Genomic DNA, 232,998 nt, shown 5'->3' on the forward strand with positions numbered 1-232,998 from the left:
CCATCTCTATCCAAAAACCATCCCAAAGTGCTGCACATCCTTTCCAGTTCAATCTCTTCTGCCAATAAATATGTCATTTTCTCTCCTTCCTTAGTGGCCAGCTCCACACACAAATATAACAGAGTGAAACTGTGTCTGAAGAAAATATACCATGTGAAACACACGGACAGACCTGGCATTGATGTCAGAAGACCTCCAATCAGGAAAAAGTGAAGAATTTTGCATGTGTACTTGAGGAATGTCTCCTTAGTCTGTCCAGTGCAAATGCCAGCAAAAGATGGAAAACTTCATGCTGATGCTGACTACAACACTGACCTGACCAACAAATCAACAGACTGATTTGGCTTCTATGAACTGTTCTCGTCAAGGAACAGAGACTTGCACTTACTGCTCCAGCAGTTGGAGTGGCAGTAAGGGCAAAGTCCAGCAGACTGCTAGGCAATCAGAGACAATTCATTGCTGACACAGGCATCATCAGGAGACTATCTCAAGGTTTTAAACATACACTCATTTTTTGAGTTTATTTAGTACAAAAAAGAATATTGTACTCATAAATATACATTGATTAATGCATAATTACACCTTCTAACAGCCTGATGGGGCTGATAAAGAGAGTATGGACCAACAAGTTGACACTCTTGGATTCAGGTCTACAAAGCTTGTGTCATGAATATCCTCCTATATGGCAGCAAAATGTGGTTGCAATATGATCAACAGGAAAGTTTTCTCAGTAATTTCCACATGCATTGCTTACTAACATGTCATAGTCTTTAGTCTGCAATAATTTTCATACAAAGTGTATTTTCTTTTTTTTTGCTTTTGTATTCTTGGTTTAGTTCTGTTCACTATCCGTTCATTCATCCTCTTCCGCTTATCCGGGGTCATGCCCGGAACACCTCACCGAAGAGGCACCCAGGAGACATCCTAGTCAGATGCCCAAGCCACCTCAACTGGCTCCTCTCGGAGGAGAAGCGGCTCTACTCTGAGCCCTTCCCGAATAGCCGCATTCCTCACCTTTTCTCTAAGAGAGAGGCTAGCCACCCTTCGAAGGAAACTCATTTCTGCCGCTTGTATTTGCGATCTTATTCTTTTGGTCACTACCCAAAGCTCATGACCATAGGTGAGGGTAGGAACGTAGACTGACCAGTAAATTGACAGCTTCACTTTTACACTCAGCTCCCTCTTCACCATGACAGACCAGTGCAGCGTCCGTATCACTGCAGACGTAGCCCCAGTCCGTCTGTTGAGCGCCCGTTCCCTTCTCCCGTCACTTTTGAACAAGACCCCGAAATACTTGAACTCGTCCACCTGGGGCAGGAACTTGTCCCTGAGCTGGAGAGAGGACACTCCACCCTTTTCCAGTCTAAGGACCATGGCCTTAGACTTAGAGGTGCTGATTCACATGCCAGCCGCTTCACACTCGGCTGTGAACTGTTCCACTGTGAGCTGGAGGCCACCACCTGATGAAGCCAACAGGACTGCATCATCCGCAAAGTGCAGAGATAAGATTCTGATGCCACCAAGGAAGAAGCCTTCCACCACCTGGCTACGCCTAAAAATTCTGTCCATAAAAATTATGAAAAGAATGGGTGACAAAGGGCAGTCCTGGCAGAGTCCAACACCCACAGGAAACGACTCCGACTTATTGCCGGCTATACGGACCAAGCTCTCACTGCAGTTGTACAGGGACTGAATGGCCTGCAACAACAGACCAGACACCCCATACTACCGCAGGACCTCCCACAGGATACCCCGAGGGACATGGTCGAATGCCTTCTCCAAAAGAAAATGAAGACTGGTTGGGCAAACTCCCACGCACACTCGAATATCCTTGAGAGGATAAAGAGCTGGTCAAGCGTTCCAGGACCAGGACGAAAACCGCAGTGTTCCTCCTGGATCCGAGTTTCGACTAACAGACGGACCCTCCTTTCCAGCACCCTGGCATAGACCTTACCGGGGAGGCTGAGGAGTGTGATCCCCGAAAGTTGGAGCACACCCTTTGGTCTCCCTTCTTAAAGATGGGGACCAAGACCCCGGTCAGCCAATCCAGTAGCACCGCCCCAGATCTCCATGTGATGTTGCAGAGGTGTGTCAACCAAGACAGCCCTACAGCACCCGGAGGAACTCAGGGTGAATCTCATCCACCCCAGGGGCCCTGCCACCAAGGAGTTGTTTAACCACCTCAGTTGTCTTGATTTGCAGTGACCTTTCCCTCTAAGAGAACAAATGAACAAACTTAAAAACTAAAACTGATATTTTTTCCTTAAATTAAACCAAGTAGTTTATCTCCAAATCTAACCAGCAAGTAAAAGTAAACATAAGAAATAAGTCCAAACCAAACAAATCAGTTAAAGTGAACCACAGTCTCTTGGCTGGACAACTTGTGATTGCTGCTGCCCTTCCAATCTCCAAATGTGGACTATGACAATGAGAAGCGCAAAGAGATGATAATACTGACTTGTGTTTATCTGGGAAACACCAGTGGCATTGTAGAGGAGACGAGACTCAGTATAAACTGTGTCCAAGAGTTTACATGTAAAATGCTTCTAATGGAAAAAATGAAAGAGTCTTCAATTAAGAAAGCTGTGGCTCAGGTGGAAAATGTTAAATAGATTGATTCTTATACAGCGCTATTCTACTTTGCCATTCACACTCCCAACAAACACATTAGAGTTGTGATACTGATCTTGGTTCAGTATCTTGCCCAAGGAGATTTTGACACACAGACTGGAGAGGCCAGCAATCAAAACACCAACATTCTGATTAGCAGATGACCTGCTCTACTGATTGAGCTACAGCAAGCCCAGTTGGGCTTTTTACGTTTTACTTTACTTTTTTACATTTTACCATTTACTTTTTATTGTACTTCTGCAACTTTTTAATCTCTTCTAGCATACCATTACTTCTAATATTTATTTTCAATCTTGCTGTAGTTGTTTGTTTTTGTTTTAAATGTTCACATAGATCAAAAAAATATATAAAAGGATGACAATTTTCATCTGGTATTTTATTTTCCAGGAAAAAAAAACATGCAGATAAATGAAATTCAAATCTGTTGCTAGATGCAAAATATTTGGAATCGCAAATTCTACCCATGAGAAGTTTTACTTCCTTATTATTATTATGTAGTTACTACTGGATTTGAATCAGGAAATGCTCTCTCGACATTATGTTACTTGCCGGTAGATGCAAAATATGTGGAATGGTTAATATTCCCCATGAGCAGTTTTACTTCCTTATTATTATTATGTAGTTACTGCTGGATTTGAATCAGGAAACTCTCTTGACAGTATGCTACTTCATGACATGAGGTACTAACAGAGGTTTATTTGTTTGAGCCACGAAAGACCCTGTGACTGATTTAAGTTTATTCCAACACATTGAAGCTATGGAGTGGCCTGCCCATTCCCCAGACCTGAATCCGATTGAGCACATCTGGAACATCATGTCTCGCTACATCCACCAATGTCACGTTGCACCACAGACTGTCCAGGTGTTGGCTGATGCTTTAGTCCAGGTCTGGGAGGAGATTCCTCAGGAGACCATCTGCCACCTCATCAGGAGCATGCCCAGGCTTTGTAGGGAGGTCATACAGGCACGTGCAGGCCACACACAATACTGAGCCTCATTTTGACTTGTTCTAAGGACATTACATCAAAGTTGGATCAGCCTATAGTGTGTTTTTCCACTTTAATTTTGTGTGTGACTGCAAATCCCGGCCTCCATTGGTTAATAAATTTGATTTCCATTGATGATTTTTGTGTGATTTTGTTGTCAGCACATTCAACTTTGTACAGAACAAAGTATTCAATGAGAATATTCCTTTCATTCAGATCTAGGATGTGTTGAGTGTTCCCTTTCTGTTTTTGAGCAGTGTATTTTGACTTTTCCATTGATGCAGACTTTTTTGCTTTAAGTTCGTCTATCTATAAAATCTGTATAAAAATATAAGCAGGATCTGAGCTGATGTTGATTGATTTGATTGGTTCCGCTGTCCGATTGCATGCGATGTGTTGCAACCGCCTAATATGTTGAGACTAGTAAGTCATTTTGCGCCTCACCAGGGAAAATGTAAGTTTTCACAACTTTGGCCCGGCATTCAAAGACTGGTTTAACCCTCTGGAGTCGACAGACGCGCCAGCGCGTCAAAATGATATTGTTGATTTGAGATGTGTTAAGTGTGATTATTTTATTTTGATAGCGCCCTTGCCCATTAGATGGAAAATGTTGGTTGATGCTTTACGGTACGTTGGAGTGTGACGTCATTACGTTTATGTGTTTTGTTCTCACCATGGTAACCGTCAACAAAGGGGATCAGACGGAGAAATCTGTGCTGTATATATGTTGTTAGAGAGGCTGTACTGACGGAGCCTGCTATGTTTAATAAATATGTCTAAAGGCTAAAAGGAAATGGAGTCACCCACAGCTGATATGAGAAGTGTGAGAGTGATTATGCAGAAAGCAGCACAAGAGGACTTAGCCTTACACCAAATGGATGTTAAGACAGCTTACTTGCATGCACCAATAGACTGTGAACTGTATGTAGAGCAACCAGAAGGTTATGAGAAAAGGTCAAAACAAGGTGAAAAATCTCTCTACGGTTTGAAACAGTCAGGCAGAAACTGGAATTCATTGCTGCACACATACTTGTCTGAAAATGGTTTTACACAAAACCCTGCTGATCACTGTTTTTACACTAGGGAAAAACACGGTGAAAAGGTAATTTTGGTGATTTGGGTGGATGATTTGATTATTGCAGCTAACAATGAATGTGCAGTCAATGATGTTAAAAGCATGCTCACTCAGAGGTTCAAAATGAAAGACCTAGGGAAGTTAAAACATTTTCTGGGAATAGACTTTGAACAGACTAAAGGGCAAGTTAAAATCTCACAGAAAAGATATGTGGACAAGATGCTGGAAAAATTTGGAATGCAGGATTGCAGGCCTAGAGAGACCCCATGCGAGCCAAAACTTCAGTATACAGAAAATGCTGAAAAAATGAAAGAACCAAGAAAATACAGAGAAGCCGTGGGAAGCTTAATTTACTTGTCCACATGCACTCGACCAGTTTTAAGTTTTGTGGTCAGTAAACTATCTCAGCACTTTGCTGATCCAACAGAAGAACATTGGAACACAGTCAAACATGTGTTCAGGTACCTCAAAGGTACAGCAGAAAAAGAATTACACTTCAACAAAAATGAAACAGGAAGACTGGGTCTGAGAGTTTGCTGATTGGGCATCAGAAGCTACAGACAGACGTAGCATGACAGGTTACTGTGTCAGTCTAAGTGACAGATGTTCACTGATCTCGTGGAAAACAAGAAAACAGCCAACAGTAGCACTGTCGACTTGTGAAGCAGAATACATATCCTTAACATCAGCCATACAGGAATGTATCTATTTAGAGCAGCTACTCGCAGGTCTGGACAGATACCAGTATGTACAGACAAAGGTGTACGAAGATAACCAAGGCACCATAGCACTGGCCAGAAATCCAGTAAATAGGCAAAGGTGCAAACACATTGACGTTAAGTACCATTTTATCAGAGACATTGTAAATAATGGTAAGGTACTACTGGAGTACTGTCCTACTGAGAAAATGCTTGCTGATTTAATGACTAAGCCAGCCACTAAAGTAAAGCTGAAGAGGTTTGCACAAGACATGTTTGGCACTTAAAGTGTGATGAAGGTATTCAAAATACTAAAGGTAAAGGTCAACGTTTAGTAGCCCCTTAACTGGCCAGGGCCCGCTGACGGGCCGTTTGTAGTCCCTTTTATATGGCAGGCTAGACCCTCCCATTTTTATTGACACCTCATTCGGCCAATCATGTTAAGAAATGGGTTTCCCAGAGCCAGTGATACTCAGAGGGCGTCACGTAGCTTTGTCAGGTGATTTGGTGCAGCCAGTTACATGATTGGCCGAATGAGGTGTCAATCAAAATGGGAGGGTCTAGCCTGCCATATAAAATGCACTTCATTCGGCCGGCGGACCAGATGCGGCCAGTTAATAGGCTATGAAATGGGTTTTTCAGAGCCAATAATAACCAGAAGGCGTTATGTAGTTTTTGTCAGGTGATTTTTTTGCTGCCAGTTAAGAGGTTAATGTGTTTTCAGGCAAACCAAATGAGCTAAGTCCGAATGGGGGTGTTAAGTGTGACTATTTTATTTTGACAAGTATTGCGTCACACCTCAACAGCAAACCAGTATTCCAATATTCTATTGGAAAATATTCTATTGGAAAATAAATAATTGGCTTGTGAAACTTGAATTTCATTGCGTTTTGTTTATATTTCCGGAGTCTTCTTGAAATGTGTTTGGAATATTAATGTGTATGAGGTCTTAGTTCAGACAAAGTCACAGTTACACCTTCAAGTAAGTGGGATAAAGTTTTGTCTTTTGCGAGAGATGGGCAATCATTTTACATGGCTTAGTGCTGTGAATCCACCACTACCACAGAAAAAGGCTGCTGCTTGATTTCGTGCTGGTAGTAAAAATATTGTAGAGGTAGTAAAAATAGGTAGTAAAAGGTAGTAAATTGAACTCTAGAATTCCTGTAAACTTGAAAATAAATAACAGTAACAACATTTTAGGTTATTCTGCCCTCCACACATTGAATACTGCGTGCTTTGTTTTTGATTCTTACCTCTGCAGAGGATCATACCGGCTTTTATTGGATTCGGAGTTGTGAAGGCCGCGAACTGCTTCCTATAAGATGAAACCAAATAAAAATAAACCAAATCACAATACGTCTGTCAGCTTACTGTGACCATTCCGCGACTCTTAGTATTTTTGTTTTAGAAACGACCAAGTCTTACCGCAGTTTTCGGATTGTGCTGCCGTCTTTTCCTCTTGAGTCCTTCTGTAGGTGAGTCTTTGTTAGATTCCACAGCATTGACTCTCTACACAATAGACGCCATCTTGTCTTTCCGTTGCACTAGTAACTTGAGTAACTGACGAGATAACCCACTCATTGCAGCCAGCAGTGTCTTTTCGTCTGCAGCGGGGCTGGTTGAAGCTGGCCGGTAGAGAGGCCCGCTTTCACGAGGAGCTTCTGGGGTGTTGAAAATATAGACGATGTCCTCCATTGTCGTACCAGGAAAGTAGCGTAGACAAAGAACGCCATTCAGTTTGAATGGAAGAGAACGACGGCACTGATTTCCTTTGGTCTTGCAGACCTTCAGCGTGATCCCGCACGTGATCTGTATTGTCCTTTTGTACTTTTTGTTTTTTTTTACATTTTACATTTTTCTCATGAAGGTTTTGCTGATATCTCTTATGTACATCCATGTATAGCAAAATAAAAGTTTATATGTTTTATATGTTTATATGTTTTCTTATTACATCTGCTTGGTAGTCTTTAATGTCATTAATGCATGTGAACGTTGTCTGAAAACATTCACTGAATGTTTATGGCAGCGTTCATGGGATGTTGTCTGAATGTTCAATGCTAGCTGGGAAGCCACTGCACAGAAGAGGATGATGGTGTGACAGACTTTTTGTTACAGTGAATTAGACTGAAAAGTGAGTATGCTTTTCAATGAAAATAATGCTTGTGGTGTCACCAAAATCAAGTTATAGCCTTTGTTTATCTCCCTCAGTCCACTAAAGTTAAGGGTTCACAAAAAACTCCACGACAAAGGCTCACAAGACAGAAGCTCACAGACTTATTGGAAAAAGGGACAAAAGCTGAAAACGTCCAAAAGTATATTTCCAACTAGATAATTGTAATTTATAAATTAGAATGATTTCTTGTAAATTTATTCTTGTTTGAATGTTTTGTTTTATGTGTAGTCACATTGTAATGGAAAAAGGCTTAAAAGATGATAATGTAAATTTTATTATATATATCTCAAAATAAAAATATCTTTGTTACAACTGTTGGGAGGGGTAGACCACTGGTGAGCACTGGTGAGTACTTGATTTGCATTTGTATGACTCACATAAACCTCTTTTACATATGAAAGCCTACCCTAGACCTGAGGAGTGGGGGGAGCTGGGGGAACTCTGACACAGAAAGTCCACGGCAGTTTCCCTACAGTTTTCTGTTCTGACCAAAGCGTCCTGCTGAGAGCCCTAAATCTCAAGGCGCGCGGCAATATTACATGCCACTAACTGTCAAAAAACCCACTTTTCATGCAGTGAGAATTGTGTTAAACCAATGTTTTTCAACCTTTTTTGAGCCAAGGTATATTTTTTTCATTGAAAAATTCACGAGGCACACCACCAGCCAAAAATGTTAAAAAATCCAGGAGACTGGTTCCAGACCCCAGGCCATGCGTTGAGGTGAGCCCAACTATATCTAGCTGGTATCGCTCTTCCTGCTCTTGACGGAGACGGTCGCATCTATCTCTCTCCCTGCCCTCCCTATCTCTCCGCTTGCTGCTTGCTGTGAGAGCGTCTCTTACACACTGTCCGAATAAGAATAAGATTGAGAGCAACATGGATCTGGCAAGCTGAACCCTAAACACCATTGATCAAATTTTTTCCACTATGAGATCGGGGAAAGGGGAGCCTGCGTGTCTGAGTGGAACAGACCCGGTTGGATACGTCATCGATTCTTGGAGCTTGTGGAGACCTGTGTGCTTCTCAGCCCTCGAGGCCGAAGACGTGGAAGACGTCTACATATTCGGCTATTTGGTAGCGGTATCTTATCTGTTTGGGCTCGGAGGATACCTGATTTACCGGGAAATTAAGAAAATCTGGGCAGCAGTTTGACATCTGCAGAGGCTGCCGACCCAGGTGGATGAGCTGTCCAGGGCCGTACAAACTCAGACTCAAAGCCTGGCGGACCTGAGCCGTAAAGCGGACGGGTAGTCCAGCTGAGAACATTCTCGCAGGCGATAGGGGTTCGACCTGGAGATAAGGTTCGGTTCTGCACGGCGAGGACAGTAACTAATGAATTTGGAATATTGGATTACTGAATGGGTTCCCCAGTGAGACTGAAGGCTGTTGGAAAAAAAAACAAGCAGCCTGTTCCAAAACAACATCTGCATTATCAGGAATTCGGCTCACTAGCCGGCCTTGGGCTGGCAATCATATCTCTCCAGGGCTATGTGTGACGGTCGCTCTCCCCCCTCAGCCCTCTGTGTGATTTGTGAAGCTGGATCTGGTGTACCATGGCCGCTGATGAACTTCCACCACTAGCAGCGAACTGTTTTGGCTAGGAGCTGGCATCTGGGCTCCACAATGCCCCCATCCTCCCGTTTCCGTCTGCATCCCCTCCTGACCCTGACCATACCCACCATATTGCTATCCTGGCTTTAAATGTGCAAATATGCTTTTGCTGAGGTGTTTTTTGGAACCTCGTACGGTGTTTATAATGAATACAGTATGAGATGATTTTTTTTAACCTACCTATCCCAGTGTATCTCTTTCTGTACCTCCTGCTAAAGATAGCGCTGCAAGTCGGCTGCATGACCTCGGACACCTGTCCCCCCGTGTTTGTGTTTGTGTTTGTTGTATTCTTGGATGGGTGCTCTGCAGTTTCCAGTGTGTGAAACTGTTCACCCACATGGCAATAAAACCTTCATTCATTCATTCATTCATTCATTCAACCTCACGCACTAGCTCAGGCTCCTTCCCCACCAGAGAAGTGGCATTCAGTGTCCCAGTAGCCGGGGATCAGTCCACCAGGGCCTCCACCCTTGGCCACCGCCCAACACACACTGCACCCGACCCCTACGATGCCTCCTGTGGGTGGTGAGCCTACAGGACAGGGGGCCAATGGCATCTCTTCGGGCTGTGCCCGGCCGGGCACCACGGGCTAATGCCTGGCCACTAAACGCTCTCCCTCGAGCTCCCTCCCCAGGCCTGGCTCCAGGGTGGGGCCACAGTAACCCTATCCCAGGCAGGGTAAACTGTTCTTTTGCTGTTATTTCCATAAGGGGTCTTCTGAACCGGTCTTTGTCTTGACCCTCACCCAGGACCAATTTGCCATGGGAGACCCTACCAGGGGGACAAGCCCCGAGCAACATAGCTCCTGGGATCACTGGGACACACAAACCCCTCCACCACCATAAGGTGACGATTCACACAGGAGACTTCTGTTCACATTACATATTATTTGTACCTACTGTATAATGACTATACATATGGGTAAAATATTTTTGTTTTTTTAGAAAAACCCAACAAAATATATATCCTCAAGGTGTTGAATCAACCCAAGCCACAGAAAAAAACTTGATCTTGTGTTTGTACTGATTAAACAAGTCACTCTAAAACACATCTGCCCAAAACTGTTCTCCAAGTGGGCCAAGATCTTCTGACTGTGAAGGCCAAAGCAAATGATGCCCATAATTTTTATTTTAAACCATTCAGTGCTACTACCTACTAGTTAAGTCACTGTCATCTTGAGGTTGTCTTGATTTGCAGTGACCTTTCCCTCTAAGAGAACAAATGAACAAACTTAAAAACTAAAACTGATATTTTTTCCTTAAATTAAACCAAGTAGTTTATCTCCAAATCTAACCAGCAAGTAAAAGTAAACATAAGAAATAAGTCCAAACCAAACAAATCAGTTAATAAAAACAAAGTGAACCACAGTCTCTTGGCTGGCCAACTTGTGACTGCTGCTGCCCTTCCAATCTCCAAATGTGGACTATGACAATGAGAAGCGTAAAGAGATGATAATACTGACTTGTGTTTATCTGGGAAACACCAGTGGCATTGTAGAGGAGACGAGACTCAGTATAAACTGTGTCCAAGAGTTTACATGTAAAATGCTTCTAATGGAAAAAATGAAAGAGTCTTCAATTAAGAAAGCTGTGGCTCAGGTGGAAAGTGTTAAATAGATTGATTCTTATAGAGCGTTATTCTACTCTACCATTCACACTCCCAACAAACACATTAGAGTTGTGATACTGATCTTGGGTTCAGTATCTTGCCCAAGGAGATTTTGACACACAGACTGGAGAGGCCAGCAATCAAAACACCAACATTCTGATTGGCAGATGACCTGCTCTACTGATTGAGCTACAGCAAGCCCAGTTGGGCTTTTTACGTTTTACTTTACTTTTTTACATTTTACCATTTACTTTTTATTGTACTTCTGCAACTTTTTAATTTGCTACATACATTTACTTACGTACGTTTACTTCCCTGAGAAATTTGTCTGGAAAATAACTTAACTGATTAAAAATACAGAAGCTTATAATGTTCTGTGTCATCATGAACTTTGTGTTCTGACTGTACAATGAGCCACACTGATGAAGACTAAACAATGATAGAAATGGAGACTTCGAGGTCACCCTGTTGTTGAAATTATCTGTTTTCCACATTCTGTTTTGTAAATGATGTAATCAAGACTGATATGCTCTGACTATATGACAACTGTAACTTGAATTAGAAAGCGCCAGTACTTCATGCCATCTCACACGAGTATGGTATGCAGTTCTGACCTGGATTAATCTGTAAACTGTTTGAAAATGGCTTTATTAAATTTAATATTTGGACTCCTTATTCCTGTTTGTGTTATGTCATTCCTGTTCGAGAAACGAACACGCAGAAACCTAAAGGCTTAAACAGAAACAGCAGACAGCACACACTCTTCTTATTATTATTGTAACGTTCCGTTATGTCACCCAAGCACCAGGCAGAGGTTTCGTTACTAACACCATTTAATCAGGCCGGACACACACAGAACAGCTCTCGCCGGATACAGCCAACTCTAACTCTCACAAGAAAAAAAGAGACCTCCCTCCCAAGAGCGACCCCCCACATCTCCTTCCGGTTCAACCCCAAAACAACCTAACTTAAAGAGAACAATAACTGTGACACACATTTAGCAATAACGTCCATCATGGATCATTACATTATTTTAAATTCCTTCACATACCATTACTTCTAATATTTATTTTCAATCTTGCTGTAGTTGTTTGTTTTTGTTTTAAATGTTCACATAGATCAAAAAAAAAAAAAAAAGGATGACAATCTTCATCTGGTATTTTATTTTCCAGAAAAAGAAAACATGCAGATAAATGAAATTCAAATCTGTTGCTAGATGCAAAATATTTGGAATCGCAAATTCTACCCATGAGAAGTTTTACTTCCTTATTATTATTATGTAGTTACTACTGGATTTGAATCAGGAAATGCTCTCTCGACAGTATGTTACTTGCTGGTAGATGCAAAATATGTGAAATGGTTAATATTCCCCATGAGCAGTTTTACTTCCTTATTATTATTATTATGTAGTTACTGCTGGATTTGAATCAGGAAACTCTCTTGACAGTATGCTACTTCATGACATGAGGTACTAACAGAGATTTATTTGTTTGAGCCACGAAACATCCTGTGACTGATTTAAGTTTATTCCAACATATTGGTTGTACACTGGATGCAAGAAGGAAGATGGGGGGGGGTTCCCCCTCTTTGGTTCACATGCCTCCCAGACTACTAAATTGTTTTTGTCCTTGGTGTGGGTAGAAAATTATGAAAAAATTTATCATATTTCTACTGCTGCATCAACAGTCTTATCAGTGATAGTTGATTCTGCCAGTGACACTTCAACTTTTCATTAAGCCACTGAACCTCAGTCTTTCAGAGCAAAAACTACAATTGACTAAAGTTGTGATCAGAAGTTTATATCCACTCATCGTGAGCATTAATATCCTTAATGCTCTGAAAACTTCTGGCAATCTGGTTTGGTCCATGAGCAGTGCTTTTCTTGTTATAATGTTGATGATAATATTCATCCTGTGGGCAGTAATGGGACAGCCATTAGCCATTAGGATACATGAGCCACGGGTGCCATGGGTGGAGCTGAGCAGGTTTTCAGTATTTAATACCTGAAAATGAATTAAAACAAGTGCAGTTAAAAATGGCTCTCCAGCAGTTCGTGTGCTGTTTTTCTGTGGTGGTCATTCTCTTTTGCAAAGGTAAGAAAGAAGTTCGATTTTCAGTATTTTCTTGTTACTGAGATTTTATGATGATTGGAGAGAGTACAACATTAATTAGTGATTCAAAAAAAGCTTTTGAAAAATATTATAAATCAAAAACTGTATATGAATACTGTGAAAGAACTCACTTGGCATCCTTTCTGTATGTTGCTGCAAAATGGGAAAACAAGTCAACGTGGATAAAAAAAATAATAATTTGATACAGAGATTTGATATAAATATTTTTCTGCCCAGTACAGTTGTCCTTTCTGTTTCTAGTATTACTGTTTTGAGAATTACTCTTTGAAATAATTAAGTAATGGGAGTTGTCAAAAAGTACAGACGTTTGAGGGGTTTTTTTGGGTTTTTTTTTTTTTTGAACTGGTGGAAATCAGCAGAGCAAATACAGGTTCATTGGTAGAGCTAAATTCAGTAACACAATAACACAATCAGTTTTAATAAACGGTAGCTTGATGGTTGATAAGCTTAAATTGAACTTTTCTTTACAATAGCCAGTTTGTAAATCAAAAATCAATTTGCTGTTTGGTTAGTAAACCAGCAAAACTTATTCATATAAAGTGTTTTACATTTAGATTTTGGACGCCAAGATTTTGCAAACTGGACTGTTTTTTCTGTTCAGCAACTCTGGAAGTTGAATGAAATACTTAACAACAAGAAAGCAATTGAACTTTCATATATTGGCTTTCTCTCAGACATGATCACAAATGCAAATCGTGATCTACAATATGCTGTTTTATTGTTTGAATCTTTGTGTTTCAATTTTCAGGTGGTGATTCACAGGAGCCTGGTAAGAAGAACAGTTTTACAAGTTCTTCACCTTTTTGTTTCCTCCTGTCAGCTATTTTGTATAACACACAGTAAATTTTTCATTTGTTTCAGCAACAAAAAAGTAGTTTTAATACTTTTAGTGTTTAGTGTTGACTAAAGCAAACAAAAAACTTCTGTCAGTTGTCAGTGCTGCCCCTCAGCCTCCTGGCAGCAGAATCTTTAGGCAGACGTTCTAGAGCACGTAATTACAGGTCTCAGCATCCTTGATGGGATGTGTATGAGCCTCAGTGACTTTATTCACCATATCAATTCAGAAGCAGAGCCAGGAATAAAAATGATATATCATAATAAACCACAGAGAATCTCTTTCTGTGATTGGTATTATATGAAGGAGTTTTAGATCAACATTAAGAAAAAAAAATAAATTGAATGTTTGGAGAATAAAGTCAAAATTTTAAGAATAAAGTTAAAATACTGCTATACCCTCTACAAAATGCCCTGGATAGATGAGTTAGTGAGACAACTTGATCAGCTGTCTTATTGTGTCTTGTGATTCTACATGTGCCCTCTGTACTGCACAAAGGTGTGACCATCGATATCCTTCCATCTACCCATCGCCAGTTTGTGTGGTTTTTCCCTCTGAGCAGATGCAGCTTTCAGCACCATTTCTCTTATGTCCTCATGCTTATCGCTACATCATGTTTATGTAGTAAAAGAGAAATAATTCTACTAAAACTGATTCTAATGTATAGTTACACTAACTCATCTACATAGGATATTTTGGAGAGGTTATAGCAGACGTGTGGCAGTTTGACTTGAAACAACAACGTTAATCTCCATATTTTGACTTTTTCATCAAAATTTCAACTTTATTCTCAAAATGCAGAATTTAATTCTTTTTCTTAATGTGGTCCTGATACTCAGTCATAGTATTATTATTGTAAGGACTATAGCTGGACATTCTTTTATGACCATAGGGGTTTCTCACTTTGGTCTCATTTTATTTAGCTTGATAACCTGTTGCTCTTATATGTTATATACCATGGAAATAACCATGATAGCTAAGCTTCTAGAGATGAGCTACACACACATCCAACAAATTCTTGTTTGTACAAATGTTGGTAACATTTTTAAGGGTCTCCATGTTCCTTTTGCCAAAAATTCAAACCCAATTAAATCCAAAGTTTCAAAAGAATCACTGGGATGAACAGGTTCCGGTGCAGGCTGTTTATTAGACATCTTAGTTACACAAAACACAGACAAATACCAAAACATAGACAGTAACATAGTTAAGACTAAGGTATACACACACACACACACACACACACACACACACACACACACACACACACACACACACACACACACACACACACACACACACACAGAAATATGCAGGAACAGAAAGAGTAGAAAGAGAGGACAGGACCATAAGTGAGTGAAGTTAAAAAGTGAGAAGTAAAGTACAAAAGAGTGGAAGAAAGTAGTGAGTGAAAAAGTGAGTAAAAAGGGTGAAAGAAGAAGTAGACGTCCAGAGTTAAACAGAGTACAAGAACGTAAATAGCCCACCTGGGAGTGAGTGCCTCAGAGCCATAGCAAAGGAGATAGAGTGAGCAAGGAGAGTGCTCCCTCCCAACTTTACCACTGCATTTTATCCCCCAAGCTCACTCCTCCCCCTTCGTTTAACATAGGGTAGTAGGCCCAGAGTGGCGCTTCCAATCAACTACGAACCATATTAGTTTGATTCTTTTGCAGAGGCTTCATGACACAGTTCTCTGGGGCTGTCAAAACAAACAACTTTCCCACGTGAAAATACCTCCCACAGAAACACTCCCCTGCCCAGCTGTCCATAATTTCTCATTACTAGAAACACTTTTAGGGCGGTCTTATCTTAGTATACAAATTTACTCCCTTACATTATTAAATTAAATCAGGTGGGACATCAACCCCAACTTCGGGACACACAGTTCCCAGCAACTTGACCTTGAGTTGGTGATACAGTGTCAAAAGTGCACAGTGTATAAAAGTGAGACTCTAAATATGAATGAGTGTGGTTTTACTAAGGGAAAAAATGAGGCCCTCAGCCGATCAGGCCTCAGTCCTTTCCACTCACCTAAAGCATGCAGTGTTCCAGTGTGTGAGAGACAATATAGGTGACAAACAATATAAAATATGACCATTAATCCAGTGTGTGTGATTAATATAGGTACTAATAAATGATATAGAATAATCACAGTAAAATACCAATATCAGAGTGATAAAAATATCCAACACAGACGCAGCTACTTTAAACAGTTGCTCCAAGCCGGCTGTCAGCCAGTTCCCAACTGATGGGAATACCCTCCCCCACCCCACCCCACCCTCCCCCACCCCACCCCTCTCCACTTCCCCGCCCTTCTCTGGTGGCATATCTAGTTTCCACCTTAAAAACGCCCTTTTGACTCATTTGCAGTGTTGCCAAGAGGTTGCTCTTTCTTCACAAAAACTTTGACTTGTTTCTGAAATTGTTTTGAGAGCTTTCATGCTTAAATATTTTGCCCAGCTGAAAATCTAAAAGCTTATTCACAGTTAAGTTTTTAAAATGTAAAAAAAAGGTGAATAAAAATTTACAGTCAGTTTGACCATTTAGACATTTAAAACTGCAAATCACCAAAACTATTACCAACAATCACTTCTTTGTTCATTTGTTTCAATTTCAGGGTTCTAGCCAGAAATTTATTTCAGCCTGGCAGGGGGGGGGCTAATGCTAATTAGCAAGCTAATGCTAACCACTACATGCTGCTCCTGCTTGTTAATTGAGTGTTTATTCGATTGATAGTGATAATATTTGCACATAATCCACAAGAGTTACACTCATATCATGCATTTAATGTGTCCCATAGTGCCGTTTCCTTCCACTAATGGGTTTGCAGAAATCATGTAAAAAGCATACACAAAAAAGAAAAACCATAATCCAGATGTTTTGTCGATCAGCTGCTAAAAGCATTTCCCACATTTGAATATCAACAACCTGTAGTTTTTTTCTTGAAGGCCTTTCACAGCTCCGCTGGTGCAAACTAATGTTTGGCTATGGCTTTCTGAATACAAGTAGGGCTGTAACTATCAATTTTTTTCATTAATCGAGTATTTTATCAATTAATCAAGTAATCTGATAAGCAATAATTTTTCGAATTAACAATCAGCATCATCTGCATATTTTAACTTCCGTACTGCAGATGTTTCTCTGTGTGAACAAGGTGAACGAAGCAGCTACAAAGTTCTCTTTTCTTCATGGTGCTGATCAGGTGGTTGATGAAGGATCTTCAGCTGTTTCCCAGTTGCTCCACCTGACTGCTGTCTCAATAATGGCTCCGCCTCTTTGCGCTGCAGACAGACTGGAGGTGAAACAGCTGCTGCTGCTGTTTTTTGTTGAAAACTGGGAGCTGCATGAGCTTAATGCTGTAATGCTTTTTATTCACAAGCATTATCCTAAATACGTTTCTACTGCAGGTCTATTTTTAGTCGCTAATCAGGGATTAAAGCATAAAAACTACACTAGCGGGCATGCTTACTGGTCATTTGCCCACATAATTGCAGGAAGAAAGACAAGAGAATGACATTAACAAAAACAAAAAAACCCAGAAAATCCCATTAGCGATGCATAATTAGAAACATATTCAGATCTTATTGCAGTGATGGCATAAGATATCACAACAGATTAGATCTGTGAGAAATATTAAAATTTCCCTTTTGCTGATATATCTGTAAATGAGCAAATGTAGAATGTGGAGGGAGATAAACAACTGAAAAGCCTGGGTGGGCAGTGAACCAGTTACAAACCAGAGCAGCCCAGTGGAAACTTGCGTTGTCCCAAATGACCAGTGATGTCAGTGACGTGTTACTTAGTAACGCATTACTCTAATCTGACTACTTTTTTTCGGTAACGAGTAATCTAACGCGTTACTATTTGTAGTCCAGTAATCAGATTAAAGTTACTTATGCAAGTCACTGTGCGTTACTATTTTTGTCATTTTCCTCAGTGTAAAAATATATTTTTGCTTTCTCCTTGCGTCTCTGGGAGTGATGTCTGGCAGATGCGACAGGGCCGTCATTAGTTCTCCTTCTTATGACCCCTCTGTCTCTGTGACAAACCCGGCTGTTTTTGACCAGTTTGAGCCTGTCAGCTTGCCATCTCTGAGAGATATCATTGATCTTTTAAAGCCTGCTGGTTCTCCAAATGACCCCATTCCAACTCAACTTTTTAAAGAGTTCCTTCCCACCTTGGCAACATATGTACTTAATATTATTAATGGGAGCTTAGCGAATGGTACAGTGCCTTCCAGCTTTAAGAAGGCAGTGGTGTCCCCACTTATTAAAAAACCTGGTTTAGACTCCTCTAAACTTTTCAACTTTAGGCCGATATCCAAACTTCCTTTTCTTTCAAAAATGTTTGAGAAAGTTGTCTACTGCCAACTAAGGTCATTTTTAAATAATCATGACACCCTGGAGGTGTTCCAGTCTGGTTTTAAATCCTGTCACAGTACTGAGTCAGCACTGTTGCAGGTTTTTAATGACATTCTTCATGACTCTGGTCACTGTGTTGCTTTGGTCCTGTTGGATCTCACATGCTACTTTCCCACCGCCGAGGTTCCGGAGCCGGAGCAAGTTCCCGTGCCGATCCCAATGAACCGGCAAAACGCTTAAGAACGGGCCCGCGTTCCCACCGCGTTTCTGTGAACTGCTCCTTTATGTATGAGTGTGCGCGGGTCCTCGTCTGGACACGGAAGCCGAAGCGCACAAATGTGGGAGAACACGCTCCCCTTTCTTGTGCTGCAAATACGTTTTACGGTCCAAACCAAACTACTGCAGCATCTGTGTGCAGCACAGAGGGAAACACAGACAGTGATTAGAGCAAGACGACAAGTACGCACTTTGTGTCCTTTTATCTGTGATATGAACTGATACAAAGCAGCAAGTTCAGCCTTAGAGCCCAACCTAATTCACAGCCGTGAAAATCGCTTCGCTTTTCTTATGTAATACACATATGGTAGAAAACTTGATGTTGAGATGGCAGAGTCACGCCCTTCTGCCGCTTTCGGCACGGGTTCCTGGTTCCAGACCAGCTAGTTTGCGGGGCCGGAATTGAACCCGTTTTTCGGCCGAGCACCGTGTGCTTCGGTGGTGGAAAACCTGCCTAACGGTTCAATTCACGGCTCCAGCTCCGGAACCCTGTTGGTGGGAAAGAGGCTACAGTGGCCTTTGACACAGTGGACCATCACATCCTCTTCCATGTCTCGTCTGGAAAACTGGGTGGGCATTAAGGGTGTTGTTTTAGATTGATTCAGGTCCTACCTTTCAGAGAGAAGCTTTTGTGTCCATATTGGAGCTGCTGAATCTTGTGCAACACCCCTTACATGTGGGGTGCATCAAGGCTCTATACTTGGCCCTCTTCTTTTCTCTCTGTACCTACTTCCAATGGGATTAATTTTTAGGAGACATGATATCGCATTCCACTTTTATGCTGATGATTGTCAAATTTATGTGCCACTGAAGCAGCAAAATGCATATTCTGCAAACCATCTTTTAGAGTGCATTGGAGATATTAAGGCATGGCTCTCCACAAATTTTTTGCACCTGAATGATCTGGGTCCTATGAGTCAACATCTGACACTGACCGCAACAAATCTGGGTGTAAAACTGGACAGTAATCTTCAACTTGATGCTCAAATTAAGTCAGTAGTCAAGACCAACTTTTATTAAGACAACTGGCCAAGGTAAAGCGATTTCTTTCAGAGCACCACTTTGAGATTTTAATCCATGCTTTTATCACTAACGGCTTAGACTATTGCAATGCACTTTATGTTGGGCTGAACCAGACACTACTCACCCGACTACAGATGGTACAAAAAGCTGCTGCTCGACTTTTAGTTGGTGTCAAAAAATGGGAACACCTTACACCGATCTTAGCCTGACTTCACTGGCTCCCAGTTCATTTTAGGAATGATTTTAAAATTCTTTTATTTGTTTTTAAATGTCTTCATGTCCTTGCCCCACCATATCTGTCTGACCTTCTCCACTTATACGTCCCTGCACGCTCCCTCAGGTCAGCTGATCTGTCACTGTTGGTTATCCCAAAGACAAAGAGGAAGATGAGAGGTGACTGTGCTTTTTCAGTCGCTGCCCCAAAACTGTGGAATGATCTCCCTCTGCATATCAGGAAGGCTGACTCACTCTCTGCTTTTAAATGCTCTCTTAAAACACATTTCTTCTCTTTGGCTTTTAACTCAGTCTGAGATGTTGGTTCTTACTGTTTATTGTTTTAATTGTAGTTTTAGTTTTTATATATGTGTTTTAAACCTGTTTGTTCTTACTTGTGTACAGCACTTTGGCCAATGGCATTGATTTTAAAGTGTTTTATAAATAAAGTTGAGTTGAGTTGAGTCCCGTTTTCAGCATGAGGACAATAATAGCGACACAAATGTAAACAGTGGAGGGAGGAGAGAGATGCGCGTTTTCTAGCTGAAATACAGGCACTATTTTGATTTTGTGTCACCTAAAGATGACAGCATCGAGGTTAGTTGTGCACTCTGTGCTGGCGACAAAGTGCTATGTAGCTTCAAAAACACTACGTCAAATATGAAGAAATATATGGAGTCATGGCGCAGTCGAACTTACAGAGTGAGTCGCAACAGGTGGAGCGAAAGAGAGCTGCGCCTAATGCAGGAGCCCCCCAGCACCCAAACAAAACTGAACTTTGGTACAAACCAGTAAGTGGGGGAGAGCTGAAGAAGGTGAAAAGCCCTCTACTAAAATGTGTAGTAGAGGCTGATATTGTGCCAAAAAGTGATCGTCTGCCAAAAATAAATTTTCAGTATTTGCCAAAAAATCATTCCCTGTATTTAAACTGCTGTAAATGACTTGTTGACCTATAATCTGTGAAGCATATATCAAACATGTCTCTCATGAATGATATCAGGTAATTTTGAGTGTGAAACAGCATTTCTATCACAAGGTAGAAGCTGCACTCAGTTTTTGGCAAAGTGACTTTTATATATTCGTTTTTTTTTTTTTAGGGTAAAAACTGTCTGACATTAAAAATGTCTTTTTAAACAGAAATCTGTCTCAAAAGGCTGCAGAAATAACAACAAATATAACATCACAGTTCTATAAAGAAATTTGAAGTGGCCAAAAAGCTCTGGATTGATCATAATGTAGGTACAATAACACAGACTTCTAAAGATTGTTGAAAAACACGTTATTTCTGCATTTTATATATAAGCCCTTCATAAATAATGTTGACTGCACACTATTTACCAATATAAGCAAAGACATTATACATAAAAACACACAGAAACATCTGAATCACTTTATGGCATACGATCACTTTTTGGCACAAGACCGGCCGCTGTTGAAAGTAACTAATAAATTAACTTGTACTCTAAATTAGTTACTTCTAAAATTACGTCATCAGTAAAGTAACAAAGTTACGTTTTAAAGGAGTAATCAGTAATCAGTAGTCGGACTACTTTTTCAAGGTAACTATACCATCACTGCAAATGACAACATACCTTGCACAGGTGTGGACATGATCAGCCATAAAACACATAGCCCCCTTCAACTCACCCACTTAACACTTTAGTTTTGGGGATGCTTCAGTTGTTCTAGTCAAACTTCTTTGATAAAAACATTGTACCGTGCACAGGAGTTGCTTTTCTACTGCCCTGATTGTTTGTAGTATTGTGTTACTTTTGTGTACCAGACCACCTTTTAATAAGCAGGATAGTGCACCATGAGCAGGAAACCTCTTCAGAATAATCTGAAATCAGAGTCCTTCATCAGGGTGTTGGGGTTAATTTCACAATAATGACCAACTCAATATACAATATTCCTTACTGAAAAGATAGAGGCAGCTGTAGACAGCCACTCCCATGTCCTTCGAGGTAAAATTAGTTTTCTGCTGACAGTGTGGATGGCTACGTGTGGATGGCTAAATATGTTTAGGTTTTATGAAGGCAGTTTCCTAATGGAAACACAGACACACATGGAAATGTTCTCATTATCTTATTTGTGAAGTAACCTGATCTTCTGTGAAAAGAGCAGGCCAACGTTCCACCATCTTGCACATGGCAGGTTCTGACTCCACCACCTCTTTAATTCTCAATGCAAACGTCAGATCCATCTTCTCTTTCACAAGTTGTCCATTTGGTGTTCTCTTCTGCATTCCTCAAAGTCTTTGTGGGCACCCTCAAGGGCTACCTTATTAAATCCTTCTGGAAAGTTGGGTACGTACGTAGTTGATCTTGCCTTTCTTTGCCCTCTTGACGTTCTTGTGGCTGTAGCTCAGGAGGTAGAGTAAAGCCCCTACTTACTCTGGTTGCTGGTTCGATTCCAGTCTGCGTGCTAAAGTGTCATTGGGTGAGATACTGAAGTGTTATATAAGAACCAGCAGGGTTTATACAGGAATACTAGAGTTCAATTTACTACCTCTAAAATACTCTTACTACCAGCACGAAATCAAGCAGCAGCCTTTTCTGGGGTAGTGGTGGATTCACAGCATTAAGCCATGTAAGATGATCACCCATCTCTCACCAAAGACAAAATTTTATCCCACTTACTTGAAGGTGTAACTGTGACTTTGTCTTGACTAAGACCTCATACACATTAATATTCCAAATGCATTTCAAAAAGACTCAGGAAATTTGTTTTTTTTTAAGAATATAAACAAAATGCAATGAAATTCAAGTTTCACAAGCCAATTATTTATTTTCCAATAGAATATTTTCCAATAGAATATTGGAATACTGGTTTGCTACTGAGGAGTGACGGCAATATTTGTGCTCATAGCTGACCTTGAGGTTGCAGTTGCAGTGCTTTGTGTAGCTCCAAAAAACAAAATAGGGATGTGTTCCCCGCACGCACGAATCCGCTGCTGGTGAATGGTGGATGCTCGGTGTGATTTGATCGCCGTCACACTGTTCCAGGTCAAATTTATATTTTTTTCTGCACATTTTACAAAACGCCTCTCGATCATTCCCCATGACCGGCCTAACCTCTGGGGTCCGGGGTATATTTGGCCATTTTTGACTATTTTTGTTTTTAGCTTTACAGTTGACCTTAGAAACTGTTTACCTTGCCTTGTTTGGTATCATTTTTTTTTTTTCAGCACGACCTCGTGTGTTACTGTATAGTTATTCTTTCATTTTGACATACTGTACTGTACATTTTGACATACTTTTTGTATCTTCCTGCTCTTGTCCGAGACGGTCACACTATCTCTCTCTCCCTGCCCTCCCCATCTCTCCACTTGCTGCTTGCTGTGAGAGCGTCTTTCACACACTGTCCGAATAAGAACAAGATTGAGAGCAACATGGATCTGGCAAACTGGGCCTTCACCATCATTGATCGAATTTTTTCCACTATGAGATCGGGGAAAGGGGAGCCTGCGTGTCCGAGTGGAACAGACCCGGTTGGATACGTCATCGACTCTTGGAGCTCGTGGAGACCTGTGTGCTTCTCAGCCCTTGAAGTGGAAGACGTGGAAGACGCCTATATATTCGGCTTTTTGGTAGCGGTATCTTTTCTGTTTGGGCTCGGTGGATACCTGCTTTACCGGGAAATTAAGAAAATCTGGGCGGCGGTTCGACATCTGCAGAGGCTGCCGACCCATGTGGATGGGCTGAGCAGAGCCGTACAAACTCAGACTCAAAGCCTGGTGGACCTGAGCCGTAAAGTTAACGTGCTCGCAGGCGAGAGGGGTTAGATCCGGAGATACAGTTCGGTTCTGCACAGTGAGGACGGCAATCAACGAATTTGGAATATTGGATTATTGAATGGTTTCCCAGTGAGACTAAAGGCTGTTGGAAAAACAAGCAGCCTGTTCCAAAACAACATCTGTTATCAGTAATTCGGCTCCTCCGCCGGCCTTGGGCTGGCAACCATATCTCTCCAGGGCTCTGTGTGCGGCTGCTCTTCCCCCTACTCCGCGTTGTGATTTGTGAAGCTGGGTCTGGTGTACCACGGCCGCTGATGAAATTCCATCACTATCAGCGAACTGTTTTGGCTAGGAGCTGGCATCTGGCTCCACAATGCCCCCACCCTCTCGTCTCCGTCTGCATCCCCTCCTGACCTGACCTCACCTACCGCTGCTATCCTGGCTTTAAATGTGCAAATATGCTTTGCTAAGGTGGTTTTTTTGGACCCTGGTATGGTGCTCATTTTGAGCACCGTACCAGATGACTTTTTTTTAACCTAACTACCCCATGATGTGTGTTGTTTTCTTCTCCTGCTAAAGGTAGCGCTGCGTGTCAGCTGCATGACCTCAGGACACCTGTCCCCCCCCTGTTGGTTCTGTCTTTGTATTTCTTGGATGACTGTAATGGAACGCCAAATTTCATTATATGTTTTTGCATATATATGACAATAAAGAAACCTTGAACACATTGGACTTATAATCACATAAAAACATAAAATCAGAGTAGAAAATGTAGATTTTTTTAATGTAAAACTCACAAACATGCTTAACGAATTATTTTTACAATTAAAATGCAAATATAAGTTTTCAAAACTTGTGTAAATAATAAAGTTAAATACAACTATTCACATTAAAATGCAAGGAAGGTGTTTTTGTGTACAACTATTTGCAGAGCAATCAGGACTCACATTAAGATGCTAGACAAATTATTTATGCCACCTCAAAAAACAGTTTTTGTCCTCCATAAGACTGAGGGGCCCATCACAGGCAAGACTTGCCAGTAATGTTTCTCTTTTACCACTTTTTCACCTGCTCCTCAGCAGCCAAATGCACCCAAATGCATCGTGTTACTGCATAATTTTCTGATTGGTTGATATGGTGCATTTTTCCACCAATAGCAAAGGGGTTGTCAGGACTTATTTTGTTTTGTTTTGTTTTTATTAGCAAGCACTTCCTGTTAGCGAAACTCATGTTTTCACCATTTATTTCTGCACAAAAGGCGCATCGAAGGTGAGGACAATATACAGGAAAAAGCATGGCATTAATTATTGGGCATAACTTTGGTTTTACTTGGCCTATTGACGTAATTTAAAAACTGGTACATAGTTTGAAGATTGCACTTTTGATTCATGGTAGCAGCATCCCGATGCTATGTCATCTAAAATCGGCAATGTAATTTTGACGCGCCAGCACGTCCGTGTACTCCAGAGGGTTAAGCCAGTCTTTAAATGCCGGATCATTGAGCCAAAGTTGTGAAAACTACATTTTCCCATGACGAGGCGCAAAATGACTCCTCGCATGCGCGCAGCAGATCGGACAGCGGAACCACTCGAGTCTTTCAACGTCAGCTCAGGTCCTGCTGAGTAGTTATATTTCCTTACAGATTTTATAGTTAAACGAACTTAAAAATCTGCATCAATGAAAAAGTAAAAATATATTGAAGGGGTGATGAAAAATTTACTACCAAGTCAAATTCTGTTTGTTACCTTTTACTAGCCTTAATTTGACCTCATTTAATTTACTGCCTTTTACTACCCCGCGGAAACCCTGACCAGTCAAGATTTGGTTCCAACTTAGTCGTTGAAGTGCTGCACTATTTTTCCCACACACAATGGTTACATATTGCTCATTTAACCAATTGATGCTAATAGCCAGCAAATGACCTAGTCCATTACATTTCAGTATGCCTGTAACTGTATAGGACAGGGGTCGGCAACCCGCAGCTCCAGAGCCGCATGCGGCTCATTCAGGCTTAATCTGCGGCTCTGTGCGGCTCACGGAAATAAATTATAAGTATCCAGTTGAAGTGCATTTTATTTTTGTCAGTTCAGTTTTTGTTGCAGTTTTAAATTGGAACATTATTGTGATCTTGAAATATTAAATTATATGCATGGGTTTCCTCCGGGTACTCCGGTTTCCTCCCACATTCCAAAGACATGCACTTACTGGGGTTAGGTTAATTGGCTACACTAAATTGCCCATAGGTGTGAATGAGAGCGTGAATGTGAGTGTGAAAGGTTGTTTGTCTGTTGTTAGCCCTGTGACAGGCTTTCGCAATATATGCATCACTCATGGTAGCCTACCGGCTTCCGCTAGTATTTGTGGCTCTCACTGTTTTGTTTTCCGTGGAAACCGGGTTCAAATGGCTCTTTCCGGATTACAGGTTGCCGACCCCTGGTATAGGACAAACATGAACTAACATTAACACAAGAACATGCTGTTATGAATGATGTGAAACACTAAGCTAACAATAGCATTTAGCTGTCTTGACATTACTTTTTTGAGCGGCTTTTTTGATAAAAAATAAATAAATAAATAAAATGTCCCTCAGAGACAAGATACACTTTGCATAAACTTGGTGTAATAGTTTATTTAAAGCAAACTACATCTCTCCTAAAGTAACTGTTAAAAACAGTAAACCAAGCAGGCTAACATGAAGCAAATGCTACCACACCATTTATTTAACATTCGTGTTCGCCACTCCACTCGCCATATTTAACCTTTATTCCAAAACCCTTCACTTTACCTAATTGTCAATAACGATGGCGGTAGGCTGTAACTATAATTTTCAATAACATCTGCACGTGGTACTCAGCTATCTTTTAAGCAAAGAAATATCTAGAACTATTTAAATTAGTTATACTTCACATTTACCAGTCCACTTGGTATCAAAGACTAATAGCACAGTTGTGGAGCTGTCAAACTTGCCGGGGTGTACGTTGCAGGAGGACTGAGTTTGAATAGGCCCCGCCCCTTCATTTCAAATACATATCTTTAGTAATCTCTGCTTAACAAGTTCATTACACTTTATATTTTAGTAGAAAAACACAGTAACTAATTGATTTAGCAATAGGACAACATTTTTACCAAACATAAAAGAATAAGTAATGATTACTAAAAGGTTTAAATACAATTAATATCTGGGTTAAGAGTGTAATGTTTAATAATCCACATTTAAATGTTTTACTATCTTGGGCAGTTGAGGATGCTATATTAATTTTTCTTTTTTAATTTTTAGTACTTAATTTTTATTTTTATTTATTTTTTGCTGATTTTAAGTTTGTTTTTTGGTGGTCTGGGAGCAGGCACCATCTCTATGGGGATGGGGTTTTGAGGGACCAATGCAGGACACTTGACATGAGGTGAACTCAAAACTCAGCCTTATAGCCAGAAAACATGGAGGGGCTGAACTGGGTAAGGCCAGCAGCAAAAATTTAGAAACAGGATAACGAACGGAAAAGCACACAGTGGGCCGCACTGACAACAAGGACAATGATGAAACACTGAGGAACATAGACGACCACTGACGATGACACAATAACAAGCAGGAGAAAACACAGGACTTGAATACATGAGGGCTGATGAGGGAAAAAGACACATCTGGGAAATACAGGCAAACAACATAACACTAATGACACAAGGAAACACAGGTCAAAACTAAATACACAACAAAGAACGCTGGGTCACAGGACCCAGGACCATGACACAATATTTGTTGTGAACTCCAGCAGATCTGTTTTCTTTGCTATGATCAACTGACCCTCTCTGCTGCTGCTCCATGGTTTGCTGCTCTTCCAGGATTTAATTTAATTCTGCAAGACAGAAACAGATGTTACAAGAGAATTATGGCTCCTTTTTGTCGTGATCCGGGGCCGGCGGCCCAGTGTTTTGTGTTCTTTTGGTTATGTTTTGTTATATCTCTTATGTTTATTTGGTTTCTTTCATGTGGGTCTTCAGTTTGTTATGATTTTGAGTTTAGTCGGGGTTTTCTATCCTTTTCTTGTCTTTCCACGTCTCGGTGTTCAGCGTTTATTGGGTACTGGCTTCTTGTCTATGTTATTTTCTCATGTTGTGCTTAGTCTGCATTTGTGTCTTTGTTTACTTCCTGTTTTAGTGTGATAGTCCAGTGCTCCCTGTGTGTCATGTTAAGTTTCGCTTCCCCTGTTTAATTTGTTAGATTCTGTTCACCTGTGCCCTGTGTTCCCCAGCTGTTTCTTGTTTCCTAACATTATCTCCTGTGTGTATTTAAGCCCCTGTGTTTGCTCTGTTCCTTGTCGCGTCCTCCCTCATGAAGGTGTGGTTTTGTCCGTTGTCCATTCAGTCTGCTCGCCACACCTAGACATACTAAAGGTGGAATTTGACAGGTGAAACTTGGCAGCCATCTTGAAACTCTGAGTTCAGGGCAACTCTGTTAGTTTTCTAATGTAACCAGAATCAAAACACTACAGAACAATAACTTTTATCTAAGCTAAAGTGTTAGTGCCTCGACCAAAAGGGGCTGATACCATTCTACATTGTATAAAAGTAAAGAATAAAACACCACTTCAATTCAGTTCAGTTAAATACAGTTCAAATCATTCATCCATCCTCTTATCCTTTTCAGGGTTGCAGGGGGGCTGGAGCCTATCCCAGCTAACATTGGGCGAGAGGCAGGGTACAGGTTGCCAGCCTGTCGCAGGGCTAACACAGAGAAAGAGACAACCATTCACACTCACATCTATGGGCAATTTAGAGTGACCAATTAACCTAACCCCAGTAACTGCATGTCTTGGAAGAAACCCACATAGACACGGGGAGAACATGCGAACTCCACACAGAGCGAGAGAGGCCTGGAGCAAGGTGGAATCCAACACAGACCTTCTAGATATCATTCTAGCTGTGAGGCAGTAGGGCAAACCACCACGCCACTGTGCTGCCAAATTCAGTTTTATTTATATAGCACCAAATCACAACAGTTGCCTTAAAGCATTTTATATTATAAGGTAAAGACCCTACAATAATGACAGAGAAAATCAACAATAATACCATATGAGCAAGCACTTGGCGACAATGGGATAGCATAAGATTGCTTACAGAGATGACTAGATAACTAAAGACTGGATGACAGCAAGGCTAAAGCTTCAAGCAATAGTGGTTAAACACGAGAAATAACTCAAGGTCATCAAGAAAGCAAAGGCATTAAATACTCAGTAAGAGTAGAAAAGTACTACACAAGTACCCATATGTTTACAGTTTTACCATCACTTTTAAAAATGGTTGAAGGCTCAGTCACACTTCAATAAGGACAGTTTACTGTAAATAATGACATTATTAGCTCAAGCTGAGCCTCATGCTTAATGTTATTTTTCAATGTCAAAGATGGTGTTATGTGAGAGCATTTGGACGATCTGGTAAGAAGTCTTGCAGCAGCATTTTGTACCAGCTGTAGACAATCAAAGGAGGTTTTACTGAGTCAGGTGAAAAGTGAGTGGCAGTAGTGATGAAATAAAAGCATGAATAGCAATCTCCCTCTGACATTTAGATATAACAGGACTGCACAAACCAGAGCTTTAACATGCAACTGTCCAACAGTTTCCCATCAAAAGTCACTCTGAGATCTCTAATAGGTGATTTAACATAACAAGAGCGTGAACCCAGAATTCTATCCTGAGGAACCAGGCTGGCTTGAGCACAAATAAGTCTCCATTTCATTCTCATTTCACAGATGGAAATTATCTGACATCCATAACTTTATACAGTTTAAACAAATCTAATGACTACAACAGAAATAATAGTTCAGCTGTTATAAAATAGCCTGTGAAAATTCCAAAGAAATGCATAAATACAGATTTTCTCCAAATTCAATGTGGAATAAATGACATTAGATGGCACAGGAAATGCTTAAACATTAAATGGACTGGTTCAGTATCTCGCCCAATGACACTTTAGCACGCAGACTGGAATTAAACCACCAACCAGAGTAAGTAGGGGACCTACTCTACCTCCTGAGCCACAGCCACATTACCTGCTGAAATGACATGCAAAATGCTATTTTAAAAAGTGGCCTGTAGTTTCTACGACATGTCACAATATCAGGTTGTTGCGTTCTCTCCTGCCACCTGTAGGGGGCTCATTTTGGAAATTCATATGGGTCGTATAGGAACAAATGGCCAATACTGATGTTGGGGTTAGAGAGCATATAGCATAAAATGGAGGTGCAGGAAGCAGGAGACAGACTTAAATGCACCCATTTTCTCATGTCCAACATTGTAAGTCAATAATTTCTTGATTTCTCCCAGGGGTGGTATCAACCAAAGAGAACAAGAAACGAGGAGAAAAGATGATGCAATACTCATTTACCAAAATGAGAAACTTCCTCACCTTGGAGCCATTATGTCATCCAATGCATGTCCATCATGAATAGTTTTGCTTTAGCCCAGCTCCTGCTGTGTTCTATCTTTTGTATTTTGGACCAATTTTAATTAAATTCACAATAAGGTGCAGTGTGTGTGTGTGTATATATATATATATGTGTATGTATGTATGTATGTATGTATGTATGTATGTGTATATATATATATATATATATATATATATATATATATATATATATATATATAGAGAGAGAGAGAGAGAGAGAGAGAGAGAGAGAGAGAAATATAGATATAGATATATAGATATATATATAGATAGATATAGATATATTATTCCTTATTACACATATTTTACTGCGTTATTATTGCAGGTGAATTCAATATTCACTCTCAGACACAAAACAATTCATCCGTTTACTTTAATGTTTTGATTTTAAACAACATGTGACTGGACTCACATGTTGTTTCAACATGTGAGTGTTTCAACATGTTCCTTTCCAGAGGACTTGATGTCACAGTTACCAATATTCTAGATGTTCTCCGATCGTTATTACATATTCTGAGAAGTATTTGGTTCACCTGTCAAAACAAATACCAACCATTTTATTAATAAGCATTATGTCACTGTCAGCATGGCCAATAAAGTACCGGTACTGTCATCATGGGATGAAATGAATCTCTCAGATGCCATATTTCTAATTATTGATCATATGGCTCTTGTCAGAACTGTTAATGAATGTGGTCCACCAGAAGCACCCTGCAGAAACAGTAAAAACCATTAAAAGAATTTGCCAGAGAGCTGAAAGAAAAAACAGAGAAAACAAACAGCATAAGAATTGCCTCGGTTTACCTTCTTGGTCTTTCAGGGCTCTCTTATGGGAATGTCTGGTTTCACTTTTCATACAGAGTTGCTGTAAATACAAATACAAAAGCTGCTGTTGTTTCATGAGTCAACAAAGGTGTTAACTGTTTACTGTAAATACTGACACTGCTGAGTGGAGCTGAGCATAAGTTTAGGTATTTGAAGTCTACGACTAAGTTAGCCATGGCTCTTCGTCAGTTTGTGCGCTGTTTCACTGTGATCATTCTTTTCTGCAAAGGTGAGAAAGAAAGTTTTATTTTTTTCATTATTGAGGTTGAACCAGCAGTGAAAGAGCTACAAGCCCGATCAGAGGTACAAATTAAGGAAAATATTCCATCTGGATACAGTGAAGGGGAATTGGCAATGGTCCCTGGTTTGTACCAGGGTTTTGAGTTGGAATCCACGCTTGTTATTTAGTGTTTCTGGCTGAGTTTCATTATCACCCTTAGTTTTTGATGAGCTTTAATTGCCATTTCTTTCTAATAATTTCCAGTATTATTGAGGTGTGAGGGTTGGACTATGTAGCAAAATTAATGAGCTAGTGAGTTGTGTTGAGCTTAAAGTCAATTGTCTGGGTCACAACAGTGGCTCACTTTTTACCTGGATAAATCACCATAAGTGACCTGGTGTGGAACAGGTCATGTGTTCAGAAGTACAGTTTAAAATTGCATGTTTTTACATGGCACTTTGCACGTCTTTTATGTATTGCATGTTTGAAGTGCAGGATTCTTTGCTGATGATGATCTACTGGTGATGTAGAAAATGTAGAAATGTTCTTATACTTGATTCTAATCTGCTGTGAAGCCTGTTTTACACTCCTGGAATTGCAGCTACAATAACACAGAAAACAACAAGAATACGCATGTAATTAAAATATTTAGTTTACCAATCTTTGCACTAAATCACAAATTAATATGGAAAATCCCCCTCACTGTTTGAAGGTAGGTTAATAGTTAATTTCATCAAAATATTTTATAATATAATCATATAAAGTTGGTATACCTGTTTTTTCTCAGTTCAGCCTTGATAGAGTACGCAATGTGTGCAGTATACTGGACAAACTAACATATAGAAAAAATTTTAACATATATAATATTTCATAGTATCATTAGTCATAGTATCATAGTATCAGGACTGGGTGATATATCGAGTTTTTAAGAAATATCAATATATTTTCAAATGCGATATGAGACGGTATTGTTTATATCGATATAGTCTATGTCGCATTACAATCATACTTGTAAATCCACCAGTTTACTTTTCTCTTCTCCCAGTTTGTCTCTGCACAATGTCACACTGCCCTGCTTCTCTCCCTCACTGCTTCACCCATAAATCATGCAGGAAGTATGGAAGCTTGTTTCTGCCACTAAAAAAAAATAAATAAATAAAACCTCAAATAATTGTGAAGGAAGACACCTGAAACACTTAAATTAAAAATGTAAGACAGTTAATATATTAAAGAATCAGAAATGATCATACATGCATGTGGGGGACTCAGGGGAAGAAGAGACAGGCTTGTGTGTGTGATGTCGCTCTCCCTCCCTGAGCCCGTGTTGCTCTCTAACCATAACAATTTCATACTGCCACTATCTACACGTAAACGGATTCTGGGTGCTGTGACTTGGCCTTCGTCATTTGGTCTTGTCCAAGCTGGTTTTTCGTAACCCAGATTCCTCTCATCAGCGATAGAGCCATAAAGCACATCTTGTCCAGATTAATAACAGAACATGGTGACACTGGTGATGTTTTAATTGTACGTACTGTGTACGTACTCCGAAATTAGATGCACTGAGACCGAGAAGTTAGTCAGGCACTTTCTATCTGCTGCTCTCTTTCTAATGTATTATTTAATTGTTTATTATTTGGTTGATCCGTTGTTTATTAATTAACTTACTGGAGTTAACTTTTAAACATTTGTCATTTTATTCCTTGAGTAAAAAAAAAATCCCTAACACCATCCATAACTCGAAATTTCGAGTTATGTATCTCAAATTTTTATTTTCTTGAGTTACTAAGTCAAAATTTCAAGAAAGCTAAGTGCTTACTGTCTAACATCCACACACATTCATACTCCAACGCTTGGAGTATGAATAATAATAATGGAGTAAGTTGGAGAGCAACTTGGGGTTCAGTATATCTACAGTACATCTACAGCTGATTGTTAATAAAAATGTCTGTGTGACATTTGGGACATGTAGCTTTGACTCAGCTAAATAATATTGAGATTATTTACAGCCCTACGTGGTATTATATTATTTATTGCTTAAGATGGCAATAACAACTTACCAAAGTTTAATTACCTATCAAAGCATAATTTATTACCCTTTTTTTCTATTTTTTTATAAACACTGAATTATTTATTTAAAATATTTGTCTTTGTCTTCCAATTTTTCAGGATGTCATTCACAGCAGCCTGGTAAGTAAACAACAACAGGTTTCAATTTTGGTTTTAAACTTGTTCCCTCCTCTCAGATGGATAATAATAGAAAAAAAATACACAATAAGATCATTGTTTGTTACTGTGCAAAAAAGGTGATTTTTCATTTTTAAACTATTAGTCTGTAACAGTTTTTTTTTTATTTTGCTGGTGCTTTAACAGAGGGGAGACTTCATCATCTGTGTCTCACTTTCAGTCGCAGTCTAATTTCAACCAATCACACCAACAATTCACAGGACTTAGAGAGAGTACAAGAGGACAAACGAGTCGTCCTCTGAAAGCTAAAAAGAAATCAATGTAGTGAACAATGACATTAGCAACTTTGGATCAAACATATCCTGGCATCCTGTGGATGTTCAGTTCATTTAGTTTTATACATCTTAAACATCTACATGAAAGCCAGAACTCCAGATTTCCCTACAGAGCTTTGCATCATTTTATCTGTCACCTGTGGGTGTTTTAAATGTTGTGGCTGATCAGCATACTCGCTGTTTAACTGTCACCTGTTTTCTTCTGTCAGCATGTTTCAAAGCTGTGAAAAACGGCAATATCACAGGATCTCAAGATGGAGGTTGGCCATGGCAGGCAACTTTATTCATCAATAACAGTTTGTATGGAGGGTCTCTGATCACTGACCAGTGGGTCCTGACAGCTGCTTCCTTCATCACACTGTGAGTCAGTACTGAGAGTGTGCATAGTATGGTGGTGCAGTGGTTAGCACCATTGCTTCAAGGCAGGAAGGCTTTTAACCTCTTGGAGTGGAGTTTGCATGTTCTCCCTGTGATTGTCTGTAGCTCTCTGATAGACTGGTGACCAGTACTGCTCATGTTACAATTTGTTTCATATCCTTGGCCTCATAGCATAATTGCCCATAGGTGTGAATGTGAGTGTGAATGGTTGTCTGTCTCTCTGTGCTGGCGACCTGTACAGGGTCTACCCAGCCTCTTGCCCTGTGTCAGCTGGGATAGGCTCCAGCCCCCCTGCGACCCTGAGCAGAAGAGGATGGATGGATGGATGGATGGATGGATGGATGGATGGATGGATGGATGGATGGATGGATGGATATGGGTCTAACTGCTTTGTATTGTGCAGTAGTTTATGTGTTCTGTACAAATATATTCACATAGCTGTTTGTGGATACTAGAAGTTTGCAAATATGCTACTAACTATATCTTCTGTATATTTCTAACTATATTTCTGTAGTTATGAAGTTTTTAAGGTCTTACAAAATTAATCCATGAACTGACATTGGGTGTTTAGTGTTAGGCAGGTAAAATTATTCAGTTACGAGTGTGTGGTCTTTATCTCACACGCATCTGTTTCTGTGAGCTATTTTGGTGACAGCGGTAATGATCAACATGAAATAAAAATCAAAATGTTTTTTTCTTTGTCAAGTTCTGATCGCCCCAACACAGTTGTGTATCTGGGCCTCCACAACATATCAGAGCCATATGCAGTGACTCGGACACTTGAAAACATCACCTGCCATCCTAAGTACAACAGCTCGACACACGAGAACGACATCTGTCTTCTGAAGCTGTCGGCTCCTGTGAATTTCACAGACTACATTCAGCCGATCTGCTTAGCCTCAGAAAACAGCACTTTCAACAGTGGCACCAGCAGCTGGATCAGTGGTTTTGGTGATACAACTGATTAGTTATAAAATATTTATTTTCTTTTTTAATAATGATTCTTGATTCCCCCAAAAATTTGTTACATTTGAAATTTCTCCAATTAGGTGGTGGTTCATGTCCCAGCATCCTGAAGGAGGTGAATGGATCAATAGTGGGAGCCAATGAGTGTAAATGCTACTATAAAAACCTCACTGGGATCACAGAGAACATGATCTGTGCTGGGCTCAGCGCTGGAAGAATGAGCCCAATTTATGTAATTATTGCTTTTAGTCACACTTCGGATTATTGTTTTTCTGTAATTGTATCAGAATTTTATAATTATTGCTATTCTAGCTTCCCGGCTCTCATGGTTTGTCCAATCTGATTTATTGATATTTGATTTTCGGCACAGCTGAATGCATTTATTGTGTAAAAAAGTACTTCCCAAAAACTGTGAGAATTTCTGTCAGTGACATCATGTTACTAGGAAGACTGAGATCCCTGCTGCAACAGGTCAGTTTGCTAACATGGCTTTGAATGAAATTTTATAAGAGTGCTCAATGACACTGTTATTTTCAGTGTCATTTGTCTGTCGTTCATATTTTAGATTTAGGTAAACCCCTGTTTGGTCTTCATGGGGCACTTTTAAATTTTAGCTTTTGTGTGATAATTTTCAGGTGGAAATTTTTTGTACTGCGAGCAGTTATGTTATAGTTTTCCTGTCTAAAACCACGTGTGACCATCTCAGGACCGGGTCCACCTTTAACTGACACCCACCTGTCCTAACAACATTTATTCTTTTCACAGAGAGACTTAGGGGGACCTCTCATTTCCAATAAAGATTCGATCTGGGTCCAGAGTGGAGTTGCAAATGTTGGTGCTGCTGGCTTCTTCGATCCTATGAGACCTGGAGTCTACACTTGTGTGTCCCAGTACCAGAAATGGATCAATGACACCGTCACCGGGACACCACCAGGCTTTGTTAACTTTACCTCCCCAGGCACTGACAATGACTTAAACTTCACCTGTCCTACATCACCACCGACAAATTCCCCCACCACTGTTGCCAACACCACTGTTCCTACCACTGTTGCCAACACCACTGTTGCCAACACCACTGTTCATACTACTACTGTCCACAGTGGTGAAAACCTAATCCACTTCACTCACTTCAACTCACTCTGTGTTTTTGTTTTGTTGATTCATATATTTACTGGAAATGGAATGTAACGCAACACATTTGCTCAAGTCATATATTTAATTACACACTATAATACTTGCACTCATAAAGTACTTGAGTGTTTGTTGTTATGACACTCCAATACATTGATGAGACAGCTCGAGCTTCTAGTTGCTTTAAAATAAATCATTAATTAGACCTGTACAAAAAATTATATTAACGATTAAATCGTTGTGCTTTCTCTTGCATGACACAAAATACAAAAAACTACCAACTCATGAAGCAGATTAGACATTTTGACACACAATCATTTTTACTTCAAATTTGAACATACTTTTCATTATAGTTTCTCAAATATGATGATTGCCATATTTTCTAACTCTTTTAATAAAGTAATTAATTTATAACTACACCTTGAACAAGCTGAGGATTGCAACGGTGTCAGTAACTTTTGTGATTGTCATTAAAAGTTGTGAAATGGTAAAATGTTGGCTCATTTCTGTGGTTTGGTCAAAATATGAACTGAATAATTAGAATTTTTTCCAGTCTTGTTCTTTGATGAAACTTTAGGTTCAGTGGTGACACATTATGGCGTGTGTGTGTATTAGGGATGTTCCTGCATCGACTAAACAAGGAAAAAACTTAGACTAACTGACTAGTCGAAAACGCTTGGAAATCAATTAAAATTTTAGGACAATGTCAAAAAATGTCTAAATAAAGGCATTTGAAACCATTAATTGCATTCTTGTATAATGAATCGCACTTTAATCCTTAAACAGTCCGGGGTTTTGCTGCTTAACTGCTTAACTACATGCTGCTTAACTGTGTGACAACATGTATCATGCATTATGAACACTGCACTTATACTCCATACAACAAAGAAAAAAATCTTAAAGTTAAATGTGAAAATGCGTTACTGCAAATGATCTTTACATATAATTAAAATAAATGACAAAAAACATTTGAAAAGAATAAATTGCGACTTAAACGAAAGGCGGATTGTGTTGCACCTTATGAATGATGTTCATTGTTCAACAATTCATAACACGCGTCAGGCATACAAACATCCATCCATCCATTTTCTTCCACTTATCCGAGGCCAGGTCACGGGGCTGCAGCCTGAGCAGTGGAGCCCAGACCTCCCTCTGCCCCAGCCTCCTCCTCCAGCTTTCCCCTGATTCAGACTTCAGCTCTGGGTCTGTAGACCTACAACATAACCTACATAAGTGGCCAGTGTTAATGCTTGTGCAGGTGCGTTGTGTGTGTTAATTACCTTTCGGTCATATCCCGGTGTTTGGTAGACAGAAACATAAAATGCCAGGACTTTTCCCCTCCTGGGTCCTACTCTTTGCTAGGATAGCTTGTTTTCGTCACAAAAAAAAAAAAAATTGACATCCATAATTCAAAATTCAACATAGTAACTCACAATTTTGAGAAATCAACTCAAAATTTCCAGTTATGGATCTTAAATTGTCATGTTAGTAATAGTCTTCAGGACCCGCTGCAACTCCTCGTCAAATTCTGAGCCTGCTGCAGCTTCTACATATACATATACATATATCAGTTGACAGTTCCTGGGTGAGTGAAATGGCTTGAACAGTTATGCCTCAGCCAAGATCTGTTTCACCGACATCTGATGATGTCAGGCCTCTGTAACCTGTTTGCCACTAGCCCAGACCAAGGAAAAAAGAGGCCAGAGGCCCTGCATCATCTCCACGTCTGCCAGGGTAGAGGATCCCACTCAGCCTGAGCGTCCGATGCCAGAGCCTGAGTTTCTCGTTTAGCCCAAGACTCCAGAGTGCCCCGAGCCTCAAGCATGTCCAGAGCCTCATCTAGAGTGTCCAGCTCCATCCTGTGCCCGAGCCTGTTAACCTGCCAAGTTTTCTGAGGTGTCCCGTTGCCTTCGTCAATGCTGGCATCCTGCCATGCCACCTGAGCATCTTTGCTGGTGCCGACTACTTCGTCTTTGCTGCTGGCTCCACAGCCGTCAGTTTATCTTTTTACAAAGTGCTAAAGTGAGTGTTTGGTTCAAGAATCAGTCTTAATTTCAAAATATGCTGACTGTCTAAATGCCTCCAGTGGGTGTTGGACTCCGCCAGGGCTGCCCTTTGTCACAGATTCTGTTCATAATTTTTGTAGACCGGTCGATCTACGTTCCTACCCTCACCTATGGTCACGTGCTTTGGGTAGTGACCGAAAGAATACCTTGGGGTTCCCAGGCTGGTGGAGGTGGCTGGAGAGAGGGAAGCCTGGGCTTCTCTGCTTAGGCTGCTGCCCCTGCAACCCAGTCCATTCACTGTCAGGATGATCCCACACTGCTTCAGCAATGTTGAAGTCTGGGCTCTGGGGATGCCAGTCCATGACTGATAGTGTTCCATTGCAGGGTTTTCTATCCAGGCATACTTTAACTGCATTGCCAGCGTCTTTAGGACTTTTCTGTGCTGATTAATGATTTCTGACAAGATCTCAGCACTACTGGCTGAAATGCAGCCCCAAACCATGACAGAACCTGCACTGTGTTTTACAGACAGCTGTAGACACTCGCTGCTGCACCTCCCTCTTGATTTCCTCCATACATATCGATTGTAATTTGAACAAAAATGTTTCTTCAAATTTGACGTAGTGTTTCTGAAGCTAGATAACACATTGTCGCCAGCACAGAGTGAACAGTTAACCTTGGTATTGTCATCTTTAGCTGACACAAAGTCAAAATAGTGCCTGTCTTTCAGCTAAAAAATGTGCATCTTTCTCTTCCCTCCATTGTTTATGTTTGTGTCGCTGTATGCCATTATTGTCCTCGTGCTGAAAATGGGCCTTAATTGTCACATCAGCCAGATGTCACTCCCCGAGACGCAAGAAGAAAGTAAAAATCTTTTTACTAAGGAAAATGACTTGGATAAGTAGCTTTAATCTGACTACTGGACTGCAAATAGTAACGCGTTAGATTACTCGTTAGCAAAAAAAAATAGATTACAGTGTAGGAGTCGGTGGAAGGAGACACGAGCCGGTATGTAGTCTCAGCTTTATTAGGAAAACTCACAACAAACTCCAACTCCAAATATAACTCCTCAAAAGGAGGAGTCAAGCCCTTTTATCCCAGGCCTCTCTCTCCCGCCTTTTCCCTATCTATTCCGGTCTCTCTCTTCGCAATAAGAGCTTGGGGCATTCTGGTGTGAAATGTGCATATATGTGGCCACCACACAGGCCCCCCCTGAACACACAGAATGGCAAACAATACAATAATAAAAACAGCAACCATTTTAACTCAACATAGCAAAAATAAAATACCACATCAAGAGTATCTCCTAGGGGGTTTAACAAGGCGGCCACTACGGCTGTGCTTGGCGCCCACAGGTGGTGAAAACGAGGGAGGGGCATAGCCCCGACTACGGCGAGACTGCCCCCTCGCAGGGGAAAAAACAGCAGCTGGGGGCAGGTCCTCCGAGTGAGGCATAGAAACGGGAGGACGACCGCGGCGCGGAGGTTGGGCCAACTCAATAGGACCATCCGGAAACATGTGAGCAGGCTTAAGGCGATCCACCGAAACCCGCTCCTGACGACCTCCCAGCTCAACCAAAAAATCCTTAGGTCCCACCTCTAGCACACGGAATGGACCATCATAAGGAGGTCGAAGTGGAGAACGGTGCGCGTCATGGCGGATAAAAATGTACTTGGCAGACATCAGGTCCTTTGGCACATATGACTGTGGAAGGCAGTGATGCGCCGCCACTGGGGCCAAAAACCTATCATTCCCCGGGAAAACCGGCCCGCTCCTTTTGTCGGCCCCCGAAGCAGATGCACCAGGAAGGAATTCCCCTGGAACCCTCAAAGGCTGGCCCAGGACCAGCTCGGCTGAAGAAGACTGCAGGTCCTCCTTAGGTGTCGCACGCAGGCCCAGCAGGACCCAAGGAAGGCGGTCAACCCAGCTGCTGTCCACCAGCGCAGCCGTAAGGCAGCCTTCATGGTACGGTGGAACCTCTCGCAAAGGCCATTGGACTGCGGGTGGTACGCGGTAGTGCGATGGAGTCTGACGCCAAGGTTCTCCGCCACAGCAGTCCACAGCTCAGACGTGAACTGAGGACCCCTGTCAGATGTCAAGTCAAGCGGTACGCCAAACCGAGATACCCAGGAGGAGACGAACGCACGAGCAACATCTGCTGAGGTGGTTGACGCCAAAGGAACTGCTTCAGGCCACCGAGTCGTCCTGTCCACCATTGTCAGGAGATGGGTGAAACCCCGGGAAGGGGGAAATGGACCTACCAGGTCTACATGGACATGTTCGAACCTTCTCTGTGGTATGGGAAAGTGCTCCAGAGGGGATTTGGTGTGTCGTTGCACTTTGGCGCGCTGACAAGCAACACATGAGGAAGCCCACGCCCTGACCTCCTTCCGGAGGCCGGGCCACACAAACTTGGCCCCTACCAACTTAACTGAGGCTTTAACTCCTGGGTGCGAAAGAGAATGAACTGCCTCAAAAACCCGCCGACGCCAGCAAGCAGGAACCAAGGGGCGAGGCCTGCCCAATGAGACGTCGCAAAGTAGGGTTACGCCACTATCCTGAAATGAGACATCTTCCAAACGCAAACTGGACTCGGCCGCCTTAAAAGCCTGAATCTCCGTATCCGTAAGTTGGTCGGCAGCCATGGCAGAGTAGTCCACTCCCAAATGCACAGAACTAACCTGCGCCCTGGACAGACAGTCAGCCACCCGATTACACTTGCCGGCGACGTGCTGAATGTCAGTGGTAAACTCTGAAATAGCAGAAAGCTGCCGTTGCTGCCGTGCAGTCCATGGTTCTGAACCTTTGCCATGGCAAATGTGAGAGGTTTGTGGTCTACAAAAGCGGTAAAGTCACGGCCCTCAAGCAGGAACCGGAAATGACGCATCGCGAGAAAAAGGGCAAGGAGCTCCCTGTCAAACGTACTGTACTTTCTCTCCGCATCCCGAAGCTTCCTGCTAAAAAGGCGAGGGGCTGCCAAGCACCACCCACCCATTGTTCGCACACGGCCCCGACTGCAAAATCGGAGGCATCGGTAGTAAGGGCAACAGGCGCCTCGGGAGACGGGTGGGCCAGCAGGGCAGCGTTGGCAAGAGCAGCTTTGGCACTGTCAAATGCCTGCACCCGCTCAGGTGTCCACTCTATTTCTTGGTTGCCTTTCTTGCCCTTAAGTGCATTGTACAGAGGGTGCATGAGGTGAGCAGCCCGGGGGATGAAACGGTTATAAAAGTTCACCATCCCCAAAAACTCCTGCAGGGGCTTCACTGAGGAAGGGCGCGGAAAAGCAGAAACCGCCTCCACCTTAGCGGGCAGGGGAAACGCCCCTTGGGGCGAAACGAGGTGTCCCAAAAACTCTATGGCCGGCAGACCGAACTGGCATTTAGCTGGATTCACAATCAAACCGTGCTCACTGAGACGCTCAAACAACTGGCGGAGGTGCACTGAATGCTCCGCGGCGGAAGGGCTGGCAACCAGTATGTCATCCAGATAGACGAACAAAAATGGCATACCACGCAAAACGGAGTCCATGAGGCGCTGAAACGTCTGTGCCGCGCCCTTCAGACCGAAGGGCATTCGCAAAATCTCGAAAAGGCCAAAAGGAGTGATAACCGCGGTCTTGGGCACATCACGCGGATGGACAGGAACCTGATGGTATCCCCTCACCAAATCCACCTTTGAAAAAATAGTTGCCCCCGCAAGATGAACCGAAAAATCTTGAATGTGGGGAACCGGGTACCTGTCATTAGTCGTTGCATTATTAAGGCGCCTAAAATCCCCACAAGGGCGCCACCCACCGTCAGCTTTAGGGACCATGTGCAACGGGGACGCCCACGGGCTGTTTGAGCGGCGCACAATACCAAGGCGCTCCATGTTTGCAAACTCCTCCCTGGCTATCGCTAACTTCGCGGCATCGAGACGGCGTGCACGCGCAAAAACCGGCGGACCCACAGTGGTAATGTAATGCTCCACACCATGTTTAGCTACGGCTGCAGAGAAGGTGGGAACCGTGAGGGTGGGAAACTCGGCAAGCAAACGCTGGTACTCATCACCTGTGGCAAGCATGTTAGCGAGGGGCAGGGGGCGAGGACTACCAAGTGTACAGGGGTAGGTATCAAAAGACACAGCATCTATCAAGCACCTATTAGCTACATCGACCAACAACCAGAAAGCACACAAGAAATCAGCGCCGAGTATAGGTACTGACACAGACGCTATCACAAAGTCCCAGTTAAACTGACGTCCCTTGAAACACACAGTCACCAACCTCATTCCATATGTGCGAATGGGGGTACTGTTCGCCGCGTCCAGCAGGGGTCCGTGACATTGTCCCAAGGCGTCCGCAGCTGAAGCCGGCATGATGCTACGCTGAGCACCCGAGTCCACAAGCAGACGGCGTCCCGAAGCAGTGTCCTCAATGAAGAGCAGCTTGTCCGAGCTGCCAGCGCACACAGCTGCTAGTGAGCACCGGCCCTCTCGTTTCCCTGGTGCTGGAAGGTACACGGCGGAATGCAGCGCTTCGCCTTCACTCCGAACCGGCGATGATAGAAGCAGAGCACGCTCTCCTTCCTCCGGCGCTCTGCGACGGCGGCCACAGCACCAGCTTCTCTAGCCTCCGTCCCTTGTAGAGCCGCACTCGGTAAAAGTGCATGCACACCGGAATGCCTGGATGCCAGCAAAATCTTGTCCGCCTCTTCAGCTAGCCCGCGGTAATCCTTGGCCCGTATCAGAGCGGAGCTGGCTAGCGCGGTGCGCACGGGAGGGGGGAGCTGGCGCAGGAACAGATGCGTAAAGAGAAACGAAGCGTCGCCCGGGCCGAGCAGAGCCAGCATGTGCTCCATCAGCTCGGAGGGTTTACCATCTCCCAAGCCATTCAGGGACAACAGGCGATCAGCCCGCTCTTCGTCTGAAAGCTGATAAATCCGCAGCAGGTTCTCCGTCAGCGCTCCATACTTGTTAGCAGGCGGCGGGTCCCGGAGCAGTCCCATCAGCCGGCGGGTAGAAGCAGAGTCCAGCGCCGCGACGACATGGTAATACTTGGTGTCGTCTGAGGTGATCCCGCGGAGGTGAAACTGGGCCTCCACATGCTGGAACCAAGGCTCTGGATCGTGCTGCCAGAACTCCGGGAGCTTGACCGTGGCCGCAAAAATCGCGGGAGAAACGGCGGCGGCTGGTGAGGAAACGGCGGCGGCTGGTGAGGAAACAGCGGCCGCTGAGCTGTCGTCAGCAGACATGTTCTTTAGTCGGGGTCACCAATGTAGGAGTCGGTGGAAGGAGACACGAGCCGGTATGTAGTCTCAGCTTTATTAGGAAAACTCACAACAAACTCCAACTCCAAATATAACTCCTCAAAAGGAGGAGTCAGCCCTTTATCCCAGGCCTCTCTCTCCCGCCTTTTCCCTATCTATTCCGGTCTCTCTCTTCGCAATAAGAGCTTGGGGCATTCTGGTGTGAAATGTGCATATATGTGGCCACCACAACAGTTACGCGTTACTGACATCACTGCAGCTGTTGAATGCAACTAATAAAGTAACTTGTAATCTAACTTAGTTACTTCTAAAATTAAGTGGAGCCTATCCCAGCTGTCATAGGGCAAGAGGCACGGTGGCCACCCTCTACAGGTTTATGACCCATCATTTTTGAGCAACATCTCCTTTGACATATTTTATGTGTCTGTTCTGCACTAAGTAGGGTCATCTTTGACTGGACAAGTAATGCATGTGTGTCACTGAGTTTAAATCAATCACAGTCATTTATGAGACAACCAAATGAAGCTCGATCAGCACGCCATGCTATAAAGTAGTATTATTGTAGGAACTTTACCTACAATACAAAGCGCCTTGAGGCCATTGTTTGTTGAACAGTAAATGCAGAGTTTAGTGGTTTATTTGTGTGGTTCAGTTTATTTTGCTCAGTAACAGCACAGTTAAAGTAGGCAAATGATAATAGGAATGAGTTGGAAATATCCAGCACTGCTCATGTGCAGAACCGCCCATTCCCGTTATTGTCAGAGGTTTCGTTGGCAGCAGAGGGTGTGAGTTGATAGCTTTTGCTTTGTTTTGTTAACCTTTATGTTTCTTGATAGAAAGATTATCATCTCTTCTCTTTTTTGTGTGAACTCATTTTCAGCATTATTCAAACAAAGTGAAAATCAAAACCAGTGGTAGGTGTAATGGTACACATCTTAACAGACCAGTTGGGTTGGCTTGACAATAGAAAATCAAGTTTCCGAGGATATCAATACAAAGGAGGATTATTTTTTTAAAATGCAAATTCTTGGATGCAGTTCATCCCGCTCTGTTAAAAGAAATCTGAAACCTTGTTTTCCCTCTGGGATTTTACCGCTGCCAAAAAGCCTTTACAGTGTTGCATGGGTTTCTAAGTTACTGCATGATGTTGTTTCCCTCTGCCGGTCACAGTCTATGAGCCAAGCTGGGACAATCTTGATGTTAATACTAAACACTGACATCGTGCTTCTGCACCAGTTTTGAGAAGGGAAGAGAGGAAGGACAACGCTGTTAAAGTGGGCCCAGTTATGATATCAGTCTTGATCTGGCATTCACAAAAAACCAGTGTACTGTTATAAAAATGTATAGTTATGATTATTTAATCTTAATAGAACCAGGTATAGTTTAACAAAGCACAGTTAATCTTTCAGACCTATTGTGCAGATTTAAATGTGTCTGCAAAGCTTTGAGCTGTGAAGAGATTTCTTGTGTTTCATAGCCAATGATATGATGCCTATTGAAGGTTAATAAGTAATCATAATAAACAGCGTTACCTTACAAATACAAAACATGAGTCAAAACTACCATACTGTACATTTTCAAATGCATGGTAAAACATCTAGTAACTTTAAACTTGCCAATATTACTGATAATGAAGCAGAAGCAGACTGCAGCATCCGTCCAACAGTCCAAACACATGCAGTTAGTGGGGTTAGGTTAATTGGTGATTCTAAATTGGTGCTAAGTGTGAATGTGAGTGTGAATGATTGTCTGTGTTAGCCCTGCAACAGGCTGGTGTCCTGGGTGTACCCTGCCTCTTGCCCAATGGTAGCTGAGATAGGCTCTAGCCCTGAGTTAGATACTGGAAGGAGATAAGTCTGTTAAGAAGTTGCGTGGGAAATCTGTATCCACCTCTTTCACGGCACCCAAACAAAAGTGTGAAGAATAAGCTGATTTTTTTTCTTTCAAAGCTAATGCTGGTTCATGTATCTGTGACAGGCCTCTAAGGACTAGAGAATGACACCATGGGTGGAGCTAGCATATTTTTTTTAGGCATATAAGGCTAAGACAGTGTGAAAGAGGTGCTGTTAACAATGACTTTCCATCAGTTTGCATGCTGCATCACCGTGATGGCCTTTCTCTTTTGGAAAGGTGAGAGAGAAAGTTTATTTTTCTTTAAATATTCTTAGTATATTATATTATATATATATATTATATTATATATATATATATATATATATATATATATTTAAATGTCTAAAAACGCCATACTTCTTTGATCTTTAAGTTCTCGGCAGGGGGTTGTAAAAACCCAACGCATTTTCATCACACGGGCCTCCAACAGAGGCCTTCCATATATGGAAGGCCTCTGTTGGAGGGCATTCCATATATGGTGAGCTACCAACAGCAAAGCTTCAACCTAGGAGTGAGTGGAGTTTTCCACCAGTGAAACTCCTCCAACAGGAGAAATTGGTGGAGTTTCACTTCAACAAACTCTGTGCATATGGAAGATTTGTGGAACACAGATCTGCCATGACCACAGGTAACATTAATTAGCCCATGGCTAATGCTACCTGACTTTTAATAGAAACCCTTCTAGACTACAAGCCTTTTGAAATAAGCACATCCCTTTTGTGGTACAAACCGGTGACAGACAAAGGACTCTTCACAAAGGGAACAGTTTTGAATTAATAAATAGCCTTTTTAAAATGAGGACTTAGATTTACTTCTTTCTTATCACCTTTATTTTGCCTGTGAAGATGCATTGATGTTGTTTATGTTGATGCTGCTTTGTGTTCTCTTTATTATGTTCGGCCTGTCCTGATCTGAATTGAATTTGGGTGACTGTTGGGGTTGATGCTGACCTGTTCTTTAGGCTTGTTTACCAGTCCAGGTTTTGAAGCAAATCCAAGATTATATTGAATAATATATTCAATATAATATATTGAAATTTAATTACAGCAAATTAGTCGCTGGATTCAAGTTTAGGTCCCTAGCAATCCATATTACTTTAATATCAACAGTTCTACTTTATTAGAACAGAAATTTCACAGTAGATTTTTGTGTGTGTGTGCTTGTGTGTGTGTGTGTGCGCGCGGTGTGTGTGTATGTGCGCGTGTGTGAATTTAGTAACACTTTAAAATAACACTCACATTCACACCTATGGGCAATTTAGAATCACCGATTAACATAACCCCATAATTTTAGTTTTAACAAAAATAAACATTATTTTTCTAAATGTTCAGTGTGTGAGCAATAATTCAAGAGGAAGAAATAACTGCCTACTTTCACGCTGTTTCACAGATCAGTCATCACCTGCACTTAACTGATTTAACATGTTCATGTTCATCTTCTAATTTTCAGGTTGTCATTCACAGCAGCCTGGTAAGCAAACAACAATAATTTTACAAGTTCTTCAAGTCTCAAAGAGAGGACAAACAAGTCTCAGTCTGAGAACCTTTGAAAGCTAAAAAGGAGTCAGCATATAGCTCGATATGATATCATGGCAGAGATGATCAACATTATTTGCCACCTCTGAGTGTTTCTGCTGCTGTGGCTGATCAGTGTACTCACTGTTTAATTGTCATCTCTTTTCTTTTGTCAGCCTGTGGCAGAGCTGCTAAAAAACACAGAATCATGGGAGGTGAAGATGCATCCCCAGGAAGTTGGCCCTGGCATGCCTTCATAGTAACTTATGGACCTATTGAATTCACTCAGTGTGGAGGGTCCCTGATTACCAACCAGTGGGTTCTGACAGCTGCTCAGTGCATACGATCGTAAGTCACTGTTGAATCCCTGAAAGTTGATATTTTTGGTTAAAAAGAAGATGAAGATGTTGATGATCTCTAATAGTGATGTGTAGTGGATGAAGGTTCCTGCTAACAAGTACTGTTGCATTAGCTTGATATTTCCTCATGAGCTTTCTTTCTTTCTTGAAAAAGTGATTATGCATTTGAATTTCCAATCCCATTTTTAGATCTAACAATGATGTTTTTGATTGTGTTTTTACTCCACAATGTGAAGTATCACTAATCTCAGACCTATTCAGAGCTGCGAAAACATTTATCTTGATCTATCCCAGAGAGCTGGCTGATATGATGAAGAGAAGGAGCACTGGAGGTGCTCTTAAACCACGATGTAGTTAGGAAGAGAAATGGAGTAGGGGTAATCTTTTAGGAAGATCTTTTGAAGATATAAATCGCAAAGGTGATGTTGAACGTTGTCAGTGGGTATGCCCTACAGGTTGGATGTCAATTAGACAAGAACTAGGAATTCGGAATAAGTTGGGGATCGGTGAGATGTAGGCAGATATTCCATAAAGGGAGCAAACAAAAGATGAAGATGTTATTAAAAATATAAAAGTAAAATTTTTTTTCTGAAGTTCAAGTTACAGGACTGAGGTTCATCTGGGCCGATACAACCAGTCAGCTTTAAATCCAAATGAGGTGACTCTGAAAGTGGCAGACACCATCTGTCATCCTGCATATAACTACCTGACACATGGGAACGACATCTGTCTTCTGAAGCTGTCGGCTCCTGTAAATTTTACAGACTACATTCAGCCGATCTGCTTAGCCGCAAAAAACAGCACTTTCCACAATGGCACCAGCAGCTGGGTCACTGGTTACACTGGTAAGTTACAAAATATTCATATACATTTTCTAACAATGTTGATGATGGATTTTGGAAAAAGCACTTACCCTTTTCTCTCCAATTAGATTCTATGCTAATGCCAACATCCTCCAAGAAGCAAATCTACATACTGGGAAACAATGAGTGCAGCTGCTACTATCAAAACTACTACTACTACTACTACTACTACTACTACTCGTGGTTACCGAAGATCACAGAGAACATTACTTGCACTCAGTCCAAATATGAACAGAAGGGCCCTTGCTATGTAATGTATTACTTTTAGTACACTTTAGGTTTTTTTTTTCAGTTATTAGCATTGGATCATGATGGTTATATCTATATTTTCCAATTAGTTCAATTGTCTTTCAATTTTTATATTAATTCAAACTTACTCATGTTTTTTCTTCTTAGTATATGTTTTATTCATACAGTTTTTCAGTATTCAGCATGACAAATATTCAGAATTATTAATAGTTATGTTATAGTTTTCATTTACAGAACCATCTATGACTGAGAAAATGTCAGTATTAATTTTGTAACATTCAGTGGAAAATAAGGTCCATGAGGTATTCAGCTTAGCACAGCACTGAATAAAAGGAGAAACAAAAATACTCCTGCTGGTAACATCAGTGCCAATTTGTTGATATGCTGTGTATAAAATATATAAAGACTGCAAAATATGTAGTGATTCATTTATAATGTCCCATTTTATGGTTTAATTTTAACATGTTGGCACCATTTTGTTTTTAGGAGCCAAAATGACCAAAATTGTATTAGGGGGTTCAAAGAGTTATTGGCTAATGCTAACCAGTGAGCTTTAGCATGGTGCATCCATAGACTGCGTGGCTGCATCACCAAACACAAAACTCTGACAATAATGCATAATATGCAAATAAAATCCTAATTGCACTTACAAAAACTGGAGGGCAGACTTAGTGGATGAGATGTTAGTGCAATTAGGTCCAGGTCAATGCTTCAAACATGAAAAGTTTGAAAATCTTAGAATCAACTTCCTGTGAACACAATTGATCATTTGAAAATAAGAGGTTATATCTCAGAGCTTTATCCAGACACAATAAATGACCACAATCTTGCAATCATCAGTCAGTCAAAGCACTATAACTTTAATAATGTTCAGTCTGAATTCAATTTAAAGGAGTAAGTTATTTTTTAAAATTCATCTCGGTTGTTATGAAGAGGAGCATTAACTAAGAGATCAAACCACTTATATTTGTTTCTACTCTGAAGTTGATAATCGTAACATGGGAGTCTGTGGGGACTGGTTGGCTTTTGGAGCCAGTCTCAAGTGGCAATGGCAAGACACTAAGGGCTTCAGTGTTGGCTTAAATTTTCAGCACTGAAGCAGCCTGCTGGTAAAATGATTCTTTAATATATTTGTCAATCACTCTCTTGGTACAGCATGTAGAACTGGTTCACACTTGTTTTACTTTTTGTTTCATGCTAATGAAGGCCAGTTTACACCAAAGATCCAATGATAGAATAAAAGCTCAGATGTCAGAAGAAGCTAATAGAAATTTTCTTTAACTCAGATTCATATTATTGAATCGTTTGATGCTGAAGCAGCATCAAACCAGCTACTTTGATGCTGCTTCAGCAGGATAGATGTTACTGTGTCACTTCTAAAAGATACTGACCTGTCTTAACAATTTTTATTAACTTCTTTTCACAGAAAGATGAAGGAGAGCACTCATGACAAAGGCAGGATCAGTGTGGGTCCAGAGTGGAATTGTGAGTTATAGTTTTTGTGGGGACCTTCACTCTACACCCGTGTGTCACAGTACCAGAAATGGATCAGCGACACCGTCACCGGAACACCACCAGGCTTTGTTACCTTCACCTCCCCAGGCACTGACAGTGACTTAAACTTCACCTGTCCACATCACCACCTTTCACTTCCCCTTCCAGTTTCCCCACTGATTTCACTACTGATTTCACAGATGTTCTAGTCACAGACGACAGTGTGTTTGACAGCGGTGAAAATCTGATCCACTTCACTCACCTCGCCTCACTCTGTATTCTTGTTGTGTTGCTCCATGTGTTTGCTGGAAATGGAATCTAATTCAACACATTTGCTCAAGACCTGTACCTAAGTACCAGCTTGAAATACTTCATAACACTTGATAATTTTAGACATTAAATGTTGAACATTTTACTCCAATACTTTAGCAACTGCCTGAGTTTCTTATAATTAAACACATGAAAAGTTAATAGAATAAAGTGTTTTCTTCTATTAGATTATCAGTAAATACAAATAGCTGAAAAAGTGTGAAATATGGTGTTTGTCTTTCATTTATTTAACCATTTGATTACTTATTCCTTTCTCCTTTTTTAACTCATCCATATCAGAAGATGTTTATTAATATCAATTCATTAAAATGACAGCAGCAATCTGTGTATGTGTCATGGTGTGCACTGTAAATCCAGATTTGATTCGACTTAAAAATATTGAGTGCATTAAACTTAAAATTGCCTAGTATGTGAACATTACTTATTATGCTGAGTAAGCTGAGCTGTTTCATGTCCTTTTCATTGTAATTGTGTTTTAAGTCCAATCAACAGCTTCTTACTGAAATAAACTGAGTTTGTATTATTTAAACAGCTGTCATTTCTGAGTAGACTGTACTTTTATAATGGTCTGTCTTATTGTAATTATGTGTTTGAATTCAAACAACTAATATCATCAGTTTTGCACCTGCCAAAAATCTTGTTCATACCAGTTTTAACAGACTGTAGTGATGATATTGGATCAAAGATATTTGGGCAGCATGGTGGTGTGGTGGTAGCACTGGTGCTTCATAGCTGGAAAAACATCCAGAGGGTCTGGGTTTGATTCCACCTTGGCACGTGTCTCGCTGTGTAGAGTTTTTCACGTTCTCCCCGTGTCTGCGTGGGTTTCCTCCCACAGTCCAAAGACATGTTTTTACTGGGATTAGGTTAATTGGTCATTCTAAACTGTAAATCATAAACCTGAAGAGGATGGATGGAAAAGATGTTTAATAAAAATTTTTGTATATATTAATTTACCCACTTGATTGATTAAAAGACATATTGTGATTTTAAGAACTATAAAAGATAAGTTTGGTCAATTAGAACATACAATTTAGCTCAACTGGTAATTGCAAAAACTGCCAGACATGACAGGCTAAAAAAAAAAAAAAAGATTCTTAGTTTTTTGTAGTTATGGTTAGTGTAGTGATCCTGTTATTAGTTACAGTTGTTATTGTGTTTTTGTTTCCCTTTGTTCTTGCTTCCCAGGGTCTCTGTGTTGCAGTATCTTTTCATCCCTTACCGTCACTGTCACTTGTCTCGTGTGTTCTACATTTAGTTTTATCCTCCATGTTGTGTCAAGTCTGTGTGTCTATCATCTTTTGTCTCTTCCTGTTTTATTTGACAGTCTCCTGTTCCTTTGTGTTGTGTATCTTGTCAGTGTCTTTGAGTCCACCTGTCCTTCAAGCTGCTTCTTTTCATTACCTTGTGTGTGTGTGTGTGTGTGTGTGTGTTGTCTGCCTTATCCCGTCTCCATTGTCGAATTGTTGTCATTTCCCTGTATGCTGTGTGCCGATAGTGTTCAGCACATTTAGCTGTTTTTCAAAGATAAGGTCAACAAAGTTTGCACTTCAAGGCCATTGGATGATTTTATGTTTACTGGTATTCTATACTAAAGTAACTGTGAAAGTTCTATCAATGTCTTTTCAATTTTCAGCAATCAACATACCAAATTGAAATCTTGGTACATCAGCAAGGAGTTTCAGCTTCAGCCTGAAACGGAGAAAGAAGCACTGTGTGTTATTTTCCAGCACTTGGAAGCATCAATGACACTTTTGGCCTAATCAGTTATCAGTCAAACACTACAAATGCAGGTGCTCTAACAACCACTTTTTTAAACATTCGCTAATAACATTAAATAGAAACCCCAAAGGACAAAAGTCACAAACTAAAAACTAAACAGGGATAAGGAAAACTAATGTACACTAAAGTTCAGAATAAAATAAAGAGGAAAAAAACCTATTTGGTAAATATATCTATTGATTCACCTTTATAAGTTAACCTAAAATCGACCAGGCAAAATGAATAGTCTGATAGTTCAGGAGACCAACTATGGAATTTATTAATACTTTTTAGATATTGTTTTGTGCATACAATTATTCTTCCCCAGTTTTCATATGTACAGGAACATGGGTTCAAGTTACATCAGCGAGCAAAAGGGTCAGCCAAAGACCACATCCATGAATGTTTTAAGTGTGAAAAAAGCACAGCAGTGCATGCTCTGACTAAACACTGAATCCAAAAGGCAGTTTATAATCTGCAAGTCAGTTTAGTACTCCAGAAATGGCTTCAGAAAACCTATTTTAAAATAGTAAGAGATTGGGAAATTATGAGCAGGGTTTGCTGTAGTGCGCGCATGCAGAAGACACTGGGGTAAAGACACCAAGATCATACGAAAAAAAATGACTCGTATCACAGTTGTTAACCCCTTAACTGGCAGCAAAAAAAATCACCTGTAACAACTACATAACACCCTCTGGTTATTATTGGCTCTGAACAACCCATTTCATAGCCAATTAACCTGCCGCGTCTGGTCCGCAGGCCGAATGAAGTGCATTTATATGGCAGGCTAGACCCGCCCATTTTGATTGACACCTCATTCGGCCAATCATGTTAAGAAATGGGTTTCCCAGAGCCAATAATACTCAGAGGGCGTCAGGTAGTTTGTCGGGTGATTTGGTGCAGCCAGTTACATGATTGGCCGAATGACGTGTCAATAAAAATGGGAGGGTCTAGTCTGCCATATAAAAGGGACTACAAACGGCCCGGTGACGGGCCCTGGCCAGTTAAGGGGCTACATGCCTGCTAAAACTGTATATTTATGACGATGAAAATTCATGCTACAATGGAGAAATATGGTTTTCAGAAAAAATAAAACTTACCACAAAAGCATTCCCAAAGACTAAATTGCTGCAATGGCGGTAAATGCAGCTAGCGCAGTGCAGACCGTTAGCTGCTCCAATTCAAAAGTCTGTAACATGCCACAGCATGACTTCCTCTATCCAGCGTCAAAGGCAATGCAGCAAAAACACCTCCTGTAGCCCATATGACTTGATTTCTGTTTGGATATGAACGTTTTTCAAGTTTTGTCCGAAGTAATGAGCAGGCAATATGGATTCCAATATGGCGTAGGTTTCCAGTACCTCATCAACAGGTGGCGGACGTACGTACGTAAGCACGTAGGTGACATCAGGGACAACTCTAATTATTTAAGGGCTATGTCTGAAACTAATCAATATAATCAAGTACTGATAACTTAAAAAAATAACTTTTTTTCAAACTACTCAGAAAAATAAAGGTGTACGAACTTATAACGGGTTTTTAAGTAGTCACAACTCGTTTTCTTTATCAAACTATTAGTCTTACAGTGCAGAAAGAAGGCCGAAGAAACCCACAACCTCTCTACAGACTATAACCCTCACATTCCACAAAACACTGGAGGTCCTGGCCCTGATGATAAACTTTCAGGATCCAGCAGACTGTGTAGACCGGGTGAATGTCCAAGACCTGAGCAGGAGGAGGGGGTTTGGCTGAAGGATGCAAGGGACTGCAACAAAAAGGCTTAATTTGAGACATGGAAAGCAGGATCAATCAATCAATCAATCCTTTGTTAGTCAATGTACACAATGAAATTTTGTTCCAGAACACCCAACCAAGAAAAAACAAACAAATAGGGGAGATACGTGCCTGCGGCCGTGCTGCCATCATAGAGAGGCGCTGCCATTTAAGTAGATAAAACAATAGCAAACACAAAGGGGTAGATGAGGAGAAAAAAAATCATCTCATATTATGCCCCCACAAGGCACAATATGAGGTTGAAAAAGCCTCTGCATAGCATAGTTAGCGCATATTTAAAGTGGCATTAGCTGTTAGCTTGCCTCTATCTCATCCATTGTGTGTTGTGTTTTGAGACACATACAAATTATGTCGAGACTACTGCCCGCACTGCTATATCGACTCCACCCACACTGTGGTGGTCCCCAATTGAAATGGAAACACAACACAACCATGTTGAGTTGTGCCGAGTGAGTCAGCCCGCGCTCAGTCGTTCTGTATGGAAATGCAGCTTAGGAGACAGAAAAATCAAAGCAGCAGAAGAATTGGGACCAATGGGTTTGCCTGGAGTTGAGTCTTTTGGCAGATTTCAAATAAAGATTTTTATGGTCTGTCCCGACTATGAAGGGATATTCAGCCCCCACCAACCAATGGTACCGCCTCACCAGAGCAAGATGCATAGCTACGGTTGGGTCTTATTTTTACTTTTTACCATATGAACAAAATTATAATCTTTCAGAGTAAAATTGCAATAAAATAATTAATTAAATATTGAATTAATCAATGATTAAATAAGTGAATAAATGAAATGATTAGATTAATAATAATTGAATTAAACTGATAATTGACTCAAAGCTCTAAATAGTCGTTGATTAAATGATAAATTAATACTTGAATCAAGTAATGTATAATCAGTAGTCAAATTAAAATGATCAAAATAGTGATTGAATTAAAATAACTAAATAGTGGCTGAAGCAAATAATAGACAATTAAATAAATACAGTAGATAGAGAGCAGACTGATGGGAGACCAGCTGTCGCCAGACCAACTTCACAGCCTTTGGGAGGTATGTTTATCCTATTTATGACCTTCTTAGTCTCGGAGAAGAATATGTTTATCTTATCCTTAAAAGTTTTGCCAAAACATGTACATCTATGACTAAGGAGGGAAGGGTGTGTGTGGGTCATCACACCCTGTTGCTAAGGAGAGTAAAACTGCCAAGTCAGGATCAGGAATATGTGAGGGGGGAAGGTGTGTGTGTGTCCTTTACAGAGCTTTTATTGCTGATTGGAGAAACTTGTGCCATGATGCCAGAACCAACCACTGGATGAACCAGTCTGGGAAGGCCAAGTCTAAACCACGGCTCTCTCCATCTGTTTTTGAATTCATAGTGCTTGTAGATAGTGCTTGTAATATAAAATTGTTGTGTTGAGCTTAAAGCGGTGCTCTTTCTGCCGAAGGGAGCACAGGCAGTTGGCTGGGAAGGCCTGTGTCTCCCTGAACAAGATTGGCCACATGTACATGTGATATCTTCTGATTCTTTAACCTATTAACAATCCTGGATTTTTTGGCAAATTTTTTGGGCCCGGACACGGGCCCTAGTATTGTTAAAGGTTTAATAGATTAAATGTCATAATTTTTTAATTAAAGTGTTTCAGGTGTCTTCCTTTACAAATTAAAAACACACCCTAACTCCTAATTTGTGACGTCACAATTCCACGTGGTGGGTGTTAAGCATCAGGAGTAGAATGCACAAGGTTGCAGTTTATCTCTGGGTTGCAAGAGCATGGCACCAATGAGCGAGCTATATTGTCACTGATGAACGGTTGTTTGGGGTCAGGTTGAACCAGAACTGGTGCTGAAGTGAAACTTTCCTTAATGAGTGAAAATGGTTTCAGGCTCTGTGGACAGAAAATGGGACTTTGGGTGAGCTAAGGTTTGTGACTACAGATCCTGATAAGTGTCGATATAAGTTGCCCAATCCAAGGAAGTGTTGAAGCTGTTGCCAAGTGATTAGGTCAGTCACCCCTTGATCTTTTCAGGGTCTATCTTCACCTGCCCAAAAAGAGCAAAGCCATGGAAACTGGCAGGACCTGTCGTTTTCTCTTTATTTCTGGCTCTGTGTGTATTATCTATTTTCACGTTTAAGGCAACTACAACTCAGAAGAAGAGGGCTTATCCCTAGAAACCAACTGGGCTTGAAATATGGAGCTTGAAAAAAACGACTTCTTTTGGTTCCCAAAGATGTTTCACAGTGCTTCAGTTCTCAAACCAAAAGTGTACAGACCCTGCTACTTAACCCTGATGGGTGTAGTACCCTGGAGGTGGTTATGACCCACTATTGTTCATGTGGATATCACATGCACCAGGTGTGAAAGGAAGGTCATTACAATGACTGTACTTTGTGATGGTCTATCTTATTGTAATTATGTGTTTGAGTTCAAACAACTTAATATCATCAAGTTTTGCACCTGCTAAAAATCTAGTTTATACCAGTTTTACAGACTGGATTAATGTGCAGCTGCATGGTGCACGGTGGTTAGCACTGCTACATCACAGGTAGAATGCCATCTGGAAGGTCTGGTTCAATTCTGGCTTGGTCCAGGCCTCCCGCTGTTTAGAATAGCTGACATTTGGCTCTCTCGTATAGTGTTTTTTATTATTCAATGGACAAATGTTATTTGTAAATGTTAATGTACCAGCATTATATCATGTTTATTTACCAAATTAAACAGACACAGTCAACACTTGTAAAAAATATTTGTGTTACTGGGCAACCTAGTGGTGTGGTGGTTAGCACTGCGCCTCACAGCTTAGAATAGCTTATCTGATAGTTGGGTCAATTCCACCTTAGCTGGGACTCCTGCTGTGTAAAGTTTGTATGTTCTCCTGTCTGTGTGGGGTTCCTCCCACACTCTGAAAACATGCAGTTAGGGTCAGGTTAATTGGTCTCTCTAAATTGCCCACAGGTGTGAAGGTTGTCTGTGTCAGCCCTGCAACAGGCTGGTGACCTGTATGGGGTGTACCCTGCATCTTACTGCCTTGTCAGCTGGGATAGGCTCCAGCCCCCACCACCTCCACACAACCATGAAAAGGATAGGGGGAACTGATTGATCAAAAGACATTTTATTTTTTCATGAACTATAAATGATAGGTTTGGTCAATGAGAACATACAACTTAGTTCAACTGGAAATGGAGTAGTGCTTACTTAACAGGCTGAGTTAAATGAACTGTTTCATTACTTGAAAAATTTAAGGCAACGAGTTACCTTGGTTTTTTTTAAGTAGATTCAACTTATCCGGGTTCAATTCAATTCAAGTCAATTCAATTTTATTTATATAGCGCCAAATCACAACAAACAGTTGCCTCAAGGCACTTTGTATTGTAGGTAAGACCCTACAATAATACAGAGAAAACCCAACAGTTTAAACGACCCCCTATGAGCAAAAAGTGCACTTCTAACCCAAATTAGTTGAGTTTACTAGAAATCGCGTGGAAACTCGTTGCCTTAAACCATTCTAGTTTTTACACAAAGATGAAACTAAACATGTTTAGTAGTCTTTACTAAAATTGATTAGCTCATATAAATTTCTTCCTATTTATGAGAGCTAATCCATTTTAGTAATACTACTAAACATGTTTGATACATTGTACTAAGGTTCTAAGTTAACACAACTAAAACATGTTTAGTTTCATCTTTGTGTAAAAACTAGAATGGTTAAGGCAACGAGTTCCACGCGATTTTCTAGTAAACTCAACTAATTTGGATTAAGAGTGAAAATTACTTTTAAGCTAAACTGTAAAGCAAATAAGCAATTTAACATTTAAAGCTATTTATATTTTGTTACATATGATTAATAACATTTCCTCTTACCCTCTTCCTATTACCCTTTTTATGTTCAAGTTGTATTGAATGTAACACTAAATTGTAAAGAGAATAATCAAATACATTTCAATATTCCATATTTTATTTTTTGCAGAATACTTACGCAAAAAGACAATTTTAACTATAGTTTGTCATCATGCTTTTCACAAGTATAAAAAGTATCAAAACAGTAGCCATTCAAAAAAAGTTTGCCATCCAAAAGGCAAGTAAAAAATAGCATATGTGCTTGAACTCAATTCTAACATGTTTAGAGGAGGAATACAATGCAAGCAGCATTCAACAAAAATATTTGCATCCTTTTGGAAAAACTGGACACCTTAAAATAGGGACACAATCTCCAACTTGGAAAATGCACAGATCAAACTATGTTTAAGGGAAAATTTTGCATGTTTTATGTAAATGTACAGTCTGTGTTGTTAGTAAATGTAATCAACTGAAGCAATAAATTCCTGTGCTGCTATTGACTGAAAAACCTGTAAATAAGCGGTAATGTTGCTGTTGAGGAGGAATTACATTATTTTGAATTTACTGCTTCAAATGACTACATTTACCATCAACACAAACTGGACATTATATGAAAAGTGCTGAATTTCCTTTAACTGTATCAACTAAATATTACTATGGAGCCCTGAGCATACACGTCTAAAATCCTGTTTGTAGAGTAACAAGTGGCCTGACATTGATGTGTCTTATAACACTGTAAACTGAACATTACAAACTTTCTTAAGAAATAAAAGTTGAGGCAGTACTGCTGCACTGAACTGCATTAGATAATGCAGATGGAGTTGATAAAGTTGCTCAAGTATATTTTCAACCCCCTGACTGTTCACTGACAACAACACACAAGACATTTCTTTACATCGCAAGCTGGTTTTTCAATGTTTGTAACTTTGGTTTTAGTTCAACGTGGCCCAGCTCAAAAATATCTGTTGGATGAACTGGAACGTGAACTTCATAGAAATGGGGTAACTGAGATGCATTGCATATGCAAGTCCAAAGAGAACACATAGCTTTTGGCAGGTCTTGAATGTTGTCCATCACCACTTCTCCCTCAATGACAATTTTTAGTGAGGCTGGACTGAGATGCAGGGAGGATGAGGGCACAGCACCTTCAGGTTGAACGAGGAGGATCCCAATGTCAATGTTGCAGAAAGAGTCATCGTCATCTGAGTCCTTTATAAATGACAAGAGCACAACAATGATATTTCAGTGACATCAATAATTGATAAAAAGAAATAACTTCCACAATCAAATTGAAATTTCTGTCATATCATCTGTTTTATCATACTATGCAGCCCTAGTTTCCTAGTGTAAATGTTGAATGAGTTGGAGCTCCACAAAAAACATCTATCTAGCATCTTCATGTGCTAGTGCTAAGTGGAACAATACCTTATTCTTTGAATTATTTAAAACTATGCTCACAAGTTTTCTTCAATCACTGGAACTGCCATCTGTTTTCCCACGTCTGTCTGTCTATGCCCAAATCCTGACATGAACCCAACACAGCATAGCATAAGATATAAATTAAGATAAAAAAAAACTATCCCTTTAAAGTGGGTTGCATGAGGTGCTTACAGATGCATCAGCATATTTACCTACAGTAGATGGTGGTCAGCCTTTCCCCACTTTGGAGAAGCAGCAGGTGGATCAATGTAGGTAGATAAGCAATTACTGCTGCAGCTTGTATTTTAGATAAGTCAAAAAATTTATATCAGTTTTAGTGGACGCATACTATTTTCAGCATCTCAAACTGCTGTCCAACGGACCTATCTGACTAGAAAATTAAGTTACAGCACTCTCTTCATGCCAACCAAATGCCATAGGAAAAATTAGTAATTTTACCTCATAGAACACAAGAGTTGTTAGTCTAGCATGTCCTTGATCCTTAAATGTGTACTACTGTGTGAGTTTAGTGAACTCAAACCAACCAAATAATAACACAATCGAACAGACTGAGGCAGCAGTAGAAGAGCCGTTCCTCTGTTCAGCAAAGTAAACAGATTTTGTCTATGAAGTTTGGCAGGGAAATCTTTATACAACTTATATAAAAGTAATTTTATGTCAGAGGTTGACTGACAGTAATGCAGTGAAAATATTCTATGTATAGTGTACATTTCACTGATCTAGATTTTTTAGGTGGCTAAAATAATGTTGTTAGAAACACTGATCACAGCAGTATATTGCTTAGTTTCCTACACCAGTACCTCTGCGCTTTTCCAAACAGGGGCCATGTCAAATGGCACTTAATGCAAGTAATACACTGACTTTGGATAAATAGGTCATACAACACAGCTGCAAAACATTATTGCAAAGTAAATATTAAAGAATTTAAAGTATTTCAAAGACCCATGAGAACCATGTATAAGAGTGAAAATTCAAGATTGAGTTGTTATTGTTCCTTTAGGTAGTCTTTAAGTAAATTACTTACAAAGGCTGGTTTGTAGAAGTCTGTGGGGTTGTCACCAAGGATAACAGGAAGTCCTCTGAGCACCAGTGTTCGAATATCAGTTGGCTCTGCAGTCTTTTGGGCAGTAAAATGACAAAAATAAGCAAGTAACTAAGCACAATTGATTGTATTAACAATATAAAGTCCCCACACCTTCTTAAGCATCGTTATTACGAATGTACAATATATCGGCATTAACATCGGTATCAGCCAATATTAGTCATTTGTTAACATGTGAGTATTGGTCCGATAAATAAAACTGGGTCAATATTAACAACCCATATCTATTTCCATCTTCTTGACGGGCAGGGGAGGAGGTTGGTCATGTGGTATTTGTTTGGTCATGTGACAGCGATGCAGCGCAAGATTGTGAGGAGTTCATCTGAAGCAGAGAATCAATGTCAGCGGTGGGATTGTTTTGTTTTTTCCAAGGTGTCGAAAGGGTAGTGAAATATATATATTGTATACATTATCGTTATCTGCATAACAGCAATATTAATATCGGGTATCGATATCATCCCACATTTTAATATCAGTGCATCCTAGATGGAATCAAGGACTTTTGAAGGCACATTCCCTAAAATTTAAGAATACATGGCTCATGGTTAATTAACCCCTGTTACAACACTGAGAAGAACTAGCAGGTTTTAACTGAAGTTCTCGAAGGTTTTAGTGAAGTTCAGAAACTCAGCCTTGTTTTTCCATCCCTAAATTCAAAATCTTTATCATTTCAACAATCTATGGAAGCATGAAAATGAACACAGTTGGACTTAAGCCAAGTCATTACATGAGCTGTTGCACACATGCAAGTGCATAATAGGACCAACCTTTGTTTGTTGGGAAAGCTGTGTCAACATTTGGCCAATGTTCCCTCTCTTGGATCGAAAAAATCTCGATAAGACGAGGACTGTGCCGATCAATGCTCTCATAGAATTCCTGTTTGAGATTCTTGCCAACAATCCTGTGAACTCCATGCATACCTGCAAAATACAGAAAATGCTCCAATATTACATCTTTACAGCTAATAACTGAAGGTGGAAGCACCAGAGTGAGGCCAGCAATAAAAATTGCACAGGTGTGGACATGGTCAGCTGTAAAACACAAAGCCCCCTTCAACTCACTCACTTTACACTTTAAATTTGGGGATATTTCAGTTATTCTAGTCAAACGTCTTTGACAAAAACTTGTACCGCGCACAACACAGGAGTTGCTTTTCTACTGCCCTGATTGTTTGTGGTATTGTGTTACTTTTGTGTAGCAGACCATTGCTACATATAAACAGACTATTAATATTTTGCGTCAAATTATATATTTTTGTTGGCAAGTAACCTTTTAATAAGCAGGATAGCGTACTGTGAACAGGGAATTAATAGATGATAAACCTCTTCAGAATAATCTGAAATCAGAGTTCTGCATCAGGGTGTTGGGATTGATTTCACAATAATGACTAACTCAATATACAATATTCCTTACCAAAAAGATAAAGGCAGCTGTAGATAGCAACTCCCATGTCCTGCATGGTAAAATTACTTTTTTTTGCTGACAGTGGGAATGGCTAACAGATAAATATTTTTAGGTTTTATAAAGGCAGTTTCCTAAGAGAAACACAGACACATATTTAAAAAAAAGTTCTCATTATCTTAATCATGAATGAACTAACCTGATCTTCTGTGAAAAGAGCAGGCCAACGTTCCACCATCTCACATACAGCAGGTTCTGACTCCACCACCTCTTTTCTTCTCAATGCAAATGTCAGATCCATCTTCTCTTTCACAAGCTGTCCATTTGGTGTTCTCTTCTGCATTTCATTAACCAAGTCTTTGTGGCACCCTCAAGGGCTACCTGATTAAATCCCTCTGGAAAGTTGGGTAAGAAGTTGATCTCGCCTTTCTTGATGTTCTTGTTGGCTGGTTCTCCTTCAGTTGAATGCCCTCCTCATTTCCCTGCATTACTGCTACATCAAGCACCCTGATCTTCTGCGCTTTGTTCTGTAATTAGCCATTTTAAATTTTAGACTATTTTTCCAGCCACTACAGCGACTGGTTGAGCCTCGCTCCTGGAGAGAGGGGTGCTTGCTTATGAGGGCTTGTGCAACACTTTCAAACTGAGCATTATTTGGGTATGCTGTGCAACTATACATGCTCTCTGCCAATCTTTCAAGAATCTCATGTTTCAGCTCTTTTGTTACTTTCAGGTGCGTACCATCACGAAGAAACTGATGATCTGCTTGCCTAAGTCTATATGCTACATCAACAGAAAAAATCTGGGATATCAAAACAATCTGGCCACTGTTTCTGTCGCTCCTGCGAGGATGTAGAGAGGATCTCTGTATCTGCTACACTGGGTGTGCCACTCAAGATTTCTTCAGATGTTGAGACAGATACCAACTCAAGTAGAGGGATGACCTTGACTGTTGGTTTTTCAGGAAGATCTTCGATATCTGTCAGATTGCACACTTCATAATTGAATTCAGGATCTTGGTACTGGAGACTGAAGTTAAAATTAAGTCCCAGTGATCTTTAAGCTTGCCTATCAAATCCTCCACTGTAGTGGGTCTCGTATTCAGAACAACCTTTCTTATATCCGTCTCTGTGAAAATTACTCTCAAGGTCATCTTCTGGTGTGCTGCCATCTTGGAAATAAAAAAAATAGCTTATTAGAAATATATACACAAAGACATAGATATTCAGTTTAACATAAGGCTTATCAAAAAAGATACAAAATTACCAATTAGGCTTACATTTAGACTCTATCTAGAGCAATGCTAGGACTGACAACACTTGTGGTTTCTCAACACAGAATATAACGAGTGAGTGTCACTACTGAATTTTCTCCAAATCTGTATGCTGACAGAGGGAAAACATCATTCAGCTCTTTTAGTTCCACCACACATAAAGAGGGATTTGTGCTGCCACAGAGTTCAAATGATCTGACATGTTCATGGTACCATGCCATCATTGTATTGCAGACAAACAAGATCTCTGTGTTTATTGCCACAATCTGCTTGATCTGTTTGAAATTTGGGGAGGCCTGAACATGAACCAACAGAGTATCATATCAGCATAATATCTAATTCCATCTACAGAGACTGATGATGCAACCATAACCTTTGTAAGTTGGGGTACTCTATTGCAGAAAACTTGTTGGACATTCTCGGGGAAAGATGTGATCAGTGCTGTGGTAACCTTGTCCAGCTCAACTGAGGGCTTGAAAAACGAACTTGTGTCCAAACAGTAAGCCATCATTTTCTGATGCTTTACAGCCAGTGTAAGTGCCACATGTCTGAAGTTGTGTGCATTACGAATGACCCGCTTGAAGAATTTATGTTTTCCCTCGAAACGCATTGTCCAGACATCTGACAGTGGGCCAAATGCCTTAATCATCTCAGGATAATGCTCAATGAAGTGGTGTTTTGGACGCAATTTGAAATTTGGGAATGTAGTTGCAACAGTTCTCTGTGTTCTGACACTTTGCATTCAAAGAAATGTATAGACTCTTCAGTGTGCCTTGTTGCTACAGCCAATTCAACAATATCTTTAAGGAGCATCAGAACGTTCCAGGCATCGTCCCCCTTCAGGCACTTTATGGCCAATGAGAAGTGGGAGCAACCTGATTAGAGCCCAGTTCTCATGGCCATTTCCACCTATGGTCCCTTTGGTAGAGAAGCCTTGGGCAATAGGCTGAGGCTGGTCAGTTTTGTCATGAAAAGCATATGCAAAAGATGTGATAGCATGGTTCAGTGTTTCTAATGTGAAATATTTCTTAGAAATCAGTTCTGAAATGCAGAGTGATAACTCAACAGGAACAACCCCTTCAAAAAAGTCGTGTAGGATATCAGGGGGATAGCCATGAACAACATGAAAGTGCTCCAGACTGTCAGTTAGTACACACCGTCCCTTTACACCATACTGTTTTGCCAAAGTGGGATCCTGCTGTACCTCCTGTACCTGTTTGTTGTGAATGTCTGCAGTTCGGGGTTCAAAAGAGCCTGAGCTTACCTCCTTGTCTTGGATCTCACTCATCATTGCCATGCAGAACCTGCAGAACTTGTCCACTCCAAAGCTCTCAAAGAATCCTGCAAAAGAATGAGCAGCCAAGTTATCAGCAGCCACATACAACACTGTGCCTTTGACACATGCTCCCAACTTCTCAACATTTAGGCCATCTTGCTCCAAAGAAACCAGATCCTGATCAGAGGATGAAGAGTTTTAGCATAGCCATATTCTTTTACATCAGAGGCTTTACATAAAAGAGCCAAGTTGAATGGACTGGAGTGTGGACCTATATTTGATGGCACATTGGCAAGCACCCAATACACTGCACTCATTTTATGTTTTTTCTTAGATGTCCCGAATGGATTAGACACTTCAAAATCATCTGTGTAAAGTCCAACAGCGATTCTGAATTCCTCGCTGTTAAGGGGCCATTTTCTTTACAGTACAAACCATCTCTGTATGTACTGTACTCATGTGGCACATGTTTTTGTACTGGAAGAGCTTTATCTAAAATGTCTGCCCTGTTCAACATTTTCTGTAACATGGCATTTATAGGAACATATACAGCACTGGATTTATTTCCCTGGCAATAAAGTACTCAACTGGCATAACCACATCAAAGTTTTTGTTTACATATGCTGCTCTCCTTTTAGAGGTTGATAAGGAGCCACCCTTGCCACAATACTTTAGTATGATATTGCTCTCTGAGGCAGCCCTGACTACTTGTTTCACAGTTGAATCATCTACATCTGTGTGTAGCTTCAAAATGTCCTTGACTGAATTGTGCAGCAGTGGTTGGGACAGTTCACGTAAATGTAGGAGCTGTTGTATAACTTCATCGATAGAACTTTGTGGAATGTGGAGGATGGTTTGCATCTTTAAAAAAAGAGCAGCTAGGTTGTGCTCCAACTGTTTCCCAAGATCATGATGCTCTTCATCGCTGGACTCTTCGCTGCCTTCTAAATCAACAGTGTTGTTTGGGGGCCCAGGTTCCTCTTCTGCCACTTCATTGGTTTCACTACCAGACACTATTTCTGGTTTGAACATCTTCCAATTGCCTGTTCTGTGCTGTTTACTTCTGTGTGCCTTGAATGTGGAGTACACAGTAGTATTAAAGTTACACCCATTATATGGACAGTGGACTCTGTGATTAACTTTTAAATGTGTACTCCGCAAGTGAGTGATAAAAACTGCCTCTGTGCAAGCAGCAGAAAAATCACAGGACTGACAGTGAAAGGTCAGTGTTTCACACAGTTGTGCATCTTGGTCTTTCTGGTGAATTTTGGATAAGTGGACCCTAAGTGCACTGATGGACTTAAATGTGCATAAACACTCTTGGTGTAAGCAAGGAAATGAATGGTACAGTTCTGGTGTAGCTTCCATGTTTTAGCCTGTAATGTTTTAAGAGGTAACCCCTTTTCTCTGATGTAAACTCACAGTATTTGCACTTCCACTGCATCTTCACACGGACCTGTAAGAACAAAAAATAATAAAGATTTTAGCACACTTGTCCACAACCATGTCATCAGCGATCAAGGAAATATGGTACTTTTAAATACTGTCTCCCTTTGAAATTTCTGTTCTCAGCCTGAAAATTTTGTTTTCCCGTTTCACATTAGAGTTAAAATATTGCCGAATGAGTTAGGCTTACCCTTCTGTCTGCAGACAACTGACAGGTTTAATAACGTTTCTAACTTGTTGTCAGTTCTGTATTTTAAGAGTCTGCAGAGGTGAAGAAGAACAACTGGCGATAACCTTAGCCTCAGCTCTTTAGTCATACAAGATTTCAACCTTTGTGTCCGACCATTACATTTCAGTACATACGAAACCGTATAGAAAAAAACGTGTACTATGTTAACACAAGCACATGCTGTTACGAACGATGTGAAACACTAAGCTAACGATAGCATTTAGCTGTCTTGACACTACTGGAGCGGCTTTTTCAATTAAAAAAAATTACTCTCAGAGACAGGATACACTCGGCTTAAACTTGGTGTAGTAAAGGTTTATTTCAGCAAACTACATCTCTCCTAAAGTAACTGTCCGTTATAAACTGAGACTCGTCAGTACGCTAACACTAAGCCAATGCTAACATTCGCGCTCCGCCACTCCACTCGCGATATTTAACTTCGATTCCAAAACCCCTCACTTTACCTTTACAAAGTGTTGATAATGGTGGCAGTAGGCTGTAACTATAATTTTCAGTTATAGCTGCACATGGAACTCAGCTATCTTTAAGCAAAGAAATAGCTAGTATTATTTAAAATAGTTATTCTTCACACTTACCAGTCAGGAGCCGTTGAACTTGCCACGGTGCATGTTGCAGCAGTTTGAATATGCCCCGCCCCTTCACTTCAAAAACATAATATCTTTAGTAATCTCTGCTTAACAAGTTCATTACACTCTATATTTGTGTAGAAAGGTACAGTTAACTAATTTGATTTAGTAATGGGACAACATTTTTACCAAAGACGAAAGAATAAGTAATGATTACTAAAACGTTTAATTACAATTAATATCTGGGTTAAGAGTGTGGGAAGGAAAAACTCCCTTTTAACAGAAAGAAACTTCCAGCAGAACCAGGCTCAGGGAGGGGCAGTCATCTGCTGTGACCGGTTGGGCTGAGGGGAGAGAAAAGTCATGCTGTGGAAGAGAGTCAGAGATTAATAATAATTAATGATTAAATGCAGAGTGGAGTATAACAAAATAAATAAGGTGAATGAAAAGAAACAGTGCGTTATGGGAACCTCCCCAGCAGCTGAAGACTTTTCAGGGAGCTTTTAGGACAGCCTAGAATTAATAAATGCATGAATGAGCTTTTCAGCATCACTCTGAGAAAGGATGTTTCTAATTTTAGAAATACTGCACAAATACAAAAAAGTGGTCCTACATATTTGTTTAATTTGTGCATTCAAGGACAAATCCTGGTCAAAAATGACTCCAAGATTTCTCACAGTGTTACCATCCAGAGTAAGTATCTGGTTTGACACCATGTTCTTAAGATTTGTGGGGCCCAGTACAAGAATTTCATCTGAATTTAGAAGCAGGAAATTAGCGTTCATCCAGGCCTGGTCCTTCATTAGTTCATTCAGTGTATTTAGATAAACACTTTGGAACACATTATCTGGTCACCTCAAATTGGTCACTTTAGTGTGACTCCTACACACTCCTATACCCTGATAAGTGCTCAACCGGAATCTCTCCCTGCTTGGAGATGAAGATGGCTGTCTTCACTGGCTCTGCTGGGTCCATAACTGACCAGATTGTTCTGTCATGGCTGCTAGGCCAGTAACTAAAAAGGATCCAAGTACAAAACAAAATGATGATACAAATAAGAACTATTTACAGATATCATTTTGAAAACAAGGTATTTCAGGAGTTGCGGAGTATTTGTGGGGAACAGGGCCCTTTCCTATTGAAGGAGGGGGGAGATCCACTGGGGAAGAAGGAGACAAGTTATTGCCAAGGTCCAGGTTCAGATGGAGGCAAGTAAACAGATAAAGCGTAAGAAGAGTTACTTAGATTTCTGAAGGGGTTAGATCCTGAGAGGAGAGTGAGAGCATTGTTTTTTCCTAGAGAAAGCTTCCATTTGAGGGTGAGCAGGCAGACAGGAGCAATTCCAAGGTGCGGAGGCAACCGCTTACAGGAGGGGAGAAGAGATGGATAATGCATCTTAACAAGAACATATTAGACAGTAACTAAATTATTGAGATCTTGCCTAAATGAGACGGAGTTGATGGGAACTATTTTTCTTCCACCTGGTAGGTGTGTAATGCATAAGTATGCAATGCCAAAGCAGTGTGCTGCTGCTGCTCACTCACTCACTCACATAGATACAATAGCAAAATGTAAAAGAAGTCACACATGGAGCTCTTTCAGCTCCACAAGCAACCACAACCCGATCTGTGATATTTGTGGGAACTGAGTAATAAATGAGGCTGCTACCTCAATGTACTTCTGAGTTTAAAATAAATAAACCAGAGTGATGTCTTATGTTCTTTGTGAAGCCAAGATTTGAATTACAGCACTTATTTTTTAGATTTACCAGATACATTAGGTGTTTCTGCACTATCGTATCAGATCAGTATTGCCGATACCAGCTTGAATTTTACTCAGTATTGGATCGAAAAGGAAATCTGTGGTATTGAACATCACTACTTCATAAGGCTGATAAGTCCCAGGTGAGTAGGCTGAAGAATGGGAAATTCCAAACTCCACCCCAAAGGGGAGGAGAAACCTGCTTACCTCACTAGGGTTTAGAGAGAACAACCAGTGCAAATTATGACTCTTTCAAACTTCTAGCGATGTTAAAGGTGGAATGGGAGTGAAACTCAGCAACCATTTTGAAATTCTGAATCAAGGGCAAATCTGTCAGTTTTAAAATCAAACCGGAATCAAAATCCTACAGAACAATAACTTATACTGTATGAAAGTTAAATGCAATAAGACCTGAAACCTTTCTACACTGCATAAAAATAAAGGCTAAAACCCCAGCATATATCAGCTTACAGAAGATGATTAAAGACTGGATGACAGCAAGGCTAAAGCTTCAAGCAATCATTGTTAAACACAAGTAATAAATCAAGGTCATTAAGAAAGCAAAGTCATCAAAGACTTTAAATACTGAGTAAGAGTAGAAAAGTCCTACGTATGCACCCATCTGTTTACAGTTTTAACACTTCTAAAAATGTTCAAGGCTCAGTGGTGCCACTATAAGGACAGTTTACTGTAAACAATGACACTATTAGCTGAAGCTGAGCCTAATGTGTAATGTTATTTGTCAATGTCAAAGATGGTGTTATGTGAGAGCATTTGGATGATCTGGTAAGAAGTCTTGCAGCAGCCTTTTGTACCAGCTGTAGACAATCAAAGGAGATTTTACTGAGTCAGGTAAAAAGTGAGTGGCAGTAGTGATAAAATAAAAGCATGAATAGTAATCTCCCTCTGACATTTAGATACAACAGGACTGCACAAACCAGAACTTTAACATGCAACTGTCCAACAGTTTCCCATCAAAAGTCACTCTCAGATCTCCAACAGGTGATTTAACATAACAAGATAGGAATGACCGGAGGAACCAGATTTGGGCACAAATAAGAAATTCTATTTCATTCAACTGATGGAAATTATTGGACATCCATAACTTTATACAGTTCAAACAAATTTGATAATGGCTACAATGATAATAATACTTCAGCCGTCATAAAATTAGCCTGTCCTTTAAAAGCAACCTCAAAGTTAGTTTGCGCAGGCACATTTTTACACCTCTAGCAATACATGTAAGGGCGTGTGAAAAACTTCTTTCGTATTCTCTGGCAAATTCCGACAAAATACATAAATATGGATTTCTGAAGTGCCTATGGTGACGAAAGGGCATTAGATGCCGCAGGAAAAGCACAACATTTTTCTACTCTACTTGAGCACTCAAGGTACTTTATACAATATGCATCATTCACACACATTCAAGCAAGCCCTTCGGTATCTTTGTAAATCATCTATTCCCCTCCTCTCGTCATTGTTCCTCCTATGGGAGTCACAAACTAAGGAGAAGAGGAAGGAATGAGCGCAAGAGGATGAGAAGGAGAAATAAGTCATTTACCAAAATGAGAAACCCCCTTTTGTGTGGAGTTTGCATGTTCTTCCCTTGTCTGCGTGGGTTTCCTCCTGCAGTCCAAAGACATGGGGTTAGGTTAACTGGTCACTCTAAATTGCCCATAGGTGTGAGTGTGAATGGTTGTCTGTCTCTCTGTGTTGGGCCTGCGACAGGCTGGTGACCTGTACAGGGTGTACCCTGCCTCTCGCCCTATGTCAGCTGGAACAGACTCCAGCCCCCCATTTAGGTTTAGTGATTAACTATATATCTAGCTATATTATTCCTTATCATGCATCATCCTAAAATTCTAAACAGAATTTGACCGCATTATTATTTAGGGTCATTTTAGCATTCACACTGACAACAGTAGCAACTCTAACAATAAACAGTTCATTTGATTATTGGAATATTTTGATTTTATCAGCTGTGCTGCTGCCCGTGTTGTATTGCAGACACATGGAAGCAGGCAGGCCTGAATGGAAAGCAGGTTGTTTATTGACTCTTGACAGGTAAACCAAAAGGGAACTGAAAACTGTAAACTACTGACACAAAACTAGAAAAACACACCAGGGGAAGGAAACTGATACTCTGACAATGGGAGGATAAGTAGAAGGGAAATCAAGGAAGTGGAGACAGCTGTGGAGAACAAGGTACATCCATCCATCCATTTTCTTTCTTTTGGAGGGTGCCTGTGGCTCAGGAGTTAGAACAGGGCACCTATTAATCGGAAGGATGGCAGTTAGATTCCTGCTGCTCTGAGCTGCATGCCAAAGTATCTTTGGGCATGAAAATAAACCCCAAGCTGCTCTCCGAGTATGCAACCATCGGAGTATGAATGTGTTTCGTTTCGATTATTAAGATCCCCATTAGCTACAGCAATACTGCAGCTATTCTTCCTGGGGTCTCCAATCTTCAAAGCGTGAACGTTAGATAGAAAGCACTTTGAAATAGAAAACATGTTTGCTATGTGTGTGAATAGGTAAACGTGTTGTATAAAGCGGTTTGAGTGCTCATCTAGAGTAGAAAAGTGCTATATAAGAGCTAATCTATTTACCAACTCAGTGGATGTTTTGATTTAAAACCACGTGTGACTGGAGCCCTCATGCACTCATTAGATTAAACATTATTTTGATCAAATTGATCAAGGACCAAAGAGGACATTCCAGCACAGGTGGATGCAATGGACTAGCAGAGAAACACAGGGAAACACTAAGAGAACTAAAGTCTCTAAAATACAGAAGAATATGAATCTAAACACAAGACTGCAAACCTGAAATTTAATCCCTACCAATTTTACAATATTTTATAAACTTAAAAACAAGAATAAAACCCTCAAAATAAAGAGTTTGCAATCAACTACAGTAATAAAAAACAAAACAATCTAATCTCCACTCTAGAAAAACAACAGCACACAACATAACCCAAACAGACCTGCAGCAAAATAATAAGTTTAAGAAATGACCAAAGTTGATTCTGTCTCTGGATTACAGTCTCTTCAGGACCTCCATGAGCAATCTGTTTCACTTTTCATACAGTGTTGCTGTAAATACATTTCTTCACTGCATCGAGCGAAAGCTGCTGTTGTTTCATGAGTCAGCGAAGGTGTGAACAACTGTTTACTGTAAATCATGCCTCTGCTCAGTGGAGCTGAGCTTAGGTTTAGGTATTTGAAGTCTAAGACTAAGTTAGCCATGGCTCTCCGTCAGTTTGTGTGCTGTTCCACTGTGATGTTCATTCTTTTTTGCAAAGGTGAGAAAGCTTGATTTTTCTAGTTATTGAGGTTATACCAGCAGTGGAAGAAGTACAAGACCAAACAGAGGTACAAATGTAGGCTATTCTGGGAAAAATGTTCTTTCAGGATAATGTGAAGGGCAATTTCACCAGGATATAGCTGCAAGATGGAAAAAAAAAGGTCTGTCATGATCCCTGGTTTGTGAAAGGGGTTTCAGTGTTCAATCAATGTTTCTTATTTGGTATGGTTGGCAGGGTTCATAGTTTTTGATTAGTTTTAAGCTGAGATTTTTTCTTTTGCTTCAGTTATTCTTTGAGCATTTTGAGTTCTGGCCTTGTTGTTTTAGAATTCTGCTTACTCTTCAGTGCCTACTGTCATGGTCAGCTGTGCTACTGCCCATGTTGGGAGCCTGATGGCATGGTCCAGGGTCCACTGGACCCCGTGTTTTTGTTTGCTTGATTTTGTCTGTTCTGTTTTGGGTTTTGATTGTGGGGCTTGGTTATGTTTTGCTTCCTAGCTCCTTGTGTTTACTGTGTCAAGTCTGCGTCTTTCTTCCCCCGTCTGACTTCCTGTTTTATTTTGATAGTTGTCCGGTCTCTGTTGTGTTCAGTTTTGACTTTCCCTGGTCTTGTCTTAGTAATTAGTGTCACCTGTGTTCCCAGTTGTTCCCACTTCCCTCATTATCCTCTTGTGTATTTAAGTCCAGTGTTTTCTCTGCCTGTTGTTGACTTATGTTCTCCTGCTGTGTGGTCCTGGTTTGCTTTGGCGTTTCAGTCAGGTATTTTTCCTCTGCTTTTGTTGCCAGTAGCTCTGCCTAGTCTGGCTTTCTGTTCAGCTCCTGTAAATAAAGTGGATTTTAAGTCTAACCTCTGCCTGGCGTATCCTGCATTGGGGTCCTCCTTCCTGCCTGCCACTGGTGATGGTACAATGAGGCCCCGTGGATGTGTCGATTCTTTCTGGCCAACTGATTCACCAAAAACCTGATCACACGAAGCCCCTTTTAACACCTCATTTAGGAGTGCTGACATCTGCTGGTCATTTGATGTACAGCAGTCTGCTGTTCGCTGGTGGACCTTTTAGCATAATTATGCAATTCTGTCAAAATCTCCATTGACGGTATTGTAAAGCCAGATTAAATAAATCTATGCTGATTGTGGTATATTAATAAAATATAAGAAACTTTAATGATCCCACAATGGGGACATTTGCATATTACAGCAGCTAAAGTACAGAGAAGGATAAAATAAAATGAAATAAAATATACAACACTATAAATATATATATATTATATGTGTATATAGTAGTATGTAGATATATATGTATATTATGTATCTATTATATATCTGTCTATATGTATATATGTCTATATCTGTTCTCTCTGTCTATCTGTCTATCTCTGTCTCTCTCTATCTCTCTCTCTGTCTCTCTCTGTCTCTCTGTCTCTCCTCTCTCTCCTGTCTCTCTCTCTGTCTCTCTGTGTGTCTCTCTCTCTCTCTCTGTCTCTCCTTCTCTCTCTCTCTCTCTCTCTCTGTGTCTCTCTCTCTCTCTCTCTTCTCTGTCTCTCTCTGTCTCTCTCTTTCTCCTGTCCATCTTGCCTGCGCTTCCCCTGCGCTTCCTTTCGCTTCCTTCCTTCCGCTTGTCCTTCTTCGCTTCCTTTTTTTCCTCGCGTCCCCCCCCTCTCTCTCTCTGTGTCTCTCTCTCTCTGTGCTCCCTCCTCTTGTCTCTCTCTCTCTCTCTCTGTTCTCTCTCTCTCTCTCTCTCTCTCTTCTCTCTCTGTGTCTCTCTCTCTCCTGTGTCTATCTCTCCCTCTGTGTGTCTCTCTTCTTCCTCTCTCTCTCCTCTCTCTCTCTCCTCTCTCTCTGTCTCCTTCTCTCTCTCTCTCTCTCTCTCCCTCTCTCTCTCTCCTCTCGCTCTCTCTCTTCTCTCTCTCTCTGTCTCTCTGTGTTCTCTCTCTCTCTCTCTCTCTCTCTCTCTCTCTCTCTCTGTCCCATCTCTCTCTGTGTCTCTCTCTATCTCTCTCTCCCTCTCTGTCCTCCGCTCGTGTCTCTCTCCTCTCTCTCTCTCTCCTGTCTCTCTCTCTCTTGTCTCTCTGTCTCTCTCTCTATATATGTATATATATATATATGTGTATATGTATATATATATATATATATTTATATATATATATGTATATATATATATATATATATATATATATATATATATGTATGTATATATAAATTCATATATATATATGTATACATATATATATATGTATACATATATATCAGGGGCTTCTGATTATGCTGCTGTAACAGTGGATCAGACTCGCATCACCCAGAACGCTTCCTCTTTCCCGCGGCTTATTCAGCAACTCGGTTCACGTAATGAAGCAGTCACGTGATTTCAGAAAACGGGGCCGCATTTAGCTTTTGTCACTGTACGGGCCTCGACGCGGGCTTCGTTTGGACACGCCCCCTTTTGCTCGGCACAGGCCTCGGGGCTTCCGTGCAAGACGTAACATCACTGCCTGCCACACAGCCGATTCATGACACCTGAGCTGATTGAAACATCACCCACTTTGTACACTGGTCAGCAATGATTTTGCTACCTGGAGAAAATACTGATATAAGTCTTTTCAGGTATCCTGATTCCAAATCTGTAATCAGAATTTCTCTAGGACCTTAGGTTCTTGAGTTAAGCACATGTCAATATTTAGCTTGCTGTACTTGCGCTTGTCACCCAAATGTAGAGTGTGCTAAGATTTTCTCATTTTGAAACTGAACAGAATTTACCAATAATTTTGGTGATTTGGGGGTGCTAAATCCAAATATGGTCATTAAAATTCAATCAACTAAAGTTTAGCTGCCAATATTGAGGATCAACAATGCCAGAAATGTGCAGTTTCTTACAGTGACTGCTTTGATCTGTCAATAGATTAAAAACAAAGTTTTAGTGCTACATCAAGTGAGGGAATAGTGTTTCTGGGTCCAAAGTGATGCCAAGCTTAAAACTGGGATCTTTGATGGACCCCAAGTCACTGAACTTATTAGAGACAAAGACTTTCCATCTAAGCTCAGACCCCTTGAACTAAGAGCAGGGAAATCATTTGTTCAGGTGGTACACAATTTCGTGGGCAACCACAAAGCCACAAACTATGAAGAACTAGTTGACGACATGCTCGTATCATTCAAACGTTGTCTGGACTTCTATGCACCCAATTTGAGTGATGTGAGCGATGAGCTTCATCAAGATATCTCTGAAATGGAGACCAGGTGCCAGGGGCGCTATAACGCAAACATGATGGGCGACTACTGCTGGTTTCGTGAAGCGCAAGCGTTTGTCACACTTTTGAACTTTTTAGGCAGACTAATTGTGGACTGTATTAGTTTGAAATTCGTCATATGATTGATTTTGGTATCTGTCTTTTTTTTTTTTGGTCTTTTCAGCTTGATTTGATAGTTTTCCTGTGGAGATAGACAGGAAAGCGGGGAGGAGAAATGTTGTATGTTCATGGTGTACTTTTCTATTAAAATCACTGATGTCGAGTTTGGAGATTGGCATTTATTGGCATAGTCACGTAACTCAAGAGCCTGACATGCTAGAGAAATTATGTTTGCCTATTTGGAATCAGCATACCTAAATTAGTGAAAATCAGTTGTTTTTCTTCATGTAGCAGACAAAAAGGGTTTTTGAATGTTGCACCTGTGCAAACAGGCGAGGTGGTGGGGTCGCCATTCTATAAACATGTATAAAAATTTTAATTTTATGCCTTTGTTATTTGTGTCATGGTCCTGGGCCGCTGGCCCAGTGTTTTTTGTTATCTGTTGTATTTGCCCTCAGTTATTTCTAGTTCCTTGTGTCTCCCAGTATTCTGTGTCAGGTTTGCATCTCTGTACCCTCATCATACTTCCTGTTTTATTTTGATAGTCGTCTGGCCCCTGTCTGTTGTATTCAGTTTTGCTTCCCCCTGGTCTCGTCTTGGTTATCAGCATCACCTGTGTTCCCACCTGTTTCCTCGTCCCTCATCAATCCTTCTGTGTATTTAAGTCCAGTGTTTTTGCTGTTTGTTGTTGCGTTGTCTGCTCCCTGGCTGTGTACTTTCTGTATTCTTCCTTGGTTTTCAGTTCATGCCTGATAGTATTTCAGTTTTGTTACCTTTCCTGGTTCAGCCCTGCACTTCGTCTAAAAAAAGACTGTTTACCTCTTACCTCGTCTGCCTTGGGGTCCCCTTTCTTGCCTGTTACACAGCTGATCTGTGACAACTTGATAATTTGACAAGTTTTGAATGTTTACATTTAGTGACTAATTGCATAATTCTGGAGATATTAATCTTTATATATATCATCCTAAAATTTCTAAAATTACACAGCAGTCAGGGTTGAATTGAGAGCAAATCATTTATTGACTCTTGACATGTAAACCAAAAAAAAAAAGCTGAAAACTCTAAACTACTGGGTGGCAGTGGAGCAGTGGGTAGGTGCTCAACTCGCAACCGGAGGGTCACTGGCTCAAGTCCCCGTCTGAGCGCATGCTGTCATTGTGCCCCTGGACAAGATAAGTGTGAATGTGTTTGGTGGTGGTCGGAGGGGCCGTAGGTGCGAATTGGCAGCCACACTTCTGTCAGACTGCCTCAGGGCAGCTGTGGCTACATTAGTAGCTTATCACCACCAAGTATGATTGAGGTGTGAATGAATAGTAAAGTGTCTTTGAGTACCTTGAAAAGTGCGATATAAGTCTAAGGCATTATTATTATTACTGAAATATAAAAGAAATAAAAACACTGGGGGTAGGAAACTGATGCTCTGACCAATGGGAGTACAGCACTCCACAGACATCTGTGGAGGTTGGATAGATGTGACTCTTCAGTAGTTCAGTTAGTGTTTGGCACTACTTGGGCAGGTTTAGGAAAAATTTGTGTTACGCTATGCACTTTTACATGATTAACCCTACACACTGAACAACTATGTAAATCTCCTAAACAACATCAGCTTTGATGGAATACTTAATAACCTTCAAGAATAAATTATAAACTTTCTCCTACTTGTTTATTATTATTAGCTATTGATTATTAGTTATTGTTTGAGAGGATAACAACTTTTGCTATTGTCAGGTTTCAGGCTGTGGCCAATGAGGCAGAGGACCCCAACGCAGGACTTGAAGCGAGGAGCTTAATTTAACTCTTGGTTTTTAATAGCAACTTAGACTGAGCTTGACATCACAAACTTGGTAACATAGACTTGGAGCGTAGACATAACTTGAACCATAAACATGAAGCATAGACATAAAGGCACACAGCAGGAAAAAAACAGACGATTAACTGACGAAAAACTGACGACGCGACCAGGAACAGAGCAAACCCAGGGGCTTAAATAACTAGTAACTAATAAACACTGAACACCGAGATGTGGAAAGACAAGAAAAGGACACAAAACCCCGACTAAACTCAAAACCATAACCAACTGAAGACCCACATGAAAGAAACCAAATAAACATAATCAGAGATAACAAAACATAACCAAAAGAACACAAAGCACTGGGCCACCGACCCAGGATCATGACAGCTCTCAAGTCACAACTATAAGTACTTTTTTGTTTTTGTTTTGTTGAACGAGTGAGAAAAATTGAAGGCACTGAATTATTTATTTGAAATATTTGTCATCCCATTTTTCAGGTTGTCATTCACAGCAGCCTGGTAAGTAAACAAAACCTGCTTTTCAAGATCTTCAAGTCTCTGGTTTGGTTTTAAACTTATTTATGACAGCTGAACAATAAAGAAAATACACAGTATGATCATTGTTTGATTCAGCGACAAAATTTCTTTGTTTTGTTTGCTGATTTTTTTTCTTTCTCATTTTGCTGCTGTGTTTATGGAGGTGGGGTTAAACAGCAGTCTGTGTCTCGCTGTCAGTCACAGACTACAAATAGCTATGACTATTTGATACATGTTAAACATCTACATGAAGGCCAGAACTCCAGATTTCCCACGAGAGCTTTGCATCATTTTGTCTGTCACCTGTGGGTGTTTTTAATGTTGTGGCTGATCAGTGTGCTCACTGTTTAACTGTCACCTGTTTTCTTCTGTCAGCATGTGGCACAGCTGTGAAGAACAGCAGAATCATGGGAGGTCAAGATGCATCCCCAGGAAGTTGGCCCTGGCAGGCAACTTTATTCACTGGTGAAAATTTGTGTGGCGGGTCTCTGATCACCAACCAGTGGGTGCTGACAGCTGCTTCCTGCTTAACACCGTGAGTCAGCACTGAAAGTTTACATTGTAGTGACTGCAGTGTTGCAGTATGGGGGTGCAGTGGTTAGCACTGTTGCCTCACAGCAGGAAGGTTCTTAGTTTGAACCTCTTTAAAGTAACAGAAACAAATGGAAAAAAAAAAAAATGTTCATACATGAACTGACTTTGGGTGTTCAGTGTTAGAGCTAGAGTCAGGTGCTTTAAATAAAACGATTCGATTACAGTGTGGTATCTGTTACTACACGTTTTGTGGTAGCGTTGATAATGATCAACATGAAATGCTATAAAGATAACTCTTTTCTTTTCTTCCAAGTTCTGTTTCCCCTTGGAAATTTGTGTTTGTGGGCCGCCATAATCTGTTGGGTTCAAACCCAAATCAAATGATTTGGCCACTGGAAAAAGTCACCTGCCATCCTAAGTACAACAGCTCAACACACGAGAACGACATCTGTCTTCTGAAGCTGGCGGCTCCTGTGAATTTCACTGAGAACATTCAGCCGATCTGCTTAGCCTCAGAAAACAGCACTTTCAACAGTGGCACCAGCAGCTGGATCACTGGTTTTGGACTTACTAGTAAGTTACAAAATATTTATTTTATGAGAATGATACTTGATTCCAAAAGAATCTCTTACTTTTGAAATTTCTCTAATTTAGGTGGTAGTTCCCACCCCACCATCCTACAGGAAGTGAATGTGCCAATAGTGGGAAACACTGAGTGCCAGTTGTCATATCAGAACATCTCGGAGATCACAGATAACATGATCTGCGCTGGGCTGAAAGCTGGAGGGAAGAATTTATGTGAGGTGACCAATGCAATGTCTTGTTGACGGCTATGAAGATCATGCTATTGTTTTTCTGTAACTGTACCCAGAATTACTGATGTTTTAGTCTGCCAGCTCTCAGGGTTTGTCCAAACTTTTTGCTTTATTGATATTTGAGTTTCAGCACAGCTGATTGCATTTGTTCCATAAATATTTTCAAAAAACCATGAGAATTTTTACCAACTGTCCATAAAAGGATTGAGCCCCTTGGTGCAACAGGTCAACCTGATAAAGTGGCTTTAAATGAAATTATAACTGCTGCTATTCAATGAAAGTTAATTACGAATGTGTCACAGTCCTGTGTCATTTGAGGTCTGTTATTGTTAAATTGCTTCCATTTTTTTCTTCATTTTTCTCTTGCTTTTAGTCATGGTTTTTTTTTTTTTTTTTTCTGAGACTCATTAGCAATAAAGCTGAGTTTCTGAGTTTATTCCCGTCTCTTATGGTCTGCATTTGGGTCCAAATCCTGCCTGTCGCTGTCAGGTTTTGGCTGTGGCAAGCGTGGCAGAGGACCCCAATGCAGGACTCACAGGAGGATGACAATAACTTAAATCTTTAACCCGAAATACAGGAATGTAGCATAAATATGGTCATGAACGTGGCGTAAACAAGTATATGGCATAAAGCACACAGCAGGGAGAAACCAACGAATAACTGACAACACGACAAAGAACTAAACAACACAGAGACCTTAAATACACTGGGCGACAATGAGGGAAAAGGGAAACAGGTGACAACACAGGTGAACGAAATACACTGACGAGACAGGGGGAAGTAAACCTAAACACAAAGCACAATGAACACAAGGTTGTCAAAACAAAACAGTAAGTGACCTAAACATGACACGTATGTAAACTTAACACAGAGGGAACCTAAATACCATGTACAAGGAAACAATGGGAAGATAACTAAACACAGAGAAGGGCCAAGACAGACAGCACACAGGAGCACAGGGAAGACCAGGACTAACATGGAAAACTAAACAAAGGCAAACTACAATCCCAATACTAAACTATAACTAAAACTAGAAATAGAAATAGAACAAAACAGAACTTCACAAATAGAACTCAAAACACTGGGCCACCGGTCCAGGATCATGACAATCGCAGAGCCATACATGACACAGTGTCATTTCTCTGTCATGTTTTAGATTGAGTTCAAACTTTGTTGGGACAGTTTTAGTTTTTAGAATTTTTGTGTGATATTTCTTATGGGAAAATATTAGGAATTGTGAACAGTTGCGTCATAGTTTTCATTTCTAAAACCACATGTCACTGATAAACTGACAACTCACAAACATCAAGAACCATTTTAAGCCCATCTGAGGAGCAGGTCCACCTTTAAATGACACCCACCTGTCCTAACAACATTTTTTCTTTTCACAGGGAGACTTGGGGGGACCACTCATTGTAAAAAATGATTCAGTTTGGGTCCAGAGTGGAGTTGCAAATGTTGGTGCTGCTAGCTGCGCCAATCCTGTGAGACCTGGAGTCTACGTTCGTGTGTCCCGGTACCAGAAATGGATCAGTGAAACAGTCACTGGGACACCACCAGGCTTCGTTACTGTCCTCTTCCCAGGCACTGACAGCAACTACACCAATCCCACACCATCACCAACCAATCCCCCCACCAATGTCACTGCTACTACTGTCCACACCACTGTCCACAGTGGTGAAAACCTGATCCACTTCACTCACTTCACCTCACTTTGTGCTCTTGTTGTGTTGCTCCATGTACTTGTTGGAAGTGGTGGAATGTAACTCAAAACATTTACTCAAACACTTTGCAAGTTTTCCTGCATGTTGTACTTTTTACTCATTTTACATTTATGGGACTGCTCGAGTTTCTAGTTTCTTTAAAAAGCCATTAATTAGATCTCTACAAACAAATTAAAAAAAATAAATCATTGTGCTTTCTTATCCATTGCATGACAGTAAATTAATTACACAATCGTTTTCATATCAGAATGAGGATTGTGAAGTGGTAAAAAACAAATAAATAAAAATTGTTTTCACACATGAGCTTGTTTCTGTGATTTGCTCAAAATCTGATTGAACTTTTTATAAATCTTTGCATTTTATGTCAGGATTCATTTTTAAAACATGGATAATAAAAATTAAAAATAAAACATTTATTTCTATGTATTCTATTTGCAAACAGCAGAACAAGCAGGAAGACACTTTCACAGGTCATTAACTTCCCAGCAGGGGGCATCTGATTACAAAAGGAAGTCAGATTGTCTAAAGGACGGTGATAAAATGACACTGCTGCTGACTTGCTTGAAAACTGTCAGTCAACATTTTCCTGAAGAGTTTATGGTATACACAGTTTCCCTTCCTGTTGAATGTGATCTTGCAAAATATGACCTCTTTAGAGTCAAAAGGAGATTATATATATATATATATATATATATATATATATATATATATATATATATATATACACACACACTCACACAGAGAGAGAGAGATAGAAAAATTGCACACCCAGCACTGGAACATTTTTTTTATATTGGAGGTAAAGTAAATTTCAGATTAAACCTGTCATGGCTGGGGCTAAAGGACTCAAGCAGGCAGAAATTCCAGGTTAGAGTTTGACAGTGTTTGTTTAGATTGTGCAGAGGGTAAGGGGGGGGGAAACAGGTATGCTTTCTTCTCTCTCTTGGGGTCCAATCCAATTTGCTCAAAACTCCGCTCTGGCCCTCTCCTGTGATGGTCCACAGGTCCAGAGCTCACATCTCTTATCTCAGCTGGAATGTTCTCGACTCCTTTCACTGGACTCCTGAGTATGAAAATAAAAGGGCAAAGATTAGCAAGATGGTGATTAATGGACCAGGAAGATTTGAAGGAGCGCTGTCTGCACTGACTGTTAACTGCAACGATCCACCAAAGACTAACTGCCACCGGCCAGCTTAAATAGGAGACTAGATGAGCCCGAACAGGTGTGTCTGCTCACTCCCAGGTGAGGCAGATGACGAGGGTGATGTGAAAGAGAGAGAGAGAGACACACACACACACACACACAGGAGGGTGGAGGGACCATGACAGTACCTGTGATTTCAAATGAAAATCTTGCTGCTGGGGAGTTTAATCTTGTGTGCATGACTTCTTTAAAAGATGCAAGACTGAGTACAAACACAGCGACAGCTTTGCAAGATCCACAGTTTATAGAGAGGAAGAGAGAGAAAGAAAGGCAGGCTTTACACGAGTGAGAAAATTGATGTATATTGACACAGTGTGAAAACAAGATAATTATGCTTAAACTGGTGTGTGCAGATTCCTTTTATACAGCAGTAAGGAGTCTTGAGCAGTAACGTGTTATTTTCTATTTGAAAACAGGACTTGGAGTATCACATTTTGATCTGCAGCTTTATTTTGCTTGCAACAAAACGTTTTTTGTGTGTTGTCTACAGTTTTGCTCTCAGATCTTTCTCTTGTTTGTCTGTTGGTTTAAAAATCTAATTGCACTAATTGATAACCTAAAGGAGAGCTCAGCATTCCTGTCAGTTTTAGTAAATGAAAACATTCACATCACTTTACTTGAAATGTGTTTGATGATGCTCTCATATGAAACTTTAAAACTGTGGCCAAACCTCATTGTTTTTAGTTGTCATTAAAGTACAGCAGCAGGATCAAATATTCTCCCATCTGAAATGTAAAATGCCTAAACAGGCTCAACCATCATCTGCTACATACACAGGCCCCTCCCTTAGAGAATTTCTTTTTTAGTATTAGTTTGGCGCCACCTGGTGGTGGAATTATGCACAATTCGAAACAGGCTACAACTACATTGTGTTTCAACACAATTCCCAAAAGGTTAACATCATATTTTTGTTAAACTAGACAAGAAAGGCCAGAAAGCAGAGTTTCATGAAAGTAAAGCATATGGCGGCAGTATCTGCCCATCCGAATGTATCCTAAAGCTTAACGAGTTAAAACCATAGACTGTATAGAAAAGCTGTTCATAGGCACTGTGAAAATGGAGAAATGGTTGTCCTGCATGTTGGTATACAGCATCTGCAGAAGTAAGTTAAATTCCTCTGTTGAAGCAATTTTGCAGCACACTGCACCTTGAAGTCTCTTTTTGTAAGTTCAGTGACTTGTAACGGCTGCTTAAAGAGACTGTAAGAACAAATCATTGAACAAATCATGACTTTCAAATTTCTAATATTTCAACAGGCAATATCTCCCACATGAATAATATGCTTATCCTGAAAATTGGTGTCCTGGGTAATTTTGACCCAGACTTTCAGAATCTGGCATCATACATGTTGTATCTTCTCTATTTATCAAGTTATTAAGCAGCAATATACTTCTGCCAAATATTTTCACAAAACCTTTATAAAACTAATGACCTTTAGGACAAAACTGAGAATCTATTCAAATGAACTGACTATGAAATATCTTTGTTGAACCATAAGAGAGAGTCAGCTGTGATTATTATTATAATGATGCTTCAGCTTCCACTACTTCTCTTGTTAGCAGTTTGGAAATTTGGCCACGTTGAGACTCCAAACCTGAAACAGACTTACCCATGATCATTTACTGTTATTATTCTGCTGCAGGTGTGCTTTGTTTCACTGATAATATTTGCAATGGATGGATAAGGAACTTTAGGTAAAAAACACCTACATTTCAAATGATTATAAAACAAGGAAGGAGATGAGAAAACAAGTAGAACTTTTGAGGAAATGTAGTTAGGATATGTAAAATTATGTTGACCAAGTGGCATTACCTTGGACAATTGCCCAGGTGCCCAACCGGACAGGCAAAAGCAAGCAAAAAAGTCATTTTTTTCACCTGGAACCCTTTTCTGAGTCCCTTAATCCCAATTTTATGCTTTCTACAGAGCTAATCTTCCCCAAACACACACACCTGTCCTAAAAATAATAGTAATATTACTAATATTAGTAATCATTTGTTTTGTTTAACCCCTGTAAAGTGTCTTTTGGTGTCATGAAAGGTGCTCACAAACAAAATGTATTATATTATTATAGTTAGCGGGGTTGGACTTATGGGTGAACCTAAACTGGCTGTAGGTGTGAATGTGGGTGTGAATGGGTCTCTCTGCAGCAGGCTGGTAACCTGTCCAGGGAGTACCCTGCCTCTCAAGCTTTGGCAGCTGGGACACTCCTTCAGTTTCTGGCTGAACAGAATGCGAGTAACAGGTTCGAGTGAGGACCACTTACCGCATATAACACAGCTAATGCATTTTCTACTGAGAGTGGCAAACCAAGAGAATAGGCCCAAGTTAAAGCAGAAAATTTTAGTCCGTTTTATCTCCTCCTTGAAAACAGAAGCAGTTATTATTGATATCTCAACAGAAACTGTGAATTCGCAGCGCAGTGTGCCACTCTCCCTCTGCTGATACGACTCCGTGCAGTTCTTTCTCATCTATATGACAGAAATCATTCCAGTAAGAGGCTATTTATTTAATTATATTTTCAATTTCAGTGTTAAAGTGAAGCAATAACTTATACACCTGCCTGTAATAAATATAACGCACGATTAAAAACATTAACCCCTGTAAGTTCAGTTACTGTACACTCGTGTGTCTCAGTCCCAGAATTATCTGTGGCACTGATGCCAATGAACAGCCAGGCTTTGGTACCTGCCCAGGCACTGACAGCAGCTTAGGCTTCACCTGTATCACTGCTGCTCCCTTTCATATGTGGCAACATATTTGTGCTGGTGGAAACATGACCCACTTCACTCACTTCAGCTTTCTTTGTGTTCTTATTGTGTCGCTCCATGTGTTTGCTGAATACTTGAGTATTTTGCTTTCATGACACTCTGAGGTGAAATTTTATGCCACTGCTTGAGTTTCTATTGACTTCGCTCTCCCTCTCTCGCCAGAACGGAAGAAGAAACAAACCCACTGAATCATTGGAGGGATTTTCCTTATGACTTATACATAACTGTACCACCAGGTGGCGCCAAGGTGAAGCTACAAGGGCAAATCGTTTGTGTGTGTGTGTGTGTGTGTGTGTGTGTGTGTTTGAAAATGAAAGTCTCTGATCCACAAGTTTCAAATGACAGCATCATGAAAACAGAATGTTTGTTTATTATGTTTTATTATGTTGGAATTTTTTCTGTCTATAACTATCATTTAAAACTATAGACAATGCTCTAAAAACATGTTTTGTGTTTTATTTAGGCACCTTGAGGCAGCTGTTTATTGAGCTTTGGTGCTACATAAGTAAAATTGAATTGAATGGTAAGTGAAAATAAGCTGTGAATTAAAATTTGAAGCTAAAAAAGTGTTGTTTGCAAACTGAAAATAACACTTTAGCAGTTCCGGACCATTCGCTGTCTGCATGCACCAGTTTAAACACAATATTCAACAAACTATGGATGTTGCCAAGCTGTCACTCATGGATCCTCTCTTAGATTTTTTGCAGAGGTCACACCCACAGAACTCAAACTCAAACAGAATAGTTTCAGCATGTTCATCACACACTTTACCTGCAATAAACGTTTTTGAGTGCATCAGAAAGATGTAACTGTGGCACAAATCTTCATCCGTGATGAATTCCAGTGACGCTCCTCGGAAGAATCTCTTGCGTCCTCTCTCTGAGTTGGTTTACATTAAAGTTTAGCTTTTATATTTAAACCACTCCCAGAGTTTGGCTATGTTTTCAGACTCCAATTGCAGCTTTGTTTTGTTTTATATATATTTTTTATTGTTTGTTTTTAGATATATAATTTCAAGCTGTGGTAAACACTGTTCAGAGTGACGAAGAGCTGAACTGTTCCAGCCTGAAACATGACACCTTGCAGAGCAAAAATAAAGAAAAGAAACACGTGCTGTAAACTGTCTCCTCATCTTGCACTTTTTTTAAAACCCGATCTCACATGAAAGCGGCGCTCACCCACCAAACCAAATATTCCAGCTCAGAGTTTCTTAGAATAAAACTGGGTTGAGAGGAATCTGACCAAAACAAAGTCCTCGTGGTCTGGATGAAAAGTGAGATGTCTGAGCATGCCCACATCTGTCTCCTTTGTTTCTCTGTCTCTTCTCCTCCACTTGTTCTTTCTCTTGAAGCACACAAAGATAGAGACTCATGCACATACGTTCAGCTACATGCATTGCAATGCGGTGGCATTCCACAACGGTGATTATCTGCAACCCCAATCATTTCTGTCTGCGGGGAGAGTGTGGGAAAACTTCAGACTGCGAGATCAGGCCGGAGCAGCTCCTCTTTTAACTTGAAATACAGAAACTCTGTAGAACAGCTTAAAGTTAGGAAAGGAAGCCTCTTCGTGCCAGATTCCGACACTCTCGCTGCAGTTTGTGAAAAAGTTGTGACTTTGAAACTACTTATTTGTGTTTTTGATGGGGAAAAAAAAAAACATGACCTGGGTCTCATATCTACAGATTTATGCCCAGGTACATGAAATGAATACTTTCAGTGGGTGAAGCTAGAACTTGAATGTAGTTAGAATTTATACATACATACAAACTTTTTATTGCCTTCTTTTGGCTGCTTCATCATTTGGCGTGTTACCCATTAGATATTTTCATCTGGAGATAACAGGAAAGAGAAAACATTAAAGATGATAAATTGTTGCAAGAGAGCTTAAATTAACTCAAAAAAAAAAAAAAGTGTTTCTACAGCTGATTAGTACTGATCCTAAGTTAACCGAGACGTAGTGTGCTGTGCTTACGTAACAGTTTTGATTGCTGATGTTTTCTTGTTTGATTGTGTCTAAATACGGGTGTTGTATAAGCAGACTGGTCAGAGTTTAGAAATATGCGGGACGTGATGCTAAATGTTGTCGTTGGCCTGTAAGACAGCATAATTAGGTACTTATGCAGGTCTGCAGAGCTTCAGGGTGAAGGGTGGACAGTCTTTGTTTTGATAGGTACAGAGGCACAGAGTGGAAATCTTTTTATAATAATGAGGCTAACTCAGATGTTACATCTTCAAAAATCTGACGCTGAGCAGGAACGTCTGTATTTGCAGTACAATGGATAACTTGTACGTTTAAACTCCACTCGGGGATTGCTTTCATAAATGAAAATGATTGATGACAAAATTGTTTCCTGCAGCTTCAGATTGTTAATCCACACCTTTCTCCTTCTTTTAAAAGTTTGGTCTCACAAGGAACAATATTTATGAGTATAATGTGTAACTTTTCTACAGTAAAATGTATAAAAACTACACTTGTTTATTAAACTATCCAAAATGCATCCAAAAAAAAGTAAAAGGTACTATTAAAGACAGTTGTAGCAGCAATGATGCCACACACTGGCCAGTGAAGTCCCATTATGAAACCTCAAGGTGGTTATTATTTGGTGTTATTAAACCAAATGTGAAGAGTGAGTTTGAAACTCCGTGCTGATTGGCTAACAGCTTGTGACAGACAAGTGGTAACCTTTCTGACTCTGATCATGACCTTAAGTTACAAAATGAAGTTTACGTTTTATTCAGTGTGACCTGAAAGTAGCGATTAAATCACTAATGTCATGAAGGAAGTCCATGACAGGGTCAAGGGCCATTTTCCCATAAGCCTTTATACAACTAGAAGACTTTTTTTTGTTGTTGTTGCCCCCTGCTGGCCACTAAAAGAACACAGGTTTGAGTAACTTCTGCATTGGTTTCACTTTTCAGATAATAAGTTACTTCCATCTGGACCGAGTAGAGTTGGAACAGAGGGACAGTAGAAACACCTCAAATAATTTAAGTGCACAACAAGTCAGATCTGTCATTTTTGCTTTGCTCGTGTGTATTAGCATCCTCTTTGATTATGGGAAATTTGAAATACTGGTAGGTGCATGGTTCTTGCAGCTAGCTGCGTTCTTCTTTGATGCACGAGCTGACTGATCCACTAAGAGTAGTTGGTTACTTGGTGACTCTAAGCTGGATGTAGGTGTGAATGTGAATCTCTGTGTGAGCCCTGAGACAGGGTGGCTACCTGTCCAGGGTGTACCCGGCCTCTTGCTCATGACAGCTGGAATAGGCTCCAGCTTCCCCTCGACCCTGAAAATAATAATTTAATATTTCCAGTCATTCGCAAGTGCTCTGCATTGTTTTACAAATTATCTGCTTTTTACTGTTGCTCAATAAATTTAATTATTAATTGAAATTAAATATTTTTGTTGTCCCATCATATTTTAAAGACATAGACATAAAGGTGCTTTGCAGCATTGTGGACGGGTATTTCAGTATGGGTACATTTGAAACAAAAATGCACTTTGTGCTTTAAAAACAGTTGTGAAGAACATTAACTACGTATAGATATTATTTTTGTGGTACTCAAGGAAAGGAAACATCATAGGAAATTTAACTCCTTCTCATTCAGTAGACATGTTAGAGGGAAAGGTTAGACAAAAAACTGTATTTTATGCGCAGAGACAATTAAACCTCATTTAAAAGTACTGTATGAAAGTATTTTTACTTGGTTGGCAAATATTTATATGCAGGAAACATATACATTTATAGTAATCTCACTATCATAGTCCATAATATTGGAGTAATTTCACTTAATATGTCTGCAATCTGATTTTAGGAATACTGCAGTATTACTTAAGTTATATTGGTGGGTTAGTCTTTAAAATGAGCTGATGGGTTTCGCAGCGGCTCTCCTGTTTCACATGAAAGCCCAGGACTCTCCTCTCATTCTGCTGCTTACCGCCTGAAGGTCCTAACAACACAGCGGCGGGCGCCCTTATAACCACTCCCCCTTTGACACTTCCCATTGGGCGATACTTGCCAGAGCCCTCTCTTATTGGTTGAATTTTCTATCAATCACATCCAGCCGTTTGGATAGTAGGCGGGTCCGCCTTCCTCGCTTGGGAAAAGTTTTCCCGAAGTTTTGTTGCTGCGTCAATTTTGTGAATGAGACCGGAAATACGTTGTGTGTATGTCAAAGTAAAATACAATTTCTGGGGAACTCTTTGTATCATAAGGCAAGTATGTGAGATGATATTAAAAGGAGATAATTAGTAAAAGTTCTTGTATACATTTCTAACGATAAAATACGTATAATAGTCAGTTTACGGTAATGTTAATCACCCGAACCAGAAGCGGAAACCGAAACTTTGCTGTAACTGTTGCTATCTTGACTCCGTGTTAAAACTTTCTGCCCTCCCCCTCTTCCACTCAGTCCCTCCGTCCTTTTTGCCTATCCATCCATCCATTCGTTGTTGACGTTAGACCGGTGATGGAGAAGCAGAGGCACCGCCACCGGCGCCGCTAAGCATAGCAACGACAGAGAAAGACGGAAGAAAAAAGAGCGGGATAACGGATACACGGAGCGGATGGAGAGGATGGAAACCGTGGAGCAACTCGTCTCCTTCCACCACATTCAGGTCCAGTTGAGCGGGGGCGCGCCTTGGGGGTTCACGCTGAAAGGAGGGCTCGAGCACGGCGAGCCGCTCATCATCACCAAAGTGAGTCACCATAACAACTGACAGCATTTATAAATGTGTGTGAAAAGCTCTGTTTGGACACACTAAAGCGGCCGCAAAAGTGCGTCTAAAGTTGCTTATGCTGCACTGTGTTAAATGCACGCTGTGCTTTGTGAAGTTTTCTGCATAATGTTAGAGTTTCGGCTTGTTATTTGCATGCCATCACACTCACAGTGAGTATAGGAATTGCATTTCATAAGGATGTGGTTGCTGCAACAGTCCTGCCCCAACAGAACAGCAGTTGTGGTGGTTTGAACTTTTCCAAGTCATGCACCAACAACAAAAAGAAGCTTGATAAACTGATTCTGCACAACTCCATTTAAAGTCCTCCTCCTCTTCTGCAGAGAATTAAAAAAAAAAGTTATTTTCCAAAGCTAAAGCAGATATCCGGTGCTGGTTGATGTTTGTCAGCTGTCACTGTCTTTGAATTGAATAGCCCCCCACCACCCTCCCACATCCCTCCCACATAATGTAATGCAGCGGCTGAGCTCTCAAACCTGGAGGTCAAAAGGTCCTTGCATGGGGTGCTAAAAGGGGGTTCCCAAGGGGATCCATGACGAAAGGAGACTCTGTTCATCTTCCTGTTACTTCATTTAATGCAAGGTAAAGACGCCCAAGTGTTGACAGACGGCTAAAACCACTTCAGATGGCTCAGCTTGGACCAGAAGTGACCCAGTGGGGGTGACTGTGGGATGTGGGAATCCTTGGAAATGAAAAGCTGTGATTCTCCGGGCTCTGTGCTTGTTTGTCACATGGTTTCTAAGATATTTTTGCATGAGCTTGGGTTAGTGCAGAGGCATTAAAAAAGGCGTCGGTTAGGTCTATGCACTGAAAACTTCTGGGATAGATTTTGGCTAGGGGTGGGTGATTATAGCCTCAAAATTATATCAAATACTTCAAGGAAATTTTGCAGTAATGGTATTTATGAAGATACAGAGGAATAAACTGAACAGCGATTCATCAGTGATTGCATACAAACAAAAAGAAGGGCATTTTTCAGCTTTCTTTTCCAATGAGTTGCTGTCATTGATGGCACACTGTCTAATTCAAAGTGTGAATCTGTTACCACAACATGCCTGCAGAAGTGGTGACACATCAATCAATCATCTTCCACTTATCCAAAGTCAGATCATGTCTGCAGCAGGTTGAACAGGGTATTCCAAACATCCTTCTACCCAGCCGCACTTTCCAGCTCTTCCTGGTGGTTCCCGAGGCATTCCCAGGCTAGATGAGATATACAATTTCTCAAGGGTTCTGGGTGTACCCTGGGGTCCCCTCTTTCAGTTGGGCATTTCCAGGAGGAAAAAAAAAAAAAAAACCCAAAGGGAGACATCCAGGAGACATGCTAACTAGATGCCCGAACCACCTCAACTACCTCCCTCCGGATGTCTCTGGGGCTGTGGCCAGCCACCCTAAGGAGGAAGCTAACTTGGGACTCTGGTATTCGCAACCTTACTCTTTTGGTCATTACCCAGATTTCATGACTGCAGGTGAGGGTTGGGATGTAGATGGATTGGTAAATTGAAAGTTTCGCCTTTCAGCTCAGCTCTCTCTTCATCACGACAGTCCGTGCGCCACCTTCGCAGCACCCGTGAATAATATCCAAGGAACAGAAAACTACTTGGTAAGGTTTGTACATTGAAAACTACTCAGCTAAGTTCAGACAATAAAAAAAACATTTGGTAAGGTTTAGGCACTGAGACGTTCTCGGTTGAGCAATAAAAACTAGTTGGTTAGGCCTGCGCACTAAAAGCTGGTTGGTTAGGTTTAGAATAATTATCATTGTTTGGGTTAAAACAGAGCAGTTGCCACTTTCTTCAAAGCTTCCTTTACTTTCTGTAGGAATGTGTCCCCTCTGAAAACTCGAGGTGTTACAGAATCTATTAAAATACATTAGTTTCAGAGTTGTTCTGTCAAGCAGAAACGTGTAATAAATGAGACCAGGGTGCATCTTTGCCTGGAAGCGCTGTCTTTCTAAAAGAGCCGTTCAGCAAGGTAAAGACACCAGATTTAGTTTCAGGCTTTCAGATCGCGACGTGACCTCATGCTGCGAGATCAAGTCACGGGGGCCGACGTTTCCTCCCAGCCTCTCTTCTCACAGTTTGATGCCGCGGGTGTTGAGCTGGTGGAAATAAGGAGGGTGTCTTTGAATTACTGCAAGTAATTATTGCTGTGTGTTCTGCTGGGGGTGGTCTGTGCATAAGTAGGACATGAAACCTCTGCTCTCAGCAGCCCCCCCCCCCCCCCCCCCCCTTCTTTCTCTTTTTTTTTTTTCCTCTGCTGTCTCTTTCTCACTCAGTTGAGAAGTCACAGCAGCAGTGGTGTTGGTGTAAATGTTGGCCGGTGTGCGCCTAGATTGACCACAGCGGGGAATGGAAAAGCCTGGCTCAGTCATCTGGAAACACAGTAACACAGCCCCTGGGAAAATGTGACTGGGACCGCTAAAGGAGATAAAAATCAAAAGTGGGCTCTGGCTGTTTTGTGTCCGGTGGCAAGCTGAAACTCACACACACACACACACACACACACACACACACACACACACACACACACACACACACACACACACACACACGGACATACAATCAAGGCAGTTTTGGAGGTGAATGCCGGACTGGGAAGTGTGGTGCTGAAAAGTGTTTGAGGTGTTTAATGATTAAGTGTTAAGTCCTTGAAGGAAAGAAGAGAAGGACAGACAGAGAGAAGGTAAAGTTGAGGTGTGTGAAAGGCATGAGTGTGTAATGTGTTTTAGGGTCAGGCAGGGCCTGCACACACAGGTTTACTGTGTCCGTGTGGACTGCAGCTTTAGAGGGACAAGCACTGTGTGTGTGTGTGTGTGTGTGTGTGTGTGTGTGTGTACCTGCGTGCGCTCATATATGCATGGCTTTCCTTATCTACTTACTTTATCCTACTTACTGTATACAAGTTTGTCTGTTTTACAAAATAATCTTAAGTCATGGTCCCATGCTAGCTTTTTACATGTAGTAACAGCCTCTATTGTGATTGTGTCTCAGTAACAAGCAGCAGCCTCCCAGGCTGAAAAAATGAAGCCAGTGCCAAAATCTGCAGTTCCTCTAGTGACCACTTGAGGCTTCCAAAGGTGATTCAATCCCCATAGACTCCAGTGTTAAAATGCCCAAATTTACAGCAGGAATAAACACATTTACAGCCTGATGCAAAGGGCAGTTTTGATCTTTATTCCTTTGTAATAACTCTAAAAGGGTGTTTTTTTTTTTGTTTTTTTTTAAAACTTATCCACTTACTGTATTTTTTGGACTATAAGTCGCTCCGGAGTATAAGTCGCACCATAATAAAGAAGAAAAAAAACATATATTAGTCGCACTGGACTATAAGTTGGGGGGGGGGGGGGTTTATTTGATAGAATCCGACACCAAGAGCAGACATTCCATCTTGAAAGGTAATTTAAAAATAATAACAGATTAAAGAACTAACATAACACATTCAGCTACATGACGCACAACGAACTGAGTACGTGTCTGATATGTTAACGTAACATTGACAGTTATTCAGATAACCATAGCATAAAAAACATGCTAACAAGTTTACCAAACCATCAGTCCATTGAATTCTTCTCCGTAGGTAGACGATGCACCGCTTCCTCTTCTGTGTTGCTTTCCTCAGACTTGTCGTCAGTTGCAGTTCCAATTATTCCGGCCTTTCTGAATCCCGACAGGATGGTTTCGGTTGTCACTGAAGCCCATGCTTTGTTGATCCATCCAATGACTTCCAGGAAAGTGGGTGTTTTTTTTCTATGCCGTCTCTTTGCCCGTCACTGGCCAGGCTGCTGTTGTGGTGGTTCTTTATATCTTTCACTTGCTTCTTCAGAGAGGATTTTTGCCCCATGGCCAGATGTTCTCCAACTCCACCGTCGTGGACTGCACTTAGCAGCAGCTCTGATGATCTTCTGTAAACTTTAGAGTCAACCAGAACGTGCAGCAGGTACTGTACAGAGTTCACTGCTAGCTACAGTTCATGATGGAGCAGTTGGAGTTTATCTGTAGCATCACAGGCTCACCGGAGCAGAACAAGGGCTTGTGCAGCCAGCTGCAGTCCAGGACGGTGGACTTAGAGTTCAGGTTGAGGAATTTGCTGGAGAGGCAGCTGATCATTGCTTTGTTGTATGCTGTCACAAAGTAAAGTGTGAGTGCACCTTCTTTCACTCTGTTTGATTTCACACTGCATGCTGCTGTCCTCATTATTCTCGCCTGCTCCCAAGGCACCCCCAGGTGAGATGAGATGGGTAATCAATCCCTCAGGTATGTACGGGGTCTCCCAGATTACCTCAGTTTTTCAAACAAGTCATCAAAAACCACTGACACAGCACTAAATAAATAAAACACTAAATAATTGTTTGTTTCTAGATTTATCTCCAGCAAGGTTTAATGTGTATACAAGTGTCATTCAGCAGTGTGTCTTTGTGGGACAGACTGGTGCCCTTTCACAATGTCTGTGTTTTTAAGTGTGTGTGTGTTGCAGGAGGGGGAGGGTTAGCTTCTCCAGTCTGGGACAGCAGAGGGATGTAAGCCATTTGGTCAACATTTCACCAGAAGCATAACTAATTACTACTCTCTATGCATGCGTGTGTGTGTGTCTGTATATTTCCTACACACATTTCTCAGACTGAAATACTTTGCCCTCCTTTCAGCCAGTGATCAGCTGTGTGATGACACGGTGAGTTGAAGGTTTTGTTTAAAGTTGGCCGGCCACTCTTTGGCTTTGCTGCTCACTCAGCCATTCAGTGAGTCAGTGTTTGAGCCTCTGACTAGCAGTTTTTCAGCCAGTCGGTCAGTCAGGGCGTAAACATGCTTTGGTGACAATAGAGGCGTGAAAAGAAGAGAAAAGCTGATGGCGAGTCAAAAATTTTATGCATTTACTTAGGGCTGTAAATTGAGAATTTGTTATTATTTAGCTAAATAAATCGTATTTTTAAGGGCCTAAACATGCTTGAAAACTCATAAAGATATTCTATTCTATTTTATTCAATATTAATATTCTGTTCAGGAGTTGTGGAAATTTGTGTGTTATATGAGTCTTCAGCATAGGGAGGTGCAAAAATGGCTCCCCAACAAACAAAAAAATTTCACTGAGGTTGTCCCAAACCCGTGTTTCATGGACATGTATAAAGTTTGGTGTGCACATTTAACATCCTAATATGTACAGAAACGCCTCTTGGAGGGACATCCTAAGCCCAGCAGAAAGTCCATCGTTTTGAATCCAATATTTTGGCACCGTTTCTGACATTTCCTGGTGTTGTACTTTAATCCGCTCTTCCTAGAGACTAAATTGTATCAGCTTCATAGTTGTTCAGTCTGATCTGATCCTGACTGTACTAAATTGGGAGGTTTTTGAGTTTTCATTGAAGGGGGTGTACAAAGTTAGCTCATTCACTGTTAAATTTTAACTTGTTTTAACTCACATTCTGCCCCAAACTTCTCATATGTGTAAGAGTCCCACCAGATGGCCTTCCTCACGCAAGCACAAAGGGGATTTGTGTCTCTCTGGCTGGAATTGAACCAGGGACCTTTCACTTGTCAAGCAACTGTGTAAACCACTACACTGTGGAGCTTAATTAAGTAGAAATGGTGAAATAAAATAAAATCTAAATAAATAATATAATGCCATTTTAAAAAAAAAAAGCTGATCATACTGCAATAAGGAGTGAAAATAGGAACAAAATAAATAAAGGCATTGTGGTACCAAGTTGGAAAATTTCCTCTGTTTGTCCGTGTGGGAGGTAAGCTGGATCAGTATGCCAGAGAGAAAGAAAAAGAAAAACTTGAATGGTTAAAAACCTTTTCAGCAGCTCATTATTTTAATCTTTCCACTCGACTTTTAAAATAAATACAAACCCAGTGAAGAGGTCTTAAATTAGCACCTATTGGCTATAGACATGATTTAACTTGGCACACTTTAATGGTGCACAGCAGAGTGAGTTTAGATGTCCCACCAAGCCTGCCAAACACACTGATTATCCATTAAGGTGATGCTTTTATGACAAGAAGAATCCCACATAAGACTTTTTAAAAAAAACTTTTTTACGTGTTGACAGATTATCAGTTTAATGTAACACTTTGTGTTTCAGGTATTTTAAAATCTTATATTTCACCTTTACAAGCGGAAAGGATTTGAGGATGAGCCATTTCTCCAAGTCCAATAATGAGCAGGTTTGAGGAATTTACCGTCACGCAACATTGTTTCCTGAGAATCCCCCTTTCCAGTGAAATGTAATAATTAAAATCAAGTTAGGGTGGATTAAATTAAATAAAAGCAGCAAAAGAAACAGGAACTTTACATGTGAGTGGCAGAAACTCCTATTTATAGTCACACAGGTGATGTGTCATTAAAAACCCCACCAGTTGTCAGACCCGTATGTTATGCGACATTTCTTATGTCCTTTGCGGTCGTGGAAGCCTAAGTGATGAGTTCCTTTCATTGTAGTGTTCGACAGAGCAGCTGCTGCGTTGCTGTCAGCTCGCTTTCATATGTGGTTTTATGATCTACTGCGAGCTCTGCTGTTTCTGTCTCTGTGCCTCCTCAAATGTTTTTAGGCTGCGCTGTGGTCGTTGACCGTGAGACGACATTCCCATGGGACTATTGGACATCTAAAAAAAAAATGTCTTTAAATCTTAAAGAACTTAAAAAAAAAAAAAAAAATCTTTAAATTGGCTCTAAAGTTGTTGCTTTGCTCAGTTTGCGGGGAGGTTTTAAGTTATGGTGGGTAATTGAGTCTTTTTTGGATAGAGCATGGTAATTGGTTATGCTCAGAATTAAATTAAATGGCTAATGTTCTCAACTCCTCCGAGGTTTTTAGGTGAGCGCCCTGCATTGGTTTGTTTTTCCCACCAAAGCTCTCATAGTCCAGACGTGTTTGTTATCTAAAAGCTATCAGACTTTATACATATATATACACAAGAATCCATCTGAGAGGAGCTGAGCTTTTTTACCCAAATGTCTCGAAGTTTTGGCCTTATATGAGGTGCTCCATTGTAGATAGTTTAGGTATTTTATGACAAATACACATTTTTCTGTTTCTCACTGAATTACATTGCATTTGTGGCATTAGTGAGGCAGAGTCCATATCAGTCTGATCCTGATTCGAAAAGCTGGATTGATAGCATCTTTGGTTGATCCATTCAGTTCAGTTGCAGGTTGTTTACCACACTATCCATCAACAGCTGGAGAGCTAACCTCTGGCGGAAACTGTTATTAAAGCGACAGCAGCTTGGAGGTTTTTCCACTGTATCTACACCAACCAGCTTTTCTTTGTATGTTTTCATGTTTCCAAGAAGTTATGCTGAGTTTTACTTTATGAGGAGGGTGTTGTGGTTCATTTGTGAAGCAAAAACTGAGCCAAAAAAGAAGCCAAAAACTGTTTACTGCTTATCAGATGTGCATATTTGCTGTTTCTCTTCTTCTTCTTTGTCAGCTTTCTGTAATTCATAAGTTAATGTGCTTAGGTTTTGGACAATTTTTCAGACAGAACAAACCATCTAAATGAGTCAAACTGGGCTCTGGTCATGATCTCAAAATCAAACTCTTCTCATTCATTCAGTTTGAATTTTCTTATAAGAAATGGTTGCTTTCTTTTAGCCAGTTAAGTGAATAAAATTCCCTTCCAGTCCTCCAATATAATGTGGTCACTGAGGGTGTCATTCAGCCAGAGATGCGCATGGTAGTAGTACATTTAATAATTTTAGAATTTAGTTACTATAAAGAACACTTGAAGACCCGATTCAGATCATAGACTAAAACCTGCTTTGAGCCACTTCCTTATTCACAAGGGGTCACCACAGTGTTTTGCTCCACATGTTTGATTTAGCAGATTTTTACGCCGGATCCCTTTCCTCACGCCAGCCTGCAAGGGATTTGTGCCTCCTCTTGGGATCGACCCAAACTGTGGTCAAAGGGAGCCAACGCGACTGAAAAGCTCAGGCCGTGATGCTTTCTCTCTCCTGCTGCCGTTACGCTCGGTGTAATGCTTGTTTGGAAGCTTTTGCTGCAACATAATGTGTTGTCACCAAGTTCATAAATATTATTTCACTTCATCTGTCTCTGGTTAGTTCCACACATGACGTATGTGTGAGGGGTAGTAACAGGAGTTGGTCTAAGACTGAGAGAAGCAGCAGCCTAAGGAGTCCCACACTGAAATGAAATGAGACGAGTGCAGATAAATTAGGTGAATAACACGAATGACATTTTTTGAATTTTTCATTTTATTTAGTTTTGTCCTGTTTGTCATTTATTTACTTAATCATAAATACCAATTTAGTAAATGCTTAAGTCGAGCCTGATGATTTCCAGTCTCTTCCTCAGAGTGAGGAGGACAGTTTGATTTACCACTGGTATCGATTGGTGCTTGGGATTGGCAACTATCGGACTAGAGCTGGCAAAAGTTGGATAGGTTAATTCTTTTTGGAAATCCATGAGCATGTATGCACATATGCAAGGTGCGTTCTTAAAATAAATTAATCAAAAAAAATACGAGCAATCAGCTGCCCTTCCAGAAAGTTCCTCATCCTGTGGATGGACTTCAGATCTACTGTCTTGACCTGCAGTCAGCAGACCTGCTTTGCAGCCTTATGGAGCACAGCGTCCCTGTACCTGCTCACCACCTCTTATGGCTAATTTAGGGCACCGCATTTTTTGTCATTTCCGTAGGTATTTTCCTATGCAGAGTGAAGGATCGCAACCTACATAGACGTGCTTGTATGCAGACCTCCAAAAAAAAAAAAATGTGTGTAGCTCGATGATGCTGTGCGTAGACTGAATGCTGATTGGCTGAAAAGTTGGCCAGAAGAGGGAATGGAGCAACAGCAGAGTTTACCATGAATGGAGAAATGTGGAAAAAAAAAAAAAAAAAAAACATAAAAGGGAGATCAAAAATGGCACAAAAAGCACAGACCGTGGCTTTATGTGACTTTTCATTTTAACACCTGGTTACCTTTCAACTCTTTGTTTGTTGTAACTTATATGTTATAACTCTTCTCAGTGGCTTGCTGAAGGACGAACAACAGCACATGTCTGAGTAGCCCACAGACCAGTTATTTGTGACACTGCCCTCTAGTAACAACCGTGGTCTGCAAAGATGGGCTCTGCCAATGCAGAACCGGGTTTGAGGCATTAGAAGTGCTGGTTAGAGGAGTGACCCTCCAGCTCCCAGCGGATCTCCAGAGGAGAAAAAAGGACTGTGGAGTTGTAGCTTGTCTAGTTGTGCCATGAGAGACTTTTGACAGATGGTTGAAATTGAGAACCTCCAGAACAACAACCTGACCACCATTTCTTTAGGAAAATGCAATAAGGACTTGAGTTAAAAGATTAGCAGTTACAAGTCAGTGGCATTGTCCAAATATATTTTACAAGATGCACTTTCCCACTGTCACCACTGGGCAAATTGCTGTCATCTTCTTCACTTCCATTAGGGCTCACCACAGTGGATCATCTCCATCCCATCCTATCCTCTTCTTTCACACCAACCCTCTGCATGTCATCCTTCACTATATCCATTAATCTTCTCTGTGGCCTTCAATCTTCAACATCCTTTGTCCAGTATATCCACTATCCCTCCACTGCACATCCAAACTATGTCAGCCTATCTCACCCTTTTACTGCGAATGCATCTGCCGTGGCACAACATACTTCAAAAGTGCCGCCATTCGTGAACTTCTGGCAACAAATACTGTAATACCCCTATATGTCTGTGACGTGCAATTTCTGGGCTTTCAGGAACCGTTTGCATTTTTTCGATAGGACGAACGGTTGCGGAGTTATGGTAATAAGCCAGCTGATCAACATTCCTTTGATCAGCCGACTCCGCGCTGATACGCCACGTCTCAATCTGTTCGCCGCTATCCGGTCATTAAGTCCGACGTCACTTCTGGGTCCAGATGCCCATAAATGGACAGCAATGGCAGCCCAGTCACTGTTCACTATTACATTCGGATCGGTCAAAACAACGAGGGACACAGCATTGCTGAGTATTGAACACAGGAGAGTTTGGACCCGGAAAAGGAATTCTACGTCATCACTTAAAGACCAGATTGAGGGCAAGTAACGGGCGCTTCAGCAGCGATCTCCCGGTGTTGAAGGGTTAAATGACTCCTATGAATGTCCAGCTGGGAGTCATTAATGACCACACTCAGTGACTTGAAGGTTAAATATGCCAAAACAGAGAATAGTTCATATGTAAATTCAGACTGATCTGGTGTGCCTTCGGTTCCCAGCTGAGGAAAAGAGTTCATATCTGTTCTGTTTAGGGAGCTCTACTCTTGCTTGTTTGCAGTCTGTTTTCTTTGTGGTTCACATGTTGCATAAAGCTGGGTCCATCACCAACTTCATTCTCCTCTCAGTCAGCCCACAAACAATCGGCCCATCTCCCAGGCTGTCCAACCACCGAAACCAACAGCGCTGTGCTGACCGACAGCAGGAGGTAACTTTGGTGCTGTTCTTTCCAATGGCTGAACTTTGACCAAGCTGTTTTTAAGTTGGCCTCCCAGAGAGTGAAATTATGCTGAGCTTTGGACTCTTCACGAACTCAGCAAAGACCATGATTTGAATCCTGCTTTGGAGAAAATTTCATGGGCTTTTCTTTAATTTTATCTACTGGTTTACTGGTTGGTCCTGAACTCTTGCAAATTTCATGTGACCTCTTTGAAGCGTCTTTCAATGTTAAAATGCTTGGCTCTGGATGTCTTTTGAAGTTAATCAGGAAATAAAACAAACTTAATCAAGTATTTTCACATCAGTTGAGATCATAAGGAAATCTGCAAAGTCCTACACTGATCCAGGATCCAGGTTCAGTGGATTTATCGGAGGATAAACTGCTAAAACTCCTTTAAATGATCAGTCCTCAGTGTTTATAGTGGTTAATCTAGTGTGGTGGAAGCAAAGCAGGCAATTGTGCATTGTTGCAGAGTTTGGTGCATTAGGACCGTCTAATCTGAATCCAAACTGTAAATCAGTACATGTTGGTACAAAGAGTCAAGTCTCCAATAGAGTTTGATGTTTTCGATTTGTGGCTGAAAGGGATTTTTCTTTTTCTTCTGCTGCCGGAAATCAGGCTGCGTTTCTTGTGGGGAGCATTCCAGCAGAATAAGTCTCAAAACGCCAGCGATCTAAGTCGCCCAGATGATCATTTTTTTGTTTTTGCTTTTGTTTGCTGATGACAGAAACAGAAACTCAAGTATTTTACAAAGGAATGTTTTGACATTTGGTCGAAGGTATGCAGCCAACTGTCTTGGGTTCGTAAACAGCTGGTGTGTGTGTGTTTCCCCCTGCATTCCAGTAAAGGTAGCCTCCAGTAGCAGCCTGCTCAGTGGGGGGTAGATAAGGATGCCATCAGATAGAGATGCTATTGTGTGTGTGTGTGTGTGTGTGTGTGTGTGTGTCCGCTGCCCTGCTTTGCTGACTGTCCTACCTAACCAAAAACATATGTTTTGCAGTAACACAGCACACAGTAGAGCACATTGATGAGAGGGCAGCAGAACAAATGTGGGAGTATTCATGTTTCCAGCAAGTTATACTGAGTGTTATTTTATGATGAGGACTTTTTTTGGTTCATTTATGAAGCAAAAACAGCAAAAAATGCACCGCTTACTGCATATCAGATATGAATATTTGCTGTTATTTTTTTTTTTAAAGTTTATGTAATTTAAAACTTAATGTGCTTAGTTTTTGGACCATTTTTCAGAGAAAACAAACCATCTAAATGAGTCAAACCAGGTTCTGGTCACTATTTCAAAACTCTTATCCTTCAGTGGTGAAAATAATATACTATAATTAAGCAGTGAGAATGAACAATGAAGACAATCTGTGATGTGACGCTGCTATAGTTATAGCTCTAATATCTCTGTATATTTGCAATTTGTATACTTGTATATTGTCTTATAGTTTTTATACTTATTTGTTTCTTTCTGTAAGCACGAAGTACCGCAGCAATTTCCTAATGCTGTGAACCTGTTCACCCATATGGCAATAAAAACCTTCTGATTCTGATTCTGATTCTGAATACTGCTCATTTTGAGCAACCTGGAAAAATGTTACACTTTTTCTTAATGTGTGTGTGTGTGTGTCATATATATATATATATATATATATATATATATATATATATATATATATATATATATATATATATATTTTAATGTATCAAATATCACATATGAGTAGAAGAAACATCACGAAATGATGAAAGTTATCACACCAGCCGTTTCTGAGATAAACTGTTGGCTGAGGGAACGTGTAGCTGGTGAGTAGGTGATGTTGCAGACAGCTCTGTGTGTGTGTGTGTGTGTGTGTGTGTGTGTGTGTGTGTTTGGGTGGGGCTGGAATGCATCTATCTCTGATCTGCAGCCTTTGGTGTTTTCTTTTAGGTTATGTCTAGAGGCACACCCACACTTTGCAGATGTGTGAGGACCTGTGCTGACATAATGGAGCTCTTACCTTAAGCATCACAATTAAATATCCAATGTTAACTTACACCTGAATCATAAACAAGAACCCAAGTTAAGGACCTTCCATATGTAAATGAGGCCAGTCCTCACAAAGATAGACAAAGAAAACTTACCCTCAAGCACCCAAAATTGTTATTATTGCTGTGTGTGTGTGTGTGTTTGTGTGTTAGTGGGGAAGAAGTCCTAACCCGAGGCTGCTCCTGTTGTTATTGTTTTTTGTCAGACATTCCCCCTTTTACCCTCTCACTCGGGGGGGGGCAACACACACACATATTCACACACACCTCGGCCATATTTTGTTAACTCTGATTACACATGACTTGCATCTTGATGTGATGGAAAACAGTTTTTAGCAACCCCATTAGGTTTTGTGCTGAATTTGTTACTTGAAGGTTATTCTGCTTCATTTTTGCAGTAAATCTGTCACCTTGGAAGATTTTATAATTTCACATCTTTGGTTTTGACCAAGAAAATGACAGTAGGTTTTATAGCACTTGTGTAAAAGCCTTTTAAATCATCATCCTCACATTTGAAAGCTCCTAACCTAATAGAGCTTCAGTAAACATCAACATTTTTACTGCTGTTACCTTAAACACATCATGTCTGCAAACATAAGGAACTCACAGTAGTACTCATTCCACCCGTCAGGGTCCTGAGAGCTCAGCGCTCTGCAGCTTGGGAAAACAGATGCAAATAGATGAAGCACAAGCAAATTAGGCTCTTCTCATGTTGCAGAGAACCCTCAGGGTGACCGCAGTCTTTATTTCTTACTTACAACAGCCTCTTTTTAATGACTTTGTTCTTGTATCGTATGCTCAGAGAAATAAAAAGAAAGTCTGCATTATGGTCAGAGTTCAGTTATCCAATCATAATGCAACACCCCGAGTTTAGCTGTGCTGAGATTGAGATTGAAGGGGCAGCAAACAGAAACAAGTCACATGCTTGGAGTGCATGCAAATGCATTTCCTTGGCATCTGGATCCCACATAGGAAGAGACAGCCGTTCTGGTAGTCTGAGAGAGAGAGACATAATGAGAATTTATAAGTGAGGAAGCACTGAATCATGTCTAACTTTGTTTCAGATACAACACTGAGGGGGAGGGTGGTGTCTGTGTGCACATGTATGCCCCGCTGAATTATCCTTTAAGTCACTAAGCCCCTCATGCTACAGATAAACTCCAACACTGTCATCATGGACTGTAGCGAGCAGTGAACTTGGTGTAGCACATGAACCAGCTCTCCACCTGCTGCAGGTTCTGGTTAGAATGACTGAAGGAGCTTGAAGGAGTTTTCCAGAGCAGATCAAGGCTCCCAATGCTAAATGCAAAATCCAAGACAGTGGAGTTGGAATACACTGCGAGATCCTCCCTGAGTGATATTGAGTGTCACTGTAACAAGCCAACTGCTAGAGAAAACACAAGACAGGAAGTGAAGATGGTGTCATTATTATAGATGTATATAAAAGTTAAAAAAAAAAGCCAAACATACTCAGGTAGTGGTAAATACCTTGGTGGCCCACCTAAGTGAACTGTGTGTAGAAACACTGTGTAATTTAACTTACTGTCATTAGTGAACGAGTGGATGTTATCAAGCACCGTTAACTACTAATGTTTGCCTGGTTCTTTTTTACTTTGTTACTCTTCTTTGGAGTTCTACTAAAGGGCTCATTATGGTCGCTGCGTCGGCTGTGTCATGCTCAAACAGTGACATCACCATTTATACCAGCGCTGCAGTCTTCTCCTGAACTATAGGGGTCGCCACTAGAGACAAAATCTCTGTGGTGGTACAGGGGGAAGAAGAAGATAAAGAACATCTCAAGCTGTGGCAACATCTCCCTCTGTAAATCTGAGAATCTCTGAGCTTCAGCACTGACATAACCTTAAAATGGGGTTTCTCAATCAATACGATTATACGCTCAGGCCTTGAACCAGCTTTCCTCAATTGCAACGTGCGCTACTAGCAGAAATTACACCAAAGCGCGGCTTAAGGGCCCATTATACCCACAGAAAATGGCGGGTATAATGGGCCCTTAACTCTTTTTAGGATGCTCTTAAATGTATAGCTGTGGCTCCACAGTGTAGTGGTTTACACATTCGCTTAACAAGCGAAAGCCCCTCAGTTTGATTCTGTGAGGTGACACAAATCCCTCGGCGGCTGCGTCAGAAGAGCACCTGGTGTAAAAGAATGCTGCCAAATCAAACTCATTAAAGTAATGAGGGTAATTTGACAGTCCTTAATGGATCAACTAACTATTCCCATTAACTTAACTACTAAACTAACTAATCTAGTTTAAACAAGTTTATTTTAGGTTTTAGTAAATGAAACTCTACTCTAAAAGCATTTTTTTATGATAGTCATGGTTGGGTGAAGGCGAGTATATCTTCGATGGCCCCGACATTTCTTTTAGCAAAACCCTGGTGGGGTGTTAGCAGACCCAGCAGTAAACTGGCTTTTAAGAACAATAAATGATAAAGAATTAGGTTAACTGTCTTGTATTTCTGGTGCCAACAAGCAAGGTTCAGCAATATCTAGTTGACTACTTCCCCACAATCCTAATAGATTCATTCATTAGTTGATTTGCCTTCTGTTATACATCCCTTTAAATCAAATCTTTGTGGACAACACAAGACATTTAAAGTGATGAGGGTCATTTTCTGATCTTCACTAGGCCAGACACTTGATTGACTAATGAGTGAAACAATGGTCACATTATTAGAAAGTTGTTTTCTGATTGCACTCCCACTTTCTGGTTGCGGTCCCAGTTTACCTTATTTCACAGTTTATTGAAGTGGATTGCCTTGATTACCCCTTTCCTTTAATCCCACCTGGTTTCTGGTTTCGGTTCCTCTCTATAACATTTTCCATCAACCGCAACGCAGCTATTTTCCTTCAACTCGTAGAAGCAGTTTCCGAGCTATTATGTCAGATTAAGAAGGGCTGTTACAGGCATAATTTGTGTGCATTTCTCTGCATCTGTGTTTATATGTTTACAGTTTATTGCGGCGTAGCCATGCCCCAAACCAAAGAATGTACCACACACACAAATTCCACCATGCAATGTGGTCCATTCTCGTAGCTACCCTGGCGAGGCAACTCCAGTTTGAGGTCTAAAATGACACAAAACTCTCTTTGTGCGGATCCTCTGTCATCGTCGTTCCTCGTCTGTCCTCCTCGGTGGCGTCTGAAGGAAAACATCCTTTCATCCCTCCGTCTTTCTCTTACATCCCTGTCAGGCGACACTGGTTACTCAGAGGGATGTTAAGTGGGATTTCTCCCCTCACGTTCTCTCTTTGGAAGTGGGACAAGTGGAACTTCTGAGTGGGGAACCAAAGTCTGTGGGTGCAGGGAGGAGGGCGACAGTGGGTGTGTTGCATTCCTTGTGGTTAGGATTTATGAGGAGTTTTGCCCAGATTGTTTATTCATCTCTTGGGTTTCAGTTGGAGTCTGGTTTCTGAAAGCTGATTAAAGCTACTGATAATCAATATTTGCTGTCACTGTGCCCAAACAGAGAAATACAAGTGATTTTGGTCTTTCAAGTCTTTTCCACAGCGAGGAAAAAAAAAACTGTCTAAGACAGTTGGACCATTGTGGGAGACAAAATAAATACTTAAACAACTCTTACTGACAATAAGGCTGTAGCCGTGATAAATGCCATGATAAACTAGAAAATATTGCAGATGTTCATGTTGCTATAGTGGGAGGAAAAGTGTTTTTTGAATGTTAAATAAATCAACCAGTTGTATAAATCCATTTATATTTGGAGAAAAAATATAAAAGGCTACACTAGACTACATCTTACATTTTGTAATGGTCTAAGAAAACCATTACAAATTGTGAAAAAATGTCTCCTTTTGTCTAACAGATAATCCAAACCATCAAAATGTTCAATTAGTTGTAATACAATGCATGAAAAGCAGAAAATTTGGGGATATTTTGCTTTTTTTTGTTGATTAAGTAATCATTGCAACTCTAGATAATATTCAAACCCACCAGGCTAACCACCTTCATGAACATTAAGGAGCAAGTTTCAGGTCTAAAAGTATGATTTCAGTCATTTCACTTGCCGGTAAAACATGCACACGAACCAAAAGTAAGGTTGGACAGGAAGAAGAATGATGAGGAGGGATGTATATGGGAGTGGAATGCAGGAAAGATGGATAAAGTGAGACAGATGCTTAGAAATGTAAAAAGAAGGGAGGAAGATTGTAGATTAAGGAGGATTAAAGAGTGAACGAGAGTAAAAACAGAGGCAGGATGTGTCATGCCTACAAATATGTCTAAAAACGTCAGCTAAGAAGAGTTGATTTAAATGGAAAAGGGGGATACAAGGGTCGTCTGCGGTCCCTTTAGCTGCAGGCTGATGAATGAATAACGGATGGATAGAGATAATAGATCAAAAGACAGAAGAAGTGGAGAAAAACGAGAGGAATGAGCTGAAGGTTTCAGGTTTCTGGACACACTTTGCTGACTTTGCAGTTAGGAGTCCTTAAGTTTTGGTTTGTGTCTGAGACTAGAATCTGAGACGACTTTTTTTTGGACCTTTTACAACAATTTACGGAAACAAAGCTCTCAGTACGAGGGTTTTTCTTACATAGAAAAATTTTTGGCAGTCCTCAAAGCTGTTTGGGCCAAAGGGAAATCACGAGTGCCAGAGTGATAAGAACTGAGAATAAAAATAAATCGAACACTCTCTGAATGTGTTTAATAAGGTTCAACAAGCAGAACATAATCTTCAATTTAAAAAAAAAAAAAATCTTTGATTTTGACCTGGCAGCTTTCCTCTCATCCACAGCAACTATATTTTGGATAATCTCTGGATTAACTTTTATTTATAGTGTCAACATCCCCACATTGCGTGTGTTTGGTTTTGAACTTTCTGGGCTCATATGAACTGTACATTAATTCAGCCAAATTCACAATAAAGCATTTCTCATTTATATACTTTTCCCTTTTTCTTGCCAGACACAACCATACAGCTATGAAGCAGTGAAACAAACAACACTCATTAAGACTAATTTAAGTCATTAAGTCAATTCTAAACCTTTTTAGTTCTTAAATAAAATTGTTGGCATATTTTTACCCTATAACCCCCATAACTCACAGTTAACAGTGACACTTTTCTATATTTGCCAAAGGTGGACCACAGCTCCCTGTCATTTATCATGCAGGATGGTCAAAAATAAAATGGAAATATGCAGGCTTCTGACAAATAATTCAACTCACACACATTATGGAATGATTGTACTTAATGTCATGCACAGCTTCCCACTGGATTGCGTTCATGTTTGCAAACATCAGATATCCAACATACATAAAAGTTGACAGAAGCTTATCCCACATGTTAAGTGCCACCTTAGGAAAAAAAAAATATTGCTGCTTTAGACTTAGAAATATCACTAAAAATAGACACAAAACAAAATGTAATAAACAGTGTTTTACGTCTGTAAGAAAGTTTCCAGGGCTCAAAGAAAACCAAACGGAAAAGCCCAGGTGTTTTTGGCCAAATAAACAGAGCCCCGGCTAGCCATAAAAACCTCCTTCCAAATAGTTTTCCATTGGTGGGTTTTAAGTAGCAAGTGTTAATTGGAGATGCTTTAAATCTGTCTTCAGCTGTTAAATTAACTGGTAGATGCTGTGTTGTTGACTTTTGAGGTTTCTTTCAATCCACTGATGACAGATTTACTGCGCACAAGTTGCTGCCACCTAATGATCATTCTCATCTCCAGATAAAGGCACAGAAAAAGCACCTTTGTTCCTCCCTAAATAAGCTGGGACCGAATACATCTGAGCTCAGTCTCATCCACTTGACGGACGCCTTTCTCTTGCTGCATGGCATAAAGTTTCTTCATTTATGGTCAAATGAAGTATTTTGGGGTTTCGATCTGATTGTCAGTGAAATTCGGCTTCAGCTTTTTCCGTGTGACAAGTTATGACTTTCATAAAAAATACTTGTCTAGCGGTGCGGAGAGATGTGGCTTTGATGTGACAGAAGTAAAAACATACACAATGAACCCTCTCTGTCGCGCTCATAAACACACAAAGCACATCCAGTGCAGGAAGCGAGGAATCGAGGGTGGGGGAGAGGCAGGTTTTAGCAGAGAAGGGCAGGGTCATTTAGTGCACATTAAGAAGTTAATGTTTCACTCATATTTAAGTGTATGTGTGTGAGAGAGACAAAGAGACACACAGAGCCCCTTTTTATGGCATTGATGGATCAAACTGGGTTGGCCTCTGGTCCCATCAGGCCGCCGAGCCCTTTAACCTTTGCCGCTGTGAGCGCTGGTCACCGGAACTAATGGCTTCCATATTCCACCAGAAACACACAGCCAGGGGCACATGAATGTGTGTGTGTGTGTGTTTTTGTGTGTGTGTGTGTGGACAGTATAAAGATCAAAACTTAATGAAAGAATACTTTCTCTGTCTAATTTCCTGTGGGTCTGTAGAAGTTAAAGATTATTAACTTTACGGATACTTTGCATGTTCCTGGGTGCCAGTTTACAAGTCGTGTAAACTGGAGAGAAAAATAAAAGCATTTGAATAGTTTAAAAGTGCAGAAATATCACAGCTCTCCATGCAAATACAGTGTGTGTATTTAGAAACCCTTTGCAAATCACATTCTTCAGTAATTGAGTCACATTTTAAATGTCTCTTAAATATGTGGCACTGTGTATAACATTACATGTACACAATATCAGATTAGATTGCTTAATGTTGCTGAATGCAACTCTGGTTATAAGCCTGTTTATTCTGATACAGCCTACATGCAATCATTCATTGTCTACATCCGAGTACTGTAGAAAGTGCGCTGGTTCACACGGTTGTCATGGATCTTGCTTTAGAGACAGAGGTGTTGCTGTGGCCTGACTAGAGGAGGGAGAGCAGGGTTTTTCCTGGCTCAAAATGGGCTTCTGGGAGGTGGTTATGGACGGCTGGTATGTGTGGCTGGTTGTGCATTTAACTAAGGCTACAGTCATACAGGCCTAGAGACCAGTCAGTGACCCTTGGCAACTGCTAGTTGCTAGGGAAAGATTTGCCAACCAGTTGGCAACTAGTTGCTGGAGGTTACTTGTAGTAGCTACGGTTGTTACCATTGTAACATGATGTATATGACAAATAATAAAGAAAAGCACAATAGGTCCTCTAACCACCACCAAATATGGACATGTCTAAAGAAAAGTCAGACATCAAGATCAAGATGTTTTATTGTCACTGTGCAACCATGTGACATCAGCTTGAGCTGAAAATAATTTTAACAATGGGAACAATTTATAGTGTGAAACAATATAAAAGGGAATGCAGCATACATAAAACAAGTCATTGCAAAGACGTGACATTACTCATGTAATATGTGTACTTGTTATTTATTAAATGATCTTAAAGAAAACCATTTTCTTTGTTTTGTTTTGTTGTTTTAGTTTGCTGATGTTTGATTCGGGGCTCCGTTGTGTTAAAAATCTGAAGAAAGATTGTGTGCATGTCTTCCAAATGTCACAAGAAGAGTTTAAATAACCAGATGAGATAACACTTTGTGCTTTGTGTTATCACGCAGTGTGCCGGTATCCTCATAAAACCTCTGAGCTGAACTGTTTTCATGTGTTTATCTGTGCCGTCCCCATATCAAGCTGAAGAGCACAAATCCATTCCCAAAATGGGTTTTTTTCCCCCCTTTTGGTGTGTACATATAGACAAACCTGTCTCTGTGCGTGTGTCTGTGTGTGCGTGAGATAACCTGAAGGTTACACAGCCGCAAGGTGTCTTTGTGTGTGAGGCTGTCACTTCAGTGTGTGAATGCTATTAAACGTCACAGTTTGTCAGGATTGTGGTGGATTATGGGATTTGGAGCCCCGTTGTGATTTATGATGATGTATAGGTCCTGATGACGGCTGAGGGTTAAAGTTCGACAGGATGGGTCGGGGGTTAGCGTGACGCTGCTGGGCTTCCTTGCGGAGGATTGTGGGGCTGTGGCGCTTTGATGTGGCTGACAGCTTGGAGACTGTAATGAGGGGCTTGTTTTCCCAGATTAGGTGAGATTATAATGGCATTACTGGAGGTTAAGGTGGTAAGAACATCTTTGGTGCAAATCCATGAAGGGAATTTCCAGAAATCATCTGTCAATCAAAAATTACGGGCGGTACATTTCTTCGTCTTGTCATCCTCTTTACCAAACAGTATTGGCCCTTAATTCTACTCAGTCCTCCCCTTGGTTCAGGTGTATATTTTTTTTTAGGGAAAGTTAAATAATTTATTCCACAGATTACATCAAACTTAACTTTTAAATCCTTAAGCAGCTCTTTAGTGCAGCCTTTTATGGGTGAAAACTGTTTATAGTCTCATAAAATGTATAAGAGTACAGTTTCCCCCTTTATTTATGTGCTTTTCCTCTGTTTGCCCTTATAAAAAGCAAAATAACATGAAGGTTAAAGCTTCCACAGAGGCGTGGGAATTGATGATAACGTTTAAACATCCTGCACAGTTCTCACTTTCTTCTATTTTATTTTATTTTATTTTTTTTACTTTTTAGCCATCTTGGCGCCTGTGCCATTAACCGTGTGTTTTTTATGTCCGTTCGCATCGCCACATCTTCTTGGCATTTCTTCAAACACGTGGAGCAGCAGAGAGATGGGGGGGAGGGGTTGCTTTTTTTAATTTGAATTTAAAATGTTTAGTCTCCTCCTTGGGAGCGCAGCTAATAAAAATATACGAGTGGGGAGACCCACCAGAAAGTGACTGCAGCACATTTTAAATAATTGCTGAAAACACTCTGGATCAAAAACAAACAGAAGAAGCCACCGAGTCGGATCACACGTACATATGTTTGGATGTAAGTGGAAGAATGCGTCAACAGGTTTTAATCAATGTCAAGCAGACGCGTCTTCCGGCAGGACATAAAGTCGACTGTGATTTGTTTTCCACTACCTGCTCATCTGAAGCTGTTGCTGTTTGGTGGGTTTTGCGGTGTATAGGGAGCAAAAAACGCTGTGCAGTGTGCCTTTACAACCATTTGTGAAAGAGCGGTTTGTTCTAAAGAGCCCACTGAATTCGACCTCGATGCCACTGTTGCAGCAGGTCAGTTTGTGAAGCTAAATATTCCACCTTCAACTGTAAGCGGCATCATTGCAAACTGGAAGCATTTAGGAACCACACAAACTCTGCTGCGAAGTGACAGACCACTGACAGATCAATAACTGTTGAACTCTGAACCTCCTTTGGCATTAACATCAGCGCAACAGCCGTGCATCGGGAGCTTCAGGGCATGAGTTTCTGTGTCCGAGCAGCTCCTGCAGGTGTAATGTGTGGGTGGACCGGTGCTTTTGTCAAGCAGCTGCTCTGACTCTCCCCATCCCCTCCGTTACGGCACACCTGAACACACCCACTATACCAGCGATGGCGAATAGGGCTTTTGTTTGTGTGTGTTTATTTTAGTTTTTCCAGTATTAATTTATCATCATTTGTCATTCTGCACTGAGGAAAATTCGACAGATATGTTATTCCACCTCTGCCTTTGAAATGAAGTGAGGATTCAAGCCTCCTTGTGTTTGTTGGGTGGTTTTCCCATCCATCAGGTTTACAGATGTCTGGGGTAGGTCGGCATCTGTCTCTCTGATGCTTTTTTTTTTTTTACAGAGGAATTAATGTCCTGCCCCTCCCCTACCATACACACAGGGTCAGTCAGAGACCGTAGTGTGATGTCAGAGAGTAACTAGTGCAACCACAAATGACATTAGGGCCCCGTACGATGATGCAGGGCTAATCGCGGTAACTTCAGGTTCAACATTTAGTTTTTGGTGTTTCGAAGGTGGTTCAAGTCTTCCTGGGGTTGCCATGGTAACTAGTGCTGCAGAGCTGGTTACTCCTGAGCTAAGAGATCAACAGGTATCAAATCACCACCTGCTGACCAGACAGTTCTCTGGAAAATAAAGTCAGGAAAGTGTAGAACTTCATGACACGTTCTAAAACCCCCGGCAGAAATGGAGAACATCTGAGTTCAGTTTTTATATTCTTTTCTGTATTTGCTGTCAAAATATTAAATACCATCAGGACTGCAGCTGAAAGAATAAAACTCTCTCTCTCTCTCTCTCTCTCTCTCTCTCTCTCTCTCTCTCTCTCTCTCCTCTCTCTCTCTCTCTCTCTCTCTCTCTCTCTCACTCACTCACTCACTCACTCACTCACTCACTCACTCACTCACACACACACACACACACACACACACACACACACACACACACACACACTGACTTAATGGCATAACAGTTGTAATCCAACAGATTCTCCTGTTTCTTAGTGATAGAGCTGTGATAGTGATAACTGTTAACTTACACAGTCAGCATTTTTGTCGGCTTCCTTTCTGGCTTCAGATAGGCCACACTTTGTTAATGGACCTCAGTGTTCCTGACCAGAGAGCTTTAGATGTACACACATTCATTGAGTACTTTTAATACTATAATTTTCCTATTATACTCACTCATACAGCTGTATTTACTGTAGCAGCTGTGTTGTTTTTAATGTGTATTGTATGTTTAATCCCTTCATATTATTCTAATATTATAGTTTTATCTCCCTTTGTAAAATCTGCTGCCTGTAAACTTATTCTGATTGGTTAGATGCTGCCAATGCTGCCCTGTTTATGTAAACATGTCTTGTAACTAGACTGGGTAACCCCAGCTTATGAAGTTGATAACCAGGAAGGGGTGTTTACTTGCTTTGTAGTACAGGTCCTAGTTACTACATTTGAGTAAATATGTGTAGGTGTATCTGTCAATTGACCAGTTTTCAGTTGATCTGGTCAAGTTCAAAAATACCTTCCAAACAAGACTGCAAACATTAGGATCATGATTGAGCAAAAAGCATTGGACAAGGAGACGACGAGCACCTCAGTGGATGAAAAAGTTGTGTGTGAGGTGCTTCTTTTCTGGGGGTGCTTAGATCCATCGCAGTGAATGAGAGTTTGTCAAGTCTGAGGGGAGAGGGGGAGAGAGAGTAAAGACTTGAAGGAGTGTTCCCCTGTGTCTGAAAGAAACACTACATTAACCTGAGAGAGAGAGAGAGATGACTTATGTTCACACAAGTGAGAGGGCATTTGCTCATATGCTGGAGTTCATCCATGTGACGGAGCATGCAGGATGTGTCTGTGGTTTCAAGTCTTAATTCAGGATGGCAATGATTAGTCAGTGTTCAGATTTTGATTGACTTAAAAAAATAACAAAAAAAGCATTTGGTTTCTTTTTTCCCCTTCTGGGGATCTCAGTTCTCCTAAAAGGGACATAGAAGTAGAGCCTCACCCAAAAAGGACTTGGCTGTCTGGGGGCATCATTGTCTTGTTTGCGCCTTTTGGTTTTTCCATGGAAAAAAGGCCGTTTAAGGACAACACCACGGATCATTGGAGCTAGACGGCCGTATACATCATGCAAACACACACACATACATGTGGCTGTTGACGCTTTTGGTGTGAGCGTGGGAGCTTTTTTCTTTTTCCATCTCTGCAGCTCCCCTCCTCCCGCCCTGATAAAGAAGGCCTTGTGTGCGCGTGGGTGTGAGGAAGGGAGGAGAAGCTCACAAGGCTCAGACTGGAGGGCAGAGGTTGATGAAGGGTGTGTGTTTCTGTGTGTGCAGCTGTATGAGAATGAGTGAGGGGGACAAAAAGGAACATAACATAAAATACTGGAGATGTAAGGAAAGGACTCTTAAACATGCTTGTAGGAGTGCTATAAACCTGCAGTGCTCACCCTGGGTGTCCCAGAATAAGTTTGGAGAAAAGAGATGGGGAAAATGTTTAATGTTGCATGAAAAAATATGTCAGAATTTGTTTCTCTAATTTTGATTTTTTTACCCACTAATACAATACTGAATGTCTTCTACTTCCATTTTTTTTAAAACTGTATTTTTGGTTGAGTTGAAATTCACAATGAGACTTAAACTAGTGAGTTATGCTGCGTTCACACCAAAACTCTTCATGCTGCAATTACATACAGAGTCTATGAGCTAAAATGTTAAAATACAGAAGATTTGCTTCATGCTGCACTGTAAAAAAAAAAAACAAAAAACAAAAAAACAAATTAAATAAAAAAACCCCAAACCAACCAAATAAACATCAGCTGGTATTCTCCTGACGCCACTGGCAATCAGAAATGGAGAACAAGCTTATTGATGCCATTTGAGAGTAACTGGAGCTGTATCGTTCATTTGTGGGTTTCTCACCCAAGTACTATTAGATCTCTAGCTAATGAGTGTTTTTGTTATAAATGTGCTCCTCATTTGTCTGTAGCTGGCAAATCCTCTGAAAACCAGAGACTGCCCATTGCTGGATATTTTTGTGGCGGTACAAATCAGTCAATATACATGCAAATTGGAGATGTTTTAACTGTAAATCCCAAGTGCATTTATATCAAGAGTGCAAGGTTGAACTCTGTCACCACCAGGGAGCAGTGTTTTACTGGTGGGTGTGTTGAGACGTTTTCAGACGTGTGATCCTGTTCTTTGTAACGTTTCCCCATTTCCTGAAGAGCCTTTGCTTTTTCCCAGGCTGTGATTGTGAACAGCAGCGATTCATCACAATAATAAATAAAGGTTGGGTTTACAGTTTGCTCATGTGGTAAAAGCTGGTATTACATAAAAGTACAGCATGATATGATACAAATGTTTCTAATAATTTAGATAATTTAGAGCCCCAAAAAATATATGATTTTTAAGACTGATACAGATATTTATTTATTTAAAAATCAGTTTATATATATATATATATATATATATATATATATATATATATATATATATATATATATATATATATATATATATATATACATATACGGAGAATTGTCAAGCTTTTAATGGAAAATCAGAACATTGAAATAAATCAAATGAAAATGCAAAAACAGAAAGTCTTAAATTTAGCTTGTGTGGACTCTCAAACAGCAACTTTTATCCCTTAAAGGGTACCATAAAGAACTTTATTCTTTATTTTCTGAGAGTGTTGAGAGTTTTTCTGGAGTTGGTAGTGCCTTGCTCATTTTCTTCATATTCCTTGACCTAATTGTGGAGTGCAGGTCAAACACAGAGTGAATCACACTTGTGGCTGTGTGCAGCTCTGTACCACGAGTGGAAAATAAGGTGAATTCAAATGTTATCAAAACAGGAAATGTGGGAGAAACTGGGCTCTACCTTTGGAGCTGCAGAAAGAACTGGCAGTGCAGCCTGCAGCTCCCTCCCAGTCATGTTTCTATGTTTCAAACCGCAGTTTCCAAATTTATTCCTCACTGGATCCACAGGCATGTAGTTTGGGAGATGGTGGTGGTGTAAACAATAGCAAGAGATCGAAGCTGGTGCACAGCAGGAGATCCTGGGGGGGGGGGGTTATCCTCTAAACCCCCTCCCCTCTCCCAGGGTCTTTGTCCTAGGGGTCCACTTAAAGATGATGGGGGGGTTCATGCAGTATCTTGTGTTGGCCTGTCATGGTGATGGCTCTATTTAGTGCCTTGACAGGAAAGGAGATGCACCACTGAGCATCATTCAGCATGTTTTCATGCCTTTCCTGCTACGATGAAGCAAAGTTTCTGCTGTGAACAATTATAAATGTAGCACACAGTGTACATTTCTTACCACCTTGTTGAACATTTTTATACAGACTGACCTTTCTGATGATTCAGTTGGGGGGGCGGGGGGGGGGGGGGGGGGGGGGGGGGGGGGGGGGTGTTGTTCATGCCAATCCAAATCCACAGATTGCTGCTACTCAAATTGTCTTTGGATGAAATTAATGTAAAGTTGTACTTTGAGGAGTCCTTTTTATGTCCATTTCTGTGATTGAATATGAGACAATAAGAAGTGTTTTTTCTTCTTCATATGTCCATTTTTATCTGTTTTCATGTTAACCAGGAGAGACTGTTAATATGTGAACAAACAGTTCAATTCAATTCATTTTTATTTCCATGGTGCCAAACCACAAGTGATCTGTTCCGCACCTCAGGCCAGCAGCATAGGCCTATTCCAGCATAACTAAGGAATGGTTCAGGGTCACCTGATCCAGCCCTAACTATAAGCTTTACCAAAATGGAAAGTTTTAAGCCTAATCTTAAAAATAAAGAGGGTGTCTATCTCCTGAATCCAAACTGGGAGCTGGTTCCACAGAAGAGGGACCTGAAAGCTGAAGGCTCTGCCTCCCATTTTACTCTTAAGTATCCTAGGAACCACAAGTAAGCCAGCAGTCTGAGAGCGAAGTGCTCTGTTGGGGTGATATGGGACTATGAGGTCTTTGATAAGATGGGGCCTGATTATTCAAGACCTTGTAGGTGAGGAGAAGAATTTTAAATTCGAGTCTGGATTTAACAGGGAGCCAATGTAGAGAAGCCAATATGTGAAAACAAGATTGCCTATTTTTGTTTTGAACTTTCAAGCAAATGAGGCAATCCGAGGTGTCAAACAGGGCACTACAGATGTGATATTTGCTTTGAGAGTGTTGATGAAGTACAGAGAAGGTCAGAAGGAGCTTCACTGTGTCTTTGTGGATCTAGAGAAAGCATATGATAGGGTGTCAAGAGAGGAACTGTAGTACTGTATGAGGAAGTCAGGATTGGCAGAGAAGTATGTGAGAGAGGTGTAGGACATTATCAAAACAGGAAATGTGGGAGAAACTGGGCTCTACCTTTGGAGCTGCAGAAAGAACTGGCAGTGCAGCCTGCAGCTCCCTCCCAGTCATGTAGAGTTGTAGGGTATGAGGTAGGGCTGCAACTAATGACTATTTTGATAGTCGATTAGTCATCAACTATTGAAATGATTAGTCGACTAATTGGACAGGGAGACGTCTCACTCTGTTAAAAAAAAATCATCAGTAATAAAAAACGACTATTATCGACAATTAAATTTGTAATCAACTATTTTTATTGTCAATTATTGTCGACAATGTCGACTAATCATTGCAGCCCTAGTATGAGGACAGTGAGACAGTGGTGAAGTGTGCGGTCAGAATGACGGGTGGGATTACATCAGGAATCAGCTCTGAGCCCCTTCTTGTTTGCAGTGGTGATGGACAGGCTGACGGATGAGGTCAGGCAGGAGTCTCCGTGTACTATGATCTTTGCACATGACACTGTGATCTGTAGTGAAAGTAGCGAACAGGTGAAAAAGAACCTGGACAGGTGGAGGTATGCTGAGGAGAGAAGAGGAGTGAAAGTCAGTAGAAGGAAGATAGAATACATGTGTGTGAATGAGAGGGAGACCGACAGAAACGTGACCCTGCAAGCAGCAGAGGTAGTAAAGGTGGAAGAGTTCAACTACCTGGGATCAACCATCCAAAGCAACGGACAGTGCACAAGAGAGGTGAAGAAGAGAGTGCAGGCAGGGTGGAGACAGGTGTCAGGGTGATTTGTGACAGAAGGATAGCAGCAAGAGTGAAAGGCAAGGTTTGCAAGATGGTAGTGAGCACCACTGTGATGTGGGTTTGGAGACAGTGGCACTGACAAAAAGACAGGAAGCCGAGCTGAAGATGTTCAGATTTTCACTGGGAGTGACCAGCTCAGGTTGAGCAGTTTGGAGGCAAAGTGCAGACTAAGGATAGTGGATATGTTCAAGATGGAGCTGCCAGGCAGGAGGGGAAGAGGAAAACCTCAGAGGAGCTCCATGGATGTAGTGAAGGAGGACATGCAGAGGGCTGATGTGACAGAGGAGGGATAGAGTGAGATGGAGGGACACAATCAGAATAAGCCTGTTTAAGAATTCTGCACATCATCGTGCTTTTTAAAGCTGGTCTTTCATTTTAGAAAGTTGCCTAGAGACTGGTCTCTGGCAGAAAATGAAACCAGGGCAGGTCTGAGACCTTGCAGAGGACAGTGATGGAAGAGATGGGACTTTAATGGGGCAAAGCAAATGCTCCAGATATCACTGCTGCCATATGTACCATTGGGGACAGTGTGATCTAATCTAAATACTTTTAGAAACAACATCTGAATCTGTCTTTCTTAGATTGGAAAAGGTAATCAGGGTTTGTCCTCCATACAGAAAAAAAAGGGCATCTCTCAAAGTGGATTTGGCCACAGTTATAATAAAAACACCTGGGTTTACCAGCAAAATGCACAGAAATCTGCTAAATAAAGTACATAGACTCAAACTAATTGTTTATGTGCATAGCCACCCCTCTAAAGTGCATTTTAAGACAGGAAAACCCTGATAACGGTGATTAATTGCTATTTATCTATTTATAGTATTTATCATATACTTAATATACTCATATACCCAAGGGACAAATAAGGAGTTCTGCTAAGCTTTGGCGTCCCAAAAGTGGTATACTATAAGCACACAAAATGATCTACAACACCACAATAAAATAAAAGTTTACAGGCCTTTGGGCAAAAGGATTTCCACAGGCTTGTTTAACTTCATGTGAGTGCCCTTTAAACAAGCAAATGTGTGCTTTCCATCCTCTCCTCTTGTGTGTTCCTGCATGTGGGTGTCACGTGCACCTCAATTACCAGCAAAAATCCACCTTTTGAGCTCCTTTCATTCAAACACATGACACATCGATTCCGCTCTGAGTCCTGCATAAAACCCCGTTATATTCTCTGGATGTAAGCAATCGAAGGGCGCTTTGCTTCTCTTGGTTTTGCTGCCAGCAGTGAAAGAAATGACACAGCTTTTCCCAGACTCTGGTGTGTGCCAGCACTTTTTTGTTTTTAGAGCATCCTTGCTTTTACACTCAGACCTTCTCAGAGCTGCAGCAGAGCTGCTCATTTTCTCTGTCTCGACCTTTCTGTAATTTGAGGTTTGAAGCACATGTTCAGGCACCGCCTCGCGATGGTAGGCACACAGATGCGTTTCAGAGGGCCCTGCGTTGACATCTGTTTAACGATAACCACCTGCAACATTAAACCAAGCCATCCACATAAAAATGTAATGATTTACATGAAGAGGGTTTTTGTCCCCAAAATGAGTCAATGTTGGCCCCCACGACATGAGTAATTCATGTGTTAACACATGCACATGCATCTCCTGCTGTTTAATATTTAAGTGTACATGTTTGCTTGTTAAACATCACAGACGCACGCACGCACACACACACACCTTAATGATCTTCAGTCTGAAGCTGATTGTTTCAGTTTTTGATAAAGAGGCTGTTGTTCAGCACAGTCAGGTGATAGCTGAGTGATGACAACCTGTGACCAGCATGGGGGATTCCCGTCTTTTTCCAGGGCATAGCACTGGGCACTGTGCCACTGTATAAACACACACATGTGCACACACACACACCCCAAGGCCATGAAGTCACCTCTTGAATCTAAATATAAAAGGGTGTGTCTGACCTGTGTGTGTGTGTGTGTGTGTGTGTGTGTGTTTCAGCTCACAGAGAGGCCATTCTTCTCTGACTCCTCAGTGCCTGGAGTGACCTCACCCTGTCTGGACATCCCACAGCAGTAGTTCACACACACACACACACACACATACACATACACATACACACACACACACACACACACACCGCTTAGAAATGTAGGCCAGACTGGAGTGAAACTGAGCTGTGAAACAGCTGAGAAGAGGTTTATTAGATGCATACAAACAGAGAAAACAACTATTGAAAAGGGTGTGACAGATGAGAGCTGTTTTTGTCTTTGTGTGCAGAAAGCATATTTCTGGAACTGTTGGGCTTATTCATCTACTGTTTGGCGCATGCATGATGGAACGCTGGTTTCCTCCTACACTGGTCTAAAAACTGAACAGGTCCTATACCACATATACCATAGATGATTGTCTTGTAATGTATAGTTGTGGTCAGACGTTTACACCCACTCATCATGGACATGAATGTAATGGTATTTTGGGGCTTTTAATAATTTCTTTAAACTGTGATACATGAGTCTTTGAACAGCATACAGCTTTAATGACTTGAAAGGAAGAATTGAGGTGCACAAGTTTGAATTTATTTTGGATTTTCTCTAATCCACATACTGGCTCAAATGTATACAAACACTCACTTAAGTCTTTAAATAAGTGGTGCTGAAAGTTCTACAGTGTCTTAGCTTGACAAGGCCAAGGCCTATTAACTTGTGGTTAGTGATCATGATTGACTACAACTGGTAGTTTCTCTTTGCCAGCATAAAATGGATTTGGATTGAACAATACTCAGAATGATGGGAAAGTCCAAGGAACTCAGTGAAGCTCTAAGAAGGAGAATTATAGACTTACACAAGTTGGGAAGGTCTGTTGGAGCCATTTCTAAACAACTGCAGAGTCCAAAATCATCAGTTCAAACAATTGTACATAAGTAGAAGTTATTTAGATGTGTAGCCACTTTGCCAAGGTCTGGAAGAAGACCCAAACTGTCACCCTCAGATGAGAGGAAATTGGTTAGGATGTTCAGGAAAGACCAAGGCTCAAGCCTGGCACAAGTTGGAAACTGCTGGAACACCAGTGTCACAGTTCACAGTGAAGTGAATTTTACATTACTCTGGACTGAGAGTGTGAATTCTGAAGAAAATTTTTATGGTCACACGAGACAGCAATTGAGTTATTTGGCCACAATGATGAGAGGAATGTTTGGAGGTGTAAAGGTGAGGCTTTCGAACCTAAGAACACTGTACCTGCTGTCAGGCATGGTGGTGGTAGCGTCATTCTCTGGGGTTGTTTTAAATAAACTAAAAAAAAAGACCGACTGTACTGTATCTCTGTTCACACAAAAACGCAAGACGTTGAAAACACTGTGGTTCCAATTGCCAGACCACAAGTTGGCAGTGTGGGTTTAGGAGTCGCAACCATAGTGCGCATGTGCTATGGCCTGGAAATGCCATTCTTGTGTAATCGGGAGGCTGAAATGCATCAAAACATTACCGTTTTCTCGTAAATGGTAAATGCACTAGTTCTTATATAGCGCTTTTCTACTCAGAGCACTCAAAGCGCTTATACAACACGTTTTTTACATTTACCCATGCACACCCATTCATACAAGCACTTCCATGTTTACTAAGCTAAGTGCTTTTTAATTATATACCATCCACACACATTCACACTCCGACGGAACGGTCGGAGAGCAACTTGGGGTTAAGTATCTTGCCCAAGGATACATTGGCATGTAGCCTGGAGTAGCCAGGAATCGAACCCCTGACCTTCCGATCAGTAGGTGACCTGCTCTACCTACTGAGCTACAGCCACCCCATACATTCTGAAAACATTCTCATGTAAATGGGGCCCTAGTTTGTCAATCAAAGCTGTGGCACCCCTAACTTTAAGCCTCACCAGTATCCAAGTAGATGAAGTATTTAGAAAAAAATTACCTTCTGTCCAGTTGTTGTGAGTGTGAAACTGTCCATAGAAATCTTCCTCGTAGCCTTGGCGTCGGCGTCTGTTCCACAAAAATTTTAACATCGGCAGTTACTCAAAAACGATCTCACCTAGAATGTTGAGATTCACACCATAGATACATACTCTTCAAAGTAGAGCCATCAAACATCACAAAGACATCAGCTACATGCTGACTAAGGCCCATAACTCTCATGCATTTTGACAAAATTATCTCGCCCTCTCCCACCAGTTACAAATTCAAAACAGCTGAGTGGTGCTCTTGTTTTTCACTTCCCATAGGTTCTTGTTTGTTCTGCTTTTACTTCCTCTTACATGATCTTGTTCACAGGCTTTTGTTGTCTTGGCTTGAGTTGAACTAAACAGTGAGTTTGGGTTTTATGAAGGGGCGAGAGTGAATCTTGTAAAGAGTCAGCAGACAAAATGAGAGCGTTGCTGTGAAGAACGGAGTGCAGCACCATAATCGAAGCCAAATTTGTAATTAGAGTTGATATTTGATTATAGATTGACATGCCCTTTACGCTTTGTATCAGTACCTGTGCCTGAATTTGTCTTCATGAACTCTACATTCATGCGGGTCCCGTGCTTTAGCACGATTTAGGAGGTCTACGTCTTAAACGCGGGTGCTGTAAATTTTGGTCATCCTTTGTGGAAAGTTGGCTCTCTGGCAGTATGATGTCAACCAACTAAAACGCACAGCTTTCCGAGCCCGCGCTGTGTCAAGAAATGAGCTCTGGTTAATGACTTCAGCCTCTCACGCATCTGCCTGCTCTGTCCATAATAAACTCTCTTATTACCACTCTCTAATTATGCCCCACAAACCTGCTTGCTGGGGTTTAGTATATAAAACCCACAGGTGTGTGTGGCAAATTACAGCCTGCTGCCCTGAGGCCGTCTCCTCCCTCGCCCGCTTCTTCTCCTCCAGCTTCCTGTTGCTCATCCAGCCTCTTCTTCCTCTCTTCTTCATGTCTCTTGTCCCTTCATCTCCTTTCTGTCTGCCCTGCATCCTCCTTCCTTACTTCTTCCTTATTTTCTTTCTCATTAATTGTCCTTTTGTTATTTTTTCTTTCATCTTCTTGCCTGATTTCCCTTCATCTCATTTCCATCTGCCCATTGTCCCCCTCTCCTTTTCCTTTATTTTCCCCATCATCTTTCTCTCTTTTTCACACTTACTTACTTCTGTCTTTATCTCAGCCTTGTTTACTTCTTCGTTTATTCCTTATTCATTCTGATTCTTCTACTTTTTCATTTGTTTCTTCTCATTCTTTTTTTACTTTCATCCTCATGGACTTTCCACCCTTCCTTACTTCTCTTTTACCTATACCCTTCTTTTACTCCTTTCTCTACTCCTTCTTTAGTGCATCCTGCCTTCCTTTCTTTCTAAAGGTCTTGTCCTCTTCCTCATCATATTCCCATCCTCTCTTTCCTCTTTTTTCTTTCTTGTTACCTTCCTCCACTCCTCTCCCCTTTCATCCATGGGAAAATGACAGATTACACTTGAAGCTTAATGGCACAGTGATAGTTTTAGCAGAGCCAAGCGTCGACCAGTGTGTGTGTTTTAATCTTCCAGCAGCACTGATTATTTCATCAGAGTCCAACATTTATTACATTGCTGGATAATTTTTAATGGGGGGGGGGTGTCATATTATAGCTGTGTATTTGACTTTCTAAATCATGCATGCTGTGCTTTGGGCACTGTGTGTGTGTGTGTGTGTGTGTGTGTGTGTGTGTGTGTGTGTGTGCGTGTGCGCGTGCGCATGTGAGAACAGTGATCTTCATTGTAAGCAGCATTAAACACTGCAGCCATTTCTGCCTCTGGTTTGTTTTCACAATGTAAAACTCATTAGGAACAAGTGAACATTAATACTGTGTCACATGGGTTCAATTCAGCCCAGCGGCCTTTTCATGTGTGTATGTTCGCTGTGGTTTACAATAATGTGTGTGTGTGTGTGTGTGTGTGTGTGTGTGTGTGTGTGTGTGTGTGTGTGTGTGTGTGTGTGCGTGTGTGTGCGTAAATGACTTCAATAGACACAGTTCAGTGTGATGTACATTACATTTCACTGCTCCCTGTGAAGAGGTTTTGTGCTGTTCTTACCTCTGTGTAGGGGTCAATCATAAACTTCAACTTCAAATTAACCGCTCTGGAGCTGCTCATGTTTCAGCACATTGCTCAAGGGCATGCAGTCAGGGTACTTGGTTTATCGATCGATGGCATAATCCAGGCCCCTGCTTCTCACTTAGTGTGCTGCAGTGTTTTACCGTGACATGAACTCTACAAACTATTCAGGTCATTCTCAGCCTCTGCAGCTTTTTATTAGTAATTCAGGTGTAACACGTCTAAGTTTTTAAAAGCTCACAGATAGGGCTGCAACGATTCATCGACGGAATCGATGACGTCGACTACAAAAACTAGTCGACGTGGAATTTTAATGTCGTAACATCATATTTTAAAACCCATCAATCCAGTTTCTTCTGCTTATCATGTGATTTTGTAACTGCAATACACTACAGGAAGATATGTGGGCAGTATTGCCTCCATTGTCTGCCAATAACAACAATACCAACGAAGAAGAAAGTAATGCGAACAACATAATGATGATAGAGCAGAGAGGAGGGTGGAGAAAATGAAAGAAAATGGAGACAGACTGTCAAAGGTGTGGGAGCATTTCACAGGAAACAAAAATAAAGCTGAATGCAGACAGTGCAAAGCAGAGCTTTCCTTCCACGGCTGCATCGCTGCAGTGCTGAGCCTTTAAAACACTGATTAGTGCATCATAGATATCTGTTAATGTTTGTACAGTAATGTTTCTGTTAGTTTACCTGTCGGAAACAAGGTCTCATGGATGATGGTTGCTAAGTAACACCGTTTCCATTATGTTAGCTAACGAGTGACAGACAATAGGAGCTGCTACATTGTCTCCTATCTTTTTTCCTCGCATTAATATCAGCGTTCATTCTGAATACTAAAGCTCTTCATGAACTGAATCATCTGTAAACTTTTCAGCTGTGTTGCACGGAAAAATCTTTTTAAGTTGAAGTCTTATTTGAACTTTTGGACAGAGGCCGTTTTTATTTATTTGCACATTATATTATAATTTAAAAATAAAAATTCCATTCACTTTAATAAGCATTGTTTATTTGATATTTATTGTGATGGTCACAATGTTAATACATTTGATTAGTTTCAAACTCATATTTTTATGGGTCATTATTTTAATTGTGAGAAGAGAACAAGGTGATGTTAACAGGTGGCTTGAACAGGTGAGGTAACATTGAAATAATCGTTGACTAATCAACTAATCGATAAATTAATTGACAGATTATCCGACTACCAAAATAATCTTTAGTTGCAGCCCTACTGACAGACAGCCCTGAGCTCAGATGTTTTAAAATATTGGTCCAACTACATGGACATTAAGCTTAGGATCATAGTCTGGATTAATCTCATGTCTTGTATGGGTTCACTGAGGATTACTGAGAATAGTTTAACCCTTATCCTGCAGATTCCCTTCCATGTGTTACTGGTATTTATTTTTCTGTCTTAATTTATGTACAAAGTTATAGCAGTGATGTATGTCTTTGTTTTTTAGAAATACTTAAGTCCAAATGCGATTTATCATCTTTTGATGCCAACTAACTGATTTACTGCTCACTTCTAATGCAGATCAAACTTCTAATTCCTCTTTTACATGAATGCCTGCACATTAAAGTTTGGTCTCACAATTTGGAGAACAGCCAGATTGATCATTTTAATCGCACTGAAAGAATCTGGATCATGTTTTCTTTATATATATATATATATATATATATATATATATATATGCCTCTGTGTTTGTTTTCTTAAATGAAAGTTTCAAACATGAAATGGCTAATAACATCAGACTTAAGCAGATGTCAATTTAGCCCCCCCGCCCGAACACCCCACCACCACCACCACCACCAAAACGATATGATATTCTGGATAACATGCTATTAAATGATGAAGACAGAGATGATAAATGTGAGGCAACCAGCTTGGAATAATCCTCACTATTAGTACTATATGTACTTATTTGTCTGAAGGAAATTATTACTAAGGTGGGGATCACAGGGTTTTTCCTGGCTCACAATGAGCCTTTGTGGGTGACTACACATCTAAGTACCAATGGTCTGCATATAGTTATAGACACAGATTCTGTGTTTCCTTACTGAACTAGAGTTTGTGCTTTGGCCGAATTCCACTTTACAGTACTGTGCAAAAATCTTGAGCCACCCCTCATGTCTATATATTTTGCTAGAAAAATGGGAAATATGGGAAATGCAGCCATTTATTGAAACATTCAAACATACATGAAAATGCAGTATATAAGGCACAAAAAAAAAACAAAAAAACAATGTTTGCACAATTCTAGCAAGTTTGAAAATCTCTATTTGGTATGAAAATCAATATTTGGTACGACTACCTTTGTTCTTCAACACAGGCTGAACTTGGCAGCTTTCTTGTCATTTCTTTAAGCAGTCTTCAGGAATAGTTCTCCGGACATTCAAAGCTCTTCTTCGGATGTTTCTGCCTTTTGTTCTGTTCTCTGTCAAGATGATCCCACACTGCTTCAATAATTTTGAGGTCCATGCGCTGGGGAGGCCAATCCATGACTGATAGTGTTCCATTGAGTCTTTTTCTATCCAGGTATGCTTTTACTGCACTGGCAGTGTGTTTGGGATCATTTTCATGCTGTAAAATTAAGCTTTTCTCAATCAGAGGCTTTTCAGATGGCACTGTGTTGTGTCTCAAAAGCTAACTATACTTTTCTTTGTTCAGAACTCCATGAATTTTCACAAGATATCCAATGCCACCCTAAACCATGACAGAGACTCCACCATGTTTGATACATGGTTGTAGACTCTGTTGTACCTCTCCCCTGGCCTCCTACACACATATTAATGGAGATTTAAACTACAAACTTCAAATTTAGACTAATCACTCCATCAGACCTGTTGCCTCTGATTTTCGTTCCAGTCCCTGTTTCCCTTCCTTAAGAATGGCATCTTGACAGCCACCCTTCCACTGAGACCATTTCTGATGAGGTTTCAGTGAACAGTAGATGGACAGATGCATCTCTCGCGTCCTGTGTCAGGTAAAAACAACACTGGTTCATCACTTGAGTTAGGCGCTTTTTTTATGCTTGAAAGATTCAAAGGTCAGTGTTAAGTGGCTTAACAAACAAACAAAAAACATTCCTCTGAAAATGGTCAGGTACGTTTCTTTTCTCCCAGCAGACCGCGGGGGGGTGGGGGGGTTATGGACATATGGGAGGGTGGTTGGGACGGGGAGAGGGGTGGGGAAATCTTATTCTGTTTATATTTCATTCTATATGTAGATTATTGAAGAGAAAGTTATTATAAAAAGATATCAATACACTCTACCTGTCCAGAAAGATCTGGTAAATGTAAATGTACTATTAACAAAGATATGTAAGTGCTGAATGTCATAACTGATGTCAATAAAAAATTGATCACAAAAAAATAAAATGGTCAGGTACAAGGACTGGACTGAAAATGAGTGAAAAAGCAGCCAATGTCCAAAGAAAAACTTTGAAAGACCTTCAGAAAGCCTGGAGCGCTGTTGTGCAAGATCAAGTCTGGTTTCTTGGAAAGAAACTATAAAGAAATCAGAGGTGGCTCAAGACATTTGCACAGTATCATACATTTCAGTAAAAGTAAACCCTGTGTTAGAAAACTGGTGGAAAACCAAAAAACATCTTAGATGGATGCCAGTATTTTTTATAAACAGGAAAAACTCTGGTAGTATAAAAGAAAAATATCCCCACCCCGGTTTGGGATTATTTTGGGTTTAATACAGAGAATAAATTTGAGCCAGCCAACCTGGATAAGGCTATGCAATACTTGTGTCAAAAAATTAGGGCTCATTTAGCCCATTGACGTCGCTGTCAATTGATGTTCCAGCAATGTTTTCAAGATGGGTGTTTATTCATCATACGTGTACTATGATTAGGGATATTGATAGAAAATAATTTACTGGCATTGTGCAGGTATGAAAAATTGATACAGGCCAAGCATATTAGAAAGCCAGCTTCTATTTGAAGTCATCAGGTCTTAAACTGGATGCCTAAAATAGGTGCAAAAAGCTTGGAAACAGAGTGATACCAAAACCCAAAGCTGTGATAAAAGTGCCCCTTTCAAATGTGGTTGACCGCTTAAAGTTTTCCATGTTTGGATCAAAATATTTAACCTTTGAAGTAAGTGACAGCATCGGACCCAGGAGAGCACAGCACAAAGAATGAGTTAATATGTGAAAGACCTCACTTTATGTTTGAGTTGGCACACAGGGCCGAGTCCCCTGCTGCGTGTCTGTAAAATCCTAAAACCGTGAAATCAGACCTGTGTTTCCATGACACACATTCCTTTGATTTTTTTTCTTTTTTTTTTTTTTTTTTCACTAATAAAAGCAAAAGAGTGAATGAATGAGTATTGAAAGGATGGGTGGGTCTCCATTTCCACCCTGGAATATATTCCTTTATGTTTGCCCCAGAGGCATCTTTAAACAGCATTTATTCTGGGTTAATAGTGGAATTCATCTGGGGTTGATGTCTGAAAGTAATGGCTAATAACATCAGCTTCTGACCTGCCTGGTAACCCCTGACTAACCCAAAGAAGAAATAGGATTTCAGTTGCTATTTGAGGGACGTGGAATAGGGAAAAGACTTCACAATAAACAGTTTATCAGATTTATACTGACAACACTTCATCACTAATTGTATTGATGCAAAGGTTTACATTCTCACGTGACTCATTATCATCTTTTGCAAAAACACATTAAAATTAAGACACTGGGTTGTGGTGCAAAAATTAGTGATTTTGTGCAAAAAAGCGACATTTTTTAAATCGGTTTTTATCTCAAGTGCCAACATACTGATAATAATGCGTATAAAGTTTACAATGTTCACCAGCATGTGAGCTACTTAGCACACAACCCAAACTTTAACCAAGGCTGATGCATTATAGAACAAAGTACTGGACAAAATATTGACTACATTGCTTTGGAAGAGAGGTTAAGAGATGTAGGAGCTTCAACAAGGGGAAGTTGGAGACCGTGGGATGAGATCCTTTTTGAAGGAAGAGCTGAATAATATAACACAGAACTGCTGTACCAGACTGGCCAGCATGCTATCTGGTTGTTAAAATGGAAAAAGGGGAGAGCGTCTGAACTTTCAAAATAAAGCCTCTCCAGGAGCTGCACAATATTGGTTAAGTCACTTTAATAATAACTAAAGTGACTTAACCAATACTGTGCAGGAGCTGCACAGTATTGTCACAGCATAAAAGTGAAAAATATTTTCATCCTGGGATGTTGTATCTGGTGTCGAGGTTTTTAACCAGCTGCTTTAAAGTTCTGCTTTTCCACTGTGTACCTGCATCAATAAATTCCACCCACTGTTTGATCCTCCTGTCATATGGAATGCAGCTAGCAAGTGCTTCAGCAGCACTAGTATCTCCTCCTTTGTAGCCTGGTTGTACTCAACAGTATGTTTTTTGCCTCAAGTGGTGAAGCAAATTTGTTTAGGGTGAACAGTGTTCCCGCATATTTTGCAAAGTACTGTGTTTTGATGGCTCTCGCTCTCGGTCATGCCCGGGCTTGTCTTGTTGTTTCATGCATTAGGGAATGTAAACACCTGGCATTGCTGTAGCAATTATATTGCAATATAACACTTTTATATCATGTAAAAATTTAAATTGGTATTATTGTATGTGTTACATGGCACAGTCCTACACTGTCATATAGGGAGTGATGGTTTTCTTCATTTCTGTTGATAGTTTCACATTGACTGTCGTCGCTATGTGTCACTGAATTTTACTTGCGTTTACTTGCCTCCTGTCTCCACACTGCTGGTAATTTCTTCCAATGTAGACACTTCCTAAGAGTGAGGCGATTGTCCACTAGTAATTTGATTGTAGATGGCATTGTTAACCCAGTAATTTAAAGAGATTTTAACAAATCCTACAAAAAGCTGCCAAATATATCTGTGTATAAGTAAAGTCAGTAGAATAAGTTACAGACTATGAAAGGTTTTATCTTTACCATCCCAGATGTTTAGTGTCTATTTCTAACAGCTAACAGCTTATGAATGTGCTTTGAATACATGAGCATGTTGATCCAATACTTCTCTATATGCGAGAATAAAACCGCAGCAAAATCACACACTTACCAACTCTTTTTTCTTGTAAAAACAAATTATACCCTCCTCTGATTTTTCTGTCATTGTTGGCCTGCCTCTTTTCCTGTCGGTGGCCCACTCAGTAAGCAGGTCATTTACCCCATCCATCTGTGTGTTCCTGTCTTTATTTCTTTCATCTTTTCTCCTCTACATGTGTGAATTATGGCTGAATTCAAACCTCTCACCACACTGCACCACACAGTCATCAATGTCTCACTAAAAAACACCCTGAAACATCCCAGCAATGCATTAACGGCACAGCCTTCACCACTGTGTGACCCACAGTCACCTCTGTGCCAAACACACACACAGAGTCTATTGCAGAGGAATGTGGATTTCTGTGGGATGTTTGGTTCAGGCTGTTTTGGAGATGCTCTTTAAGGGTGAAGTTGCCAGGGGTACAAAGACAGTTTAACAAAAATGTCTCCAAAATGGGTTTTAAAGGAGTCGATTTGGCAGCACGGATGTGTCTTTGAGTGACTTTTTTATTATTAGGATGAGTTTTTTTTCTTTCTTGAATGTCCTTCTGTTTGCCTTCCAACTGTTCTCTTTCATCTCAACCAATTCGTGTCTTTGTCTGCAGATCGAGGATGGAGGGAAAGCTGCCCACTGCAAGAAGCTGAAAGTTGGCGATGAACTCATTAACATAAACGGATCGGCCCTCTACGGCAGCAGACAGGAAGCCCTGATCCTCATTAAGGGATCCTACAGGATACTGAAGCTCATAGTCAGGAGGTAACCATCATAACTAAATATATCCACGAGAGGGTCATACTAGGTTTAGGAGTCAAAGCTTCTCCACCCTATGAAGAATCTGGGGGATTGGGGTTTATAACGGAGATGTCACCTGACAAAATCAGAAGCTGCACACCCTCTCACACAGATTCTGTTTGGGTGCTGCTGCAGGAGGAAGTGTACTTCATTTGTGTGAGGGTTCCCATAAATGTTTTACTGGGTGTTTATTTGAACAAAAGTTGCTAAAGGGGTATGAAAAGTTGCTGAATCATACAACAAAGCTAACGGTGAGGTGAACCGAACAAGAACAGGCTGAGATAATATAACATGTAATTACCTTTAACAAAGGATCTCATAAATGAGGTTATATTGCAACATCGTCTGACAAAGTCCCCCAACAGTTTTGGTAAAGATAATGGCTTTGCTGTGATTTTTGGCTGTATTTGCATGTAAACTTATTATAGCGAGCTCTTACTTTGTTCTCAGTGCGCAGGCTCCATGTGGCTGCAGCTGCTGAGCAGTGGGAAACCAGTGGGTGGTGATCACTACAGACTAGGGTTGTCGAAAAAAAAATCAATATTCAGATACTAATTGATGCTAAAAATTACTATCCAATTAAATTCCCTTTGCCTCCTCCGGCTGAAACACAACTTCTCACAGCACCTGCAGACAGACAGGCACACAGCCCCTCCCCTCACTAGCAGTTGCAGTAGTTTATGTTCAGAACACAGAATAAATGTCCTGCCCATCTGTAAATTTAATGGAAATTTTAACAGGATGGGATTGAAAAGTTTGATCAGCAACAAAAATATGGAGTATTTTTTTCTTCACTGCCTAATAGTGTTGTCACTGATGTTATTGTTTGTATTGTTCTAATTTTTATAAGAAAAATAATTTTTTTGTCATGTTTACCTGCTGTGGTATCAAAAATGGCATTGAGTTGGAGCTACTTTCGACTGCCCCTGTATTCCCAAGGGGTCGCCGCAGCAGGTAGCTCCACGTTTCATTTGGAAGATTTTTACGTTGCTTCCCCTTCCTGGGGCAAACCCCAAGGGATTTGTGTCTCCTTCTGTCTGTCCTGGGAAAATGGTATTGGAGATCAAGTATTTTTCTGGGTTTCAGTATCATGTTTGAAATTCTGGTATCACGACAACCCCTACCTCTGACAGGCACTGTTGTGTGTTGCTCCCGTGCTTTGCAGACTGTCTGCATGTTGTAGCAGTGTACTGTCACCAGGGTGCAGTGTCAAAATGGTAATGTGGTTTATTTTTGTGCTGTTGTTGGTCCTGTGGCTTATCTTGTGCTACAGAGAAGACCGATGTTCTTCGTCTTGGACAAAGAACTTTATTGTGGTGAAGTGAAACAGCTGCTGTGTGTGTGCTTATCAAAGTGCGTCTTTGTTTTTTGAGGTTTTTATTTTTCACCTCTTTTTCTTCATAGTCGACTCAGTTGCTGTCAGACTCTCTGCTTTTATACAAACTCAGTATCGTTAATTCTGCTTTTGATGGATGTAATGCTCCCGAGCTAAGATTTAAAAAATGATCTGAATCTCAAACAACCAAAAATATCTACAGAAGGAATGAATAGTTGAATAAAAGGCACTAGTTCACAGACATCTTTTGTTTGTTATCACCAGAAATCTGCACTCACAAGTAATTTTTCCTTAAGTAATTTTATGACTTCAGGGTGAATGTTGGATCATTTATCCTCCATAAAAGGATATTTTCTTGTTCTTGCGTTTTGACTCACAGCGCTCAGAATGAAGGAAGGTGAAGGAGGAGGTCACTGTCCTTTTTCCCGGTTCATCAGGACCTAAAAGTAGCATTTTTCACATGTGTGATGATTTTCACAGGAAGTTGCTTTTGACTTTTGGGTGTCAAAAAGGAAGCTGAGCACTGATGATTGGATGTAGTTAACTCTGCTGTGAATTTGTAGCCATTTGGACATTTGCTGTTGAATCTCATAAATCTGATTGATTTGAGAGATTTTAGAAATATGCAGACAGAAAAAAAATGTATAACATGAGCTCAGCATCAATAGTACTTGTAGTCAGGGCAATAAGAATGTATTTTTTCACAGTGCCACACTTAACTTGGATATTGAAAGTTGTCATGAACAGCTACCAAATGCACTTTCAGCACCTGGAACCATTTCCTGACTCTTGAGCTCCTTAATCTTTCATGAAATAATGACGAAACAATGCCTACCTGGTCGCTAAGGTGCTTTTTGGTTCCTCTTCTAGTTATATATAGTTATATATACACCAGTCAGGCATAAAATTATGACCACCTGCCCAATAATGTGTTGGTCCTCCTTTTGCTGCCTAAATAGCCGTGACGAGGACTCCACTAGACCCCTGAAGGTGTGCTGGGGTATCTGTGCCAAGATGTTGGCAACAGATCTTTTAAGTCCTGTAAGTTACAAAGTGGGGCCTCAATGGATCGGACTTGTTTGTCCAGCACATTCCACAAATGCTCCATTGGATTGAGATCTGGGGAATTTGGAGGCCAAGTCAACATCTCAAACTCACACCAGCACAGCCTTCTTCCCTTAGTGCATCCTGGTTCCAGGGTCAGCATGGGCACCCTGAATGCTATGCAGCTATGCAGCCCCATACACAACAAATTGTAATGCACTGTGTATTCTGACACCTTTCTATCAGAACCAGCATGGACTTTTTTTGGATCAGACCACATGGGTCAGTCTTTTCCCACATTTATCGGTGAGCCTTGGCCACCTATGACCCTGTTGCTGGTTCGCCACTGTTCCTTCCTTGGGCCACTTTTGATAGATATTGACCAACGTTGACCGGGAACACCCAACAAGAGCTGCAGTTTTGGAGACGCTCTGACCCAGTTGTCTAGCCATCACAATTTGACCCTCATCAAACTTGCTCAAATCCTTACACAACATTTTTCCTGCTTTTAACACAACTCTGAGGATAAATCGTTCACTCGCTCACTAATACATCCCACCCACTGACATGATGAAGAGATAATCAGTCTTATCCATTTCACCTGTCAGTGGTCATAATGTTACTGATTGGTGCAATCCCTGAACAGTTAATGCAAAAAAAAAAAAAATCATAAATCTTTGAATTAAAGCTAAAAATCTGCATTCTAGTTACCAGGGTTATAATAGTTTTGGATTTTACATTATAGTTTAGTTTTAGTTAGTTTTTACTTTTTTTTCTCTAATTCAGTTAGTTTTAATTAGTTTTCAGAGTGGTTTTGCTCATTTTTATTAGTTTTTATTTTTGGTTTTATGCTTAGTTTTAGTTAGTTTCAGTATTAGTTTTAGTATTTTCATACTTAATCAGGTACGCTTTAAAGATACCCTTTAAAGAAATAAATTCAGCAACCAACTGTTCACAGACAGCAGAACTACATGCTAAATGTGTGTAATATTAAGGACACACATGAACATCAACAGGGAGAAACTGCTAACAATATGAACTCCAAAACTCGATAAATTCTACAATAAACTCCCAATAAAGTTCAGCCTCAGTGCAGCAGATTAACAACAGCTACATGTGGTGTTTGACAAAAACAAACTCCTTGAAGGAGTCAAAGCTCAAATCCAGCTGCATCCTGATGTTCTCTCCACCTGATGCTGCTTCTGTTTTGGAGCTAGCTTGGTTAGATGCTCGCTGATTAGACTTGCAGGGTCTTTGCGGCCTATGTAGCCTACGGAAGTGTCCGACCTCATGTCCGCATTTATGCATGTATAGCTGGATTGCGTGTGTTAATTACCTTGTGGTTGTGTGCTGGGGGTTTTTTGGTCCTCGCTCTTTGTGCTCAGTTTTTAGGGTGCAAACATATTTGTCCCTGTTTTTTCACTTTCTTCATTTCTTCACGTCCATTCCCATAGTTTCAGCAGCTCCCTCCAGGAATTTGCTGACATTTGTGAGTCCTTATATTGATGCTTTGATTATTAGTCCTGATTGTTATTATCTGACTGATAAAGTAGCCGGAAACGCACAAGGACTAAACACAACGTTGTGGCTGCGTTGACCCGACGAGTAGTCACGTTTCTCTGGAGGTGCAGGCCGGGTTGCCTTGTAGGATGAGAGCGGTTTCCGTAGCTGCCTTGTGTGCGCTTCTCAGGTCTACTTCGATGTTGGTGTTTTTTTTCCTGACTAAGAAGTGTTCCGTACATCATCCACAACATCATCCACAACAAGACACTCGCTGCTATCTGTGCTATCATAGTAAAAAAAAAAAAAAAACAGTCCACATGGGACTCTCTGAGGAGCAGCGCGGTGTGCGCACGCACGCACATGCGCACCCATTTGCCCGACGGCGTTCCGAGCTTAAACTCGGAGAGAGGAAAAAATGATTTCATATCAATCCACAAGACTTTTGAAAAAATAACAATATCTATAATTTCAGTTAGTTTTAGTTAGTTTTGTAAACTCACAATTCAGTTTTAGTTAGTTGTCGTTTCTTCCTTTTAATTTTAGTTTTTATTTATTTCAGTTAACGACAATGTTTTTTCAATTTCAGTTTTCGTTATTTCGTTCGTTTTCGTTAACTATAATAACCCTGCTAGTTACATACTGAATGCTTTATTTCAAATCCCTTTTGCTGGATATCAAAGCTAAAATTTTCATCATCTAAATACTTACAAGCCTGACTCCTAAATGTCTGTGTGCACATGCAGCAGAGATTAACTGACCGTGGCACTGATTTGGACTTCTGTTTCTGTTCACTTCATGGGTGTAACTCTAACATCTCTCTTTCAGCAGTGTTTACGGTCTCTATCAGCCCCTGAGAGAACAATCTGGCTCTGGAGTAATGGTAAATCCCACCTGTGTCTTTGTTTATCTGTTTGGAGGTGCTGTGCAGGTAGCATGCTGTGTGGCTTATCAGAGATTTTTGGTAAAAATTTTACCTGCCACTGTTGCTGCTGAGAACTTTAATGGTTGATTTATAGGATTTATGGCGCAGGCTGTAGCTTAGCTTGACACCCTACACTGTAGCTTCAGTTGCACCTTCTTAGAAATTTAACTCCTAAGTTAGCACAAGGCTAAATCCCAGTGAGACAAAATGTAAAAGGGTGTAGTTGTATCCAGCTCATTACGCTAGTGCAAAAGGTGTTACTCTGTCAGTGTAGACATGTGCTGTGTTTCTCATTTTTACACACTCAGTTTGTTCTAAAGTCCTCTCTCCTTCGTGCATTTCATAAAGCAATCGTTAAAGAACTTTAAGCTCCAAGTCCAAGATCAGCTCATTTTCACTCACCGTGGCAGAGCAGTGAAGACACACAAGCATAAAAGTGTAAATGGAAATAACAACGTTGTTCACTGCAGCAACTATAAATTATACTAAAGAGTTAAAGAAAACAGTAGAAATTACAGCAATTGACTAACATATGGTGGCAGTGCAGTGCATTCAGATTTGTACTACAAGTGAGACTTTTTAAAACACACAATAATTTGACTCGCCTTAATGTGAGGCGTCCACCCCCCCCCCCCCCCCCCCCCCACACACACACACACACACACACACACACACACACACACTCTCAAAAAAGAGAGCACATTTTAACCCTTTGGTGGTGTTTTGGCTCTGCAACTGGAACTAATGACGGGAACATTTTCAGCCTGTCAGCTGGCATCTTAACATGGATTAGAAAGTGCAGGGTGAAAAGAGCAGCAGATCTGAGCTCAGATTTAACAGCATATTGACATTAAAATTGTTAAGAGCTGGATTCAAGCACACCAGCTCACAAAAGACGTTTTTGATCATGGTGTGTGATGTGTGTGTGTGTGTCTACTCTCTCTGTTTAGGGACAGTAATAAATTACATAGACCATAGGTTCTCTGTTATGGGGACTCATTCAGGTGAAACCAGGTGCAGACACACACAGAGAAACAAGGAGATAGGTTAATCTGACTTTATCATGAACAACAGTTGAAGAGAGGTGGCCAGGGGCGTTTCCATAACTTCAAGCAAAACTACTTCAGTGCACACAGCGAGGCAAACACTCTAGTGATGACGTCTGATTAAAATGACCCAGAATCCGTAATTGTAGCTGAGTCCATGGTTGGCCTGACGTTCTAACACGTCTTGGGGCCCACATTTTCAAATGACCTTCTCCTAATCTAATAATACAGATTAAGCATAGTATTACTACCATTTGTGTTATTGTCATTAAAAGTACTTGTACTTTAAACCTTTTTAACCTTAATTCTGCAGACACTTGTCATGAGATGTCACAGTCTGTGAGACTATGGGCCATGGACTTTGAGAGGTCCCCAGAGAATTGTATTTAAACAAAATTAAACAAACTAAATTTTAAAATCTGACTTTTTGTCAGATAAATGGAGAGATAAGCTGCATTTTTTTTTCATATGGTATTCAATAGTTTTTAATTTAAGCTCTAAAACCCCTGAAAGTCTGAAGCTGCTAATTTGGCAATACTTATTTATATAACAGCTCAGACTGTTAATGTTGCATGTTTAGCATATGTGTGGACACATTTCTGCTCTCACAGAGCTTTGGGAAAGCCCCAACAGTCAGACATGCATCACATACCAGACACCAGCACACACTGTGGGTTTCACTGGGAGAGTTATCATCACCAGTAGCTTTCCTAAAGATATTTCTGTCTGTCTGCTGGCCAATCTGTCAGTCTTGGTCTGTGTGAATGAGATGTACAGTACAGTATGCATGTGGGTGTAAATACTGTTTTGTGCATGCCTAACAGAATTAGTTTGCCTGCTGCAGAAACAGGAGCAGAAAACCCGGAGGTGCTGGACGGCCGATCTGGTTTCAAGGCCAGAACAAGGCGTGTTGCTGCCAAACAGCTGTCTGAAGCTGTCCGAGAAGACAAAGCAGTAGTTGTAAGACCAGAAAAATCTTCCACACTGGATTTACATCTTAAGTAAGTTAGGTAGTAAGGAAAGTATCAGTGCCAGTGTGAGAGAAAAGTTGATAAAAACAAGAAAGCATATGGGAACAGTGAAGGTTTTCTTCGCTCCCTGCAAAGAGAGTTTTTAAGCTATAATCTATGAACCTGTGTCAGATTTCAGCCTTCGTCTACTAAGTGGCAACAGTAAATGTACATTTGGAAAACTTCCGCACATGAAAGTGTCATCAAGCTGAATAGAACCTATGAAGAAACTTCATAAATCCAAATCCATCTAAAAACCAGATCCTATTCTTATTTGATACGAAATTTGCATGAACAGTATGAACGCAGCCTCAGAGTCTTGATCAAAAGTGAAGGGAGAGTGGATTGATGGATGGATTGGTCAAGTCTGGTGGTGAAGAGAGAGCTGAGCATGAAAAAGAAGCTGTTGATCTATGTTATGATAGAAAGAATGAGGTTGCAGATACAAGTTGTGGCAATCTGCTTCCACTGAAGCTTTCCCTTAGAAGTAGGGTGAGGAGCTCGGTCATTTAGGAGGTGCTCAGAGTAGAGCTGCTATTCTTCCACATTGAAAGAAGCCAGTTAAGGTGATTTAGGCATCTGACTAAGGGCTCCAGGAGGAGGTCCTGGGGCTGACCCAGGACGTGCTGGAGAGATTATGTGTTAGCTCACTTGTGAATGCCTTGGTCTTTGGAGGAGGTAGCTAGAGAGAGGGAGGTCTGGACATCTTTTGGTATGTTGATCTTCATCTGAAGGGGGTCTATACTCAGACTACACATTATTTTTGTCTGTTATGATGTCAATTATAGTTGTAAAATGTTGCCATTTTATGGCTGAGAGGCTATACATCAGTTAAACTTGCTGTCCTTCACAATGTGCTTGCTATCTTTGGGAAGGAAGTACTAGCAGGTGATTACTCTCTAACGCAGACAATGGTAGCCAAAGAGGTGTGTAGCTGCTTGTGTTACACCATTTCACAGTTCTACCCAAGCATGTTTCCATCTCTTAAGGTCCGTTAGAGGTCTCTGTGATCTTATTTGTCAACTATACAAAAGTTAGGATAAAGAAAATTCTATTTGGGCATCCAGATACAGCATCTGCTTTTGTCAGAGTTAGAATAATAAACCATCGTGCTCGCTCTACATCATCTAGATCGAGCCATAATTGTTATGCAGTCTGAACTCTACATTAGGGTAGGATAAGTTGTTCATGCTCAGTTGCTCAGTTGTTCATGACGGGCTCAAAGTGGAGCTGCTGTTCCTTATCATCAACAGGAGCCAGTTGATGTGGTTCAGACATCTAAATAGGAGTCTCCTGGATGCTTCTGAGGGGTGGTGAAGTGTTTTGGGCATGTCCAACAGGGAGGAAACCCCAAGGCAGAACCAGGAGGTACTGAAGACATAGTCTCTTAACTGGTGGGAATACCTTTATGTCTCAGAAGAGCTGGAATTGTGCTCAAGAAAGAGGGAGCCTCTGCTTAGACTGCTGCCCCACACAAGCTGGATAAACAGTTAGAAAATGGATGAATCAATTAACTTAATCAACTTTATTTAAAGTTAATGTTAAACACTTTCAGCCTCACCTTCTTCTCTGATTGGTTGGAGCTCCAGTGGCTCAAAATGTGGCCAGATGTTAGCCTAAAACTCCCACAAGAACAAGGCCTTGTAAAGGTGACATTCAGTGTTATAACCGCCTTTAATCTGTATAAGTTCCTCTGAATGAATCAGCATTTCTTCACCATTAGCCTGTGTGTTTCTCTGTCTGTGCCTATAAAGAGTTATTATTTATTTTTTGGCTGGAGTTCTCGTATTATTGCCACCCACACATAAATTAAACCCCCTGTGATTGACACGTTACTGACACTAATGACCAACCCTGGCCTCTGTATTAGGTGGGATTCTGTTGCACTTTGACCCTGACTCTGTGCCAGTCACGTCACCCGGCTGACAGTCTGGTTTTAGTCATTACTGTACAGAAACAAGGAACCCTCTGAAAGGACTACACACACACACACACACACACACACACACACACACACACACACACACACACACACACACACACACACACACACACACACAGTCAGGCTGGTATGGGATGATGAAATGCCTCACATTTGCACACTTGGCTCTGCTTGTATAGTTTTAACAGTGGATAAGGGGCCTTAGTCAAAAGCCAAAACTCATTACCACCTCTTTCAGTACCAAATGGAGGCTGTTGGTACAGAGATTGCATGTGAATAGATGGACCTTCCTGTTTCTTTTCTTCCTTCTTTAGTAGGAATCTGTAAAAAAGCATGACATGGTGTGGTTTGGTGGCACTGATATTTTTGGCTTGGACCCAGTGCCAAGAGGAGGTTAGCTGGACAAAAAGTGTCTCTTTATCATTAATTTCACAACAGAATAATTTAGTAACATTATACTGGTGTGAATACTTGAAACTGTGCAATGTGGAAGATTAGTTGACAGTTCAAAAATGTACTGTTTCAGATGAGTCACTAACCTTTTGTGCTTTCATTAAAAGCAGAACAGGACATTAGTGTTTTTCCACACATATATTCTTGGGCAGGTCACACAGGTATCTTTTTTTTTTTTTTCCATTTAAACATATTTTCATCCACCAGAGTCACAGACAGTGTAAATGAGCACATGGACATAGGCACTGTAACATCACTTCATCCATTTTAGACTCTGCATTTGAAGCCTCATTGTAGGCATTTTGGCGACCACCATGTTAGTTTTTAGGAGCCACAAGTTACTATATTTGGATGATAGTGCTAGTCCAGAAACCCAGTCACACAGACCTAGAGACTGGTTGGCAACTAGTTGATAACCGCTGGCTATTAGGAAAAAATTAGTATTCCCCAGTCCGTTCCCCAGCAAATGATTGAAATTAGCGGCTAAAGCCCCATTCACACAGGCCTAGAGACCGCTCAGTTGCAAAGGACACACAGCACCAAAATCCTCCTTGCGATTGCTTTGGTCGTTAGCAGGTTGCCTGTAGTTTGCACTCAACACGAGTATTTTGTAGACAATAACGAATCTGTGTTAAGTGCAATGCATTTGACTTGAAATCGAAAGTTGCGTGTTTTGAAATGCATTAGTTGCAGCGGTAAGGCTCATGGTAAACATGAGCAGTGCTAATAAAAAGCTGTAGAGGCTGAGAATGAGAACAGTTTCTTGATTCTGTTTGTTTTCTCCAAACAAAAAAAGATGGGGGCCTCATCTAACACAGGAAATGCTTCTGGTCAATACAAAAGCATTTCATGTGTCTGACAATGCCTCTCGTGGAGCATCTGTAGCCTACGCTTGTGGCCCTTTTTGTCTTTTTGCCTGGCAACCTGAAGAGAACCTTTTAGCCAATCATATTGTTTCATAAAAATTTGGTACAACTCAATTTAATTACCAACTTTTTCTTTCGGTCACTTCTTTTTTCTTTCTGCCAAACTAAAGCACCTCTTTGTTTTTACCTCAGTATGTGCACGTGTATACATTTAGTAAAGGTGAGAAATTATCCTGCATGCTCCTTCTGTTATTCTAAGCTCAATTAAAGCTCAAATGGCCTGAACGGCCTTACATCGTGGATTATTATATACTCAATTTGTTTGTCTGTGGAAACATCAGGAAGTCACTCACTGGGGTTCCCCTGTACAAGAGTGGCCTCTGAATAAATGGTCTTTTCAGCTGATGGAGCCGGCAGGGAAAATGTACATACTGTGTGGATTTAATTATACGATGTAAATGCAGAGGAAGGAAATGTGGAGTTGGCGAGGAGAGATGATGATTTTGAAAATGGTGCTTTTATGCAATTTTTTTTTTTATAAACTCTGCTTGGAAAGCTTTGAAATGGAGGCTTGTGTATGATTTACAAGAGTGTATTGTGTCTAACATTACATTTATAATAAGGATTTCTCATTCTCATGCATTTAGTATTTTTTCTTTCTATCTCTCTCTCCATTCTTAACACCATTGTTTTTTTGTTTTAAATAAAACACACTCAGATTAGACCTACTGCATTGTCCTGCTGCTGAAAGAAGAGCAAGCCAAAGGAAGGCCTGCAGGCTAAATCTGGCAAACCGCAGGATTTTACTGCCTGCCCGGCAGTTCAGTGGAGGGTAAGAGAAGAGGAGTGTGTTTGGGAGCATTTTAGCTTTTATTTTCAGGAGTGATGCTTTATGGGCCCTTTAACAAGCCAGCTGAGGGTGAACAGGACCCACACTGTTGTTAACGAGTGTTGTATTTTCTCTTAATTAAGACAACCACTGTCTTAAAGAATGCAGTGAATTTTGACAGAAAAGCAAAAAACATAAATGTAAACATAACTTTATGAAGGATATGGCTTCATTTGGGACATTGGCTGGCAGTAAAGAGCATTTCTGGACTTAATTACCCCACAACACCTTCAAAATTAGCCATAGTATCTATTAAAATGAACTGTAGTATACATGGAGACATATGTCTACAATTATGGTCAATCTGCTACAGATTATATGACAATTTTTAATAGGTATATAATATTGTGCTAATTTTGACGTGTCAAAGCAAGAAAAATGCCAAAGGATAACATTAATAACTATGACGTAAAATATTGCAGTTAGGCATGAATATTTCAATCAAAATACTGCTTGATGTTCGATTAGAAACTATTCTTCCAAGATCACCCCCCACCCACCCACCCACCTCAAACTGTTCTCAAATTACTGTGGATGGTTGTTGTGACATGCTTGCCAGAAAAAAAAAAAAAAAAAAAAAGAGGCAAATTTATATTTAGTCAAGGGACCCAATTGATTTAGTTTGTAAGGAATTTAAATACTTAATTTAACTCCGGGGATCAGTTCTTCATAAGAAATTATGTCCAATCACCAGGCATAGAATTACAGATTTTTTTTTAAAGTATTATTATTATTGATTTATTTAAAGTAATATTCCAATCCAGACAGATTCCTTATTCCTGCTTCTCACTTCTTCCATCCATCCATTAGCCAGGTCCAGTTTGCAGGGGCACACATTCTTAAGCAATGTGTTGACCACCTCTTCCAACTTGTCCAGGTGGGACACCAAGATGTTCCCAGGCCAGCCGAGAGATAAAATCTCTTCAGAATGTCCATTGGTTTGCCTCCTCCCAGTAAGACATACCCGAAACACCTCACCTAGGAGGTGCTCAGGAGGTATTCTAGTCAGATGACCAAATCACCGCATCTGGCTCCTTTTGAAGTGGAGGAGTAGAGGCTCTACTATGAGTCCCTCCTGAATGACTAAACTGCTCATTCTGTCACTAAGGGAGTGTCCAGCAACTCCTGGGAGGAAGCTCATTTCCACCACTTGTATCTGCGATTTCAGTCTTTTGGTCACTACCCATATCTCGAGGCCATAGATGAGGGTAGGGACATTGGGCTACTGGCAAATTGACAGCTTTGCTTTCAACTTTACTTGGGGCAGCACCTCGTCCCTGACCCACAGTGGGCACTCTTGGCTGTAGTCTGCTTCCATTTCAAGCTAGAGTTCACCACCTGATGAAGCTAACATCTAATGTGCATTTTTTTGTGAATTAGACATATCAGGAGCTGTCATAGGTGCTGATGGCACTGATCTTGATCTTGGTAATGTACCAAGTATTTAAAAACACTATTGTGCTTTCACAATGCGTTGCCCATTATATATGCTGCTCTGTAATTTTCAGTCCTACAAACAACTATTGTTTTTAGTATTAGTAAGTCAGGTTCATGGTTTGGTCTCACTGGAGAGGAATCCTGGGGTACTTAAGGAAAACCCAGACTTGATGTGTGTGCCTTTAATCGGCATTATTTTTAATGGTGGTTGCAAAAAAATCTGTATACATCTATAGGAAAACTGCCTTCAGCCCCAAAATGCTTTTGTTTAAATAAATGCTTTTGTAAATGCTTGAGTTTATCGGCTCAGTCAATCATACTAGGTCATAGGGAATAAAACATTAAGTCCATTAAGTACATTTTGATCATTATTAGAGTCAGAAAGGAGGATTATTCTATAATAGACTAACAAGTTATAATTAACAAGTCATTAGCCAATGAGAGAGCAGTTAGCCAGTCAGCTCTGTTTCAAAACACCAAAATGGTGAAGGAATAAAGCTGTCAGCTCAAGGCTTCATAAAGGCGACTTCTCTAGCCAATGAGTGATAAGATGTCACATCATTTAAACTGTCTTGGGAATGATGCAGTTATCATTCTGAATTATTTTAATGGGGATATAATTTGCTATTGCTAATTGCAATCAGTCACTAAACAAGCCGGAGGGAATTGGACTGAGAAGTCACGGATACGTGTTCATATGGAAACGGCTCACGTTGTAATTTATTTTAGGTAAATGTAAAAATGATTTACAAAATGAGCACCATTTTGTATTGAAGCAGACTTTGAATGATTAAGAACATAAACTCGTGAAAAGAGTTTTACTGAAATTATAAATCCAGAACGAAGCAGGTTTAGGTTCCCATAGACTTCTATACAATCTGATTTTCTTCCCTGCTAGGCGAGTGACCCCCTGCTGGCCATTGAAAAGAAGGCAGGTTTAAGACATTTGTGCATTGGCTTCACTTTTCAGACCCAGAGGCCTTTTGTAAACAGCTTATAAATAAAACAGGGCCGTTTTTAATATTCCACCTGTGCTCTTCCTGCTTTAATGATAACTGTGTGTTATGGGAATTACTTTTGCCATTGTAGCAACATTGATAACACATTATCTCCTAAAGCAAACACACAACCAGACATTAACAAACTTCACTTATTGGACCTTAATAACTTTGAATAGACATTTTGAAGCTCTAATCCCTCGTCTTTAATTCATAAATATCTCTGTGTTTGGATAAAATGTTTGCCTCATAAATGTTTATGAGTGTGTCTGTTTATACAAATTAAATGAGGAACTCTTTAACACATTTTTCTACATTAATTACACAAAAGAGCGTTTTTTTTTTGTTTTTTTTTTGTTTTTGTTTGTTTTTTTTAAGCTTCTATGTTCTCTAATAAGAAAAATTTTCCATTCATACACCTGCCATCCAGTGTGATCTTTCGACCCGCTGCCCTCTCTTTCAAAGTGTTGTCTCCTCAGAGTATTTCTGTCTCTTTACATATTTTGGGGTTTTTTTTTAAGCAAGTGATGATTTTTCCAATATATTTCTGGAAGGGAAGTTTAGGGATGTTTTGTTGGCCCAACCTGGAAATGTCTCTTCTATAGTACTTCCTGTTTTCACAGACCTTTTGTTAGCTTCAGCTGCTGTGCGTGCGTGCGTGCGTGTGTGTGTGTGTGTGTGTGTCTCAGGTTAACTCAGTGGTGAGCAGCCGTGGAGCAGGCAGGAGGACATTCTTCCACTTTTGTGTCATTATTTCCTGTTCTTCCCAGAATTTCCCCTTCCTGTCCAGCTAATGCGTTGGCGAGATTTGTGTGTTTGCTTGTGTGAAAAGAAGTGGCTGTAACGGGGGGGGGCGGACAAAGACTAAACACCTTATTTACAGCTGCTGATGGAATAGGAAGCTCCTCTGTAATCCAGGTGTACATGTGTGCATTTGTGCCTATGTTTGTCATGTTTGCCACCCATGATAACAGTTACATGAACTTTAAAAGAAGAAAATTATTTGTAAGTTTTAGTTTTGTATATTTGAAATCTTGTGTGCCTTCAGCTGTAAATGGAAGTACCAAAAAACCTTTTAACGGGGTATCAGTAAACTGCACATAGCATCAATGTTGGCAGACTTGACTGGTGCCATACAGAAGTCCAGTTCAGTATGTATAGGTAGAGTCAAGCTCTGATATCGCTGATAATTGCCTGACTTTCTGTGTCGCATCTCACTTAAGCTATTTCAGTGATCCTTGTAGGATTTTCTGATAAAGAATGTGTCTGTATGAATTGCGAGGAAAAATTATTCAATAAATGTACAGCAGTGCCAAAATAATTAGACACGAGTGCACCTTTATAGATAAAATGTACGATGTCTTCAAAGTCTTTATTAACAAATGTCACAGACAGTATAAACGATGGATGTAGCCACCTTGTCTGAAAAATGAAGCAGAATTTTTGTTTTTCATGCCCAGCTGGGGCGACTCCTCTGGTTGCGAAAAGACTTCCGGTTGCATATAAATCTATGGGAAAAATGTTTGATTAGATCCTGAAAGGACAATTATGCAGGGTATACTCGGTGACTAATGACATGTCACTCACTAATTGTTAGTGAGCTTGCTGTGTCTTCGGTTACACATTCACCATTTGTTTCACCTCTCCAGTTTAAAAACCACAGAGGTAAATGTAGAATTTGGTGTTTTTTCACTTTTTTCACTCAAATTTAAATTCTGCTGCTCAGCTTTAACTTTGTCTGTTAAATTCATATCATATTTTTGGTTGAGCATACTGCAGAATCAAATTCAGTCAATACTAGCAGATCAGCTAATCTCCGTGTCAGACCACGCAAGTGGGTGGCTCAGCTGATACCCTTCTGCACAGACAGTTGGCTATCTCATATACAGTCTGCCCACAGTTACTGTACATCTGCAAAGTGCTTTGTGACCCACCTCCACTTCAGGGCCTTCTGTCATGCAGTTGATGCCTGAGCTGTTCTGTGCTGTGGTCTTACTGCTGCTGTCCACATGCAGGTTTCCCTCTATCAAGAGGCATCTGGGAGGTCTCAGTATAGAGACATAGAGCTCTTTTTGTCTATGACTTTGTAATAATGAAGAAGACTTGCAACATGTTGTGGAGTAAATACACACTGTCCAGCGGAAAGAGCACAAGAAGTAAAGCCTGGGTTTGGGTTCAGGTCTGTAATTTGGCAGCTCCAGTTAGACCGGGTGCTCCAGTTTCCTCCTACAGTCCAAATATCAGTGTTAGATTAATTTAATTAGAAAGCCATTGGTGTGGACGTGAGTCTTTCTCTGTGTGTTAGTCTTGCAGTGGACTGGTGACTTGTCCAAGGTGTACCCCACCTTTTGCCCAGATCAAGGTTTTTCACTTTATTACCCATTTATACTTATTTATAGGTCTCTACAAACACTCTGTCAGCAGAAAAAGAAACCCCGTGTGATTAGACAACAGCGCAGGAGGAAGTAAGCCACAGACAGTTACGTGGCAGCACGATGGCAGGAGGAGTGCGCATAAGGAAATTAAAATGATAATTACAAGAGAGGCTGACATCATGTTTGATGCTTTGACAGTGTAAACATGACTTTGACAAAGCCCTTTCATCTCAGCTCCCTCTTTCATCTGTGCTTCACATTAGTCAAACATTTGTTTTAACCAAAGGCCACATTGGGGAGGAGGGAGAGAAGATGAAAGAATGGAAACAGGGAAAGTGGCTGAGGGAGAAAAGAATCAGGGTTTGTGGGATTTCTCTGGTATTTAGGTGAAATAAAATGCTGTTGTGACATGATTCCTGACTCAGATAGGAACGTGAGTAAAGATGGCATATAGTAGACCTGCAAGATTTAGTCCCTTAAGTCAACAGGAACCAGCGATGGAAATTAACTAGTAGTTAAATCAGGTAAAAGGCATCTTTTATCATATGAGCTCAGTTTTTGTGCATTGTCCCAGACAAATAATGATGGATTGATAGATAGGTATATAGGTAGATCTGTAGATGGGTGCATAGATGATGGATTGCAAATAGATGGATGGGGTAGGTAGATAGGTTGATGATGCATAGATGGATGGATAGGTAGATGGATTGAGGCGAGATAAATCAGTGGATAGATGGATCAATGGATATCCATCTGGATAGCTGTTGATCTATCTAAGTAGATGGATGGGTTGATAGATGTTTGCTGGATGGATTAGATAGGTAGGTAGGTAGATAGGTCTATGGATGCATAAACAGGTACATAAGTCGATGGATCCATAGATGGTGGATGAACAGATAAGTAGACAGATTGATGATGCGTAGATAAGTATGTAGGTTGATGGATGCATTGATGATAGATGGACAGGTGGACTGACAGGTAGGTAGATGGGTTAATGGCTAGATAAATCAATAGACAGATTTATGGATCAATGGATAGAGCAGTAGATCTAAATGTAGATGTATCTATGGATAGATTACTAAGATATCTCTAACTGTATAACTAAGCAGTAGCGTGCTCATAAAACTAGAAACTAGGATATGATATTGAAGTGTGAAGTACTGAAAGCTGGTATAAAAAAAATCTTATTATTGATTTATTGTTATTTATTATTATTTATTATATTATTTATTGATTTACCCTTGGTTAGAAAGTTACTGATTTATATTAAAAATAACTTAAAACAGCTGCTTACAAAACAGAAAATATTAGAGAAATAACTAAGTAAGAGTAACTACTGAAAAATACAGTTGTTTTTTTCCTTGAAATAAGGAAACAGTCCTCACATGAAAACTCAGTCACAGTGTAATATACTGTTGCTTACTGTGTAAAAATCCTTGGCTGTTGCTGTCTTAATATACCTAGAAACAATTTGCATGTAAGATATGATATATTTTTACTGACATAAAAGCCAAATAATTAAACAAAAGCTTTAACGTTAAATAAAATATAAAAGGTGAAAATATGATTTTAAAAAAAGCAGCCTAATATCTGCGCTTTGATGGAAAGCCACAGCTACCCTGCTCATCATTTTATTTACATTTTAAGAAGATAATGGCTTCAATAAGTGCTCATTAATTCGACCCAACTGAAGCCAGGCTGCCATCTTCTGGCTCCATTGGAGTTCTATTATAGTTAGTGCCCCTCATTTTCATTACATTATCAAATTGTAGATTAACTGGTCACAGACAAATAACAAGTTTATGTCTTCCTGAGGTCTTAATTTCAAATGAGGAATGCTAAAAGTAAGAAAGTCAAATTTTTAATTGTTGCACATTAGACTTTTCCCAGGAACGGCATCATTTTAAAATCTGTTTCAAAGTTTGCAAGAAGGGCTGAGGATATGTGAGGGAGGAGGTGTTTAGTGATACTCAAACCTCAAAAAAATTGATAGTGACAAAGAGTTTATCTCTGGTTATGAGGTGCAGGACTTTCTAATCCAGAATCTTCTGAAGCAGGCTTTAGTGCAGTGAAGGACCACAATGAAATACACTAAAACTAAACAAAAATGAAAACAGATTTGAAAACCGTAATAACTAAGTCCTCAATCACATAGGCCTAGAGACCGTTGACAATCCCCTGTCACTTGGGGTGGGGGGTGGGGGAGTGGGTATAGATGCTAAATGGTTGCTGGCTGTTGCCAGCTACGTTTGGTTGCAAAGAACATCCTTGTGAATGCTTTGATTGGGAGCAGGTTGCCACAGTCCCCCATATCTTCCGAGGCAGATGACGGCTTGTCTGCATAACCTCTTCAGGCTGTACTGAAACTTGAAAAAGTGTGATGCAAAACTGGAAATGAAGAATGTTCACCTTCAAAGTAAAAACTGAACACATTTCAAAAGGTTCAACTTTCACTTTCAATTCGAATGTTCCAGTTTACATCGCTTTTCAGTTTCACTGCTGCTTTGCGAGTGCAGATATCTCAGCATCTTCTTGGAAATGTCTGGCAACTTTGGGTGACCAAAGCAACCATAAGGAGGTGTTTGGTACAGCGCTGTATAGCTTTTTGGGAACAATTTCATACTAGTGACTGCCACTTGCCAAACAGTCACTGAATACACACAGTTTTCCTTAGTAACTGATGGTTAAGAGGAGGTCACTGACTGGTCTCCAGCAAATTTCACAGCAGCTGCCAGGATGGGAATGCACACTTTTTCCCTAGTCACCATGGAAAGGTTGGTTGCAATCCAACCAGTCTCTAGGCCTGTGTCACTAGGACCTGAGAAGAAGAAAGCAATATGGTGGTACTTCTATCAAAATTACCAAAACAGTGCACTAAAATCAAATGCACCAAGTAGAGGAATAGAAAAATACCATAACTTCCCGTGCTAAAAGAGTATCACAGATTTTCATTCAAGGCCAGAGGCTCGAAGAGGTACACTGCCCACCCTTGACTAAAGGTATTAACAATGTGTAAATATAAAATAAATAAATAAATAAATAAATCACACCTGGACCAGGTGTTCTTGAAAATTTAGAGTGATACAATACATAGTTGAAGCTGGAGACCTGCTATACATTTATCGTAACCCCATAACCTGCCCTCATTCTGCTGTGGGTTTATTTTTCTAGTTGAAAGCTTCAGGTTCATTTAAAACAGTAGATGGTATGTTGAACTATTTTTAGCAACTTAAAACTTAGAAATCTTTAATACATTTTGATAGAAATTTTAATGTTAACACCAGAATTGATGTGCTTCATCACAGTGCACTTATATGATTATATTTTAAGCTCAAAAGACACATTTGAGTGTGCACTTCCTGTTTAAGTGTAACAATTTAGTCTACTAATCCTGATCATATCAAGGAATCCTAATTGAACTGTTTTGATAGGTGGAAAGTTACCTGGATGTACCAGTCAAATTAGCCATAATGTCAGTGATATCCTACTTAGCTGCATATCTAGTCTAGCTCAGTCAGTTCCAGCGTTGTCTGAACGTTCTACAGATTACAGCAAAACCTTAAGTCAAACATTTCCCTTCCTGACTCGGCTCTTAGGAAACCTCTCACTAGTTCGGTCCACAGGCCGGCTGCTTCAGCGGCACTACTCTATTTCACAGTTTGTTTGTTCATGTTCATTTGAAACATGTGTTTCTTTAATTGAAAAGAGTTTCTCCCCCGACAGTCCAGCTCGTCCCAGTCTACATGGTGAGCGGTTTTATTTTTTGTTGTTTTCCTTGTTAGCGGATGCTTGTTTGAGTCTGTCACAAAGGGATTTGTGGGGCCCAGACACACACACACACACACACACACACACACACACACACACACACACACACACACACATATGCTCATCTAAATTTTTTTGTGGGGGGGGGGGGGGGGGTGTTGTTTCCACAGACAGATAGATGGTTAAAAAAGTACACTCACAAATGCACACACATCCCGTTGTTTTGATTTTTTGTACCACATGGGCCCTGGGGACCGGCGTAAGACTGAGGTCTGTGGTGCCAAGAACCATGAAACACAATAGTCTGCCCCCCATCATTCCTTTCCAAACTGAACAATAGACATTCTTGGCATTCCTCAAAAATCTCTTCCTCACACGCAGATAAACACACATACATACACCGCTCTGGGTCTGATTAGAACCCTGACTGTAAACGATTTTGGATCCGACACTGTTTAGGATGAAATATCGACACTGTGAACAGAGTGTGGTTATGTGCTTTAGTATGAGGGTTACTGTTCTGCTGGAATATGTTAAACCAACAGGATAGACACCAAGGGTGGAGGCGGTGGTAGCCTCCAGGAACCAAAATGCCAGGCTTACAAACTAATTTGGTAAATAGTAAAAGATGCAGGACTTGGGTTAGAGGGAACTTAACACAACTAGAGCATCATGCAGAGCTGGTACTGAAACTGAAAGGTCTTTGCCAAAGTCATGGTCAGATTAAACCAATTATAAAAGTACCAGGTGGGAAAAATCTACTTGTGGGCCCTGGGAGAATAAATTAGATATTGGCACAAAGGTAGGAGATTGGACGAATATAGTGGTGATTACCGGGTCCATTGCTAGGATTTCTGTAATTTCATTTCACTAATTTAGTGGTCAGCTTCCATGGGAATTCAACTCACTAAATAAATACCTTGTAAAACACAATGAAAAGTCTGTGCTAATACTACTAGCAGTTGGATTTGAGCCATATCCTGGATGGCATTATAAGGTGATTCCTTATTCTTTTTTGTTTGTTGAATTTGAGTGGAGAGACATACACAGAGACTGATGGAGATTCTTGTCATCTATATCAGTGGATCCAGTCCCATAGAGACTTTGGATTAGGCTTTGCAGACGTGACCACTAACCACATGAAATTAATGTGTCTGCCATGTTGGATGTGTGACAATCATGGTGACAATGTAGAATCACGAGTTGGGAGGCTGGTCCACAACCATCTGACAACCTGCCAATTGTGAGAGACAAATGAATATTCCCTGACTGGTTGTGAGTGGTTGCTGGAGGTTCGGGGAAAATGATTGCTTATGTCCCAGTCACACAGGCCTACACACCAATCCATGACCTCCTGGCAGCCACTGCTCACTGGGGAGCAACATGTATTTCCCAAACCTCTTTGTGATTGTTCTGGTCGCTAGTATATTGCTGCGGTCGTAGTCTGAATGGAAGTGATGGTCTTGTCTATAAAAATTATCCAGCTGGTCTCCAAGCTGTAGTGAACCTGTGAAAAGTGCAGCGCAGAGTGGTTTGTCTTTAAAGTAAAAGTTGTACCTTCTGAAACATGTTAGCTGTAGCGCTGAGGCACAACTTTTTGTTTTGAAGGCAAACCTCCATTTCTGGTTTGTGTCACTCTCTTTCAAGTTTTACTCCTGCTGGGCTACTAGTTATTAAGTATTTGGAGACAAACATAAAAAACTACAGGCAACTGTGGCAATCTGGTGGCAACCAACGCAATCACTAGAAGGCTTTTGGTGCAGCAGCATTTTTGCATCTGATTCCATCCAGCAAGAGCCAGCAACCTCCAGTAACCACGGACAGTCAGTTTCCTAGCAACCAGCGGTTGTATCACATCCAATATGATGTACAACTCTTGAGCAATGAGTGCATGACATCATGTGAGAAACCTCAAGACAGCAACGTTAAACAAGGGACCAAGTCGCTAATTTCAAGCTTCCTATTTTTGTTCTTGGACTACTAGAATAACTTTGTATAATCCACAGTTAAAAATAAATTCTACTTATTTTAACTTGGCCTTTGTGCAGCCCCTCAGCTCATCCTTTGTTTGAAGCAAGTGTTTTAGCTCCTCCCCCTTTAAGCCCCCTTCTAATTGTCTGTGTAGATTCTCAGTTATCCAGGTCATAGTAGTCTCTGGAGCTTGAAAAAGGCGACTGGACTTCTTTTTGTTTCTTGAAGACGTTTCACCTCTCATCCGAAAGGCTTCTTCAGTTCTCAACCAAATGGTGGAGAGACCCAGGTATTTAAACCCCTGTGGGCGTAGTCCTCTGGAGGTGGTTATGACCCTCTATTGATCATGTGCTTGAACACATGTGCCCAGGTGTGAAGGGGGCGTGGGTCATATTTAATCAGTGGTTTCAGTTGAAACCAATTTAGGACTCCGCTCCATTGTTTCCTGTGGCCTATTGAGGTCACTGGAACAAAGGTGTGAATGGGGGTTGAGACGTCTGTGAAGGGAGCTCAGGACAGCACTGTAAGCGGGGGAAAGTTGGTGACGTAATCCACCTCCTCTGTTCAATGATGGTTGTTCACAGTGGACATAGATGGCTTCTTTCACTCCTCTTTCAAACCATCTGTTTTCCCTGTCCAAAATGTGGACATTGGCATCCTCAAAAGAGTGCCCTTTTTCCTTCAGATGCAGATGTACTGCTGAATCTTGTCCTGTCGAGGTGGCTCTTCTATGTTGTGCCATTCGTTTGTGAAGAGGCTGTTTGGTTTCACCAATGTAGAGGTCCGAGCACTCTTCACTGCACTGAACAGCATACACTACATCGCTGATCTTGTGTTTGGCGGGTTTGTCCTTGGGATGCACCAGTTTTTGTCTTAGGGTGTGACTTGGTTTGAAGTATACTGAGATGTCATGCTTGGAGAAAATTCTTCTGAGTTTCTCTGACAAGCCTGACACATATGGGATGACAATGTTGTTCCTCCACAACAAAATTACTACACTCCTCAGTGACAACAATACTTATGAGGTCTTGAGACGTGATCCCACAAGCAACTACAAGAAAAAAGTTGTTTGCTGCCTGCAACAACTTGAAAAGGAAAAAGCCATTGACCGCCCCACTTACTACCCGCCTGTACCCTGGAGAAGCCACTCCATGCATTTATGGACTCCCAAAGATCCACAAAGAAGGAGTCCCACTTCGACCCATTATCAGCAGTATAAACTCGGTCACCTACAACATTTCCAAACACCTCGCCACCATCTTATCACCGCTTGTTGGCATCACACCCCACCACATTGAAAACTCTACAGATTTTACTAACAAGGTCCAGAATCTTGTACTGGATCCAGATGAAACCATGGTGTCCTTTGATGTGGTTTCACTTTTCACTTGCATACCTACAACTGAGGCAGTGGAGACCGTCAGAAGACGACTACAGGAAGACGATTCCTTACTGAACAGAACCAGCTTCACCCCAGATCAGATTTGTGCACTTTTAGATCTCTGCCTTACCACAACATATTTTAAATACAATGATGGATTCTACAGACAGAAGCATGGATGTGCCATGGGCTCCCCAGTGTCTCCCATTGTAGCCAACCTTTACATGGAGGAAGTGGAAAGTAAAGCTCTTGGTTCTTTCAAAGGGATGGCACCTAGCCACTGGTACAGATATGTAGATGACACCTGGGTCAAAATCAAAACCCAAGAAGTAGAAGCCTTCACTCGTCACATTAACTCAGTGGATAAATACATACGTTTTACCAGGGAGGACACCAGAGTTAACAAGTTACCATTCCTGGACTGTGCGGTGCTTATCGAGGAAGATGGAAGCCTCAACATTGAAGTTTACTGGAAGCCCACACACACAGACCAGTATCTCCTCTTTGACTCCCACCACCCTCTGGAACACAAACTTGGGGTGATCAGGACCCTACAACACCGTGCGGAAAGTGTTCCCTCTAAGGCAGAAGGGAAGCATAAGGAACACACACACATTAAGAAAGCTCTCAAAACATGCGGTTACCCCAATTGGGCCTTCATCAAATCAGCTAAGATGCACAGGAATGAAGGCCAAACACAAACTACAGAGAATGGGAAGGACAAGAGGAACAACATTGTCATCCCATATGTGTCAGGCTTGTCAGAGAAACTCAGAAGAATTTTCTCCAAGCATGACATCTCAGTATACTTCAAACCAAGTCACACCCTAAGACAAAAACTGGTGCATCCCAAGGACAAACCCGCCAAACACAAGATCAGCGATGTAGTGTATGCTGTTCAGTGCAGTGAAGAGTGCTCGGACCTCTACATTGGTGAAACCAAACAGCCTCTTCACAAACGAATGGCACAACATAGAAGAGCCACCTCGACAGGACAAGATTCAGCAGTACATCTGCATCTGAAGGAAAAAGGGCACTCTTTTGAGGATGCCAATGTCCACATTTTGGACAGGGAAAACAGATGGTTTGAAAGAGGAGTGAAAGAAGCCATCTATGTCCACTGTGAACAACCATCATTGAACAGAGGAGGTGGATTACGTCACCAACTTTCCCCCGCTTACAGTGCTGTCCTGAGCTCCCTTCACAGACGTCTCAACCCCCATTCACACCTTTGTTCCAGTGACCTCAATAGGCCACAGGAAACAATGGAGCGGAGTCCTAAATTGGTTTCAACTGAAACCACTGATTAAATATGACCCACGCCCCCTTCACACCTGGGCACATGTGTTCAAGCACATGATCAATAGAGGGTCATAACCACCTCCAGGGGACTACGCCCACAGGGGTTTAAATACCTGGGTCTCTCCACCATTTGGTTGAGAACTGAAGAAGCCTTTCGGATGAGAGGTGAAACGTCTTCAAGAAACAAAAAAGAAGTCCAGTCGCCTTTTTCAAGCTCCAGAGACCCCCCTTCTAATTGGCTTCCCCTCGCAAACAGAAGGTTTAAACAGCAGGTGCATGTGGCTGGTGTGTTTTGATAGCATGCAGAGCCAGATATAGATTAAAACAGAATATTTAGAGCAGCCTGAAGCCCCCAATTTTTTTTTCTTTTTTCATATACAGTAATATTCGCCTAAGTTGGATTCAAATGGCACATGGAATGTTATCTGACTTGTAAAAAATCTGTCTCATATTTCAGTCAGATAAAATCAGATTCTTCAGAATTCTTTAAAATATCAAGTTTGGGGTCTAATATTGAATTTCACGGCAATGGCTTTCTGCTCCCTGGATTTACTTCTGCAAATTTTATAATCTCATACTTTTGCTCTTAAGTGCAAATTTGTAGCTTACGCTCGACTCCTGCGCCTGCCACGATTGTCTCTGCTGAAATGAACATGACATCACGTGACTGTCTAGACACTCAAGTGATCTCCAGGCATTGTTAGTGTGTGTAGTTGTGCATGACTGAGCCGATGCACGGAGTTTGCATAGATCGTAGATATTGGAAGTGGGCGTGATGGGAGCTGAGGAGGGCTTTAAGCGCTAAACTCATCCGACTTATGCGATCGCATTTAATTGGAAATGTATTACAATGGGACCAGATTTTTCATCCAAGGTAGGTGAAAATCTGACTTGTATGAACCGATTTAGGTGATGATTTAACTGATTTATGCAACTTCGACTTAGGCGATTTTCACTGTATGTACATAAAGTCATTTTATAGAGCAATGATTAATCATTTAATCAGTATTGTACTAAGTGGATTGATATTGAAAATAATGATTCCCTAACACTTTGTTGTATCAGCATGAGCATGTGGTTGAGTGCCTCTCCTCTATGTGTGTGGTCTGCTACAATTTATCTGCCTCCTCCAGCCTGGTTTTTATTAACTGGCCCATTAAACTGTGATACATGACACTGCACCCTCCCCAAACACACACACACACACACACACACACACACACACACACACACACACACACACACACACACACACACACACACACACATACAGACAATGTCATCTTGGATTAAAACAAATTCCTAGGGGCCGATGTGGACACACACACACAGTGCCATCAGCTCAGCTCCAAACTTTAATTTTGGAGATTTCCCCCAACTCCTAAAAGTTTATGTTTAGTCCATCAACAGCCAGGGGAGCAGTGGTAAAAGATGGACGGACACAATAATTGAAAGCAGGAATGGAAGTAAGAAAGCTCAGGTTGTATGGGAGCCATAACAAATGAACATGATGTTGTCAGGCTGTGACTGAGGCCGCTGAGACTTGAGTAGGGTTAGTGGTGTTCATTGCAGTGACAGACGAAATGCAGCATAGTTTTTAGTAAATTCATTGTTTTCCATTTTAGTTTGAAATCCAAAAGGCCTTTACACATGGCACTTGGTATAAATAAAATTAATCCAAGTAAAAATTTCACTTGATGCCATTTAAAGAGGACATGTTTCTACTTGTTTTCAGCTTCAAATTTTTAATCATTTCAAGATCGTATCACCATGTGAGATAAATTATATCATATGAGAGGGCTCTTTTTCTCTTACCTTTTTTTAGTCTTTTTTTTTTGTTTGTTTTTATTCTGATCACAGGAGGCACTGATTGATTTTTCATGGAGTGATCCATTAATAAATATATATTATACTTAAAAATTTGTGCTGGTATTCTGTTTGTATTGAACGTAATATCTTATTGTAATATCAATGAAATGTATAGAACCAAATGTATATCTGCCACAAAAAATGTATTAAAACTTCCTGTAAAAGGAAAAAAAATTCTTTTATCCTGTGAGTCAAAAAGTTGATTTCAGACAGCACGCACACAATCAAAGGGATCAGGCAGTAACAAACAGCACATTGTGCTACAGAGGCTAAACTGGACTTCACCCTTCCTGCCATCATCCTCTGGTATGGGCCTAGTTTCACTGTACTGATTACCTGGTATGTGAAAGCTGTGTGTGTTTGACCCTTTTGGCATTAGCCTACATGTTTGCATGTGTGCGTCTATCCACGAGTGAGTACCAGTCAGAAATCCATAATCAATGGTGATGAGGGGCTGCAAGGCAAACAAACAGGGGTCTGATTGCATGCAGACACACACAAGAGAGGCCCATTAAGCAAACAAATAGATCCTTATCATGCGAACACAAAGGGATAGAGGGGAGGAGGTGAGCTTGTTTAGGCTTTCTAGCATAGTTGACCCTTGACCCTGACGGAGTAGACAGGGAATGTAAGGAATCTCCTCACATGCGTGTACACAGCATGCTTTCCGTGGGGTCTGCAGGAGATATACGTCTCCAGGAAATCCTTTGAAGCCCACCGAGGGCCTCGTATTATTAAATTTCAGCGGTTGTGTGCTTGGTTGAACTTTAACACTGTTAATGCCAGACACTCACACCTCTTGGTGTTTGCTCTGCAAGGTTCATGTCTGGTCAAAGTATTGAGTGGATAGTGACACTGATACACTTTCACCCAGATACCACTGAGCTGAGTTTGCCCTCTGAAAGATAAAAAAAAAAAAAGTTACAGACACAAGAATAGACTGTTTGTAAAAGGTGCAAAATAGCCACAGTGACATCACCCATTAGTTCCTGTTTTTAAGCCTGGAGCTGGGTGCTATCTCAGATTTCAGAAACCAGACATCATAAGTTAGCGATACTGCATAATTTAAAGGTAGCAACTTGTCTATTGCTAAATACACCCATCTTTATTTAAAAGCTTTATTGCCTATTTTCAAAGGGCACCCACTAAAAATATATGTATCACCAAGACTGATAAATACAAATAATTTTAACCATTTGTTCAGTGAGGTTTAATGTATGCAAGCATAAAATACATTATTGTTATTTATCAAATGACTCTAAATAATAGGAAAATGGAGAGTAAGTTAGTTAATGGAGACTCTTTTCTAAGCATATGCAAACAAATCATACTTGTGTAATTATTCACCTCCAGAAGGTTCACTTTGAGTTAGGAAAAACCCTGTGATTTTACTCTTAATTGTAATTTACAAAATGAACATCACGCTGCGTTAAATGAGTCTTGAAGCTGGCAACTGAGACCAAAAACTCATGAGGAAAGTGTTTGCTGAGGTCCTAAATCATGTGAGAAGCAGGATAATTTCTCCATAGTTTTCTATACAGTCAGATTTAGTTGTGCAGCCAGAGTGGTTGCCCCCTGCTGGACATTAGGAAGAATGCAGATTTGAGGCATTTGTCGGCCTTCCATCTTTTATGGACAGGTTTCCATTTAAATAGACATGTCAGTTCTGCATAGCTGCAGATTTTGTTGGGTTTTCCTCTCTAAAATATTGGAAGCACATGCAGTGCATGCTGTGTCCAGTGTGAAAACCCCATAAATCTGCATTTCTACATCTCTCTTATCCAGTATTGTTTCCATTCAGAGGGCAGAATGAAATTCTCTCCTCTAATCTGAATTGGTCTAAAATGAAAAAATGTCCACTTTGACCCACAAATTCCACTGCCTTTCAACCTGAAACTTGGAGTAATCAGTTGATAGATTAATCCCAAATGACTTGTTGGAGGATAAATCACTTAAGTATTTTTTTTTTTTTTTAAAGGAGAAAACCAGACATTTCCTGGTTCCAACTTCTTAAAAGAGACTGCTGTAATTTTAACATCTGCTTAACATCTGTTTTTTTGGACTTTTTTGTCAGAAAACAAGCAATTTGAAGAACCTACCTTAAGTTATGTTGTCTTGTTTGGGGAATTTGTAATTTCCCAACATTTTATAGATTAATTAAAAAAATAATACATTTTGGAATCACCAGCAGCTTTAGTTTAAAAGTATTCCAGCTGTCCTGTTAGACATCCTTTGCTCAGGAGTGCACAATTATGTCCTTTGGTTTAGTCCTTAATTTCAGTGCTGATGCAGCTGTCAGGGCTTGAATGTGACACGCCTGTTTGTTATTTCTAAAATGTTTTTAAAGTTGTGTATTTTAAGTGGCTTTTATCAGGAAGCACATGGTAGAGAGTTAACATGAAATCAGTGCCAAGAAGGCAGTACAATAATGACATGCGTGGTAAGTTCCCAGCTGGACTCTAAACTGGGAATGTTGTGATGGGATTTTTATGTGGCACTTAAATGTAATTTAAGCTACTGGAAGCCTACTGGGATCAGTTAGGTTTGTTTGTTTGTTCTTTTTTTTTTTATAAATTCGGGAAACCATTTGTCAAATATAATAATAAAAAGTAAGTAATTTTTATTATATAACATTTAAAACCAAAGTGCTTTACAATAAAAAAAAATGAAATAATAATAATAAAATAGAAATAAAAGCCCCTAAAAGGCATGACGGCAAAATCCACTGATGATTTAATTACAGTGTAAATCCTGGGATGCCTTGCCAGACATGAAAAATATCAAATTGCTGTCTTCTGTTAAAGTGATGGCATCCTGTCATTCAGACATGTTGCTATTTGCTTCATTCAGAAATTCTCATAAAAAAATGGGTTGGTACATCTAGTGACATCAAATGCATCTGATTAAATTTTTCTCAATAAAAGGACTGCATTTTGATATTTGATATTTTTATTGGAATTCATTGTAACTCATTGATGCATACTTTAGCAAATGTAAATACTAATGTGAAATTATATAAAATGAATGTTTATTTATTAGGTAAAGCTAGTTGCACTCAGTGATAGTGATAGAAACTGTAAAGCAAAGTGACTGTGGGAAAGTTCAAAATGTGTGAAAGGTCTTTGGTTTGATTGGAGAGGTCTGTATAGCCTGTGACATCGAAAGCTACTCTGTGGTGATTATGGACCAGGGCTGGGGCTGAAATATTTTGAAGTCTGATGTTCGGGCTGTTTTTCTATCTGATTTTATTCCCCTAAAGAAGTGAGATTATACAGTAGTTTGAGCAGAGTGAGACTGTTAAAGATTCCAAACAAGTGTCTCAGGTTGAAGTTTTTTTTTCACATTATCACGTTTTAGAGCATTCTATAAAACAATCATGGCGTTTAGTAAACAGATTCTAATGGTTTAAAAAAAATTCACCTGATTTTGTGAGGGTATATGTTTAGACATGTTGAAACTGATATGTAAATTTTACCGTACTGAGTGATATTTGGCTTACAGCTTTTTCCAGACTGCATTACCATCCAGACATGAAGTCATCAGATTGACAAACTGTCTGAAAGGGGCTCTTAACACATACCAACCCTCTAAACAATGTTGCAGACCAAGGCCCCCCAATGGCCTCAACGAGCAGAACAGTGCACCCCTCCACATAGTGTAAACTGCTTACGAACGGCTTCAGGGACACAAGAAAGAGCCCAAGGTGTTGGTCCAGCCTCCGAACTCCACAAATCCCAGTTTGACCGAGCGTCTGCTGGATGTGCCTGAACAAGCCCGATCCATATAAGCCCAACCCCATCTTCCCACTGAGGTCCAGCGTCCATGCTCTGATGGGCCAGAGCTGTTTTGGTGGACCTGTGTTATATTAAAGGGGTGGTGTTAGTGTTTGGGCTGATCCATGTGTATGGCATGTACAAAAAAATGGGACTTGAAAAGCTGTACAACAGGTTGATGCTCAAGTTCTTTCGGTGAGTTCAAACGACTATTACCTCTTGTGCTCCTTTGTATAGTCTACTCTCTGAAATTCTCCGTTTTAGGTTGGGCTGCTTGATTATCCTAAAAACATTGATAATTATTTTGGTAAATATCATAATTTTGATTATTTAACACTATTATTCAGTAACCCTGTGAGTTCCAGCTCCTACTTTGAACCCTAATCTATGTTCTGGAAAAGAATTTAAGTAGTTTTTGGTATGTGTCAGATGATTGTTTTCTTTGTTCCCTATAAGACAATAAGACTTTGAGAAAATTGAATGTTCTGACAGAATAGAGGTCAGGATTAGGATCATTTCAATGATGATTTAGACATCACTGAGTTAACTTAACACGTTTTTTTTACCGGTGATTTTCTTTAACTTTAAGTATAATTTGATTAAAAAAAAAAAAATAGATGGACAAAGAGGTGGAGGTGATGGAGGTTGAAGGTTCATCTGGTAGGGGAGTAGGCCCTGACTAGCGGTTGTTTTACTGATTGTAAAGCTCATTTTGCAATGGCAACCGCAGATCACTGTCGGCCTTCAGCCTCCTTCACCGGGAGTCTGAGTGTGCAGTTGAGGCTGGAAAGAGACAAAGGCAGCAGTCGTCTCGGAAGCCTTGGGTAAGCTTCAGAGATTCAAAACTGTACTTCACTACCTAAAGTGAACCAAAGGAGTGGACCGGTACAGTTGGTCCTATGCAGACTGTCTTCTACACGTCAAGTATCAAAAATGTATGGAAAATGCTTGCTTTTGTTTGTGGTGTTGTCGGTCCTTTAGCATAGCTCCTGTCAATGCGATCACCGGTTATCTTTTATTATTTCTTTTTTGTGCTTCTTCCTCCTCATGCTCAATCTCTTTCCTGTCCTGATCCAGTCTGTTCTGATTCAGTTCTGAACCAGTCAGAATTCGACCTATGGACGGTATCATCCACAGTGAGCTATGCATTTTTGGTTTTTTGGAGGACTGCACGTCTGTGTAGATTGCACACCCATAATCCTTCACTTTGCCATATGTCATGTCATCTAAAACCTTTTTAAGCAATCACAGCTCAAGATGAAACTAACAGAGAATGAGTTTGAACTTTTAAGAATGGGTGATATTGCGCCACTGTAATGGAAAGAGGTTCAAACCACAAGACAAAATAAAAGCTTTGCGAACCTAATAGTTTGTTTCCCAATTAGCTTGTTTTCCTAATCGTTGGGAGCCATAATTGAGACTGAGACTAAAATGTTACCTATTTCTACTACTGCCAGCTGCCCTGTCCTTTGAGTAACACCACAGTGTTTTAATTGCAAAGAATATTTCTTATCAGTAGCACAGAGTTTTCTGCTTCTCTCCTGTCCATCCATCACCTCCACTCATTGTGTTTGTCTATAATTATTCTGCAGACCTCTCCATCCTCTCCTACGTTCCCTTTCTTTCACCACATTTTGTTTTTCCTCATCCCTCTGCCAAAGTGAAAAAGCCCCCCGCGACTCTCCAGCGGTCTCTGCTTTCTTTACTCTTTCGATCTCTTTTTCATGCTCTGCAGACACAAGCACACATGCACACACGCACACAAGGAGGAAGTACCTCTGCATTCTTCCCCCCCCATCAAACAATAACAGTATGGAACTCTGGGTATTATTTTAGCAGCCGTCCACTACTTTATCTGCCCTCCACAATACTTCCTCCCTCACTGACTCACACATCCTGCCTGAGAGGGGGCGAGAGAGGCAGGGAAAGAATGAGATGGGAGAAAGAGAGAGAGAGAGAGAGACAGAGGGGAGGGAGGTAAGTAGGGAGAGATATGCAGAGTACAGGAGGGAGAAATAGCCATGTTTTGTCTTCCAGCAAGAGAAGCAAGGGAGGAGGTAGAGAGGAAAAGGAGGGAGAGGGGATGTGAGGATTGTTGGTTGGCTTTTCCCTCCTGGTCTGAACCTGCCACCTATTTCACTTCTTCAGATGGACATCGAGCTCGCAGGCTTGGACTTCACTTTCAAGTCACACGTCGACCCTCATCAGACCTCAACTGGCTTGAGGACAAATGACAAAATATATTTATTTTTCACAATTTGGAGAGTCTTGTGAGACGGATTTAAAGCAACAGAGTGTCTTTGAATTTGAAGCGTGGCTGTCAGAGAAGCTTGGAAGTGACACACTCAGTCTGACAGTGGTTGCTTCATCTTGTGGAGTCTGGTAAGTTTGACAGCATCTATGCAACTTTATTTTCTCACTTATAAGGGATAATGTGAACGGTTGCATCCTCTGGCTCGTTTAAAAGTCACCACTTCTCGTCATTGTGACTCTTTAATGAGTCGCCACCCAGTTCTGAGACCATCCTCTCCTCCCAAAATCATGTCCTCAATCAGTTTCTGTCCTTACTTGTTTGCCTGGCCGCCTATCTGCCATTCGGTCTGTACTGTATTGAGACTGTGTGTGATTATGCGCGATGACCTTTGCAGTATCAGTCAGCTGTTGCTGTTTCTGACCATTAAGTGGGACATTCCAGCAGATCCTCTCATAGAGGCTCATTCAGAGTTGAGAATTCATAATTTCTCGGCCTTTGACTGCTGTCGCCAGCTTGTTGTCTTCTTTTTGTCTCCTCGCCACTTCGCTCGTTTCGTCCTTTTCATCGATTCTTCAGTTTAAGATGCTAAAAAAAAAACCTGCACAACATCCTGAAAATACATTTTTAGGAGAAACATGCTGTGTTGCCAGCTTGGTTGAATTTCCCAATTGGATGTTATCAATTATCATCTATTATCTCATTAACTTTGACTCCACAGCAAGGACACGCTGATGTTCACAGTGTGCCAGGGAATTATTTGAAAAATGTGTTTCATGTGATTCCTATTTGCTTGTTGTTGCCAGTTGGGACAGGTAGGCAATTGGGTTACAGTGTCAGGAACAGAAAAGTAGGAGTTCTGTGGATTTATTATAACCCTGTACAGTTAATCCAGGTCATCCAGTCGCTGTGGTCAAAAGGACAGAAACAGCCAGTTCTTTGTGTGTTTCCTGTTTTTTTTATAAATAAAGGGGCCCTGTGGATGTTACTAATGTAGTGCTGACAGACCCCTTAGAGGGCTTTTTAACACTTTGCTCTCCAAAGTAAACTTTTTTGATTTTGCTGATATCTTTAAAACTCCCAGATTTTCTTGAGAAGATTGAACCCAAAACTGTCCTATTAAAGCAAAGTCTCAGGTTCATCTCGGCAACTCTCTCACTTCAGACACCTTTCTTGATATTGAAACTGCAATCCCTAGTTAATCCGAATCTCTAAGGACTACAAATAAAAACAAACAAAAAAAAGACAACAAAATCTCAACCTTTTAGTGATTTGTTTTGAGATTAAGACCAGATAACTGGCTGATTTAGACTTCTACATTGAATCTTTATACAGCCCGCAATGTAACTTACACAAGTGGCCAATGGCGTTACCAGTATTAATACTTGTGCACGGTGCACAAGCGTTATGTTGTGGTTGTGTCCCAGTGTTTCATATGTGGTGACGGCCACAATAGAAACAAATAGATTGTTTTTCCCTGGGACTTTTTCCCCTCTTGGATCCCCACTCTTTGTTGTTGTCAGTTTTTTTTTGCAGAGGCAAAAATATTTGTCCCCTGAGTTTTTCCACTTTTTTGTGCATTCCCTCACATCTATTCCAGTACATTCAGCAATCTCCCTCCAGGAAACTACACCATCGGCAATCTCCCTCCAAACAACCTGCCTCTAGATTAATATTCCTTATACTGAGGTGGTTGTTATTTTTCAATGAACTGTTCAAACTGTGGTGAAAATTAGCAGGAAATGCATAACAGGAATCAACACTACTGAACCACGGGTGCATCGACACTGCATGTAGTTATGTTTCTGAGGAGGGGCACGCCAGGTTAGGGTGCAAAGGTTCCAAAGAGTTTGGAATTATGACGTATCTACAGTGCAGATTTATAAATCCCTCGTAAGTAATTTCATGTTTTTCTAACTGGCATAAACACAGCTTTTATTTGATATATTTTTTTAAATTTTATCAACAGTTTAATAAACTTTTTTCCTGTGGCTTTTGAGTCGTGTCCTACTTTAATAGCTGATATTTCCTTTTAAAATTTCGTGTTAATAATCAGTCATCCAAGTTTTTCATACATTTTTTTCTCAATTTTTACATTTTTTTTAATGTATACAGCAATTTGGCCAGCTTTGTAAGAATGTCATATGAAAACATTGAAAATCAGATTCATAGATAAATCAGATTTTCACTCTGATATCTTCCAATTGATCTGCTTTCTCTTATCAACAATGTGTTCCTAAGTTGGTGGTGCAGCTTTTCATGCTGTAAATCCCCTAATTTGATTGCTGACGCCCTCCTCAGCTGCTGCTCTCAGCATTTTGGAAACACACTCATTGTCATGATCCTGGGCCGGTGGCCCAGTGCTTTGTGTTCTTTTGGTTATGTTTGGTTATCTCTGATTATGTATGTTTGGTTTCTCTCATGTGGGTCTTCAGTTGGTTATGGGTTTGTGCTTAGTCTGCATTATGTCTTTGTTTACTTCCTGTTTTAGTTTGATAGTTTAGTACTCCCTGTGTGTCCTGTCTAGTTGTCTTCCCTTGTTGATTAGGTAGATTCTGTTCACCTGTGCCCTGTGTTCCCCAGCTGTTTCTTGTTACCCACCATTGCCTTCTGTATGTATTTAAGCCCCTGGGTTTGCTTTGTTCTTTGTCGCGTCATTGATGGTTGTTCTCTGCTGTCCTGCATGTACGTCTGTTTGCTCAAGTCAAGTCTAGTTAGTTTCACGTCTCTCCGTTAAGTGTATGCCAGGGAGAGCTCATGTTAATGTCTGTCAGATTGGGGTAAATAAAGCGAGTGAATGAATTACACCTGTCCCGAGTCTGCTATTTGGGGTCCTCCTTCCTGCCTGCACGGCGGCCTGCCATGACAGAATGACGCGACCACGAATGGACCCCGCAGACTCCGACCCCTACAGTGGCACTCGCCTGGCGCTGGGGGGACCTGCTTTTTGGAACGGTCCCCGGCGACGCCACTCACCTCCTCCTCCTAAGCCACGAGTTATCCGCACTGGCGGAATTTTTTTGTCTCCTGCCGCTCGCTCACCTGTCACTCCGCTCACTGGTCCCTCCCCTCCTCAGCGGGCGCCGCAGCCATGGCGGAAGGGGAATTCCTGGCAGCAGCTGCATGATTCGTCCCCGGAGCCGTGCGGTATGACGCCGCGGTTTTCCACGCCGCAGCCACGGAGGACGAGAACCCGGAGGAAGCAAAGAGACTTTTCGCCGGAGCCGCCGCCCGGAATGACTCCGGAGGAGTCGTTTTTCCGGTTCCTGGGACACAGGGGTCCCTGGCCTCCCAGCGCTTCCGCTTCGCCGCTGCCTGCCGCTGAGGGAGGAAGGCCAAGCTCCCGGCAGCGTCGGAGAGAATCGCCGCGGAGTCAGTCACCACAGCTTCAGGTTTCCACACAGCCGTCACCGCTTCATACACCATTAATCATGTCCGTGAGTGACTCTTTGTCTATGCCTGTTTCTTTGCACCCCAAAAAGAAAATAATGGAACCAGATTGTTGTAAACCACTGTGTAAACAGCCCAGTGAGGGATTTAAGCAGGACTCCTGTAAACATGTTTTGGAATTGTGCATTCAGTGGTTTCGGCAACCCTGTGACAAGCAGGGGAAAGCCATAGCACACAGACTTCATGGACTAATAATAGAACACCCCTGGCTTACGGACTCATTACCACCATTAACTCATAGTTATGTAGAGCGAATACTGAGTTGGACTGAACTCCCTTTTCCTTCAAAGACCCATAAAACTACTTCTGATACTTTGGCCACAGAAAAGACTGCAGACACCCATTTCCATGCAAGAGATGTTCCGCGGGTGGAGGCAGCCACGGACGGGCTGTCCTCTGCACCCGTACCTGTTTCGCGGGTGGAGGCAGCCACGGACGGGCTGTCCTCTGCACCCGTACCTGTTTCGCGGGGGGAGGCAGCCACGGACGGGCTGTCCTCTGCACCCGTTCCTGTTCCGCGGGTGGGGGCAGCCACGGACGGGCTGACCTCTGCACCCGTTCCTGTTCCGCGGGTGGGGGCAGCCACGGACGGGCTGACCTCTGCACCCGTTCCTGTTCCGCGGGTGGGGGCAGCCACGGACGGGCTGACCTCTGCACCCGTTCCTGTTCCGCGGGTGGGGGCAGCCACGGACGGGCTGACCTCTGCACCCGTTCCTGTTCCGCGGGTGGGGGCAGCCACGGACGGGCTGACCTCTGCACCCGTTCCTGTTCCGCGGGTGGGGGCAGCCACGGACGGGCTGACCTCTGCACCCGTTCCTGTTCCGCGGGTGGGGGCAGCCACGGCCGGGCTGACCTCTGCACCCGTTCCTGTTCCGCGGGTGGGGGCAGCCACGGACGGGCTGACCTCTGCACCCGTTCCTGTTCCGCGGGTGGGGGCAGCCACGGACGGGCTGACCTCTGCACCCGTTCCTGTTCCGCGGGTGGGGGCAGCCAGGTCCAAGCCTTCACATCGGTTTTCAGCGTTAACTGCAGCAGCAGGGTCTCAGTCAGCCTCAGCCTCAGCTCACTCCCAGCCATCTCAGTCAGCTCTCCCTCACTCTCGGTCAGTTTCCACGCAGCCAGATTTCCCTAGCTCTCGGTCAGTTTCCACGCAGCCTGATTTCCCTAGCTCTCGGTCAGTTTCCACGCAGCCTGATTTCCCTAGCTCTCGGTCAGTTTCCACGCAGCCTGATTTCCCTAGCTCTCGGTCAGTTTCCACGCAGCCTGATTTCCTAGCTCTCGGTCAGTTTCCACGCAGCCTGATTTCCCTAGCTCTCGGTCAGTTTCCACGCAGCCTGATTTCCCTAGCTCTCGGTCAGTTTCCACGCAGCCTGATTTCCCTAGCTCTCGGTCAGTTTCCACGCAGCCTGATTTCCCTAGCTCTCGGTCAGTTTCCACGCAGCCTGATTTCCCTAGCTCTCGGTCAGTTTCCACGCAGCCTGATTTCCCTAGCTCTCGGTCAGTTTCCACGCAGCCTGATTTCCCTAGCTCTCGGTCAGTTTCCACGCAGCCTGATTTCCCTAGCTCTCAGCCAGCCGCTCTCCCTCAGCCTCAGTCTGCTGTAGCTCCAGCCACCTCCCAGTCTCAGTCTGCTTCCACGCAGTTCGCTCCTGTAGCACTAGCTCGCCCTCAGTCAGCTCTCCTGTCACCCTCATCCTCACCATCTGACTCACCCGATCTATCTGCAAAGCAGCCCCAGTCGTCGGAGGAGACGGCTGCGCGCCCTGCAATGCAGCCAGGGAGTTCCGCTCAGTCCGAGCCAGGGGGTCCCGCTCAGTCCGAGCGCTCCGCGCCAGAGGGTCCCGCTCAGTCCGAGCGCTCCGCGCCAGAGGGTCCCGCTCAGTCCGAGCCGATGGGGGTCTCCGCTCAGTCCGAGCCAGGGGGTCCCGCTCAGTCCGAGCGCTCCGCGCCAGCGGGTCCCGCTCAGTCCGAGCCGATGGGGGTCTCCGCTCAGTCCGAGCGCTCCGCGCACGAGGGTCCCGCTCAGTCCGAGCGCTCCGCGCACGAGGGTCCCGCTCAGTCCGAGCCGATGGGGGTCTCCGCTCAGTCCGAGCGCTCTGAGCCAGGGGGTCCCGCTCAGTCCGAGCCGGTGGGGGTCTCTGCTCAGTCCGAGCGCTCCACGTCACCCGAGGGTTCCCCACCAGAGCCCGGGGTCGCCCTTCTCCGCCGCCGCATGCCCCGCGGTCGGCCTCCAGTCTTGTCTCTTCGCCGCCGCCGCTGGGAGCGCGGTCGGCCTCCAGTCTCGTCTCTTCGCCGCCGCCGCTGGGAGCGCGGTCGGCCTCCAGTCTCGTCTCTTCGCCGCCGCCGCTGGAGCGCGGTCGGCCTCCAGTCTCGTCTCTTCGCCGCCGCCGCTGGGAGCGCGGTCGGCCTCCAGTCTCGTCTCTTCGCCGCCGCCGCTGGGAGCGCGGTCGGCCTCCAGTGACGTCTCTTCGCCGCCGCCGCTGGGAGCGCGGTCGGCCTCCAGTGACTCCTCTTCGCCGCCGCCGCTGGGAGCGCGGTCGGCCTCCAGTGACTCCTCTTCGCCGCCGCCGCTGGGAGCGCGGTCGGCCTCCAGTGACTCCTCTTCGCCGCCGCCGCTGGGAGCGCGGTCGGCCTCCAGTGACTCCTCTTCGTTGCTGCCGCCGCCGCTGGGAGCGCGGTCGGCCTCAAGCCACGCCACGTCCACGCCGCCGCCGCTGGAGGCGCGGGCGGCCCCCAAGACTGAGTTGCCACTTTTGTGGTTTCCTTGGCAGGCCCCCTGAATGGTGTCTTTGGGGTGTTTGGTCACTCATGTTTTGTTTTTGGACTCTTTTCCAGCCTTGTGCTGCCGCTTTTGTTTCTGTACTAGTTCGTTTTTTGGACTTTGCTGCCCTTTTGGCCTTATTGTCTCGAGCCCTCCGTCCTGGTCCCCCGCCTCCCACCCTGGTTGGGGTTTTGTTTTTCGTTGCGGCCGTCGGGAGCCGGCCCTTGAGGGGGGGGTACTGTCATGATCCTGGGCCGGTGGCCCAGTGCTTTGTGTTCTTTTGGTTATGTTTGGTTATCTCTGATTATGTATGTTTGGTTTCTCTCATGTGGGTCTTCAGTTGGTTATGGGTTTGTGCTTAGTCTGCATTATGTCTTTGTTTACTTCCTGTTTTAGTTTGATAGTTTAGTACTCCCTGTGTGTCCTGTCTAGTTGTCTTCCCTTGTTGATTAGGTAGATTCTGTTCACCTGTGCCCTGTGTTCCCCAGCTGTTTCTTGTTACCCACCATTGCCTTCTGTATGTATTTAAGCCCCTGGGTTTGCTTTGTTCTTTGTCGCGTCATTGATGGTTGTTCTCTGCTGTCCTGCATGTACGTCTGTTTGCTCAAGTCAAGTCTAGTTAGTTTCACGTCTCTCCGTTAAGTGTATGCCAGGGAGAGCTCATGTTAATGTCTGTCAGATTGGGGTAAATAAAGCGAGTGAATGAATTACACCTGTCCCGAGTCTGCTATTTGGGGTCCTCCTTCCTGCCTGCACGGCGGCCTGCCATGACACTCATTGCTTTTGTGGTTTTGAAGAACTTTTCCCTTCTCCCCTGGATCGCTGCACAACAACAAATTAGCTCTGTCCGCACATTTTTCCTTCTTTTCCTTTCCTTTATCGTACATACCATCTCCATTTGACTTTGGCGTCATATCATTGGATTTTCACAGTCATCAATCTCTGAAAGCTAAACTTGGAGAAATTGAGGAGGTAGCAGCAAGAAATGGGGGTGGGGGGTGTCTGCTAATGTTTGTGGTTGTTCAATAATGGTATTTTGTCTGGTCAAGTTTGAATAGTTCCCACACATAGTTCAGCACACACATAGAATCATAGATGCACATACGCAGGCTCTGCATAAACTTTCTCAGGGGATAATTTAAGGACATTGTCAGTGGAGTCGAACAATCAGCGGGTTCAGATAGAAATCCCTCTTAAGGAGCCAGAATCAGGAAACTAGAGTGTTTATTTTGGAAATGGGTCTCCTGCCCCTGCTTTATCATAAACAATAATACGTAGAAATGGTCTTTTCCTTTCCCTCGTGGTGCCAGGCTCTGCATTCTTCTCCCAAAATTGTACCTCCCAATGTTTTTCCAAAATAGTCTCGTTTTACTTTTTTGTACTTTGTGTTTGACAACCTTAATAGTTCTCTCTTTGAGGTGTTGTTGGGAATTACACTTTGGCCCTTTTTTGTTGTAATTACCCACAATGTCATCTAACTGGTATTTCGGGTGTTTTCAGAACCACTTTTAGGTCTTTTGGGAGCGTCTCAAACTCTCAAGTCAAATGAGGAAATGTGAGTCGAGTTTGAAGTGTACTTGAAATTCAAGCCAAGTATAATTTTGTGAAATTTTAGGTTAATTGAGATGTTCTTGTGACTGTTAACACTTGACTGATGATGGCATTTTCAGTAATAAGATGATAGAAAGTGTAAAGCCAAACAAGATGAGTCAAAGCCAGTGGCAAAGTCAAAATCAAAAGTATGCTCTTAAACAGTTTCATATATATATATATATATATATACATCATAATACATCTCCAGAGAGAGAGAGATAGATAGGAGTAAAGTTCAAGACTTGTTGCACCTTATGCCTCAGTTACAAAAACTGATATGTGACCATCCCCAGGCAACCTCAGGTCGCAAGGAAAAAATTGTATTCCCTGACTGGCTGGCAAGTGGCTGCTGGCAGTGGCTTGGTAGCAAAGAAAGTGGTAGCAAAAAGGAGTGCTGTACTAAAAACCTCCTTGCAGTTGCTTTGGTCACTAGCACATGGCCATGGTTTTCTCACATCCACTCTCCAAGCTAAAGTGAAAGTGCAGCACAAATTGGAAATGGAGAGCTGTGTGCTTACTCTTGCAACAAAAGCACTTCAAAACGTGCAGTGTTGACTTGAAAGTGAACGATTTCTGGTACACTTTTCAGTTCCGTTACATCCCGGGTTTGCAGACGGGTTGGGATCTTCTATGCAAACAACTGGGAACCGCGGCAAACCTGATCGTGAACAAAGTAATTGCAAGGAGGTTTTCGGTGCCTTCTAGCAACCTCCGGCAGACACCAACCAGTCATGGAATCGCCAACCGGTCATTAGGCCTGTGTGACCGGGGGTCTTAGTTGAATTGGAGAAATTCCAGTCAAGTCTTATGCTGTGTTTTCTTCCAAGGCGGAGGAAAGTTTCACTTCACGTTACTCATGCAAATACAGTTGCTGGGGTGTTTTTGGAAACCCATAAATATTCACTCCTAACAGCCAATATAATTTTGAAACTTACCTTGAAGCCAGGCTATGATTTGGCTCCTTTTTTTTCCCAAGCCCTGTCTTTTTTTTCTGTTGGTATATAAAAGCAAAGTTGACTCTTAAAGCTTCAGCTGCCCACAAACAGTGGCTAACAGCTTGTCCTTCATGTCTTTACATATCATGTTATTGAGTGGAAATATATATGTTATGAGTCATGCCTTTAAAGTTTTTGGTTCCAAAGTTGTTGATTTTTTTTTTTATTGTTTTTTTGTTTGCAAAGACTAAACCTACATCACTTAACTTCACAGGACTAATGATTAGATACCGTATTTAAGATTTTTGCCACTACTTGAATGTTTTATTTTTTGTGAAGTCAGTTTCTTGCAGAGTGAAGTCTCTCAGCAAATTCCCATTTTTTCTGACTTGAGTTTGATTCAAGCTCACACCTCCTAGTTCCTGTTCTCTGTAGAGGAATTAGGAGATGCTATTTCCATCCAGCAGCAGTATTTCCACCTCAGTGTTAGTCTTAAAGATATGATTACTACCATAAAGGTCCACTCACACTCCAGGAATTTTACATTTATATCTGTCTAGTCTTCTCACTCCTTTTTTTTTTCTCTTCAGTCAGCCCATCTCTGCAGTCTGTCTGCGGGGGGCTGAGCTGAATCTGGCGAGCATATGTGATCGGAAGTCTGAACAAGGGACTTAGTGAATATCATGGGATACACTGGAATGCCTGGCTTTAGATCAGACCGGAGGGCTTACTGTACATGTTAGATGAGTTTTTAATGGCAGAGCGCTGAAGTCCAAACAAGTTGCGAGGAAGCTGTTTCCACAGAATTTAGGTTGGCAAGGCGCTGCTGCCGTAGGGATACATTTTATGTGAGCTCTTATAATCCAAGACACTTAGACTTGCAGTTGCAAATAAGCATGTCATCTTATACATTTTGCCTGTATTAATCATATTCAGACATCTTGCTTAGAAGATATGCAGTAGGTAGGAGAAAGGAAAACTGGCTTTGTAAAAAAGGAAATCACATTAGCTGCCAGGGGAAAAGTATGTTTCACATTTATATAGACACACTGGAAGCATCCGGGCGGGAAATACAACACCACAGCAGCTTCTTTACATTTGACCGAAATCTCAGGAGTCCCCTAAATTCAGCTGGTCTTCAAATGGTGCTAAGATATTTCTGAATGTGCTGTAGTAGAAGAACACAGTGTCTGTCTGTTTTACTACAGTAGGTAGCATTGAGCTGGCAACAGATTTCCCCATTCTCTGATAGCCGATACATTGGCTATCAGAGACCCCCGTCACTTTCCTCTCTGATTGGGTAACTGATTGATGACTGGCCCTCACCTGTGCCTTTTTTTTCCCCCCTCTCGTCTCCACAGACGCAGCGTCCCTCTCATCAGGCCTCACTCCTGGCACCTGGCAAAGCTGTCGGAGCTACCCTTCCCTCCCCCTCCCCCTCCCCCATCCCCCCCTCCAACACCACCCTGCCTCCCCCCTGCCGACTCCCCACCTCTCCCCCCTCCGCCCCCTCCGCCTGCCATGCAGCTCCACCCCGGCCCTTACACATTATCCTGGCACACGACTGAAAACAGGTGGGCTAATGTGTAAACAAACTGTTGATGACTGTTTTATCTCATTTAGCTGCTTTCACTGCAAAAGCTACTGTTGGTTATTTGCATTATTTTTATGGTGGGTTTCATTCAGTAAAATCTTTGGTTCCCAGCTCCTGTAAAGGTCTGTTTGTGCGTTAAGGGGGGCCTTTTCTATATTTGTACACAGTTATGTGATTATATCACTACAGGCAGACAGTGAATTGCTTTCATGATCAAATTAATGATCTTAATGAAAAGATTAAATGTTGAGTTTAAAAATAAGTTTGTCTTCCAAAGTAAAGTCTACAGATTTGTTGTTTTGTCTGGTAGAAGCCAAAGAATTCAGTTTGCAGTTATATAAAGTAGTAAAAGATGATGACATACCAATTTTCAGTTATGTAAATTCTTATATATAGAAGATGAAACTAGCAGGAGCTATCTTTATTTGCTTGAAAGATGATTTGAGCAATAAATCGCTTGGTTTATTAAACATTTACATACCTTTCAAAGAATGCCATATTGCTTAAGGTTGAGGTAGACATTCATCACACTGACTGATGTTGTTGATAATGACATTTGGCAGTGGACTGCATAACTCTTTATAACAGGAAGGCTGTGAGGGTGATATTTATGAGCCTTAGGGCTAATGATGTCAGGGTTTCCACCAGTGTACAAACCCAGTGGTCCGCTGGGTCTGAGTTGAGCCCCATGGGGGAGTTAAGATGTTTTTTAGACATAAGCTGCAACATGAAATAAGACCTTTCATGTTAGTTTCAAGCTCCATATTGTTATCATTGGACTTTATCTTGGACTTACAGTTAGCCTTGGTGCAGCCTCTCAGTTTATCCTCTATCTAAAATAAGCTGTTTTAGCTCCTCTCCTCTCCCTTTACTCTAACTTTCTTCTGATTGGCTGTCCCTCACAATCAAAAGGTTGAAAGTGAGTGGAAGGGCTTTTGTGCTTTGAAATCAAACAGAGCAAAGAATCGAAAAAAAATTGTCTGAAACTGAGCATTTAGAGCAGTATTTTAGCCTGAGGTTTTAGCTCACAGTGATACACTCTGACCTCATTATTTGAAACTTTGGGCATATTTAGTATGACCACCCACCTTTATAATATATATATAGGACAGAAAATAAGTCCCCTTTAAATTCACTCACAAATTTTTTTCAGCCTACTAATAACCTTTTTAAATTCATAAAAAAACCGCCTGTTAGGCCCTAGCCGTGCAACCCCTTGGTAAAAATGTATATTCCTGACTGGTTGGCGAGGGGTTGCTAGATGTTGTTGGCTGTCACTTTGTGGTGAAACTGGTCTCAAAAGGGTACATGGTGCTGCACCGAAAAGCTGATTGCACCTACTTTGGTCACTAGCATATTACCACCGTTACATGTACTTTGCTTGGAAGACGACTTGTCTGCATACACTTGCTAACTACTCGCCGAACAGTAGAGGAGTTGTGAAAAGTGTGACCGTAAGCAGAAACGGGAATTGTTCACTTTCATGGTAAAAGTTGCATCCTCTGAAATGTGCTGGTTGCAGCAGCAGGGTGACACAGGTGTGCTACTGTATGTTCGTAGACAAACACTGGAACGTATCTCAGATTTTAAGGTTCCGTTTGAAGTAGCTTTTCTCTTGGGTTTAATTCGTCATTTCCTCTGTGTTAGTAATTGTAAGGTGGGGAATGTAAGGTGAGCCTCCTTGTCTGAATTACAGCCAGTCAGGTTTTGGTGCTCTACCTAAATGTCATACTTCATATTAGTCATACAGTGTGATCCCATGACTCTATAAAGATATTATCTGCAAGTCACTGCCTGGGAGCCAACAATTGCCAGGAAACAGGTGACATCACTGTTTTAATGTCAACACGGCCCACGCAGGAAGCCGGCCTATTTTTGGCTTCTATTTAAACATTCCAAAGCGATAACCAATCAGATCTCTCTGGTGACCAGCTCTTTGTTCGTCTCTCCGTGGGGGATAAGTGGATGTTTTCTGCTGCGGTGGCAAATCCATTCAGAGCCCTCAGGGTTCAAAATAGTGAAACTGATGCAACAACATATTCAGATGTATTTAGTTTTGTTATTTCACCTTTGTGGTTCTACAATTAATGCTGTTGTAATTGTAATGATGACTTTAAGCTTTTCTGGTTCAAGTCAAGTTGTTTGAAGATCCATGAAAGATGTAACATATCTCTATTGTAAAACGACACTGAAATGGGGCAGTTTTAGTCTTTATATTCAATCCAAATACTGAAAATTGGTTTAAGTAGTTCACTTTTCCAGTTGACATGTTGACAAAAAGTATTTTTACATTTCCGTGTTGTTTTTTGGTGTTGAAAGTAAGACCCTGTAACTTTTGCTGGGCAGTTCTGGCTTGTTAAGCGATCACGTTACCACCCCGTTTCCCGGCCCACGCCTCTCCTGCATTGGACGAAGCTCTCATCACTACTCATGTATTTCGTGTCTTTAAGCAAAATTTTTCAAAAAATTCACAGTGTACACTCCAGCTCTGGACACCAAGTATTTGGACGCTTAGTGTCCACACTCTTTTCAGTGTGGACTTCTGTACAGTGAGTAATCCAAACCACGCAGCAACATATTAATGACACACCATGTTTTGTTCATGGGTTCATCTCATGAAGGATGGATGATAAAATTATTTTATTGGAGCTGAAACTATTTGGACCCATTTTAACACCTTGTGCTTGTTTGGTGTTGGGAACAGAAGGTTGTTTAGACCTGAAGTGGCTCATGTTGCCAGATTTAAAAAGCAGGTAGTGATAAATTCAACAAAATAATATAATATTAAAAAAAGTCATTAAATCAAGATTACCCAACTAAATGGGTCAATAATAAACATAACATGGGTTTAGGTCTGTATTAATTTAATTATAAGTCACTTTAAACATTATTGCTGTCTATGCATTGTTTCCTAGATTTTGACATGATTTTTTTTATTGCCTTTTTACACTAATAAACATTAAAAATACTGAGTTTACAATCACATCGGATAAAGAAAAGCAGCAAATGATCAAAAGATAAAGCAGCTGGAGTTGGATGGTGTCAGGAATTTGCTTAAAAGTGTTCTCCGAAACTTCCAGAAAACTAATATTAGACATCCACGGCTGCTAAATGAACTGCAGTCAGCATCATGTTGCTCTGTTTTGGCCCAGCTCATGCCTGAAATCCATGTGTACCATATGTCATGTCTCCAGTACAAGGGTGGACAACTTTTTTTTTTTTAATTATTGTTTCAACAGAGTGCCATGTTGACTCAGAAAAAGTAAGCTAAGGGCCACACAGAGCAGAGCAGCTGAATTAAAATATAAGAAAAATAGTGCTGAATTACATTCACTTTTTCAAGTTTTGCTACCATTAGTGTAGTAGTTAGTAAATGTTTGCAGACAAACGTGAAAAACTACAGGCAACTGTGGCAATCTGCGAGCCACCAAAGCAACCACTACAATAGGAGGTTTTTGGTGCAGCGGTATCTTTGCCATGAATTTCACCCAGCGAGAGCCAGCGACCTCCAGGAACCACTGCCAATCAGTCAGGAAATACACATTTCCATTGCAGCTGGTGGTTGTATCTTGTCCAGTGTGCTCATCAACCCTTGAGCAATGCACGCATGAAAAACCTCAATACATCAGTGTATATATACTGATCAGGCATTACATTATGACCACTGACAGGTAAAGTGGATAACAATGATTATCTCTCCATCGTGGGGGTTACAGAGCACGTGAACATTTTGTCCTCAAAGTTGATGTGTTCGAAGCAGGAAAAATGGGCAAGCATAAGGATTTGAGTGAGTTTGACAAGGGCCAAACTGTGATGGCTAGATGACTGGGTCAGAGCATCTCCAAAACCTCAGCTCTTGTGGGGTGTTCCCGCTCTGGTCCAAGGAACGAACAGTGGTGAACCAGCAATGGAACATCTGTAGGATGTGCTGGACAAATGAGTCCAATCCATGGAGGCCACATGTCACAACTTACAAGTCTTGAAGAATGTGTTGCTAACATCTTAATGCAGATACCGCAGCAGACCTTCAGGGGTGGAGTCCATGCCTCGACAGGTCACGGCTGTTTTGCAGCAAAAAGGGGACCAGCACAATATTAGGCAGGTGGTACATCTTTACTTTGTGCCTGCATGATTTACAGGATTAGCTGTTAAAGTATCCGTGAAAAGGTCTAATTTTTTTCAGTTAAAGTCTGTTCCGGTATTGGGAATAAAAACACCAAAAACATGAAAAACATGAAATGTTTAAATAACTAATTATTTAACCAAAGAGTGTAACAATGGGTGTGTGTGTGTGTGTGTGTGTGTGTGTGTGTGTGTGTGTGTGTGTGTGTGTGTGTGTGTGTGTGTGTTTGTGTGTGTTTGTGTGTGTGTGTGTGTGTGTGTGTGTGTGTGCTACTGTAACACAGGGGCAAATATTTGAATCGCCTAGTCAGGTTGAGTAAGACTCTTTGTATCAGAGTATGATCTCATCGAGTTACACTGTAATCCTTCAAAGAGTATAAGGAAGTCCCCTCCGTCTGAATATTGACTCACAGTAAAAATAGCCTTTATGTCTTTGTTTGTCAGCTGTTCTTCTTTTGATAGCAATCTGTGATATAACGTACCACTGTTTTAATAGTCCCACATGGATTAGCGGTGTGTGTGTGTGTGTGTGTGTGTGTGTCTGTGTGTGTGTGTGTGTGTGTGTGTTGTATGTTGGGGGGGGGGTCTTATTCCCACAGCTTCTCCTGCCTGATCTCATCAGTCGGATGAGGAGGCAGCTCCCGGCATAACTCTGGACAATGTCGTGTGACTCAGAAAGAGTGGACAAAGAGAGGAAGACGTTCAATAAACTGTGTTTGTGTGAAGGAGTGGGACATTTTGTACTGTGTGTGTGTGTGTGTGTGTGTGTGTGTGTGTGTGTGTGTTGGTTCTACTCTAGCCGTGTGTGTGTGTCTTCATTTAAGCAATAAGTAAAGTGTGAGTTTGAGGGGGAAAAAAAAATCTCCCAGTTTTCACATTTACAGGAGTGTGTATGCCTGTGTTAATTGCAGTTGTCACACATCATGCATTTGTGTATTTGTGCTGGTCCATCTTTGTCAAACCTCATGCTCACATGTTCCACATTGCCTCTGATTGGGCAGGAGTGACGGTCATTTCCTGCCTAGCTCCCATCTCATCTCCTCTTTTCCTCTCTCTGTCACCCAGGTCAAATCTATACAGAAGCTTCTCCTCTCTCGCTCACTTCCTTCAAAGACTGTTTTCTCATGCAGATAATGAAGCTTTTTTTTCCACATTTTGGCTGTCACCATGTTGTTGGGTTTTTGGGGCCAGGAGTGAACAGAAATAGAGCTAGTAAGCTTAGTTAGCAAGCTGCATCTAGAGACCGTATGGATGCAACACATAGATTTGCATATCTGCTATCTAATGCTAACATATAAAAAAGAAAAAAATACAAGAATTTCTCCCGCCAAAATAAGAGCAAATATCTTGAACAGGCCTTTAGTGCATTTAACCAAACAGCAGTCCATTAATATTTGGTCAGGAGGTTCAGTTAAAAAATGAGCTGAGGTGAAGCTTAGCAGCCAGCTGTGTCGATAGCTACCTGCCATTTCAAGAGCAAATGTTAAGCCTCAATAAAATTTAAAGGGATGAGCTATATAAATATTCAAACACCTGTGTTTGTCGTAATGACAGGAATTACCTATAGAGGCCAAAACCACTTTTGGACTAGACTGTGAACATGTTTATTTCTGCTGTAGCATTTTAACATAGGAGTCTGTGAGGATTGACTTGCTTTTGGAGCCACCAGAGGAACTCCAGTTTTTGGCACTTCCATATCTGCTTTAGTTTCCAGACCGTTCATTCCCATCAGTGTTGTGTAGATGTGGCTCCATAGTGGGGTGGTTTAAGCATTTGCCTAACACACAAGACCAGAAGTAGACACAGGCCCTTTTTTCCACCGACCAGGTGCCAGTGCCAGTATTTGAATCGTTTCACAGTTTTTCCACCACGAATGCACTCGGTGCTCAGCCGAAAAACGGGTTCAACTCAGGCCCCGCAAGCTAGCTGGTCTCGAACCAAGAACGCATGACTAAAGCGGTAGAAGGGTGTGACTCTGCCATCTCAATGTAAAGTTTTCTACCACTATCTCACTGCATCGTGTGTATTACATGAGAAAAGCGAAGCAATTTTCACAGCTGTGAATTAGGTTGGGCTCTAAGGCTGAACTTGCTGCTTTGTATCAGTTCATATCACAGATAAAAGGACACAAAGTGCGTACTTGTCGTCTTGCTCTAATCGCTGTCTGCGCCCTTCAGCTTCCAAGTCCAGACGAGGACCCGCCCACACTCATACGTAAAGGAGCAGTTCACAGAAGCGTGGTGGAAATGCAGGCCCATTCTTAAGCATTTTGCCAGTTCATTGAAACCAAAACCAGCACCGGCACAAGCACTGGCACCTCAGCAGTAGAAACGTAGTAACAAATCCCTGAAAGGGTTGAATCAGGAATGGCATCTGGTATAAAAATCAGCCAGATTAAATATGTGGATCCATTTGCTGTGGCAACCCCTTATAAATAAAGGAGCAGCCAAATCAAGCTTCTGTTACATTAATATTATTATTGACTTTAAAAGTCTTGACTTTATTGCCCAATGTCAATCATGTAAAGGACAAAAATAGATTTCTCACAGCAGCATTGCTTGAATAATGTAAAGCATACAAGATTTTTTTTTAAAGAGACTTCATGTATGTAGAGTGTACTGGTAAAAGTATGGAAACCACCAAAAGAATAATGAGCATAAAATTGTATTTAGTACAAAAGACTTAGCTGAGATTGAATATTTTACAACTGATATTTCTGAAACAGGAACTGAGAACCATAAATACCACAGAAGCAGCCTGGAGATAGTCTGCTGGTCGTCTTCCTCGTGTTGGTTCAAGATCAAAGCCTTTCAGAAATTTCGATCTCCCATAACCCCTCCTCTGTCTCCTTGGCAACTTTCCCCATTGTTTGAATAAGACACCAAAGAAATAACAAAAGGGTGAGTGACCACTCTCTCCTTTTTACAGGAAAAAAAGAATACCACAAAAAAATGCCAGCAGATTTTTGTTGGAGCCTTTACGGGCTGGAATTGAACCAAGTGCAGGAAGACGGTGCCTTCGAGCCCTTTGATAAGCCAATATGTGCAAAGTGTACTTTTCTATCCCTGCTCCCTGAGCTCTCCTTTTCTCCCTGTTATTCTGTCTCGTGTGGTTTTGTCCAAGTAGTTGAGGTGGTTGGGAATTCTTTTGTTCTTTCTGTTTGTGTCATGTTTGGGGGGGCAGGGTAAACTGTTTTAACTGGGGTGGCAGAGAGAGATCAAGAGGATGATATGTAACAAAGGTCACAGGTCAGATTCAGACTCAGCATTGCAGCTGAGTGGCGGGTAGTTGAATCCACTGAGCAACATTTGATGTATAGTATGCATGACATTTATTACATGTCTGTCTGCCCTAGAAGGGATCGCTCATCTGTTTCTCATCTACCTTTATTTTTTTTTCCTCTTTTTATTCAGTTGGGGAAGTCTTCTAAGTCGTCTTATCTAAGTCAAACATGATACAGACAGATTGTATTGTACAGACTCTTAAGGCCTTCCCTCACGTTTAGTAATATAAATGAAATGCTTTTTTTTTTTTTTTAGAATTGGTTATTAGAAAGTGAAACACTTTTAAACTCGAGTTGTGTAATCAATTTAAAGTTGAACTTTTAAGGGATCTATTATTATTATTATTATTATTACTATTATAATATATGTGTTGGCTTCAGAAAGTGGTTTTCATTTTGTACATTTGATGTAAAGGAGATGGGACAGGAGCGATCCAAAATCGGAATCAAGGAATGAAAGAGGAAGAAGAGAGGATGAGAGGAATCAAGGAATGACTTAGACATTTTGACTGTAGGCAGTGGGAGTTGATGAGGAGGAAATCCCTCTCTGCCTAAAGAGGCTTCCTCTGAGGGGCTTTAAAAACACATGGGGCTGCCGTGGATCTTCGGCTCAACCCTGATAGAAAACAGATCTCCCAGCTGTTCAGTAGAAATGTTGTAAGGATGGGATGTGAAAGGGGTAGTAATCACAACTTGCAGCTAGAAAATTAAAGATGTGATAGATAGTGTATGTAGCTTTTAAAGGCATTAACTATTTTGTCAGTCAAGAAGTAACATCATACTTTTCAAGAAACCACATGAATTTGCTTAGGGCACATTAAACTTTACTTTGATTTTAATGAAACTGAATATTTTCTTCAGCCTTTCCCTACATTTGTGACCATATAAATAGTTCTTAACTTTCTTGCATCTCATGCATTTAATTTCACAACTGATCATGATGACTACATACACTATGGCTAGTTTAAGTTTCTTTTTTATAAATTTAAAATAAAGAGTGTTTAAATTGTTATTTGTGTGCATCTCCCTTTTAAATCATTTATCTTTTTGTTTTTATCACCTTTTTCAGACTGTGTGCCGTGTTACTGTTATTGCCCAACATTTATATATTGTTACGGTTATATTGCCACATGTTGCTTTGGTGTAATCTTGACAACACTTGAGACATGTGGATGGAGATCTTTTTCAAAACAAACAGAAAATTTCTGGTTTTAAAAAAATACCCATGTATGTGTGGATGTAACTCATGTTTTGGAGAAAAGCCAAAGGAATATTTCTGGAAAAAATCTGAACAATTTATGATGTGTTCCCAAAAGTCAAGTTTTCATCAATTGGCTTGTTTTGTCTGTAAAATAACCCAAAACATTTCTCAATGTCTATTTGTGAAACATTTCAATTAACCTCCTGTATCTCCATCTCTCTGTAGCGACTTGTCCATGCAGTGGGGTCAGCTGTCCGGACCTTACTCCTCCACTGACCGAAGCAGTTCCCTGGGCTCCATGGAGAGCTTGGATACACCTACACCCACCACGCAGCCATACTCTGACTCCCATAATTCACCCGTTGATCCTGCCCTCTTCAACAACAAGAGAGATTCTGCCTACAGCTCCTTCTCCGCCAGCTCAAACACATCTGACTACGCAACAGTGCCTCTAAGGCCCGGTGAAGCCAGCTCCATGGATAACCTCTTGTCTGGTCAAGGCTACCCTGTTAGCGATGCTGCAACCCTGTGTGGGTCACCTAGGGAGCGTCCAGATGAGGCACAGCTGATTGCACAAAAATCCAGATCACTGACCAGGCCAAGACCAAGGCCTGTCGAGGTAAAAGAGAGACCTTCGTCCTGCTGCTATGAGCAGGAACGGAGGGGTGGCGGCTTTGAGATTATAAGAAATGGAGAAACAGGAATGGAAAGAAAGAGGAACCCTCCTCAGCCTCCAACCAGAAGGGATAGTTTTAGGGCAACCCGAAGTCGCCCTAATTCCGGCAACACACGTTGTGCTTCGGCTCCTATTGAAAATTCTAGTGTTTCTTCTTATTATGAAGAAAATGAGTCCTCTCTTAATGTGGAATCAGAAATGCATAATGGCTTCCCTGCACCAGGAGAAGGTGGCCCAAGTGGGAATTTTGAGGATACTTTGGGTCTGCACTGTATCCAAAGACAGACTGAAGATATTAGACATATCATATGTGATACTAGTGCTCCTAAAAGCTATAAATCAAAGACCACCTCAGAAAACCTCTCTGACCCACTGACAGACTCCTTAGTACCTAAACCACCTTCTGATTCTGATTCCTTGCCTGCAGAAACTTCCACCAGTGTTCAAGGGCAGTCCCATATTGCCCACACCCAGACCAAGCAGTCCTCTACTGTGCTGCACCGGCACAGTGCCCCTGAAAAGCTCCTTGCTACACAACTTCAGTTACTGCAATTCAACAGTGACAGCTCCTCTTTCGAGCCTTGTAATCTATCAAACCCTTCTGACCCCTCATTGTCCCCCTGCAGTAGCCAGTGGTCCCCTACATCACTTCAGCCCACAAGGGAAGACCAGGAAGCTTCTCAAAACCACCTTCATGCCACGTCAAACAAATGGGGAGGCAGCCGATGCTCAACCCCGGGATCTGTGTTCTTCGAAGGAAATGGTGATGATGGAGACTCAAGAGAGAGGCTGGATGTAAATAGAAGGTCTCTCTCACCAGTTCAGCATCATATGCCTTGGGGTCGCTCTGTGAGCGTACCAGGGGAGACCACAGCATCATCAGCACAGGAAAGACTGAACTCTGAAAGTGATTTTAAGCCTCTTAGTGCTGCTGCCAGTGTGGATACCTTGCTGGAGGAGAAAGGAGCATTGGACAAAGAAAGAAATGAAAGAAAAAAAGAGGAAGTTGTAGAAGGTGAGGTAACCACGAAGAAGTCAAACTCCAGGAACCATCGAAGGAACCGCCGTCGTAATGAGAGATTTGCCACCAACCTGCGCAATGAGATTCAGAGGAAAAAGGCTCAGCTTCAACGCAGTCGTGGCCCAGGAGGGTTGCTCTGTAGTGGAGAAACTGTCCAGGAGGAGGATCCAGACCTCAATGAGGAGGCGGGAGATGCGGAATGGCCTGCCCAGGAAAAGGGTGCCAAGGTTGCTTGTACCTCACCTTCTATTCCCCAAGATTCCCAGACCTCAGCACCAGTCAAGACATCAAACCCCCCAAGTGAATCAGACCATGATGTCTTGCAGACTCCCCCTCTGTCTGTAGCCTACCCTCAGAACAACAGCTTGTCCAGGTCTGTCCAGATTCTTGACCCAGGCGTGCCTAGTTTTGGTGTTGGCATCCGAGTTGTGGAGGAACCAGCCCCTGCTGGTAAGGCCCGTCGTTGGCGTTGGACCCCTGAGCATAAACTCCAACCCGAACCAGAACCTCAAGACCGACAGTGCAGAGTCTTGGGTGAAAGAATTCTAGGGGTCACAGGGTCTCGCCATGGAGTTTGTGCTTTCACCTCCTCATCTGCAGCTGCATACAGTCGCTCCTCTTCAAGTTCACGAACAGAGGAGTCAGATATCCTTCCATTTGCAGATAGGATGAAGTTTTTTGAGGAAACGAGCAAGGGTGTGTCTGCGTCAAATGCCTTGGGGGCTATCCGGGGCACCAGAGGGGGAGAGCCCCCAAACCAAAGGCGATACTCCTACCAGGGAGGACAGCAGGAAAGCTCCCTGCTTTCAAATACTGTGGAGGCCAGGAGGCAGTCAGTGAGCAACAGCAGGGACAGGCAGAAAGAAAAGGAGAGGGAACTAGCGAGAGAAAGGGAGGAGAGGGTGAGGGAGCGAGAGGAGAGGCTAAGAGAAAGGGAGAGGCAGCAGGAGAAGGAAAGACAAGAGAGGGAATTAGAAATGGAGATGGCAAGGCTGAGGGAGATGGAGCGGGAGAGAGAACAAGAGGAGAGGGTGAGACAGTGGGAAAGGGAGCTTGAGTTAGAAAGGGAAAAAGAAATGGAGAGAGCCAGAGAGAAAGAGCGACTCAAAAATCAAAGAGAGAGAGAGCTTGAGCAAGAAAGAGAGAAGGAAAGTCAAGAAGACTGTCAGCTCACCTCTCATCAGGAGTTTTATGGTAACTGTGGCTTAAAAGTAAAAAGTCAAGACTTCCAACAACACAAAGACAGCTTCCAGAACTTTCAGCCCAAGCCTCTGACATGCTCCAACAGCCAAACCCAGAATCAGGTCTCGCGATCAGCTTTTTATCCAGTCAGCACCCTTTCCCAGCCACTGGAGAACTGGCAACCTCTGCACCAGGCATACACAGCACAGAGCTACAAATCCACAGAGGTAAGAGGGATGCTCATTTGGGTCAACTTCAAACTTTTTTTTGGCATGCCCCACTTCAGAAGCAGGAAAAACATTAATGTCAACTTTTCTCTGATTGGCTGCCCTTTGCAAACAGAAAGTTTGAACAGCCAGTGGGTGGGGGTCAGTGCTCAAATCCAGAGCTACAGGTGCCTGGGTTGACCATATTAGGGATATCCACTCTGCTTTACCTCATAGATATCCTGAGGTTTTGGCTCATAGGGATTGTTTACTTATTAAAAAGTAGTCAATTAATATCAAGGAAAATAAGGTCTGAAAATGTCTCAACTTTGTGAAAATTTTGCTATAGGTATCAAATTTCCAGGTGATGCATTTAAGACCAATAGAAAATTTTATTTTAAAAGCTATAGCTTATGTTTTAGACAAATGTCTTAAAAATGCAAAATCGCATGATACATTAGTTTGGTGGGGCTTGCCATACAATGGACATTAAATACTGAAATCCACAGATCAAAGTGTCATCTTCAGAGATTACTTGTTTTGTCCAGAATCCACGGAGATTCATCTATTATTGTGTTGCAATTAATCTTTAACCCCTTAACTGGCAGCAAATAAAATCACCTGAAACAACTACATAACACCCTCTGGTTATTATTGGCTCTGAACAACCCATTTCATAGCCTATTAATCGGCTGCGTCTGGTCCGCGGGCCGAATGAAGTGCATTTATATGGCAGGCTAGACCCGCCCATTTTGACTGACACCTCATTCGGCCAATAATGTTAAGAAATGGGTTTCCCAGAGCCAATAATACTCAGAGGGCGTCACGTAGCTTTGTCAGGTGATTTGGTGCAGCCAGTTACATGATTGGCCGAATGACGTGTCAATAAAAATGGGAGGGTCTAGCCTGCCATATAAAAGAGACTACAAACGGCCCGTCACCGGGCCCTTGCCAGTTAAGGGGCTACATCCTGTGCTGGAGGGATAATTGCACTATTGTATAATTGTATAACAAACTACTTCAAAAGCCTGTATTTGATACATAATTTTAACTTTTTACTTTTTAAAGTCTTAAAAAACACTTACTTTGATTTTTAAAATGGTGCAGGACCATTTGTACTTTAGTTTTGTTTATTCAGTTAATCACTGCCAGAGCACACACACATAAAACTCGGCATTACACAATAAAGTGTTAACACTTATTTCCATTGTGGTCCCAGACACCGTCCGACAAACAACTCTAAAAGATGTGTACAACATACATATAGCTAAAAATAACTACACATATCACTGACTACAACAGAACAAAGATACATACATACATACAAACTAAAAATAAATAAACATATCACGCTCTTGACTCATCATCTTATTCAGATTTAAAACCTTCTTAAAACACGTTATATCACCTAAAAATGTAACTCTGAGGGAAGACTATTCCATGCCAGAATGCTAGTATAGAGAAAACTAGATTTCCCGTAAGACTTAACCCTAGGTATGTACAAGGATGATGCACTAGATCTTGTATTAATAGAATGCAACTTATTAATAAAGTTAAAACCATTTGCCAAACCAGCTAGTTTGGCAAATGGTTTTAACTTTATTAATAAAGTTAAAACCATTTGCCAAACTAGCTGGTGCGGTGCCATTCAGAATTTTAAAAACAAAATTAAACTTCATCTGCACCACCCTCATTTCAACTGGTAGCATACCCGCTGACAAAATTCAGTAGCTCCTATATGCCTTCGAGCTGGTGCATTCAGAATATATCTAATTAATTTATTCTGAGATACCGGTAATCTATTTTGAAGCTTCTTTGATAGTCCAGAGTACCATGATATACTAGCATAGTCATAACGACTTTGAATAAGGGACCATACCAGCATTCTCCTGGCTTTTTGGGGTCACATGATTTGCCTGCCTATAAAGAAATTTTAGCTTGGCATTTGAATTTTTAATTATACCATCCACAATGCCTTTTCCACTGATCCAAGATTAATCCCAAATACTTGGTCCGTGCACTACAATTAATTATACCACTTACCACTTATATTGCACTTGAATAGAGTTTAATTTGTCCCGTTTTCTTTTCGATGTAGAATTGACTCAGTTTTATCATAATGCAGGGAGAGCCTATTGTTTATTAGCCACTCTCTAATTAATTCCATTTCATTTGAGAGCCAGTGTTGGATAACTTCAACACTTCTATCCGCCACAATAAGAGCCATGTCATCTGCATATAAAAGCAACTTGGAAGATACAGTTGAAGCAACATCATTAATATAAATTAAAAATAAAATCAGAGAGGTAACGGTACAGTTATTTATACACCACTTTTTCAAATAACTTGGATATGGTAGAAAGAATTGACACAGGTCTATAATTTCCAGGATCTGTTTTACAGTTTATCTTATATATTGGAATAACCCTTGCCATTTTTAAATCAACTGGAATTTGACCTGAAGAAAAAGAGAGATTTACAATAAAGGCAAATTATCTCAGCACCATCCTTAACAAATTTAGGCGACAACTGATCCAAACCAGTAGCCTTACTAACACTCAAATTTGTCAAAATCTGGCACACATCCTCCTTAGATACCGGAGAAAGACAAAAACCATCCCCCAAACTACTATAAAATTGTTGAACATAAGTTCTTCCATATTTACCAGTGCTCTTAGGTAGTTTACAAACTAAGCCAGAGGCAACAGTAGTAAAAAAACTCATTAAACTTATTACAAATTTTACAGTATCATAGCAAACTTCATTACCCATATCAAGACCAACAACGCTATAGACTGAACCTTATTTTTATTTACTATGCCTACATTTTTTCAAAACTTTCCACAACTTTTTTGGATTCTCTACGAAATTCAGTAATTTTAGAATTAATATAATCAAATTTTGCTACTTTTTCTTGTATTGAATACTGTGACGTAATACAATGTACCATTTGTAAAGGTCATGATTTGACGTCCTCCTGAACTTCTTATATACATTATTCCTCTCATGAATCAAGTGCAAAAGCTCACCTGTCATCCAAGATTCCATATTACCCTTAACTGTCTTAAATAGTGTTATTTTATTCACAGCAGAAAGTAATTTGCTATTAAAAAGTGACCATGCCTGGTTCACATCTTCACGAGCATAAATCTCAGACAATCAATGTTAAGAAGAAGTTTTTCAAAATTTTCCTAACTAGGGCGCCTGGGTGGCTTAGTGGTGAAACCGGCAACCACATACATATACCGTGCAGGCGGTATATGTATGTATATGCGGCGCAGGTTCGAGTCCCGGCCCATCGCCAATTTGCCCGCCTGTCTTGCCCTCTATCTTTCCCCCATTTCCTTTCTCTCTCCACTGCCCATAAAAGCCGCTGTGGCTAAAAATGCAAAAAAAAAAAAAAAATTTCCTTACTGTAATCTTTTGATTATGATTTTAATGAGGTACTTTAACCTCATTAAAACTTTGACGATGCTTGATATGAGCACCCACCTCTGCACCATTTTCTCTAGAGAGAAGGAAAAGTCTAATAAGTCCCCTTTGAGTTTTCATAGCTCTTGCTGAGGGTTTTTCTTGACTCGAAATAGGTCATTGGGGATGACTACACAAGCATTAGTGGTTTTCATATAGTTCAGGCACTGTAGTTAATGGTTAAATTTGTACATGTTACTGTTATTTTTGGCCACTTTAAAAGCAAAACTATTTTTTCATGCTTGAGTAAGTTAAACCACACTTAAAAAATACTGGTTAAAAATACTTAAGGCAGTTTTTGTGATATTTCTTTGGTGTAAAGGCCAAATGTTTTTGTTATTTTGTGTAAAATAGCTTATTAGAGAACTGATAAATGAATCTACAGATGGCTCTGCAGCAAAAGCATGATTCACCATCATAACTGATAAACTCATTTCGATGTTGACGCTGCTTTATCATCTTGTTGAGGTGTTGATATGTGAGCTGATCTTAAGAGGCAGCCTTCCTAAGTGAAATTGCAGCCTTTGTCCTAGCAGCACTGAAACCAAGTAACTCCGTTTAGAGTGAAAGGCAAACTTTTCTGTTGGACCGAGCTGAGATGACCACTAGAGACTGAAAACTATCTCTCTCCTTTCAACCAGCACCAGAAAGGGATCGAGTGGTCTCACTTGGATGTTGGAGCTAAGTAGCCGCTCGGTCCAAGTGCTTCGTGGTTGAACGGTCGGTTTGAAGCCGAACCTCTCATACTGCATGTGGTCACAGTCTGAAATTCTCATTGAAAATTTAGCGGATCATTGCAACAGTTCGTGGAACTGGGAGAGAGACCGAGCAGCAGCAGCGGCGGGACACTTGTGTCAGCGATAATAGCAGCATAGGGTTTCATCTTTACCGCAAATTGATTCGAGTCTCTTGGCAGGGGGACGGGGGGCACAGACCCTTGTCTGAACTTTTGCTTTTCCTGTGAACTTCTACACATTCGTGCCCTCATCATTCGACACCAAGCAATCCAAGCTGACATTTGTTTTGGACTAAATGTATTTGGAGTTCAGCAGATATTTGGTTCAGGCTGACGCTGTTTTGCTGTTTCTGTGCGGTTTTGCTGCACCGAGGCCTCCGGGGAGCCGTCATCCTTGGCCTCCTCCGTTTTGGCATTCTTCTCAAGTCAAAGGTTGCTGGTTTGATGCCATAGTGATAATCTTGTCTGCTGCTGACAATGTCTATTGTTTTTTGGTAGTAACAGATGTGCTGGATGGGTGATAAGGGAAATCTTTATATAGTTCCCATTTTAAATGAGAAATGGGGTTCATTAAGCCATTAAGGTGTGTGTTCATGTTCCTCTGTTTGTGTGCTTTGGATGAAAGAGGGAAATCAAAATCTTTGTGGCCACTTTTATTATTTGTGGTCTGTAACTGAGTGAAAGGAGCCCAGTGGTGTTTTTGAATTGAACTGATTTTTGCAGAATTGGACTATCAGATTAAAAAATTAAATGATTTTTCATTTTACTTCCCACCTCATTATAAAAACACTGAATGTACTATTTGAAGCAGTATAGCTTTCTCCCAAAGGACATTAGTTCTTTATACTCTCAGTGAAACACATTCATGGTAATCACTGACTTGGCAGTGGATTACTTTCAGTTGGAATACTTGACTTGGTTACAGAATTATTTTTACATTAAGATTTTAATCTGTACAGCAGTGTTTCTGGTTTAAAGCGGGCCTATTATGCTCCTTTCCAGATTCATATTGTTCTAATTCTTGGCATTTGCTATAGTAGCTTTTGCATGATTCAGTTTAAAATGATCCAATTTTTCTTATACTGGGTCCCGATAGAGCCTCTCAGCTCATCCTAAAGCTGTTTTAGCTTTAACACATTTATCCATTAACTTAAACATGCATTTACTGAACATCTTTAAACATAGCTAAGTAGTTCAAATGAAAATAAATGTGGAAAATGGAGTGGAAGTGGTGGGGGAAACGGACCAAGATTGGTCACAGGATCCAATGTGGGGTGTCTTCTATAGCAGATGGTGGGCAGTGAGACGCTCAGGCAGCAGTAAATTTGTGACTTATTTCAAAGCTTAAGTTTATAGTTTAAAACTGCAGAATAATATGTACAAAAATGATACACAGGTAACTGAGAATCTTAATTTGTCTTGTGTACAAATAGTGGCCAAATCATGTCATGAATAGTGTCATGTCCCCAAGAGACAATAGACTTAAACATCAAAGGGCCATCCAGGTACTTGTGAAATAGAGTCATTTAATCATTTAATGGGTTTTATGCTCTGCTGACATCAAGTGACATCCAAAAATGTAAAATTCACTTTCACTTGTGCCAACAAAAATACCATCTCAATGTTCAGGTTTGCATCAGAGTCAGTAAGACAATAGTCCCTCAGAGAAGTGTGTGTGTGTGTGTGTGTGTTCATGCGTGCCCCACTGGTGTATTTATCCAGCCATGTGCGTGTGTGCGTGTGTGCGTGTGTGTTTACACACTGGCTGTCATGATTGAGCAAAAACAAGAGTGCAATGAGTTTGCTCAGTGCTCCACTCTCTGGTGGAGTCACAAGCAGGTCAGATGCATTGTGCAGATACAGTAAGTCCTATTATGTGGTTGTAATTAGCAGCTAATAATTTATTGTCATTATCAGTTAACTATCGGGCCACTTTCTTCAGGAATAGTTCTCCAGGCTTCCTGAAGGACATTCAAAGCTCTTCTTTGGATGTTGGCTGCCTTTTGTTCCAGTCTCTGTCAACATGATCCCACACTGTTTCAATAATTTTGAGGTCCGGGGGCTGGGGAGGCCAATCCATGACTGATAGTGTTCTGTTGAGGGTTTTTCTGTCCAGGTATGCTTTTACTGCATTGGCAGTGTGTTTGGGATCACTGTCATGCTAAAAAAAAATAATAAAGATGCTGCCAATCGGATGCTTTCCAGATGTATCAAAATCTGATGTCACTTTTCTGCATTCAGATTTCCATCAATTTTGACAAGATCTCTGATACCACTAACTGAAATGAAGCCCCAAACCATGACAGAGCCTCCTCCATGTTTTACAGGTGTCTCCTGACCTCTTCTGTACATACTGATGATGATTTGAACCAAAAATGTCAAATTTGGATTCATCACTCCATCAGACCTGTTGCCACTGATTTTCAGTCCAGTTCTGGACTAAGCCTTTTCTCCCCGTTTCCCTTTCTTAAGAATGGGTTCTTGACAGCCCACCATCCAGTCAGACCCTTTCTTATGAGGTTTCAGTGAACAGTAGATGGTTCAATTGAAGAACTTTGAAAGACCTTCAGAAAGCCTGGAGAATGATTGCTCAAGACCACTTTTAAAAAACTACAAGTCTGGCTCCTTGGAAGCCAAATGTTTTGATTTTACTGACCTAAAATACCGGTTTTGACTGTAAAACAGGCAATGGTGCAGGAGAAGAAAGGAAAGGTCCCTCCTATCTAAATAAAATCTTAAGCGAATAAACAAATCTAAAAAAACTAAATGTACTACAAACAGAAACATCCTGCAATAAAGCTAAGATGAGGTTAGGAATCTCTTTAACTGCATCCCAGGAAACTGTTACGTGCAGGGAGGAAAGGACCCAAATGCAGGACACACGGAGGCTCAGTTAAAGTTAAATAAAATAAAAAACAAGGAAAGACAAAAAGAAAGGCCGAGTGGAGAGCAGGAAAAGTTCATACAGAAAGAGGACAACGAGAGGGGTGCACTGCAAAGGATTTGCACCAAAGTAACTTGAGGGTAAATCTGTGTTTTCAGTGTTATTCTTCTATAAGCATTTAGCAAACAGACTAAACCTACTTTTGAGTTTTGTTTTTATATTTATTCTTTACTTTCTCTCGCCACCAAAAGAAAATGACTGAAACTGACTTTATTACTATAGTAACGCTTTCCAGTCTTACTCAACAAAGCTTTAAGGCACACACATTCATACAACACTTTACTAGAACACACTTTTACTGCAGCAGATGTGTTGTTTTCAGTGTAAATTATGTCTTTAACCACTTCTAATTGTTCTAATATAGTTTGCTTATCCTCATAAAATCAGTTGCTGAGCTGCTAGTACACTTATTCGTGTTTGTGATTGGTCAGGTGCTGCCAGTGCCGTCCCTTTCATATGAAAATGCGCCGGCTAGACTGGGAAACTCTGGCTTGACTTATGGAGTTGACAACTACATTTTTTTTTTTTTTTGGAAGGGCTTTTTAGCTTTTATTGAGAAGAAAGGAAAGCTGGGAGAGAGCAGAGGAAAGACACGGAAGAAACCCGTACCTCTGCAATAGCTTACAGCATATGAATCGAACGCTCAACCCAGTGAGATATACCGTCACCCTAAATGAAGTTGGATAATGGAAAAATATCCTGGTCAAACCTGCTTTGTAGATCCTCAGGACTAAGAAACAAGAACTGAAGAAGGAGGGAAAAGATAGGAACAAATGAAATGCAAGTAATACAAGAAGAATGATGTTGACTTTTTATAATAACCTTCTTTGAGCATGGCGGTTCATTTTTAACAGCCTTGCAAAATAGGTTTAACTCGTGCACATGTAAGAAAACTCAGTTTCCAGGTGAAGACTTTGAAGTACAGCTGAAAGCCCCAAACACCAAAGAAAGAAAGAAAAATTACAAATAAGGAGACATAAAAGTTGAAGTGAGTTAAATTAAAATAACATCATAAAAAATGCAGAGCAAATATTAATATAATAATAAAATGTAGAGAAAAAATGTTTTTTAAAAGATATTTGAACCAGGGTAGAGATGGAGAATATTCAAAAATCAGAGATTTATGTAACAGTAAAGCTGACTCATTGTAGCTCCTCTGATTTGGTTTGACTTAAAAAATGCTTCACACTCACAAATGATTTCCACCTTTTTAAAACCCAACACCAGAGCAGGGTGGAGTAACACACCAACTTCCCTTCAGCTGGGGGACGTGCGCTGAACAGCACTTAGCTCCAAATTGAAGTCTTCCATCATTCCCTTGGTCTTATTAACCGGCATTAAATCTTTCCACAGACGTATCCCGCCAGGCAGCAGGAAACGACCAAGCTCAACAGGAAGTACAGCCTGACTGAGAGGTGAGCCACTTCCTTCTTCTCCCGCACCTTTTTTCTGACCTGGTTATCTTCATGTACTTGTTCCTGGTCTTTTTTTTTTTTTTTTTTTTTTAAACTCCGCCTGGCTCTCCGGAGACGTTAGGTGCGGTCGTCATTGTGCACCGACGGGCGGAAATCCCACTCAGTCATGCCCGGCTGTGATTTGACTATAATGAGCTCTAAGTGTGTGGAGCAATCACGCGTGCTCCAAATGTGACCATAATGATATGTGGTTGGATGTATGTTAGCGTGTTTTTGGGGGGGGGGGGCTTTTAGGCCACTCGTATTTGACCTGAGACAGAAACAGTTCAGTGAGTCTGGTATGTGCAAAGGAAACATTTACTATAATTGAACCACTTTCACTGTCTCCGTTTTTTGTTCCTGACATGCTTTTTGGGTCTTTTTTTTTTGTTTGCTTGCTTTTTGTTTTGTTTTTTTCCCAAGAAAAGTAAATGGCCATATTGCCTTTTGTTATTTGAACTTTGATTGCTTTTATTTAGAAGTTTATTTTAAGAGGAAGAGTCAAATTTGGGGAGGAAATAAATTATAACCAAAGCACATTCAAAACCTTTGTAGAAATACATATATATTAATGTAAAAGCCTCACCAGAAGTTAGCATGTTTGTCATCAAACTCATGCTAGCCATCACTGCACCCAGTGCATAAATCAGCTTTAATATGTCTCCACGCTCGGGTACACCTTAGGTTACGTGCATCTTACTGACTGCACTTTGCAAACTGATGTCAGTTAGAGCGCGGTGTCATCAAAAGAATCTGTGAAAAAATGTGGCATTTAGAGCCGATTTTGGATGACCTTGTTGTGAAATCATACATACACACCCGCCAGACACTTCATTAGGTACACCTCGCTCGTACTGGGTTGGACCCTCTTTTTGCCTTCAGAACTGCTTTAATTCTTTGTGGCACAGATTCAACAAGGTGCTGGAAACATCATTCAGAGATTTCTTTCCATATTGGCATCATAGCATCACGCAGGTGCTGCAGATTTGCAACATGGACAAAACATTTCTTTTAATGTGGATAAATGTTCATATTTATAAACAGTGCGTCTATAAAGTAGAGAAGTAGCTTGTTTGCACATTGCCATAATAAATGTTTTATTGTAATCTGGTATTTTGTGTTAAAATAGTTTTGGTTAAAAATGAGACAAAACTCTGAAGACATTTTTTTAAATTGTAAATTTGATTTTGCCAAAGTCAGAAACCTAGAAATTGACAGAAAAACCTCTGAAATTGATCCATGAGTTGAAATTAATCATATTATGTGTTTAGTGTTGAATTATTAAGCCTTTCATCCTCAAAGCTCAACCAATGCTTGTGAACTATAAGCTTAACTTGCTCTGTGGTTATTTATTAAATGAACAAATGAATGAATTTTCTTATGTCACTCCACGATCTCCATAACAAAGAGACTACCCAAGTTGGAGGAGAGAGTCCAGACCACCAGAGAATATCCGTCAGTATCAGCAGCACCTCCACCAGCCTCGATGGGGCCCCAGACCTACAGACGGCAGCACCGATGACCACAACGGATACGCCTTCGCTCCTCCACCGACTCCTCTTTACCTTCGAGGTCGAGCCATGTCTGAAAACGATCTCCGCTTTGACAGCAGCCAACGCTGGTCCCCTTCAATTTCCATGGCGACCAGCCAGACCCTGAGTGAGGTGGAGGAAGGCAGCGTGAGGGGTGGAGATGCAGCGGGCGGTGCCAGGCAAAACAGGAAGAAGGCTCCACCTCCACCGAGACCACCGCCCCCGAAGTGGGAGCAGTTCCACCGCCGGCGTGCGTCTCACCACTCCCTGTTCTCCTCTTCATCTTCTTTTGCTGCTCCTCCCTCCATCCATCCCTCCCTCAACTCCGTAGGGGGACACTATTCAGCCCACTCGTCCTCCTACACCCCTCCACCCGAAATGTCCCGGCAGAGGTCCTACAGTCTCCCTCCAGAGAGGCAGGAAGTGGTGGAGGGTGGTTGCCCGCGATGCAGCTGCAATCAAAGCCAGGAACGCATGTTTGCCCCGTCCAATCAGAATCAGCCTCAGTTTCAGGAACGCCTCGTTACTGTAGCACCCCCCAGCCCCATGTTCTCCAGGAGGGCCTTCAGACCGGTGGCTCCGCCCCACAGAGAGAGGGAGGCTGAATCACCTCTGCCTCCCCCTCCACCACCTCCTCCACCACCAGCACTGGAGAACAGTGTGAACAGGTGAGACGAGGAAGTGCTGAGATTTATATTTAACTCACCAATAACATTTTTTTAATAAATGCTGAAATATTTGGTGTAGAAATGGTAGAAAATAGAGAAAAAATGTTTTTTTCTGCTTAAAAAACAAACAAAAAAGGATCCAGATCCTGTTGTGGGGCACAGAAAACCAGTAACAGTCAACATTTAATGGGCTAATATCAGTCAGTGTCAACATTTTAATGGTGTTATTTTGTTAAATTCTTGCTTTGCTGGTGTGTCACATTAGTTTAATCCTCTTGTTTCTCTGTAGTTCATCTGCGATGGACGTCGGCCGCCACAGCCAAGACCAGGACAGAATAACGGTCAAACCTCATCAACAGCAGCCCAGCCTCAGACCTGGAGCAGAGTGGGAGAGAGCTCCATCTCCTGGAGTTCACAGCAACACAACACTCCCTCCTGTTTTAGAAAATGGAGCCATCGATGAGGCTTCTAAAAGATACTTCAGTAGATCCGACTGTGAGCAGCAACAGCAGCAGCTTCGTATGAACAGAGGCTTCCAGATGGAAGAGCAGCAGAAGATCCCTGAAACAGGAGCCGAATCAGAGACGACCCTCAGCCCGAGCCCAGCGCAGAGCCTAGAGTGTGACCTAGACGTCCCGCTGGAGACAGACATCGATGACTTCCAGGAGGAGGAACTTCCAGCAGAGAACGTGCCAATCACCAGCGAGCTCCCTTGCTTCGCTCTTCCCGTCATGGTCCTGGAGACCGACATCGACACATTACCAGACTCTAAGGCATCGCCATCGGGCAGGCCAAGGGCAGAGAGCAGCTCCCTGGAGGAGGAGCTGGAGGTCGGGGAGAGCAGCAGCAGAGAAGGGCTGAGCCTGGAGGAGATCTTCCCCCAGGGCAGTGAAGGAGAGTCGGGCACAGAGAGCTGGAGAGGAGCACAACCCGTGGAGCACAGCACAGACAGCTTGGATAGGTAACGGGAGTCTGAGTGGAGGAATGTGTGTGTGCATTAATTACACAGACCATTTGATTTGTACAAGACCTAACTGTTCTTGTCACTAAGCTCATTCTCTCTTTCCCACAACATTTCCAAAAGACCTCTCTGCAGCCAGATTTGGTTTTTCTTTTGGTTACGTTTACTAATGGTTTGTTGTTGCAGACACAGGTGCAGGATGGTTAACAGGCACCACATAGAAGAGAAAGAAAACATAGACAGGTTCATATTTTAATCTTAAAACTCACAGATGAACAGAAACATGTCTGTTACGTCAGATTTTTCACTTTTTGTCCACTTCTTGTTATGCCATTTATGCAGACTGTGGGATATATGGTTGCTATAAATTATCAGCATATTATTATTATAGCTATGATATGCTATGGCATAAGACCAAATTTTGTAAGTGTGGCCACAAAGTTGAAGTTCTTAAAACATTTTGGTTTGTGTGCCACATGCACATGGCTTAAATGTCTTACAAACACCAAAGCTGTTCAGAGGGCCAGACCCGAGCCTGTCACAGGCCGATTCTGGCCCTCGGACCAAATCTTTTGACACCTCTGACTCAAAGGTTTTTCTTTATTTCACAATGAAAGTTTCAGTTTTCATTTACATGTAAAATAAATAAATAAAATAAAATATAGACAGAAGCAGGTCAAGCGTCATTTTAGCAGTAACCAAAAGAATGTCAGTTAAAAGCAGTAAAGTGTCAAAAAAAACTAAAGAACAATTTTTGCTCTTTATTAGCATTAACCGTATTTTGCTATTCACTGTTTTACTCTTCATATTTCAGTAGATTATTTAAAAACAATACAGTGGTTATAAAGCAAAGCAACAGTTATGGATATACAATATAAAGTTTATAAAATTTGGTTTCTTACCAACACACACTATTAAAAGTGGATGTAGGTACGCATCATAATCTTCTGTTTGCCGTCATCTCATTTGGTGTCACCTGCTGAGTCCGTTTCTATCGTTTCACGCTGGCTCCTCCTGCTCTGTCAGTTTGTTTACCGTTTGGAGTCGAGTTGTTTTCCATGTGCCTCCTGTTATTCTCTTGCCTCATTAAGCCCACATAATTGATTGCATTTCTTGTTTATGCGCATCTGTAATCACTGTATTTTTATGGCTTTGTTTTATATCTCGGGCTTTGTCTTTTATCACTGTGTAAATAAAATAAACTCTTCTCTTGGTGCCTTCTTCGCAGGCGGTCAGGAGCTAGCTCCAGCTGTTCGTCCTATTACAGCACGTCCACAGCCAAGGCTCAGATCCTGTCGCAGATGAAGGACTTCACAGATAACAGAGAGCGGGACGAGGATGACGAGCTGACCTACAAGGTAGGGTGCGGTGGCTGTAGTGCAGGAGGTAGAGCAGGTCACCTGCTAATCAGAAGGTTTGTGGTTCAATCGCTGGCTGCTCCAGTCTGCATACCAAAGTATCCTTGGGCAAGATGCTGAACCCCAAGTTGCTCTCCGATGCAGCCGTCAGAGTATGAATGTGTGTGTTAGATAGAAAGCACTTAGCCGTAGAAAGAAGTGCCTGTATGTGTGTGAATGAGGTATGCTGTATAAAGCGCTTTGAGGGCTCAAAGTAGAGGAGAAAAGCGTTTTATGAGAACCAGTCTATTTAACATTTAATGCGGCCGGCTGCTGTTTGAATAATGTGTTTTGTGAAGATGAAGAGCAATAACTGTTCCTTGTTAATTAATATTTAAGGAGTTCTCCTTCTATTGTGCAGAAACAGCTGATGGAGAGCCTCCGGAAGAAGCTGGGAGTGCTGAGGGAGGCTCAGAGAGGCCTGCAGGACGACATCAGAGCCAATGCACAGCTGGGAGAGGAGGTGGGGACAAACTCATCTCGTACACTTCTTTGTTTGTCTGGTCATTATGTCGGCAACATGCTATGTTTTTTCATCTTTAATCAGCATAAAAGATTAAATGGTTGCACAAATGTCAGTAACTGCTGATTTTACTGGCGCTATCATCAAGAACAAGGGTGATGTTCAGAGCTGTAGTAACTACAGAGGGATAAAGCTGATGAGCCATGCCATGAAGGTATGGGAAAGGGTTGTTGAAGTTGGAGAGAAGAGAGGTGACAATCAGTGAACAGCAAGTACGGCTTCATGCCGAGAAAGAGCACTACAGATGTGATGTTTGCGTTGAGAGTGTTGATCTAGAAGTAGGAGTTGGCACATTGTATTGAGTTTTCCAATCAGCAGTCTTATTAGGAGGCTTAGAAAAGCAGCCAGGATTCTTGGAAAGTTTCTGGTAGTGATTTTTTTGATAGTATCAGTAACTTTGCTCTCGAGGGATTCAAAATGACCAAAGAGAAAGCAGAGTGTTGATGTTGGGTAGGGCTTCATGTTTACCTTCTCGTGCACCACGTGTACTCTGCGATTCATCCGCTCTGTCCACCACTTCGCTTACATACAGTAAATCTGCTCTTTGTATTGGCTCGTCGGTGCAGGTGGAGAGCATGGTGGTGTCGGTGTGCAAGCCCAACGAGGTGGACAAGTTCCGCATGTTCATCGGCGATCTGGACAAGGTGGTCAGCCTGCTGCTGTCACTGTCTGGGAGGCTGCTGAGAGTGGAGACCACGCTGGATACACTGGACTCTGAGACGGAGCACCACGAGAGGGTGAGAAAGATGGGGCTGGAGAGAAATGGGGGAAGATAAAGGGGAAAGGAACAGATGTGGCATTTTTAAGAGCCGCACAGTGTGGAGAGAGTGTGTTTGTGGTGCATCAAGTTTTGTTTTTAAAATGAGGAAAAATATATTTGAATGCATCCCTCTCTGTCGCTTTCTTGCTGCCCTGTAGCTCCCCCTGCTGGAGAAGAAGCGTCAGCTCATGAGGCAGCTGTCCGAGGCTCAGGACCTGAAGGACCACGTAGACCGCAGAGAGCAGGCTGTCAGCCGCGTGCTGGCCCGCTGCCTCTCTCCAGAGCAGCACAGAGACTACAGGTGGGATAAAACTTCACTGTCCATCATAGTATGAAACGTGATAAATAACGTTTTAAGAAAGGTTCACAGCACATGATTTGAGACAGTTTCAAAGACACGAGGCATTTCTAGTTTGCTGATATTCTGAAGCTTGCAGCTACTACTGAATATAATCTGTCCTGTTTTAGAGTGAGAGGCAGGGAACACCTCAGGGAAGTCGTAAGTTTGGGGCAAAGACCTACTTAATGTGGTAGAAGCAGTAATTCAAATGAGAACTCTGAAGGTCAACGTGTTCCACGTGAACAGCAGGCAAACTTGGGTCAGTCGGTCCTACGGGATGTGCAAACAAAAGGTAGTTGAGTTCAAATCCCCAAACATGGAGGTGTGGCGATAGGTGCCACAAGCAACCCAGTGTGGCAACGCAAACAAACCCAAAGTGGCTGATAGTGGCCCTGGGGAGAGTTCACTTTTCTTTGTGAGCCCATTGTCAGGCACCGGAGTGGGCTTGCCCCGAAATAGGATCTGCACACTGGGAAGCTTTCCTTGAACGTCCGAGGGAGAAGGTCTAAAGTGTCATGGCAAACCATAGCCATGTCTCCAAGGTGAACAGCCTTTGCCATCTTACAGTAGATCGAGGCAGCTAAGGGAAGTCAGGAATCCAGATCTGTAAAATCGGGATAAGGAGTGGCTCTAAGGTCTGAGTCAGTCAGGTAATGTGTGGCCTGCCTCACAAGAGGGTGTGGGTTTTGTTTGGCGACGTCTCTGAGCATGCAGCTGGTGTAAATCAGGGGAATCCTCCTGTTTCATAAAATAGTTGAGCTGCATACACGGCACAGGACAGGCTGGACAACGTGCAACAGAATATAAAATGAAACATTTTAAAATTCACAAAACTCCATAAATAAAAATATGAAAGCTTCACATTCAGCATTTTAATAATATCCACTGTTTTGCTTTTTTTTTTCCCCTCTGCAGCCACTTTGTGAAGATGAAGGCCGCCTTGCTGGTCGAGCAACGGCAGTTGGAGGACAAGATTCGGCTGGGAGAAGAGCAGCTGAGGGGGCTGAGGGAGAGCCTGGGACTGGGGCTGGGAATAGGCATGGGAATGTCGATGGGATACGGACAATATTAAGAGAAGAAGAAGAAGAAAGAGCTTTATTTGTCACATACATTTACATGCAGTGAAATTCATTCTCTGCATTTAACCCATCACACACATGGAGTATGTAGTACACACAGCACAGCATGGAGCAGGGGGCAGCCAAAGGGCGCCCGGGGAGCAACCTGGGGGGGTGGGCTTGCTCAGGGACCCACAGTGATGCCAGCCCGAGGATTTGAACCAGGGTCCTCTCAGTGACGAACCCTCTTCTTCTCCCCTAGGCCACCACTCCAGGAGCTCTAAAGAGAAGAAAAAGGAGCGGGGTTGCAGTCACGTTTAGTCTGAAAAAGTATCTGTTTTTCTTCTATTTCTAGACTTTACTTGGATGGGAAGAACAGAAGATTTGGTGATCCATTTTACGTGTTCAAAATAACGATCCCATTCACAATCTGTTTAGTAGTGAATAATCCCTGAGCTCTTATTTTGAAAGATGCCCCCCTCTCTGTTTCCCTTCCTGCAGGTTGCTGCAGGTTTGCAAAAACTCCTTGCATGCTGCGAAATAAGCATCTTCACTTTCTTGACAATTGTTTATGACACTAAATATGAACTGTTAGGAGCTGGTTAACTTTGACTGGAAGTAACGGGACCAGCTCCATCCACAGGTGGCAAAATTGTCCTGTTAGCACCTCTAAAACTCACAGCCTCACAGATTTTTTCCTGTTTTATGGAGGTTATGAGACTGAAGTCCTTATTTAGCTTCACATTTAGCACCCCAGACTGCTTCTTTAAAGGATTAGCAGACCTGCATACAGAGGTTTCAGGTCTAGAACAAACAGCTGAATCAGCACCCTGCAGGATTTTTAGGTAGGCGGGAAAGAATGGACTCTCAATAACAGAGACCAAAGAAGAGGCGCGAGTCCAAGGTGCCAAAATAAAAAAAGACGAGACTGACTTGCACCTCTGGGGGTGGAAAAAAAAAAGACTGTTATGGTCATTAATAGACTGCAGTGGACGGATAAGTCTGAAGGTGTACCAAAAACATATCAGCAGTTAATCTCCAGATGTGTGATCTGAGAGCAGAGGGCACGTTCACTGTTGGGGGGGTGGGTTGTGAGCTGGAGAAGACTGTAACAAGGATTCATAGCGAGTGACTTCTGAACCAAACAAACACGTCAGAAAACGTCATACCCTCTGCTTCCCAATATGAGACCTGTACTGTAACATTTATTCCCCTCTAACCAGCATCGCACCATGTTGCCAAAGACATTTTTGCTCAATGAATGTGTCACTAAGACGCTGCTCACTTTGTTGTTGTTGTTTTTATGTATTTAAATCTCCTGGTTCAGTGAATCAAAGGAGGATTTTGGTTTTTTGGTGCTTACGTTAACCACACTAAAGCCAATATTGTGAAATGCCATTTGCAGCACTATTAACAGCTAAACATGTAATTTCTGCTGCCTTCAGCAACACACATACTGTATTATCTGAGCATCGTATGGTCATATCACTTTGTTTTCCCTTTACTGTAATGTCTGTGGCTGTAAACACGTTTTACTGTGTGGAGTTTGACACTTCGCTGACGTATACTGCCGCAGAGTGAACCGTTATGTACAGAAGACGTGTGTTTATAGTGTATACGGTGTGTATATAGTGGTTTTGATATTTGAAATGACTGGAATTGGTTGTAAAAGATGAGCGAGACGATCAGAAGGAGTTGAAGTTTACTGTATATGTTGATGGTGGATGAATCCAGAGGAGCGTTTGGTTTGCGCCTGACGAGAGTTTCTTTATTTCTTTTCTCTTTTTTTTTAATCCAATAAGCTTGGTCCAGCAACTATAAAGTTTTCAAAATGTTTTTTTTTTAAAAAAAAATCAGCTATTTTTGGCCCAAATCAGAGTCCCAAATGCTATTTACATTTTGGCTTTTTTGCCAAAAAGACTGATAGTATTGCCGTGTCCCTTCAGTAAATGTGTATGGTTACACCTAGCAGCCGGTTAGCTTAGCTTAGTATAAATGGAAAGCTTAACTCTATCGTATTCTGTCAGCAAAATGAAATAATTGATGCATTATATTATGTTTATTTAATCCATAAATAAGGGATTAAAAGTGTGAAAGCAACAATACTTTAAAGGTCCATCTATTGACGCTAATGGAACTAACATTTAGGATTTAGTGGCTTGTTGTTTTTAGCTAGTTTGTTTCAAACAAGGTCTGATGTGCTGATTGGTGAGGCTTAAAGTAAATATTAAAATGATAAAAGGAGTAATGTTACAGAAGGTAAGTACTGCAAATGATAGTAGAACAAAAGTGTAAAGGTTTAGCTACTTGATGCCTAGTTGCTTTGGGTAGCTTGTTTTGATTTAAATTGACCATAAAAATATAACCATAAATTAAACAATTTAATCATAAATTAAATGATATCCAGTGTGCTAATTAGTAACTTTAAAGTAAAGATAATTATAAAAGTAGTAAAATTGCAAATTAATGCAGATGTTAATGGTGTTAAAGGGCAAAATTTATAATTAGTTGTATTAGTATTAGCTTGTTTTTATGTTTTTTCTCTCTATGGATTAAATAAACTGGATACAGTGTATTAGATAGTAAAAGTTCATTTTAATTGGAAATTTAAATTGTAATATCTCAAAAGTCAGTAACTGTTGATGTTAATGAGGCGAACCTGTGATGGAGCTAAATCATTAACTAGTTTATTTTTATGCTTTTACTGTATAAAACATGGACGTAGCTTCTGGCCAATGCAATGAGGGCTTTAAACCTGCATTCTCTCCAAAGGCCACCAGGTGGCAACAGCTGCTGTTCTAAAAAGAATTCCAATCTTTGAGAAGTCTCTGGGAAAATGACTGATTTTACCTCTGTAAGCACTTTTATGCTGAGTTCATGGGTTCAGTCACTCCTTTTGGGTCATACTGAGTAAAAAATTAAGTCTATTGTGTAATTCTTGACAATATGCTTATTGGCTTGACTTGTGATTGATGAGTGTTTAGCCAATATGCAATATGCTTAGTCACCAGACCCACCCTTCATCTTCACATTTGATTTTTAGAAACTGAGAAACAGGACTTCATAAACCAATGAGGTGGCACTTAGAGAAAAATTGGAAATCAGAGTCAGCCAAGGAAAATGCAGTTGGAGCATCTCTAAAACCAATGGATGATGACATCATGGTAGCTGTGTCCATCTCTGTGGTATGGATTAAAAAAACTGGGTACAATGTGTTAAATATTGAGCATTGAAGTGCAGTTAAAAAATTGTAAAAACAACACTATTACAAAAGTGAATGACAGTAAAATTCTACCTATTTACAATTTACTTGTTTTAGCTTTGTTTTTACAGCCAGTACAGATTAAACAAACTACATAGTTCCCTTGTTTCAAGCCTTTCTGCTAAGATAAGCTAACAGGCTCTTGGAAGTTTATTTGTATGAGAGTGGTATCAGCTTTCTTATCTTTATCTAGAGAGCAAATAAGTGTTCAATGACATTTCAAACAAGTCCTTTAAAAACTGAAGCTTGTGGTTTATATATATTGACAAAACAGAGAGAGCTTGGCTTTCCTGAAATGGGGAGTTCAAACGGAAAGGCACATTCCCATTTATCCTAGTTAACTGATTGTTGCTACAACCCTTCATTAAATTTTAAAACTTCTATCTTGTGATTTGTGAGTTCTTGCCAAAGTTTCCCGAGCTTTATCCACTGTCCTAAACCTCGGAAAGGACGTGTTTAAGGACGTTTTTGAGTCCAGACCTGCCTGTCTGAGTAAATCAAATATAAAAGTAGACGTGAGCATCTATGCCTGATTACAAGCAACCTACATTTTATTTAGAGTTTCAAACTTGGTTATGTTCACTTTGGTTTCAGAGGATTCCTTTTGTTTTAATTCAAAACACACCTGAACTTAAGCTGTCCAATTATACTTGTTAATCCTGTGTTTTGTATATATATTAAATGTATTCCTGTACTATACATTGACTGGAAATGTAACGATTTGAAAGGAGAGGGGCAAAAAGTTGCTTGTTGGACCTGAGAAAGAGAATATTTCTTCTGTTGGTGTTTCCATGTGTCTTTTTGTAAAATGCATTACTGAAGAGGCCTGTTTTATAACTGCAAAAACACTTGTGAGGAAAAAAAAGTACCATAAATAATAATAATGATATTTTAAACCAGCTTCATGTCTCCTGCTGTGATTTATGCCCTTGTGGGTGAATGATCTCTTCATGTCAGTTTAGTGTCCGGTCCTTAAATGTGTTCACCTCTCGGGGGAAGGGGTGATGTTCGAATGTGGTTGTACGGTTAAGTAAATACAGCCCGGGGTAAATGGAGGTGGACGGATGATGAGTGGAGTCATTCAGCAGCTCTGTGGATCTGGGGAGTTTTCCTGAAGGGAAGTGAGTGCCTGTGTCATTAATACTGAAGTTCTGCCTAAATCGTTGATGGAGCTCTAAAAGCAGGGCTCATTAAAATATATCAATGTCAGGGGTATAAAGACCAAACACTAAGAGACCAGAGAATAAGAAATCAACTGAATAAAACAGCAGTGGTTGAAGGAGATGGTTTGATTTGAGTGCAATATTTTTCTATAACTCAGCTTCAGTATCATTTGACGTATGTTTCAGGAGCTAAACTGCATCGATTTAATGTCCGGGATCTAGAGTAACGTATCGGTACGTTTGTAAGTAAAAGTAAATAAAATTTTATTTATGTAGCACATTTCAAGATAACACAAAGTGCTCCACAAAAAAAAAAAAAACATAGAAACATAAAGACAAAAAGGTTCCTAAAAGTTTTTAAAAAATGTGTTTTTAGCTGCTTTTTTGAAAGAGATCAACAAGCCCACAGATCTCAGGCTCAGAGGGAGAGAGCTCCAGAGTCTGGGGGGGTTCACTGCTGCAAAATCTCAGCACAGCCAGCAGCCCTCAGGGACCTGCTGGAGATGCATCACTGTAAAAGTTCACTGATGTATGCTGACGCTTCTCCTTGCAGAGCTCTGAAAGTCAAAACCAGAATCTTAAAGTGAAAGTAATGAAGAGACAGAGCTCAGCAACAGTGTGACGTGGGAGTTCTTAGAGACAGAAGCCTCGCAGCAGCTTTCTGGACCACCTGCAGATGTTCCAGGGAAGCTTTGCTGAGACAAGAATTACAATAATACAAATGTGATGAATAACAATCTCTGTTTTCTGATAATTCACTGGAGAAAACTTGAAAAAGTGTATTGTGGGTAAACTTTGAAGGGTCATATCATTTGGGGTCTGATCAACTCCCTGTGAGTTTTTTCCTAATGTGGGTTTTGGATGTTGTTTTGTGCCTCTTGTCATTGGGATTATGGACTTTTGCTTTCTGCTGCTTTCTTCCTTCTAAATAGAGGTTAGCAGTGATGGTGTGATGAGGGCGCGTGAATGTGTTGAACCTTTCTGACCAGCTGCTTCACTGAAGGCCTGATTACACAAAGCCCCATTTACCAGCTCATTTGGGAGCGCTGACATCTGCTGGTCATCTGATGTACAGCATTCCTACTGTGATGTTAAATCTGGGCTGGAGAACCTTTGAACATAATTATGCAAATATTATGTTAAAATCTCCATCTGAGGTTTTGTAAAGCCAGAAGAAACAAATCTATCCTGATTCTACATCAATGAAGTAATACTGGCATTAGATCAGCTGTGTTATATCAAAGACAGTGTGTGGTGTGTGTCTGGAAGCCAAAACATTCCATCACAAAAAGAAAAACAGATTTCAAAGATCTTGATTTATTTGCATAAGACTTTTAAGATTTTGAGCAAATAACAGAAAAAAAAATAACAGCTTCATAACATTTAACATGGGATTATTTAAGAAGGGTTTGATTTCTTAATGACAGTAACAAACTTTATGTTTTCTATTATTTATAGTATCCAATATAAAATGAAACTTAATGAAAGGTTAAGAATGAAGTAAGTTATTAAAATAGTTTAAAGAGAGTACAGTAAATCTAGACAGATACAATCTAATTTAAACAGTAAAGCCTTTAAAAACTTCAGCTGTCCCTAATTAGATATAGTAGAGGAACAAGTGCAGCATTTACCTCAGTTATAAAATGTCATGAAGGCAAAAATACTCAGATAAAGTATTTCATGTTTGCACGTAAACACAGAACATGAGTAAATATGTTGTCTTATGTTCCACCAATTCCAGCAAATATGTGGAGCAACACAACAAGAGCACAGAGTGAGGTGAAGTGAGTGAAGTGGATCAGATTTTCACCACAGCAAAACACACTTTGACATATCACAGTGGTGGGGGCAGTAGGAGGGAGAGTGGGAGGGGCAGTAGCAGAGAGAGTGGGAGGGAGAGTGGGAGGGGCAGTAGGAGGGAGAGTGGGAGGGGCAGTAGCAGAGAGAGTGGGAGGGGCAGTAGCAGGGAGAGTGGGAGGGGCAGTAGCAGAGAGAGTGGGAGGGGCAGTAGCAGAGAGAGTGGGAGGGAGAGTGGGAGGGGCAGTAGGAGGGAGAGTGGGAGGGGCAGTAGGAGGGAGAGTGGGAGGGGCAGTAGCAGAGAGAGTGGGAGGGGCAGTAGCAGGGAGAGTGGGAGGGGCAGTAGCAGAGAGAGTGGGAGGGGCAGTAGGAGGGAGAGTGGGAGGGGCAGTAGCAGAGAGAGTGGGAGGGAGAGTGGGAGGGGCAGTAGGAGGGAGAGTGGGAGGGGCAGTAGCAGAGAGAGTGGGAGGGAGAGTGGGAGGGGCAGTGGTTGATGGTGATGTTGAACTGGTGACGGTAACAAAGCCTGGTGGTGTCCCAGTGACGGTGTCGTTGATCCATTTCTGGTACCGGGACACACGAGTGTAGAGTCCAAGTCCTTTACATGAAGTAAAACTCAGAACTCCACTCTGGACCCAGACTGATTCTTTTTTGGTCATGAGTGGTCCTCCTTCATCAAACTATGGACAGAAATTGATAAACGTTATTAACACAGATGGTATTTCTTAAAGATCGGTCTTTTTCAGTCATTTCCCCTGTTGGGTAATTCTTGTTATAAACTGCTCAGAAAATTAAGGGAAAGCTTGATCATCACAGTGTCACACAAAGGCAGTTACACTTCATTTATATCAGTCTGTCCGTTTAGGAGACATAAACTACTGTGAATCCATTTCAGCTACTTTGGTGCAAATCAAAGTGACCACAGATGCTCTGGAGAGGCAACAAGAAGACAGCCTCACAAAGGGAATGTTTCTCAGGAGGTGGCTGCAGACCATCTCTCCATCATTATCCCTCCTGACTGATTTTTCTCTAGTTTAGCTTTTTGTTAGTGTCCATGTCACTGCTGGCAGCATGAGACATAACCTGCAGCCTATTCAAGTTGCTAAAGTAATCGTGCTCCTCCAGGATGGCACTTCCACACATGCCATTACTAGAAGGTTTGCTGTGTCTCCCAGCACAGTCTCAAGAGTGTGTTGGAGATACCAGGAGAAGAGCAGTTACACAAGAAGAGCTTCGGGCCATCGACCCAGCAGGAGGACCAGTGTCTGCTACTTTGTGCAAGGAAGAGGAGCTGCACTGCCAAAGACCTACAAAATGACCCCCAGAGGGCTCCTTACAGGCACGTTTCTGACCAAACTACCAGAAACAGACTTCATGAGGGTGGCCTGAGGTCCCAGCATCTTTTAGTGGGTTCTGTGTTCACAGACTACATTAGCATTTGACAGAGACCACCAGATGTTGAAGGTCCTCTGCTGGAGTCCCGTTCTCTTCACTGATGATGATTCAGGCATAAAAACAAATTGGCACTGGAGTTACTTAGAATAACTTTTTAACTGTCTTTTATTTCAGTGCTAAGTTGGGCTGAATGTCTCATGGAGGTTTCTTTCTACTGAATGCATGAAATGGATACTGAAGCTTTTGTGTTAACAGTTAATCGTCACACAGATTTGTGAAAGAAAACTATGACAAAAATATTAATTTACATAATTTTGCTACAAGTGATACAAAAGCTGAAGCATCCAATGAAGACAGACTGCAATAAAGTTTGAATTCAATCTAAAATGTAACAGGTAGAAAAATTGGCAAAAGAACTGATATTTGTGATAAATATTGATTAGTAACAGCATCATCCAGTGACCCCAAACAAGCAGAAAATTCTTTTATAGGAATTAGTTTCATGGAATAAATGTGTCAAAAAAAAAGACAAAACATGAGAGCAGAAGAGCTAGAATATCAATATTTATGGACGACTACAGCAAAATAATAAACTAAAGTGTGACTAAAAGTGACAGATTATCACTGTGGCAGGCAACAAGAGATTGCATAACAAATAAAGGTTGTGGTCACCGAACATGGAGTCTTCCCCACAGCTCCGGCACAGATGCCATTTTTAATGGCGGATTCCAAAACGGGGTCTGAATAGGTCTTTATGCACTCACTGTTTCCCACTATTGGTAAATTCACCTCCTGCTGGACTGGGGTAAATTCAGAATCATCTAATAGGAGAGAATTCAAAGATCAGGACTTTCTAAGATTCCAACACAATACTGTAAAAGAAAATATTTTATAACTTACATTCAGTTTGAGAAAAAAAACTGATGGCCCAGCTGATGGTGTCACTGTTGAAAGTGCTGTTTTCTGAGGCTAAGCAGATCGGACGAATGTAGTCTGTGAAATTCACAGGAGCCGACAGCTTCAGGAGACAGATGTCGTTCTCAAGTGTCAAATCGTTGTAGTTAGGATGGCAGGTGACTTCTTCCACTGTTCGAGTCACTTCATTTGGATTTAAACCAGACAAAGTGTAGCGGCCCAGATAGACATTACTGCTGACACTTTGAGACGCACACACGCGCGCACACGCACGCACGCACACACACACACACACACACACACACACACACACACACACGCACACAGAGGACATTTTTATTGTGTCTCATGTTGATGATGATCACAGTACAAAGCAGTCAGTATCATGAGTTTCTTTTTACTTCTACGTCTCGTGTGCTGTAGCCGCTCGTTGCTTCTAGTTGACTGCATGGAGATATTTGCTGAGTAATAAGCAGATTACACCCCCATGCCGCACTTACACCCTCAACATTCTGATTCCTGTGACACACTCGTGCTGTAGATGTCAAACTTCAGCATGTAGCTGGTGTTTCAGGACAGGAGCATAAACAGAGTAGTTTTTGAGTAGCAGTTAATTTGAAATGTAACTTTTCAAACAGCTCTACAAATATCACTGAACACACACAGTGTTTGTGTGAGGTTTGTTGTACACTGTGTCCTGGCAGGTAAATGCACAGCTGGAGGATTTCCCTCAGAGAGAGAAAAATGTTAACATGCGACACTCAGCGATGGAGAAAGAGACCAAAGAGGAAGATGAAAGATTATTTTCCAAAGCAGGAACTTTTAAGGACTTGTGATATTCCAAATTTCTTCCTTGCACAGATGATCAAATCACAGCTTTGTTAGTTTGTGGGTTTTGTGCTCAAATTTATTTATTTATTTTTTTCTGTTGTGTCTGTACTGAGAGTGTACATGTGAGGGTGGAGGACTCATGATTGCAGACCAAATCTGCCTACAGGTACAAATAAAGTAACCTGAACCTTTCACACTAGATTTATAGTGTGTAGGATTTAGATGACATTTACTGTGAAAAACTATTTGCTCTCTTCCTTAGTTCTCTGCATATTTGTCACTCACATATTTCAAATATATATCAAATAAATTTTAATATTAGACAAAGAAAACCAGAGTAACTACAACATGCAGTATTTAAATGATAGTTTATTTATTAAGGGAACAAACCTACCCTGTCCTGTGTGAAGAAGTAATTTTCCCCCTTGTTTGATCATGAATTAATTTGGAAAGCTGAGTTAAATTCACTGACCACACTCAGGCCTGATTACTGCCAAACCTGCTGAACCAAGAAATCACTTAAATAGAACCTGCCTGACAAAGTGAAGCTAAAAGATCTCAAAAACAAACTCATGCTACAATCTACAGAAACAGCAGAGAAACAAAGTCACTGACATCCATCTGTCTGGAAAAGGTTACAAAGCCATTTCTAAGGCTTTGGGATTGCAGTGAATCACAGTGAGAGCCGTTATCCACACAGGGTGAACCTCCCCAGGAGTGGCCGAACTACCAAACGTACTCCAAGAGTGCAAACCAGCACGTCAAACCCTGAATGGCTCCAAGAAAAAACAAACAAACCAACAAAAAGAACGCTTCGGTGTGGCGTAGTCAGTAATGCTGGAGAAGCCTCCAATGTGGCTGAATTAAAACAGCAGAAATCAGGAAGAGAGCAAATACTTGTTCACAGCACTGAACCTGCCACTGAAACATGAAGCCAGGACTCCTCTGAAGACCTTACTGGACTGTCTGAAAGATGTTGAGACATGGATGGCTCTGTTTAATAAAAAAACCTGGAGCTGATCTTTGACAGCTCTCTAACTTTGGATAAACACATAAATGCTGCCGTTAAAACTTCTTTCAGTTTAGGGTGCTCGCAAAGGTGAAGTCATTCCTCTGCTTCAGAGACTTTGAATTATCCATGTCTTCATTTCACCTCGACGTGATGAGTGTAACAGTCTTTATTCAGATGTCAGTTTGTTGCTGCTTAGTGCAGCCAAAATACTGCAGTGTGGTAGGACCACATATCCTCCAAATTATCTTCCCTAACTGGCTGCCAGTCAGTTTTAAAATAGATGTTAGGATTTTGTTGTTTGTTTTTGAGGCTCTGCGAGGGTTGGCAGCTTCTTCCCTCTCTGATCTTTGAACTTTGCACGATCCCACTAGATCACTGAGATCTGCTGAGTGGATGTTGCTACAGTAGCTGTCCCAACTTCCAGATTACAACACAGTGGAGATCAGGCCTTTGCAGTGGCTGCTCCTGAACTGTGAACCAAACTGCTCCTTCATATCAGGACCTCCAAACATTGGACACATTAATAACCCTTCTGAAAACCCACTTTTATTCTTTGTCTTTTAAACCAGACTCAGTTCTGATCACTTCTTATCTGTCCTTCTTTACTTTCATTATGTTTTTTAAATCTGTTTGATTGTTTTATGTATTTTGTCCATCTGGCTGCAGCACTTTGGTCAACAACAGTTTGTGAGGAAATATTAAAAAATGATCTCTAATAGGCATGTACTACACATGAATGTTAGAGATCATCATCATCATCATATCCTTCAACAAAAGTGTGAACCTGCATCAGTGACTCACAGTGGTGTGATGGATGCAGCTGTCAGCACCCACTGGTCAGTGATCAGAGTCCCTCCATACAAATAATTTACAAGAGCGTGCCAGGGCCAACTTCCTGATGTTGCATCTTGACCTCCTATGATTCTGTTGTTTTTCAGAGCCGTGCCACATGCTGACAAAAGAAGAGACGACAGATAAACAGCGAGTTCAGTAATCAGCCAAAACATTAAAACCACTCACAGGTGACAGATAACGTTGATCATCTTGTTATGAAGCAATGCTCTGCTGGGAAATCTGGAGCACTGGCATTTGTGTGGATGTTATTTTAAGATGTATCGACTCAAACCAGCTGAGCATCTGAACACGAGACTGTGATATAAACACGATGGTTCGTTACATTTTCCCCTCTGCATGAGCAAACTGGAAAACTGGACAATTTTCCACAACAAGATAATTCCATAGATTAAAGAAAAACAAGAGTCACTGAAACAAATGTTGATAGTATTATTGTGTATTTTCTCTAATTATTGTACAGCTGACAGAAGGAAACTTGTAAAAATGCATTTGGATACTTACTGAGCTGCTCTGAACCTGGAAATGAGAAAACAGAGACAAACATGCTGAACCGGCTCAGTGCAGGTGATGATGTACATCAGTGAGAAAGCAAATATGTGATTTATTGTTCCAATTCCAAGAACTGCTCACATGCTAAACAGAACATTGTTGGAGAAAAAAGTTCAGATATTTATTTTGGTCAAAATTCAACCCGTTAATCTTTAGATCTAATTTCAATATTTGAACATTTCAAACAGGACAAAACAAAAATCTGCAGCTCTGCCAAAACAAACTGATGTTGTTACTTTTGACATAAAACTTGTACCTTTGTGTACCTCATCAAATAATTCACAATTCTTCCCACAAAAAAATGAGGGTAACATCAGTAACTGCATATATGATAATAAATTATCATATATGCAGTTACTGTCTTTTTAACATAGTAAAAAATAACCCACATAAACTAACATGAAATGTTTGTAATGACTGAATAGAGCAGAAAATGTTGATATCAAATAAAGAAGTATCACTGCAAACATGAAGGAATCAGTGACTTTGACTAAATCACTTTGATTACATTATAATAGTTGATATTTATGACATTAATGCTTAAAGGGCCCTTTTACAGGTGGAACCTTTTATTTAGATTAATCAGTGTTTGTGCCTCTAATTAATCCTGTACTTCTCCCACCCCTGATATAACTTCAGTAATGAGAAAATATTTGAAGAAAAATCAAAAACTTTTTCCTCACCTTTGCATAAGAAAATGATCAGCACAGTGAAGCAGCACACAAACTGTTGGAGAGCCATTGTTGAATGTACCTCCTTCATTTCAATTTAGACTTTAAACATGTAAAACTTGTGCTGGGCTCCACCTTTACCTGACAGTCATCAGAGCACAAAGCATCCAGTCAGACTCGTTGGTCTTTGTGTTTTTCTCCAGCGCAGTGATGAATGTATTTACAGAAATGTTGTGTAGAAGGTGAAACCAGATTCCCCATAGAGCTCCTTAACAGACTGTCACCAGATCTGATCATTTTATCATCATCATCATTATTAGTAGTAGTAGGAGTAATATGCTGCTTATGTTTCATGAACTGTCCAAAAAGCTACAAACATCTGAAACTGTTCAGTGTAGCTGTGAGGAAGTTTGTGTTCACGGTGATGAACTGGCTCATTAGATCATTCAAAAAATGATTTCTTTTTTGTATTTTTTTTTAATATACCTTGTTTTTCTTCAAGTTGTGAGGACAATCTGTGGCATCTTATAATTTCTGCTTGAATTTTGATTGTTTTGAACATTGTAGGAGTCGTCACATGCTTCAACTCCTGTGTTTTGTAACACTTTGAGGTTAAGGTTCCTGGAAAAACTTGATTCAACAGTAACATGGCCCTTATAAATCTTTCCTGTTTATTACTAACAGCAACATAAATGCTGATTATAAGACATTCATTAGGATGTAAGAAACGTAAAGTAAATTTGTTATCCTGTTAAATTAACACTGGTTCATTCTATAATTGGAGTATATTTTGTTACAGCTAGATTTCAAAGGACTTTGCAGGCACAACAAACAAGAATACTGATATTGCAAACTTTACTTAATCACAAAGTCCAAATTAAATTTCCTCTGAATAGCTTGCAGATAAGCTGTTGCAGACTGAACTCACAAACAGTCCCTTGAAGTGGCACAGGTCTCTGGTAAGTCTCTCCTTAAACAGGTTTTGCCCACACTTCAACTCTCAGGTCAGTTTCAGACTCAAAGTTTGGCCCTCTGGGTTTTCTTTTTTCCCACAGATTTGGTTTGGTGGCCAGCAGGGGGTCTCTGCCATTAACAGGGGAGATAAATAGCTGGTAAGTGAACTTTCAGTGATAACAGAAGTGGCCTGAGTGACACTGTCGACTGGGTAGCATAACAGTGTGGAGAAGAATGACAAGGAGAGGTTCAGCTTAAATACTGCAGAAGAACACAGACAAGAAAGAGGGAGAGAAACTTAGAGTGACCCATCAGGCTTTTCGGGATGCCTTTCATGAAAATCCTCAACCAGGCTGGCATCCAAGAGCCAAGAACGCAGGAACCCCGAGCGTTCTACAGAACGAAGCCCATGAAATTTTTAGTTAACATTGTTTTCCAGTGCTTCAATGGGTTGTACGTCTCATGGAGCGCCCTTTTTACTGATGTTTTGTGTAATCACTCACATGGGGTTTACTATTAAAAAAAGAAAAAACTAAAAATACAAAAATACTGATTGATGATACTTTTTCAAATGGACTGATGGATAAGAAAATAATATGGTGGTAAATGAACTGGTTCTTATATAGTGTTTTTCTCCTTGAGCACTCAAAGCATTTATACATCATGTCTCATTCACCCATTAATATAAGCACTGGTCTAAGTGCTTTCTGTCTGAAGATCACACATATACTGATACTCCGATGAATACACTGGGAACAGCCTGAGGTTCAGTATCTTGCCCAAAGATACTTTGGTGTACAAACTGGAGCAGCCAGGGATCGAACCACCAACCTTCTTGATCAGTAACCTGCTCTACCTCCTGAGGCACAGCCACCCCAAGATTATTGTACAAGATCATAAAAGATCATAAATGATTCATTGGTATTTTGACTTCATACCAAAGAAATTGACAAATGAATGCAAGCTGTCAACTCATCCCACCTGCTGCCAAACACACCTTTTGACAAATATCTGGAATCACCAGTTCTACACAGAACGCTGCGAGCTTTGATGTTACTTCATTGTTACCATTTGAGTTCATACAACAAGCGCTGGATGGAAACCAACAAATTTTGCACGCAAGCAGCTGCTTCATGGCATGAGGTGCTAACAGAGTTCATTTGCACATCTCCAGAATGACTGACTTAAATTCAGTGCTACACCCACATTAGTCATCCTGGCAAAGATGAGCATGCTTGCTGAAGAACAGATACAATAAACATGTCAAAGCAGAAAGTTGTTCAAAAAGCCGTGGCTTTCTTCTGAGTTTCTCTGACAAGCCTGCCACATAAGGGATGACAATGTTGTTCCTCTTGTCATTCTTATTCTCCCTAGTTGGTGCCTGACCTTCTTTTCTGTGAATCTTGGCTGATTTGATGAAAGCTCAGTTGGGATAACCACATGTTTTAAGAGTTTTCTTTACCTGCATGTGTTCCTTTTGTTTCCCTTCTGCCTTAGAGGGAATGCTTTCTGCCCGGTGTTGCAGGGTCCTGATCACGCCACGTTTGTGTTCCAGTGGGTGGTGGGAGTCAAAGAGTAGGTACTGGTCTATGTGTGTAGGCTTCTGGTAAACTTCAATGTTGAGGCTTACACCTTCCTCAATAAACACTGCACAGTCCAGGAACGGTAACCAGTTATCCCTGGTATCCTCCCTGGTAAACCTTATGTATTTATCCACTGAGTTGATGTGGCGAGTGAAGATTTCTACTTCTTGTGTGAGATAAGCAACGTAGTGTATGCTGTCCAGTGCAGTGAAGACTGCTCGGACCTCTACATTGGAGAAACTAAACAGCCTCTTCCCAAATGAATGGCACAACACAGAAGAGCCACCTCGACAGGACAAGTCTCAGCAGTACATCTGCATTTAAAGGTCAAAGGGCACTTTTTTGAGGATGCCAATGTTCACGTTTTGGACCGGGAAGACAGATGGTTTGAAAGAGGAGTAAAAGAAGCCATCTATGTCCACTGTGAACAACCATCACTGAACAGAGGAGGTGGATTATGTCACCAACTTTCCTCCATTTACAATGCAGTCCTGAGCTTCCTCTGCATGTATTCAAAAGGTTTGGTATTAACATTGGTAGGGACGTGAGTCGAATCGGTTTACACTCGCGGAGCAAATATTGGTAGGGACATCTCCTTACCGTCCCTTGCTAATCGTGCCCCGTAATTATCTAATATTGGTAGGGATGTGTCTCTACCGTCCCTACCTAATTCTACGTGCCTGATTCCAGTCAGGCCGGGCTGTCATAGCCCAGAGCAAACAGCAAACATGTTCAGCTTCAGACTAAATCAGAATTATTCAGGTCGACACAGCAAATCCTGGTTATACTGGCAACGCTGCGGTGTTTGTGTTGTGGATGGTGCAGATCCCACCACGCAGCTCACATCCCGGTGTTACACATGCGGTGTTGCCGACAGAAACAAATAAAATGCAGAGACTCTTTTCCATCCTGGGACTTTTTTTTTTTTTCAGCTCTGAATATATTTGTCCCACTAGTTGTTCCAGTTCTTTGTTCGTTCCCTCACTTTCATTCCTATAGTTTCGGCAATCTCCCTGCAGGAATTTGCTGGAGTTTGTGAGTTCTTATATTGATGCTGTGATTATTATTCCTCATATTGAGACGATTACTGTTAGTCTCTCACTGATCAATTCAAAAGCTCCGGGGAAAAGTAGCTGTGCATAGGAGGAATCTGCGGTGTTGAATGGGCCAATCGCAATCGTTGCAGGCTTCATTGACCTGAAGTGTTATTATATTTCTTTGGAGGTGCACGTCAGGTTATGCTTTAAAAGTGTCTGCATTGTAGATTGATACTTAAGTCATCCAAACTATGAAGTAAAACAAACCAGAATGTATTTTATATTTTTGATTCTTCACAGTTGGCACCTCTTGCTTTGAAGACAGTTTTGCACGTCTTGGAATTTTCTCAGTCAGCTTTATGAGGTAGTCACCTGGAATGGCTACCTCAAATAGGCAAATGAATGTAAGCTGTCAACTCATCCCATCTGCTGCCAAACACACGTCTGGGAAATATCTGGAATGACAAGTTCTGCATGGGCAGCATAGCTGCGTGGTGGTTAGCACTGCTGCCTCACAGCTATAATAACATCTAGAAGGTCTGGGTTCGATTCCACCTTCTCTCTCTGTGGAGTTTGCATGTTCTCCCTGTGTCTGCATGGGTTTCCTGGGGTTAGGTTAATTGGTCACTCTAAATTGCCCATAGGTGTCAGTGTGAATGGTTGTCTGTCTCTCTGTGTTGGCCCTGCGACGGGCTGGCAAGCTGTACAGGGTGTACCCTGCCTCTCTCCCTATGTCAGCTGGGATAGGATCCAGTGACCCTGAACAGGATAAGTGGAAGATAATGGATGGACGGACACGTTCTGTACACGGGCAGTGCTGGGAATATTGAGACTGCTTCACTGTTACCATTTTAGTTCATACAACTACCGCTGGATTGAAACTTTGCATGGAAACAGCTGCTTCATGGTATGAGGTGCTAACAGAGCTTCATTTGCATATCTCCTGAATGACTGACTTGCTACACCCACATTAGTCATCCTGGCAAAGGTGAGCATGCTTACTGAAGAACAGATACAATAAACACGTCAAAGCAGAAAGCTGCTCAAAAAGCCTCGGCTCATATTTATTGTTGTAATGTACACCACATCATGATGCAGATGCCATTTTTGTCGATAGACCATCACATGTACCAAGAAAGAACGTAAAGCACTGACCTCAACATCTTCATGGAAACCCACCCCTGACTTGCATAACCCAGAGGATTCACTGTCAACACCCAGCATCACACACCACAGGACAAATACATGCATGTATGTGCCTGAAACAGTGGTACATTTGGTCAATGCCCTTGTGCTTGTGCATGAACACGTGTACGTGCTTGTGTGCGTATACATGCCCTAAATAGTGGTACATTTTGCCATGCCCATGACTCCTAGTGACCCCGCTGCCATTTTCATCATTATTTATTGTTTTAAAGGGTTTAATATCTATTAATCATTTAAATATCGCTTAATCCCTTCTTAATCACTATGGATCTAAAAATTGGCATCCTCACAATATTACAGAGCAGTATGTTTAATTTTATCAGGGGAATTATTTAATTATGTTCTCTGTTGCTATAGGAACATTTGACACCCACAAAAATGCATTTATATTGTTCCTGCTATAATTGAGAAACACTTCGATTATTTATCTGGGGTTTTTTTTTATTTGAGGTTAAATAATGTGAAAGCTGTGGGAACTTTTTTCCATTGTAAATCCTCTCTGTTAAAAAAACTGTTTGAGGTGTTGTCTGGTCAGTTCTCTGACCGTTTGTTTATGACAGGATGCATCCCCTCCAATGGCTCTTGCAGTTGATCACATGATTTTGGCCGCAAAGGTTAATGACTCGTCCACTGGGTCCAATCTTCATTTTCTGCCTTACACTTCAGCACAGTCTTCCAACTTAAATCGAACATGGTCCTTCCTTCTTGTAAGTGTATTATTCTTATGCCATTTTAACAGCTTGAATTATTCTTTTTCCATCCATCCATCCTCTTCCACTTATCCTGTTCAGGGTTGTGGGGGGGCTGGAGTCTATACCAGCTGTCATAGGGCGAGAGGCAGGGGTCGCCAGCCTGTCACAGGGCCAACACAGAGAGACAGACAGCCATTCACGCTCACATTCACCCCTATGGGCAATTTAGAATCACCAATAACCTAATTACCAATAACTATGAGGTGTTTAAGATAAGATGGGGCCTGATTATCCAAGACCTGTTGTTATTTTCTCATCCCTGTCTTTTGTTCTTGTTTTTGGACTGTTTTCAGCCTTATGCCATTGCTTTTATTTGTTCTGTTCCTTTTGTTTTGCTGGTCCTTTGCCTTCGTGCCCCGTTCTAGCCCCTGTGCTTCCTTGTGTTTTGGTTTTGCTCCCTGCCTGGTTTTGTTTTTGTTTAATTTACCCCAGAAGGATTTTGTATTTTTGTTTCCTTTGTCTTCCAATAAACACCTTTTAAGTCATGATGTTATCCGGAGTCCTGCGTCTGGGTCCAGCGTTGCCCGACACACCGCTCGCCATGACAAGTATCCACAATCTCATTCTTTCGGTCAGTACCCAAAGCTCCTGACCACAGGTGAAGGTAGGAATGTAGATCGCCCGGTATATCGACGCTCAGCTGTCTTTACCACGATGGATGGGTTCAGCATCCACATCCCTGCAGCCACAGCCCCAATCCTTGTGTCAAGGTGCCGCTTCCATCTCCCCTCACTCCTGAATAAGACGCTGAGATACTGAAATGAATCCACTTGGAGCAGCAACTTGTCCCTGGGCTCAGACTTAGAGGTGCTAATTCTCATACCAGCTGCTTCATGTTCGGCTCCAGTGTGAGCTGGAGTCCACCACCTGACTACATCATCCGCAAAAAAGTAGAGATGAGATTCTGAGGCCACCAAGGTGGAAACCTTCCGCCACTTGGCTACAGCTAGAAATTTTGTCCATAAAATTTATGAACAGAATTGGTGAGAAAGGGCAGCCCTGGTGGAGTCCAACACCCACTGGAAGCAAGTCTGAATGTGGAACCTGCGGTTGTACAGGGACTGAATGGCCCGCAACAACGGGCCAGACACCCCATACTTCTGCAGCACCCCCTGCAGGATACCCCGAGGGATGTGGTTGAAGCCTTCTCCAAATCCACAAAAGGCGTATAGACGTCAATGGAGTAGACGTGTTTATCTGCGCTCCCAAACTTTAATCACTTCTACTTGGTCGTCCACCTTTTCTGACCCTATTTTTAATGTATTCTGTGTCTTGGACTGTTTTACATCTACTACCCTTGCAAAATGTCAAAGGGGAGAAAGACGGAAGAACAGGAGCGAGAAGAATCGGTGAGCCTTACCAATACCATTACCGCCGTGCTAACTGATAAGCTAGCGGAGCATAAAGCCGAGATTTTAGCAGAGATCAGAAACACTTACGCAAGGTACGAGTCCAAACTTGACACTATTCAGACAACTGTTAATGATCACGGACAACGTATTAACAGTTTGGAATCTTCGGCTACGGATAACAATGCGGGACTAATGGACATTCAGGCTAGGCTCACGGCTATAGCAGCAGAGAATGCTAGGCTAAAAGCTAAAGTGGTCGATCTAGAGAGCAGGAGCCGGAGAAATAATATCCGCATAATTGGTGTCCCGGAAAACATTGAAGGCCCTGCGCCAACTGCATTCTTTTCCCAGTTGCTGTTCGATGTGCTAGGCACTGATATTCTATCATCGCTACCGGAGCTCGACAGGGCCCATCGTACACTTGCTGCTAAACCAGGCCCCTCTGATAGGCCTCGGCCTGTCGTCGTGTGTTTTCACAACTTCAAGACTCGGGAAATGGTGGTGCGCGGAGCCCGGAGGCTTAGGGGAAAGCTGAAATATAAAGACGCTTCTATTCATATTGTTGAAGACTACAGCCCCGAAGTCTTCGAGCAGCGTACCCCATACCGTGGCATCATGAAAAAGCTTTATGACATGGGCCTCAAACCGGCTCTGCGTTACCCTGCGAAGTTGCACATCGTGCTTGATGATGGGACAAGGAAGTTTCTACCCTCCGTGAAGGAAGCAACTGACTTTGCTGATGCCTGGGAACGACGACATGTTTAGATTTGGGTGACGAACTGACTTTTATATTCGTTTCAGGTTTGTTTTCCATTACCGTGATGGCATTAGCATCAGGAGTTAACACTGTTTTGTTATGCTAATAGCATGTTTGCCAACATAACGTGTTGAAATGGGTTTGATTTCTTTACTTGTTTTTTTTATTGTTTTTGCCCTACTACTTTTACTGTTTTAATTTAGTTGCTTTTTTCTTTTAAGTGTTCTGTTTCTTGATGATGATGATAATAATATTCACGCGTACCAGCCACTACTGCTCTCTCTCTCTCTTCTATTTTTTTATTGTTGTTTTATTTTTCTCTTCATTCGTTTTTTTTCTTTTTGATTTAATGGTGGAATGGCCATATATACTGCACTTTACTTTATTGGGGAATAGACTATGGATCTACAACGGAAGTTCTTTAACTGGTGTTTTAGACACCAAGGTGCAATGGACACTTTTGTTATTAAGCAATTTGGAGTTTTGGTTGCCCTTGTGGGTATATGTGTTCTGTGTGAGTGTATGTGCATGTGTGTGCCCTTTTCTTTTTTCTTTTTTTTTTTTTTTTTTTTTTTTAATCCCTCCAATATGGTCTTTCTTCCTTTTACAGATAGGAGCTGTGTTTTGTTTTGTTTTTACGGTTGATAAAACCTCAGGGTTGAATAATGGCTTCTATACATAATATGGTTAGATTCGTGTCGTGGAATGTGAGGGGGATGGGAAGCGCTATAAAATTGGGGCGGGTTATGGCTCATTTGAATCAACTTAAAGGCGACATATACTTTATTCAAGAGACCCATATGTTCGACGCAGACACTGTACGTCTTAAAAAACATTGGGTTGGAGAGGTTTATCACTCTAATTTCAATAGTAGAGCCAGAGGGGCTGCTATAATTGTCCGAAAGGGCCTTCCTTTTGTTCTAGACAAATCAGTCTTTGACCCAAATGGCAGATACGTAATGATTTCTGGAACACTTCAGAACTTATCTGTCCTTTTGGTATGTGTATATGGCCCTAATTGGGACAATAGATCCTTTATTACTAAACTTTTTGATTCTTTCCCAGATATCCAAGACCATTGCATAATCATGGGGGGTGATTTTAATTTCGTACAGGACTCGGTTCTGGATCGTTCATCAAATAAAGCTGTGCCACTCACTCGATCAGCAACAACTTTGCTCACGCTCTCACAACAATACGGCCTCACAGATCCCTGGAGATTTAAATTTCCAGGGGCCAAATCTTTTTCCTTCTTTTCGCATGTTCATCGTACATATTCTCGTATAGACTTCTTTCTTTTAGATGTTAGACTTCTTTCAAAAATTATATCTGTCGACTACCATAGTATTGCAATATCAGACCACGCTCCTATTTCTCTTGACCTGGCTATATCCGTAAGACACCATCCGCTCAATATATGGAGGTTCAATTCTATTCTTTTAGCAGAAGAGTCCTATAATAACTTTATACAGTCTGAGATTTCCTTCTTCTTTGAACTGAATGATCAGCCTGACATAAAGAGAAATATTCTCTGGGATGCATCCAAAGCATATATTAGGGGTCAGCTCATTTCTTTTATTTCTAATAAGAGAAAGGAAGAAAGTTCTCACATTGCTAGATTACTTAGGGACATCAAGACAATTGATGATCAATATTCTATTAACCCTGACCCGACTCTTTACAATAAGCGTGTTTCTTTACAGACAGAGTTTGATCTGACAACTACTACTAAAACTAGAACCTTGTTATTAAAATCCCGACAGCGTTTCTATGAGTCAGGGGATAAAGCTGGGAAGCTTTTATCACATCAGGCTCGAGCTGAGGCTTCCTCCAAACTTATTCCAACAATAAATACTTTGTCAGGAACCACAACAACAGATCCAATTGAGATAAATCGTACCTTTACGGAGTTTTATGCATCTCTTTATACTTCAGATTCTCCTAATTGTCCCGACGCTTTGTTGGATAGTATAAGTTTCCCTCAACTAGACGACAAAGCAGCTGAAGCCTTGGGAGCCACCATCACAGTTACAGAGGTTCAGGCGGCCATTGGTTCACTTCAGAGTGGCAAATCCCCTGGCCCTGATGGTTTCACTGTTGAATATTACAAAGCTTTTTCTGCGTCACTTAGTCCTGTATTAACAGATGTATATAATGAGGCATTTGCTCTTGGCCACCTCCCAGACACTTTGTTGGAGGCTACTATTTCCTTGCTTCTAAAGAAGGACAAAGATCCTTTACTCTGCAGTAGTTACAGGCCAATTTCTCTTCTGAATGTGGACTTTAAAATTCTTTCCAAGGTCCTTGCCACCAGATTACAACTTGTACTACCTTCCCTTATTGGATTAGATCAGACTGGTTTTATGCCTGGTCGTCATTCCTTTTCGAACACAAGACGACTTTTTGATGTGATCACTATCCCTGACTCAACTATGCCTGAAGTTGTAGTGTCTCTTGATGCTGAAAAGGCCTTTGACAGGGTGGAATGAAGGTTTTTGTACAGTGTGATGACAAGGTTTGGGCTGGGCGTAGCTTTTACTGATTGGGTTAAGTTACTCTACTCTTCTCCAAAAGCCATGGTCCGAACTAACAATAACTTATCCTCATCCTTCCCTTTACATCGTGGTACTAGACAGGGCTGCCCCCTCTCACCTTTGCTGTTTGTATTAGTGATCAAACCTTTGGCTCTATTGCTACGTGCAGAGGCAAATTTTAAAGGTATTATGCGATCAGGCACTGTTCATAAGGTCTCGTTGTATGCTGACGACCTCCTCCTTTATGTTTCAGACCCTGTTGTTTCTTTTCCGACCATTTTGAATATCCTGGACGAATATGGTAGCATATCTGGTTATAAAATTAATTATCAAAAGAGTGAACTACTACCTATAAATGAATCTGCTAAGGCCATTTCCCCTTCAATAGTTCCGTTCAGATGGTCAACAGAGGGCTTTCGCTATTTGGGTGTTCAGATTTCTTCATCTCTCACTAATTTGTTTCGCCTCAATTTTACATCTCTAATGGATAAGACCGAGGGTGACTTTGCCCGGTGGTCAGTTCTACCTCTCTCGCTTGTTGGGCGGATAAATTTGGTTAAGATGGTTACTCTCCCAAGGTTTCTTTACTTGTTCCAGCACCTCCCTGTTATTCTTAATAAGTCTTTCTTTGATAGGTTGGACAAACTAATCTTAACATTTTTATGGGGTGGTAAACCAGCTAGAATTAGAAAATCAGTATTACAGTCTCCTAAGGATAGGGGAGGATTTGCTCTGCCAATTTTTAGACACTACTATTGGGCAGCTAATATACAGAAGCTTTTATTCTGGATGCGTGATGAGGCTGATTCGCTGCCTAGTTGGGTACACTTGGAAAAGAATATGTCTCCGTTTTCTTTACTCTCACTTCTATGCTCTCAACTTCCATTGCCGCTTTTAAATCTTGCTGGCTGCCCAGTAGTGTTAACCTCCCTGAAGATTTGGAATCAGTTTAGAAAGCAATTTGGACTTTCAGGCCCTTCCGCTTTGACATCTATTTATCGAAACTGTTTTTTTGAACCATCCAGAGGTATTTCGAATGTGGCATGAGAATGGGTTAAAATCTGTTAAGGACTTGTATATTAATGGAATATTTTGTACATTTGAACAGCTTTCCACTGCCTATAATCTCCCAAATAATCATCTTTTCCGATTTTTCCAGGTCAGGGACTTTGTTAAAAAATTGTTTCCTCATTTTCCTAATCGTCCCCCAGAAAACATGTTAGAGTCCCTTCTTTCTACTGACTCTGTAGCTAAAGGATGTATTTCTCTCTTGTACAAATCTATTTGGTCAACATCTTTATCAACCCTTACTGCAACAAAAAGTGCCTGGGAGGAAAGCCTTAACGTTACGTTCACGGAGCAACAATGGAACTCAGCTTTATCCTTGGTGCACGCATCATCCATTTGTGCACGTCACAGGCTCATTCAATGTAAGATTTTTTATAGAGTCCACTACACTAATGCCAGACTGGCTAGAATGTTTAACACTGTTGATGCTGCTTGTGGCAGATGTAACCATTCCCCTGCCAACCATGCCCATATGTTTTGGATATGTCCCAAGTTGAGTCCTTTTTGGACATATATTTTTGACTTCTTAAGTAAAGCTTATAATTTCGTTGTTATCCCAAATTGCATATCAGCGATTTTCGGTGCTCCTCTTTGTGCAACTGTCCCAAAAATGCTAAAGCGGGCTTTGGCATTTAGCACTCTCCTGGCCCGCAGACTAATTTTGTTGAACTGGAAGCTCCCCCATCCCCCTCACAAAATTGTTGGGTCAAGGAAGTACTCTATAACCTCAAACTGGAGAAGCTCAGGTTTTCATTGTGTGGATCGATAAAGTCTTTTCATGACACTTGGGATCCCTTTTTTTTGTTGTTGTTTGGCCTTTTGGTTTGGGTTGGTGGGTGGGATATGGGCATACAATATCTGCACTGATTTACTATGTAAGCTGTTTTTTTTTTTTTTTTTACACTGTATGTTTGGGGTTGTTAAAGTTTAAAATGTTCAATAAATAAAGTTGGAAAAAAAAAAAAAGAGTGAAAAAAAAAAAAAGGCATATAGACTGGATGGGCAAACTCCCATGCACACTCAAATATCCTTAAGAGGATAAAGAGCTGGTGCCATATTCCGCAACCAGGATGAAAACCGCATTGTTCCTCTTGAATCTGAATTTCGACTAAAGGATGGACCCTCCTTTCCAGTATCCTGGCCTCACCCTCCCTTACCAGGGAGGCTGAGGAGTGTGATCCCCGATAGTTGGAGCACACCCTCCCGTCCCCCTTCTTAAAGATGGGGACCACCACCCCAGTTTGCCAGTCCAGTGGCACTGCCCCAGAACTCCATGCAATGTTGCAGAGGCGCATCAACCAAGACAGCCCTACAACATCCAGAGCCTTCAGGAACTCAGGGCGAATCTCATCCACCCCATGGACCCTGCCACCAAGGAACCGTTTAACCATCTAAGTGACCTCACCCCCAGTGAAGGGCAAGTAATCCCCCTTGTCCCCTGTTCTGCTTCCACTACAGAAGGCATGTCAGTGGGATAAAGTAGATCCTCGAAGTTTTCCTTCCACCGCCCGACTATAGCCTCAGTTGAAATCAGCACTATAAACCGTGTGGGTAGTGCACCGCTTTCCTCTCCTGAGGATCCTGATGGTTTGCCAGAATCACTTCAAGGCCGTCCAAAAGTCTTTTTCCATGGCCTCACTAAACTCCTCCCACACTTGAGTTTTTGCTTTGGCCATCGCCCGAACCGTAACCGTCAGCTGCCTCCGGTGTCCCACAAGCCATCCAAGCCCGATAGGACTCTTTCTTCAGCTTGGTGGCTCCCTTCACCTTCTGTGACCACCATCTGGTGCAGCCACAGCTCTGAGCAGCAGCCTCAACAATGGAGGTGCGGAACATGGTCCATTCGAGCTCAATGTCCTTAGCTTCCCTCGGAATGTTGTCGAACTTCTGCCGGAGGTGGGAGTTGAAGATCTCGCATACTGGGGCCTCTGCCAGGCATTCCCAGCACACTCTCACTATACATTTAAGTGCGCCAGGCCTGTCCAGCATCCTCCCCCGCCTCCTGATCCAACTCACCACCAGGTGGTGATCAGCTCTTCTCCTCACCTGACTATCCAGAACATACGGCAGCAGATCTGAGGATACGATCACAAAATCGATCATCAGCCTGTGACCTAGGGTGTTCTGGTGCCACGTGCGCTTAAGGACATCCTTATTTTCGAACATGATGTTCATTACGGACAAACTGTGGTTTGCACAGAAGTCTCTGGATTTTTATATAGAAACAAATCTTGTTTCTAATTCACTATTCATAAGATCAATATACAATCCACAGTTTCATCTGCTTTTGATTATAGTGATATTGTAGATATTTGCATGCTTCTACATCTATCTCAAAGCCTCTTGATTCTGTATATCACAGTACATTGCGATTTATTACAGGTGATTCTTTTCATACTCACCATTGTAGCTTATATGAAAAAGTGGGATGATCCTCCCCAGGAAATCGAAGAGAGCAGCATTGTATAATGTTTATTTACAAGGCTCTGCTGCAAAGATTGCCTGCTTCCCTCTGCTCCTTAACTCAATTTAAACCTAGTCAGGTCGCAGGATATTTTAACATTAGCTGTGCCACTTGTTCACACTGAACATGGGAAAACTAGATAGAAATACTTTACTGCCTACAAATTAACATTGTATTTGTCTATATGTAACTACTCTTGTACATGTTTTTCTTAATTGGTGTGTATAATGTGTCCTTTATTATGTAGCTGTTTGTTTTGTCTTTATACACAGGTCTCTCTTGAAAAAGAGATCTCAATCTCAATGAGACTACCTGTTTAAATAAAGCGTTTAATAATAATAATAATAATTATATATAAGTTAATTATTTTATCACTGAGTGCTACTTTTAGTAAATTTTGAATTTGAATTGAATTTGAATTGAATTATTTAGTAGAGACAATGCACATTAATAAACAATCCTGTAAATGTGCCAGAATTAGCCAAAAGGCTATTTTTCATCTGTTGTCCCTGGACAAACCACAATTTGTCATACTAAAAACAAACAAAAGTTATACAATCAAGATTAAAATGACTAAACTACACAAAATTGAAGGAGAGAAAATACAAGCAATACAAACAATACAATACAAGAAATACATATGGAAACTACACAACAATTTTCATAAAAAGTATAAGTGATTAAAACTAAATTATTTGTTCATATTGATGCCACAGGTGGTCCCATGATTGGATTAGGAGAAGGTGTTTATTATACAGAATGTTCACAGATGTGATGTGTTATGAACCAATTCTTTAATTGTTTTTTAAATTGATTATAAGTGGCAGATGTTCTGATTGTCTGAGGAATAGAGTTCCACTCCCGCGCAGCTGTAACCGAAAATGCACTCTGAAAATAAAGAAAAAGCACTTGTGTTAGAATTAGAACAAAAAATTAAATCTTTAGAAACTGCCTATGCCGCTTCACCACAAGAACATACAATTATCAGCCTGAGGAAACTGAAACTGGAGCTAAATGAAATAATTGATAAAAGGACACAATTTATGTTGCAGAGGCTGCGTTTGGAAAACTTTGAGCATGGAAATAAATCTGGAAAATTCCTGGCCAAGCAATTAAAACTGAATAAAGAAAAAACAGCTATTTTTTCTATTAAAGACTCGATTGGTATTATTACTCATGACCCACAACAAATAAATAACTCTTTCAGAGACTTCTATGAAGCCTTATATTCACCACAGATTAACCCATCTGATACTGAAATTGAAGAATTTCTTAATAATATAAATCTACCAAAACTAAATGACAGCCAGGCTGCAGCTCTGGATTTACCTCTTTCATTGTCTGAACTTAGTGAAGCCCTACAGCATCTCCCAAATAATAAAGCCCCAGGCCCAGATGGTTTTCCAGCCGAGTTTTATAAAGAATTTTGGTCTGAGCTAGCTCCCATTTTTTTCAGAATGGTAACTCAGATTCAGAATGACCACATCTTATCTCCAACCTTAAACTCTGCTAACATTAGCCTGCTTCTTAAACCAGGCAAAGACCCCACACTCCCATCCAGCTACAGGCCAATCTCTCTCATTAATGTAGATCTTAAAATAATTTGCAAAGCCCTTGCCAAAAGATTAGAAAGTATTACTCCATTTATTGTACATCCAGATCAAACAGGCTTTATCAAGGGTCGGCACTCAGCTAATAATACACGTCGACTGATAAATATAATAGACTATTGTTCTATTAACAAATTAGAGACGACAATCGTGTCTTTAGATGCAGAGAAGGCATTTGATCGGGTAAATTGGAAATTCTTACTAGCAGTTCTGCAAAAATTTGGATTCGGTTCATCCTTTATAAACTGGATCAGAACACTACACAGCTCTCCGAATGCGCGTGTTAGGACAAATGATCTCATTTCACAAAGTTTCAGTCTGCAGAGGGGCACTAGGCAGGGCTGCCCACTCTCTCCCTCTCTTTTTGTAATTTTCATTGAGCCGCTAGCAGCAGCAATCCGTCAAAATGCAAATATTAAAGGGATTCAAACTGAAAATATGGACCATAAACTTAGCCTTTATGCTGATGATGTATTACTTTTCCTTGGGAATTCACAAGGCTCTCTTTTGAAGACTATCACACTGATAGATAAGTTCTCATCTATATCTGATTACTCTATCAATTGGAGTAAATCAACAGTTTTGCCTCTGAATTGTAATTTCCAGAGAACCTCTAGGACCCCACTAAAGTCAGGAAATATTAGATATTTAGGCATAAATTTTTCCGCCAGGCTCTCAGACTTGGTACGATTAAATCATATCCCCTTATTAAAAACAATAGAGGATGATCTCACACGTTGGAACAGTTTACCTATATCACTCATGGGGAGAGTTGCTGCCATTAAAATGATGGTTTTACCAAAAATTAATTATCTATTTTCATTGATCCCTAATAAACCTTCTATTCCTTGGTTCAAGTCACTAGATTCTAACATCTCAAAATTATTATGGAAAAACAAACCGTCAAGAATAAGCTTAAAAACTTTACAAAAGCCAAAACACAGTGGAGGTCTAGAATTACCAAACTTTTATTACTATTTCTTAAGCAGTAGATTGCAGTATATTTCAAAGTGGATCAAATCCAATTCATTAGACAACCCATGGCTGGATCTAGAACAGGCGTTTTGTGGAAAAATAAAAATCTCAGATTTACCTTTCATTAGTTCCAGTATTAAACATCATAACTGCTATAAAGTCCTTAGTATAAATACCTCTCTGACAGCCTGGTGGGAATTTTTAAAAATAACTAAGTCTTCACTCATCCCCTGTAAACTAACACCCATTTGGAACAATCCAGATATTTGTCAGAAAAAGAAAATGCTGAATTTTCCGTTATGGCGTGATAAGGGTATAAATAACTTAGAACATATTATCCAAGATGGAAATTTTATCACGTTCCAAGAACTTATATCAAAATATAGAATTGGCAACGGTAGATTTCTGGAATATCAACAAGTTAAGTCCGTCCTACAGGGAAGATTTAACCTTAATCAATTGAATCTAGAAATGCCTACTTGGGTAACAGAATTTCTTAACCTCTGTACCCCAAAATTGTTATCAAAATTATATAAATTATTAATAAAAACTGATGATTCAGTTTCCCTCCCAATTACAAAATGGGAGCGTGATCTTTCTGTCAACCTGGATCAAAATTTATGGACAGAAATATGTTTAAATATCTTCAAAATGACTAAAAGACCCCAAATACAACTTGTACAATATAAGCTTCTCCATAGAACATACTACACTGGACAAAGGATGTTCCAAATGGGCCTTACACACTCAAACATATGCACCCACTGTACAAGCAATTCAGAGGATAATCATCTACACGCTCTGTGGTCTTGTGTACCAGTTCAGAGATTTTGGCAGAGGATTTGTGAAGATCTATCCACATGGTTTAGCTGTCATATCCCAACTTCCCCCAGACTATGCATCTTAGGTGATGTCAGTGAATTAATTATGGAGTTAAATATATCACACATAGTTCTTACTGCCTTGTGCATCGCTAAGAAGATGATCCTCATGAACTGGAAGACAAAAAATAAACTATGTATTACTCAGTACAGAAATTTATTAGTAGATCATGTTAGTTTAGAGAGAATGTCTGCTTCTTCTAAAAACAAATTGGAGGAATTTGACTCTCTTTGGTTCCCACTGCTCAGCTCCATTACTTAGTGGGGGTGGTGGGCTGCGGGCTCTGCTCCTGATGTGCTTTGTGGGGGGGTGGGGGGGGACTACGGGGGCCTGGGTAGCTGGTAGCCTCCTGAGGCTGGGGTCCTGGGGCGACCTTCTGGTGATGTCTGTGTGCCTGTCCTGGTTGATGGTGGTGGGGGCTTGGATGGTGCTGCCTTCGGTCCTGGGGTGTGGGCGGGGTGCTTGCGGGGGTGGTGCCGGCCCTCGGTCGGTTGGCTGGTCTTCCCTGTGTGGCTTGGGGGCTGGGGTCTGGGGCCCCGGCACTGGGGCCGCGCCGGCTCCCGGTGGGCCCCCCCTGGCGCGGGGGGGGCCGCGGCTGTCCCGGCCGCGCCGCCGGGGGGGGTGGGTTGGCCTGACGTCGGGATGTCCGGTCTACGCTTTTGGGGCCCTGGGGTGCCTGCATTGCGGGGGGGTGGGGTGGGGGATGGGGCCGCGGTGGGGTGGTTGGGGGGGACTGGGCACTGCATTTCCATGCCCAGGCCAGTATGTCCTGTCGCCTGTTTGTGTCTATTGTTGAGTGAATGGGCATCTAGGAGGAGCGGGCCGCCCTCTGCGGTGGGGGCGAGGGCGCCAACCTCGGGTGCTGCAGTGCTCCGGGATGCTGTCACCGCGGCCCCGGGCTCACCTCCCCCTGCCCTGTGCTGGGGTGTGGGAGGTCGGGGTGCCTATTGAGCCAGCGGACAGCTGGCTCTCTTCTTCCAGGATTTTTCCTGGTCATATGCCCCCCCCCCCCTCCCCCCCCCTCCCCCTCCCCATACACAAACACACACACACACACACACAGAATACACATCACTCACAGATGTAGGATGGAGAGGCCACGTGGAGAGCTGCACCACCACTTGCCTCTCCGTTTTAATTGCACTTTAGTCATTATAACTCACAACACATACACACTTACACCCTGATACACATAGGACCTTTGGGGCAGGCATGTTACTCAGAGGTTGATGAGATGGGCCGCTGAGGTGGCCCCACTCGGATCCTCGTCACTGTCTGTCTCCAAATTTTATTTGCACTTTAGACATGGAGGGTTTTGGGGGGGCAGTGTGGGCAAGCGCTGACGACCAACAGTTGGCGCTTGTGGCATAACTGTCCCCTCAATTTTAACTGCACCCTATACACCTCATTCACTCACAAACATTAACACATAGACCTACAAGTTGGGGAGGAGGAGGGGTGGATGGGTCATCTTACACCCCGATTTCTTGCGTCTCGCCCGGGGTAGGGGTCGGGTGGTTCCTTGGGGACCGGGCTGGTGGCGTCCTGGGGTCGCTGTTGGCCCTGGGGTGGTTTCCACTTGCCCCGCCTTCAGAGGGTGGGTAGCTATGGATGAATGTGTGTCTTTGTGTATTTGTCACCGTCTCCGTGAGTATGGGTGGGTGAGTGAATGTGTATGTATGGCATATCTGTGTGTGGGTAAGTATGTATGGGCATGTATGAGTATCTGTGTATAAATGTGTACACGGGTGTCTGGGTGTGTTTGTATGTATGGCTGGACCTGGGTCTGGGCCTTGTGCCTTGCCTCCTGGCCGCTCCTTGCTGGTTGCCTCCTCCCCCCTACCCCCCTGGGATGGGGGTGCCTCGGGGTTCCTGGGTGGGGCTGGGTGTTCTGGCGTGGGTGCTGGCCTGCCCCCCTTGGGGGTGCGGTGCGGGGCTGCGTTGGCTTCTTCGGCGTGGGGGGGGGCTCTGTGGAGGGTCGGGCGGTCCTTGGGTGCCGTGGGCCCGGGAGCCCTGCCGCCGGCCAGTGCAGGGGGCTGGCCGCTGGGGGGGGGCTGGCTTCTCATCGCCGTGGGTTCCCTGGAGCCCTCGCTCCTCGACTGGGGGGGCTCCGTCTGAGACCACCCTCTCCCGTCTGCTGGGGCAGGTGTGCGGTTGTCTTTGGACTGAGTGGCCGGGGGTCTTCCTGGCTCTTGGTGGGCTGCTGGTGGCCTGGGGTTCCGGGGGCTTTCCGTACCTGCCTCTGGCTTCTGATGGGTGGAGCTGCAGCGTTTTGCCCTCATTGGTAAGTACGTTCCATGACACAGACACAAACATGACACAGACACAAACGCCCACTCAATCACAACTCAACAAAATTGTTGGTGTGCGTAACATGCTTTGTTAGTTTTGTTTTTCACACACAAATTTATTTTTGCAAGTATTGATAGTATTTTTTTATATGTTAAAGTGATGAAGTATCTGATTAATAGACTTGTGCTCTTTCCCCTTTTTTTTTTTGCTCCCTTTCTCTCTCCCTTTTTCTTCTCTTTATTTTCCTCTTCTTCAGCCTGTCAGCTCTGGCTGTTACATAGTATGTGGAAAAATAACTCAGATAAATAAAATAAAGGGTTAAAACATCAACAAGAAGAGCCTATTGAGAACCTATAGAGCTCATCTTGAAATAGCAAATATGTTTGGCACAACAACGCATTCAGATCACAGTTCTGCTTGCAAGATCTACCAGACATGACAGGCTTTAAAAAAAAAAAAAAAAAAGAAAATGCACTCTGACCAAAGGCACTTTTCCGGAAAGGAACAACACAATCTTCCCGGATTGTCCCTCTTGTTAATCGAGATGTATTGTTCCTTATATTTACAAACTGAGTGAGTGGTGGAGATGACAGACCTTTAACAATTTTGTAAAAAAGACAGAGATTTGAGAATTTGAGTACATTCTCCCAACCCAAGAACCCATATTGCAGTGATGATATCTTAATGGTTTTTTGTCCAATATTTTCATTGTTTGTTTGTATAATGACTCTATGGATTTCAGTGCTGTTGTATTTGCTTGTGACCAAGTTGTGAGACAGTAAGTTATGTGTGATAAAACACATGCATGCTTGAACAATTTAGAAGCCTGTAGTGATTACTGGTCTTATAAACCTAAAAATTGATAAAGTAAATTTAACACAATTACAAACTTCTTTAATCTGAGGTTTAAAAGTGAGTTTTGAGTCTATTATTGTCATGGCCGGGGAGGAAACGGGTGAGGAAGGGCAAAAACGAAAGACTCCAGAGGTAAACATAACTTAAAGGAGGTTTATTAAGGCTCGGAGGAGAATGAACACCAAAATCCAACGGAGGGGTGACGAAGGGAAAACACAAGGAACACTGGAACATGCGGGCACAAAACATCAACGACGCGACAGAGAACAAATGAAAACTGAGGGCTAAAATACACAAAGGGTAATCAGGGCAAGAGGAAACAGCAGGGAACAACAGGTGAGGCAAATGAAACTAATTACACAGGGAAAGCAAAGCTAGACACAAAGCACAGGGAAAACACACTGGCAAAATAATACAGGAAGTGATAAACCAAGGAACACGCAGACGACTCACAACACTGGGAACAAGACAACACACTGGGAGGACAAGCACAGGAAATAAACTATAAACACAAAACGCTGGGCAAACGGCCCAGGACATGAGAATTATGATACCGAGATATTTACATTCATTCACAAGTTGTAGTTTTTCCCCATCTGCATAAATATTTGCCTCACAATTTGGAAGTTTTGATTTAGAAAAGAACATTCCAACTGTTTTACTCACATTTAGTTTTAAGCAGGACTGGTTTAACCACTCTGATACATTAGCCATGGATTGTGTAAGTTCACTGGCTACTTGAATTATGTTTGTGCCATGTGTGTGTAGCGGGTGTATTTAAAATGTTAAGATATTTTTTTATATTCCACCAAGAATCCATCCCCTGTTATTTGGTTTTGTTGTTATTTTTCATATATATGTATGTATTTGTTTTCTATGTTATGTTTTGGGAGCTTTTATTTTGTTATGTCACTTCGACTTCCCTTCCATGTCACTTCCGGTGGTTTCGGGCCTCCCTCTCCTCAGTCGGCAAGAGGCGCTGATGAGAGGAGGTGACGTTACGTTCGTCCTTCTGGTTATGGAGTGATTTAATGTGTTAGAAGTGTTAAAATACGGCTCAAA

The 232,998-nt window shown here is 41.3% G+C and overlaps 4 protein-coding genes, 1 long non-coding RNA gene and 1 pseudogene across 6 annotated transcripts; 4 read left to right on the forward strand and 2 right to left on the reverse strand.

Moving 5' to 3' along the window:
- The first annotated feature begins 30,772 nt into the window (after positions 1 to 30,772).
- On the forward strand, positions 30,773 to 36,576 carry LOC115797407 (chymotrypsin-like protease CTRL-1). The gene is made up of 6 exons (XM_030753976.1): positions 30,773 to 30,847; positions 33,005 to 33,025; positions 33,567 to 33,717; positions 34,442 to 34,686; positions 34,785 to 34,933; positions 35,467 to 36,576. The coding sequence occupies exons 1-6, from the start codon at positions 30,793 to 30,795 to the stop codon at positions 35,887 to 35,889; spliced, it is 1,044 nt and encodes a 347-aa protein (XP_030609836.1). The 5' UTR covers positions 30,773 to 30,792; the 3' UTR covers positions 35,890 to 36,576.
- A 9,019-nt stretch (positions 36,577 to 45,595) lies between these two features.
- Positions 45,596 to 49,838, forward strand: LOC115797013 (chymotrypsin-like protease CTRL-1; annotated as a pseudogene).
- A 12,081-nt stretch (positions 49,839 to 61,919) lies between these two features.
- LOC115797404 (uncharacterized) lies at positions 61,920 to 65,662 on the reverse strand. Its single transcript, XR_004021409.1, has 3 exons — positions 65,086 to 65,662; positions 63,652 to 63,728; positions 61,920 to 62,285 (listed from the first exon to the last, which is right to left on the reverse strand). It is a non-coding gene; the product is annotated as an uncharacterized LOC115797404 (long non-coding RNA).
- Positions 65,663 to 70,899: 5,237 nt separating this feature from the next.
- Positions 70,900 to 79,980, forward strand: LOC115797344 (chymotrypsinogen A-like). Its single transcript, XM_030753902.1, has 6 exons — positions 70,900 to 70,990; positions 76,627 to 76,647; positions 77,041 to 77,200; positions 77,513 to 77,772; positions 77,854 to 78,002; positions 79,406 to 79,980. The coding sequence occupies exons 1-6, from the start codon at positions 70,933 to 70,935 to the stop codon at positions 79,778 to 79,780; spliced, it is 1,023 nt and encodes a 340-aa protein (XP_030609762.1). The 5' UTR covers positions 70,900 to 70,932; the 3' UTR covers positions 79,781 to 79,980.
- An 8,155-nt stretch (positions 79,981 to 88,135) lies between these two features.
- shroom4 (shroom family member 4) lies at positions 88,136 to 199,293 on the forward strand. Of its 2 annotated transcripts, XM_030753112.1 has the most exons (12): positions 88,136 to 88,415; positions 128,974 to 129,125; positions 171,398 to 171,610; positions 180,462 to 183,342; positions 191,826 to 191,887; positions 193,335 to 194,126; positions 194,416 to 195,087; positions 196,316 to 196,445; positions 196,846 to 196,947; positions 197,574 to 197,744; positions 197,926 to 198,068; positions 199,023 to 199,293. In XM_030753112.1, the coding sequence occupies exons 1-12, from the start codon at positions 88,284 to 88,286 to the stop codon at positions 199,177 to 199,179; spliced, it is 5,607 nt and encodes a 1,868-aa protein (XP_030608972.1). In that variant the 5' UTR covers positions 88,136 to 88,283; the 3' UTR covers positions 199,180 to 199,293. The 2 variants fall into 2 exon arrangements, with proteins under 2 accessions (XP_030608972.1, XP_030608974.1); XM_030753114.1 differs by lacking the exons at positions 88,136 to 88,415; positions 128,974 to 129,125; positions 171,398 to 171,610 and adding an exon at positions 161,226 to 161,428.
- Positions 199,294 to 204,973: 5,680 nt separating this feature from the next.
- On the reverse strand, positions 204,974 to 211,708 carry LOC115797458 (chymotrypsinogen B-like). The gene is made up of 7 exons (XM_030754040.1): positions 211,628 to 211,708; positions 210,897 to 210,911; positions 210,342 to 210,492; positions 207,683 to 207,939; positions 207,455 to 207,603; positions 205,883 to 206,067; positions 204,974 to 205,477 (listed from the first exon to the last, which is right to left on the reverse strand). Exons 1-7 carry the CDS (start codon positions 211,704 to 211,706, stop codon positions 205,312 to 205,314), a joined length of 1,002 nt encoding a protein of 333 aa, XP_030609900.1. The 5' UTR covers positions 211,707 to 211,708; the 3' UTR covers positions 204,974 to 205,311.
- Positions 211,709 to 232,998: the final 21,290 nt, after the last annotated feature.

Source organism: Archocentrus centrarchus, chromosome 18 (assembly GCF_007364275.1).
Source record: "Archocentrus centrarchus isolate MPI-CPG fArcCen1 chromosome 18, fArcCen1, whole genome shotgun sequence".
NCBI classification, from domain to species: domain Eukaryota; kingdom Metazoa; phylum Chordata; class Actinopteri; order Cichliformes; family Cichlidae; genus Archocentrus; species Archocentrus centrarchus.

Coding starts and splice junctions, on each gene's coding strand:
- LOC115797407 (XM_030753976.1), top strand. CDS start 30,793: ATGGCTCTTCGTCAGTTTGTGCGCTGTTTCACTGTGATCATTCTTTTC. Junction 33,026..33,566: donor ATGTCATTCACAGCAGCCTG/GTAAGTAAACAA, acceptor TTCTTCTGTCAG/CATGTTTCAAAGCTGTGAAA. Junction 34,687..34,784: donor CAGCTGGATCAGTGGTTTTG/GTGATACAACTG, acceptor TTCTCCAATTAG/GTGGTGGTTCATGTCCCAGC.
- LOC115797344 (XM_030753902.1), top strand. CDS start 70,933: ATGGCTCTCCGTCAGTTTGTGTGCTGTTCCACTGTGATGTTCATTCTT. Junction 77,201..77,512: donor GCTGCTTCCTGCTTAACACC/GTGAGTCAGCAC, acceptor TTTTCTTCCAAG/TTCTGTTTCCCCTTGGAAAT. Junction 78,003..79,405: donor GAGGGAAGAATTTATGTGAG/GTGACCAATGCA, acceptor TTCTTTTCACAG/GGAGACTTGGGGGGACCACT.
- shroom4 (XM_030753112.1), top strand. CDS start 88,284: ATGGAGAGGATGGAAACCGTGGAGCAACTCGTCTCCTTCCACCACATT. Junction 88,416..128,973: donor AGCCGCTCATCATCACCAAA/GTGAGTCACCAT, acceptor CTTTGTCTGCAG/ATCGAGGATGGAGGGAAAGC. Junction 196,948..197,573: donor ATGCACAGCTGGGAGAGGAG/GTGGGGACAAAC, acceptor TCGTCGGTGCAG/GTGGAGAGCATGGTGGTGTC.
- LOC115797458 (XM_030754040.1), bottom strand. CDS start 211,706: ATGAAGGAGGTACATTCAACAATGGCTCTCCAACAGTTTGTGTGCTGC. Junction 207,940..210,341: donor GCTGCATCCATCACACCACT/GTGAGTCACTGA, acceptor TGCGTCTCAAAG/TGTCAGCAGTAATGTCTATC. Junction 205,478..205,882: donor GTCACCAGTTCAACATCACC/ATCAACCACTGC, acceptor TCTCCCTCCCAC/TCTCTCTGCTACTGCCCCTC.